At 46.8% G+C, this 281331-nt stretch overlaps 4 protein-coding genes across 7 annotated transcripts in view; 3 read left to right on the forward strand and 1 right to left on the reverse strand.

Annotated features, from left to right (window-relative positions):
* The first annotated feature begins 96404 nt into the window (after positions 1-96404).
* PSMD7 (proteasome 26S subunit, non-ATPase 7) lies at positions 96405-104427 on the forward strand. Its single transcript, XM_084756969.1, has 7 exons — positions 96405-96602; positions 98495-98586; positions 99313-99405; positions 99927-100024; positions 100890-100970; positions 102651-102742; positions 103951-104427. The coding sequence occupies exons 1-7, from the start codon at positions 96529-96531 to the stop codon at positions 104381-104383; spliced, it is 963 nt and encodes a 320-aa protein (XP_084613095.1). The 5' UTR covers positions 96405-96528; the 3' UTR covers positions 104384-104427.
* Positions 104428-120007: 15580 nt separating this feature from the next.
* On the reverse strand, positions 120008-243223 carry WWP2 (WW domain containing E3 ubiquitin protein ligase 2). 4 transcript variants are annotated; one of them, XM_084756953.1, is made up of 24 exons: positions 243133-243223; positions 228775-228859; positions 223547-223694; positions 223137-223258; positions 197569-197706; positions 195223-195319; positions 177368-177495; positions 163691-163901; positions 145899-145988; positions 136946-137120; positions 132453-132507; positions 129027-129108; positions 128396-128524; positions 127943-128018; positions 127623-127694; positions 127347-127435; positions 124908-125067; positions 123454-123587; positions 123006-123146; positions 122428-122548; positions 122016-122120; positions 121111-121207; positions 120876-120948; positions 120008-120774 (listed from the first exon to the last, which is right to left on the reverse strand). In XM_084756953.1, the coding sequence occupies exons 2-24, from the start codon at positions 228842-228844 to the stop codon at positions 120675-120677; spliced, it is 2613 nt and encodes an 870-aa protein (XP_084613079.1). In that variant the 5' UTR covers positions 228845-228859; positions 243133-243223; the 3' UTR covers positions 120008-120674. The 4 variants fall into 4 exon arrangements, with proteins under 4 accessions (XP_084613079.1, XP_084613077.1, XP_084613078.1 ...); XM_084756951.1 differs by lacking the exon at positions 243133-243223 and adding an exon at positions 238866-238888; XM_084756952.1 differs by lacking the exons at positions 228775-228859; positions 243133-243223 and adding an exon at positions 224942-225086.
* A 9655-nt stretch (positions 243224-252878) lies between these two features.
* NOB1 (NIN1 (RPN12) binding protein 1 homolog) lies at positions 252879-262839 on the forward strand. Its single transcript, XM_084756965.1, has 9 exons — positions 252879-252994; positions 253081-253213; positions 254147-254277; positions 255129-255200; positions 255630-255758; positions 255846-256016; positions 258705-258802; positions 260122-260266; positions 262240-262839. Exons 1-9 carry the CDS (start codon positions 252905-252907, stop codon positions 262507-262509), a joined length of 1239 nt encoding a protein of 412 aa, XP_084613091.1. The 5' UTR covers positions 252879-252904; the 3' UTR covers positions 262510-262839.
* Positions 262840-275336: 12497 nt separating this feature from the next.
* The window catches only part of NQO1 (NAD(P)H quinone dehydrogenase 1), a 13810-nt gene continuing 7815 nt past the window's right edge, over positions 275337-281331 (forward strand). Inside the window, exons 1-3 of the mRNA XM_084757333.1 lie at positions 275337-275488; positions 279389-279553; positions 279627-279757. Of these exons, the coding sequence (XP_084613459.1) occupies positions 275485-275488; positions 279389-279553; positions 279627-279757 (300 nt within the window). The 5' untranslated portion in view covers positions 275337-275484. The remainder of the gene's footprint in view (positions 275489-279388; positions 279554-279626; positions 279758-281331) is intronic.

A 281331-nucleotide genomic window follows, 5' to 3' on the forward strand; every position in this document is an offset into this window, starting at 1 on the left:
AGTGTTCAGGACAGGCAAGGCTACACAGAGAAACTCTATCTTGGAAAAAAAAAAAAAGGATTAGTTTAATGACTGACTCTACAGAATTCTTTTCAAGTGCCCATAAAACAAGCTTCAGGCAATGTACTGGCAGGCTATAAAGAAAATCATACAGCTGCATTCTCCAATCACAAGGGCATCAAAATAAAGAAGTTAACATTGAATGCAAAGCTCAAAACCAAACACTTAGAAAAGCTAAAAACGTTCTTCAGAGTAATTCAGCATCCGTGAACAAAATTATACAGGATTTGAGAAGAAAAATGATGTTTGTTATTAATAAGAACCAGGGCTTTAGTGGGAAGCTAACTTAATGGAAAATTAACATTTCTAGAAATAGGGCAGAAATCATCCAAGACTCATCCGGGATATGTAGCAGACTATAAGGACCACACGGAAAGGTTTGAAAAATCAAGACAAAGGTCCCCGGCACTGATCAAAGATGGCACCGTGGGAGCCCACAACCGACGGCCACAGTGCTTGAAACACAATGAGCATATTAAAATGTGAGCGTTTGCAAAAAATAAAAAATAAAAATACCTGATGGTGGCCATGCTGCAGGTTTCTAGAGCACCCGCTCTTTATTCTGAAAACAAAATATTCAAGACTTTAGGTTGCCTTTCCCAGTAAAATCTATTTCAGGATAAGCGAATGCTACAGATGACACATCAAATGGCGTAGCTGAAACTCATGCTTTCTGCAATTCTTCAGGAAACAGAACATCTGCAGAAGGTGCTGGAACCATGAGGGGGGGCTGTTGGGGTGCCGCAGATGATGGATCAGGCTAGAGACATGTGATTAGTCATATGACCGCCCCTCCCCCCACCAAAGACTCACAGTGGCTGAAAAGGGGCTCTCTCGATACAGTGTAGCAGGAAGTGTACCCCTCCTCCAAGAGAATCATGCAAGCTTCACATGAGGCGGGGGGGGGGGGGGGGGTGGAACGTATGTACATGTACGTACGCACATCACAGAACACACATGGAAATCAGAGGATAGCTTGCAGGAGTTGGCCATCTCCTTCCTCAGAACTACTCTATATGTGAAATGACATGAAAAGCACGTGAATGCGCCTAAGAAACCAGGAACTGGAACAAAATCCTGGATTGCCTGAGAGGCATGGCTGAAAACGCACAGTTCCTTGGGGTGGGGGTGGGGTGGGAGGGTGGGGGGGGGGGGGGGGAGACAGAGACAGTTCGGAAAACTAATGACTATATATATTCAAAGTGAGGAGCTGGACCATGAGTCATGGATCACAGGTGGCCTCTCCAAGCTGAAAAAGAAAATAATAATAATAATTCTACTATGACTTTCCAAGGGGGACCAGTGCTGGGCCATCTTCTGGTCTCTGGTGTGAAAAAAAAAATGTGTTGCTTAAGCCATTAAATCTGCACTAACTTGTTGCAGAAGGAAATTAATACAGACGAGAAAAATAAACCTGAAGGTACAATTGACAAAAACTGATGAGGGTTAATCTTTATTTTACATTTACTTATTTATTCATTTGATGTGTGGGTGCGTGCACGTGTGTGTGTGTGTGTGTGTGTGTGTGTGTGTGTGTGTGTGTGTGTGCTATGCCCACATGTGCATGAACACAGGAAGCTGTGGAGGCAGAAGGTAACTTCCTATATCTCTCTCCGCCCTACTCCCCTAAGATAGGAGGATCTCTCACTGAATCTGGAGCTGGGCTGGCAGGCAGCAGGCTGCACCGGTCATCCTTTCTCTGTCCCAGACAACAGTAGGGTTACAGGTGTGGATGCAGCCACACCACACTTTTTTACTCAGGTGACAGGATGTGAGCTCAGACCCTCAGACTTGTGCAGCGCGCGTTCTTACCCACTGAGCCATCTCTCCAGCACCCACTGCCATGTTCTTTATATCTGAACACCCTCACAAAGAACTGAATCCTGCCACAGGTGACCTCGGAATTAAATCCCTCCTCAGTAAAACCTTCAGGTGAGACCTCGGGCCTTAACTGCATCTCACTTGCAACGTTGTGAGAGACACTGAAGAGCAATAGCCAACTGAGCCATAACCTCATTCTCGACCCAAAGATCACACATATCGCTTTAAGCTCGATACACTTTGGAAGAAAATGTTATACAATACATAACCAGGTTCCTTTCATCCAAAACAATGAATAACCTAAGCTATGAGCTGTGCATGTATGTTTGTGTGTGTATATGTATGCATGCATGTACATGTCTGTGTTGAGAGTTGGGAGCAGGGACAGGCAAACAGGAACCTGGAGGAAGACATACGTCTGCTAATGGAGGTTATTTCTGGGGTGTGAAATTAGAGGGGAATTACACTTTCTATTTGCATATCACTTGAATTGATTACAGCAAGCCCTAATTACCTCCCAGACCTAAATACCTATTTTCCAGAAAGGTGTCTGGGTAATTGCTCTGTGTGTTCTTGACTAATTAGCAATGATGAAGTGCTGCTCTGAGCTGTTTGGATAAGCATAGCGTTGGGTCCCCACCAACCCACCCACATGTTTATCATTCTGCTAGAGCAAATGGCACATTTTCAATGACACAGAGCCCATTGCCAATAAAACAGCCAGACTAATTGACCTTTACAGGGAGTGCAGCCTTGCCCTTGTCAGGCTCAGGGATAAAGTCCTGTCCAAGGCATACTGCAAGCACTGAAGGGAGGGCTCAGTGTTTAAATTCACTTCCTTCTCTTTCAGAGGACCTGGGTTTGGTTTCCAGACCCACTGGATGGTTCCTGCTTACCTGTTACTCCTGCCCCAGGGAACCTGACACCCTCCTGTGGCTTCCATGGGCACTTGCGTGCACACATGACCTCTACTCCAGTAGACACACACACACACACACACACACACACACACACTTAAATAAAAATTAAATAAGCATACTACATTATCACCACATCCTCAAGGAATCCAAATCACTTCTTCCGCGTTCTGAACAACTTGTGTCCTCCTTTGTCATAGCCCTGGAACCTATAGTCACATATGTTCCCTTGCCAGTCATGCATACAAGCAAGTTCAAGAAGCAATACACACTTGAGTGTGGCCACTTTTCTCACCCTGTACTGCCATCACCTTGCTCTCTAGCTTGTTGTCACTTTCCTAGGCCACAAGGTTGCTCTCTCACTGGCCTCCCAACATCCAGACTGGGCAGCTGACAAACATAGGAGCCAACATGATCTCTCTTTTTTTTTTTCCGCCCTTAATTTTGTACTTATAGTGACTTCAGATCTGTAAGGGGCAGAGGACAGCAATAATACATACATGCATGCAGGCAGGCAGGCATACACAATAGAATCCGTATGAACATTTCCCTGTAAATGGACTTCAGAAAAAGTAACCCCCACCCCCCGCTTATCATTACCTGCCCACCCCCACCTGTGCACACACACTTTCTGAAGCACCTCGTTCGGTCTTCTAGCCTTCCAAGTGCTTCCAGATGCATCTCCTAAAAAGGAGAAACACTCCCTTGCATGAGCGGTTATTAAAACCAAGAGATTAACATCGCTACAGGTTTAGCGTCTACCCTACAGCATTTGTTCAGGTTTTGCCCGTTGTCCCAACAATGAAGGCATTCTTTGCAGCATCCGTCAAAGCTCTTGCGGCCCCACATATTACACTGTCATACACAAATGTCTCACCTTAGTCTAGAGATTAATTCAGGGTCCTGCCAGCTTGCCCTCCTTCGGCACCTAGTATTCTCCTAGTCTCAGCTATAACCGTGTGGGTCATTCGGTTGCCCCGGTGCCTAGTCTCCTCTCCGCCAGGGCCTCACAGCTGCACTGCTGCCTCTGCTGCAATGCCCTGTCTCACACACAGAGCTTCCGTGCTTGAAGCCTTCCCCTCGCAAGTGTCCACAGGCCTCCTCATTGACTTTGTGCTCTTTCCTTCCCTCACACAGTGTCCAGTAAGCAAGGATATTTCATTCCAGCTGGTATCAAGATCCTAAAGGGCGGGCTGGAGAGATGGCTCAGAGGGTAAGAGCACTGCCTGCTCTTCCAAAGGTCCCGAGTTCAATTCCCAGCAACCACATGGTGGCTCACAACCATCTATAATGAGATCTGGTGCCCTCTTCTGGCATGCAGACACACATGCAAGCAAAACACTGTATATATAATAAGTAAATAAATCTTTAAAAAGAAAAAAAGAAGGCCCTGAAGGGCTGAGTTTTCTTTTATGTATAATTTATTTTATTCAAGTAATTTATAAGCTGTTAGTATATGGCCCACATGGAGCATCCAAATTCAATAAAACACTCGTATTCCTGGCTGGATGTGGTAGTCCATGCCTTTAATCCCAGCACTCAGAAAGTAGAGACTCTCTTTTTTTCAAGGCCAGCATGATCTACATGACAAATTCCATGTCTTCTTCAGTCTGACTGTGTCAACAGCAATGTATGCCACTATGTTATTGTCCTTAAACACCACCAAGTCCCTATCAGTGAGCAACAGATGTATTTTTTTCTATCTTCAGTATGTTGACAGTATATAAAACCAATACACATTATATCCAAACTCAAGCATACCTACAATCAACAGAGAGGCATTTTTGAGTACAAGATGCTTCTAGGGAGCCCAAGGGTTTTAACAGCCATAAATAAGCCAGGTGTGGTGGCACACATCTGTATTCCCAGCCTAGGAGGCGGAGGCAGGAGGACTGATAGCCTCAGCAGCCAAATCTGCATAGCAAGATCCTATCTCAGAAAGAAAAAAACATCAGTGTGAGAGTGTGGACTTATTTTTAAACGTATTGTATTTTTATTTATGTGTGTTTGCCCATTTGTCTGTGTGAGTTTATGTCCACACATACGTGCAGGTGCTTGAGGAAGCCAGAGAGGGCGCCATAGTCCACTGGAGTAACAGGCAGTTGTGAGCTGCCTGGGATTTGAACTCTGGTCCTCAAGATAGACTAGCAAGTGCATATGCACTGAGCTATCTCCCTTGCCCTAGCATATGTGTACTGCCTAAACATCACTCAGAACCACAGAAACCACTTCTACCACGAACCCAGTACCACCTTTCATCATGTGAGTCCAAAAAAAAAAAAATGACATGACAAGTGGAAAGCAATTATTGTCATTATTTAGAGCTCCGTGTCATTTCTCTATAGTGTCATCCTGTATTGCTCCTACTCCAGGTGGCAATCACTCTCCTGCCCACACTCAATGACAAGGATTACATGTTTGAATAAAATGTCAACATCCCACATTATGCAGGGTAATGGGACTCCATCATTTAAATATCATCACAACCCAGGGATGTCATGTTCCAATTCTCCGTCACTATTCGGAGCAGCACATCATTGAGACCCTGCCGGAATTCTCAGCTGGTGTCAAGGTGACAGACTGTGTTCCTAAGAGCTGTTACCACCTCGGAGAAAGGCTTCCAGAAGAGAAACGAAGAAGATTTACCCTTCTGCACGTCAGGCGAAACCACCCAGCGGAAGCAGGTGCTGGGGATCCCAAACTGAGAGAGCTGCTGTATCACCCCCAAAGGGGAAGAGAGGTGAAATAAGAGTTTGGGGGGGGCAGATCCTTTCAGAACAGTTCAGCACAAAGATGATGGCTGGGTCCTTTATGACGCCTATGGATATTTGTGGCTAAGAACAGAGAGCTCTGGAAACCAGCAAGGTCACAGCTGCAAATGAGTGAGTTGTTTGGCGACCTTAAAAGGGACAAAGAACAAAAGGAGAAACAAAAGTATCACTGCAATGCAAAATGCGGGGAACTGGAAACTGGGGCTTTCATATTTGGCCTTGGCCCACACAAGCTCAAGCATGCAGGCATGGAGGAAGAGTGAAACCCACTGCCAACGCTGTGGGTCGTGTGGTCCTTCACTGGAGATTTTGGCAAGTCGAATTTCGGACTACCCATGTCTGATTAGTTAGTCCAACTCCTCAGCAAACATGTCCTACATCAATGACCTTTAACCCTTGACCTAATGAAACCTGAGGCAATGATGCTCCAACTTTTACAGTGTGTTTTTTTAGTCAATGATGCGCCAAATTCCAACGGATTTTTAAAATCTCTTTGAAAATGCTTGGCTTGCATATGTTATAAAATACATGTGTGTGGTATCACAGCCGTACACGTCAATTGATAAGTTCATAAATACAACCGTAAAGTGAATGATTTGTTGTAATCTACTGGACAGGTGTAGTGGGGTATGCCTATAATCCCAGTGATGAGGACCTGAGGCAGGAGGATCATGAAATGAAGAAAAGCCAGCCTGGTCTACGTGAGGAAACACTGCCTCAGGAAAATAAGCGTAAAAGCAAGCTTGGTGGTTGGTCTGTGGTCAACAGGCTGCAGCGATACTGACCCAGGGGTACTAGCGTGCGGCCCTGGAGTGTGCATCTTAACAGCCACCCAAACAACTCTGGTAGACATTTTCCCATTTAATCCATTTTACTCTTCGTAAGGATTCTACATTTAGGTATCAATGAGATGCCTCAGGCGTCAAAGTGCTCGCTGAGCCAGCCTGCCAACCAGGAACCCACAGTGGAAGGAAAGAACCCACAAGTTGTCCTCTGACCAACACACCCATTTGGTACCAAATCAGTGACCGTAATCTCACAAAGTTAGAAAAGTACAACTGACCCAAAAACCCAAGGTAAGGAGAAGGAATTAGAGACCATGCGTGTGCATCTCAAGTGTTGCTCCCCAAGAGCCGCCCTCCTTGGTTTTGTCCGGGCTGATTTGGCTCCCGGGATCCTTGTGTCTCCGCCTCTCCAATGCTACGATTCCAAGCTTTCACATGGATGTAGCAGCATCCTCAACTGAGCAGCTAGCACTAGGCCCAGTCATCTCCCAAACCCAGAATTAGAGCCAATTTCCAGGTAGAGCCTCCAGGGGGCGCTCCACTGGCCACGTCACCCACAACAAACCTAGGAAATTCACTGCCTCAAGAACAAAATCCCTCTTCCCTTGAGCGCTTAAGCCACCTTTTTCTGGCGTCGGGAGATGGAACCCTTCTCAAAAGTCAAAGGTAGAAAATCACACACATTCTCTCTCTCTCTCTCTCTCTCTCTCTCTCTCTCTCTCTCTCTCTCTCTCTCTCTCTCTCTCTCTCTCTCTCTCTCTCTCTCTCCCTCCCTCCCTCTCTCCCTCCCTCCCTCCCTCCCTCCCTCCCTCCCTCCCTCTCTCTCTCTCTTCCATAAAGTATCATCAGCCAGGACCACTCGCTGCCTGCTTTCCTTTGAACAGAGCCTTGGACCATACGGAACTCATTATCACCATCTGCCACTCCGTGTTTCTGCCTCCTTTCTAGTAGTTCGTTCTCCAAACACTCAGTAGCTTCCTCTCTTTACATTTGTAAATGCTGTTGACTGTGGATAGAATCCATGTTTACTTTCTACTTGAAACCCCATAGGAGAGCTTGTCTTAATCACCCGCAGATGCTTCATTCAAGCCTGCTTAGCTTGGCCCAGGACTTCAGAGGGATATAAAAGAAAACTCTTTATTTTATATTTCAATTGTAGATTGCTACAGACTAAATACAGCGCCAAACTGTTATTGGAAACAAAACAGCCACTGGAGTAACGATAGCCGACATCGCACTTTTACAATTATAATTTTTTCTGGCATTTGTTTAACTCAAGATGTTTCCTGTAGTTTATAAAGGGCTTTTTCCCCCTCCCCAGCTACTCTGAGTGAACCTTCACGGAAGCTATAGAAGTTAGTAATTTATTTTTAACACATTCTTACGCTTTTTTTTTATTGAAATTACGTCACGATACATAGTAATAAGCTTTTATGTTATCCTTTTGAGTTCCTTCAAGAACGCTCATTAGGCAGCCCATCTTCCATTTTTCTAAGTATTGAATACTTCAGTGGGTCAGCTTTCCTCGCTGCCACTATACTAGCTTTATCTCTTAAAAACCTTGACACATAGGGAGGTTGGGAGATGGTTCACTGTGTAACGTGCTTGCCACACAAGTGCGAAGACCTAAGCTCAGATCCCCAGCGTCCACGTAGGAGGCCAGGCACGGTGGCATGCATTTGTAATCCCAGTGCAGCAGAGATGGAGGCAGAAGGACCCCTGCAGGTTACTGGCCAGTTTGTAGTCGAATCTGTAAGCTCCAGGTTGAGTGAGAGACTGTCTCAAAAAATAACACAGAGAATAACGGAGGAAGACACCCCAACACTGACCACTAGCCTCCACACATGTGTATAGGCATGGATAAAAACACCAAAAAAGGATACATGAATATTGACCATGAATTAGATTTATACTTCCCAGTTATCAAATGAAAGGAGAGAGTTGGATTTTTTCTGGCAAACTATTTCTAGGAATTTCTGGCAGACCATCTACTTAACCTCCCCTTGCTTAATGTCCCATGTCTTAATAATCCATGTTCATCTACCAACTCCGAGCTCACCTGCGTCCCCGCAACCTCAGACTGTCTAAGGGGACTTTTTTTCTCTCCTCATTCCCACTCATGCAAAAACTCAGATTGTGTGCCTCAAGACCAAAGTCTAAAAATTACCAAAATTTACCTCTCTGGTGGTCTGTGAATAACATCACTCCCTCAGGAGCATTTGCATCTTCTGGGCAGAGTTAACGAATGATCAGTCCAATGTAGTTAAGTAGCACTGGTGTTTTATTAACGTTGGCTGTAGTGTTTGACTTGGGCCGTGTAGTTCATAGCGAAGAAGAAAAAAAGTCCTTCTCAAAAGTAACCCCAGAATTGGGGCTGGAAAGATGGCTCAGAGGTTAAGAGCACTTTCTGCTCTTCCAGAGAACCCTGGTTCAATTCCCAGCGCCCACGTGGCACCTCACAACTGTCTATAACTCCAGGTCCAGGAAATCGACACCCTCACACATAAATGAAATACATAAAATAAAATAAAAATTTTAAGTGACCCCAGAATGAACCCAGCTTGCTCAAGGGAGGACAAACTGTGGCTCTCTATAATTGTTTCATTATACATGTCAGAATTTTGTGTGTACTTATTTCCATCATATTTTCAAAGAGCTTTTATTACTGGAGAGAGATGTATGCATGAGGTGGGACAATGGTTTCTACTCTCTCTGTTTAGAAGTTCTCAGGGCTGGAGTGATGGCTCAGCAGCTCAGAGCACAGAATGCTCTTGCAGAGGAACTGGCTTCAGTTCCCAGCACCCACATGGCAACTCATGACCATCTGTAACTCCAGTTTCAGGAAATCTGATGCTCTCTTCTGGCTTTCACAGGCACAGCACATACCTGGTGCGCATACATAAACACACATAAAATTCTAAAGATAAATATTTTTTTTACAGAAATCTGGTCAAATCAAGTGGAATTCCCTGAGTCAAGGTAGGGGAGAAAGCAGCTGTCTTTACAGAGCCCTTTCTTTATACGGGAGTGAGAGCTCTTCAAAGGACAGCTGAGTTCTATGCTGATGGTGAGAAAGAATATTTACTTTGTCTAGTTATATGACCCACTTACCTGTATACATTTATAATCCAATATCAAAGACAACTAATAAACCCATTAATGACCTAAGTGTGCTGTTCATGTCAAGGTCATGGAGATGTTTTATATAATTAAGATTCTACATCTTTAATTAAAAGAAGCTATTAGAGGCTTTTAAATTATTGTTGCCAGGCATGGTGGTGCACACCTTTAATCCCAACACTTGGGAGACAGAATCAGGGAAAGCTCTGTTAGTTTGAGGCCAGCCTGATCTACAAAGTGAGTTCCAAGACAGCTAGACTGTTACATAGAGAAACCCTGTCTTGAAAAACCTTAGAAGAAGAAGGAGGAGGAGAAAGAGGAGGAGGAGAGAAGGAGGAGGAAGACGAGGACAAGTGAGAAGAAATAAAGAGAATAAAAAGAAAGAAAACTTATTATTTTATCCATCTTTCATTTCAAAAATATAAAGTAAGATTTTCTCATCTTTGGCTGGACAAACGCAGCAACCAAAGCGCTGGATTCCTGTGCGATTAAGACAATTTATAGTTTATCCCACCATAACAGTAAACAAAAGCTGGGCTAGGGAGATATCTCAGAAGGGAAGGCATTTGCTATGCAAGCATGAAGACTTGTGCTCAGACCCCTAGCAGCCGTGTAAAAGCTAGGCACAGGACATGGCTCTATAATGCCAGCCCCAGTGGGGGCAGCAACAGGAGGAGCCATGGAGCTCACTGGCCAAATGGGAAAGTACCAGGTTCACTGAGAGAGCTTGTTTCAAAAGGCAAAGTGATAGACTAACATACCCAAGGTCCACATCTGGCTACCATGCAAACACACATATGCACACACAGGTACACATACACACATATACCACACACACAAAGAATTAATGAAATTTTAAGTCGTTAATGGCTAGAGAGTTTCTCCACTATAGGATTCTGCTACTGTGTATAGTGATAACCCTAAAATACCATTCCCTAGACACGCGTGTTACTGTGCTATGAACCACAGCTTCAAATGCTCGCTTGAGCATAGTTTCTCCCTGTGCCTGTGGTGCTGGATGATACCTTTAAGAATATCAAGTATTGGGCCGGAGAGATGGCTCAGAGGTTAAGAGCACTGGCTGCCCTTCCAAAGGTCCTGAGTTCAATTCCTAGCAACCACATGGTGGCTCACAACCATCTGTAATGTGATATGGCGCCCTCTTCTGGCATGTAAGCTCATATGCAGGCAAATACTGTATAAATAATAAATAAATTTTTTTAAGAAAAGAATATCAAGTATAGGCAGCCAGTGGCTGTAAAAAACAAGAGAGAGAATAAACACAGAGAGGTTGACGTTCTGTGACAAGTATAATTAAATAAAAAGCAGAGAGGAAAGTGAAGATGCAATGTACACATAGGAACAGAGGCAAATTTCCAATCATAGCTGAAGCTAAGATAATTCACTCCATTCTTAAAATCCAAACATAAGATTTCCAAACATCTCCAACAAAGGCATGTGTCATTCCTTGCAAAGAAAGTCCCATCTTAAGAAGATAAAAAGCAAAAATAAAAAAATTTAATTTTATATAAATGTATCTGTTATTGGGTTCTTAATCTATACAATCAGCTATGTAATGTTCTTAGGTAGGGGTCCTATCATGTCGCTGAGCAGGATTCTTGCAAGTGAATAAGTATGCTTGTGTGTGTGCATGCGTGTGTGTGTTGTGTGTGTGTGTGTGTGAGAGAGAGAGAGAGAGAGAGAGAGAGGGAGGGAGAGAGTTTATCTGTGGAGGCTTAGCTGTCTTGGACTTGCTTTGTAGACCAGGCTGGCCTCGAACTCACAGAGATCTGCCTGCCTTTGCCTCCCTGAGTGCTGGAATTACAGGTGCCTGACTTCCAGTGAATTTCTTAACGTTTAAGATTCACTTTATTTCCCAAGAGGAAGCTGAGGAGATGGCTCGGTTGTTCAGCATGCTTGCTGTTCTTCCAAGGGTGAGCGCAGTGCCCAAGACACACATGGCAGCTCACAAGCACCTATAACTCCAGCTCCAAGAATTCTGACTCACTCTTCTCGCCTCCTCCGGCACTGCATTCACATGTGGCATACACATACATGTATATACAAAAACTAAAAATAAATCTTGAAAAATGAAAATTAAGCCAGGAAATATGATCAAAGATAAAATAAAATTTAATTGCAGAGATTAAAATGTGGGGAAAATGTGCACCTTAGACTTTAAGAAGTTCACTGGAATTCTTTACACACACACACACACACACACACACACACACACACACACACAGGTGCGCACAAGAATCCTGTTCAGCCGCACAATAGGACACCTGCCTAAGAACATTAAAAGCATAATAAATGTTCAGAAGAGATAACCTGCAAGCAGTGTGGAAAATCAACGTATCTCTACAGCTTCAGAAATCTTTCCATCTGACAGTACTTTTTAAAAATTATAATCTTATATAACAATGCATTTTAATGTGTTGAGGCTTTTTTTCTTCATGGATTATACTATTTGTAAAGTGCTTAGAATTGAGAGAGACAGAGACAGAGACAGAGACAGAGAGAGCTGGAGACTGAAAGAGAGAGAGGCAGGTTTTAAAAATTACACAAAACCAGGCCCTGGATAAAGACGAGGCCTGGTTTGTAATGACTCCTTTTCTTGCCCATTCCTTACACTCCGGCACGCCCTCTTCCCCAGCAGGGTGGCTGCTGTGGCCACGCCCTCTTCCCCAGCGGGGTGGCTGCTGTGGCAGCTGCCAGAACCCCAGAGGCTCTGTACTCCCTGTGCAGCTGCCAAAGCCTCTGCCCAGTGTGCAGTGAGACTCTGAGCCCCAACCCTCCCATCTGAGGATTTAGAGACAAGAGGAAAAGAAAGGCATGGAGTTCACAGACATCGGGACACAGAGGGTAGACACGCTTTCAGGGAAGTTCAAGGTCAACAGGATGAATCTTGTAACCGCTTGACTGCCTTGCTGAGACTGATAGGGTATTTGCATCCCTCCGCTGATTTCTCTAGCTGTGTTTGAGATCTCCGTTCAGTGTTATGCTACTGTGTATGAGCACACATTAACGAAAATCCCAGATGACCTATGTGCTGAGGTGCCATCAAGAGAGCACAAGAGAAGGTCAGATATCTACAGAATTCTGAGTATTCCTGAAGCCATCGGCAAGCTGAGGTCATGATGGAACCAAGAAACCTGAAGTCCAAAGAGAAGCAAGATTTCCAGAGAGAGCTAAGGACACACACAGAGCAAGGGAGAAAGAACTGGTCAGAGCCATGATGTCACAGAGTGTCACTGTAGTCTAGACTGGCCTCAGACGCATGGTCCTCTGTCTCAGCCTCCCCAGTGCTAGGTAGCACTGAGATGACCTTTTTAGAAGATGAATGTGACCCGGTGTGTCTACCTGGGACAACTGGAGCCCTGGAACAGTCTCTACTCTCCATCAAAGGCGTGTGAACCGCACTAGGTGCTCACTCTTGGGAGAAAGATGGGGGGAGGGTGGGATATCGGAGGGCACGCTTCAGAGACCCATGTGCTATGGTGGGGACAGACAGGAAGTAGCAGATTTGCACTGTTAAAGAAGGGACAACAAACTCCTGTGCCTCACGCCCAGGCAAAAAGACCTGCTGCTTCTAAGAAAGTGACAGACTGTCTGTCTGTCTGTCTGTCTCTGTCTCTGTCTCTGTCTCTGTCTCTGTCTCTGTCTCTGTCTCTGTCTCTGTCTCTGTCTCTCTCTGTCTCTCTCTGTCTCTCTCTCTCTGTCTCTCTCTCTCTCTGTCTCTCTCTCTCTCTCTCTCTCTCTCTCTCTCTCTCTCTTTCTCTCTGCTTTCTCTCTCTCTCTCTCTCTCTCTTTCTCTCTGCCTCTGGAGTTGGAAAAGAAACTGTCCACTGCCCAGAACTCTTACAAGACACTAGTCACATCAGACGTGACAAGAAATGCTCTCCCACCTAAGAGCAAATGCAGACACAAGGCAAGACACTGGCTTGAGTCTTGGCAAGACACAAGGCAAGAGTTTAGTTGCTTTGAGAGAAGAGGGGGGTTGCCGAAAAACAGTACTCCCAAGGCCTTCCTGAGTCTAAGGCTCAACTGTCAGAAAGAAAAGCCTTTTACCCCACCACAGACCCAACAACACCAATGGGAGAGCAGGACAGTGTCATCATGAAGGACGTGAAGATGACGGAGCTCGTCTGTGGTTGGAGCAGGCAGAACAGACCCACTTGAGCACATCCCTGTAAGTGCAAGAGGACACCAGCCAGTGCTAGTAGAACGTAAAGTCTACCAGCTCAACACCTAACTACCCTCATTCAAGCTTCACACCAATGGCCTGAGAGAAAAGGCAGTACGGCCATTAACAGGCAAAACACACACACACACACACACACACACACACAAAGGCAAAACACATTACTAATGTCAGTTTCTTCATTTAGATGCCCAGCATTTAATAAAAATGCAAGAAGAGACAGCCCATTGTCAAATGACAACAGGGACAGAGAGCTGATATAAATATTGGTACCATCAGAGTCACAGTGTGGCCAAACATCTAATGGAAAAGATGAATGGCATGAACAAACAGAGAAGAAATATAAGCTGAGAGACGAGACCTGTTAAAATGGAAAAAAGCAGGGCTGAAGAGATGGTTCAACGCATAAAGGTGCCTCACACCAAACCTGCAACCTAGAAACAGACTCCCAAAAGCTGTTCTCAGACCACCACATACCATGTGACACACACATAAATAAACAAACATTTAAAAAATACAGACAGTTAAACAGAAATACTAGAATTCCATAAAAGACAAAAAAAAAAAAAAAAAGATGAAGACCATTGCACTCCATCTAGTAATAGACTAACAGAGAGTTCCAAACTAAATCACAAAGAAAAACTAAGGAAAATGTGAATTCTTTTAAAAAGCTAGAACTAGTGGTGGTGGCATATACCTTTAATCCCAGCACTCAGAGGAAAGGCAGGCAGATCTCTGAGCTCAGGGTCAGCCTGGTCTACAGAGTGAGTTCGAGGACAGCCAAAACTACACAGAGAAACCCTGTCTCAAAAAAAAAAAAAAAAAAAAGAATAAAAAAAGGAAAAAGAAAGAAAGAAGAGCTAGAACTGTAGAATAATACCAAATGTCTAACATGCGACAGGAGTTCAGAAAGAAAAAAAGAAATGACTAAAAGCCAAATTTTTCCGAAATTACAAACACCAAACCACAACCCCAAGAACCCTTGAGGATGACAAGCAGAAATCACTTCAAATAAACAATGAACAAAAGCACTTGTCACTGCCAAACTGTTAAAAATAATAATAATAATAACAATAATAATGATAAGATGTCTTAAAAGAGAGATTATCTGTGGGGAAAGAAAGTTTTTTTTAAAAATCAATGTCACAAACTTAATTTAAAACTGTAAAAACCCTGTAATCCTTACGCAGGCATGCTGGCTTTTGCCTATAATCTCAGCAGGCTGAGACAGGGGGGTCGCCATGAATTCAAGGCCAGTCTGGGCTCCAGAGTGACATCCTGTTTCCAAAAGGAATAAATTAATTGTAAACTTCATCTTACCATCTGATGTTTTGGTTTGGTATTTCCTGAGCGCATTTTTCCACATAGAGGACAAATATTAAGAGGCCGCCCTTGTACTTTTGTGGGGTTTTGTTTGTTTGTGGGTTTGTTTCTGGTGTTTTGCTTTGTATTTTGAGATATCAGTATGTAGCTCAGGCTGGCCTTGAACTCATGATCTCCCCCTGCCTTAGTCTCACAGACCTGTAGCACCACGCCTTAGGTGGCCCTGCTAACATTACCATCTCACAGTGCAGAAGGAAACACAAGCTTTCATTGAGCACTCCCTGCCCAGGAGACTTTGCACATAACTCACTAGGCCTCCTCATCTGAGTGACATCATCTTTAAACCCTGCGTGGTAATCCCTGACAAACTGCCATGTTGCCCAGGAAAGACAGGGAGACCTGGAAGTCCAACTACTTCCTTAAGATCATCCAACTTTTGGATGATTACCCACAATGCTTCATTGTGGGATCAGCCAAAAAGGCCTTGATATTCGGAGGTAAGCAAACAATTCTCTTGCTAGGACTATATTTAAGGGGAATAACAACAGATTTTCACACAACAGATTACTCATTAACTCAAAAAAAAAATAATTCCAAAATTATTCCTTTAGCATAATGTTTAAATAAATGGAATGTCCCGTTGGTCAGCTTCACACACAAGCAGAACAATTATTTCACAGAGATTAACGTCACCCTAGCCCTGCACAGCCATAGGTGCTTGTCACCCCACTGCCTCAGAGATAGGAAAAGAAGCAGGAGTTCAAGGCTAGCCTCCAGCTTCATACCAAGCTTGAGGCCAGCCTGGGCTCCATGAGACCCTAGCACAGTGTGCTCTGGAAAATATGCTGCCCCTAAGAAAGGCCCCAGGATCTGAGCTTGAATGACAAGAAACACTGAGGCAGCTAATCAGCTCCGCTGACTTGCCCGAGACTGTTCTGTAAGACACTACGAAGGTTCTGAATGAGCCAGCACAGGTCACTGCTTCTGGGCAAAAGACACGGTTCAGTTCTAGAGGGCCTCCGGCCGTAACCATCTTGTTCATTTTAGCAGAAGAGGTTGCTGCAAATCAACGTCGAAAGCTCAGGCATTTTTCTTTCCTGGCCATGAGACGATCTCGTCCTTTTCTGACAGTGGGTTTTTGACAGGAATAGTCACTCACTCAAGAAGCTAAGAAGGCGGCTCTGAAACCGAACGGAAGACTCTGCCATTTTGTTCTTCGGTTCTGTTTGGCCCTGGTCCCACTCGGGGGAGGCTGTGTCCCTTAATCCCACTGAGGGAGATGCTTCGGGAGATCTGGAAATCTGTTTCTACTGCTTACAATTTAGACATGTTTGTCTGAAATTTGAAATTAATCCTTTCAGCTGCCATGTTCTATGAGCTAAAAGAGATCTTTGTATAATATCTCAATATAAAATAATGTCTCTTGGAGACCTGTTTAATTTTGCCTTTTTAAATAATGTGTTCAAAAGGTTCCTGCTAACTGGGGAACTTCAAACAAACCACGCTGGAGAGTTTTTAAACTAAGGTTTGGGGGCTAAAATCATCAAGTCACCCAATTTTATTTCATAGGCCATTGAGATGCCCTTGATTTCATAAGTTTAAGTGAAATTCTGTTCATCAGTAGGCAATTTAACTCTTTGGTTGCCACTGGTCTACCCTTCATCAGTGTTGGTATTCCTGGCTGGGGCACATTTTCTCATGAGTTCTCATGACTTGTTAATGTGTTCAAGACGTGCGTTAGTAATGTATCCATGATGTTTCTTCAGCCACTAGTTGCAAGGTTGGAAATAGCTCAGTGCCCAGGTTTTTTATAGCCGCTGTCAAGGGGGTCCTTGAAACTGCCTTTCTGTTGGTCAGGATGAGTTAGTCTCAGAGCCATCGCACTTGGGTGCACATTTGCGATTAGCAGTTTTACTTCTGCCCTTCTTCAGAACATTCCTCAAATGATTTCCTCTTTTATAAACATAATTTCCCACTTTCTTAGGGGCGTGTGTGTGTGTGTGTGTGTGTGTGTGTGTGTGTGTGTGTGTGTGAGAGCTTCCACCTGAATCCACATCTCACAATATCTTAGTACCCTTGGCTTTAGCTATGCTACCATGGCCACACTTCCAGCCCACATTCAGGTGCCTCAGATTCTCTTTTCAGATCTGTAACCGGCTAGTAAACTGCCCCACACGCCTGAGGCAGCCGGGCTCTGTGGACATCATAAGTAGGTATGATGTTAAAAATTAACTAGGCTACTAACACAAAATAACAAGTGGCCAATTCAGCTGTTTCCAACTTCCATCTTAGTAATCCAAAAATATGTAATTAATGTCAGTCTTTCAGAACAACACCAACAGAATGGAGAGGCAGATCGACTCACTGGGGTAAAGAATTTTGCTCTCGAAGCCTAGCTAACTGAATTCCTTATGCCGGATTTTTAAATCCACTGAGATTTAGCTTTCAAAGGAGCACAAAGACATATTTTCTGCCCTCTCTTCTGAACAGTCCCTCTGAGCAGCATGCAGATAGATGTCTAAAGCCACGGTATAGATAAATGTAAGAATCACAGCCTTCTCTGAAGTCCCTGAAATAGCCTGGCAACACAGGGCTGAGATTCCATTTCTGGTTCTGTAGCTCCCGTAAGCAGTAGACTTGGGTAAGTCATTTATTCTCTCCACATACGTTTTCTTGTGGTCCAAGTAAAGAAACATCTACCACACACCCATCTACTGGAGAGCAAAAGAGAAAGAGATGCTGAAAATCAGAAAGCAAAGGTTTCTTACGCTTGATCCTTCCGGCATTTTGGGCCAGATATTTATTTGCTACAGTTCTATCCATTAAAAGATATTTATCAGCAGGCTTGGACTCAGTCCCCCAGATGTTGGCACTGTGTGGACAATGGGTGCATGCGCGCATGTGCGCACGCATGCGCACACACCTCAGCCCATGTGCAACAGCCAAGAGTACCGCTAAACACTGCCAAATCTCACGGTGAGGGAGGGAAAGCTTACATCCACATTCACCTCCTTGCCCTGTTGAAGATGACTGAATTAAATGGCAGGTACGAAAGCCTTCATTAATGCTTCAGATATATAATAATTACTTGTTATATGTCGGGCACAGACGTCAAGTTGAACAGGATGTGATTTGAGCCACCCAACAGAGCAGTCAAAGCAACTCAGTATTTAAGGAAAGAGAGGAGGAGGCCAACGGGTACACAGAGGGAAGAAGCAGGCCGTTTGAGATTTAAGAGCAGAAGCCACAGGAGTTTAACTGAACTGACGTGAAGGAATGAGGAAAGGCCAAGAAGGAAAACAATTGTAACATGTCAACTGTGGTTAATGATTATTTATTGCCTAAGTCAATAGAATTTTTCCACAAAGCAGAGCCATTTACAGAAAGCAAATTCATGCCACAGAAAAGTCCATGACTTTTAAACTGTGTGGACACTTCAACTCTTCTGTTCCATTTTCACACCAATCCCAGAGTCATCAAGGCCAATGGAGGTCAGTGAAGTCCCACACCCTAACTAGACTATAGAGGTCTAAAAAAAAAAAAATGGAGAGATGGGGTGGGGGCAGCAGGAGAGATGGCTCAGCAGTTAAGAGCCCTTGCTGCCTTTGTAGAGGACCTAAGTTCGATTCCCAGCACCTACACCAGGTGGCTCCCTGCTGTCTGTAACTCTAGCTCCAGGGGAGCATAGTAAGGAGAGGCACACATCCTGCGTGCTTCCCGGGCTCACTCGTGGAAGGGCAATCTAAGAGGTTCATTAGATGTGAACAGGGAAAACTCAAGCTGCAGTGTCTTCGTAGCAGAGACAGAAGGAAACCAAGCCAGCTCTGGTGAGAAAAGACCCCCCCCCCCCGCCCTTCACCCTTTTCAGAACACTATCTGCTTGTGAGGCCTCCCATCCTCTCTATACCAAGGAGGGTAAACCGCTATCCCATCAGCACGTGGCACTTTCCAGCTTGTGTGAAGCCGGGCAAGTGTTGTCTTGCGACACAGCTTTCCTTTAAGGAGAGCTGGTTAAAAGCTGTTAATGGGCCCTCTTCTGCCACCATGGTGTTTGGAGGAAGGCCACACACCTAATCACACTGATCTCAGATGAAATTCTCTTTGCAAATACGCTACCCAATACGCTAAAAACGGTGAATGCCTTCCTGGTTTTTAAGGTTTATAATCCCCCTGACAATGGAATTCTGTGTGGAAATATCAAAATTCAAGTAACAAAGGCAATTTTTGCAATGATCAAAAAAAAAAATAGAAACCATTATTACAATATAAAAACATTTTTGTTACTTAAAAACCCATGTTTCTAAGAAAGGAGGCCTTATTAACCAACATTTGCTCAATAGGCAATTTTCCTCGTTTAATTTTCATAAATAGATCACTCCGAAAGCTATTTCCCCCTAACAAAAGCTACACGTTAACAACAAATGATACGTCTTCAAATTTTAATTAATGTCAATAGCTTTATTTCGCTTCCAAGTAGCTTACAGAAACATGTTATTAATATAATTCCATTTAAGGAGCTGGCATTTGTTTTCTATTTTTAAGAATAGGTGGGGCTGAGATTCTGGCCCTGTCAATGTCATTTAAACATTCCCGTCCTATGCCTCTATCTAATAAATTAAATCAGCATTTTAATTGTGCCCATGCTTTGTGGTTCCTGGCAGCACAAAAAGATTCTCTTGTGGGCTCACGACTCCCTCCCCGCACAAAACCCCACCGAGTGATTAATTGCTAGTCTGGAAGATATAAATAAGTCTCTCAATAGAGACAGTATGGACGGCTGAAAGCCCCGGCCTTAGCCGTCTCCATGGGGCGCCTTAGCATCCAGACACCCTCCTAATTCAAACAAGACCCTGGCTCGGTCGCTCAGGGACAGCTCCACCATGACAGGGCACCTCTGTGGAGCAGTGCATTTGTTTTAATTAACATCGTTTGGGATGTATCCAAGAACCAGAGGGAATCGGGCTTCTGAGACGTAAATACATAGATTTCTCGAGGTGTCTCTGGCTGTTGAACAGCAGGCACTGACCCTGACTCTTTTAAAAGCACCATCTCTATATAAAAGTATTTTGGTTACGCCCTGACATTAATCACAGGTCCTTCTAAGCGAAAGGTTTGGCCAAGAGATCATAACTTTGTAAGTGAAGTTACGAGCCCTCAGGGTCTGTTTGCTGTGCCTCGCAGTCACATCCGCGTACACTGAGGAGCCTTCGTTATCTCCAGAGCCCAGACAATGTTATAGAAAGGACTTGATGGAGCTTTCTCTGAACGCCAAACAGCACAACCAAGGCCTAGACCAAGAGCTCACGGAATCCCCAGCACTCCTATAGGACCAAGATTAGAAAAGAGGCATCAGAAGAGCAAGCGGTTGACCGCCTTGAAAATGAAACTAATTTAAGAAACCGGGACTAGAAGCCGGCTAATACCCGAAGATTGGGGTGAACCCTTTGTATGAATTATCATGACGCGCGCTGCCAGAACCGAGTATTTCAACCCCCCCCCCCTCCTCTAATGATGTTCAAAAAGTTAATGGTGGCAGAGGGTGGTAAGATCAGCCGTCATTCCGGCCAGCCCAGAATCACCAGCATCGCGTGCCTAACCACGCTGTTTGAAATGAGATGAGACAACATTCCCTGAAAACCCCAGTACACGGTCTATGGCAAAAACAAGGGCATCCCTATTGGATCTTACCTGGCATTTGAGAAAGATCTGAACCAGAGCTCCATGGAAGCCTATAATGACGGCCTTCATATTTTAACCTCTCCCAGAAAAAAGAGGGAATTGGGGGGGGGGGGGAGACAGTATATCAGTTCCTAGCCCCAGCTGCTAGACCAGTGGGTCTCAACCTTCCTAATGCTGCGACCCTTTGATACAATTCCCCATGTTGTGGTGACCCTCTGACCATAAAATTCTTTTCTTTGCTTCTTCATAATTGTAAATTGGCTACTGTTATGAATGGCAATGCAATCCGATATACAGTATGATCTTAGGCAACCCCCCGTGAAAGGCGCATTGAACCCCCAAAGGGGTCATGACCCACAGATTGAGACGCACTGCTGTAGAGCCTTGACAACTTCCACGCTCAAGTTGTAATAACTCTGCACAAGCCAGGTCTCCATCACCCCTGTCGTGGGCCATCATGAACCAGTTAACCCATAGAATCTGCCTGCTAAGTGTAGGCAACAAGCAACACCAGACAAGATTAGCCGAGCTTAGCTCAACCCAGAAGAGCCAGCCAGCGAAGCCCTGCCACAGCGGTCAGCCTGCAGCATCAAAAGCTAAATCAGTTGGCTACATTTTGTTGTAGCCCTGACTATGCTGGAACTCGCTCTGTGGAGCAGGCTGGCCTCAAACTCACAGAGATCCGCCTGCCTCTGGTCCCAGAGTGCTGGAAAATGTGCTCCATCGTGCCAGGCAATTGGCTACGTTTTTAATGACTACTTTCAGGAGTAGTGTATTATACAGAAGCAGGAAAGGGATTCAGGTCCCATGACCTCAGAAGAAATCCTTGCCAAGCTTTGGGCTCCCGTCACGCCCCACATTATAGCACAGCACGTGATGGAGTACGTGCTGCTGACCTAGTTCCTTTTAGTTTTTCCTGACCGTTTCTCCTGAAACAAACTTTAGTGCATGGCTAACTCATGTCCCTTATGGTTTTCTAAGGTGTATCCAACTGTCATTCATTACTCAAGTACAACTTATGTTCATTTTCTTTCAGTAGCCGGCACATTCACCTCGCGGACACTCAACCTTATTTAGAAATGGCTTCAGCTTGCGACAATATTGTGTGCTAACTTTTTCTTATTTGTAACATGTGAATTAACTTAGCCTACTCCAGCACAGCCATCTTTAAAAATTAATTAATGATCATTTTCCATGTTATAAGGTATAGTAAATTTTATAAGAAATCAAAAAATAATTTAACATATATAATTACAAAAATCACTCCCCCTCAAAAAAAGCAAAAAAACTAGGGGCTGGAGAGATGGCTCAGTGGTTAGGAGCATTGGCTTCCGTTCCAGAGGTTCTGAGTTCAATTCCCAGTAGCCACATGGTGGCTCACAACCATCCTATAATGGGATCTGATGCCCTCTTCTCTCTGATGCCCTCTTCTGTCATGCAGGTCTATGTAAGTATGTATATATAACATTCACATATATATGTGTGTGTGTTACATATATAATACATAAATATATTTTTAAATTTTAAAAAACTAAGAGAACAAGCTAGATTAAGCATGTAGAGGTCTACAATCTATAATATGCAGAACATTCCTACAACATGACACAGAGAGACAAACAATTCCAAAGAAAGTTGAATATTTAGGGAGCTAGATGGGACGGGGGCAGGGGAGAGGGAAGGCAGATGCTTCATTCGCAAGAAATCAAAACACAAACTAAAAAAAAAATTTTCAATCACCTTAAAATGAAAGAAGATTCCAGATTCATTATTGGGAATAATATGTGATATTAGACTCTCCTACAAACACTGGTGATAATAGAATAAATCAGCACAGCTTTTAGATTAAACAAAACAAAAGCCAGGTGTGGTGGCACACACCTGTAATCTCAGCACTCAGAAAGGCAGAGGCAGGCAGATTGTCGTGATTTCAACACCAGCCTGGTCTACAAGGCAAGTCCAGGATAGACAAGGAGATACAGAGAAACACCATCTCAAAAACAAAAACAACAACAACAACAAAATCCCATCACTTGGGAGGAGGAGCAATATCTACCAAAATATTAGGTACATGCCTTTTAGTCCAAAAATATTCATTGAAACCTTACTTTCAATATAAAACTCAAAAGCTGAATATCCAGCACTACTCTTGTTGCAAACATCAATTTACCCATATATGGAAAACCGCAAAAAATGCAAAAAATGTGACAAGTATATATGTATTGCCGTGAAACATCAAAAAAAAAAGTTTATCTAAAAAGACAGTTTTGCCAAAGAATGTGAGAAAATGATGTATTTCTAAACTAATTAGACATGTAAATGCACAGAAAATGGTCAAGACAGATGTAAAATAAAATAGCAGCCAGTTAATAAGACGGCACAGAAGGTGGAGCCAGTATTCTCAGGAGAGCAGAGACAACGCTGTACACTTCTCTGTGTTCTTCAGGGACGCATTGGTGTCTGTCACCTGTTTCCATTGCACTTACCTGGGTAGCAGGAGTGGGGAGCAAAGGTAACTTCCAACAAGGAACCAGAGAAGGAGCTGGAAGTTCTCAGAGGATATCTTCAGTATATCCCAGGTGGGGTGAGCAGAGTGGGCGATGCTACACACAGATGTGCACTTGTACTTGAGCTGAGGGTCCTGGAGGTGTGGCTTCCTCTGTGGGGGGGAAAACAGGCAATATGGAGCAGTGAGCTGTGCTGGCCAGTGAGCCCTGTGTCCAGTTTCTCAGGGACACAGAGGAGCATCCTCCTGGAATCTGCAATCAAGAAAGTCGACGTGAAGAGTAAATAACTTGAAAATCACTATGAGCTGGGTGGGAGGAGAGAGATGAGGGGCTGCCTGGAATGGCCACGTCAGCAGGGCCCCCACTTGTGTGGCTGTGAGCAGAACACCTGACAGAAACGAAGGGCCAAGGGAAGAGCTTATTTGTGCTCATGGCTTCAGGGGACTCAGTTCATTGTGGGTGGAGCGCACAGAGGCCAATGTTTGTGGTCCAGACCCTTCATGTCACAACAGATCATGAGGCCAGAATATGTAAAATACACACACACACACACACACACACACACACACACACACACACACACTGAAAATAAATCTTTTTAAATTTATCTTTGCAAAGTAGCTATAGATATTTGTGGTTACCGCTGAGTGAGGCAAGTGGTGTGGGGTGGGGCTCAGGTTTGGCCAGGCATTGGTTGGACATTCCCTCAATCTCTGCTCTATCTTTATCCCTGCACATCTTGCAAAAAGATGGGTCAAAGTTTTTGTGGGTAGGTTTGTGTTTTCCTCCTTCCATTAGAGAGTCCTGTCCAGTTAGAGCATGACCTCATCAGTCTCCATGACACTTGCTACTAGGAGTCTCAGCTAGGCTCACCCCACATCCTCCCAGAAGCCTACGCTGCCTTAGGTCCCCAGCATGTGACAGAGATGACCCCGCCCTCAGATTCTCTTCTCTCTGTCCTCCCACCCTCGGTCCCCCAATCCCTGCTTTTCCCAGGTCTGGTCTCCACCCTCATTTCCTCTCTGTGCTCCCTTTCCTACTTTGTTCCCTCTAGTCAACCATTTCTGCTGCCTATTCTATTTCCCCTTCTCAGTGAGACAATGGGCAGCTCAGGCTTCATGTGGGTCCCCTAGCAAGGGGAGTGGGGGGCTGCCTCTGATACGGATTCTGTTGCCTGCTTTTTGATCATTTCCCTCTGGCAAAGCTGCCTTGCCAGGCCACAGGGGAAGAGGACGTGCTCAGTCCTGATTCAACTTAATGAACTGGGGGAGGGGGTGTCTCCCCTTTTCTCAGGAATAGGGAGGATGGAGGGGGAAGAGGGAGGGGGGTAGGACTGGGAGGAGAGGAGGGAGGAGGGAGGGGCTATGAATTCATTTTTTTTTTTAAATCTTCGCCTCTAATTATGACCGTAAATAGAAGGAAGTCTTGTAAGCATTGTTATGGATACAAAGGGGATATAAGATTTCTGGAAATGAGAAGGCATCTCTTTAAATTAGAAGCTACTGAGTCTGGAAAGATGGCTCAGCAGTTATGAGCACCTTCTCCTTCTTTCAAAGGACCCAAGTTCGAGTCTCATCCATATTAAATGGCTAACAACTGCCCTGAAACTCTAGCTGTAGGCTAACTAATGCCCTCTTCTGGCCTCTGTGAGAACACTACCCATGGCATACATTCATACACATACACACACACACACACACACACACACACACACACAGTAAATCATTAAGAATTGATGGTAATCTCAGGCGCGGTGGCGCATGCCTTTAATGCCAGCACTCAGGGGGCAGAGGCAGGTAGATTTCTGTGAGGTCTAGGTCAGCCTGGTCTACAGGCTAGCCAAGACTACATAGTAAGACCCTGCCTCAAAAAAGAAGAGGAAGAAGAAGAAGAAGAAGAAGAAGAAGAAGAAGAAGAAGAAGAAGAAGAAAGAAGGAAGAAAGGGAAGGGGGAGGGAGGGGGAGAGAGAGAGAGAAAATAAATTCCCCCAAATATGGCAGGTACAGTACAAGTATGAACAGAGGACTATGGGAAAACAGAGGGGAAGTGGCTATCTGGTGAAGAAGGTAGAGATCTTTCTAAAATTATAAACTGATCAGAGATGTTAAGAAAAATTAGGAAATATTTACTAAGTGTAACATAAACGAACAAAACGCCTCTATTAAAATAGGAAGTTTAAAAAATAAAGAACTGGAACACAGTCACAACTCCAAGTATGAAACAGAATCTAAGTAAAAATCTGCTTCCTCAAAGTCCCGAGGCCTCTGAAGAACACAAGGTAGTTGATGACTCAGTGAGTACAGTGCACCATACAAGCATGGGGACCTGAATTTGAGTCCCTAGGAGCCACATAAGAAGCCAGATAACGGGATCGCATATCTGTAACCCCAGGGCTCCTCCAGGCATATGAGAAATGGAGACAGAATTCGTTGGAGCTTGTGGGCCAGCTAGCCTGGTATATGCAGTGGAAAAGCATCAAAGAGACTCTGCCTCAAAGCAAGGTGGAAGAGACAGACCAGTTCTGAGGTTGTTCTCTGATCTCTGTACATGTGCTATGACATGGGAGGGGAGAGACAGAGGGGGTGGAGGGAGGGAGAGAGGGAGAGGGAGGAGGGATGAGGGAAAGCGTAGGAGGAATGGGGAGGGAAGGAGGGAGAGGGAGGGAGGGAGGGAGGGAGGGAGGGAGGGAGGGAAGGAGGGAGGGAGGGGTTAATGAAATGATCCCAAATACAGGAAGCCGCTGTATACAAATTTTAAGTTTTCTCTCCTAAAGCTGACCATTTAACTCTTCTGAGAACCTTTGGCTCAGACGCTGGGTTCTTTCTCTTGTGTAATTAAAGCTTATCGTCATTGCCACTCAGGCCTAGGATGAACTGCACATCTTCAAACACAACAAAGTAGCATGAGAATTGCAAAGCTTGTTGTATAACATAAAAGTAAAGGGGTGCTAGGTTGAAGAGTGTACCCCCAAAGGTGCCCATACCCTAAGCCCCAGAACTTCTGGATATGACTTTATATGGTAGTAGGGTCTTGGCATATGTGACTAAGGATCTCAAGAAAGGTGGTTCAGAGATAGAAAAAGAAGTAGAGCATCACACTTGCAAGAGGGAGCTTAAGCCAAAGAATGCGGCGGCTAACTGGTCACGGTTGGAAACAGATTCACTGCACCCCTGAGCCTCCAGAAGGGACACAACCCTGTCCACTCCTTTAGCCCCAAAGACTTATTTTGCATTCTTGCCTCCAGAACCTTAGGGAATAAATCTGTGTTCTTCGAATCTTTCAAACGTATAGTCATTTGCTACAGAGCCATTAAGAAACTATGGTGAGAGAAAAAGATTTACTCTGAAGCCAGTCCTCAACAGCAAAGCAAATGCTGTCTTCTTCTCCACACCCTAGAGAAATAAAAGGGAAAAAATAAGAGTCTAGAGTGAATGGTCCAAGATAATAAAGTCAAAAAATAAAAAAAGAACAAGGAAGAAAATGTTAAAGCTAACAGTGGACACACATCTCCCAACTCCAAAGACACAGGACTCCAAGGCTTCATCTGAGTGACAGATTTCTCTCCCAGCCATGGAGAAGCTCTGAGTATTTCCTGCTGACGTTAGCTCAGGATCAGAGAGAAAGAAGATGGCTGCCTGTCTGTGGCTTCCTTGCTATTTCTGGGAGAGTACTAGCCACACCACACAAAGTGATACAGAGGGGCCCCGTGCCAAGGCGGACTCAGATGAAAAAGAAAGTACGTCGGAGTTATTCGCAGACACGGAGCCATGCCTTCTTGCATCTCCCCCACCCGACCAGTCAAAGTTTATGCTAATGTTCATGAAAGGAAAGAGAACACAAAACCAGGAAGAAAACATCTGCATCAGGTGCATCATGGGGCAGACAAACGATGGGACTCGGAGAATGCCAAATTTAGTTATACATGGCATCTCTTGCCAGCACATTTAAATTCAATTAGCAATAACCTTCTATGTGTTGGGCTGGAGAGATGGCTCAGAGGTTAAGAGTACTAGCTGTTCTTCCAAAGGTCCTGAGTTCAATTCCCAGCAACCACATGGTGGCTCACCAGTAATCTTCTAAAATAAATATTTACACTTATGAATATTCCCTCACTTTGACCATATTAAACTTGAAAAGTTGACATATGCCAGGAAATGCAGGCAATGGGGTAGATAACCTCTAACTAAAACATTTGAAAAATTATGTGTGTGTGTGTGTGTGTGAGAGAGAGAGAGAGAGAGAGAGAGAGAGAGAGAGAAGGAGAGGGAGAGAGGGAGGGAGGGAGGGAGGGGCGTTGGGGGGAAGTAAGAGGGAGGGAGAGAACAACCTTTGATGAAATAACTGCCTCAGCTGTTATTTTTTGCTGTTGCTTCAGAAATATGCTCTCTGGCTCTCTCGCCTCCTTTCTTGTCCCCATAGTGAGGTGTCCTGCTGCTGAGGCAGATGAAAGGTCCAGTCTCTTTAAAATTTCATGCAGAGTTCTTCTCAGCATCCAAGCTTTAAAGGCCCATGGCAAATTCAACATATTGTTACACTTGATGGGAGCAGATAAAAAATTACATGCAAAAATACATCATATACTCACTGTCTGGAAAGGCTATGAAGTCAAAGCTGTCTCTCTTTTGCTCACCAACATGGACACGGATGTTCTGATTTCAATATTTAGAGACACAAAGGCTGCCCGTGGAGTAATGTAACAAAAATAAGAATGAAACTCAAATCTTGCAGGGTTAGATTAGGGATTTACAGTATATGAATAGCTTTATCCACAGTCTTCCTTAAGACATAGGAGGCATATCTTATAGATAGCAAAAGACACAAGAAAACAAAGGAATAGACTTTTTAAGACTTATGTGCATTGTAGAGTTCATTGCCCTAAGCAATCTCTACTTGCATTTATAAGAAGGGTATGATCTACTTCTGTAATCCTTACACTCTAGAGACTGAGGCAGGAGAATTGCCATCAGTCCAAAACCAGTCAGAACTGCAGCCTTGAACTACAGAGTGTAAAGTACTGCCCAAAATGATTTGCTTTTAAGTATAGGCTTGCAAATTTCTTATATTTTTAGGTCTAGTAAATTTGAGGTTGTGGATTTGGGTAGCTGTTCTTCTTCTCTTTTTAGTCATTCTTGGAGACTTTTGTACACGTAGGCAGTGTATTTTGGTGATCTCCACTCCAACCGACCTCCTGTACACCTTCACTCTCAACTTCATGCCAACTTCTTTATATTTTATAACCCCCTGAGCGCTGCCCACAGGGTGCACGGGTGTGGGGCAATCCACTGAGGTATGGGCAGTCTACAAATGGCCACATACCCAAAGAAAACCGACTCTCCCTCCCCAAGCAACCTCCTTCAACTGCCAATGGCTCCTCAGCTAGGAACGGGCCCTTCTAAACTCCTCCCCATCCGCGCTGCAACACTGGCAGCCTTGACTGTCTGCAGGTGACTACGGCTACCATGAGATTGTGAGTGTGACAACCAGGTCATGTGCAGACAGCATTTCACAGCGCTCCTCCACATTCTCCTGCTCTTACATTCTTCCTGTCCCCGACCCCACCCCCACCCCCACCCCCACCCACCACCGATGTCCGCTGAGTCTTGATAGAGATGATCTATTTAGGCTCGGCTTGGTGGCTATGTTTATATGGCCCCATTTGGCCTGGTTTGTGTCGTTTGAATTCATTCATTCTCAGCGTTTACTGGCTATTTTCTACATGCCAGGCACGTGCTAGATATTAAAGATGGGAGGAGTAGACGCTGCCGTCAGAGCTCCGATCGGGTGGAAAGGCTTAAACACCGCACCCGTGATGAGCCTAGAGGCCCGTTAGCAGGAACAGGTTTGGGACACCACGGTGCCAAGAAGAGTGATTTGGTTCTTCTAGAAGAAAAGAGAGATCTAGCTAGTTCCTAAGGCTCTGGTCTCAAGCTGCCTCCAGTGTTAGCAGATGCCAAAGGAGGGACCAGAGCTTTGAAAGTTCAGCAGTATAAAATCTGTAAGATTTGGGCACTGGTTATAGGTTGAAAGCGCGAGGGGGTGGAGGATGGGCACGGCTTTGTCGATGCTGTTAGCACATCCGTTGCCCTTTACCATTTTGTACCTGGCAGGCAACACTTAGAAAACTGCAGGCAGTGCAGTGAACAAATCAGAAAAGCCAAGTCACTGAACACACAGGAAAGCCAGGAGGACATGCTCACTTGCCACTGGCACACACCATGTGCCAGTTGCTATATTGTAACAGGATGAGGTCCTTGCCACATCTAGCTTCCCAATCTTGAACTTGACCTCCAGAACCTAGAGCTAAATAAACCCTTTCTTCATAAATGACTCTGTTAGAGTATTCTATGACAGCCGCCTAAAACAGACAATATTAGGGGGTGAAGAGTAAGTTTTCTGAATAAAATAAAATAAATGCACTAAGGAGTAAGTGAGGGTGGGCGGGCTGCTGTCTGTGGGAGAGCCTGAAGGATGCTTGTATAGAAGCCATAGTTGAGTCAGTATCTGGACGCTAAGAGAAAAACCTGCTCAAAGATCCGAGGCAAGGGTATCCAGGATGAGCAAGTGCAAAACCTTGGAGGGCAGAACAGGGCTGGTGTGCCAGACGCAGAGAAGACCAAGGTGCCTGTGGATGTCGACCGAGGTGAACCAGGAAAGGCAAAGCGAGCGAGGCAGCAGGTTTGTCCCTGCCAAAATTCATACTGAAGCTTGGTTGTCAATATTACAGGGTTTACCTATAACCCAGGCAGGAAGTTCAGATTTTGTTTTAAAGATAGGAAAACAGTTGCAGGGTTTGGTGGGGACACATGTTCTTCTGGGTGTAAACACAGGGGTACGGAGACCGGAGGTCAACAGCAGGTGTCTTCCTTGGTTGCTAGGCAAAGTGAGTCTCAAAGCCAGCCCAAAGTCAAGAGTTCTTCCTGTGTTTGATGTGAACAAGTAGATCACATAGCAAGGGACGTAGACACAGAAAGGCAAGATTCACAGTTATTGTCATTATTCAGTGCAGACACAGTGTAAGCTGTAGTAGTGTTACAAGCGCTTGGCACACCATAATTATCCTGTCCATCTGCAGATGCTTCTGCAAATATCTGAAAACAATTCATTATCTTAATTTCTCAGAGACTTGCAGAAGAGCATCACAAAAGTAAAATTCAGTCTCTCATACAAATCCCCAGACTCTGAGCCCGGACATAGGTGACAGCAGTGCTGCTGAGGGACAGCAGCAGAGATTTCAAAATGGAAGAGTCTTGGAAAGTTCCTGCCAACCTCGACGTGATGGTCACCTTGACTGTTACCCAGGGAACTGTTGAGGAGGCCAACCTCTGCCATTGTCTACAAAGGAGTTTCTACATTGGGTTAGCAGAGGTAGAAAGACCCACACTGAATGTAACATGGGCTGGGGGTCCTAGGATGAATAAAAGGGAAATAGTGGGGCATCGGTGATCTAATTATCTTTTTTTTAAGGATTCATTTATTTATTTTATGTATATGAGTGCTTTACCTATATGTACACCTGCACACCGGAAGAGGGTACCAGGAAGAGGGTACCAGATATCAGTATAGACGGTTGTGAGCCAACATGTGCATGCTGAGAATTGAACTCAGGACCTCTGGAAGAGCAGCCTGTGCTCTTAACCACTGAGCCATCTCTCCAGCTCCTCTAGTTGGTGTTAATAGTCAACTTGACACAGCCTTGAGTTACCTGAGGAGGCGGGGTCTCAGTTGAGGATTGCCTAGATACAGGATCATAGGGAAGGCTCTCTTTAAATATCACAACTTAGAATTCTGTAAACCAAGAGTGAGCCTGGCCATGTACATTTCGATGAAAACTACTTCAGTGTAGGGGTGTAGCTCAATGGCGGACAGTTTGTTTACCTAGAACCCAAAAAGTAAACATAAGCATTTTGATCAAATGCTTATGCTTTAGAGACAGATAAACGTGAGATTCTCTGTCTATACTTGCAGTTTAAAGAGTAAAATAAATAAATAAATAAATAAATAAATAAATAAAAATAAAAAAGAGTAGCCATTGAGGAGGTTTAGAAAGAAAGGTATCCCAATTCTGCAGAAAAAGAAAAGCAGCTTCCTGCCTACTGAAGATGCAAGATACATGCTGGCATTGTGAGTGATTTCAGATGTAGGTGAGCATGGTGGCACATGCCTGCAACCCGGTACAAAGGGACAGAAGCAGGAGGCCAGCTTGAGCAAGTCAGCCAGAGATGCTGCCCCAAAAGGACAGAGCTAGGACCATAGCTCAGTGACAGAGAAGCCAGGAGGCTTCCTAGTGAAAAGAAAAAGAAGAGAGGAAGGGAGGGAGAGAAGGAAGGAGGGCACTTTGATGTACTCTGATGTACATGTCTGGGTGGGGCGGGGTGTTGAGACAGAGTTCTCTGTGTAGCCTTGGCTGTCCTAGACTCACCTTGTAGACCAGGCTGGCCTTGAACTCGCAGAGATCTGCTTAGCAGAGTGCTAGGATTACAGGCATGCCCACCATGCCTGGCTCTACATGTCATCTTACAACGCTTACTTTTTCTGTCTTCTCAACAATTCCTTCACACCAACATATTCATTTTGGCCAAACTGTAATTTCAGATTTGGTCTTTAATATCTTAGCATCAAAAGCATTCTTTCTTCTTCTCCTTTTCATTTTCTAATGACACTTCATTTGTCTAAATGACGAGCCTCGGCATTTCTGTTCACTCTTTTTTTTTTTTTTAAAGACACTGTCATGCAGCACAGGCCTGCCTCAATATCATTGTGTAGCCAGTGATGACCTTGAACCCTGATCCTTTTGCCCCCACCTCCCTCCCAAGTGCTGGGATTGCTGGAGTGCACCAGCACACTTTGCTTACATAGTGCTGGGGACTGAACCCAGAGCTTCACACACACTAGGCAAGCACTCTGTTTGGTTTTGTTTGTCTGTTTGTTTGTTTGTTTGTTTGTTTTTAATCACTACTGTACTTACTGGGAAGAACTTGGAACTACTCCCAAAGCAAGTCACACAGTGTAAATATCAACATCTAGGCTCTATTGTGCTTCCCTAGATACACTCCACAGAAGGACCGTGTGTGTGTGTGTGTGTGTGTGTGTGTGTGTGTGTGTGTGTGTGTGTGTGTGTATGTCTCTGTGTCTCTTCTCTCTGTCTCTCTATCTCTGTCTCTCTCTTTCTCTCTCTCTCTCTCTAAGTGTGTGTGTGTGTGTAAGTTAGCTAAACACCAGCTGGCTCTGATGTTTGCCTCATGGATAAGTCTTTGTACCATTTGTACAATTCAATAAAAGACAAAATAAACTTTAAAAATACCTCAGATGTTGCCTGAAAGTGGACTGGCTTTCAATAACTGCTGTTTTTTAACACCCATGAGGTCCTAGGCACAGAGCAAAAGGTTCTACACTCACGTACTTTCTGTTTGTTCTTTTTTTTAGTTTTGAGATAAGATCTTGCTATGCAGCCCAGGCTAAACTTAAACCTTCCATCCTCCTGCCTCAACCTCCCAAGTGGGACTTCAGGCATGGGCCAACACCACCCAGCCTATCATTTATTTTGCATTTCAGGAACCAGCCTTGCTGCCTCACCTTTCCCACTGTTCAGCACATCTGGAAATGAAAGAGACGTGTCCCACTGTGGGGACCTGAAGGCACAGGGCTCCACTGGGATTGGCAGATCTGACTTCTGTCACGCAGAAGCACCCCCATTGCGAACCTAGTGAACTCAATCTAGAGACGATGCTGCACCTTCCAGGCGCTGGCCGCCATGTTTAGAGCCTCACAGCCACTGAGTGGCAACACTGGGAACTGAAGCCAAGAAGATACCCAAGCTAGAATTTTTCGTGTAACATTTGTGCATGTGATATGCCGTAGGTGGGCAGGGTGCACGTCCGCGGGTGTGCATACGTGGGTCCTACAGCATGCACATGGAGGACAGAGGGTGCCTCTAGTGTCAGTCTTAGCCTTCCGCCTGAAGGGAGAGCCTCCTGCTTTTAGTCTACTGTACCTAACAAGCGATGCGGCCCATGGGCTTCTGGGTGTTCTTCATCTCCATGCCCTCTCACATCAGAAGTGCTGGGATTGCAGACATGTGCCACAGAACCCGGCTTCCTGTAGCGTCTGAAGGCACACACTTAGGACCCACACTTGAATGGCAAGCACTTTAGCCCAGAGCCATCTTCCCCGTCTACATTGCTAGCACCTGGCACTGCGCAAGCTTATCAAAAATATTGCTATCTGGAAATTTAAAAACCCAAGAAACAACTCTTAAAACACCCACAGGCCTGCACATCTTTAATCCCAGCACTCAGGGAGGTAGAGGCAGGCAGATCTCTGTGAGTTCAAAGCCAGCCTGGTCTACAAAGCGAATCCAGGACAGCCAGGGATACACAAAGGAACCCTGTCTCCAAAAAACAAAACAAACAACAACAATAAAAACTCTCTGTAAGTTCAAGGCCAGCCTGGTCTACAGAGCAAGCTCTAGGACAGCTGAGGTTATACAGAGACACCCTGTCTCAAAAACAAACGAACAAAACAGGTCTAAAACTGAGGCTTTTTGAGAAAACCAGACCTCTTGGGTTGTTTTCCATTGCTGAAGTTGCAAAGCACCAGCCCAGCCCTTTCTCCCCTCAGGAGTCAAGCTGGCTCAAGCCTCAGGATCCCCAAGATGGATCGCATGGGCCTTCTAGGCCTAATTTCCAGAAAAAGAAAAAGAAAAAGAAAAAGCCGGGCGTGGTGGCGCATGCCTTTAATCCCAGCACTCGGGAGGCAGAGGCAGGCAGATCCCTGTGAGTTCGAGTCCAGGATGGCCAAGGCTACACAGAGAAACCCTGTCTCGAAAAACCAAAAGAAAAAAAGAAAAGAAAAAGAAATGTCTTATTAGTCAAATACCACAATTAACAGATCTCCCCTAAATTACACTAACGACAGAAGTGGTGTAAGGAATATATTTTGAAAACAATAATATTTACATAAAATAATGATATAAAACTATAGTTAAATTAGGGGTAACTGGATAGGTGCTATTTATCCATGAGTCTCCTTTAAGCTTATCAGATGATAAAGAACATGTGCCACACGAATCACAGAAATAAAATGTACCCTCAAGCCACATCACACAGGAAGGGGAAAAAAAAGAAAAACCACACTGGGTAAGAAGTTCAGGTTTATCTTTATCTTAAATCGGACCAAAGGGATTTAGGATGCTTTTTTAATCTACTTGTGCATAATGATCTCTCAGATTAATCATACTGTTTAATAGAATATTATTATTAATTAGACATGTCAGTGCTTCAGGCAGGAAATTATTGCAAAGTAGAAAGATCTGTATTCCAAAGGCTCATAAGAGAGATTTCCACTTCTAACACTACACTCTCTCTCAGTTCCAATTCCCAGTGGAAAAGCCTCAACGAACTCACCCTCATAGCACTAACATTTACACGTCTCCCGTTTAAGAGCCAGCTGAGCAGAACTGGCCTTGTAAGATGCTTTGTGTTGTTTACAACCCAATTACATTGTCTGAGAGTTTATTTATTACTTTGTGTGTAGGAGTCTTGGCCTGAAAGATTGTCTGTGCACAACATGTGTGCAATATACACAGAGGCCAGAAGAGGGCGTCAGATCTCATGGGGATGGCGTTGCCGATGGCTGTGAACTACACATGGGATCGAACTGGACCCTCTGGAAAAGCAGCCGGCGCTCTTAACCACGGAGCCATCTCTCCAGGCCCACTTTAAAAATGGTAATGGTTATATTAATGTAAAATACAAGGTTTAGGAGATATAGGTGAGCCAGGCAGTAGTGGTGCACGCCTTTAATCCTAGCACTCAGGGAGGCAGAGGCAAGGAGGGCTCTGTGAGTTCAAAGACAGCCTGGTCTACAAAGCAAGTCCAGGACAGTCAGGGATACACAAAGAAACCCTGTCTTGGGGGGATAGGATCTTCCAGGTGTGGTGTTGCACAGCAGATTTCTGTAAGTTTGAGGTCAGCCTGGACTACATAGTAACCCCCAGGCCAGCCGAGGCTACATAGTGTGATCCTGTCTCAAAACAAACAACGACCTCAAAATCTAAAAGAGTATAGTAGCACACACCTGAAGTCCTGTTGTCTGGGAGGTGAAGTTGGGGTGATCAGGAATTCAAGGTCAATCCTCAGCTGCATACTAAGCTAAAGACTTTGGTCCTCTGTCTCAAAGTTAAAAGGAATCGTAACCTGTCCTGAATCAAGCATTCACCCTTATACGAGCAAGGAAGCAAAGCCTAAAGTCGTGGAACAGGTCTGCAGGTCTGCAATTCCCAGGCTAACCTCAAGATTCAAGTCCACACTTCCTGAAGGCCTGTGCACACACCGAAGTTGTCTGTTGTGTAGTAATAGCCTGGCTGGTAAAAAACGCAGATGTGACGCTCAGCTGCCTCAGGAAAGGGGGGTCTGGATTGGGGGACCGGGGGCTACTCACTAGATAACCTGGCTGGCTACTGAGTCCAGCTCTAGCCTGGAAGGAAGGAAGAAGACTCATCCCCTCTCGTGTGCGGAAGTTGCCCTCTTCACCTTTCTTGCCCTATTCCAATGACCATGTTTTTTACCCAAAATTATTTTTGTCTGTTTTTATTTCCTGAAACGGGTTTGTTAGGTAGCCCAGACTAGCCACAAGCTCAGAATCCTCCTGCCTTGCCCTCCCCGATACTGAAATTACAAATGTGTAATGCCCTGCTCCGACTTTTCTTTGTTTGTTTGTTTTGTTTTTAGAGAGAGGGTTTCTCTGTGTAACCCTGGCTGGCCTAGAACTCACTTTGTAGACCAGGCTGGCCTCGAATTCACAGAGATCCGCCTGCCTCTGCCTCCTCCCAAGTGCTGGGATTAAAGGCGTGCGCCACCACGCCTGGCTCCTGCCTAGAATTTCTGTGTCATTTTATGCTTATAAATCTGCGATGCAAAAAGAAAAACTTGAGTAAGAGCTTGCTGTGTAAGTACAACGAACTAAGAGTGGATCCCCAGATGCCACACAGAGCTACAATCCCAACGCTCCTACGGTGAGACTAAAGAGACAGGAGAATTCCCAGAAGCACACGGGCCAGCTTGCCTGATACATGCAGGGGCAAACACAAAAAGGCTGTCTCAGATAAGGTGGGAAACTGAACCAACACCTGAGGTTGTCCCTTGAGCACCATCTGCATGCACTGTAAGTTACACACGCCTGCACTCAAACACAAGTACACGCACATGAGAGAGGGGATGGGGAGGAGAGGAAGAGGGAGAGGGAGGAACAAGGAGGAAGGGAGAGAGCAAGGGACTATACAAAATAACCTTATAATAGCGAATTGTGACATCTTTGTATCTTTATCATGGGTGCATGTGCATGCCTACTTGCATGCATGCATGCCTGTGTGCGTGCATGCATGCATTAGTGTGTGTGTGCGTGTGTGTGTGTGTGTGTGTGTGTGTGTGTGTGTGTGTGTGTGTGTGTGTTAGGTGCCCTGCAGCTAGAGTTGCAGGCAGTTGTGGGCCACCTAATGAGGGTGCTAAGAATAGAATTCCTGTCCTCTGCAAGAGCAGCAATCAGTCCTGACTTCTGAGCCTTCTCTTCAGATTCTAAGAAACATTTTTATATACTTATTGTGGCGCTGGAGAGATAACTCAATGGTTAAGGGCACCATCTGCTCTTGGAGAGGACCCAGGCTCAGTTCCCAGCACCCACATACTGGTTCAGGATCATCTGTAACTCCAGGTCCAGGGAGTCCAGTGCCCTCTGCTGACATCTGCACACACCAAGCACACCTGTGGCACACATACGTGCATGCAGGCAAAACACTCAAACACATAAAATAAAATCAATACATCATTTAACACTAATACTTATTATTTTAGGTGTAGATGTGTGTGTGCCTGCATGTGTGTATATGCAACACACGCGTGCAGATATTGGGGAGAGTGGAAGAGGGCAGCAGTTCGCAGGGAACTGGAGCTACGGGCAGTTGTGGCCTTCTGATGTGGGTGCTAGGGACTGAACTCTGACCCTCTGCAAGAGCAGCAGGTGTTCTTAACCACTGAGCTATCTCTCCAACCTCATGAAAAGCTTTTTTTTTTTTTTGAGGGGAGTTGGGTTTTGAGTTTTGGAGATAGGGTTTCTCTGTGTAGCCTTGGCTGTCCTGGACTTTGTAGACCAGGCTGACCTCCAACTTGCAATGATCTGCCTACCTCTGTCCCCCCAAGTGCTGGGATTAAACTTGCGCACCACCACGCCCAGCTGATTTTTTTTTTTTTTAAGTTTTTCAAGCACACCTGTAATCCTGGCACTAGGGGAGGCAGAGGCAGACAGATCTCTGAGAGTTCCAGGCCAGCCTGGTCTACAAAGGGAGTCCAGGACAGCCAAGGCTACACAGAGAAACCCTGTCTCAAAAAAGCCAAAAACAAACAAACAAACAAAATAGACAATCCTGTTTGATTTGTATTAAGTTGTTAGAAGGACATTTATCCTTGTAAGTCCTATAGATGCTTTTGGGGGCGGGAAATGGACTTAATAAAAGAAACTTTCCGGTTATTGTGAGCTGTTCAATGAGTTCTTTCGCTTTCCTACCTGTGTGTAAAAGTTCATACAGCTATAATGAACATTATTCCTGTGAACCTGCATAAAGCCTGGAGAATAACCTTAATAAAAACGCCCTTACTTTAAGACTAACGCCCCCCTCTCCTGCAGCCGCCAGTATTCTCCAAGTGATGTTATTTTAACCAACTGTGGAAGGCTCTTTAATTGAAAAATAATTTTATAATGTCTTTGAGTGACTAGAAGTAAAAAGTTATAATGAAATTTTCCTGCAGCTTTAACATTACAATTGGCAATCTCTAAAACTGTCCCTGTGTCTATTAGGTCAATATTTTATAAGACTCTGCATTCTAAATTATGCACAAAACAGACACATGCGCTCGCCCTGCGATCCCTAAACTTCACAAATCTACTCACAGCACAGTTCCTTTGCCCTTCCTCTCCTTTTAAGTCCTGCTGGGTTTGTATTTACTCTGCTTGATCACAAGGTAACCCAAAACACATTGACTTTAATAACTTTTACACATTCATAAATATTCTTAAACCTCATAAATGTTTAACATTTGTATTGTAGATCAAAGTGCCGCTCTTTCTCCTGTAAATAAATCATTTCTAATCTAAAGATGGGGGTAGGGGTACGAGGGGAGATGGGGGTGCTGAGCACCGGTCCTTCTGGCTAGTGAATCAAAAGACATTCCCAGACATTAACTTTTCTTTCCAAATCTGAGAAACATATTAAATGCATATCTTAAAATAAGATGTTTTCCTCATGTTTCCTGTGGGCCCAGTCCCTTAGCGCATTCCTCCCCGCACTAAAGCTTGGCAGGTCTCGGCTTTGTCATTTTTCCCTCTGCAAGGGAAGGGAACCAAAATGGCTACTACAATATCCTTTGACTGAGACTCTCCATGTCAGACTCAAGCACAATAAATTATAACGTAAAAGAAAAAAAGAAAGCATATAAATATTATATACATAGACAGATATCCGTACACACGGTCCAATATACTTCTTTACAAGTAATTCCCACTGTCTGTGTTTTGAAGATAGTCTGTGGGGGGAAAAATACATAAGGCGAGACTGGGAGTGCAGTTCAGTTGGTAGGGTGCCTGTCATGCTGGGTGCAGTGACTCGTGCCTGTAACCCTCACCTTTCCAAAGAAAGATTGGAAGTTCAAGTTCATCTCCTGCTACATAACAAGTTGGAGGACAGCCTGGGCTACATGATACCTTCATGATATATCTCAAAAAAAATTATATATATATATATATATATATATATATATATATATATATATAGTTATAAGGCATTCGAAAGATTGAAAAAAAAATTTAGGGCTGCTAACTGGTCTTCAAGTCACTCACACAGCCAACTAGAGTACAGTAATAACGCATCTTGCAAATTAAGCTTTCCCTACCGCTACAAAGCCTTCTGCAACTTAAGGGAACAGGAGCCAAATAATTGGTAGGTTTCCAGGCAGCCATGTTGCCTGCATCCAACAGGGTGGCCTGGGACTGTGCTGTGGGAGTTGGTGAGTTCTGTCGCGCTTGCATTTCAGCAGCTCCGAGTCCCTGGGTTACCCCTGTGATATCTTTCTCTCGCGCTCTGGCCATGCCCGTCACTAACTGATTATGTCCGCAGCTGTCAATATTTCTTCTGCATAAACATCCTTTTTCGAATCCGTTCTTGGCCACCTCAATTGTTCCACCTCACTTCCTTTCAGCAGCGCCGCTTCAAGGGACGAAGCACTTCTGAAGGCACGGCTCCGCGGCAATCATTTGGTTCTGTGCGTGCATTTTAATTTCACGCACTACAGGGGGGAATCGCAATCGGCCTTAAACAAAAATTGAGTCTTTAATACTTTATTGTGCTGCACCACTTATCCTTCACATAGCCTATTAGCCCTTTAAAAAATACATATAAAATACAAAACAGAAAGGGAAAAACAAAAACAAAAACGACAGGGTCCTGTTGATACCAGGTATTCAAGGAACATTCAACTTCCAAACCAAAATCCTACAAATATTTCAGCACTTATTTTTTTTTTTCCTGTCAAAATAAACCGAGTTTGTCAGACATGGCCTCCGTCGCCTGCCTGCTCCGTTGTTATGCCAGCACAGTAAGGCTTTGCGGTTAAGCTCCGTCCCGTGGAGATAGCCAGGAGAGAGGAGCATTCAGTTTTGACTAGCGAGGATTTAGATTCGTTCTGCAGTGTGGCCTATAATTTAAGTCTCACAGAACAAAAAAAACAACAACAAAAAAAAGTGGCGTGGGAGGCAAAAGAAGTGTGGGGGTGGAAGCCAGTGGGACAATGCTGAATTATCGGGAGCTGGGGAACCAATGAGCACACACAGTCAGGACTGCTCTCAAGCCTGCCGTGCGATTTTCTTCTTCCTTGGCATGCTTGTCTTTCTCACATTGGCAGTAACAGGCTAGTGAATTTCTGGTCTTTTCCTCTCCCCAAGTACATCTTAAGGGACAAAATAATAAAAATAAAAATAAATCCCAAGTCATTGTAAACAGGCTTGCCTCTGTCACCAATGGCTGGGCTAAGTCCAGCAATTAGAACCTGCTTAGAGTCTGGAGAAAGGAGAAGGGCTGGGCTGGGCTGGGCAAGAGACCCACAGGCCCAGGAAATCAGAGGCCCTTTCAAAATCATCTGCTTGGGGAAACTTTACACAGAGGGAAAACTCCACGTTTTAAAAAGCACACATGAAAAGTAAAGTGGGCCTTCTGAAAAAAAGATGTGAAGAATTTATTTACAGCCCAGACTTTCCTGCCCTCTTGTGGAGAAAACACAGAGCTCTCAAGCCTCATCAATATGATGGCGTTTTGTTTTTTTTTTGTTTTTTTTTTTTTTAGTGTACGTGTTTGTACGTGTCTGCGTGTTCTCGTGTGTGGGTGCACATATTGACGGGTGCATGTGGAGGCCAAAGGTTGACATCAGGTGTTTTCCTTGACGGACCTCCACATTGTATGTAGAAACGCTGTCTCTCACTTGAACCCAGAGCTCACCAATCCAGCTAGTCTAACCAGCTGGCCACCTTACTCCAAGGAGCCCCTACATCTGCCTTTCAAGGCCTGGGATTGCAAACAGGCTCACACACACACGCGCGCGCGCGCGCGCACACACACACACATAGAGCATTTTTTTTTATAGGTACTGGGGATTTGAACTCTGGTCCTTGGACTTGCACAGCAAGCCATCTCATCTCCCCAGGCCCAATGATGGCTTTTTTAAAAGTGGTTTCTTCCATATCTATGGGGTTCACTGCCACTGCTGAGTTTTCGGGTGCTCACACAACTTTACTAGCCTTGAAATGCTGTCCCCAGATCAAAAGCAGAACCTGGGGGTTTCTCTGTTGAAGACACCCGAACAGCAAAAAGGACCAGACTTTGAACCAATCCTAATTGTCATTTGGAATCCATCATTGTTAGGAAATAGAATGTGGATAATTTTGGGAAGGGAATAAACACTCCTTATCATTCACCAGCCATGGTTCTGGTTTTGTTTTGTTTTGTTTTGTTTTATGCAGAAGGATGCTTGCTTCAGGGGCAGCTCGGTTAGTTCTGTCTACTCAAATCGGTGTTGTAAATGATGTTAGCTATATTGATCTTATGCCTATATTTCTGGTGCTGCTGTTCCGGAGTTTGTCACATGTTGCAGAATGACGTCATCATAAAGCGCGCTGTAACATGTAAGAGTAAATGAGACGTAGAATTAGGGTAAGCAGCTAGGGCCAAGCCAGGGGTTACACTGGCAGGGACCATTCCGTGTGAGGGGAGGGGGAAGCCAGAGAGTTGAAATAATAGACACATAAATGTATTTAAAATAACTAGGAAAAGAAAACAAGAGGAAGGGAGCAGAATTTGCGTGACAGCCCTGGGGTAGCTGCATTTCTATTCCTACTTCCCACCTAGAGACTGGGGAGCACTGCACGTTGTCACCAAGCCAGGCACCGAGCAAAGGACAGGCAAACCCTGTCAGCAACTCCTGTCACAGCAGAGGCTTCCCAAGCTGCTTCGGATTTATTTAAGAAGAGTGTGTGGAAGCTGTTTTAAATCGACACAGAGAGATGAAGGTATAAATCCTGAGCCATAAACACAATGCGCACCTAATCAACCAGTGCCATGGCTTAACTTCCACACCTGCCTTGGCTGTCCTAGAGAACATGCAAAATTTTGTTAATTGTTGCCTGTCTGTTTGTGAGACAAGATCTCACTATGTATATCTCTGGCTAACACGGAACTTTCAGTGTAGAGCAGGCTGGCCCGAAAGTCACAGAGATCCACTTGCCTTCAGGCTCCTGAGAGCTGCAATTAAGCCTGGCCTGGCCTGAGATGGAGCTAATGTTTGTATCTAGTCCATATTCTACAATTCTCATACAAAGGGTGTCACGGTACAATCCAAAGGGGATTCTATTTAATGTCTAAGAAGTTGAGAAGAAGCTGGGCATGGTGGCGCACAACTGTAATCCTAGCACTCAGGGAGGCAGAGGCAGGCAGATCTCTAAGTTTGAGGCCAGCCTGTCTACAAAGCAGGTCCAGGACAGTCAAGGCTACACAGAGAAACCCTGTCTCAGAAAAGAAGAGGAGGAGGAGCAGGAGGGGAAGAGGAGGAGGAAGAAGAGGAAGAGGAGGAGGAGGAAGAGGAAGAGGAGGAGGAGGAAGAGGAAGAAGAAGAGGAAGAGGAAGAAGTTGAGAAAAGGAAAAAAATTCACCATCACCAAAAAAAAAAAAAAAAGGTTTTTAATGAAAATGTGTGAAACATTTGAAAGGCAGGTTGATCTACTGATCTAATAATTCTAAAACTCTCTCAAAGCTGCAAGCATTCAGACGTTTCCAGTATATCCCAGTCCATGGCGCTGAGCGCCAGGACAACACACAAGAAATACAGTACAAATCATGGCTCCCCCATTACATCCCAAGGCATCTTTCCAACCAACCACGTGCAAGCGCTCATTCCGGAAGACCAAGCACAAGCCACAGCTGGCCAGCGAGGCCTATGTAAGCAAAGCAGACCCCCTAATTACTGGACTAGAAAGATAAAGCTAGGGTATCAGGGATTTCCTGGGGAGGAAGCACAAAGGCATGGAAGGTGGACATTGGGATGGAGGAAGAGAGAAGCTGTTCGTGGGAGTGCAAACCCAAGCTGGCTCGTGAAGAGGTCAAATGCTAAATTTCAAGGGATCCTAAGCCGGGATACTTGAAGTAAAAGTAACTGCCGGGCTGGAGAGATGGTTCATGGTTAAGAGCACCGGCTGCTCTTTCCGAAGACCCTGGTTCTACTCCCAGCACCCACATGGTGGCTCACTGCCAAATGTAACCCCAGACCCAGGGAATCCTATTCTTGCTGCTGGCCTCTGTGGACACTGCATGTATGTGAGACACAGACATACATGCAAGAAAAACACCCATACACATGAAAAATAATAACTAAAAGATTTTCAAGACGTATTTAAAAACAAGACTGTCGACAAAGATTGACCAATCCAAGCAGCGCCACATCGGTGAGACCATGAACTGCAATGCCAGGGTTTCACCAGTAGGGGGCCTTGGCTGATGTCTGGGCAAGAGCTTGATGGTGTCATCTCTGCCAGTGAATCTGAAGCGATTTCCAGTGTCTTGGAAATGGGGACGAATGAGAAAACAAGCCCATGCATGTGACGTTAAGGCATTCAGAGGGATCTAGAGGACAGCATAGGAAGAAGCCACAAGCAGTGTGCAAAGACTGAGTGATGGAAATAGTCACTGTCCTGTGGGGACAACAGGGACAATACTGCCAGAACCAAGAAGCCAGACGAAGAGAGAGCTCAGGTGTCCGTGCTCTCAGGTCAGGCCTGAATGCTGCGGTAAACGAGTGGCCATCTTCCCTCCATATTTTTTGCTTAAGTAAACTTGAGTTTATATCACAGATTAAAAAGGGAAGTAACTTTTTATTTAGAAAATAAAAAGAGTCAGCTACGCTAGTGTGGTGGTGCGCACTTGTAATCCCACTGCCACGCCTGGCACTGTACGAGACACTAAAAGTAAATTCAGTCCCTGATCTCAGTTTCTATTATATTTATTTATCATGTACTTCTGCACCTGTGGAGCTAGAATACACTTGTGGAAGTCAGAAGACACCTGGTGGGAGTCAGGTCTGTCCTACCGTGTGGGACACAGGGGTCACACTCGGGTCATCCGGCTTGGCAGAAAGTCCCTTTACCTGCTGAGCCACCTCGTTTCTAATCTATAAGAACAGGAAGAAAGCAGAACATGATCAAGGATACCTTTTTTTGTTTTGTTTTTTTGTTGTTGTTGCTGTTTTTGGTTTTTGGTTTTTCCAGACAGGCTTTCTCTGTGTAACAGCCCTGGCTGTCTTGGACTCACTTTGTAGACCAGGCTGGCCTCAAACTCACAGAGATCCTCCTGCCTCTGCCTCCCAAGTGCTGGGATTAAAGGCGTGCGCCACCACGCCCAGCAAGGATATCTTAAACTCCAGAGGACTCGCATCCCAAGATTCTCTGCGCTCTTGAAGAGAAAAGTACAGCCAAGTTAAAAGAGAAGTTTTGTTGTTGGTAGGGCTTTTCCCCCCAAGACAAAGAGACAGAAAAGCTCTTACTCAGGGAACGGGCACTGGACGCAAAGCCGTATGATAGCTCAGTCTGGAAAGCGCTGCTCATGTCTGGTTCCCAGAATCAACTTTAAAAACCAGAACCCGTGATTCAGTGTAATCTCCGCCCTGGGAGGTAATGAGTGACGCTGTCCGGCAAAAGGTGGATGGTGCTCTGGAGCATGACTTCTAAGATTGTCCTCTGTCCCCACACGTGCACCTACACACAAACCTGCCACATGCATGTGCACGTGCACGTGCACACGCACACACACACACATACACAAAATACATAAAGGGTTTTAATTTAATTTGTTTTTTAAAAGTAGAGACAAAATAGTAATATGTTGCACGGTTGTCATTGCCACGGGTTTTAACTGATAAATGGTCACTACAGAATTCCCTAGGCGAAGTGGCCACTTGAGATTCCCAGCAGGGTTTGCAGTGATGGCATCTGACCTGTCTGTAATTAAGCAAAGATGATATTCATCATTACATCTAACCTAGTTGTAGCATTCCTGGAATGGAGGCTCAGAGCCCTCCATCAGTAAACAGAACCATCTTCAGTCGTCACCATCCCAGTAGCTTAGAGCAGACATCATCAGGAGGTCAATAGGTCGTCTGTGCTGGCTAGTTTTATGTCAACTTGGCACAAGTTAGAGTCATCTGAGGGAAGGCAGCCCTGAGAAAATGCCTCTGTAAGAGCAGGTTATACACAACCTGAGAAAAGGTCCGTTTTCTTAATTAGTGATTGATGGGGAAGGGCCCAGCCCATGGTGGGTGGTGCCACCTTTGGACTGGTGGCCCTGGGTTCTATAAGAAAGCAGGCCAAGCAAGCCATGTGGAGCAAGCCAGTAAGCAGCACCCCTCCACGGCCTCTGCATCCGCTCCTGTCTCCAGGTCCCTGGGTAGTTTGAGTTTCTGCCTTAACTTGCCTCAGTGGACTGACTGTAATTCAGGACGCATAAGCTAAATAAACCCTTTCTGCCCCAAGTCCCTTTTGGTCATGTTTTTTTTTCATCATATCAACAGTAAAGCTAACTAAGACAGTCAGGTATGAAGATGCCCACCTCTAATCCCACACTTGGGAGGCTGAGCAGGAAGACTGCCAATTTGAAACCAGCCTGGGCTAGGTAATAAAACTCTGTGGAAGGGGCGGGGAGGAGGAGGAGAAAGATCAATTTTCTTCAGTCTTGGTTGTAAGTAGGAGTGAGGACAGGGCCATCTCCAAGAGCTTTTGAATAAGGAGACACAAGCAAGATGCCTTCAGGCTACAATTTTCATCGGAACCCCCAACACCAACTTCCAATTTAAGCTGCCAAAACTAATTGAAATGGTCTTTTAGCAGAGTTCAAAACGGAACGTAAGAGGTCAATTCATGTGTCACGTGAGTGAACTTTGACTAGTGAGAAGAGCAACTGTTCTCCTTTCGGAACTACAAAAGCACTCTGTGCAGAAGAATAAAAACGCTGTTCATGGGTAGGAATGCTACTGTGCCACTGGTCTCCTCCCCACCTACCACTGAACCCAGAAGAGGAAAACCATCACTTGTTCTTAGCTAGCCTATGCCCAAGGTTACCCAAGGGATAAAACTCATGAGAGGGGTTCATTCCACAAACGCAAAATTATTTTTTACAAATGTAAGTGTGTTGAATTATGTACAAGTGAAATCCTACCTCAAAGAGTCTTGTAACAACCTTTGGAGAAAGAGCTGGGTCTCAGGAGAGGGCTGCCCTGCCTGGCCCATGACTTGCACAGGTGGGCAACGATCACCCAGCATTGAAGTGAGCTAATCACTTCTTTTAAAGAGATCTAGCACTTCTGGAAGAAAAAGATTTTTGTTTGCTCTTTTTTTTTTTTATCAAGAAATAATTAGTTTTGAGAAAACATTTCATTTGAGATGAAGGTGAATTTCTCAATCCATTAAAAGTTAAAAGAAGAACAAGTGACTGGATTTTGCTAAAACACTTGCATAGATTGATGGATAGATGGATGGGTAAATGGATGGATCAATGAACAGGAAGGAAGAAGATGCATGGAGGGAGGAAGGGTGGGAGGGAAGGAGGGAAGGAAGGAAGGAAGGAGATAGGCATGGATGGACGGATGGATGGGATACAGGAAGGATGCAGAGATGGAGGATGGATGGATGGATGGATGGATGGATGGATGGATAATAACAAACAACTGAGTAAGGGTATGGAACCAAGAACAGAACACTATTTCTTGGGGGGGGTGCAATCTGACAGTATACATTTAAAGTGTTAATATGGAGCTGGTGACATGGCAAGCCTGGTGACACAAGTTCAATGCCTAGACCCCATATAAAGGTGCAAGAAGTCTGACTCCACAAGCTGCCCTCTGACCTCCACAGGAGTGCCAGGGCACACAGGCCTACACATGCACACAAACAGTAAGTATTTTAATTGTTAATATATAGTACATACATCCTCATGAGGGTTTGTTTTTGGGGAGAGGGTGCAAGTATTTATTGTTGGGTTCTTCTGTTGGTTTGCTTGCTTGCTTTGGCTTTGTGACATGCTCCTACTACATAGCCCGGACTGGTCTGAAACTCAGAGATCTACCTGCCTCTGCCTCCTCTGCCTCTGCTTGGATTAAAAGTATGAGCCACCAGCCCAGTTTGATTCACCTAGTCCTGTTCTAGGAGTACACATTAAGGAAAAAATTGGCATATACAAAATTTTCTACTGTCCAGGCATAGTGGTAGACAAATCTCTATGTTCTGGGCCAACCAGGGCTACATAGTCAGACTGTATCTCAAAAAGAAAGAAAGAAAGAAAGAAAGAAAGAAAGAAAGAAAGAAAGAAAGAAAGATCCAGGCAGTGGTAGCACGCTCCTTTAATTCTAGCACTCAGGAGGCAGAAGCAGGTGAATCTCTATGTTCGAGGCCAACCTGGTCTACAGAACAAGTTCCAAGACAGCCAGGACCACACAGAGAGACCTTGCCTCAAAAACAAGCAAACAAATGTGTATATATATATATATATATATGGATGTCCACTGAAATACTGTTACTATATTAATAACAAAATTACAAATTTGGCCTTTCGACTGGTGGTAGAACGTTTGTCCAGGATGCATGAAATCCTGGGGCTGCACTCACATGTAAGGCTGAGCATGGGCATAGGACAAACTTCCCATGCCAATATTGGGTGGGTGGAGACAGGCAGATCCCTTGGGCTCTCTGGCCAACCAGCCTAACATAGTCAGCAAGCTCCGGACCAGTGAGAGATCCTGTCTTAAAACATAAAGTGGACAGCTCCTGAAGGACACTCAAGGCTGACCTCTTGCCTCAGTGTGTGTATATATGCACTCACAAAATGAATTTTAAAATTCAAACATAAAATTGCAACTCAGTATCAAAATATCTCATTGCTTAAATGAATTATAAGACATTCACATAATAGAATCCAAGATAGATATCCTAAACAATATTCAAAATGGTAGTGTGAGTCTACTTTTGTGAAATATATATATTTGAGTTTTTAGTAGGTAATAAAAGACTGAGTAAGCCCAGTGCAGTGGCACACACCTGTAATCCCAGCACTCAGAGAGGCAGAGGCAGGAGGATCTCTGTGAGTTTGAGGCCAGCTTGGTCTACAAAGTGAGTCCAAGACATCCAGGGCTACACAGAGAAACCTTGTCTTGAAAAACCAAAAAATAAAACACAAAATTTTTCAAACTACCTTTTAGCTGCCTTTTCCCGTCAATTTTTCAAGCAAACACAATTCTTAAATTACCAAAGAGAAAATTTGTATATACACATATATGTGTGTGTGTGTATGTGTGTGTGTGTGTGTGTGTGTGTGTGTGTGTGTATAGTATGTGTGTGTGTCTCTGTGGGGGGGGGGGTGCTGAGGAGATGTGAAGAGATGGCCCAGCGATTAAGAGCACTTGTTCCTCAGGTCCCAGCACCCTGGCAGCTCACAACCAACTGTGACTCCAATTCCAGGGGATCTGGCATCCTCTTCTGGTCTCTGTGGGCACCTGGTTCGCATGTGGCCCATAGTCATACAGTGCACATTCACATAACATAAAAGACGGCTTTTTTTTTTTAAAGACAAATGTATCACAACAGAAATATCTTTCTATATTATTTCTCCTCTTCCAGTCAGTTAAGAGCAATCGCTTTCAATACTTACTCGTCACTGAAGTTTTATGTTTTGCTGTGTTTGAAACAGAGTGTTACACAAGTGGCTTCAAACTCATGCACTTTCCTTAACCTTCTAAGTGCCGTGGTCTAACTCCATGTCATCTCACATCTGGTTCTGAATTGCTGTTCTCCATGGCTAAGACTATACTCTCTGGACTTGCATCCTCGTGTGTGTGTGTGTGTGTGTGTGTGTGTGTGTGTGCTGACCTCACACTCACTTCAACTCCTGCTGCCTGTATCTTCTAAGAGCTTGGGACACAGGCATGCCATCACACCCAGGTTAAGCACTCCTGAGGACTGACCCTGGGGATGCTGGGAAGCATCCTACCAACTGAGCCACCTGCTCAGCCCTGGATCTCCATTCTTAACAAACCTCAATAATTATTATTAAAACTGTGAATACTTATAGAAACCTCCCCCTACCGTTATTTGCTTCTCAAATATGGGTAGACAGGTACAAAAACAATGGTGACAACTTTGTAAAATTTGCCTGGCACATAACTGGAAATAGCAACAACCAAAAAAAAATTTTTTTGAGACTATAAGTTTCTTCTCTCAGACTTTTAATCCACAGAGCTCATCCTAATGATGCCCCTGGTGGCAGGTAACATTTAATTTTTCTGTGTCATTGAAAGAGAATTAGATGTAAAACTCAGGTAAGAGATTAATATTTCACACCCCGAGGCTAAGTACTTCCACATGAATATTCATAAAGGCCTATTCTGAGTGAAATCTCATGTGAGCATAGATTTTAAACCCACTTCAATCTTTTACATAGTTCAGAGCCCAGGCATTCCAGAGAGAAAGACATTTGGTCAACGGGCAGGCTGCTCACTGCAGGTCTCAACATGTGTGTATGGCGAAGAAAGCCGCAGTGACAGTGACACACGCCTGCAGTCCCTGGACTGAGGAATTAGGGGCAAGATAATAAGGAATTCAAAGTTGTTCCTAGCTACTGAATGACTTTGAGTGCCGCTCAGAAAGTAAGTTAATTTTTAAAAGGAAGCAGGGAAAAGAACATTTCGCAACCACATCCTTGCTCTGACAACCTTCCTCCGGAAGTGAAAACTCTTGCTTTTTCCTTGCCTCTCCCAGTGAGGAAGGCAAGAGAAGAGCAGGCTTATAACCCCACACACACCCCACGCTCTGTTTCACAGGCCCATATGAGTGTCTGCTCCTAAGTGCCAAGAGGACTTGCGTAGGGAGGGCTACAGTTTGAACGTGCACCTTCCGGAAGTCCAGTGTCGGCAATAACCTAGGGGGCGGAGCCCTTATAGGCAGAGCTTTTAAGAAATGGTTGGGCTTAAAGGTTCTTGCGTCACAAACAGCCTTCTGAAAGAGCTTGGTGATGGTTTGTCCCCTTTTGCCTTTGTCTTCTTCCTTTGTAGACTGTAACTTTCCTCCGCTCCAGGGGACACGGCATTCTAGGTGCCATCTTGGAAGCAGAGGGCAGCCCCGAGCACGCGCCAACATCCGGATCTTGAGCTTGGCCAGCCTCTACACTTGAGAGAGAGAGCACGTTCTGGTCTCTGTAATGATCCAGCCTCCGGTGTCGCACTGTAACAGCACAGGATGAACCAAGACAAGAGGAAAGGCAGAAAAAGAAACAAAAATGGAGCTATCTGAACTGACTGAACTCACTTTACTATGGGGCTCCCACCAAGACAGGATGGCTGGGGGGTGCTTGTAACACAGAGGTCCTGGTCAACATCCTCCCCTGAAAAAAAGCATCGATCCTGGTCCCTGGAGTAATTCACACCTTTAAAAAAAAAAGGGGGGGGCGGGTGCGCGCTATGATCCCGTCATCTCAGGCCTCCCAACATTCCTGAGTTAAAACTGAATGACTAAGATGGTGGCGTTGGAGGGAGGGGCCTTTGAGACTGTGGTCCGGCTGTAAGAATGAGCGCTAGCAATGGGACTTGTGCCCTTATCAAACAGGCTCAGGGACCTGGCTCACCCTTTTCACCAAATGAGAAGTGCAGGCTCAACCATCGAACCCCAGAGTAGGCCCCCTCCGCAGACACAGACTCCATCAGCCCCTGGACTGAGGAAGCAACCAGAATCCAAGGGGATTTTGTTTTAGTGGCCCAAATGGGCTGAGACATGATTACACCAAGATCGCTTAGGCCTTGAGGAACAGGGGGCTGCAGCAGAAAAGGAGAAACAAGGACAGAACCTCGGAAGTGAAGGAAGAGGAGAACAGGACAAACCACAGGGCGGGCCAAGGCAGCTAGGGCGGGGCCAGCCAGCCAAGGCAGCTAGGGCGTCACAGGCAGCTAGGGCGGGGCCAGCCAGCCAAGGCAGCTAGGGCGGGGCCAGCCAGCCAAGGCAGCTAGGGCGTCACAGTCATACCCCTGCTGTCTTCCGTACAGAAACAAAGAGACAAATGGCTGCCGGTGCCCTCCCACCTGAAAAAGTAACAAACAAACCTATGAACAATGATTTCTAAAATTAGAACTCTGTGAGTTTGAGGCCAGCCTGGTCTACAAAGCTACCTAGAGAAACCCTGTCTTGAAAAAAACTAAGAGTTTTATAAAAGCACACCTACTGGAAGGCAGATGCCTATGCTTACGTGTGTGTGTGTGTGTGTGTCTGTGCCAGAGGATAACTCCTGGTCTCTTCCTCTTTTACTCTCACCTTATTTTTTTGAGGCAGCTTCTCTCACTGTACCATGCCCAACTGTCCCTGGGGACTGGGGATCTCAACGCAGGCCCCCCTGCTTGCACAGTAAGCACTATGTCCACTGAGCACTAGCCACAGACCAAACTGGGGTATACAACTTTTATTCATAAAATTGCCATGACCCGTGATTTACCTGCTAATGCCGCCAGAGGCTGAAGCCAAGGAATATATAGTGTGGTTATAGGGTGTACTGCCCACACATACTGTAGCCACATTTGCAGATGTGGCTAACTTTGGGGTGACCCTAAAACCTTTGGGTCTTGAGTCTGTACACACGTACTTATAACTGATTGGTATGAGAGCTGTTCCAGCGCAATCTAAGAAATGTAGATCAAGACCACCCACTTGGGCTAGGCATATAGCTCAGTCAGTAGAGTGCTGGCTTACTGTGCATGAACCCCTAAGTTTGATCATCAGCACCCCAATAGAGTGTGGTGCTGCACATCTGTATTCCCAATACTCGGGAAGTAGAGGCAAGAGTATTATAAACTGGAGATTATCTTGCACTATATAGCAAGTTCTTGGCCAGCCTTGCTGAGAGGCAGGCAGGCAGGCAGGCAAAGGAAGGAAGGGTTACAGGATACTTGGGATATTTGAGCCCATTGTGAACTCCAAGATTGTGAACCGTAAAACCCTGTTTCTTGTTTGGTGCAGTTGAGCCCTAGCACACACCTTTAATCCAAGAGCATTCTGTACATAGGATTTTATAAAGTTAACCCTAGGTCAAGAGGCAGAGCAAGAAACCAGCTGACTAGGATTAAAAAGTAGGAAGGATGCCGGGCGTGGTGGTGCACGCCTTCAATCCCAGCACTCAGGAGGCAGAGGCAGGCAGATCTCTGGAGTTCGAGGCCAGCCTGGTCTACAAAAAGAGTCCAGACCAACCAAGGCTACACAGAGAAACCCTATCTCAAAAAAACAAACAAAAAAGAGTAGGAGGGACTTCGAGTTGAAGGGTACATGAGACAGGGTGGATAAGAAGAAGGGGCATTTGAACTTTGAGCTAGGAAGCTCTTTGGCTTTTAGTTTTGGGGCTTTTCCTCCTGGGCTACCAGATGAGCTAACAAGCTTTTTGCTTTGGGCTTTTTGGGTTTTCCCCTGGGACATGAGCTGAGTAGGAAAGTCAGCTGGGTGCTTTTTCTGCTTCTCTGAGCTAGCAAGTTTTCACCCCAGCATCTGGCTACTGGGTCTTCATTTGTAAAATCTAAAGATTGGGATTTTCATTTTTTAAAACAACAAGGAAGGAAGGGAGGGAGGGAGAGAGGGAGGGAGGGAGGGAAGGAGGGAGGGAGGGAGGGAAGAAGGGAGGGAGGGAGGGAGAAAGAGAATGAACCCTTGCTGAGTTGCCTGCTCACCTAGCCAGTCAAACTTACTCTTAGCCTGAAAATTACTGTGTCACTTGGAAGATGCTGGGTCTCAGTTTCCTGATTCTGGGTGGTTCTGACCCTCCCTGAGTGCCAAAAGAGACCACTTTCCTCCCTTCCCTACAGTGCTGGGGACCAGTGCTACAGCTGCACTCACAGGTAAGCACTCTAGTACTCACAAATGACCTTGAACTCACACTTCCCCCGCCTCAAACTCTCTAGTAGCTGGGATTACAAACCTCCATCCACAGGCCTACCTAACAGGGTAAACATTTTCATACCTATGAATCTATGTTGAGAAGATTCAAGCTACGAATGGATCTTGGAGAATTTTTTTAAAATGCTGGGTCTTTTTAAAATTCCATTCTAAGTTGGTGGTTAGCAGACTGAAAATATGTACATTTCTTGGTGACACACACCTTTAATCCCAGCACTGGGCAAACAGAAGCAAGCCGATCTCTGTGAAGGAGTTCCAGGCTCGCCAGCTAGCTACATAGTGAGAACTCTGTCTCTCTTTTTGTTTGGTTGGTTTGAGTTTTGGTTTTTTGAGAGAGAGTTTTTCTGTGAAGCCCAGACTGTCCTGGAACTTGCTCTGTAGACCAGGCTAGCCTCAAACTCACAGAAATCCTCCTGCCTCTGCCTCCATAATGCTGGAATTAGAAGTGTGCACCACCACTGCCCAGCGAGAACCTTGGGCCTTTAAATGTATAGATACACAGATAAAGATATAGATACAGGTATCTTAATTATCAAATGAAGGAACCTTTTAAAAAAGCAAATATTATGAACATTTCACTTATCCTAGAGCATGAATGTCATTCATTTAATACAGTCTAAGGTCTCGGTAGAGGATGGAATGCTGTCATTCTCAAGCAGTTGTTTCCCATTTGTCCATGACCACCATACTACCAAGTTCATTTATAGGCTCTACAAGGCTTTTTTTTTCCCCCCTTCATCATCATCTCTGACTTTTCTTACTGTGGAATATTTGATTTCTGCTTCATTCCCACACTCATTTTCCAATAGTTTGCCAGTCCCCGTCCCTTGCTATAAACAATCATCCTAGCAAAAAGAATAAGTCAAAGTCACTGGAGCACTTGATTTATTTGCAAACGGGATGCAAACAAACAGTGTCCTCTATTTCTTTCTTTTGTACTCTCCGCAGAGGTCGATTTGGGGCCAATCTTCAGGAGTCCCTGTGAACAGAACAGGAAACAGTCCCAGGTTTTGGAAGCCTGCACTGCCTACTAGCAAAGAAATAATGTCAGAGTTTTCACTTGATTATTCTACAAACATTTCAGGCTTCCTCAACCCACTGACTAGATCAAAAACATTACCTTTGCTGGCGATATTGATGCCAAGTTTTCTCCCTTTAGGATCCTCAAGGAAGAACCAAAGATATAGATAGATAGATAGATAGATAGATAGATAGATAGATAGATAGATAGATATAGATATAGATAGATAGATTAGATAGCCTGGGCTACTAAAACCACGAAGGAGGAGGAGGAGGAAGAGGGAAGAAGAGGGAAGGGGAAAGGAGGAAGAAGAAGCAGGGGAGATTTGGGGGAACAAAGAAAATATACAACTTCCTGAAAAATAAATTCTTTGCCCAGAATTCACCCGCGTCTTAGTGTGCGGGCTGGGGTAAGCTGGGAAAGGCAAACAGTTTCCACTTTTAAGCGTTGTAGGGTTTGTTCAGCAGTCAATAACCTCCAGCAGCTGTCTTTAAGCTCCTGCCGCAAGGCTGTTGGCCACTGCTGTGATGTCCCTGCATCCTGATTGATGCTCTGCTTCCTTCTTGCTGCTCACGCCTCACACCCAGTCCCTCCTGCCTGTTGGTCAATAGTGTAAATATTCACCAATAAGCTACTCTGGCGAATGACTGATGGCCTGCGCACTGTGACAAGTGGGCTGCTGGGGGACTCCTCGCCTCTGCTGCCCACATGTAGACAGCTTGATTGTTTTACGGCCACCCAAGACATCATCTATACCTACACTGTACACAGGGGCACATGCGTGCGCACCCATACACACACACACACACACACACACACACACACACACACACACACACATACACATACATGCATATACATATGCAAAAATACAGAAAAAATGAAGAATGAAAGAAGGGAAAACTGAGGAGAAGAGAAATGAAGGAAAAAACCAGAATGGGCTACATCAATCAAGTGTGCACTGAAACAGTGCTTGGACCACAACCCACAGTTTCGGAAGGAATGCTGGTGCCAAACCGACAATTCGCGGAGAGCCCCTGCTTTTTGGATTAGGTGCTTGAGGGGCTGAAATGAACTAGTGCACCATAAGCCAGTGCACTAAATTCAAGAAGGAACTAAATTCAAAGCAGGCTCTCAAGGCCGTATTGCTCCAGAAATGAGATTCGGTCTCCCATGAACAGAAGGGGTGAGGCCCCTCCTGCTCGGCTGGCTTCAGATCCCAAACTTGTTAAGTTTGAATGTTCAAAACACCATTATATTCCAGGCGCTCCACTCAATGCTTCATAGGCTATAATAGTCCAGCCAACACCCCGTCACTCTGTAAAGCGGCTTTCCTACAGGAGAAACAAGCCTCTTCTTGGTGTCCTCCGATAGAACAGGTTAGCCCCACATACTTGACTTTAAAAACCCGAGGCTGCAGAGACAGCTCAGTTGGTAAAGTGCTTGCTGTGCAAGCCTGAAGACCCAAGGTCAATCCCCAAACCCTTATAGAAGCTACGCGTGATCACACATGCGGTAAAGCCCAGAACCGGGGCTGTAGGAGAGGGGTCTCTGGGGCTGCTGAGGCCCACTGGCCAGCAGACTTAACCTAATCGTTGAGCCCCAGGTCCGAACGAAAGACTCTGTCTCAAAAGGCAAGGTGGACCTCTCCTAAGCAGTGACACATGATTCTGACCTGTAGTCTCCGCACGTACACACATGTACGAACACATGATCTCCACTTTTATAACCTTCCCCTTTGTAGTAAGTCTGCTAAGGAGAGAATTCCTTACGTGGTTGAATTTAGTAGAGTTTATACGAGCACAGAAATTCAAAATAAGGCACAGGAAGATTCTCCTCAAACCTGGCAGCTCCTACAACTAGAACAATAAGACCCTGAAAATTCCAACCAGCAACGCTCAAACACCATTAGTAGAAAAACTAACACAGGCACGGCGGCTCAAACCTGTCATCCCAGCTAAAGCAGGAAGCGTGCGTTCAAGGCCTGCCTGGGCTACAGTCTGGAATTACTTTCTCAAAAAGAACAAAGAAAAACCAAAGTGAAAACAATTTAGCTGTCTATAGCTTCACTCATCAGCCAGCCGACTGGCTACAGCTTAGTCGGTTGGCAATCAGGTCTCCTGCACACAACCAATGCCGTCACACTCCACCCCAGTTTGGTCAGCTGAGTCCAGGGTGGGCACCCAGTCCAAACCCAAAACCACTTGCAAAAACGTCTTTCCATCCCACTCAAAACTTCTTTTCATCATCACCAGTGAGGAAATCTCAGACCACCCACCCAACCTCTCGCAAAAGTCCAAGCTACCCACACCGTTGCCACTATTTTTTGACTGGAAACTCCTGGAAGGCCAATTTGGTTTCAAAAATGATGAGCAAGGACAATCAAATTAGCATACGAATGAGCCATCTCCGGCTAGATCTGGCGCTGCTTGCCTGTAATCCCAGGCCGTTGTAGGACACTGAGGCAGGAAGACAGGAAGTCCCAGGCCACTTGAGCTATACAAGATGGAGTTCTCAAAACAAAGTCGGGGTGGGGGCACCACAAGCTTGCAATAGCAGCACTCTTGGGGGCTAAAAGTAGGAACATCTTCAGTTTTGAATAGCCTGGGCTACACACTGAGACCAAGACCAAACGAAAATGAAGTAAACAAACAAACAAACAAAAAAAGCTGTTTTCCAAAAACATACAATGAATCAAACCAACAGTAAATCATAGTGCAGGCATAACACAGCCTCTCTCCTGTGGCACAGGGGTGTGCTAAATCTAATTCTAATAAATTCCTGATCATTTTCTCACCTTTCTAAACAGAACAAGATGTTATCGGCATATGCTAATGCTGCAGCACCTACAGAAATTTCTAGAACGACTTATTAGTTTACTTTCATAGGCAATTACCAGAATAATTTAGAATACTTCTAAAACATTTTAAAGGGAGGGAAAAGCCTAAAATAACCAGAAATCTGACAAAGAAAAAGACAATCCTTCCGGAAGCTCTTTCACCTTGCATTTTCCCCCAAATAAAACACCACACTTTAAAAATCAGTCCAGCATAATCCAGTTCATCTCGTTTTTCTTGTTTGTAAAGAATTCAAAGGGAAGAGGTTTCTGTATTTTAGATAGAAAACTCATTCGCAACGTCCCTGGTTTCCCCAAAAGAGAATTCTCAGAGAAGGAGGACGGTGATTGGCCAAGACATCCCAGGCCTACTGAGGGGACACCCCTGGACAGACCGCCTCCCAGACACGCCAAGCATGGCCTGCTGGGATCCTGAGGGACACACCCAGGGTGGAGATCGGACCTGGCAGGGACAGCAGAGGGCAAAGAAATGTGGCCTTTGTCCATCAGTCTCCTAAATCCCATTGCCTGAGGCTGGAGCCTGACAGATCCAAATCCACCCAGCTGTGCCACCATCCTCAGCCGCCCCAGGGGAGTAAGGCGAGGCCTGGGAGTGCCCAGTACTTACCTCAGCTGAGGCCTCTACAGGTGGTGTGAAGGAATGTAACGGGGAAGAGATAGAAAGCGCCTGCCGTATCCGTAAGGGGCTTTTCTTGAGTTTTCCCATCTCTTGTACGGAATGTGCTTTTTCACTGCCCATGACAGCCCAAACCATTTGTGAACAAGTAATAAATCAGACTCTCAGGCCAGCAAGATGGTCCAGTGCCAAGTCTGATTCCTAGAACACACATCAAAGTGGAAGGAGAAGCCGGGCGGTGCTGGCGCGCACGCCTTTAGCCCCAGCACTTGGGAGGCAGAGACAGGCGGATCGCTGTGAGTTTGAGGCCAGCCTGGTCTACAAAAGCAAGTCCAAGACAGTCAAGGCTACAGAGAGAAACCCTGTCTCAAAAAAACAAAATTAAAAAAAAAAAAGTGGAAGGAGAGGACAGTTATTCCCCAGTGTTAGGATTCTGCTTCAGTCTGCCTACCTGTGATGTCATTGCCTACCAGCCATGGGGGCGTGGCCCTACCCAAGATTATAAAAGGCTCCTCATCGCTTTCCCCCTTCCTCCTCCTCCTCCTCCCTCCTTCTCTCTCTCTCTCTCTCTCTCTCTCTCTCTCTCTCTCTCTCTCTCTCTCTCTCTCTCTCCCTTCCTCCCTCCCTCCCCCTCCCTCCCTCCCCTCCCCCCTTTCCTCCTCTCCCCATGCTCACTTAATAAACCTCATATAATCTAATATCTGTTGCCTGGCATCTTATTATCTTTTTTTTTTTTAATCATAAAGGGTGCCCTCCCCCACCAGTCACTAATTTGAAAATGCCCTACAGGCTTGCCTACAGCAGAATCTCATCAAGGCGTTTTCTCAGCTGAAGTTCTTGACTCTAATTGTCTCAAAGCTGACATAAACACTAGTCGGCACAGATGTGCGGGGATGCACTTCAGTAGGTAGAGTTTACTTGTGTTGTCTAAATCCTAGCAGGAGGGTCCAAAGTTCAAGGTCATCCTCGACTGTGTAACAAGTTAGGGGCCAGCCTGGACTACATGAAACCCTGTCTCAAAAATGAAGAAAAACTAGAGACTCCTAGTAGAGCGCTCTCTCTCTCTCTCTCTCTCTCTGTCTCTCTCTCTCTCTCTCTCTCTCTCTCCAGGGAAATAAAAATGCTGCATTTAGTAACATACATAGGTCAGCTCAGTTTACTGGCTACAGAATATTCTAGTTCTGAGTCAGTTTCTCTAAGTCTTTAGAATATGTCGTTCCCTTTTCCAGCTTCCAAGAATGCTGCTAAAAGGCCTTCTGAGTCCCTATTTGGCTGTGTTCCCTAACTTTTCAAGTTAGATTGTGTGTCGGGGGGGGGGGGCTTCTTTATCCACTGAGTCCTTTCCACGGCATTTTTATTGCTCTTTCACTTTGCAGATCCTTAGGCATGTGAAGATTGTCAGCCATCTGGTCCCATGGCCGAGTGAGGCTGATGGATGAGCTTGTGGGAGAAAGGCTTGCTGACCTGAGGGGAGTCAAATGAAGCCCTCGCCCTCTCACTGGCTAGAATACCATCGATTCAGGGCTTTTCTCTGTGGCCATCTCCCCAGAGAAGACTCCTCTGTATTCTGACTAGGAGCACAGAACTCTGAGGGCGTCTGGAGACTGCAACCGGAAACAGGGTGCTTCGCCCACTCAGCGTTCATCTTAGCTCCACTTTCAGCCACGCATCACTGCCCTGTGCCTAGGATCTCTGTGTGGAGAAGGGGTTATCCTGCGACACTTTAGGGACGAGAATCTTACAGCTCCCTTTAAGAGCCTTCTACTACTCCTCAGCCATTGGTTCCCCTCTACCACTCCTCAGCCATTGGTTCCTCTCTAAGCCAATGGTTCCGCTCTACCACTCCTCAGCCATTGGTTCTGCTCTACCGCTCCTCGGCCAATAGTTCCGCTCTCACACTCAGGTCCGGTGCTGTCCTCTGATGCTCGTTCTGTTCCATCTCTGTCTGGTCAGCGGAATTAATGGTTGCTCTTATCCGTGTGTTTTATAGTCTCAAGGTTGGAATGGCAACTCTAGTCTCTGCCTGTTCTCTCCATCGTCGTTTACTCACTAACTCTTGTCTCTGCATTTACGGACTTATGGAGGGCAGACGGCACATCCCACGGCACGCAAGTTGAGGTCAGAGAGCGACTTACAGAAGTCAGTTCTCTCCTGCTATTATGGAGGATCCCAGATATCAAAGTCAGTCATCAGGTTTGGCAGCAAGTGTGTGTGTGTGTGTGTGTGTGTGTGTGTGTGTGTGTGTGTGTGTGTGTTTTCTATATCCTACCATCTCAGTCCTCCGAATGAGATTGAAGAGGAAGCAACAACCTAGAAATCTGCATTCCAAAACTGACCTACGCCCAAGGATCAGGAAGAACTCTGTAGCATGCGGCTCCCACGGCCGTCAATGCGCAGGTTAGGACACGGAGATAAAGATCTTGGATTTGAGTCCTTTATCAGTCACCACATGGCCTCGGGCAAATCCTATATGTGTCCCTCAGCTTGTTTAACCACCAAAGGAAGTCACAGACTAGACCGCAGCCCTTCTGGGTGCAAGCGTTTTCACCTCAGACTCAAGGTAGAAGCCAGTGTCCTTTTAGAAATAAAAGTATATTTGAATTTTCAATTCCCAATTGTCTTGATCTAAGACACAGGTCTGAAACTATTGCTGCTCCCCCTCAGAACTCAGCAGAGACTAACGGAGCTCACGGAAGCGGGAGCAGCGACCTTGAGGATCGGGCGCTTCCGCCCAAGACACAGCACAATGAGCTCCGAGGAGCCCTGAGGTCGCTCCCACCTACAGCCACTGTTGAGCTGCGGATCAAATGGGAAAGCGTCTCATGGAGTGAAAATACACTGTGTGCGCTAGGCTGCCATGCTCCCCCAGAAAACGGGTTAAATGCATAAGCTCTGCTGCTTCCTCAGTAATCGGACGTCATCCTCTGGCCCCAGCCTCTCTTATGTGAGGATGGGAGACAGCGGGGACTATTTAATGTACATTTCCCATTAAAAGTCTTACTCATCGGGAGGAGAGGTGGCTCAGTGCTTAAGAGCACTTACTTGCTACTCTTGCAGAGGACCTGACTCCAGTTCCCAGGACCCACACAGGCAGCTAACAGCCACCTATAACTCCAACTCCAGGGGACCCAAGGCCCTCTTCCGGCCTCTGAGGACACCTGCACACGAATGCGCACACTCATAAATAAAAATAAGTCTTCTCTAAAAGTCACACTATTTGCAGGAGTTCCTAATGGGTAAAAATGATATCTTAGACAATTTATAATATTCTCTGAGAAATAAATCCCTAAAAAGTGGCTTTGTTTCACCCTGGGGGGCAGGGGGAGGAGTCATTGTACATTTCTGTAAAAAGTATAATTCATCATTACTCAATTACCAGATTACATGCACAATTAAACTTATTTATTAAATAAGACATATGCCAACAACTTTCAATAATCCTCTAAACCGTAATAGCAGATTTCCAACTTTAATAACAACATCATGCAGCTAATACTCAAAGGACTAATTTTAAAAGTGAGGGCGTTTGGTAATTGAAACTGAAATTATACAATTAAGCACTTGAGTAATTTAAACATGAACATAAATATCGTGACTCTGTTGCTTTTGGCTTTTAGTCAAATGTGCGCGTGCCAGTTAGACGCTATCGCTCTAATTACGTCTGCTCTCTATCAGGGCTCGCTAATGAGAAGTGGAGAATTATTTGAAGTAGTTCTTAGTCCTGTGACTTCTCTGCTTCAGATATATATTGCTCTTTCCTCTAATTAAGGCCTCACAGGGACACTCAGGACTAACCCGTGATAATCAGAGCTCCGTGGAAATGCAAGGGGGGATTTTTTTTTTTTTATGTGTACACTTAGTCCTAGAGAACGGTTCAGGAGAGCACAAGTTTTAACGTTAACATAAAAGTTAGCTACTGAGATGAGAGAAGCATGGAAGAATAGCAAAGTAGAAGGATCCAGAGGGTCCTAGAAACCTACAAGTAGAACATTATGATAGGCAGATTTGGGCCCAGGGGTCCCGCTCAAACTAAGGCACCAGCCAAGGACAATACAGGCGGTAAACTTTAAACCCCTACCCAGATCTAGCCAATGGACAGAACATTCTCCACAGTAGAGTGGAGAGTGGGGACTAACTTTCAGACGAACTCTGGTGCCTCATATTTGACCATGTCCCCTGGAGGGGGAGACCTGGTGGCACTCAGAGGAAGGATAGCAGGTTTCCAAGAAGAGACTTGATACCCTATGAGCATACACAGGAGGAGGAAGTCCTCCTCAGGAACAGTCATAGGGGAGGGGAATAAGGGGAAAATGGAAGGGAGGGAGGGAAGAACAGGAGGATACAAGGGATGGGATAACCATTAAGATGTAACAAGAATAAATTCATAATAAAAAAAAAGTTAGCTACTGAGGAGGCTGGGGGTGTGGCTCAGTTGGTTGAGTGTTTGCCTCACACGGGAGCATGAGATAGATTCCCTGGCACCCACATAAAAGCTGGGAACGTCTGTGCAGAGCTGTAATCTCTGCCAGTCCTGGGGAGGCAGATCGGGAGATTCCTGAAGCACTTTGTCCTGCCAGCCAAGCCAAGTTGATAAACCCTAGGTTCAATGAGAGACCCTTGTCCAGAAAATAAAGTAGAGGGCAGGTGAGGTGACTCAGTGGGTAAAGGCGCTTGCTGACAAATCTGATGTCCTGAGTTCGATCCCTGGGACCCACAGAGCAGAAGGAGAAAATGGACTCCTGCAGGTTGTTCTCTGACCTGCACATGTGTATCATGCGCTCGCTCTCTCTCTCTCTCTCTCTCTCTCTCTCTCTCTCTCTCTCTCTCTCTCTCTCTCTCTCACACACACACACACACACACACACACACACACACACACATCCCTACAGTTCCTTCATCGATATAATCACTTTCAGTGACTTCAGATTAAATAATAAAACCATCCATCCAAAAAGGACCAAGAAACTCAGACATATTGCCAAGGAAAATTGTAGAATTCCAGAGGCACGGTAAGATGGGAAAATCTTCTACAATTAATTAAATAGCCTTTCAAAAGAAAATCCTTTCCAGAATTAGCATGCCATTTTCTGGGTTGTGACACTAAGGAAATGAAGATCCCAAAGCCTGACGCTGGCAGTATTCAGAGAGGAAGCTGGAGCGTTCATGCAGTTTATGAGCCCAGCTCGAGATCCGGCCCCATCGGACGTTCACGCTTTCATTCAAAGGTGGCTGGGCTGTTGGCCGAGAGGCTGGTCAGACATCCACTCCTTGCTCTAAAGAATGTTGAATTTTAAACCCAATAAGTCCAAATGTAGCTCTAATGTAATCTGCAAATGACCTTACTAAGTCTTTCTACATCTCATAAAAGTATATTAATTGTATCATTTTATTTAAGTCCCCAACTTGCTGTGATGTATTAGCATATTAAAATTAACTCTGCGGGCTCTAATCATTTTACCTTCTGAGCCAACTTGCCAGGACAAATTTGATAAAATTATAGTTCCCCCTTGTGGTGTTACCTTCATACCCAATGAGGACATTTTGTAATATTATATATGTTTTAAAATCCTTTTCCCCTGAGATCAGCGTTTGCCTAATTAACCTTTTCTAAACTCCAATAAAAATGGTAAGGCAAATTAAAAGGACTGTCTCTAGATTCTTGAGAAGCTATAAGACAATGTGTCATTGGACCAGAAGGTCAAACATTTGAAGCCCTTGTACATTATTTTGAACAGATAGAAAACAGTGTTTTCTAGAGACTGATCTTTAAGGTAAATTACAGTATACAACTCCAAAATTACTCACTGGGTTTTCACTTGTTTTGCCAGAAAATTTCAAATAGCTCAAGAGGGGAAATTTGATGATTTCTGAGCAGTAAGCCAGTGTAAATTCTTCTCAGATCAAGAAGGAAAGAGAAGGCTGGGGAGCCTTAAGAGTGTATTTTAATTTTTTTAATTATGTGTACTGACCAGCTGAGGTGACACGCACCTTTAATCCTGGAGGCAGAGGCAGGCGGATATCTGTGAGTTTAGACCAGAACCGGCTACATGGTAATACTCTGTCAAAAAAGAAAGCCAAAAAATAAAAATAAATGAGATTCTAGTGTGAGCTCTCTGCCGATGAGAAAGTAGTCAGTCATTAAGAGAAAGACTAAGAGTAGGGCTATATTCGGAGCTAGAGCCTTTTAAAAGCCGATTAAGTAAAAATGAGGCTGATAAATTAGGCTCTACATCAAACAGACTGATGTCCTTGTAAGAGAAGATTTAAACAGTGTTACATCAGGGACATTCAGAGGGAAAAAAAAACCACCACAGGAGAGGGCACAGCAGGAAGGTGGCCATTTACAAGCTGAGGTAAGAGGCTGAATGAATGAATGAATGAATGAATGAATAGCAAACAAACAAATAACCCCTGGGGCCAGGGATGTGGCTCAGTTGGCCCAGTGCTTGCCTAAGATACACATGGCCCTAGGGTTTGGTTCAACACTGCTTACAAAGCAGACAGTACACAGCCATGACCCTGGCACTCAGGAGATTAAGGGAGAGAAGCAGGGATTTAAACTACATGGGGGATTGCAGGCCAACCTGAGATCCATGAGACTCTGTTTCAAGAATAAAAAGTAACGCCTTGCTCTTGTGAGGGGGAAAAGGTCTGCTGTTTAAGTATCCCAGTGTCTGGTATTTTGTTACAGTACCTAAACTCAACTTGCATCCTGAAGCAGAGTCTCCTCAGCCAGGAAACTAGGGTTGGCAGCTGGGAAGCAGAGACATTTTAGAGTTACTTGTTACATGGCATCACTGTAGCAAAACCTGACTACTGTGCCTTCATTTGTTATTTCACAGCCATTTGTTTCTGAATGTATCATAGAATTGTGCTTACTAAAAGCCATCAGTGTGCTTGGCCAGAAACACTTAAAATTAATTAATTAATTAATTAATTATTAATAAAGGTGGCACACACCTTTGATCCCAGCACTTGGGAGGCAGAGGCAGGCAGATCACTGTGAGTTCGAGGCCAGCCTGGTCTATAAAGTGAGTCCAAGACAGCTAAGGCTACACAGAGAAACCGTGTCTTCAAAAAGAAACAAACAAACAAAAGATCACCAGCAGCCTAAATACCAAGAAAGACACTGAGTCCCCAAGTTCGTTTCGATTCTCTAGGTTTGTCATTCTTGCCTTTGTCACCTTGCTTCTCCATGTACAGGTGGTCACACCTGAAAGATGGGAGCACAGGGCTATCTACCTAAGTGCTGTTGGGAAACTAAAGGAATTTTAAAGAGCACTGGAGCATAGCGGACTTTCTTTTTTACCTTTCCATTCAGTGTTGCTGTTGTTTCGTCTGTTGTCTTAGGGGGAGTCACACTTATGCCACAGCATGCGTGTGGAGGTGAGAAGACAGCCTCTGGGACTCAGTTCTCTCTTTCCACCCTATGGGACCTCAGGTCTTCAGGTACCATGTCACCTCCCTACCCCATAGTAGGGTTGCAAGTCTTATAATACTGCCATCTGCTGACTGCCTGATTTCCCAGTCATCCTCAAAGTTGGCACACCAGAGTCCAGAGGGGAATCTCACAAGGCTGGAGGTTAAAGTAATGGCTGCTGAGGAACAACTATTCTCCAGAAACCAGCCTCCAATCTCAAGTGATTAGCTCTAAGCACGCGTACGTACATGTACATACAATGGACCCAGTAGGTTTGGGGTGGATTACATACATGTGTATGTTTATTAACAATAATAATTAAAGAAAAAGAGGTCCATCGTTTGAGCGGGAGTAGGGGGGACAGGGAGAGAGTTAGAGGGGAAAGAGGAGAAAATAAAAAATGATGTGAATGCAGTATTCATATATCAAATTCTAAAATAAAAATGACATAAAATAAAACCACCTATGCAGAGAGAGGGCTTTCCATCTTGAAGGAAATCTTAAGGCAGTGGTTCTCAACCTGTGGGTCGAAACCCCCTTTGAAGGGTTGAAAAACTCTTTCTCAGGTGTTACCTAACATCATCAGAATATACAGACATTTACATTACTATTCAAAACAGTAGAAAAATTACAGTTATGGAGTAGCCATGAAAATAATGTTCTGGCTAGGAATCATCACACGTGAGGAACTGTGGTAAAGGGTTGCAGCATTAGGACGGGTGAGGACCACTGCCCGTGTGGATTCTGCTATGTTTTTCAACATCTGGGGCTTTTTCTAAACTCCAGTGTCATGATGTCTAGTGTTCATTGCACACCTCAGGCTTTTTCTTTTTTGTTTTGTGGCAAGCCTACGCCATCAGAAATGACACCTTTTGGGACTGGCAAAATGGCACAACAAGCTTCCAACCTGAGTTCAATCCCAGGAACCCACTTAAAGGTGGGGGAAGAGAACCAAATGCATACAGTTGCCCTCTGACCTCAGCACAAGTACATGCACACCACACACACATATAAACACATACATACACACAAATGCACACACACACACATCCATACACACACATGCCCACACACAAACACACAGGGTGTGTGAAGAGAGAGATCATGCACATAATAATGAATGATTTTTTTTTTTTAAATAATCACTGGATCCCCCTAGAGACAAAACTTTATTCACACAAACAATTTCCTTGTTCATTTGGTTGGTTGCTCACGGGTGGGTTCAGCTTGGTGTGGTGTGGCTTTGTTTTGTTCTAGGTTTCTTGAGTCAGAGTCTCATGTAGTCCAGGCTGGCCTCCACCTTACTATGGAGTTGGGAAGCCCTTGAGCTTCCCATGCTCCTGCCTCCAATCCCCAAGTGCTGGGGTTACAGGCGTGCATCATCTCATCCAGTTGTATGCACCATTGAAAACTAAGCTGAAGGCTCCGCGCGAGCTAGGCCAGCACTCCGCCAACGGGTTTAGCTTCTCCTGTAGCTTCATGCAGGTGGTGTGTTTGAGAACCCAGGGCATGTTAAAGTACCAGAGTAATCGTTGTCCTTGAGATGTTTTCTATAGAACTTCTTTCCTAAAAAGTTGATAGATCTGAATTCATTTAATCCTCAGAGAAGTCCTATGTGGCAGGTGCCACTACTATCCCTGTTTCACAAATAAGAAAACAAGGCCCGAGAAGCTCATATAGTTTGTGTCACACACCTAGAAATGGTGGGGATTAGAAACAAGGAGGCATTGCCTGGTGCAGTGGCGCAGGCCTTCAATCCCAGCGCTCAGGAGGCTGGGGCAGGGGGATCTCTGAGTTCGGGGCCAGCCTGGTCTACAGAGTGAGTTCCAGGATAGCCAGGGACACATAGAGAAACCCTGTCTCAAAAAGACAAGAAGAAGAAGGAAAAAGGAGGTTTGGAATGTGTCGCAAATAAAGTTTGCATCGTTTTCTCAGAACTTAAACAAAGCATAGCCTGTTTTTTTTTTATTTTTGTTTGTTTGTTTGTTTGTTTGTTTAGTGTGTGAGCACAAACATGTGGAAGCCAGAGGTTGACCCCAGAGTCTTCCTCAACTGCCCTCCACCATATGTTTAGGCATTCTCACTGAACCTGGAGTTGGCTGGCTTGGCTAGACTCACTGGCCAGCAAGTGTCAGGAATCCTCCTGTCTCTCTACCTCCTCAGGGCTGAAAGTACAGACACATGCAGCCAAGAGGCTTTTAGCGGCAGTGCTGGGGGTCGAAACCCGGGTCAGTACAACTATAAGCACTTTACCAACTGAACCATCTCCCCAGACATTTTCAAATGGCAGCATTAGCTAACATTTTGGGGACCAGTCTTTCAAGAGAAATGCTATGGTACATTAATATGGCACATCCCTTAATAACCTTAGAATATAGGTTTTAGGACTGTGCCCAATCCATAGACGAGAAACTACCATACAACTATGGTATATCAGCTACACCACTGTTGTTATAAATAAAAAGTCCCAGTCATTCGATATTATTAATAAGGACTTGGGAGCCAGAGGCTGGGGTGAAAACTTGCTAGCTCAGAGAGGCAGAGAAAGCACTCAGCTGACCTTCTTATCCGCCCTTCAACTCATAGCCCCTCCTACTCTTTTTTTTTTTTTTTTTTTTTTTTTTTTTTGGTTTTTTGAGACAAGGTTTCTCTGTGTAGCCTTGGCTGTCCTAGACTCGCTTTGTAGACCAGGTTGGCCTCGAACTCACAGCGATCCGCCTGCCTCTGCCTCCCGAGTGCTGGGATTAAAGGCGTGCGCCACCACGCCTGGCCTCCCCTCTTACTCTTTAATCCCTGTCAGCTGATTTCTTGCTCTGCCTCTTGACCTAGGGTTAACTTTACTAAGTCCTATGTACAGAAAGCTCTTGGATTAAAGGCATGTGTTAAGGCTGAACCACACCAAACAAAAGACAAATTTTTACCGTTCACAAGCTCGGGACTCACAACATACCACTCCTGAGCAAAGGACTGCCCCTTACGTACTGGCACGTCTGTGTTTCAAGCAAGGAAATAGACCATCAACATGGTGTACGTATACAATGGGATGTTTATCCAGCCATAAGGAAAAAAATAAATCATTATATTTGCTGTGGTTGTATTTCATTGTATACATGTATAAAATTCTCAAGAATAAGCTTTTAAAATAATGGAATTTACAAAGAAATGAATGGAACTGGAAGATGTTTTATATTTTTAAGATAAGCCAGGTTAAAAAAAAAAAAACCAAATTCTACATGCTGTCTCACATACAAATCCTAGCTTCTAATTTTTACATATTTGTATAAAATATATTATTTGTGTGGGTCTATGTGTAAAAAAGGCCAGAAAACTAGAAAGGGCCCCAGAGAAGGGGGAAAGAGGCTTTGATGCAGGGCTGGGGAGAGTGATGAAACAGATGTGATATGAAAGTAACCAGGAGAGCACGCGGGTGAGGAGGTGTAAGTGGGCACGGGAAAAGGGAGAGAGAGGAGAGAAGATCATCCAAAATAAAGCAAAGTTTAAATTACTAATGACAGTTCATGGGGTCTCATATTCTAACACAGGGCATCTTAAGCTTCTTCTACTCGTGATTCCTATTTGCTGGAAAAAAAATGTTATAGATCCTGGCATACAGGTTTGTACTGTGAGTGTGCAAGTCAAACATTTACTGATAATTTTTTTAAATTTACATGTAATTTTACCATTCATTAGAGACAACATGAGATGGGATTCATTTGCTTTGTCTCCTGTAAAACAATCCTGAGGCACACAGTGTAAGACACATGCTGGGAAATGGAGGTAGAAAGAAGGTAAAGCTCTAGTTTCCACAATTAAACCATTATGCTTCTGTAAGAGCGGGAAACTGTGTACGTGCTGTAAAAGACACTGCCGTTTATAACATGCAACATCTGGATTCTGAGCCAAGGGGCTTCAGGCAGTGCTTGGTGACATAATATGTGGCTTCTGTGATGTGACATGCTCAAGCTGTGTGTTCAGAGCCAAGGCTCCGGTAAAGTCATGTGGGGCGACCCAGCAAGCATTGCAGAAACACCTCAGGTTCGTTGTAAGCTTCATTTTGAAAGGTTGATCTCCTATTTAATTATGTGTATGGTGTGTGTGTTATCTGTGAGCAAATATGTGTGTGTGAGAGCCGCACTCCATGGTGCACGCCTTTACAAGAGAAACCCTGCCTCGAAAAATCAAAGTGTGTGTGTGTGTGTGTGTGTGTGTGTGTGTGTGTGTGTGTGTGTGTGCAGGAACCCATGGAAGCCAGAAGAGGGTGCCAGATCTTTAGAAGCTGGAGTTACAGGTGACTGTGGGGTGCCTGGCATGGATACAGGGAACAGAACTCCAGGTCTCTCAACCCCTGGGCCATCTCTCCAGCCCTAGGTTTCACTTTTATTTAATGGTGTTGTGTTCCATTGTCAAATTTTCCATGACCCCCCCACACTCAGTTATGTAACCCCATGTAGGGTTGTCACCCACCAATAGAAGAGCTTTTTCTGAAATATCAGCAGAGGTCACTGGCCATTGAAAATAAATGTCCACTTCCCGACCACATTAGGGGCTATGCCAGAGCCTCTTAGGGGTGAAAAGACAGGACTCATACTGCTCCAAGATCCAGAGCTCCCATCTGTGGAAGGAGACTGATGCATTCACAAATAATAATGTGCAATGGGAGAGGAAGAAAGAGAGCCTCTTACTCCATGAAGTGAGAGGCAAGTCCTCGACACCCATTGGCTGAAGTGATATAACATGCTGTGGACTTTACAGATGGTGAGTGCTGAGCATCTCGCAGAGGTGCAAGGTGCAAGGCACAAGGTGCGACCCGGATGGAAAATAGTTGCTATAGCAAGACTAGGAAAGGAGGCATGAAGGAAGAGAACAGAGCAGAAAGACTGCTGGATATAAACGTGGGAACGAAGCCCTGAGGAGTGCTGACTTAAAATTCATGTAAAATGAGTCTCAGCAGAACACTTGCTGTGTGAGGACCAGAGTTCAGCTTCCCGGAACCCACAGGAAAGCTAGGGGAAGGGAGGCAGCAGCCCGTGGGAGGCAGAGACTTCCGATCCCCTGAGCAAGGTGGCCAGCCTGTCTAGCAGAACCAGGGAGCTCTGAGTTCTAGTGGGAGACCCCGTCCAGGTGCCTAAGGTAAGCAATTAAGAAAGACACTTAGAGCTGGAGAGATGGCTCAGTGGTTAAGAGCACTATCTGCTCTTCCAGAGGTCCTGAGTTCAATCCCCGGCAACCACGTGGTGGCTCACAAGCATCTATAATGAGATATGGTGCCCTCTTCTGGCCTGCAGGTGTACATGCAGATAGAGCACTCATATACATGAAAGAAAGAAAGAAGGAAAAAAAGAAACCTAACATCAAATGCTACCTTCCACATCTACACACATGCATCACACACGTGAACATGCATGTGCTCACACACCAAAAGTTATATAATTAAATATGAAAAGCCTCTATTCATAACAGTGGACTTCAAAGCAGAAGCACTAATCGTTAATGTTTTCAATGGTTGCCCCCAGTATTTGCTTTCAGTAATAGACTCAATAGCGACAATCACAACCCTTGAAGGATCACATCGCTGCCTTCAATACCACCACACAGCACCTGCGGAGAAGAGGGGAACATAGAGTGTCCCACACAAAAGAAAAATCTTAAGCACACTTTTTCTGGCCATAACCAAGGCCACCATTTGCAACACAATAAATAAAGTTGAGATTGGTGGCGCACACCTTTAGTCCTAGCATTTGGGAGGCAGAGGCAAGTGGATCGCTGTGAGTTCAAGGCCAGCCTGGTCTACAAAGTGAGTCCAGGACAGCCAGGGCCACACAGAGAAAACCTGTCTTGAAAAAGCAAATAAATAATCAAACAAACAAAAACTTCTTGAGGTGGCTGGAGAGATGGCTCAGAGGTTAAGAGTCCTGACTGCTCTGCCAGAGGATCCAGGCTCAATTCTCAACACTCACATGGCAGCTTACAAAGTGTCTGTAACTCCAAGATCTGACATCCTCACACAGACATACATGCAGGAGAAAAAAAAAAAAAGTGAGTCCAGGACAGCTGAGGCTACACAGAGAAACCCTGTCTCAAAAAACCAAAAATAAAAATAAAAATAAATAAATTCTTCTTCTTTTTTAACTTCTTGAATAATTTCACCAACCCCATGTGTGACCTGACCTTAAATATCAGTGTCTCTCTCTGTGTGCCCCCCACCCCACCCCAGGCACGATAACAATGCTGTGCCCATCACCCAGCACACTGCACGCGCCCGTAGCTCATCAATCTGCTTCTCATTTTCCTACCACTTTCCTGAAATTCCAGAGGCCAGGGTGATCGCTCCACACAGCAAGTGCTGCCCTCACAGCAGCGCACATTAATAATAATTCTTTGTGGTGTCATGGAAGCCCACAGGCTCTTAGCTAAATTTATTTGAAAAATAAAGTTGGTAACACACCCCCACCCCACCCACCCACCCCCCGCCCCCCATGCTGAAGATCTTTACTTAAGTCAGAGTGGAACTGTTATACAGATAAGTCACAGCCACCCAAGGACCAGCCTTGTTTTTTTTTTTTTTTCAATTCAGTGCTCACTGTGACAACATAATAAACACACCCTCTGAGGCTCCTGCTAACCTAACTGTCGCAAATGCCTTAGTCCCCCACCTCACGGTGCTCCCAGGCATAGACGGCAACTCCTTTTCTGTAGTCTCTGAAAGTCTAGTCAAACACTCATCTCCTGCCTCGAGCTGCTGCTAACTGTGTTGCGGCGAGCCAGGCAAACAAACTTCATTCCATAACCCACTAATAATCCCTGAGCTTTTTTAGCCAAAAAACAAAACAGCAAACGATTGAGGCAGGAGGGTTTCGACATCTGTTTTCTCCATTCTTGGTTTGGAGTGCTGTTAGCGGTCCCCGTGCCCTTTCATAAGTGACTAATAGGAAAGATACAAGACTAATGAGAAACACAACAGCGCAACTTCATTGACGGTTGGTTCCAGTTAGCAGCCGCTCTTTAAACTGCCCGACATAAAAGCATACATTTTAGGGGGAAAAAGTTGACCCCAAAACTGCTTCATAAAATAAAGCATTTCATTTTTCAAAGCCGTAGGATTATTTGAGAGGCCCTTGTACTAAAAAGCCCCATGAGTTCTGTTGTGTGTGAGAGTGTGTGTGAGTGTGTGTGTGTGTGTTTTAAAGAGAGAGAGAAAGTTAAAAGTTTCCACCTTAAATATCAGAGACTAGAGGCTTTATAGTACAATAAGTGTCAGAAATAAAACGCAACTCTCCTTTCAAAGTCATATAAAAAGCAAGTCTCTGAAAAAAAAAGTTTTTTCTTTCCAGCAGCGAAGCATGAAGTTCAAATCATAGCAAGCGGTTATGATGGGATTCCTTTAACGGCAGCCAGACAGCCGCATCATCCCAGACTCCAACTTCTGGGTGCCCCGGCTGGTGATGGCAGCCCTCGGCTGCCCAGCAGCTACTCCCCCCTTTTGGTTAAGGAAATCTTATGAGGCTTGAAATAAGATAACAAATATAAGAAAGCAAAACAGTTTTTAATATTCCATTCTCCAAAAAGGAACAGCACAGAGAAAAAGCAAAAGTGGCCAGCGTTCTGCTTTTTAAAGTTCCCCATCACGGGACACACCTACCCCTCTCTCATAGCTCCCATGTTCCCCATCTCCTTGGTTTAGAATCCAGCGCCTTACACAATGAATAATTCTGGGCTTAAGCCTGCCCTCTTATTCTGATCGTGGCCTCAGTCTGTAGCAGACCATCTCGAACTTTCCAGTTCTCAGAGTTTTGAGACAAAACAAATAAGTGCCAGGCACCAGCTAGAATGCCTCCCGCTTCTCCATAACTCGGATGGACTCTAGGCAGAATGACCTGTCTCTCAGAGAAACACGTCACAGGAGATAGAGTGCAGTCTTCCCGCGTCGGCGCTGAGCACTGCGGCGTGAGCATGCAGTTCCTGAGGCTGGGGACGCTGAGACAGGACATTGCTTGAGCCTAGGATCAAAGTGAGACCCTATCCCCAAAAGGAAACACACACACACACACACACACACACATACACACACACACACACACATACACACACACACACACATACACATACACACACATACACATACACACACACATACACATACACACACACACATACACACACACACACACATACACACACACACACATACACACACACACACACATACACACACACATACACACACACACATACACATACACACACACACATACACATACACACACACACACATACACACACACACACATACACACACACACACATACACATACACACACAAACACACACATACACACACACATACACACACACACACACATTCAAACTCATACATCCAGATACGCTCACACAATACATACACTTACACAAAACACACTCACACACACACATGCTTGTGCACACACACACACAAAATTTCCCACCAAGCAAATGCAGTCCTTTTCTAGAACACCCCCCCCCAAAAAAAGTGATTTCTTTACACAGCTGATAGGTTTGTTTGGGGTTTGGTTTATTTCTTTCTCCGTGTCCTATTTTCTTCTTCCTTTTTTATTATTTTATTCATCTGTGTGATCTGTGTGTGTTTGTGTGTTCATGTGAGTGTGCGCGCACACGGATACCAAAGAGCAAATGTGGAGGTCAGAGGTCAGCTTTCTGAAGTTTGTCCTGACCTTTCACCTTTGAGAACCGAGGATTTGTACTCAGGTTGTTACGCTTGGCTGCAAGTGCCCTTGCCCACTGACCCATCTCGCCAGTCCTGCATCCCATATTTTCTATAGCAACACATTTCTTTCGAAATCAGGGACAGGGCATGGTGGCACATGTTTGAAAGTGCAGCACTTAGGAAGCAGACACAGGCCGTTATCCTAGTCTGCACAAATAAACGCATTTAATTTAAAACAAGAAAAAAGGTGGCTGAGGAACCACACCCACGCTTATCCTCTAGCGTCCATGCAAATAATAAAGAAATAAAGGAATAAACAAGGAAATCAGCCCAGGGTGGGGATGGACAATGCCTCCGATCTGAAAAAATGTGAGGTGGGCCCAAATAGATGGCTGCTGCTCAGCACTCTCCGAGCCCAGAGCCCCGACTGCTGCTCGTGGTCAACACGTCCTCACATGCCAGGGGGTGGCTTGCTTTCTCTCCAACAGAGATAATGGGCTTCTCAGCACTTTGGCTAAATTACTGACAGAAGGACCTATTTCCCCTTCCTGTGAAAGCAACTGATAGTGACAGAAGCAAGAGAATCATGTTAACCACTAAATCACGCAGCGCAAAGGATGATGGGTAACATGGAACTCCCTCATAATTCCATTCCCGGGTCTGGTCCCTGCTCGAACTTTGTAAGAACGGCCGACAGAAGTGCCTGACCTCAAATTTTCCTTCCTGGATCTTTTCATGGTTTGTGCCTTACTACTACTGTCTTATGGGCATATTGTTTTTCTCTTTTAAAAAGATAGTTTTACACAGGGTGTGGTGGCGCACACCTTTAATCCTGGCACTCGGGAGACAGAGGCAGGCGGATCACTGTGAGTTCGAGGCCAGCCTGGTCTACAAAGCGAGTCTAGGACAGCCAAGGCTACACAGAAAAATAAAGATAATTTTATTTTTTTTAATTGTGTATACCGTATGTCTGTGGTTTTTTTGTTTTTGAGAGACAAAACAAAGTTGGAAGAGTAGGGGAGTCGGGAGGAGCTGGGAGGAGTCAGGGCAGAGGAAAGAATATGATCAAAATATATTGCCTGGAAAAAAAATCTTAAGACAAGTGTAGTGGTGCACACCTTTGATCCTGCTTGGGAGGCTGAGGCAGCTGGATCTTTGTCAGTCTGAAGCCAGCCTGGTCTACAGCCAGGGCTATGTAGAGAGACCCAGTCTCTTTTAAAAAATAAAAATTTAAAAAAAAATTTTTTTTAAAGTCCTTTTTAAAAAATTGTAATTTTTCCTTTTAATCGTGCATGTCTACGCTTTGTTTTGTTTTTCTGTGTGTGGGTATGAACATGTGAGTGCACGTATTCAGGGAGGCCAGAAGAAGATACCAAACACCCAGGAGCTGGTTGTGAGCCAGCCAGCGGGGGAAGTAGGATGGAAGCTCCTGAACTCAGGTTTTCTGCACGGGCAGCGAGGGCTCCTAACAGCAGAGCCACCTTCCCAGCCCGCCCCACCCCTCACATCACTTTTCATTAGCTTTGCAATTAAGACACATAGCTGATTGTCATGGAATTACAAAATAGCCAAAGGCCTCTTATTTGGCCCTCTTGGTGTGTTTTTGTTTTTGTTTTTGTTTTTGTTTTTTGTTTTTTTATCTGAGCATGAGTTAACCATGTAAATGGCTCAATTAGGCACAACAGTCCCCAATTTAACAGTGGTGAGCATGTTCTCACAAGTGTAAGCCCTTCACAACCATGTCTAGTTCCAAAGCATTGCCCTTCTCCCCAGCGATCTGTGCCCCGCTCACCACCATGCACGCGTGGATGCTTAACAAAGACTGCTGGGTGATGGATGTGCTCAATCATAAAATATTCAAAACTGCCCCATTTTTAAGTCTCTCAAACAGCAAAACCACTGCAGCCTGCCTGTACGTCCACCCCAGCTCAACGCCTGACCGCCTCGTTCGAGGAACACACAAGTGTGTAATCAAAGCTTGGGAGGCTGCGTCTCTCTTCTGGTGCATCATACCTGTCTTCTCAGAACACAGAACCCAAAGTCAACATCAAATACAGTGAACTAAAAGACGGCGTCCTGAAACTCACAGCACGTTTCCCAGCATCCAGACAAGCTCAAAACCCAAATCCTAGGATCTTTGCTGAGCAAAAGGAAAGGAGCCATGTTATTTAAGGGAATCACCCAGCTCTTCCAAGATAGAAGACAGCACACACATATACATGTGCATGTGTGCTCTCGAATGAACACACACACACACACACACACACACACTATGCAAAGTAAGCCAAGAACTAAAGTTACACAGATCATATGAAGATCTTAATTCTATTCCAGGCTAGGTCTCCTAAGTGTACCCTCAATATTTTCATGGTCACAGTTGATCACGGAGCAGGAATGGGGTAGCAACCTGCCACCAGTGTTGCCTTGTGTGCCCAACTGCGAGGCTGGGGAGCGGGGCATATGTGTGTTGCTTTAGAACAAAAGAATTCATTTCATCACTCGCCTTTAACCGCCGGACAAAATGGCTTCTGGTGTGGAACTCTGTGATAAATGTGCCCCCTCCAGTTCTTTATTGCCTCTGTAAATCACAGGACTGACAGCAGTTAATAAGAAAAGCTTTTGAGTGGTTTTGAAGTTTGGCTTTGTACAAATAAAGTCTCATATTAAAGATTTTGCTAGTCTTCAAGGTGTACAAAAAGCAGCGCGCACAGCCTTTCCAAGCTTTTAACCACCAGTCTCCTTTTTTCAGATTTTCATACGAGGTTGGGGTGGGGGGTTGGGGTCAGGGTGGGGGTGGGGGAGGAAGAAACCCTTCCAGACATACACGTTGGAAAGAAAAAAAAAAACAACCAAACAAATTCAAGTTTAACCGGCTTCCTACGCTCAGGGGGTCGCTGTGTGAATGAAATAACAAACATGTAGGTTTTATAACCTGGGTTTTCAGCTAAACACCAGAAAAGATATGTGGTGAGGAGGTTGTTACAATAGATTTATTAGTATGTTTCTGGACATAATTGTACCTTTGCCTCATTTAGCCAAAGCAAACTTTGGTTCAATGACTACATGGACAACCCTAAATCCTGCTGAATTGATCAGCTGCCAGCCCAGGCTCGGGTCCCAGGTACTGGAATCAGAGCTTAATTGACGCTAAAAGGACTTAGAAAGAATCCTGCCTTGCTGCGTAGCCCCTTTCTCCACGGAGCCCTGGATGCCGTCCCCCAACAACAACTGTATGAACTCCTAGGGGGCAGATTCTGTTCCGTGTGAGTTCCTAGGGACGAAGCTGAAACACAAAGGGCGAGCGATGTCTTTCCCTGAGTACCTCCAAATCCTCCACGGAGCCCAAAACAGAACGAGACTCGTTCTTCTCGCAAGGCCACACTCACTTTACAGTGCAGAAGCATGCACGGCTTGGAAGCATCTTCCACGGCTGAGAAATGAAGGGGAACGTACCCATCGACACAGCTGAGGAGCTGTCTGAACAGGAGAAACTGGCCAGCTTACAACCTGGGCTCCGTGTTGCTTTGGCCCAAGCAACAGGAACAAATAAAAATCAGATTTTCGTATTATCTACCTGTGGGCTAAGTTGGCGTCTTGGTAATACGGGGGCAGGTCACCTGCTAGCTTTCCTGAGGGGTGTGGAGGTGGGGGTGTGTGCATGAATACATCCATATGCATAGATGCAGGTGCACGCACTGTGCACACATGCATGTAGAAACCACGTTTCAGCGCAGCACACCTCCAGAGCAGCACTTTGACACTGGGATTTCATTAAGTGGCATTTTACTGGGACAAATTATACCTAACGTTCTGGCTTGGTTTTATTACCTTCCTGTGGTTTGCCTTACCCTAGGCTAACTCTGAGCGATGCTTTCCAAATCCGCTTTCCCTGACCCATCGTCTCATGTGAATAAGAATGAGCAGGCAGCCATGTTCTTCTAGACCTTTCTATGGAGATTTCTGGCCTCAGTAGATTGTGTCTGGAGTTACCTGAGTCCCTTGGCAGAATAAGAGCTCCATTAGCTCGAATCCGTGACGCTTCTTGTCCTTCTGTAAACTGTCCCTTCGCCACAGAGATGACTGGCTGCCCAAGTTCCAGAGCAGCATGTGTGCCGTGAACCCCATTAAACTCCAGGTGTCCCTTTAAAAGGAAGAACCCCTCTCTAGCTGGATTATCATCAAGAATGTCCTTGACTCTCTGATAGGGTCCATTAATAAAAATATGAGCCAGGGTCTCAGATGGTAAAGGGCAGGTAGGAGAGAATCCGGTCTCCCTAAGCGTCACACGGGTGCAGGCAGGTCAGACATCCAAGAGAAAGCCCTACACAGAGACAGCACACTTGACATTCAAGAACCTGACAAAGGCGGGTGGGGTGGCACACACCTGTAACCCCAGAACTTGAAAGGCCTAGAGGTAGGAGGATCAGAAGTTCACAGTCTAGCCTAACTACATAATGAACTCCAGGCCATCCTGGGCTACATAGTCAGAACCTGTCTCAAAAATGTTTGTAATTACCTAGCCGGGCACGGGGCGCAAGCATGTAATCCCACCACTCAAGGGAGGCAGAGGCAGACGGATCTATGTGAGTTTGAGGCCAGGCTGGTCTACAAAGTGAGTCCAGGACAGCCAGGGCTACACAGAGAAAACTTGTCTTGTTAAAAAAAAAAATTGTAAAGGAAAATAAATAAATAAAATAAAAACAGCCTGACAGTAAACAAAAACAAACCCTCATAAGACAGAATGGGCACTGGGTATGTACTAGACTTAGAACAACAAAACCTACTCGGAAAAAGGACCCGAGGAGGCTGGAAACCTGGCTGGCGCAGGAGGTCAGAGCAGGAACCCGAATTCAGCTCTCAGCACTCACATCTGGTGGCTCACAGGTGCCTGTAACTCCAGCGCCAAAGGGCCTAACACCTGCTTCTGGCCTCCAAGAGCACTCATTTTCTGTGCAAGTGCACGCGCATACACACACACACACACTTTAAAATGAAAGAAATCTTCCAAAAAGGACAAGAGACTCTAGCATTGGCCAAGACTGAGCAACAATCCAGCTTTGGTACTCTCTCACCTTGTGACATTACAAACGGCATATCGGAGTCCCTTTAAATCCATCTCATAGCATCCGGTAGTGGTGAGGCTCATGAAGTTTTTGCGGAGTGCCCTATAGACAGTGCCCAGTGCATCACCCCTTAACCTGTTCAAACCCATGCCAAGGAAGAGTGACTTACATACGTTATCTCTGAATCCCCACAACAGTTGTGCGGGTGATTCTGACGCAAGAGAAACGGAGGCATCCTCAAAGAGATCCTCATCTAAAAGGGTCAGTGTAGGGAGATGAGCCGTGAAATACAGCCGGAGAAACGGCACGTGGCCTGCAATCCCTGTTTTCTGTGGAGACTCAGTGCTGGGCACCTGCCAGGCCTAGGTAGCATCGCATGCAAGTCAGGACTGCATTCATCAAGGTATAGTAAAAAAAAAAAAAAGTGCCAGGGGACAGAGAAACGGAGCAATCAGTGGTCCCTCTCTCTGCTGCAGGCTTCTCAGACATCAACGATGCCAGTCTGGAGAGGGCTGCCCTCGTGCTGCGGGTGGGAGTTGACAGATTATACAGGTTCACTCGTTTTTATTATGAAATCCGGTCATTTTTTTTTTAATAATTTTTTTTTTTTTTTTTTTTTTAGTTTATGTACACTGGCGTTTTGCCTACAGGTATGTCTGTAGGAGGGCGTCAGACACTGGCGCTCCAGACAGTTGTGTGCTGGCCATGTGGGTGCTGGGAATTGAACGTGGGTGCTGGGAATTGAACCCGGGTCCTCTGGAAGAGCAGCCAGTACTCTTAACCACTGAGGGCTGGAGAGATGGCTCAGCTGTCAAAGGCTAGGCTCACAACCAGAAATCCAGTCATTCTTATGACAAAGGTACCCAGAGTGTGGTGCATAAGTCTAAGAGTAGGTAGAGGAGCTAGGGGATGCGCCCGAGACAGCACCCCCGAACGTGGCCCACAGAGGAGAGGACAGACGGGATGCTTTGCACGCTGCAATTCCTCTCTTCAAGCTACCACCACCTGTAGCCTGAAAGACCACTGCAGGGCTCATGAAACGAGCATGCGCAAGAGGGGAGGGAGGGAGGGAGGGAAAAGCAACGTTAGCCGACAAATTAGGAAGCGAGTCTGAAAATACTCACTGCTCCACTTACCGATGAGCACCCCACGGGACCGGGAAGCCTTCGTGCATGAAAACTGTGACTGACTCCCCAGAGCCAAACATGTGGCTCAGTTATAATGTTTCGGGATTACTCGTTTAGTCTGGGTATGTTGGGCAAAGGAAGAAACATCAGTAAAGCTGGGGCTTAGCAGTTAAGTGTACTTACTGCTCTCGGAGGGAGGGGACCCAGGTTCGGTTCCCGGTACCTACATCAGGTAGTGCACAATCACCTGTGACTCCAGATCCAGACCATCCAACGTTCTCTGGCCTCTGCGTGTCCCCTCACACACAACAGTGCACAGAAACCCACACAGTCACAAACGCGCACATAAATTAATAATAAATAAATATGAATAAATTGAGATACTTCTTTAAGTTATTTTTACTTGGATTGTTGGAATGCCCTTTTGTTTCTCACCCCCTATGACCGTGTGCAAGCTCGGTGCAGTTTAGGATAATGTATTTATCTAATTTATAGGTTAATATAGGTTCAACGTCCACTTTACAGCCAATTCTGGTTTGCCAGCTCCAATGGACGAACCTCGCTGACATATTGTTTGTGATGCCCACCAGCACAGGAGCTATTTTTCTTTCCTTCCCTGTGAGTCACTGCCACCACTGCTCACCCAAGGATCCTTCAACAGGCCTCGCGTAATTATCAATTTCCTCTCGAAGCTAACATTTTCTAAGAGAAGAGGGTAGATTCGATTATTAATCAAAACACTTGACTTTCTGGATCGGTTCCATCTGATGAGGAGAATTCTGTTCTCCAGTCTTGGGTTACAGCCAGGCAGTCCTTTACTGGGAGTCATTTTCAGCTTCCGATCACAAGCTCAACAGCTACACTCCAAATCATATACAGGTATTGATAATTGCAGCTAAATTGTATCAAATGCCAACGCAACCAACTCGTTAGCAAGCTTGTAGTGAGGCTCCATGCTCACCACTTGCTTCTGTCCTACCTTGGTTAAACAGTATCTGGTCCATACGCCCTGCCTCTCTCCCAGCTGACTGCTAATATAAAATCAAATGAGCCTAAGAAGGGAATGGAAGAAGAAGAAGAAGAAGAAGAAGAAGAAGAAGAAGAAGAAGAAGAAGAAGAAGAAGAAGAAGAAGAAGAAGAAGAACTCATTCCATCGATTCCATCTTATGCAGCATAGCCACATGCTAGAGCAAATGAGATTAGATTACCAAATAGAGACTCGTCACCATTTTAACTGAAGATGGCAAGAGGCCGGTAAGAAAGTCTCTAATTACTCAGGAGGCTCTCATTCTGCTGTTGTCCAGCTTCCTACCTGAATCCCTGGGATGTTAAATCTTTCTGGCTGCCTGTGAAAACCATAAACAACCCTGGAGTGTGACTGGCACACGTGGCATCTGCAGGCCCAAGGTCAGCAGGGCTTTACCGGTATGCTGGCCCACAGCTCCAAATTTTATATCTCCTCTGTCCCTTCGTTATTGCCTGACATGATTTAACAACTGTAATTCCTTATTTAATGATGTCAAAGGTTTTTAGGAAATTGACCGTATTTCACCAACGATATATTTCTTCTTGATTACAGAGTGGTTAAAATGATTTTAAACCAAGACAGCAAAATAAAGCAGTAATAAAATCAATAAAAGGTGCTTAAAACATTCCTTCTATTAGGTAATGGCATTTAAAATATCCGTAGCTTGTAATGGCACTTAGGATATGCCCAAAAATCAATGAGCTAAATTACTTATTGAACTAGTTAATTTGAACATTGAGTTTTTTTATGTATATTGATAAAATGGGCTACAGGATACTGGCAAGTAGTGATACCACGTCCATGATCAGATGGCTCCCTCTGCTGGAAATATATGTTAAGGGACTGTTGTCCAGTTACCGAACAAAGATTTTTTTTTTAACTTAAATATATAACTCAAACCATTACCAGGAAAACCTGCTAAAATTCATCAGAACAGTACAAAGCCATTCGTCCATATGTTCTTTTAAATGGTTTCTAAGCTGGGCGTGATGACCCACACCTGTGATCCCAGCGCTGTAGCTATTGAGGCAGAAGAGTTGGAAGCCAGCCTGAGCCCTATACATAGTGAGTCCCTGGTTGGAAAAAAAAAAAATCATTCTTGCAGAATATGACATTGTATATTCAGCATCAAATATCAGATAAAAAACCAAATTTTAATTATTTCCATTTTTCCTTCCTAATTTCCTAAACATTATCCCAGGGCTTCGGTATATTAAAAATGAGATTCTAAAAGCCTGCGCTCCTCTCTCTTTGATCTCATAGGAAAGGAGTTTAAATTTTAAAGGTGAAAGCTTAAGTCTACGCTCAAGGAAAAGTCTCCACTCTCGGTAGTTTAATTTGATCAAAATCAAGCTTGAACTATCTTTGAAAAGGGGTTTTGAGCCGCTGAGCTATCAAACCACTAAGAGCATCTCATCCCTGGGCCTGGAGTTAGCGGAAGATCCCCCAGTGCTATCATGGCCTCTTCCCTGGAGCATCTTCTACCTGAAACGCTAAGCACTACTTGAAAAGACAACTAACTGCCTTGCATGTGCCCTGCTCAGCCTTTCGCTGGTGTGGTGGGCTCGCCACTTTCAACTCAGGCTACAAAGGGGAGCTTCGGAAATTATGATAAGGGGTGTTAAAAAAAATTGAGGGGGTTATTTGACAATATCCAAAAATGGTGCCCTTGAGATTTTGATTTTTTTTTTCATCAGCCCATCTAGCTTTTTTCCACTCACAATTTTGAATAGGTCATTTGGGTTCAAAATGATGGGGTTTTTTTTTTTTATGTAGTAACAGAGAAAGTTTGAGTTTGGGGTTTGCTCTTTGTTTGCTTTTAGGGAACAGGCTCTCACTCTGTCATTTATGCTTGAACTCACCATCTTTTCACCTCAGGCTCCCAACAGCTGGAATTACAGGGATATACCACTATGTCCAAGCTAGGAGAAAATGTAACCAAAAAACTTTGTGTGTGCATTCAGATTTGTGGGGGGCGGTTCCAGACAGGGTTTCTCTGTAGCCTTGACTATTCTGAACTCACTTTGTAGACCAGGCTGGCCTCGAACTCACAACAATACACCTGCCGCTGCCTCCCAAGTGCTGGGATTAAAGGAGTGTGCCACCACCACCTGTCCATGCATTTAGATTTCAGCCTGTAAGCATTGGAAAGACTTTGGTAAGTTTAGTGTGTGTGTGTGTGTGTGTGTGTGTGTGTGTGTGTGTGTGTGTGTATGTATGTGTGTTGATGTCTGTGTGTGTGTCTGTGTGCATGTCTGTGTGTGTGTGTCTGTGTGTGTGTCTGTGTGTCTGTATGTCTGTGTATCTGATGTATGTGTGGGAGCAGGCAGCACTGCACACATGTGGAGGCCAGAGGCCCACTTTGCAGAGTTGATTCTCTCCTTCCGCCTTTATTTAGGTTTCAAGAACCGAATTCAGGTCATCAGGTTGTGTGGCAAGTGTCTTTACCTGCTCACCTACCATGTCACCAGGCCTATTTAATGGCTAGTTCACTTTGAGGGGCCAACATAACACCTTAACTGACGTGGATAGTACCACACACATTAAGCCAATGGTCAGGAAGCCGAAGCTTAAGATTCGAGAGTTCTAGGCCAGCCTGAGTAGCTAAGAGACGTGTTGAAAGAAAAGAAGGGAAGGAGGGAAGGAAAGGGGGCTGGGTTAGTGGTGCGCACCTAACATGTGGAAGGTGAGGTGAGCGGACCAAGATTCCAAGGTTACCTAGATATAGAATAAAGATAAGGCCAGCCTCCGGCTACATGACACATTGCCTCAAGAAGAAAGAGAGACAGAGGAAGGAGAAAGTAGTAGTAGAGGAAAATCCTACTGGCACGGCACCATTGCAGTCATAGCCACATTTCTGGCTGAGCCTAGACATCCTACAGGCTGCACTCCGGCTGATGTGCAGCAGCCCTCGGCTTAAACACACAGGCCACCAAGCAGCTCGCCTGGGATTCCCGGCTCATCTCCTTGCTCCCACCAATCAATCTCAGTTCTTTCCCCTCCTAACTAAACCCAAGCCGTTTCCCTCTTTGGGTCTCGCGCTTGGTGTTATCCAAAGTAATACTTTCTAAACTACCATCCTCCAAGCCCCAAACAAAGCTGCTTCAAGATTAACATCCCTGGTGTTGACTATCAGCTGTAACAGGCCCCCGTGCCTTAGCACAGCCGACACCATGTTAGAGACAACATTCTGACCTGAAAGCTTGGCACCAACCAAAACTGGAACAAAAGCCTAGTCCACAGTTTCAGGCAAGTCCCTAAGCGCACTAACCTTGCGTTTCGGCTTCTGTACTTCTGCTTCTTGCTAACTGGAGTGACTACCAGGATATAGGGTTCATGCACAAAACACAAAGAGCTGTAAGGCCTGATCAGGGCTGCATGATTCGGGCAAGTTCCCTGCTGCCAACTGGCAATAAAAGGCTTTCTTTTTTACTTTAAGAGTGTCCGTGTGTGGTCTCTGGCTTACTTCACAGCAAGCTGACAGGGCTCTGGATGGCCTTGATGAAAGCTACGTAAGGCACAGCGGGTGAGGCACAGACTGCAGGGACAGGAGTGGAGAAGGTGAGGCACAGACTGCAGGGACAGGAGTGGAGAGGACACAAGGGTGACCCACCAGTGCCTGCTCGTCTTCTGACTGCCATATTGAATAGAAGAAATTGCTAAAGCTTGGTAGACAATGGTTTTTAACTCTTGCCCCATCCAACTCTTATACAGAACAAAAAAAAAAAAATTGTAAAGTTTACTTTGACAATCATTTTTTCCCTGCTTTACTGTATAATTGAAAAATAAAATTATACTTCCAGTGTTTGCTGTGATGTTGTGGTACACACACACACACACACACACACACACACACACACTGTAAAGATGGACCACCACCAATTAATTCGCTCACCCAGTACTTACTGTGTCTGATGACAGCATTCCAGATCCAACCCACTCTCCCAGTTCCCCACCCCAACCCCCAAACCCCCCCATCACCTCCACTTTGAGATAGGGTCTTAAGCTAGAAATGAAAAACTCAACAGAAAGTCCTACAGTAGAATGCATCATGTGGAGAGCAGGACAGACAGGACTTGAAGACTAGTGCTGAGATGTCTGTCTGTCTGTCTGTTTGTCTGTTTTTCTGAGATAGAGTTTTTCTGTATAGTCCTGGCTATCCTGCAACTCACTCAGTAGACCAGGCTGGCCTCATTCTCGGAGATCTGCCAGCCTGTGCTGGGATTAAAGTGCTGGGACTAAAGGTGCTTGCCACCACCGCCCAGTGCCCTGCCTCAGTCCCAGAAGCTTCTTATTGCAAAGGATGATGGTTAATGAAAGCTGGCCAAAGCACTGAGGGTACATAACTGTTGAGTGCTTAATCCTGAACAGAACATTTATTTCACCCCCTCCAGGGCCAAGGGAACAGCACAGAGAAGGGGCAGAAAGATTGTAAGGGCTGGAGAGCAGAGAACAGGCCTATGAAACCCTGTCTTCTAGAAATGGGATGGCAAAACCAGGCATTGGTGGCACACACCTGTAATCCCAGCACTGGGGAGGCAGAGGCAGGCGGATCTCTTTTGCAGCCTGGTCTGCAAAACAAGTTCCAAGGCAGCCATGGCTACACACAGAAAAACCTTGTCTCGAAGAAAAGAAAGAAAGAAAAGAAACCGTATGCGATGGCCACTGCAATGGTAGTGAGTTCTATGCCAGCCTGGACTACAGAGTGAGATCTCATCCCCAAAACCAAACAAAACAAGCTAACAAGAGAACTCAGCAGGCAAAGGCACCTCTTGCCACACCTGAGGACCTGCGCTCAGCCCCTGGAACTCACATGGTGAAGGTGAGAACCAGCTCCCAAAAGTTGTCTTTTGGCCTCTGCACATGTGCCGGGGCATTTGTGCACAGACCCACACGCACAAACACAAAATAAATAAAATGCAATACAAAACTTTTAAACAAAACCAGTATCAGACGGTAAGAAAAGCAAAAAAATAAAAGTGGGCTCGAGGCATTTGAAAACATAGATGAGATTTATTTATGGACCCAGGAGTAAACTCAGTCATAGGGTGCTTGTGCAGCACGGACAAAGCCCCCCAAATAAAAACTAGTTCTCTTTTGTTTATTTCATGATAATTTAATGAGTTGTTTTTTCATTAAAATTGGCACCATGTTCAATAGAAGGAAGAGAGAAATTCAAAGTAGTAAAAGCCTCCTGGGGCCCCAGCTGAAGCGGCTCCCAAGGCTGCCCGTGAACAACACCCATCATCCCGCACCTCTCTTTTCATAATCTCTGCTGTAGGTGCTCCACCCCTAATCTTGGCACCTCGTTTTAGTCACAGCAGTTTCCAGCACTGATCCTGAAAGAAAACCGAGCTCTTCAGCTCGGCGGGTTTCTACGGTCTGTGCACCGAGAGTTCTCTGGGCTTCGTCCAAGAGAGGTGAGCCGTGCCCCGCTCCGCAGTGAGCGCCTTGCAGGCCCTCGCAGCACAATGCAAAATGATTTTCTAACTCATGCAAGGGTTCCCGCGGAGAGTTCTATTTCCTGGCTATGAACAGAAATTGCTGTAATTTTGTTCAGTTCTTTTTTTAATTTGCAGTTAAATGAAATATGACAACAACAAGATGAATAACAGCCACATCAGGATCCAAGGCCAGCACACAGGGCCATCTCCTGTACAAAGAAAAAAAAGAAAAAAAAAAGCAGCCAGAGGAACCTCTTCAAACAAATCGAATTTTGCTGCAACAATCAGCCACTGGAAAGATCAAAATGGTCACAGGTGCAATTTTAGTGAAAAGGAGTCTAAAAAATAATATTTTCATAATAAAAATACATCAGGCAAAAGAAACATTTGGTAGAGGCAGAAGTATGTGTCACCTCTTATTCTTGTGGGCTACCTAAAGTATAAACACCAGGTAATAAAAATACAAAATGCTGGTCTCTGTCATAGGTAGGATGATAACATATCTCCAGTCTAGCTATGGTTGTGTCTACCAGTATCTACCAAGCTCCTAAAACAGCTAAATTCACTACATTGTCACACTAGAGACCTGTTCCTACTCCCTGCATGATGTGCCCTGTAGCACAGTCCTTAGAGTGTTCACCCAGAATGACTGAGGATGTAGGTTCAATCCCCCGACACCACATAAACCAGGCGTGGTCATACACACCTGCAGTGCCAGCACCTGGGTGGCAGAGGCAGAAGTACTAGGAGTTCAAGGTCATCCTCAGCTACCTAGTGAGTATGACACCTACATAAAACTGTCTCTCAAAAATAAATAAATAAATAAATAAATAAATCAGGGCCAAGCCAGGCAGTGGTGGTGCATGCCTTTAATCCCAGCACTCAGGAGGCAGAGGCATGAGGATCTCTGTGAGTTTTGGGCCAGCCTGGTCTACAGAGTGAGTTCCAGAGAAACCCTGCCTCGAAAAACCAAAATAGATAAATAAATAAATAAATAAATAAATAAATAAATAAAAGCTGAACAGATGGTTGAGTACTTATAAGCAGTTGGTGCTCAATACCGAGAACCAGAATTCAAACCCCAGCCCGCCCCTCCCCCCGCCCCGACACACACACACACACACACACACCACACACACACACACACAAACTCAGGCATGAACCTGAGGCTGTGGGCCACTAGGTTGGGGGACCAGGGAATGTAATAACCTATTAGAATTGTGTATGGCTTTTACCCCCACCTCCCCTCACATGGGATCTGTCTCTGTACTGTTACACCACGAAGTGTAGAGGTGGTCAAGGAGCCTACTCTTTAAAATGGGGGCTGGGCACGATGGTACCTTTGATCCCAGCACTCAGGAGGCAGAGGCAGGTGGATCTCTGTGAGTTCAAGACCAGCCTTGTCTACATAGTGAGTTCCAGGACAGGCAGGGTAACGCAGTGAGACCCTGTCTCCAATGAAAACGATGACGTTTACCTCCATCTCTTTGTGGCTTCCCATCCCCTTCAGTAAATTTCCATCTCTCTGAAACATAGGCCACCTCCTCTCACACGGGGTCCACCTCTGTGCTGTTACACCACAAAGGGCAGAGGAGGACATGGATCTCACTCTTACCCAGCTAATCAAGACTTACAGAGACAGAGGAGACACCAAAATGGCTTCAGGAACAGAGAAAGTGGGGGAGAGGGAATGCCGGATGGGATAGCCCAACCCCAAGTAACACACACACACTTCCTTGTTGCTAACGGTCTCCTCAGCTCTGAGGGAGCTTTCTGCACCCGAGAAGTCTATAACAGTTATCAATAAACTTCCACTTTGCCCTAAACCATTTCCATGCCTATTAATTCTTTAATCAATGGGGGGAGGGGGGAAGAAGCCACGAGTTAGCCAGTATGCGTGGTGTACTCCAACCCTAGGACTGAGGAGGCTGAAGCGCGAGGCTCTCTCAAGCTCATTGGTCAGCTAGTCTTTACCTAGTCAGTGAGCCCCAGGCTCAGAGAGAGACCCCGTCTCAAAGTGTGGAGAGGGTGGAGAAGATAGCTCAGAGGTTAAGAGCATTGGCTGCTCTTCCAGAGGTCCTGGGTTCAATTCCCAGCAACCACAAGGTGCCCTCTTCTGGCATGCAAGAATTCATGTAGGCAAAACACCGTGTACATAAATAAACAAATCTTTTTTAAAAAGAGATAGCAGCAACCACTTGGGGCAGTTCACAACTGCCTGTACCAAGAATTTCAGGGGCTCTGAAGCTTTCTTCTGACCACAGAGGGCATTGCACTCAGGTGTGCAAACACTCACACACACACATATACACATAATAGGTTTTTAAATGTTTAATAAAAATTATTTTAAAATGGGGGCTGGCCATGGTGGCACCTTTGATCCAGCACTCAGGAGGCAGAGGCAGGTGGATCTCTGTGAGTTCAAGACCAGCCTTGCCTATAGAGTGAGTTCCAGGCAGGGTAACGCGTTCTACAAACCCTCTTAGACAACTGAGTTATCTCTCTGGAACTCAACAGGGCAGTTCTTCAAACTACAGGGGTACTCTACAAACCAGGATCCCCAGCCTAGGTTAGAACTAATGAAAATCAGAAAACAAAATGTTGGGGCTGTGTGTGGTGGTCTAGATCTGTAATCCCAGTGCGTGAGGAGGAGAAGCAGGGAGATCACCATGTCTCAAGCTTGAGGCCAACCTAGGCTCCAAGATGCCCTGTCTCAGAACAACAAAACAAAATAGAAAACTCTCAGGACAATGTCCTAGCTAGCAGACCCATTGCCGTCACTCATGGAACAGTTTCAGTTTTCATATTTGAAGCTAAACATTTTCTGCCTCGCTTTGCCATGACCTGTACTCCGCCGCCCTCACAGATGGATGCCACCCACAAACCAGAGTAAAGGTTTCTCATGAGAAAACCAAGAGGCAGGGAGCACATTAACAATACGGTTGGTGGGCCAGGTGTGGTGGCACACACCTTTAATCCCAGCACTTGGAAGGCAGAGGCAGGAGGATCGCTGTGAGTTCAAGGCCAGACTGGTGTACAAAACGAGTCCAGGACAGCCAAGGTTTCACAGAGAAACCCTGTCTCGAAAAACCAAAAAAAGAAAGAAAGAAAGAAAGTTTGGGGCTAGAGAGATGGCTCAGAGGTTAAGAGCACTGCCTGTTCTTCCAAAGATCCTGAGTTCAATTCCCAGCAACCACAGGGTGGTTCACAACCATCTATAATGTGATCCAATGCCCTCTTCTGGCCTGCAGGTGTACAAGCAGACAACACTGTATACAAAATAATAAATCTTTTAAAAAATCTATGGTTGGTAGATCTCCATGAGTTCAAGACCAGCCTGGACTACAGAGCGAGTTCCAGGACAGCCAGAGCTGTTACACAGAGAAACCTTGTCTCAAAAAACAGACAAAAAAAACAATCTGGTTGCTTCACGTCCACAGTCAAGAGGACGACCTTCCTGAGGAATGGTGCCACCTCCAGCGGGAGGGTCTTCCCACAGACCAGCCTGCTCTAGAGTATTCCTCATTAGAGGCCCTTCCCGGCTGACTCTAGGTTGTACCAAGCTGAGAATTAGAATTATTAACTTATTTATTTGTATTTATTTGATGTGTATGGGTGTTTTGTCTGCCTGTATGTCTATGTCTAGTGCCCTAGGAGGCTGAAGAAGGCATTGGATTCCCTCAGACTGGAGTCAAGGATGGTTGTGAGCCACCATGTGGTTGCTGGGAATTGAACTCAGGACCTCTGGAAGAGCAGGCAGTGCTCTGACCCACTGAGCCATCCCTCCAGTCCTCACACCTTCCTTCTTTACACTGCTTTTGTCAAGTGTTTTGTCACAACAATGACTAAATAATACTCTGTTGTTTTGCTAGGCAAAATACTTCTAGAACTCCAACCTCAGCCTTCTAGAACTCCAACCTCAGCCTTCTAGAACTCCAAAGGAGTTGCACACGTACCCAAGCTCAGGCAGTTCTCTGCGGTGTTACTTGCCATTTACCTACTCGGGCCCCAGTCTGTTGCCTGTCTTCACATCCCACAGCCCGCTGGTATTGCCAGACACCAGCAATTCCTGCAGATAGCAGTCTCCTGATGTCATTAAGGACGCAGTACTGGTGCCTCAAGTGGCCAAACTTCTTAAGTTGGAAAGCTGCTTTGTTTTCACTTTCGAGCTGTGTCTGTTCGCTTCCTAGCAGTGCCCACACTCCTGTCTGGATGTCTCTCCCCAAGTTCCTGAAAGAGTTCTTCTTGTTTCCTCAGACAGTTTAGTATCCTGAATTCTGGATTCAGACCTAAGGTCATGAGGGGCCGAGCTGAGGAGCCACATCTTGGTGCAAATTCCCACTATCTCAACAATTGCCATTTTCTCCCCAAAGTTTGAGGCTATACAACTGGGCCAAACTATCTACATCTTTAAGGTTGAGCTATTCTGGGTCTTGTGTAAACATAGTTCTGGAGAGCATAAATTACCAGGCATTCCCAAGGAGGGCCATGTCAGATTCAGCAATGGACAGAGACTTGGGTAGAGGCAAATCTCCACTTGCCCCTCCTCCTCTTCCTCCTCCTCCTCTTCCTCCTCCTCCTCTCTTCCTCTTCCCCTCCTCTTCCTCTTCCTCTCCTCCTCCTCCCCTCCCTCCTCTTCTCCTCTTCCTCCCCCTTCTCCTCCTCTTCTCTTCCTCCTCCTCCCTCCTTGTTTTTCTTACTTCTTCCTTCTGAATTCAATAAGATGAAAACTAGAGGCCCCAAAACTCGAGGTGTTGCTAGAAAATTTACAGGGTATTATCCTTCCTAGATTTAACCAAATTGAGGACTCTTTCAAGATCCTGGGTCAGGGAAACTAACTCCCTAAACTAAGGACAGAAATGATCAAAGGAGAGAAAACCAGATTATCCTTAAAATCTCATCAAGTTCCCCCAAAGTTAAGACCAGAATGTGATGAACAAAAGACAGTGGGTTTTCTATAGCCACCCACCTCTTCTGCATTGCTCTGAAAGAACTCAGGCACCGGGGTGGCTCCAGTGTTGGGGATTACTTGAAGTCATCTCCATATTTTAAAAATCAGGGGCAGCATGAGAAAAATGCCTTCCTTCTTATTTCAAGCGGTCTTCTTCATATCCATTATATGTATTCACCAAAAAGATGTTTCCTTTGGACTCCCATCTTAAGCTTTATTTGACACATAGGGAAAATTAAGCCAGCCTTTGATCACTTGATAGTAGTCACTTAAATCTCCAAGGACAAAATTAGAGGGGAAATCTGCCCAAGCTCTTTCCACACTAGGCACGTCTCTCTGCGCTGAATAGCGTAGTGTAAGACATTAAATGAAGATGTCTATTCGGAATCAGTCACTACACACCAGCAAGCGTGCTTTAACACACTGTATAATGAAGGCTGACAACACAAATTTCCATACTGAGTGTGGTGGCCCAGGGGGCAGCAGCAAGTGGACCTCTGTGAGTTTTGAGCTTATCCTGGTTTACATAGCAAGTTCTAGGACAACCAGGTCTACACAGTGAGGCACTGTCTTCAGGCTTTTTTTTTCTTTTAAAAAACAATTTTTGTGTGAATGTATATGTGTAGTATACATGTGAGTACATGTGTGTGTGTACACATATGCATATAGGTGCACATGCATGTGTGTTATGCTCAGGGACCAGAGTCCTATGCCTGGTGTCTTTCTCATCACTCTCCACCTTTTTGTTTGTTTGTTTTTTGTTTTTCAAGATAAGGTTTCTCTGTGTAGCCTTGGCTGTCTTGGACTTATTTTGTAGACCAGGCTGGCCTCAAACTCACAGAGATCCACCTGCCTCTGCCTCCTCCACTTTATTTCTTTGAGATAGGATTTATCAGTAAGACAAAGGTTCACTGATTGACAGGCTCCAGAGAGCTGCCTGTCTCCAACCCTCCATTGCGAGGTTACAGACAATACCAAGACACTGCTTTTCACATGTGTACTGGGAATCTCGCCTCACGTCCTCCTGTTTACAACAGCAGGAACTGTGCTGGCTGAGCCATCTTCCCAGCCCCTAACGGTCTTAATCTGAAAGCTCTATTAGGAAGTAGTAGAAGTCGTCTGACTGGAGTCAGCAAGATGGCTCAGTGGGTAAAGATGCTTGTCACCAAGCCTGATGACCTGGTTCTGGTATCAGGAACCACATGGCAAAAGGAGAGAACCAACTCCTGAAAGTTGTCCTCTGACCAACACACACACACACACACACACACACACACACACACACACACACCGTGGCATGAATACCCACACACATACACACAAAACTATATTAATAAATGTAAAATAAGTAAAAGGAATAATTTAAAAAGAAAACCAAAGCAGGACTCTCCAGAGTAAGAAAAACATGTAATAAAAGGACCCAGGAAGGGTCCCTAGACACACAAGTGTCCCAGTTCTTCAGAGACACGAAGATCAGGCTTGCCCAGTAACTGAAGGATTCAATCACAAAACACACAAATCGTTCTTTTATTGGTCAGGAGCAGAAATGAAAAGTTCAAAGTGAGTGGCACTATCAAGTCCAATAGCCCCAAAGCAAAGAGACACGATGGACAAATTACTCAAGAGTATTGGACGTATCCCGAGGTAAGATGGGAATTTTGTTGTTGTTGTTGTTGTTGTTGTTGTTGGTTTTTCGAGACAGTAGCCTTGACTGTCCTGGACTCACCTTGTAAACCAGGCTGGCCACAAACACTTAGCAATCCGTCGGCATCTGCCACCCAGGAGTGCTGGGATTACAGGCATGCACTACCACGCCCGGATGACGGGAGATCTTTATTCCTGTTCTATCTCTCCGTATTGCTTGCTGTTCTAACAACACATGTGCATGACCAGAAGCAGAGAGTGTATTCTTCTGATTCTTCAACCTTATTCTGAGGGCATGATAGCTCACACCTGTAACCCCAGCAGAGGCAGGGCTGGTCTACACAGTAAGTCTCAGACAGCCAGGGCTACACAAGACTCTGTCTCAAAAGAAGAAAGAACAGAAGGTAAATGGAGTTTTGATAAATGTGTTAATGTTTTTGCTTGGGGGTCCTGGGGTTAAGGCCAGGGATTTGGGTGTGCTAGGCAAGCACTCTCCTACTTAGCTTCCTTTCTAGTTCTGCATTAACAATTTTGGGGCATGGTCTCACTAGTCCTGACTGGCTTGAAACATGCATTTAGATGAGGCTGGCCTGGAACTCACAGAGCTTTGCCTGTCTCTTCTCGGATCAAAGGCATGTGCCACCACAGCTGGCTATATTAACATTTTCAAAAACAAAAATTAAATAATAGCTATGAACTAGCAAAGCTTTAGTCCCAAATGTGTTATCAGGATTCCCAGAATAGCTCTGAAAAGACAGTTTCCTTCCACCACCCACCACCCACCCACCCCCTTTTTTTTTAACATCTCCCTCATAAATAAGGGACCTTATACAATAAAAGCCTGCAGTCATCCCATTAAAGAAAATTACATCCCTGTCTATTTCCATAAAGACTTTTGTGGGGTTTTAGTTTGGTTTTGTTTGGTCTTGGTTTTTCAAGTCAGGGGTTCTCTCTGTAGCTCTGGCTGTCCTGGAACTCGCTCTGTAGACCAGGCTAGTGAGCTCAGAGATCGAGATCTCACTGCCTCTGCCTCTTGAGCACTGGGTTAAAGGTGTGAACTACCACAAGGAGATAGTTTTGTGTATTTTAAAGGAGATGATAATGCCTCAAATAATAAGCATGAGATGGAAGAAAGAACCAGAGGAAAACAAGATGGCTGGAGAGGGCCATGAAGCAGCTGGAGAGAGGGTGCAGAGGTGAAGAGCACTCAGTGCTCTTCAGGGAAGCCGAGTTTGGTTCTTGGAACCTATATAGTGACTCACAGCCATATGTAACCCTACATCCAAGGGATCCAACACACTTTTCTGGCCTCTGTGAGCACCTGTATGTACGTGGTACACAGAGGCACGCACAAACATGCAAATGAATGAATAATAACCCCAAACCAAACAACAAAATTTTTAGAGGAAAATAATATGTATTATCTAATTAGGAATGACAGTGAATATATTTGGCCATTACTTTCTCATGAATCTAATAGAAGAATTAAACAGAAAGCCAAGTTACAAACAGAAGACATGCTGGGTGGTGGTGGCACACGCCTTTAATCCCAGCACTTTTGAGGCTTAGGCAGGCAGATCTTGGTGAATTTGGAGCCACCCTGGTCTACAGAACGAGTTCCAGGACAACCAAGGCTACACAGAGAAACTCTGTTTCCAAAAAAACCCAAAAAACAAAAACAAAACCAGAAAAAGACATGTTTTCAAAATAAAAATCCTACCTATTAAAAGTTACTATAACCAAATCTCCATTTAATAACCAGTACATGAGACTCTAGGTTAGAGAAATATAGAAGATGGGGAAATAGAAGAACCCAGAGGGTCCTAGAAACCTACAAAGAAGAACATCTTGATGGGTGGATCGGGGCCCAGGGGGGGTCTGCTCAAACTACTGCACTAACCAAGGACAATACAAGTAGTGAACATCGAACCCCTACTCTAATCTACCCAATGGACAGGACATCCTCCACAGTTATTGGAGAGCGGGGACTGACTCTGACATGAAGTCTGGTGCCCCATATTTGACCACCTCCCCTTGGTGGGGAGGCCTGGTGGCACTCAAAGAAAGAATAATCAGGCTACCAAGATGAGGCATGATAGCCTGTGACCATATAGTGGGGGAGGAGGTCCCCTCGGTCTTAGACCTAGGGGAGGAGAATAGGGTGAAAGCGGGAGGGAGGGAGGAATGGGAGGATATAAGTAATGGGATAACAATTGAGTTGTAATCTGAATAAATTAATAAAATTTTAAAAAATAATAATAACCACTACACACACACATACATACACACACACACACACACACACACACACACACACACACACACACATGATAATGAAAACAGGTTGCCTATGCTCCTAACAGTTAGAACTGAAAAGTCTATCTTAGGGACTGGGGGAGATGGTTCTGTGGGCAAAGCCTAAATATCTGTTTAATCCCTCAACCCTATGTTGAGGTAGCAGCAAAGAACTGACACCACAAAGTTGTTTCCTGATCTCCTTATACATGTACATGCACACATACAGACACACACACACACATACAAGCTTCAAAAACATACAATAATAATGATGACAAACAGCATCTTTGGGGGGGGGGCCAAGGTTTCGAGACAGGGTTTCTCAATACAGCCTGGGATATCCTACAACTCCCTCTGTAGACCAGGCTGGCCTCAAACTCAGAGATCCACCTGCCTTTGCCTCCCAAGTGTTGGGATTAAAGGTGTGTGCCGCCACCACCACCTGGCTAAATAGAATCTTTAAAAGGTGACAAAATATATACCTGGGTGAATTTAATGTACTTTTGCCTCCTATAAACAAGCTGAGGTCTGTCTCACATTACTTTCTATTGTAGCCTTCTTTTTCCCTTTCCTAGTTAATACCAAAATAGGCTTTCTTTTCTTTACCTCCTAATTTTAAATGTATAGAACTGTCACAGATGGCTTTCTTCTACCTCTGGTTACACAGTAACAAAGCCTGGGCGGAAACGGATGAGCTGGCCTGCCTTCATTTTAGGCTTAAAAGCCATCTTACAGTAAAGACAAACTAGGATCACTCTTGTTCATGGTTAAACCTCTGTTTTCAAGGATTGGTCTATGCCCCACTTGTAACCTTAACTACAAGTGGTTCTATACTGCCTATTCCAGGAAACCATGCCATTATTTTCAACCATCTTGAGACCCTACCTTTATTTCTTAATATTATGACTACCTGTTGTTATGACTGCCGGTTAAGACTACCTCGTAATCATGTCTTTGCTTCAAGAGGTCCTTATGACTAACTTGTTATGCTTATGTTCTGCTCCTGTAACCCCGCCTGTTTTGTCCACCAAATCGTCTATCTGGAAACCCCCATACCCCAGAGCTATCAGAGCATTGCCTTGCTGGGCGTGGATCCAAGTCTTTAATCCCAGCACTCAGGAGGCAGAGGCAGACGGATCTCTGTGAGTTTGCGACAAGCCTGGTCTACAAAGAGAGTCCAAGACAGCCAATGCTACACAGAGAAACCCTGTCTCAAATGGAAAAAAAATCCTCGGCAAAATCTTCAAACAGTGCTGACTAGAAGCGAAAGCTAAATATGCTAACTACTCGAGTTGGTAGAAGGATAAGTTGTTATTACTTATGTTTTTCTGCCTTTTTCAGAGCTGGGAAGGAAATAAGGTTAAAAAAAAAAAAAAAAACTACGCCAAGTAAACTTCACCAGTAGAGGGAGTCCCACAGAAGGCAAAGCGACCTTCCCTTTCTCAAGACGGCGGCCGTGGCGACAGCACGCTCACTCGCGCGGAGCACTGTGGGAGCGGAAGTCGACTGTGCGGCGGTGGGCAAACCGGAAGGGGAGGCTCTGGGGCCTGGAGGAGCGGCCTGTATCGCTGCGGTTGCCGGTGTTTGCGGGTTGCAGGGAGCCGGGCCGGCGGGCGGGCTGTGTCGCGATGCCGGAGCTGGCGGTACAGAAGGTGGTGGTCCACCCCCTGGTGCTGCTCAGTGTTGTGGATCATTTCAACCGGTGAGCGGGCGGCGCGTGGCGGCCACACGGCGCAGGGCTGCTGAGTCACGGGCGCGCCGGGCTTAACGCGGCAGCCGGGGACGCGCGGGGCGGGGTGGAGGGGACGAGCGACCCTGGCGGCTCCACATCGCGGTGCTCGGAGCCCATTGAGAGCCTCGCAGCCCTGCAAAGGCCGCCGCTCCCGGGCCTGGCCCGCTTGGTGTGTCACCGGAACCGGGACGATGCTACCCGCCTGGGCCGGGCCTTTCACCGGAGAGGCTCAGTGGTCGTGTCGTGGGACAGCGCTTCAGTTTAGGGTGTCTGTGCCTGTGAAAGCTGTCACCGAAATTGTGGTCTCGGCGTCCCCGATGAACCATTTTCTGGAGGAGGCACTGGTTGTAAACACCAGGTTTCTAACTGGGGTTCTGGTTGGATGGAACCTTTAAAATGTGGATAAGGTGCCAGCTTTTTCCTTTAAAAAATGAGGCAGGTGCAGACGGGGGCCATCCTACAGTTCACCTGGTTAGCTCCCTGGCCGTTGCCACCCTTGCTTTCTCCAGCCGTTCATCCTGCCAGACCTGTTGCACGTGTTCGCAAGTTTTACAAGATGATTAGTTGAATTAACAAATAGGAGGATCCAGTAGGGAGCCTTGTGCTTGCTATAAAGTCCTGCTAGTGCCCGATCCGAACCAGGCTTTATGCAGCTAACTCAACCAGAGCCCAAAACAATGTCGAGAGGGACGGGTTCGGTCCCGGGTTCAGTTGTATTGCCCGTGGAGCCTCGACCTTAACAGGATCTCTGGGCTTCTTTTACAGTAGATGGAGTTTTGCTCCTCTGAGATACTAGGGCCCCTAGCTTATTCCAACAGTTGGTAAGACCCAAGCGGGGGCAGACACTGCTGGTGCCTGTGTCATGGAACAGATGGAGGGCTTTAAAGACACAAATGGACTTTTGTAAACCAAAAGGCCCGTGGCTGAAGTTTCTATTGGCAAGTGGAAACTCACTGTTGGAAGTATTTTCAGTGGATTAAAGGGAGGGGCAAGGAGGAGCCACCAGGAATACAGAACTCTTTGGTTCTGCCTATACCCTAAATGTAGTCTTGATTTGCTAGGCCCCGTTTTTTCTTTTTTCTTTTCTTTTTTTTTTTTTTTTTTCTTTTTTTTTTGGGGGGGGTGGTGTGGGGAGGTTCGAGACAGGGTTTCTCTGTGTTACCCTTGCCTGTCCTGGACTCGCTTTGTAGACCAGGGTGACCTTGAACTCACAGTTATCCGCCTGCCTCTGCCTCCCGAGTGCTAGGATTAAAGACTTGCGCCATCATTTACTGTGGCCCATATTGTTTCCTTAACAGAGAAATACGTTGTTTCCAAATACACAATTTGGGAGTGGCTCTAGGAAAGAATTCTTTGCAGAGCAATATGCTTGTGGCTACTTAACAGAAAACCACTCGAGATTTGAGACAGAAGTTGTGGAGCAAAAGCCTTGTCACTCTTCCAGCATTATCCCCGTGTGGAATCTCCCTGAGCCCCTAGACTTGGCAGAGGATGAACATCTGGCGCTGGTTGGCATGGGGCAGATGTTCTAGAGAATTGGCTGTGCCGTAAAGCTGCTGCTACTCCAGCCTCTTCGTCCCTGGAGAGACTTCGGGGTAGAGAAGAGGAAGGGAGTTTAAAAGCAAACCAGGAAAGAGAAAAGTGGCCTGAATTCTTCTGAGGGCAGACATCTGCAGTCTTGGAAGTAGTCTGCATTAGGACTCTTTCCTTACTAACCTGTTACATTTGTTTATGGACCTTCGTCCCACATGAACAAAATTGTATCTGCGTTGTTGATACTTGCCACTGAGTAGCTAACTTGGGGTCTGAGTGTCTGCAGTCTGCAGGCCTGTAAAGACTGACCGTCTGTTTCTCTCTTTCAGAATTGGCAAGGTTGGAAACCAGAAGCGGGTTGTTGGTGTGCTTTTGGGATCGTGGCAAAAGAAAGTACTTGATGTATCCAACAGTTTCGCAGGTAAAGGATAAGCTTTCCATTTTGCTAAGCATGGTTAGACTGTCAGTTTCCTTACAAAAAAAAAAATGAACATTTTTTTTTACTACAGCCTGAAGATGCTATTTCAGAATTGCTGATACACAGGAAAGGGGGCCTGACGGCTGCACACTAGTGCTGAGAGTAAAAAGTTCTAACGTACAGTCTCCATTGCAAGTTCTCCGCTTAGCTGTTGGAGTGCAAGTGTTGCTGTAGAGTGTGTAACACGGAAGTGTGGCTGTGTCACACCACTGGGGCGCTTGTCAGCTCCAACATTAAACACTTTAGCCCTGGCTGTGGTAGAGCAAGGAGAGAGATGGTGGGGCTCCTAACCTTACACTCTGTGTCATGCATCTTAGCCAGAACATCACATCTATGCTCCATGCATTGTTGCTGGCAGGCTCTGTGATCTATAAAAAGGGTGGGTAATATACTTGGCCATGCAGGAAATGTCAGAAGGAACGGAGCCATTAGCAAGCCAGAGAGGGGTGTCCTTTCTAAGGCCTCCCTGGGTACTTGCGTCTTTAGCATGTAAGGAGAAGCTGCAACTCTGGAGGTTGTGAATGAGGGGGAAGCCGTACTAATTGCACAGTTCACATGAGTGAGGCGGAGGCAGCTGAGGGGCTCCACTGTGGGTGCATTTCTAGCCCCCACAGCGCCAGGCAAAGTGTTCTTACTTTCTTTCTTTCTTTTTTCCCTCCCTCTCTTTAGTACCTTTTGATGAAGACGACAAAGATGATTCTGTCTGGTTTTTAGACCATGATTATTTGGAAAACATGTATGGGATGTTTAAGAAGGTCAATGGTAAGTCTGAGTTTCTGAGTGTGAGTGTGAGTGTGTGTGTGTGTGTGTAAACCTGGTCTCTTTGTATATTAAGAATCAATTCACTTAGCTGAACTAAGTGAAAATAAACTACAGCCATGTGGACCATCGGGGCTGGCGCTGGCCCTCAGATCTACCTGCCCATAGAGCTGTGTTGATGGCAAAGTGTGTCACTTCCTGTTATCGCAGTACAGCCACTACACAGCTGCTGTCTCTGGGATGGGAACTTGCATTTATTCATACATTATTCTATAATTGATCTCTGGTCAGTTCACGTGTGACTGGTCCCTAAGCAAGTCTGGGATACAGATGTCTCTGGATCTCACGCTGCTTATTTTCTTAGAATTCTGTTTTGGAGTTTTAGACTTCACAAATGTGTCAAGATTTATTTTTGTCTGGAATTCTCAAAAAGGTAGAAAACTTAAATACTGGTGGTATTGCTATTTTTGAGTCAGTTGCACAAATTTTGATAAAATAAAACTTATTAATGTTTTGCTTCCCAGCCAGAGAAAGAATAGTTGGGTGGTACCACACGGGCCCCAAACTGCACAAGAATGATATCGCCATCAATGAACTCATGAAGAGATACTGCCCCAACTCTGTAAGTACACTGTTGGCAGGGCACTCTGTGGTCCTCTTTGCCAGCTACTGAAATCCGAGTGTCCTCAGAAGACCTGGGTCACAAAGCATTCTGTTGCTTCTCCAGAGCGTGGGGTTTTTTTTTGTTTGTTTGTTTGTTTGTTTTGTTTTGTTTAGATTTCTTTCTTTATTATGTATACAATGTTCTGCCTGCATATGTGCCTGCCTGCCTGCCTGCCAGAAGAGGACACCAGATCTCATTGTAGATGGTTATGAGCCACCATGTGGTTGCTGGGAATTGAACTCAGGACCTTTGGGAAAGCAGACAGTGCTTCTTAACACCTCTGAGCCATCTCTCCAGTCCTTCTCTGGAGCTTTTTGCAGTAATGTATAGTTCTGTGTAATTATTGTGACCTAGTATATTTAGCAAGTAACAGCACCTACTGAGTGCCACAAATATAACTGACTTAGATTCTCTCACGTTTTATGTAATCTTTATAAATGAGAACATTAAAGTTAAGAACAGCTAGTGGGGCCAGCAAGGTGGCTCTGTGAGTAAAGGCCCCGTTGGCAAACCTACCAAGTTCTTTCTCCCTGGACCCACATTGGGGAAAGAAAGAACTGACTCCCACAATTGTGTTTTATCTCTTTCTAGCAAAATGTAATTTTTAAATGTAAATTTTTCAAAAAGGTTAGTAAGATCTAGGAGGGAGTAAAGCAGAGACTGAAATTTGGGTAAAGGTGAAATATAAATTATTTTTGCTGGATATCTGGCTTGTTTCTGATTGAATGAAAGAAAAAAAATTACCTAGATAATCAGAAGAAAGGTTGAAGGTGCACCTTGTGTCCCAAGGGAAGAAGCTTGCTAAGCTGTGTCTGTTTGCCAGGTGCTGGTCATTATTGACGTGAAGCCAAAGGACCTGGGACTTCCCACCGAAGCATACATTTCAGTGGAAGAAGTTCATGATGTAAGTTGCCTGCTTTGGGTTGGAGATTGGGTTCGCAAGCTCCTGGGTACGTTTAGGGGTTTTGTTTGTTTGTTTCATTTTGGTTTTTGTTTTCTTTTCCAACTCAACAACTCTTTGTCTATATATAACAAAGAGAGGGTGTTGAGTCTTGCTAACAGATTAGAGTTTTTGAATATCAAATTTTAGAAAAAGCAAAGGAGTCACATCTGTAATCCCAGTACTCAGGGGGACAGCGAGAGGCAGGCGGATCAATGTGAGTTCAAGGCCAGCCTGGTCTATAAAGTGAGTCCAGGATAGCCAGGGCTACAGAGAACCCTGTCTTGAAAAACCAAAAGCAAAGAAAAGAAACCTATAATCCTTTTTCACTAAAGAGCCCGAAGCCCTGAGTGCTGAGACGAAACCTGGCGTGCGCGGTGAAGCCTGATGTGCCAAAGTGGTACACAGCGAGGGGAAGGGCGGCTAGTTCCCGACCTGCGCAGTGTGCACACGGGGCGTTTGGAGGACTGCAGGCCCTTTGGGCAGGCCAGGGATTTCAAATACAGCAAGACAGAGCTGCCAAGCGCCAGGTGGCAAGACCTGTGATCTTCTGACCCTTGAGTAGAGCAGCGAGCAGTAGCTGGTTTTTCTGTAGCCTCAGGGAAGCTGGGTGTGAGCCCTTGGCTAGAACCTGGTGTGACAGGGTTGGGGCGAGCACACAGCATTTGTTAGGCTGTCCAAGGAGCCCAGGCTTCGTGTTTTCTTACTGTGTGGCTTTGGAATTTGAAGAAGGATGCTTTAGGGCAGTGCCCTCCCGGCCTCACAGCAAGCCTTGTCCTGGTGCTGCAGCTCCAGGGACCTTAGATCCACAAGTGTTGTTGGGGGCAGTAAAGCTTTTACCCCTGACCTGACCCTGGTGTCAGAAAGTCCTAGAAGCCTGGAAGGCTCAGGCCATCCTGGTGTCCACAGACTAGAGTTCCCTTGGGAATTCGTACCATCCTGAATAAAATGAGAGCCAGACACACTTCCAGCAGGTCCAGTGTGTAATGTGACTTGAAAGATGTGCCCAAGGCTGTCAGCACAAGCTGTGGAGCCCTGCAGTCCACACGCCCTCAAAGGAGGGGCACAGCCTCTGCTGACAGCAGGGCTAAAAAGTGTCTTAAGTTCCACCATTGAGTCACTGGATCAAGTGGATCAACCCCTCAGTGAATGCATCATTCAAACTACTGGTTACTGTTTGTCACATTGAGCTCTTAGGTCATTTGATCCATGGGATAGTACTTGGCATGAATGTACCCCAGGGCGGGCATTCTGTATTTTCCATTCTAGAAATAACTAACCTCTTAACCCAGGTCTTTAGAGCAATCTCTCTCTCTCTCTCTCTCTCTCTCTCTCTCTCTCTCTCTCTCTCTCTCTCTCACACACACACACACACACACACACACACACACACACACACAGTGCAGGCTCGAGGGAATACCACAGTTTTCCTTGAAAACATTTCTTCAGAGAACAGTTTAGTCCCCAGGCCATGCAAACAAGCTAACAGCCATGACCCAGCAAAACTGACCCCTCCATTGCCGTGGAAGTCTGTGTCATATAGCCATGAGACGTGCTGACTGGCAACAGAAGATTCTGGTGCGGGAAGAGAAACATGCCAGTTGCCTTGGTGAAAATAAATAACAATAGTTAACCTTCTCACAGGATGGAACGCCAACATCAAAAACTTTTGAGCATGTGACCAGTGAAATCGGAGCAGAGGAAGCCGAGGAGGTTGGCGTGGAGCACTTGTTGAGGTGAGGCTGGAGGGGCTGCCCTTCCAGCCCCCGTGTGGCAGCCCACGGCACCTGTGACAGCACTTCCAGGGACCCATGCCAGCGTCTAACCTCGGGGCACTAGGGACATACATGGTGCCCATACAGAGGAGCAGACATGCACACACAGGGACAGACATAGCAAATCAATAATCAGGCCTGTAGTGCACACTTAGTAATTGTAGTGCTTGGGAGGCAGAAGCAAGTGGATCACTGAATTGGAGGCCGCAGCCGGGGAGCAGTGGCTGTTAGTTCCGCTCAGAGCGAGGTCTCATCCCACTACGCTTCTCTTGTTGTCCATGGATCACGGCCCCTTTCTGGGCCTTGGGATTGTTTTTAGTGTTTGGGTTTTTTTGGTTTGTTGGTTTTTGGTTTTTGAAACAGGGTCTCTGCCAGGCATGGTGGCGCACACCTTTACAAGGCAAGTCCTGGACAGCCAGAGCTAATACAGAGAAACCCTATCTCAAAAAAAACAAAAAACAAAATAAAAAACAGGGTCTCACTGTAGCCCAGGCTTGTCAAAGTCACTGTCTTGCCTCATCCTACAAGGTGCTGGGACTAAAGGCATGAGCTGCGACTTCCAGCCCTTGGATTTCTTAGTCAGTATGCTTGAACAAGCTCACCTCTAAAGCGTCTTGCCAGAGGATGCGTGACTGTGAGCAGCATTCCTTCCAGAGACCGTAGTGCTGACAGACCTGTGTAAACGCAGGTCTGTGCTCTCAGGAAACTGTTTCTGCAGAGAATTTTCGTCCTGGCGTAGGATTTATATATAAGCCATACTTGGAAGATTTCATTTTCACCTACCTCTAAGGTTCTTCCTGGTTTTGAAAATGACCATAAGCTGCTCAACATTGTAGCAAAGAAAGTGGGGAAAAATGTCAACCTTTATAAACCAGAGAGGTTGGGGTACTCCCTAAACAGGGTTACTGTAGGGCTGTGTGGTCCGGAGCACTGGCTTCTGTGACTCAAAGTTGCCTGTAGCTCCAGCTCCAGGGGAGTCTGATGCCATCTTCTGGCTTCTCAGAGCATTGCCCTCACACACATAGACATATAAAATGTAAAATACCAGTTTGAAAAAAAAACATGCTACCCGTCAGTTATTGCGGAGCTGAACTGTTGTCTCAGACAGTCCTCACATTTGTGGGCATGTGGCCTGATGATCTTTCTGCCTTTCTTGTGGGTTGTTCCAGAGACATCAAGGACACTACAGTGGGGACTCTCTCCCAGCGGATCACAAACCAGGTCCATGGTTTAAAGGGACTGAACTCAAAGCTCCTGGATATCAGGAGCTACCTGGAGAAGGTGGCCAGCGGCAAGCTGCCCGTCAGCCACCAGATCATCTACCAGCTGCAGGACGTCTTCAACCTGCTTCCGGATGCCAGCCTGCAGGAGTTCGTCAAGGCCTTCTACCTGAAGACCAATGACCAGATGGTGGTGGTCTACTTGGCCTCCCTGATCCGCTCCGTGGTCGCCTTGCACAACCTCATCAACAACAAGATTGCCAACCGCGACGCAGAGAAGAAGGAGGGGCAGGAAAAGGAGGAGAGCAAGAAGGAGAGGAAAGATGACAAGGAGAAGGAGAAGAGTGACTCGAAGAAAGAGGAGAAAAAGGAGAAAAAGTAAATCGTGTAGCTTTTTAATTTGTAAATTAAAATCTTATAAACTAATTCCGTGTGCCACCAGAGGGTCCTTTGTCACGTTCAGTGCTTGTTGAAAAGCTATCCTGACAAGCGCTCTCTGCCTCGGTCACCCTTGCTGTGGCGTTTTGTGGAGGTGAGTGGACAGAGGACTGATCTCAGCCCTGCGCCCCAGCTGCCTGAGTTTGGGGTGTGGGAGCTCAGGTGTCCAGGTGTGTGAGGAGAACAGTGGAACCTTTGGCGCTCTTTTATTCTTAAAACTGGGATTTTTTTTTTCTCTGATCACAAAATCCACGGGATCTGTTGGGGGTAGTCGGCATAACTGCTAAGTGGAATCTTGGATCCCACACTCTGTGCCACCCAGCACTTGAGCTCCAGCCCTCTGAACTCTGCAGACCACACACACTGGACCTGTAATTCTAGCATTCTTCCGGCTTGGGGTCCAGGCCCCTGTACTGTTTACCTTCAAAGATACAATTAAACGGCTTGGTTTGTAAGTCTGTGTTCTAGTGGTTTGTACTGTTTTCAGAAGCAAGCAAATGACCTTCAGTTGCTGCGCCAGCAGGTGGGTCCCCAGAACCCTGCGCAACAGGTTAAGAGTACTAAGTAGGACTGGACTGCTGAGCCGGGCCGTGGTGGCGCACATCTTTAGTCTCAGCACTTGGGAGGCAGAGACAGGTGAGGGCAGCCTGTGCACAGCCTGTCCACAGGACAGCCGAAGCTGCACAGAGAAACCCTGTCTCACAAAAAAGAAAAGCAAAAGAATGCGGAGAGATGCACAGCCGTGCCCCAGTGAACGAACACTAAGGAATCTGATACAGGATAGCCAGCTGTCAGTTCCAGTTTGTTTGGTTTTTTGGGACAAGGTCTCGCTGTGGCCCTGGCTCTCCTCCCAAGAACTGGATTGAAGGTGTGTGCTGCCATACTGCAGCCTCTCAGCTTCTTCAACACCCACAGCCTCCTTGAGAATTCGCAAGTACCACTTGGGTTCAAATCAAGTATGTCAGCTATAGCTCAGGCCAGTGAATGGAATTAGGCCTCAAAGCGATGAAAGCATAAATTACCCAGGGACCTGCCAAAGGGCCTGTCGGTGCAAACGTGGAGTCACCAGAAAAACGTAAAGAGCCGTAGGGACCGAAACTCGTTAAGATTCTGAGATAAAAAGGGCAAATGACAGTTTTATCCAGTCTAGAATTCCGATGTTTGGCACATCTAACTGGACAAAAGTAATTTAAAATTGAGACAAGGAGAGCTCACAGGGCCCCCCCTCTCTGAGGATCTACAGGCTGTGGTTGTGTGGTTGTCTTCAGTAGTGCAGGTGCTGAGGTGCCCTTAAGTCAACTCACTGGGTCGCACCGCCCACAAAAGACATGGAAATAAGGGAGCAATGGGTGAATATGATGAAAATGCCATAATGGAGCCCATTACAGTATGATACATTGTTAGGTGGATCACTGTGAGTTCGAGGCCAGCCTGGTCTACAAAGTGAGTCCAGGATAGTCAAGGCTACACAGAGAAACACTGTCTCAAAAAAAAAAAAAACATTGCTAGTTAAAAAAAATTGTTTTAAAACCTGAGATAGGGGACTGGAGAGATGACTCAGAGGTTAAGAGCGCTGCCTGCTCTTCCAGAGGTCCTGAGTTCAATTCCCAGCAACCACATGTGGCTCACAACCATCTATAATGTGATCTGATGCCCTCTTCTGCAGATAAAGCACTCATATACAATAAATAAATAAATAAATAAATAAATAAATAATAATCTTTAAAAAAATAAATAAAAAATAAAACCTGAGATAGGAAAACAAACAAACAAGCAAACCTGAGATGGCCCTCAAGAAGAGATAGTTGAGGACTTGAGATGGGGTCACCATGCTGGGAACACACTGATGGAGAAGAAACTGGACAATTCACTTTTTCTCCAGAGAATGAACAACAACAACAAAAACCGTTACAGGAAAAAAAAAAAGCAGGATGCCATGGCCAGAAGGGAGAGGGCGGTGAGTAAAGCACAGGTCCTTCAAGTAGAAGCCAGGCCATGCAAACTGGACCTGCAAAGCTTTCCCGGTGTCCATGAAACAGCACCAGACCGAAAGCATTAAGCTCGTCCCGTTTTGATGAACTGGATATTTATTAGGTAAAAATAGGGCTGTCTGGACTTCTGTTTAGTTGTTTTGCCCACACGTGTGCAAAGGGGACTGACAGTTCCCTAATGGGGTCTTCAACGTCTAAAGAAAATAGACTGCTGGTGTATCTCAGTTTCCAGCACTGCATAAAGAAAGGAGTATGTACCAGCACTCGGGAGGCAGAGGCAGGCGGATCACTGTGAGTTCGAGGCCAGCCTGGTCCACAAAGCTAATCCTGGACAGCCAAGGCTACACAGAGAAACCCTGTCTCTAAAATTGAAAAAAAGAAAGGAAAGACTGATAGAAGAATATAGCACAGGGGCCAGGGGCAGACAGAGCTCTGAGTTCAAGGCCAGCCTGGTCTACACACCAAGTTCCACAAGAGCCAAGACTTTGAAAAAGCCAAGAGAGAGCATAGGTTGTAAACGGTGAAAACACTTGAGCACATCTTGTAAGGCCAGATTGCTGCCATCCTGTAGAAGAAGGTGAGCCTAGAAAGCTTTACTTACATGGCCTATACAACTGACCATGGATTTGGCTGCCAGCCCGTAAAAGCACTGACTGGAGGGATCCCAGAAGCGAGATCCCAGGGTGGGCTCTCTCCCACACAGTCACATCAGCTTCCCCTCACTTCACCAGGGTCTCTCTTGTAGCCCTGACTGTCCTGGACTCACTCTGCAGATCAGGCTGGCCTTCAACTCACAGAGATCCTCCTGCCTCTGCCTCCTGAGTGCTGCGATTAAAGGCGTGCGCCACCACTGCCCGGCAGTAACAGAAATGTTTAATGAGAAATGTCCCTCAGATATTTGATAACCCCTGATATCCTCAGGGTTGGTGCTGTTCCCGGAGGTGGTGCAGGCCTTGCTGGAGGAAGTGTGTCACTAGGGGTCGGGGATCAGCTCATAACCTTGCCCTGCATCCAGTTCCCACTCTGCCCCGTGCCAGCTGTTGGAGATGTGCTCTTCTCTCAGCGGCCTGTGCCCACCGCCACGCCTCACTACCATGATGGGCAGTGGAACCATAACCCCATGTAAACTCTCCCTTTGGGAAGGTGCTTTTGGTCATGTGGTCTTTTCATAGCAACAGAAAATAACTGATAAATAACAGTCCTGGAATGTATCCTTGTACAAAGGACAAAAGCCGTTCATTTTCATGAAGGTTTCCTTAATATTTCAATGTGCTCAATGCAAAGTAAATCTTTCCAGGAGACATTGAGGTCTGGATGTTACTTCAGTTCCTAGAAGGCCCTTCAATTGAGAGTCCGACGATACACAATTATTTCTCTTCAAACCAATGTTGCTGGCCCTGATGAAAATAAAATACAGCAAGCCACTGGGGCGGGGCAGGCCACCTGTGCACCTCTGAAACACAGAATGGGTCAAAAAGCTGTTTGTTAATCTTCAACATTTAAAAAAAAGAAAAAATAGTACTTACTCTGACTTTTTCCCAGGATATGGGAAGAATGTGGGGCAGATTTGGGAGGTGTAAAAATATTTACGTGACCCAGAAGAGGAAATGCTCTCTTCTCTATGTAACACAGACAGGTATTGCTTGCACGTGCCACTCAGCAACATCGACTTTAACCTGATGCCTTTTGGAAACTTATTTACTATCTTTGTCGGAGGGCTAGATAAAAATTCACTCCAGAAGTAGAGAAAACAAGGAAAAGGTAAGGAAGCAGCCACTACGGAGGTCAGGGCGTCTCTAGAACCCACACAAGGAGGAATCCTTCCTAGTCCTCTTTGGCGGCAATCTCTTTTGGGCACTAGGTGGCGCCATTGGCTGCTCTCCCATTTTAGAAAGCACCATTCTTGATTCCCTATTCAAGATAGGCCTTAAGTCGTTTTTAGTCACTTCTGTTCAGAGCTATAACCGTCCAGAAAAAAAAAAAATGGAAACATTGTAGAGAGTGTCTGGATGCCAAGACCAAGTGAAGCTGGCACATAGCCCTTGATTTGATCTCCCAAAACTTACTACCGGCACGGAAATCCGCCCTTCGGAGCCCAACTTTCCATCGCCCCCCCCGCCCCGCCCCCGCCCCCGCCCCCACTGCAATCACTCTTGATATAAGCACCACGGTTCTGTGAACTGGGTGAGAGGCGGCGATTTGTTGTCAATTTATACCAATGTCTCTGATGTCACTATCCCAGGGTGATAACTACTTAGCCCCCATCCCCACCCCCCAGCTACCGGAGCCAAGAGATGCAAAGAATTGTAAAGTTTTGCCACGACGACACAATGAAATAACTTCAAGTGCACACATGAACCCGAGCCCATAGCCAACACCTGTCCTCCCAGCACTTGAGAGGCAGAGGCAGAGGACCAGGAGCTCAAGGCCCACCTCGGCTGCAACACGAGGCTACATGGCACCCTGCCTCAACAAACCAGACAGAGAGAGAACTGGGTAACAAGATATACTGAGATAATCCAGATGTTTGAGTCATAGCCTTTAAAACTATAATTGTAAGGCTTTCTTCTTTCCCTTTTGTTTTGTTTTCAGGGCTAGGCCTGGAATCCAAGTGTGTGCCAGACAAGCTGCCCACCATTGAAGTTCTTTTTAATGATAGTTATATTTAACTAATAGGAAAAAAAAATGTTAAAGCTCTCAAAGGGGGCTGGAGAGATAGCTCAGTGGTTAGGAGCGTCACCTGCTCTTCCAGAGGTTCTGAGTTCAATTCCCAGCAACCACATGATGGTTCACAGCCATCTATAATGTGATGTGATCTGATGCCCTCTTCTGCAGATAAAGTACTCACATACAATAAATAAATAAATTAAAAACACATAAGAAAATGTTTTTAAAAAAAATAAAAAGCCCTCAAAGTTTAACCACTGACTTTTGAAAATGTTTTGAAACTGGCTCCAAGGCTTATAGCAAGGGTCCCCATTACCCTCATCACCAAGGTCCCATTTCTGTGACCTCAGTGGCCCTGTTAGTTAAAACCCTAAGGTCCAAAGCCCCGCCCTTGAGGGTTCCCAGTATCATTATTTCATTGTGTTGATTGGTTGTATGTGCGCATGTGTGTGAGCATACCACAGCACATGAATGAAGGTCAGAGGACAAATTGCAGGGGTCAGTTCTCACCTTCCACTGTGTGGGTCCCAAAGAGCAAACTCCAGTCATCAGGAACCCAAGCAAACACTGCTCCCTGATGAGTCATCAGGCCAGCTCTGACGTTTGTTTGGGTTTGGTTTGTCACCAATTTGTTTCTATCTTTTTCTAAAAAACTTAGCAAGGCTCACTAAACTCCTTTTATTCCAACTCAAGGTGTAGACGACAAATCTTTGTCCAGTGTTGGGGACTTGACAGGTTTTTGGTTTTTGTTGTTGTGTAGGGTTTTGTTTGTTTGTTTTCATTTTGGGGTTTTTTGTTGTTGTTGTTGTTCTTGTTCTTGTTTTGGTTTGGTTTTTCAAGACAGGGTTTCTCTGTGTAGCCTTGACTGTCCTGGACTCACTTTGTAGACCAGGCTGGCCTCAAACTCACAGCGATCCACCTGCCTCTGCCTCCCAAGTGCTGGGATTAAAGGCGTGTGCCACCACCGCCTGGCTTGGTTTTTGTTTGATTTGGTTTTGGTTTTTTGAGACAGGGTTTCCCTGAGTAGCCTTGGCTGTCCTTGACTTGCTTTGTAGACCAGGCTGGCCTCCAACTCACAAAGATTTGCCTACCTCTGCCTCCCTGAGTGCTGGGATTACAGGCATGCACCACCATGCCCTGCTGGCATTTTCTAAAATTGGTGATTGATATGTAAGGTCTGAACCCATTGTCGGTAGAGCCATCCTGGGCTGGTGGTCCTGGGTTCTATAAGAAGGCAGGCTGAGCAAGCCAGTAAGCCGCGCCCCTCCATGGCCTGTGCATCAGCTCCTGCCTCCAGGCTCCTACACTGTTTGAGTTCCTGCTCTGACTCCCTTCAGCAATGGACTACGATGTGGAAGTGTAAGCAGAAATAAACCCTTTCAAGTTGCTTTAGACATGCTGCCTCATCACAGCAATAGTGACCCTAAGACAACTGCTGGGCCCAGGTTCTGTGGTGCTGAGAGTCGACCCCAGGGTCTAGGCCTCCACTGACTGAGCTACGTCTCTCCCCCCCCCCCCCCCGCCCCCCAGCTCCATGCTAGACGAGCTACTCAGTGAAAACAAACACATCAAAACTAGCTGTGGTGCCTTTTGGAGACATTTAGATTTCGCTTTAATTATGTATGTCTTTGAGTATGTACGCATGCAAGCAGTACCTACAGTTCCTCTGGAGCTGGAGCGGTGAGAAGGAAGCTCTGAGCTGTTTGAGGTGCCAGCAAACCCCAGGGACCAGCCTCTCTCCACCTCCCCAGCTCTGGGAGAGCTGGCTTTTTTTTTTTTTTTTTTTTAAACGTGGGAGTAAAATGCAGGTCTTCACGGTGCAAGCATTTTAGTAATGCCCCTCCCCAACAGACAGACTTTCAACCATGCTCCCTGGCTTTAGCGCCAGCTTCACTGTGACTTCTTCCTGGCGCTCCATTCCAAGTCCTGCTACAGGAAGTGGCCAATTCCACATCAGCATTCCCTGTGCAGTGTGATGTCCCACTCTGGTTGACCAATCACAATCGTCTGTCTACAGGGCTACGGTGGCCACATGCTCCCTTGAATCCTCCTGGGTTCTCTTTGCCCTCAGTGGTTTTAGGGTCAGGACATTTCCTACCCCTTGTTTATGCGAAGAATTCAGCTTTGCTCTCTCCAGCATGCACTCACATCTATGTAAATGGTACTGCTGCCATCTTGCGTTTCCCAATCCCCAACTCTAGGAACCCTTGATTTTGCTCTTTCCCTCACACACCATTTCCAGTCCACTGGCAAAAAAAATCGTGCCAATCTCAGATCCACAAGGTAGCTCTCATATACCCATTTTTTGTTGTACGTCAAAGTCAGAACCTGACCTGTCTCCGGCTGCCCCAGAGCAACCCAGCAGCTCTCCTGTTCCCTCCAGCTATTTGCACTCCAGGCTCTGCACGCCACATTTTGGGACACTTTAGTTAAGCTATAACCCACTCCTGGGGCTGGGCCTCCAGTGTCGTTCCTCCCACCTGCGCTCCCTCACCCCTGCCACTGTCCTCAGAGTTAAACCCCCCATCTTCACTAGAATGGAGCCTGCGATGGTTTTTCTTAGTTGTCAACTTGACCACATCTGGAATTAACTAAAATCCAAAAATGGAGGGTACACCTGCAAGGGATTGTGCTTAATTCAAAGTAGAAAGATTCATTTCTAAGCCAGAGGTGTTAGTTTTGGTTTGGTTTGGGTTGTTTTTTTTTTTAAGTATTTATTTATTAATTATACAGTGTTTTGTCTGCATGCCAGAAGAGGTCACTAATCTCATTATAGATGGTTGTGAGCCACAGTGTGGTTGCTAGGAATTGAACTCAGGACCTTTGGAAGAGCAGGCAGTGCTCTTAACCTCTGAGCCATCTCTCCAGCCACAGTTTTGTTTTGGTTTGGTTTGGTTTTTCAAGACAGGGTTTCTCTGTGTAGCCTTGGCTGTCCTGGACTCACTATGTAGACCAGGCTGGCCTGGAACTCTCAGTGATCCTCCTGCCTCTGCCTCCCAAGTACTGGGATTAAAGTCATGCGCCACCACTGCCTGGCTGCTAAGCCAGAGTTTTGAGATAGTAAGATACACTTTTCATTCAGATCTTGTGGCCGGAAGTCGTCCTCTGGGTCTCAAATGTCTGCTGGAAGCCTATATAAGGAGTCAAAAAAAGGAAGCGTTGCCTTTGCCTGCTTGCCCTCACCTTGCTGGCAAGTCCACTCCTTCCCTGGCATCAGAGCCCACTTCTTCAGGATTCCAGCGTCTACTGAAGACCCGCTGAGGCATCCTGCCTCATGGACTGAACAACTACTGGATTCTTGGACTTTCTGTTCATAGCCAGCCATTGTTGGGCTGGCTGGACCACAGCCTGTAAGCCATTCTAAGAAATCATTTTTCTATTAATTTTTATGTGCATTGGTGTTTTGCCTGCACATATTTCTGTGTGAGGGTGTCAGATCTTGGAGTTACAGACAGTTGTGAGCTGCCATGTGGGTACTGAGAATTGAATCTGGGTCCTTTGGAAGAGCAGCCAGAGCCTTTAACTCCAGCCCCCAACAAATCATTTTTCTCTATAGATTCATTTCATAAGTTCGGTTGCTCTAGAAAACTCTCATTAATATGGAGTCTGTGTGAGCTGCATCCCTGACCTGCCAATCGCATCTGCCCTTTCGTCATTCTGAAACTCTTGTTTAGAGAGACAACAGCAGACCAACAGGCCCTGGGCATCACCCGACTCTCTCCCTCCCTACATTACCCAAAGAAACATGGCTGCACGTCCCTTCTCCCTCCCAGGCAGCTTCGAGATTTACCCCTTGTGTGTCCTGGAGTTTTCCTTTCAAACCCAAGCTTCTGTTTGGGTCCATTCTTAAAATCTTGTATTAATGAAACTGAGAAGCCCAAGAGAGGGCAGTGACCTCCCAGGTATGATGGTTTTGCTGGGACCCGCCTCGCCAGACTTCCAGTAACACTTCTGTCCTCTGACTTAGTTCTTTTTTTAAATTTATTTATTATGTACACAGCACTCTGCCTGCACGTACACCTGCGTGCCAGAAGAGGGCACCAAATCACACTATAGATGGTTATGAGCCACCATGTGGTTGCTGGGAATTGAACTCAGGACCTCTGGAAGAGCAGTCAGTGCTCTTAACCTCTGAGCCATCTCTCCAGCCCCCTCCCTCTTAGTTCTTTAATCATCTGAGAAAAAGAACCTGCCCCTACACCCCTCCCTAGACAGCCTCACTTCAGGTTGAGGTAACAATTTGCACCACTTCACGCACAGGACACTTGCCGCCCACTCCACACTTTAGTCAACGTGAAGAAGCAGTTATGGGCAGTTGTCAAACAACTACCTCTGTGGGAGCTGGAATTTCAGAAGTGAAGTGAACTCCCTCTAGGAAGAGGCGATGCTTCCTCACCCACCACCTGCCAGGGCCCTGTTGTTCACAGGAAGCTTCTGGAGCAGGAACTGTGCCCCGAGTCGCCCTCAGAGGAAGTCAGAGCTGCAAAGGCCACTCTGTGGGTTAACTTACTGCTGTAATAATACTGTTCTCCTGGTTGCACACTCCATAATTACACAGGAAATGGGCCCAAAATTATCCTTGAGAGACTGGACTGACCCTTGCCAACTGGGTTTGGCTGGAGGTCCAGACACATACTAACAGCGTTTGAGGCCACCTGCAGCCCCAGGCTAGGCCAAGTTCCAGGCTAAGGGTGCCAGGTGACGGTTGGATGCAAAGACAAAGGTGACACTTTGCATTGGCCCCTTTCTTTCCCCAGAAGAATAAGACCATGGTCTTTCTCAATGTAGAATAGGCCAACAGGGTGTTGCCTTGCTTGATTTCTTCCTCATTCTCTCATATTGAGACAGGCCTTACTAGGTAGCCCAGGCTGGCCTGAAAAATCACAGAGATCCTCTCGCCTCTGCCTCCCAAGTGCTGGTATTAGAGGTGTGCCCCAACATGTTTTCTCCCGCACCATGAGCCTTTCATTTACTAAGAAGCCACATTCAGGCACCAGGCATGGAAGCAGGGCTAATCCAAACCCGTTTGATCTGACTTGAGTGTAGAAGTCGTCTACAGCTGAATAACAGGTCACCCTACAATTACAGCGGCTCAAAACCACTCAGCTTTCCCATCTCCCAGGCAGGGTGGGTCAGCGGCTCCAGCCACGGCTTACCTGGAGCCTCTGCTTAGGCTTGGTCACAGGCTGCCATCCAGCTGCTGTCCACTGGGCTGCTGGCATCTGAAGGCTCACGGTAGAAAAGGAGCCTTTCCTCAAGTTCGTGTGGCCATTAGCAGGATTTAAGGCCTCACGGGCTACCGGATACTCTTCCTCTTGCTAGCTCGTTAACAAGACCCTGGCCTCTATCCCTTGCCACGAGGGCTCCTGCACCGCACCAGCCTCATTCTCAGAATGCACGTGCTGGGAAGGCAATAAGGAGGGGCAGCTGCCAACCAGGCCACAAGTGTCAGCAATTTAATCACAGATGGACCATTCTATTACAGTTGCCATGGGCTGTTGGCTGGAAACAGGTGCTAACCTCGTCCACACTCAAGGGAAACAATCACCTCCCAAAGCTGTAAGCATTAGGACAGGAGCCCTGAAGTTAGGGGACCTATTGTGATAAAGCACAGTAACTGAAAGCAACCTGAACAAAGGATTTATTTGGGCTTACAACTCTTAGGTCGCATTCCATCACTGAGGGAAGTCAGAGCAGGAACCCGAAGGCAGGAACCGAAACAGGCCGTGGAGAAACACTACTTACCGGGCTCCCTCAGCCTGCTTTCTTATATTGTCCGGGACCACCTGCCTAAGGTGTTGCCCTGCCCACAGTGGGCTGCGCCCTCCCACATGAATCATCAATCAAGAAAATGCCCCCACTGACTTGCGACTTGCGCACAGACAATCTCATGGAGGCATTTTCTCAATCACGACTCTTTTCCCAGATGTGTTTAAGCTCGCATCAGGGTGACAAAAGCCAGCCATTATCTGCCAAGCCTGTTGACCTGAGCTTTATCCCTGGTACCCGTATGGTGGCAGGGAGAACTGCTTCCTACAAGTTGCCCTATCCGTTCTCTCCTTGTGTGGGCTGCGGCAGGCATGTACCCCTTCCCAGTCAACCAACCAATGTATCATGAATATAAAGGAAATTTATACAGGACATCCCTGGGTAAAGCAGCAGCAGGTACTGTAGGGCTTTCTAGTGTCTGGCAGCGAGGATAATGCTAGTGGGAGACGCAAGAGCAAAGCATCCCAGGTTTTTGCTGTTGAGGCAGGACTCATGTAGCCCAGGCTGGCCTCCAAGTCAGCAGTATGTAGCTGAAGATGATCTTAACTTCTGAAAGAATTACAGGTGCGCCCAAGCACACCTGCTCTTGTTGTTGCTGATGTTTCTGAGACAGACTCCTGCTACACAGACTGCACAGCATTGGACTACATAGTCTACACTGACCATGAGTCCCATTTCTCCTGCCTGAGACCTGAGTGCACGTACATACATGGGCCATAGGTGTATGTAACAGTGAAAAGGAGATCATGGATTCGAAGTGGGATCACAGGAGTTGGGGGGGGAAGTGGTGAGACTAAGTATTCACGTTCGAAGTCCCAATAACAAAAAGCTCTACCAAAAAAAAAATCTGAAATTTATATCCAGTAGACACCAGTTCCCCCTCCCCCAGCTCCTGGCAGTGACCGTTTTACTTTTTGTCTCCAGTTGTGACTACGTCATGTAACTGGAACCTCCGTAGTTTCCTTTTTGTGGTTGGCTTGCCTCACTTGGCATAGTGTCCTTATTTCTACAAAGATGATATGCACATGGACGGCAGAGGACGTAGCTCAATTGATACTGTGTGTGCTTTGTATTCACAAAGCCCTGAGTTCAGTCTCCAACCCCATGAAACCAGGCCTGGTTTATTGGTGGTGTGTGCTTGTAACCCCAACACTTGGAAGTGGAGGGAGGAAAATCGCAAATTCAAGGCCAGCCTGGGATACATGAGACCTTGTATCAAAAAGGGAAAGTGGGGCTGGTGAGACAAGCTCAGTGGGTAAAGGCACTTGCCACCAAGTCTGATGGTCTGAGTTTGATTCCCTGGAACCCACACGGTCAAAGGATAGATTCCTGCAAGTTGTCCTCTGACCTTCATACCTGTGCTATGGCCGGTGAGTACCCTCCTCAATGAACTAATGAAAACGGTATCAAAAATGTTAGAAATCTGCCATACCTGGGGGCTTGTGCTCATAATTCCATCACTTTTGAGGAGAAGACAGGAAAAACAGGAGTTCAAAGCCAGCCTCAGCTACATAGTGAGTTTGGTTGGGGTTAACCTGGGTTGCATGAGCACTGAGGAGGTGGCTCAGTGGGTTAAGAATGCTTGTTCTGCGAGCATGAGGACCTGAGCCTGAATCTCCAGTACCCATGCGCAAAGGCAGGCATAGCTGCTCATCACTGTAAGCCCAGCATTGGGAGGTAGAGACAGGCAGATCCTGGGAGCTTGCTGACCAACCAGCTCAACCAAAACATACGTGCTGGGCGGTGGTGGTGCACACCTTTAATCCCAGTACTCAGGAGGTAGAGGCAAGTAGATCGATGTGAGTTCGAGGTCAGCCTGGTCTACAAAGCGAGTCCAGGACAGCCAAGGCTACACAGAGAAACCCTAGCTCAGGGAAAAACAAAACAAAACAAAACCAGACCCTGTCTCAAACCAATATCCGTGGGGAGCTATAGAGGAAGACAGTTGCTCTGGCCTCAGTGTGTGCACATACAGATGCTTGTACCCACTACTCAAGTGCATCTCCCCACCCTTGAGCATGGGAAGGCATGGAAAGTTAAAACACACAAACACACACACACACACACACACACACATACACAAAACGAAAGAAATCAAACTGAGACTTTCAAAATGGCATAGTGAATTCACATTTCACTTCTTTGATATAAAGACAATAAAGCCACACAAAATAGAAGTGGAAGAAAGCCCAGTTTAAAGCCTAGACCAGATTCTCTGGGTCAGACACTGCCACACACAAAGCACTAAACAAACAGTCGGGGAATTGGAAGCATTTTAGGTCTGAGCTGCTACACATTATAAAAAAGGGCAATTAAGAGCTGAAAAAAGGAAAGACAGGAAAAAGAAACTGGACACTGTGGCCTGTGCCTGAAGTGGTCACGGGTGTATGTGGGGCGCAGTGAAGAAACTGCCTATGTGACAGTTTCACTAAAGAATATCCAAAGGCCTCTGGAAAAGCCCAGAAAGGAATGAAAGCAGACTGGACATGGCAGGGCTAGGGAAGCGGGAAAGCAGGAGAGGGGCAGAGCTCCAGAGGGGGCTGGGAGAGGGTAGCAAGAGTGCGCCAGAAAGCCAAGAGTAGAGGAGCAAGGTGGCCCAGGTGGCAAATCATGAGGCTTCTGAGGAGGATGGGTAGCTCTGAGGGACGCTTGAGGATGAACAACCGCCTCACAAGTTCAGAGGAATGCTGTCTTTTTGTTGTTCTGTTTGTTTGTTTTGTTTTTTGAGACAGGGTTTCTCTATGTTATCTTGGCCATACTGGACTCGCTTTGTAGACCAGGCTGGCCTGGAACTCACAGCAATCTGCCTGTGTCACCACGCCCAGCTCTAGTACGTGGGGCGCCAGAAATCCTTCAGCTTCAACTCTTTTCTAGACGCATGGAGGGGCCTGAGACCTGACGCCGGGGAGCTGCTGCTGTGTTGGCAGGCCTGAGTAGCTCAGGACAGAAAGGGACTGCAGGTGAACGTGCCTGAGGAGCCAAAGAGTGATGGAGGCCCTTTGGTGCAGGCTATTTGTATCTTTGAACATTTTAAAAATGTAGTTGGGAGTGGCAGCGTTTCTGAAATCCCAGAGCTTGAGATGGAGGCAAGAGGACCGCTATTCTAAGCCAGCCTGTGCCTCACAGCAAGAACTGTCCCAAAACAAGATCGCTTTGCTGGACACCAGGCTGTGTAAACATCTTGATTTCAGGACTGTGTCCTACTGGACCTGCCCAGTGTCATCTGATAAGCTGTGCAGACACAGCTCATCTCAGGAAGGCACTGGGCACATTACAGAATAACAGGGGGTGGGGGGTGGGGTGGGAGGAGGAAGGCTTTGGAACTTCTGGAGGTGAACTGTCAATGAGCTACAAGGAAGTCAGCCTCTGCCTCCTGGAGCCAGGGTGTGGTTAGAACATGAGAGTCATTTTTATATCAGGTTTGTCAACTCCTCAGGTGGTGGTCTATCCCAGACAGTGGTCTAGCCAATGCTTGTCTGGAGACATGTGTATGTTTTGTAAGCATATATGTATGTTCACCATGTGTGTGGCATCAGAAGAGGGTGACAGGTCCCCTGGAACTTGAGTAACAGACAATGTGAGCCACCGTGCGGGTGCTGGGAACAGAACCTGGGTCCTCTGCAAGGCAATAAACACTCTTGACTACAGAGCCATCTCTGCTCCCTTTTGGCTTTTTGAGGCAGGGCATTCTATGTAGCCTAGTGTCAAACTTGTCATCATCCTCCTGCCTCAGCCTTCCGAGTACACTACCATACCCCATCACCTTTGAAGCCTTACCTGTCAAGATCATTGAGTCCCAAACCAAGGGGTGACCCTGGATTCAACATCAGGCAATCTCTTGTCATGGGACTCAGGCAACCTGAGCCATTTCCTGAGTGAATGACAGCCAACCCAAATCTCAGCTCTTCTGCTCTGAAATGAACAGCTGTTGCTGAGAGAGTATGACAGTGACCAGGGCTGAGACAAGTGACCTCTGGATAAGGGCTTGCCACCCATTCGGGAAGTTAGTACCCAAACATCTCACAGGCAACAAGGCTGAAGCATTACTACTCTGCCCTGGCCTGGAGATTCCAGAAGACCGCTGGGGCTGGAAGCCTCTCGACAGAACAAAATGTGTGAATAGCCACAATGACACCACCCACGGCTGCTGAGTGTTTATTGCACAAAAAACTGGCAATACTGAGGCAGGGCGGGCATTACAAAACAATCTGTCGACCAACTTGTTGCTAGCTTCCACAGGCCTTTCCGTATACACTTCCGTGTCTCTCTCTCTCACACACACACACCACACACACACACACACACACACACACACACACACACACACACACACACACACACACCTGTGAGCCTGATGCTTCCAAACCTTGGTGGCAGCTGGTCCCCCACCCAGCCACAGAGCAGCTTGTGTTATGTCTGGGGAGTACAGCAAGTGACTGCAGGGGGAGGAAGGGGTGAGCAGCAGTGAGCTGAGCCACTCAGATCAGCGTGTGCAGTGTGCAGGGTTCACAGGCTGTACCTGGGAAAGGACAAAGGTAGGAAGGGACTGCCCTCAGGAGGCTCCCGTGACTAGTTTGAAAGCAAGCCCAGGGTACCCCAGAGCTAATATGTCACGGGGAGCCTGGATGAGGAAGTGTGCCACTATAAAGACCCCTGCATCCCAGAGTGGCCCGTGTACCTACATAAGAAGCTGTCAGGAGCTCCATAAATCAAGCCAAAGCTATCGAGGCAGCCCAGGCCCTTCTGGTTTTCAGTAGTGTTTTTTCCAATGGTCAGATAAAGCCTCACACCTGCATAGCCCAAACACTCAGCTGGCCAAGATGTGCTCCATTTTAGAATGGAGCTTAGGCCACTGAGGGATAACAGTGTCACCTGGACCTAACTGGGGCTGCCCAGTGTCTAGCAAAGGGATATTGTCTGTGGACAGTTTGAGGGTGGCGGTGATGCACTGGGCCACAGAGCCAGGCCTCTGAACTGGGGGAACTGCTAAGCGGGTTCCTGAGAGGAGCAGCTGTTTGGGAAGCGATTGGATCAAGAGGGTTGAGACCCTCAAGAACCCAGAACACCTGGGGCCCCGGCTCCTTGAGGGGAGGTGAGAGCAGTATACCCCAAACAAAACAGAGAGCAACCCTACACACAAATATGCTTCAAGTTTATGTCAAAGGACAAAGTCTGGGGAGGGGGGTGTCTACTGTTTCCTTCCCACTGACACACAGTGATTCTTCAAGCCTTTGCTTGCTAGGAAGAGACGAGCTGGTGGCCCTGAGTGGCGCTGCTCAGTCCCCTTGGCGGCAGCCTGTTAGGGAGTAAAGCAAAGACAGCTTTGATGCAGAGTTGCTCCCTGGGCCTGTTCCACACAGACGGCAGGAAAGCTCTATGAAAGCGGAGCCTCTTCTGCAGGCAAAGACCCTGGCGTTCTGGGTCCGTCCAGCCAGCCCATGTGGCCCTATCTCCTCTAACACGTGAGGCCCAGCTTCTATGGCATGTTCCCTCACACACGCACACACACCAAGACTTGGTCCTAGTAGAGGGGGAAATTTTGCAGAGAAACATAGCCCCTCTGACTTTGCAACAGGTGATGGAGTCAAAGGTGACAGGGGCTTTATTCCAGACCGCCATCCTCAGCTAGGAGAAGGGGTCCCCAGGGCCTCTTGGGGTCAGACTCTTCAGTCTCTGGCATGATCAAAGCATGGCCCTGTGCAGGGCCACTGTCCAAAGGGGCCTCCTAAGGGCTGTGCAGCTGGTGGCATCTCAGGAGGAAGGACTCGGGACTTCATGTGCTGGAGGGCACGGGAAGGGCAGCCTCGGCTACTCCTGTCCAAAGCCCTCTGTCTCCTCGATGGCGTACAGCAGCTTCTCTTTCAGCTGTTCATAGCTCTTATAGGGTGGCAGATCCAGACGGTTGAAGCTGTGAAAAAGAGATAAGAGTGGTGCCGGGAGGCCAGGGCTCCAGGTGTCCTGCCCGCACCAGCCTACAGGCTCCCACCTGCCAGCTTCCGGCAAACTCACCACGTATGGCTCCGGGGCAGCCAGGTTTCCTTGCCAACTCTGTCAATGCAGAATTTCTGGGGTCCATTGCTCCCTGTCATCCAAGGCAAGGTGTACTTTGTGTCAACACAGATGGCCTTTCCCAAAACAGCCAACCAACACAGCTCTTTCCCTCCCCAGCTTCCAGGAAGATGTGCATGCCTTGTGCTGTCCTCACCCCCAAGCCAAGGCCAGAGGAGGGCAAAGGAAAACGCACCAATGAGTTCCGCAAACCCCCCAACAGGCAGGCGGCAGGTTCCCGTGACAAACTGCAGGAGCCGGATCCTCTTCTCGTTGTCCATCTCTTTCACCACCTGCAATGCACATGGCAGCCAGGGGACACGAGCACATCAGACACCAGAGACCTTCAAGGACGCTCTCTCTAAGGGTTTGTAGATCATTCCACAGGGGTCCACTGGACACCGCTTGGTCCAGGGATAGCCTGGGCCTGGCACCCTCGCCCCATTCTTCTTTTAAAGAAGCACTAAGGATGGGAGTGGCTATTTGGTGGACGCAGGGCTTCTTCTTGGGAAGATAAACTGTAGTGGAGTTGGACAATGCTGTTAGTTGCCCAGCATAATGAAGGAGCTAACGCCACTGAACTGAGCACCTTAAAATATCCAAGATGATGAACTGCATACCATGAGAACCCCACCTCCACAAAAGCTCACCATACAAACACACTTACACATACTAAGGATATCTGTATCTGACTCCTTCCATGCATGTGAAGCTCATATACAGAAAGAAACCAAGTCATTCAAAGCAGGACCGTGAGCTCACTCAAGTTTTCTAGACACATGTGCGTTCCTTTCTCACCCCATCTGACTGGAGGAGACCACATAGCCAATAGCAGCTGAACTGCCTGGCCACGGGCCCCCTTGGCTCCCTCCCAGCACTCGGGTCCACACCCACTGCTGACAATACAGCCACAGCCACTTCTATCCAACCCAGTGGGTTATCCAGACTTCTCCACGTTGGGGAGGGGAGGAATGTGTCAAAGATAAAGAGTCCTTAAGTTTGGAATCTAGGTAGGTCTCATGTCCTCTGGGGTACCAGATAACCATCCCTGAAAAGGCCCTTGCCCCCCTAGCCCAAGAGGGGAGATGGGCCCTGACTTACCTGCCAGAACCACTGGATCTGCTTGCTACTCTTGGTGTAGTGCCGGTAGATGGCGTTCTTCTGCCAGTCGCTCATGTCTATCTCTTGCATGCCGCACAGCATCAGCTGCAGGGAGGGCACATCAGCAAGCCTTCCCCAAGGCTCCTCCTTGTGCCCGCACGGTGCCTCCTCCTCTCACTACCACGGGACTCCCAGATTTTCTCAACCTGCTACTTTTTCCAGAAATTGTAAAGCCCCTGCTGTCTAAGTGTGGGAAAACTGGGGCTGCGGATCCAGGTGACACTGCCCACCCTGCCACCTCTAACTTGCTGAAATGTGGGACTTTGCGGGTGAGTTTCTGTAAGTGCACATCATAGAGCTGGGGCACCCTAAAAGCATTTGAGGTCAAGGGCCCACAATCTTTGGCACCCACCTCCAGCTCTTTCTCATCAAAATAGCGCAACCACTCCAGAGGGGCCACCTCATTGAAGCCGTCCAGGAAGGCTTTGGTCTGCTCTTCCACACCTCGGGTAAACCGCCAGTCAGTCAGCAGCCTAAAACCAAAGGCAAGGCACTGCTGGAGCCCAGGCCATCATGTTGGTTCCCTCCTTAACTGCTGAACCTCAGACATACACAGTTTGCCTGTTTAAGGGTCTGATGGACTAGACCAAGAAGCCTAAAGACCCTGACAGGAGTTTGTACAACAGCATTGAAGAGCCCGAAGACGGAAACACACTGGACACAGACATCAGCTGGGTCAGAAGAGATGGCAACCTCTAAGCTTTAAAAAAGCTCCTGACTGCAACACAGAGCAACCTGGGGCTGGTGACCAAGGCCAGTAGTGCAGGTCATCATGGGGCAATCAAGGTGGAAAGATGCTTCTAGGACCTTCTTACAGTCTGTGGGATTATGAGTCCCATGGGGCTGGGGGCCTGGTCAAAGGCTGCAGGAAAGCAAAGGTAGATTCCTTTGCTCTGTAACTGGCTCCCTCCCCCAAGGCCTGAGGCTCACATGATGTACTCTTCCTTGTTTTCCTCTGTAACTCGGATGTTCTCGCCGCCTTCCTTCAGCTCATGGGTTGTCACCTTGCCCAGGATCTCCATGTCCTGGATGAAGAACAGCTCCAGGCCACACTCTTCCAGGTTGTTCTCTCTAGGGCACAGGAGGCCAAGGGGGAGGATTAAGGTCTGTCCTGACCAGCCCAACGTCTCACTGAGATCCCAAGAGGCACTAGGAACCCTGACTGGTGGTCAGGAACCCTATGGCTTGGCACATTTTCTGCTGGAGGGAGAGAACTCTAGAACTCTCTTACTGGGAACCTAGAAGCTCTTATCTCTATAGGCCTGGGAGAGGTCAGGTAAGCACCCAACGATCTCTCTAGCAGAGAAAATCAAGGCCAGGGGTGCCAACTGGCCAATCAGAGGCCTGCTCCATCAGCACAGGGCAAGGCAGGACTCACTTGATCCAGACAATGGAGTTGTAAAACTCAGGGTCGATAGACTCCAGGTCCTTCAGGGTCGGTCTCTTGTTGAGCATCCGCTTGTAGAAAGGGAGGGTGAAGCCGGTGTCGATGAACTTGCCATGGTATAGAGCCTGGGCAGGGAAGAGGCACAGCAAACGGGTTCAACCTCCCAGGACAGCATCTGGGGCTGATGTGGGAGTGCTTTGGGTGTCACTTGTCCTCCTCCCTGACAGCCAGCTGCCCTAGCTACCGGGGCGGCCTGGGAAACGTTTCTACTCTTTTTCCCCCTGACTTGGGCATAGGGAGAGACTCATCCCGCCCCAAAAGCCACAAGGCTAGGCAAAGCAGGCCCACTGTCTGCCCACCACACTGGCCAGGCCACTCCCTCGTCTAGCAAAGGCCTGTCCCCATTTCCAGAGAAAACTTGTTCATAACAGCTCCGGGTGGCAGCCCTGACTCACTGGCACTCTGAGCAGGTGGCACAAGAGGCCAAAAATAATGCAGACACTGAGGCTGGCGAGAGCTGACAGCCAGTGGTGAGTAATAGTCTGAGAGTTTCACTGGTCTGTCCTTGTTGGCTACTAGGCCAGGCAGGTCTCTAGACCCAGGGCGAATGTGCCCACTTCTGGAGCCACTGCCAGCACTTATCCAAGAACTTCTAGATAATGGTAGTGGTCATATTTAGTGACAGAGCTGTAGGTCCCTTGCTTGGTACTCCAGAAAAGGGAGTATGAGGACTCAGGACATCAATGCACAAAAGCTGGCACTGGATCACAATAGGGCCACAGCCTCACAGGCTCTCTGCTCATGTGGGTCATCACAAAGGATGCGGCATGACCCTCTCCTCCGCTATGATGAGCCTGTATTTCTAAGTAACCTCAGTTGCTGGGAAACCTTCTGGCCATGCACCAGCCAGTTCACTGTGGTTCTGATCTAAGCCCATGCCGACTCCTAACTCTTCCGGAAGGCCTAGTATCTCAGTCAGACAGTCCCAAAGGTTCCCTCCCCACTGCAGCTCATGAAAGACACAGCACCTTCAAGAGAAAGGCACCAGACAGGCAGTTAGGGCTTTGCTTGGCCTGGCCACATCCTCTAAGTCCCCACAGACTTAGGTGAAGCCCCTGGGCTTTGGGTTAGTAAGTTCTACACAGCACGAGAAAGCCCGTGATAGCCCCCGGGGGCCACTGTGAAATCTCTCACTCCTCCACCGCTATCTGGCTTGTTGTTTGTTGTTGTTTGTTTTTCTCCCCCAGGTTAGAAATTGTGTGAGGAAGAGGAGAGAGTCACAGTGAGTCCTAGATAGGGGCCAGGACCCTGGTCCATGAGAGCTGATGTTCACGTCACTGTTGCCTCCTGATGACTAGAGCCAGCCTCCTCAGGGTACCCTGAGGGATATCCTTCCCAGAGGTCTCTAAGAGGAAGGGAAGAAGGGAGGCACCCCTGGGGGTTACCATGGCGATGAATCTGCCGATAAAGCGGAAGTAGGTGAGGTGATCAGGGTTGATGGAAGAGGCCGGGTTGATCTGCAGGCAGTAATTGTTCTTCCCAGCATACTCAAATAAACAGTACATAGGGTTGAGCACCTCATGGGACAGGAGGAAAAACCACTCTCTGTGAGGGAAGAGAGGAAAGAACAATGGAGCCCTCCACACAGCAGCTGGGGTCCTGCTGGGCCAGACCACCTGGATGCATGTGCCCTGGGAGGTCAGGGAGCCCGCCCGTCCCAGGTCTCAGGTGAAGCAGAGGGTGCCCAGGAAACCCTGTGTGTGCTTGTCAGCTTCCAGGGTACATTTATACTGCAACGTCTAAAGCTGCTGGCGGCAGAGGGGATTCTCACACCAGGGCCAGTGTGCATCTCTGTGAAGCTGGGTACTACACTACAGCACTACAGAAGGAGCTGGCAAGAAGGCTCAGCGGGTAAAGGCTCTTGCATCCAAGCCCGACAACCCAAGTTCAATCCCTGGGGCCCACTTGGCAACCGGTGAGAACTGAGTCCCATAAGTTGTCCCCTGACCTCCACACGTGGTATATGGCCCTTAAGAACTCATATACGTACAACTATGCCCCCCAAAATAAATAGATAAATGTAATGAAATCACAAATACACACATTTATTTTGATTACATTTCTGCACCATGACAGTAACCACCCTGTCCACCCCACTTGGTGCGATGTGAACAATACACAGCAGCATGTTCCCAACACTGAACCCTGAAAACTCATGGATTCATTTGGCCTCTAGAAACCTCATTCCTTCTACCTACCCTACAGGCCACCCCGCTTGTGTGTTGCCCTCCCTTCACCCCAGAGCCCAAACTCAGAAACATTCATGTCAACCAACACCCACCCACAAGATGCCTGAGCATCTATAAGCACCCTAGCTATATGCCTCAAGCCAGAATTCAGAGTCCTTCAGAGCTTGAGCTAAACCAGCAGAGAACACAGGTCAAAGGGGCCAGCCCCTGGCTGCTGGGCTGTTTGTGGCTGTGTAGACGGAGTCCTTCGATGCAGAGGGTGCCCCGGTATCCTGTCCGTGGTTCTACCCTGTGGTAGAACAGCATGACGTAACCTACCATAGGGTAAAACCACTGGCAGGACACAGAGAGAGACACACAGGGCGGGAGCCACACCAGAAGCCCACCAAGCCTGGAGAGGTCACCACGGCAAAAAGAACAAACCATCTGCAGGATGGGGTCAACACAGAAGACTACACTACCAGCAAACAGGACCAGAGGCGGGGGAGCCCAGCACCAAGCAGAAGAGACCCCCCACCACAAAATCAGCAGGATGAGCGGTCACCACAGCCAAGATGCTCCTCCTCACTGCTAGCGCCCTCTGCCTGTTGTCCAAGGCGATGCTTTCCCAAACTCGTTCATTTTTGTAGGGTGAAGGTAATATAGCACTCTGGGGACTTTTAGGATTTATACCAACTGTTTTAATTTTGCTGACTGGTACACATGACAGCAGCAGCGGGTGGATATGCTTAGGCACATTAGATAGAAGAAAATCCGAGAGTTGATTTTAAGGGACACCCATAGGCCCTAAAAGTTAGCTTCTGCCCACTGATACGACGGGTTGTTATGGGGTTTTTGTTTGTTTGTTGGTTGGTTGGTTGGTTTGGTTTTGTTTTCTGAGACAGGGTTTCTCTGTGTAGCCTTGGCTGTCCTGGACTCACTTTGTAGACCAGGCTGGCCTCGAATTCACAGCAATCCGCCTGCCTCTGCCTCCCGAGTGCTGGGATTACATGTGTGTGCTATCACGCCCAGCCCTCAACAGGTTGTTTTTTAACTATAGAAAAATGACATGTGGGCTGGCATAGAGCCACACACCATGCCCATGCCCAAGAAGCTTCCAGCATCTCCATAGTCTAATAAGCAAAGGGCCCAGGCCTGACCCTGATTCATGGCTTACTGGTACTACGAGGGATTTTTCTTCTTTTTGGGGAGAGGGTCTCATGAGACCCAAGCTGCCCTCTATGTCACTGTCATCAAGAGGGTCTCATGAGACCCAAGCCGCCCTCTATGTCACTGTCATCAAGAGGGTCTCATGAGACCCAAGCTGCCCTCTATGTCACTGTCATCAAGAGCAACCCTGAGCTTCTCCCCCTTCTTCGGTTTCTCTAATGTTACAAGTACAGCTGTGAGCTCCGGCGCCTGGTCTACGTGGCGGTGGGGAGCAAACCCAGGGCCTGCACACTCGGCAAGCATCTTACCGCACCTGAGCTCCACCCCAACCCAAGAGATGGCTTTGACTATCAGGCCAGCGCCCTTCCTGCTGACGCAGGACAACTCAGGGGTAGAGAACAGCATGGAGGAGGTAGCTGTCTAGCCATGGGCCCTGAAGTCAGGGGACACGGGGCACAGTGCAGCCCGTCGGGCACCCTAGCTCACCTGGCGATGCCGCCGTAGTCCAGGCCCTCCTCACCACGCATGATGATGTAGAGCCGGCGGCGCAGGTCGTAAGGTTTCATGTTCATAATCTGGGGAGACAGGGCATCCGGCCATCCTGCCCCTGAGCCCAGCACAGCAGGCAGGGACATGGGGGCAGGGGACACTATCTCAGGCTCACTGTCTAACAGATATGGTCACCAATGCTTATGCCATGAGACAGGATAGGGGAAGGAAGCCTGCTCGCCCAGGGTCCCGGCATCAGGGATACTCTCTAACCTGTTGGAAAGAATCCTCAAAGAGTGTCTGCCTCGAAACGCTGATCTTCACGTGGCTGGGGAGGGCATTGGACTGAAAAGGAAGGGAAAACTCTCAACTGGGGCTTCCCAAGGGCTCTCCCATCTGTGACGACACAGCTCCAGTCCCCAGGATTAGAAGCGTACTCCTCAAGACAAGCAGCTCAGAGGGGGGCAAGCATCTTGCTCCTACTTCAGACCCCCCACCCAGCACCCAGGGTCTATGTGGGGCTGGGAGACCGAGCTGACAGCATGTACTAGCCCCACCCTCACCCCTACAGACGCCCCCAAACCAGAACTCACGTGGCAGAGGAACCGGAACTGGTGATACTTCCAGCGAAAGCTTCGGTCGTAGGCACCAGGGGAGCCTTGCTTTGTCCTGGCGAAAGCAAAGGGTGGGCTGGAACCTATCTGATCTCTCAGAAAATGTACAGTCCATTCTGAAAGCCCTAGGAAAAGTGGATGCTCTGCTCCATGGATTTAAAGATGAGCAAAGGAAGACATGGAGGGGGTGGCTGCCATGAGAGTGAAAGACGCGGAGGTGATGCCCCACCTCTCACTTTGAGAGCTAGATCAGTGCTGCTCTTGGCAAGAAGGATGGCCCTGGCCCACCCCTGAGTAGTGACATTCCCACGGGCACTAGAGGGCAGTGCGGAGCACAGCACATATTCATACAGACCTCTTCTCCCCAGCCAGCTTAACATGACAGACTGGGGCTCTGCTGCAGGACAAGGCCTTGGCAGCGAAGGTCCTTACCCTGACTCAAACCCTGGGCGAGGATCCTTAAAGGTGGTAGTGCGGGTATTGTGGTCCACAAAGTACCGCACACCCTCACTGGTGTATTTCATCTCCCAGCCTGGGGGCAGGGCCGGCTCCTGTATCATCCTGAAAATACAGAAGAGGAGTTATGGCTGCCCTGTGCTTGGAGGCCAGGTTTCCCAAAGTCCTACTTCATCTTTGCTTTCTCCAGGCTCTGCGGAGCTCTCCAAGTGAAAGGGGTATACCCTAAGGATATGCACCAGGTGAGACCCAAGTTGTGAGAAAACAGCTCATGTGCAAAAAGGGGCCATTTACTAGGAGGATAGCAATCAGCCTGGGGGCGGGGTCACTAGTAATGCTGAGACTCCTGGTATCCCTTGCCCTGCTTCTGAGGGGCAAGAGGACCCTCAACTAGCTCCTGCCTGTGACGTCCTTCCATGACCCTGCACCCATGAGGAAGGTGTGGTCTCTGGGTCTCCTGAGGTGCCAAGTATGTGCAAGGCCCACACTGTTAAGGTCCCAATGTTAGCACTGTGAGGCAAATGCAAAGGCCACTTGGCCACAGTTGCAGCTGCACAGAGCCCTCACAGCAGCTCATCCCTTATGGCCCTTCTGCCTGAATCCTCACCCTTGGGTCCGAGGGTCCTCCCATTGGGTAGTTCGTGTGTTGTGGTTCACGTAATACACCCGTCCATTGTCCTGCCTCTTCTCTGCCACAGAAGAAGAAAGAGAAAGTGCAATCAGATTCAACAGCCTGTCCCTGCCTCTGCTGCCTGTGTGATGGGTCAGACTCCCTATCCCCATTGCCAACCTGCTGAAGAAGCTTAAGAGGAGAGAGCCCGGCCCACTCACACTTGCCACTGGTGGAAAAACCAAAGAGCCTTTTCCTGTTGCTGGGCAAAGGAAGGGGACACCCGTTCCCAGCTCTGTGGTTGCTTGGCCTGTCAGAAGGAAGGGTGGCAGGGTGCTATAGACAGCTAACCCTGCTGACCCAGCTGTGTGCAGTATAGCTGCCCTGCCAGCCTCCTGCCAGCCTCAGAGAGTAGAATGGAGGGTGACCCACCAGCTCTGGCTGGGTAAGAGAAAACAGGAGCAAAGGCCGAGCTCCAACAAGGCTGCCTTTCCAGGAAGCGCCTGAGCCTCAAAGCTGTTTCCTTCCTGGCAACAAGCAATACTAACTCCTCTCACTCTTTGACAGAGACACAGTAAAATTAAACAATAATTAGTCCCAGGAGCTAGAGGAACCTTAAAACTGAGGAGAAAAAAATGGGGAGACCACCGCCAGCCCCTGCTCCCTTCTAGAACCAAGCAGGCCTAGTTTCTATCTTGTCTGAGGTCTAGCTTCTGACTCTGCCTTACCTGCTGTCTACACAACTGAGATTTTGTGAATAAGCTTTTGTTAATCAAACCCTGAGAAAGCTTGGAAAATAAGGGAAATATAGAACAGGCGGTGGCTGGAGCCTTTATAGACCTTCAATCCCAGCTAGTGTGTATGTCAGCCCTTGGAAAGCACCCCCACCCTAAGGTTTCTGCGGGACTGACTGGCCCAGCTCAGGAGCCACTGTTGTAAAATGACTTCCTCCATGGCTCCTCAGCCAAGGGCCAAAGCTAAGGCCAATTACAAAGCGGGTGATTTATCCCCGCGGGTCTGAGCTGATGGCCACTTTGCCTTGTGTTGCTATAGCTTGGAGACCTACATACCCACAGGCAGTCTGCAGTGAACAGTTCTGTACTGCAGGGATGGGGAGGGTCCTTTGTGAACACAGCAGCACCACGTTTTAGGGGCAAATAGACGTGGTAACATTTGTCACATGCTAAGGGTGCTCAGGAACAGATATAGCTCCAAACTGGAGGTGTCCCAAGCCCCAGACAGTAGTTAGGGATATTCAGGAGGGCTCCTTGGAGAAGTACACAGGCACTTGAGACCTAAGGCCAAATGGAAGTCCACGAGACTCACCATTGAAGGCATTCTCTTTTGGCCTTGCTTCTCCATTCTTCTTACCATTTTGGAGGAGACAGCCCCTGCGACAGCCCTGGGGACTCCAACCCAGAACCCCAAATACTGTATTCTTGTCACAGCGTTTTCTTCCAACTCTTACATTCTTCCAGCCTCAGCCTACACAGGGCTACACCTATAGGCAAAGGCCACCATGCCTACACAGGGCTACACCTATAGGCAAAGGCCACCATGCCTACACAGGGCTACACCTATAGGGCAAAGGCCACCATGCCTACACAGGGCTACACCTATAGGCAAAGGCTACCATGCCTACACAGGGCTAAACCTATAGGGCAAAGGCCACCATGCCTACACAGGGCTACACCTATAGGGCAAAGGCCACCATGCCTACACAGGGCTACACCTATAGGCAAAGGCCACCATGCCTACACAGGGCTACACCTATAGGGCAAAGGCCACCATGCCTACACAGGGCTACACCTATAGGGCAAAGGCCACCATGCCTACACAGGGCTACACCTATAGGGCAAAGGCCACCATGCCCAACCTCAAAGGCTCTTTTCTCACACGTAGAACACTTCTGCTCTTCTGACTACACATGAACACGCTGACCATCAGTGTGACTCCTCTTGTCCTACCTCGCATGCTCACACACTTCACACCTGTGAACTGACTTCAGGTTTCCACAGTACTCTCACTGGTGGCTGTCCTTTACAAGATGGCTAGAGAAAGAACTCAGTGCAGGTGACAAAGCTGACTGCCCGTGCGCAGCCAAAACCAAACTCCAGTCCAGACTAAGTCGCCAACTGCCACATGGCACTAGAGACTTCTGTTTAGCCTGATGCACTTTCCTCACCCATGTCTGGACCTGCAAGTTCTACCCTAATGTTTGTCCTGCTGACTCTAGAGATGCCAGCCACCTTACACTAGGGGCCAGGGAGCCAGGCAAGTCATCTGTATGCATGGGGTTTCAATAATCCATGGGTTTTGACCAGCAAATACTTCCTGCCAGGACAGGGGCGACTCTTGCTGATCCGGAATGTACCAGGAGCTCACTCCACAGGAGTTGAGAGAACGTCTTAAATTACTGTTAGGGAGCAGCTGTGAGACCTAGCCCTAAAGTAGCTCATCCTGGAGATGCCCTTGATATCAGTGTCACCGTCCCAGTGGCACTTGACCACCCGCGTCATCCCACCACACCAGCACTTACCAGCTTCCGCTACCTCGAGCAAGAAATTAAACCCAGGACCTGCCTATTCCTGTGACAACTGCTCCCTTTGGCATCAAGAACTCTTGAAGAGTTGAACAAAATCCTGCCCAGCTCAGAAAGCTGCAGTTTTCTGGGTCTTACCATTTCTAATGACTTTTTTCTTTGTACTTTTCTTTGTTTCCTTAAATCTTCCTTCCTTCCTTCAAGTCAAGCCTGCTTTCTTTTCACAGTACTCCTTCCTAGAATAGCCATGAAACCTACAATTTCTCCCAAGCCACGGAGGCCTGGCTCTTAATGGATGCTCGTGCCTTAACTCTTGGCAAAACATACCAAGGACCCAAGATGAGTGGGGAATGGCTGCTGACGACAAGGGAGGTCCAGCCACTACGCTTCCCAGCAGTGCTGCACTCTTAGGACCGACACGCAGCATGCAACTCTGCATCTTTCGCTTACAACCGAACGACAAACAAAAGTGGTTAGCACTAATCAAAATTAGGCTGCTGCCCACCCTCCAGTGTCCCAACTGCAAAGAAGAAGACTTGTTAGGATGTGCCTTAAACCAGAGTCAGACAGAAGGAAGTCTGTGTAGACATTAGATGCGTCAGGATTCGGTAGATTTCTGAGTCCCCTGAAACTCAGGACTCAAACACAACAGTTCCATAGCAGCTTGGGGAACTCTTTCTTGGGGTCACACTCCTTAAGCTGTGGTGGGTGAGTGTTGCAGTGGCACAGGAGAAGCCTGCTGGCTCTCCCACTGCCATCACTCGAACTGCTTGTCCTCAGCCACATGTTTAAGTGCAACGAAAACCCAAGGGACAGCATATGCAGGAGATGGGGACAGAATGGTACGAGACCAAACACAAGGCCACAAACTCAATACTTACCCCAGCCAGGCGGGAGGGGGCCCAAGGGATCATGGTCAGTCGAAGCACTTGAAGACTAAACACAAGAAACAGGAGAACACATTAGTTTAAAAAAAAAAAAAGACTATGGTTAAAAATAAATGGATCAATAGAAGTAAAAAAGCCAAAGACTCACTTCCACATTTTAGCCCTGAGCAGAGAATGCAGCGGGACCTCGGATAGCATCTGCCCCTTTAAAGTCTTTGTTAAGAAAAACCCGAAAAAGATTCTATGCATCACCAACAGAGCTAGGGGCAGGGAGAGCAAGTGGAGCTAGAGGTGTTCCGAGGATGGTGGGCCAGGGCTCCAGGCAGAAGCCAGGCCGCTGCGGGCCTCTGCTCAGCTCCTGCTCCCCGCCAGCCGCTGCGGGCCTCTGCTCAGCTCCTGCTCCTGGCGTCCAAGGCAACTGAAACCCTCACCACCTCCAACTTTCTCCAAGAACCACACACAGGAGGGGGAAAAATACCACAGGCCTTTCCAATGAAATCATTCCCACAAGGCCTGCCCACGCCCAGGGCTTCCTGGCTGGGGCCCGGCCCTCCTCCCACCACCTCCCTCCTGGGTGTGCAGCATCCACCCAGACTGAGGGCACTTTCATGCCCCAAGCCCCTCACCTCCCCCAGGAATGTTTTCCTTTCTCTTCACAAAGCACCTTTATTCTTCCTCTAGCTGAACCTGAAGTTGCTCAGTGTTCTGCGTTTGCCTGTCTGGGGAGGTGGGGCTGGGGCCGGTGAAAGAGAAGGGGGAAGGGGCTCCAGGACGGCAGGGTCACTATTTACACTAGCGCCCTCCAGCCTATTTCTGCGTCAAGGTCCCAGGGGAGGGGATGCCATAGATGGAGAGTTCTCATAGCCTTCGGGAAGCAGGGGGTGCTCTGTCAAGAACTTTTCATAGTTAAAGAAAACGAGTATTGTTTCTCCTGCACTCATTTTTATTTCACTTACTAGAATTTAATCATCATTTTAGGGGTTCAAGTTCTAAATGCAGACTTCGAGCTGCAGACCTGGCTGGCTCCATCTGGGGATGACAGAGCCACACACAAGAGCAAGGAGGATGAATGGGGCTCAGTCTGGGCTTGAGCAAATACTGGTGGCCCTCCACTGCCACCCAACCCCCGCTGCCGCCGCCGCGCTGCCCCCACAGCCCTCCCCTCTACCCCCAACTGAAGGGACAGAGAAACTTTCTTCCCAAGGTGGCAACACAGGCTCCTCTTCCAAGTGAGTTCCAACAGAGTCACTCAAGCCTTGAAACCATAGGTTCCTTGATGGCACAGTACCCTTTCAGCAAAGGGCCTCCTGCCACACGGCGCAAAGAAAGCTGTGCAAAGTTGGGGGAAGGTGGCCTCGGTTTGGCTCCCATTACCACCACCTCCATCCCAATTCAGATCTGCCCCAATCCTAAAAATCTCCCCAGTTCACACTGGGCATCTGGGCGTGTGCCTGAGCACTGGAAGGGCAGGCGGTGGTGAGGCGTAGGATCTCAGAACACCCCTGCTCAGTTTCACAGGTAAGGTGAAAGAGTCTTCATGAAAATTTTTAGCAGCAGAAGCTGAGGAGCAAATGTGAAACACATGCCCCCATCAGACCACAGGCTGAACCGAGGGTGGCGCATCAGAGCTGAACAACAGGCATGCCTGCAGCCGGCAAGGACTGAACCCAGGGATTCACATATGCTAGGCGAATGCTCTCACCACTGAGCATATGCCCAGCCTGCAATTGAAACAAGCCAGGTGTGGTGGCAAGACTTTTAATCCCAGCACTTGGGAGGCAGAGGCAAATGGGCCTCTGTGAGTTCAATGCTAGCCTGGTTTACATAGCAAGGTCCTCATCTAGGCCTCAAAAAATAAATAACACGACAAAAGAGAGCCAGAAAGAAAGAAAAAGAAGAGGCAATAGGCATATAAGCCTGGTCTACTCTGGAATGTGTAGGTGACACTTAACTGTGCAACCAGGGCCAAGGTCTTTACTGATGGCACAGAACCTGGAACCAAAATACTCATTAGTCTGCTCTTCTCTTACCTTCTCTAGAGCTCAGACTGGCTTCAAACAGGCTCCACGACCTCTTTGCCTCAGCCTCCCAAGCAGCTGGGACTACAGGTGTGGACCGTTGTGCCTAGCTAAGAACACTTTTCTTAACGCTTGCTATTTGTGGTTTAGTTTTGTTGTTTCTATCCTAAACGTCACATGATGTGGGCTCTCCTTCATTACAGAACTCTTTACTCAATTTCCTTGGTACCATACACTCCCCACCCCCACACAGTTCTTATCACGTCAACTCCACTCACCACATCTCAGTCTGTAAGAAGGACAGAGAAGGAAAGACAGATGGGAAAGGGAGGGGTGAGACTGAAGACCGCAATGCAAGCATTTATAGCTAAAGGGGATCACTTGGTTTTTTCAGGATATTTCTTCTGTAAGGTACATTTTACAATTCAAATCATAAGAAAAGGAAGGGAGCCGGGCGTGGTGGCGCACACCTTTAATCCCAGCACTCAGGAAGGTGGAAGCAGGTGGATTGCTGAGTGTTCAAGGCCAGCCTAGTCTACAAAGCAAGTCCAGAACAGCCAAGGCTACACAGTCTCAAAAAACAAAAACAAAAGGAAGGAAGGAAGAAAAGAAAAACAGTAAATAAAAGCTTTGCATCATGACCAGAAAATCCCAAGCAAATCCCATGCCTTCACTGGGCAACTAAATGCCTGTTCTCTGCATCTTCCCTGAGGGCCCAAGTGTGGTGCACAGAGTAGAGGCTGAAAAGCACACAGACAGGACAAGGGGACTGATGCCCAAAAAGAGAGCACATGGAGGTGCAGGTAACTGAGAGACAAGGCACTGTCCCTCATAAGCAGACATGTAAGTGTGACTGTTGAACCACCTTCCTGGAGGCCCAGGGCGCAGCTGTGAGCCAGAAAGCTCACATGAGTTCAAATCCCTCTGGGATTAACCATGAAGTCCCAGTAGTATTTTAAGATGCAAGCTTAGAAATAAACAATGTGTAGCAAGCACAGCCAGAGGTAGGACAGGCACCGAAAGGCCAGAGGGTACAGAGGAGAAGGCTGGCATCATGTTTGCAGGGTGGACCTGATGGACCCACAGCAAAGTCCAGGGGCCTGAGAACTCAGTCCAAGGGCTCTCTGAGGGAAGATGGAGCCATGTGTTTTGGGGAAGCATGATCTGAGTGCACACACCAGGAACCACAGAGTGACTGGCCTGGGTTGGCACTGTAGACCGACTTCCTCCTTTAGTCATCAGAGGAGGACAAGGTGGAATGACAATAGAGATGCCACATAAACAGGGGCCAGCGTGCCCAATGCTGGGGCAATGACACAACGTGCAGGACTGCTGGTATCCTCAGTGGACCACAGCAGCAACACAAACACAAACACAGGGCAAGAGGAGTTGGCAAGGGTGAAGCAAACAAAAACATAGGCATGCTAATTCAGAGCAACAAAGGCACCTTAGGCAGTATGAAAAAGAAAACACCAGTAATACAGAGCACAGTAACCCAGGGAAGATGGAAAAGGTGCATGTACATGGAGGCAGGCCAGGAAGGGATCTGGATACACTATGGTTCATGTTCTTTAAAGTACAGCGAAGAACAAGATCTCAGTTTAAGCCCAGCAAGAAGAGGATGGGGTGGGGGGTGGTGGTGATGGGGTTGCAGCTAGCACAGTATCAGTTCTTAGTCTTCCTAGGCTAACCTTGGGCCAAGGCCAAACCCCAAAATAACCGTATGAAAGCAAGCCTTCTTACTTGTAAGCAGGACATGGCACCACAGCAAACGAGAGGGAAACCAAAAGCAGGAGAAAACCAACTGAGACATTCAGAGCAGACCAAAAAAAAAAAAAAAGTTCCCACCACCACATTTTTTCAGTACAAGACATCTTCTATTTCACAGAAACAAGGTAACTCCCCAAATCCATGCAGAGCCTCCACGTGGCAGCTAAACTAAAAAAAACCACTCCACGACACTCAGAAAGGAAACTGTTTTAGCAGTAAAGTTTCATTCTCAAGCTGCACCCCCATCAAACTTTAACCCCAACAGCTTGCTAAAATGAGAGAGGCGGAAAAAGAAAAACTGCAAAAAGACCGGGCGGAAGTGAAGCCAGAACTCTCCCAGTTCTACCCAGAAAACCTGTGGAAGAACTTGAAATCTGGGCCAAAGAAGAGACCCCTTTCTCAGGCCTTTAAAGATTACAGAGAAGTTGGATAAAAACAGGGCAAAAGAAAGCTGCCACAGGCCTCCTCAGTTTGGGAGCCAAGACCACTCATGAAAACAGCAAGAGAGATGGTGAACCCAGCTTCAGATACACTGCCGCACTGGCCAGAGCAGGACACGTGAGGAGTAAGTCTGCAGTGCGCAGTACTGCCATCTCTGGCCACCCTTTTCTCCTGCTCACCAGGCGCTCTATGCTGCTACGTGCATGGCTGCCCGCTGCCGGGAGCCATCCCACTCCTGGCAGGCCCCCGCCCTCTCACCTGGTACAGGAATCTTTGGCTGAAGTGCTGCATGGCCCCCTGCAGCTGATTCCGCTGGGACTGCCACTGCTCATAGTTGCGCACGTACTCAGCAGTTGGGCGCTGCCAGGTGGTCGTCCGGGTGTTGTGATCCACATAGTAGAACCTTCCTCGGGGGTCTGTGCGCTTTTCCCACCTGGAAACAAGGAGCTCATGTAACCATCTTTGCTGTCCGCCCCTCCCCCCCGAGCCCCATGCCACTAACTTCTAAAAATATTCTCAGGATGCCTTGCAAGGAGTTGAATTGCCTGGGCCACAAGTGGGCATGGGACGTATGCTGGAACAATCAAAGTGACTCTCAGGGTATTTGCTTAGAATTCTAGGGGAGAAAAGCAGTCTTGAGAAAGCAGAGACGCAGCATCCACTTGTTCCACTCTACAGTAAAGCCGGCCCATTAGCTGGCAGGGCAGGAAAACAGAAGATGAAGCTGGGTTATAGCATTGAGACATGAGATCTAGCTTCATTAGAAATCAGAGCACCTAAAATTTGCCATCACGTGAGCAGATAAACTCCCTATAATGATTAATTTGGGTTGGATATTGACTTCTTTTTTGAGACAGGGTCTTACTATGTAGTCTGTAACTCACTCTAGATCATGCTGGCCTTGAACTCAGATACCTACCTGCCTGTGGCTCCTGAGTGCTGGGATTAAAGGTGCACACCAATTTTTGTGATTTATTTTTCTAAAAGGGTAGGTGGCCTCTCCCACACCCTTCCTCTAGAGCAGGAGTTGTATGTCCACAATATTCTGCCCTCCTCTGCTGTCCCATCCCTCTTCCCCATAGGACTTGCAATGGACTCTGCTTGGGTCCATAGGTGCCGTGTGCTGCCCCATCCTTTCTTCTGGGTTGGCTTGCTCTCATTTGATGTAGTAACTCACACGGTACTTTCTGAGCATGTCTGATTGCCTTTTTTCCATTTTCCACACTGGAATGTCAAAGCTGCAGGAAGCCACTTTCCATCCTTAGTGGGATGGCCCACTCTACAGCTGCTGAGGCATTCTTGACTCCCAAGCATTTCTGTGGACCCTATTTTCTCCCTCTGGAAGCTTCCAGCCTTTACTTGGCACCCTGAAGTTCCATCAGCTGTGGCTTGGGTGGGTCACTCTTTAGTTTCCAGGCTGAGCACTGGGTCTGCATTTGCATTTTGGCAATTCTTTTCTTTTTGGACTTTTTGAGGGAGGGTCTCCCTGGGTAGCTCTGGCTGCCCTGGGATTCACTATGTAGATCAAGATTCCCCTGCTTCTGCCTCTTGAGTGCTGGGGTTAAAGGTTACACCACGATGGCCAGCTTTTTTTTTCCTTGAAAAAGAATTTTAAATTACATTTGTGTGTGTGTGTGTGTGTGTGTGTGTGTGTGTGTGTGTGTATGCATGCACAAGCACCAGACTGAACATGTATACATATGGTAGTCAGGGGACAGGTTTCAGGAAGGTGTGGGTTCCAGGGACTGAACTAAGGTGCTACGTTTAGTAGCAAGCACTTTCACCTATCTTACCAGTGCCCAGGCTTGGGAGTTTCTATTTTTACTACAATAGTCCCTTCCTATTCTCTGTTTGTTTTCTCTTGCTAGGACTCAGACTTGGGTACCAGGTCCCCTAAACTCATCTTATAATATACATGTCTCTAAACATTCCAATGAGTTTTGGGTTCTTTTTGTCTTTTGGGTGTTTCTGACATGGTCTCGGGTAGCTCAGGCTGGCTTCCAACTCATTATTTAGCTGAGGATGGCCTTGAATGCTGATCCTCCTGCCTCTGCTTCCCAGGACTGAGATTTAGGGGCTGAAATAATTTATTCATATCTGCTTAAGATCACTTGTTGCTTTCACACAGGACTCGAGTTCAAGTCCAGCACCCACATGGCAACTCACCATTGTCTACACCTCAGGTCTTGAGGATCTGACACCCTCTTCTGACCTCCCTGGGCACCGGGTATGTAGGTGCACACACATACACACAGGCAAAGCAGCGGTACACATAAAATAAAAACGTGCTAACAAAGAGAACCACAATCACAAGTGTACACCACTACACTCGGCTGTGATGTTCTTATTTATATTGCTACATACATTAGTTTTTAAAACTCTTTCTTACTGCATGGTTTATTTCATAATCTCCTGTTCTTATGCCCAGGCTATATTTTAATTTTTTTCTCCAAGCCCTTGAGGATATTAATTAAAGTTTAGAAGCTGGCATGGTGGTTCATGCCTGTAATCCCAGTACTCAGGAAGCAGAGATGGGAGATTCACTGTGAACTCAAGGCCAATGCTGATAACTATATCAACAATACTTTGGTGTTCCTTTTTGTCCTTGAGGGGTGGGGTGCTCCCTATGTGGTTAATACTGAGTCCTCCACACCCCACTGCTGCTCTTGGGTTGTGCAGCCACATCTGGAATGAGCCAGGAGCTGGGTGCTCAGGGAGTTGCAGGTTGCACTTGTCCTCACTGAGGAAGTGGCTCAGCTGGGTCAGAGGTCCTCAGGGTCACAGTCCGCAGTTCTCCTGTGGGCTGGCAAATTTCCCCAGCAAAAAACCTCTCCAGCCTTCATCCTAAGGGGTGGTTTCTTCAGTCCGTCTATATATGCAGTTATGGCTTGTGCCCCAAGACTGGTTCAGGTCTCTGAAAAGCTTTTCAGGGCCAGTACCAGTCACATGGCTGTGTCGGTATGTGTTTGCATGTATGTATATGTCAGGAGGTATGTGTTCAAACATGCGTGTGTGGCAGCAGAATGGGAGTGAGGTACTGCTCTGGTACAGAGCCCTTGAGGTGGTCTCCAGGTCCTCCTCTCATGCCAGGCCCTTTCTTAGGGTCTCTGCAGCTCTGTGCCGCAACCTCAGGCTCTTTCCGCTCTACCACTTAGCTGTCGGGAAAGACACTTTGGTCAGTATCTCCTGTGTGCTCTGTCTAGCTGTCTCCCTCTTCCTCTACTCCCTCCGAACTTTAACTCTCGTTTCAGTTGTTGTCTTGGAGGCTTACTGTCTCAGTCAGCTAACCTAGGCCTAGCCCTGGAAGCTTCTAGCCTCTACAATCTAACCTAGGCCTAGAATGTTTGCAGCCTCTGAGACTTACTGCTTAATAAGCTCACCCTTTCTTGTTCTTACTGAGCTCTGCGCTGGCTGGTTCAACTCAGCTGTTCTGCCTTAAACTCCGCTCCCGGCTGACTTATTCAACCTGGCCTCTCTCTCTCAGCCCCTACAATGCTCTGCTTGGCCTCAAACTAACTCCAGCAACCTTCTCTAATCTTCTGGCTTCTTCTACGCCCAACCTCTTTCTGCACTGCCCCTTAAGTAGCTTCCCTTTCCTCTCTCTTCTTGTAAGAGCGGGACATATACTATTCTGTCTTCTCTGATTTGTCACTTTCTTTTTCTGCCACTCAATTAAACATCACTTTCAAACATGGGTGCCTCCTCCTCCTCCTTTTTTTTTTTTTTTTTCTGAGACAGGGTCTCTCTGTGTAGCCTTGGCTGCCCTGGACTCACTTTGTAGACCAGTCTGGCCTTGAACTCACAGAGATCCGCCTGCCTCTGCTTCCCAAGTTCTGGGAATACAGGCGTGTGCCACTGTGCCCAGCATATTTAGGTGCTTCCTTCTACAACTTAGCTTCTATCTTCAGTGTTTGGGATTAAAGACATGTATCACCAGGCTTGGACGGAAAAAAACATTTTTTTTAAACCTGACTCTTTGTCTAAACCAGGTTGGCCTTGAACTCAGATCTGTTTGCCTCTGTCTCCTGGATTAAAGGCATGTTTGTATTCCTGCCAGATCACACAGACCTAGAAGGTCTCTGGCTGTGATCTCTTGCCAGGGCAGCCGTGTTCTGAATTGAAGTTCCTCTATAATTCTATGAACGTCTGACCTCCTGGCCTCTACCTCCCATGCTGGGTTACAGGCACGAGCTACCATACATGACTGTCTCTTATGTTTGATCATTTGGGCTTTTATTAAAATAAATGTATTATTGATTTAGCAGATTTTCAGGAAGAATGGAATAAATACACAATTCACATGTTTACCTAGAAATCCTCCACTATGGTGAATATCAGACTTTTTTTTTCAAGACGTGTGTGTGTGTGTGTGTGTGTGTGTGTGTGTGTGTGTGTACACAAGTGTGTGCACTTTAGTTCATGCACAAGGCACATACCTATGAGTGTTTCTGGAGGCCAGAAGAGGGCTCTGGATGTCCTGGAGCTGGAGTTAGAGATAGCTGTGAGCCACCTGAACTAAGAGCAACAAGCACTCTCAGCTGAGCCATCTCTCTAGTTCCAGAATGTCAAATTTCTTTTTTTAGTAATTTATTTATTATTATGTTATGTACATTGGTGTTTTGAGTGCATGTATGTCTGTGTGAGGGTGTCAGATTCCCTGGAACTGGAGTTACAGACAGTTGTGAGCCACCATGTGGCGTTGGGAGTTGAACCCAGGCCCTCTGGAAGAGCACTTAGTGCTCTTAAGTGCTGAGCCATCTCTCCAGCCAAGAATGTTAAGCTTCTAAGCTGGATAGTTCAACCATTTATTTCCCATAAAATCTTGTACAGAGTTTTAATCTTTAAGAACAGAGTAGTGTTTGAGGGCCCAGGCAGCCTGCTCTCTTTGGCTCCATGGAGCACTATATTAAGAACAAAGGCTTCCCTGGCCCACCTGGAGTGTCTGGTTTTACTCAAACCCTCCACCTCACGTACCATTCCCTGCACACCCACACGCACACTGGCACCTCCACTGATGCCACCCTCCTGCTGCCTATAACCCTAGACCTTCTACAGTGTCTGTACGGCTCATTTAACGCTGACGTTCTACAGCAAACCTCTGCCTGGCTCTGCTCTGAGCACCGCTAAAGACCGACCAAAGAGCACACGATGCATCATCGTTGGCTGCCAGGTCTGACACTTTGTGTTCCAGAAGAAAAGGACTGGGCTGCATATATGTTGCCATGGATTTGTTATAATAGGGTGAACATGATAAAGTGAGTCCTTTGACGTTGATATGTTTGTGATCATATCTCACACTACCCTAGGCAGAGAATTCTCTTTGACTATGTCAATGTTTATGCTCTTTCTGGGTTTCCTACTATACAAGGAAATAAGAGCCCCTCACTTAAAATTCTATGTTGGGTACCAAGACGGGCATCTTCCAGGAGAACATTAAAACTGTCCTGAAGAGCTAGGGTGTGGCTAGGTTGGCAAAGGGCTTGCCTAGCATACAAGAGGGTGCTGTGTCCCATTCCTAACAGTGCATAAACCAGGTGAGATGGTACACACTGGTAATCTCAGCATTTGGAAATAGAAACAGGAAGATCAGCAGTTGGAGGTCAGCCTTGGCTGTATAGCAAGCTTATGTCACCCTGGGCTACATGAGAGTCTGACTCAAAAAAAAAAAAAAATCCAGTAACAACGACGCCATCCTAGAAAGAAAAAAGCTTGACTGGTGTCCCATCTTCATACCTAGTGAACAGTCAGCCCCTCGCCATCCTTAGAAACCCATCTTTACCTCAGCTCCACTCAAATGTGTCAGTGTCTACACATCCGCTTGGAGTGAAGACGCAAGCCTGCTATCTCAGCACTTGGGAGGCAGAAGCTGGTGGATCTCTTGAGTTTGACAATGTCTATACGTCCTATTGACCAGAGGGTTCGGAGGCAGCAACAGAACACTTTATAGCATTCCTGATCTAAAGTTCAAATGTGTGAGTCAAACTGTTAACTCAATGCTTGACGTGTGACACAATTAGAGAAATCCAAACACTGACTGGGTGTTGGACGACATGGAGCAATACTGCTAACTGCCAGGGCAAAGCTCTCTTTCCCCAAAACTGGCAGTGCTGGTGACACTGCCCTGAACAGAAGGACTCTGAGGTAAACAGAAGGACTGTTACCAGGTAAGCAAGCCTAAAGTTTTCCATTTGCTAGAAAGGCAGATCTTTTATGGAATTTCTGTTCATCAGGAACCTCCTTAAGCTTCTCCCACCATCAACTACAAGCACACCTAGTTCTGGATGATAGGGACAGTCTGTCACTCAGACCCCCACCTGCTGGCTCTCATATAGCACTGGCTTGTATTTCCACCATTTCCCTCTTCTCTCTGCTTCCTGCCATCTCTAGATGGCCTTGGCACTTTGATCCCAAATCAATCTTTCTTTTTGTTCACAGTGGTCTAGTTCTGCAGTTCTGATACACCATCGCTTATACTAACAACATGACAGCTTTACTGTAGTGACTTTTTGTTTTCTCAAGACTAGATCTCATTACGTAGCCCTGACTGTCCTGAAACTCACTATGTAGACAGGTTGACTTCACAGGGATCCACTTTCTTCTGCCTCCCACGTGTTGGGAATAGAGGCTGGTTAGTGGCATATTCTAGAAGTGTGTACTGAAATATGAATAAATGATCATGTAAAGGATCTGCCTCCAAATAACCTAAACCAAGACAAGCAAGAAAGGTGGATAAAGGTGTCAGATCACAGACTGGAAATGTTTATAAAGCAAGTGTTTAAAACTTTCTGGGGGCCATACAGTCTGTGTTGTAGTCACTTGATTGTGTCACTGAAGAATGACTGCAGCCATTAAAAACAAAATGAATGCAGCCCCCGGGAGACTGAGGCAAAGAATCACTGTAGGTTCAAGGACAGCTTGGGCTACTTAGTGAGGCAAAGTGACTTCCAGAACAGCCTGGGCTTCAGAGTGAGAAGCCTGTCTCAAAAAACAAAAACAAACAAACAAAAAACCAAAACAACCCCCCCAAAACAAAACAAAAAACCCAAACCACCTGGGCCAAATACAGCAGCAAATGCCTTTAATCCTAGCACTCTGGATTCCAGCCTGCTACACACAAGCTTGGGCCAGCCAGGGCTACACAGAGAGAACCTGTCTCAAAAACAATACAAAACACAACAGACCAACCACAACAAGCCTTCCCATAATCTTAGAGTGGCTCAGAGGTACAGCATGGCCCTACCATGCTGACCACACCCAAGGCTCTGGGTGTGATTCCTGTAACACTGAGAGGAAAGAGAAAAGGAAAGAGAGAAAACAGAGTAGTTAGGAAATGAATGGCCATGTTCCAAGAAAGTTTTATTTATAAAAATGGGTGGAGGGCTGGATTTCATCCACTTGCTGTTAGACGGTACCGAGCCCTGGTACAGATAAAACAAAACTGGCTGTGGGTATGAAGGCTCAGTAGACTATTCTCTCTATGTATACCTGAAAATGTCCACCATAGTATAACATTTTCCATCATTTCCAGAATCAAATGTGGAAACTGGCTGGGCAGTGGTGGCGCACTCCTTTAATTCCAGCTCTCTTGAGGCAGAGACAGGCGGATCACTGTGAGTTTGAGGCTAGCCTGGTCTACAAAGTGAGTCCAGGACAGCCAAGGCTAACACAGAGAAACCCTGTCTTAAAAAACCAAAAAGTAGAAATTGAAGGGGAAAAACACTAAGAATCCAATATTTAACATTAGCAGCCTTCACTTCATTTCAAGTCGAAGGAGAAAGAGTGAGCACTAAAGGTGACAAATGAGGAGCACCACTCCCAGGCAAGCAAGGAAGGAAGAGGAAAACTGGACGCTCTGCTGGAAACTGGAGCAGCGGCAGCGGCACATCTATGGAGATCTGTGGAGCCAGGCGGTGAGGTGGGATTTGCCTGGCACTTACCTGACAGCTGAACTCAACACAGCACAGGGGCTCTTCCCAGAGCCCCCACAGCCACCACCGTTTCCCTGGGTAAACTGGGGGAACAACGTCATTCATGGCTGCCTCTTCCTCCCAAGTGCTGGGATTAAAGGCGTGTGCCACCAACACCCAGCCCTTGGGCGAGTCTTTCTTGAGAGCAGAATGCATTCCCTTTTTTAAGTTCTCAAGACCAGAAGACACATGTGGAAGGAACTTTCCATCCCTGGCAGACAGGAAGTCAAACCCCTTTTCTTTTTGGACTTGGACATTCTTCCCCCACTCGGAAGTCTCTCTCAGCCTTTGGTTTTGGAGAACTCTACTGTGCTCGAGCACAGTGGATTAGGAGCACCCACTTTGCGGGGCAAGCTGTACAGGGAAATGTAGCAACTCTCTTTTTTTTTGTACATGCATATATATGTTGCATTTGTGTACAAGTTCTTATGTATGATTGTGTACATGCGCATGAAGGTCAGAGGTTGACACTGGCATCTTCCCCTATTGCTCTCTGTGGCTTTTTAAACTGCTGTTGAGATGTGAACTCAGATCTTTACATGGCAGTACTTAACCAATGGGTCCATCTCCCCAGCAGTTAGTCCTGTTTCTCTGTCTGTCTTTAAAGATTTGTATTTATGTTATATGTATGTGTGTGGGTATGTGCACATGTGTGGCTGCCCCAGAGGCTAAAAGAGGGAATCAGATCCCCTAGAGCTGGAGTTACAGGTGCTTAGGGGCCACCTGGCATGAGTGCTGGGATCTGAACCCAGGTCCTCTGGAAGAGCAGTCAGTGCTCTTAATCTCTGAGCACTTTCCCAGCTTCCAGCTCTCTTTCTTAATCACCCTGTACCCTATCTAACTCCAGAAACCCTCAAAACATTACAGTATCCCCCAAGAATGAGGGCTGAATAAGGTGACTGGGGAGGAAAAGTCATCAAGAGACTCAGAGTAACTGTCTGCTGCCTCTGAAGTCAGAAACTGACGTGCCAGTTCTCACAGGAGTGTCTCCTCAGAGAAAGCTAAGGCCTAGGAGGCGTCCTCGGCCCTCTGCTCCCTAGGACTGCAGCGACCTGTCAACACCCAGTAAGAAAGCCTTGCCCATGAGTTGGGGACAATGATGTGCACGTGGAGGAAAGGACAGGTGGGAGCCGGGGCGACTGGAAGGGAGGGAAAGCCAGCAAAGAGAAGACAGGGTACGATCAAGGCAGCGCGCACGGTGGCATGGCAGAGATGCCCGCTCATTCTAGAGTCTCAGGTCTTACCCTGGAGGAAGAGGCCGCTCCCAGGTGGTGGTCTTGGTATTGTGGTCAACATAATAGACGCGCCCGTTGGGTAGCTCTCTCTGTTCCCATCTGGAAAACAAAGCCAAGGGGAGGTGTGACCCTTCAGCTGAAAGGTACCGTCCTAGTTAGGAGTTAAGTCTTTAACCGTGGCTGGGCTCAGAAGAAAAACACCACAGATGACATTCAAGGTCAGCCCAGTATCACATCAACTCAGTGCTATTGCTGGAACCCTCTTGGCAAACTACAGCAGAGACCACTGGAAATTCCCCTAAGCACCATAAGCCTGGGTTCCATGAGTTTTTTCCTTCTTTTCTTTATTTAAAAAGGTTTGTTTGTTTATGTATTATGTATACAGTGCTCTGCCTGCATGGACACCTACAGGCCAGAAGAGGGCACCAGATCTCATTATAGATGGTTGTGAGCCACCACGTGGTTGCTGGGAATTGAACTCAGGACCTCTGGAAGAGCAGCCAGTGCTTTTAACCTCTAAGCCATCTCTCTAGCCTTTCCCTTCTTTTCTTAAAGACGTATCTTTAATTATGTGTGTGTGCATGTGTGTTTGTGTGAGGGTACATGTATGTGAGTGTAAGTGTCCAGGAAAGCTAGGGCTGTAGGCAGTGGTAAGCCATCCAACCTGGGACGGTCCTAAGGTCCCCTGGAAGAGCAGCATGTGCTCCTCACCACTGACAGCCATCTCTCCAGCTGCTGCATGGATTTTTCAAACCAGCGCTTCTTTAGTTTCAAAGATCCCTTGAGAATATGATAAAGGGGGGCTGGAGAGATGGCTCGGAGGTTAAGAGTGCCACCTACTCTTCCAGAGGTCTTGAGTTCAATTCCCAGCAACCACATGGCGGTTCATAACCATCAATAATGAGATCTGCTGCCCTCTTCTGTAAAGCAATCATATGCAATAAATAAAGTAAATAAATCTTTTTTTAAAAAAAAGGAATACGATAAAGAGGGCTGGAGAGATGGCTCAGCAATTAAGAACACTGGCTAGTCTTCCAAAGGACCCAGGATCAATTCCCAGTACCCACATGGTAGCTCACAACTGTCTGTAATTCTGTACCAGGGACCTGATACCCTCACACAGTCATACATGCAGGCAGAACACATTATACATAAAATAAAAATAAATTAATTTTTAAAAATACAATGGTATTTGAGAATGTTTTCTGTCTAAAATGAACTTCTTACAAATATTTGCATCTAATCTTTGGGTTTCATGGTTTCTGCAAAAGTTTAGTCATGGACTCACTTCTGCCTTTTAAGCTGCCATAATCTGCTAACATTAAAAAAGAAAAGTGAAGCCGGGTGTGGTGGCGCACGCCTTTAATCCCAGCACTCGGGAGGCAGAGGCAGGCGGATCGCTGTGAGTTCGAGGCCAGCCTGGACTACAATGCGAGTCCAGGACAGTCAAGACTACACAGAGAAACCCTGTCTCGAAAAACCAAAAAATAAAAAAGAAAAATAAAGAAAAAAGAAAAAAGAAAAGTGGCGGGGGAGGGGGAGGGACAGGGGTAAGCCTGTATCATACAGCTGAAGGGTTGGCTCAGTAGTTAAAAGCACTGGCTGCTCTTCCAGAGGACCCATGTTTGATTACCAGCACCCTCTCACATGCTTACAAATGTCTTTAACTCCAGTCCCAGGATATCTGACACCTACTTCTGGCTTCTGAGGACTCATGTGTGGGGTGCACAGACTTACACTCAAGAAATAAATAAATAAATAAATAAATAAATAAAATAAATAAAATAAATAAAAAACAAAAAACAAGCTCAAAGACAAAAATCTCAAAAAATTATGACACTAGCCCTGTTTTCCTAGCACTGTGCATATTTATGATGAAATCTTATTTATTTATCTATCTATTTATTTTGAGACAGGATTTCACTATATAGCCAGCAATGACATTTATTTCTAAACTGTAGGATACATTAGCAAAGACTCTTTGGAATGGATTTACATGAACCCAGGAACAGATCGCTGTAGAAGGAATCGCTTGTGTACTATATGGACATAATACCTGTCAATTAAAAATACCTATGAAAGCGAGGCAGTGGTGGCGCACGCCTTTAATCCCAGCACTCGGGAGGCAGAGGCAGGTGGATCACTGTGAGTTCAAGGCCAGCCTGGTCTACAAAGTGAGTCTAGGACAGCCAAGGCTACACAGAGAAGCCCTGTCTCAAAAAAAAATAAAATAAAAATAAAAATAAAAATAAAAAATACCTATGACTTATTACTGAAGCAGAAAATAGGTGGGCCACCTGGCAGGTAGAAGGGACTCTGGGATAGAGCCAGGCATGAGAGATTCTAGCTGTCAAGATATGAGGAGAACAGACGCATGGTACTGATGTGACAGGATGTAAATTAGAATAAATGGATTATTTTAAGTTATGAGATAGTCAGAGAAGAGCCTATTTATGTGACCTAAGTATTTGTAAAATAATAATTGAATCTCATGAGTCATTATTCCGGGAGCTAAGAGGCAGGAAGACAAACCACTTACAACAGAGTGTACTGTTGTCTGACAGCTGAGGTCCAGTCTGTGTAAGCTAGTATAAGACTGGGATGCTGAAAAGCCAAGGGTGGTGGTGCTCGCCATTAATCCCACTTGGGAGGCAGAGGCAGGCGGATCACTGAGTTCAAGGCCAGCCTGGTCTACAAATCGAGTCCAGAACAGCCAAGGCTACACTGAGAAACCCTATCTCGAAAAAACAAAACAAATAAAAAAAGACTGGATGCTAAGGTGGCTCCTTTGTGCTAATGAAAGAAAGACAGGGCAATGGCTGACTCAAATCCAACCAACTCAAGCAGCACAAATACCGCCAAGGACTACCATCCCAACCCTCCTGGTACCCACACTGTCTGGCAAAGACCATACTTATCCAGAATATAGTAACCTATACAAAGGACACAGTTTTGACCCCAGGCTATTTCACGAAGGATATAACAGTCCCACCAGTTACCCTGATTTCATTTCCTTCTACTTTGGGATACTGCCTGGTCTTTCAGGAGGAAGTTGACTATAGTCTGTGCTTGTGTGTGTGTGTGTGTGTGTGTGTGTGTGTGTGTGTGTGTGTGTGTGTGTGTGTGTGTATAAAACTGTTGTGTGTAGCTAGTCTTAGCTACTTTGTGGGTTCTTATTTTTCCCAACTTCTATCCTCCCAATTTCACCCCCTATCATTAGATAGGAGAGAAAGAAGGCTGTAAGGGAGAGAGATCCCTGAATCTAATTTCTTTCCTTTTCTTTCTTCTTTGACCATGACTACTAACAAACCACAGCCAAACCCCCTGAACAACCAACAGCCACCACCCCCACCTATGGGGCGTTAGCATTTATACACCCTCTGAAGTCTCCAGAATTCCAAACATCACACGCTTGCAGAAAGTATCCGCAGCTGGCAAAACCACACCTCTGCTAGAGTATGAGGCAAATCATAGTCAGCTGTTCCAAACCAGCCCCATATCACCATACCTGGGATTAAAACAAACACGTGTTCTTATAATATTTCTGGGTTTTGTTTTGTTTTTGTTTTTGGTGTTCTGCCTGCATATATGCCTACAGGTCAGAAGAAATCACCAGATCTCATTATAGATGGTTGTGAGCCACCAAGTGGTTGCTGGGAATTGAACTTAGGACCTTTGGAAGAGCAGCCAGTGCTTTTAACCTCTGAGCCACCTCTCCAGCCCTATTTCTGTACTTTTTAAAGAAACCAAAATTCCAGAATTATCACTACAGTTGTGTGCCTGTATGAGTGTACAATGAGTGTGCAGATGTATGTGTGTCACAGCATGCATGTGAGGGTCAGAACATAACTCTATGGAGCTGGTTCTCTCCTTCCACCCTTACATGGGATCTGGGCATTGAACTCAAGTCATCAGGTTTGTGAAGCCAGTGCTGCAAGGCTGAGCCATCTCACTGACTCTGTCTGCAATGCTTGTTTGAAAATAGGAATTTGTAGGGCTGGAGAGATGGCTCAGCGATTAAGAGCACTGTCTGCTCTTCCAGAGGTCCTGAGTTCAATTCCTAGCAACCACATGGTGGCTTACAACCATCTATACTGAGATCTGATGTCCTCTTTCTGCATGTAGGTGTACGTGCATATAGAGCACTCATATACATAAAATAAATTTAAAAATTAAAAAACAAAAGAAAACAGAATGCTTTTCAAAGTGACTAGTACTTGAGAGAATAAAGTGAGCAAAATGCCAAGATTTGTGCTTCATAAGTTTACCTGTAAGAAACACTGAACAAAAAAGAAAAAAGAAAAGAAAAGAAACACTAAACAGAAACTTTCCCTGCACAAACTTACTCACATAGAAATAGTCAAAACGCACAGGAATCCACCCCACAGAGATGGGAGGAGTAGGTACTCAGGGTTATCCTTTTCTGGAAAACTAAGACTGAGTATAGCCTTGGTAGTCGGGCAAATGTCTAGCGTGTGTAAGGCCCTAGGACCCATTTTTAGCACTGTAAAAACATAAAGGGGCAGGGGGGTGGCAAACGAGAAAAAAAGAAAAAAATCATAAGAACAGGTCAAGACCTATTGACAGTGGTCTCCTCATTTTCCAAAACTGTCCATGATAATTTGGTGGGCTGTCCACATCCTGTTTTTTGAAACGGTTTTGCTATGCAGCCTACACTGGCTTTAAAGCCCCCATCCTCCCCCCTTAGCCCCCTGAGCACTGGGATTTAGAGTGATGCATTACCAAATCCATCTGGAATACCTTTCTTTAAAAGAGAAAATACCTGCTGTAGCAATTGGAGACTTAACAAACAAACAAAACCCCAAACATATTTTTCTTTTATTCTTAAAAACACTTTCAGTGGTGCACGCCTTTAATCTCAGCACTTGGGAGGCTGAGGCAGGTGGATCGCTGTGAGTTTGAGGCCAGCCTGGTCTACAAAGTGAGTCCAGGACAGGCAAGACTACACAGAGAGATCCTGTCTTGAAAAAACAAAACAAAAAAACAAAACAACAACAACAAACCCTTTCAGTATATGACTCATCTCATATACAGTTTCCATTTTAACTTTCATTCAAGTTTCATTTGAACAAAGGAAATGGCTTTATTATGCCTTGCCTAATATTCTAATTTGATGATAGGAGAATGCTTCAACTTCCGAGCAATGCATGGGCTTTAATCCACGCGGCAGTATTGAACTGTCAAGATGCAAACTGTGCTAACCCCTTCCCTGCAGCCACAGCTCTGGTGGCTTTTGTAGCACGCAGGCCTAGGCGGGCTCTGCCCTTCCATCTTTGATCACAGCTGATCCTCAGAATGACAGCTGCTCTTTCAGGGACTGCTATTGTCCAGCCGTGCTCTGTGTCCTTATGAACCCTCTCAACTGACTCTGACCGGAAAACGGTTAGCGGAGGAACAAGACCTTCCTTCCACTGCCTTGTTACTATCTACGGTTTTCCTTTTAAAATTGGCCTCCTGCTCAGATTAAATGACTGTGTGGGTCTTCCCGACCCCGACCTGCCTTGCCTCCCTTTCTTTGAGAACTCTCACTCTTCCTTTACCTGCACAGCTATTCATGAGTCACACAGATCCCGTCCCTCATTCACTCCGCACAGTGGGTCACTTCTGTCACCAGTCAAACAAGCCTCCGGCTTCTGCCGGCCCACATAGATTAAGCCTCCCGACTATCTTGGCTTGGTCTCCTCATGCCAAGAAAATGATACTGGCTTTGACTTTTTGTCAGCATATCCCTGCCAGGGGTTAAGTTTCTGTCCCTTCTAAGCATCCTCCTCACACTGAGATGAAAGGCCTTTTCAATCCACTGCCGTGGGTCTCGCTCAGCGCTGCATCCGGGTCGAGTAGGTTCCATCTACCCGACTGAATAGCTTTCTTTGATGTTCTCAGAAACAGTGTTCAAAGCAGCGTCACTACCCAACACATTGCTCCCTGGCCCTCCGTGAGTGACACCTGGCTGAACACAGGCAACACCAGGCCTTGTTTCTGAAAAGACTTAAGGAGCAGTTTCCAATTTCATTCAATCTTAAGGTAAGTTTTCTTTTACCACAACAACCTTCACTCCTTTATTCTGGTGTCTGCCTCCTGCCCTCTACCCCAGTCTCCCCAGGATCACCACACCAAAGAGCTTGGAGCCCGACAAACAGACCCTCAACCTCATTGTTAGGATGGTGTCCATTAACTCTCTGCCCTGTTGTCTAAAAGGTCACCTTCAGCTTGGCGTGCTGCACACGTGGGTCCCAGCACTGGGAGGAAAAGACTTCAAGACAGCCTGAGTCAGCGGACTCCATCAACGCCTCTTGGTTAGTACAGTGCTTGCTCAGCGTGCATAATGTCCTAGGCTTTGGACAGAATCTCAGTTTCACCAGAAATAGGATAAATCTAGGAATGTGGTGATACTGGCAAGGAGTTCAGGTGAGTACCAGGGTTCTTCCTCAATGACCTTTATAACATTACACAAGTAACTGCCCACAATGCAGCCTTAGAAGAGTCTTGACTATTTGAACTCACTGATGTGCTTATTTTATCAACCAGGTACTGGGAAGGTGAAGGACGGGGCACTGGGCAGAGGAAAAGAGTTGATGGATATGATCAAAGCATATTCTGTGACTAATATAGAATTTTCAAAGAATAAATTAAAGTGCAATTAACAAAAAGTAAACAAAACCGTAAGGCTGACACGGTGACATGTACACATTTGTAATTTCTGTACTCCGGAGGCCAAAGCAGGAAGATCCTGAGTGCAAAGCCAACCCAGACTACCTAGTGCAGTGCTCCTTAGCCTTCTAAGGCTGCAACCCTCTAATACAGTTCCTCAGGTGTGTGGTGACCCCTGACCAAAAAAGGATTTTTGTAGTTACTTTATAACTGTAATTTTGTTATTTTTATGACGTGTAATGTAAAAGTAAGATAGAATCCTGTCTCCTACATCCTGAGTTCAAAGCTAGCCTGAGATACAGGAAACCTTTTTTTTTTTTAATCAAATCAAAACAAAACAAGCAAAGCCATGGCACACAGAACCTTGGGCATCATAAAGAAAGGGTTTCTTATTTATTTATTTAGTTAGTTATTCGAGACAGGGTTTCTTTGTGTAGGCCTGGCTATCCTGGACTCACTTTGTAGACCAGGCTGGCCTCACGGCGATCCACCTGCCTCTGTCTCCCAAGTGCTGGGATTAGAGGTGTGCGCCACCACGCCTGGCAAGAAAGGATTTCTTGCTACCACTTAAACTGAAATGAAACATTGGAAGAATATATTAGAAGTATTTTTGTTGTCCCAAAGTTGCCTATGTAGAATTTCAACTTGCTACTACTTAAACACAAAAACAAACAGAAAAGACATAAGATTCATGTTTTTGTTGGGCCTAGTAGGGCACAACTGAAGGAGGAAGCTGAGGCCGGAGGATCAAAAATTCAAGGCCAGCCTAACCTATATAAGAAGACCCAGTCTCAAAAACAGAGACAGAGAGAGGAGGGAAGGAGGCAGGCAGACGGACTCAGGGTTTCCCATTTATGCCCCTACAACATTATGCCTCTGCACCAAGTCTTACCAACTCTTTCTGGAAGCTGTGGGCACTTTCAGGAGGAAACAAAAGATTTTCTTCCTCTGTAGGAATGTTTTCAAAGTCAGAAATCTGAATACACTGCACTTTAACCCCTTAATACATGTTCCTGGGCAACCTAGTACCTTCATACATGTTCTTGGGCAACCTAGTACTTTCATACATGTTCTTGGGCAACCTAGTACTTTCATACATGTTCTTGGGCAACCTAGCAACTTCATACATGTTCCTGGGCAATCTAACCCCTTCATACAGGTTCTGGCTTCAATGTGTCTTTTCTCAACAGAGTAGGGACTGTGTTCAGCTCCTTGCTTCTCCCAGGACCTTTCCTGAATTCTGAACTACACTCCAGTCTAAGCACACTAACTTCCTTTTAATAACTACCAACAGCACTTTATGTCCCCTAAGCTCAGGATGTCAGAGTAGCAGCTACTGAGTTTCCTGAATTAAGTCTGTTTTCTTTTCCTCTTCAACCATCCCATGTTCTCTGCCTTGGGGAAATCCCCAAACGGAGTCTGGCAATATTCAAATATAAGCTTTTAACAGGAAATCAAGACAAGTATCAGAAATAGTCTCTATCTCACACACACACACACACACACACACACACACACTTTTATATGAAAGGTTAGCAACATACAATGTTAAAAATACTAGTTGAAGGCAAAAATGAGTATTTTCTTTCTAAAGGCAATTTGGCAACTTGATCAATAACCCTTTCTATACAAATCCCCTATAAACTAACAACGTCTTCTAGCACATAGCCAATAGAAACAATTACGTGTCAGAGATGTAGCTATAAGATCATCTTTTATGGCTCATCACAGCAGTGGCAGAAACCCCCAGTGGTCCCAGATGGTGCAATGAGAAATGCTAGTTCTATAACAGGGTTATTCCAGCCTCAAAACAAACTGGAAATGAGTACTAAGTGATTCAATGTTTGCAACATACCGGATGGAAAAGCTAGTTAATAAATAACATGTTTGAGATAATTAAAACTGATTTTAAATAGCAGAGGTTGAAGAGATTGGTATGGGTGTCAGCTACTGCGCTTGATTTTGTTCCTGGGACCCAAACGGCAGAAGGAAGGAACCAACTCCTCGGAGTAGTCCTCGCATCTCCACACGCACATGCACACAAAAATATAATAAAAATTGAACGACATAAATATAATTAAATCTAAATTGCTATTGTATGATTAACATGCTAAGAAAAAGACAGCTAAACATTGGCACGCCATCTTTTATAAGTTATATGATGATTTTTTAAAAAGATAAACTATGAAACAGCATGTGTATCAATAATAGGGCTGGAGAGATGGCTCGATGGTTGAGAACATGTCCTGCTCTTCCTGAAGATCCAAGTTTGGTTCCCAGCATCCCTGCCAGTGGCTCACAACCACTCCAGCTCCAGGAAATCCAAAGTTTCTGGCTCCTTCAGGCACCTCACTCAGGAGCACACATACACACATAATTTAAAATTTAAAATAAAATCAACAAACTGAAGTATCTGTATGTGTAAGAACATTACAACATCAGAACAAGCAGGGACACTGAACGATCACACACATGTCCAAACACATGCTTGTATCACTTGCATGCATATCACTTTTAATTTTTAAAAAGTTGTCTTAATTGTATTTATATGAATGTTCTGCATATATGTATGTATGTGCATCACACGCATGGCTGGCACCACGAAGATCAGAAGAGGGCAACAAAGTCCCTGGCCCTGGAATTAGCAATGGTGTGGCTCATCATGGGTTGCTGGGAACTGAACCTAGGTCCTCAGAAGAGCAACACGTGCTCTAACCTCCCGAGCCATCTCTCTAGCTCCATTGTTTTTAAAGGCATTATAAACAAAGTAAAAAACACAAGCTATGGTCTGGGGCAAAGTATTGGAGATATAATATATAATTGGATTACCATTAAAAAAAAAAAAGCCAGGCAGTGGTGCGCACCTAGCACTAGGGAGGCAGAGGTATAGGAATCTGTGAGTTCGAGGCCAGCCTGGTCTATAGAGTGAGTTCTAGGACAGCCAGGGCTACACAGAGAAACCCTGTCTTAAAACACCAAAACCAAAACAACAACAACAGCAACAGAAACCCCATGAAGTCACATCTGTAATCCCAGTACTCAGGAGGAGAAGGAGTTCAAGTCACACTCCTAGGCTACAGAACAAGTTCAAGCTCAGCTTAAGCTACGTGAGATCATGTCACAAACAAACAAATCTTACAGATTAAAGAGAAAAGATTAAAGATTAAAGAGATGGAGCAACGGCTTAGCAGTTAAGAGCACTTGCTGCTTTTGTAGAGGGCCTGGGTTCAGATCCCTAGTACGCACACGGTAGTTCACAACTGTCCATAACTCCAGAGTGAGTTCTAACTACTGCCCTTTCCTGACCTCCATGGCAACAGACACATATGTAGCACACATACATACATATAGGCAAAAGATTCACACACAAAATTAAAATAAATCTTTTTTAAAAAAATATTTATTTTTTATTATGCATACAGTGCTGAAAAGGGCATCAGATCACATTATAGATGGTCGTGAGCCACCATGTTGTTGCTGGTAATTGAACTCATGACCTCTAGAAGAGCAACCAGTGCTCTTAACCACTGAGCCATCTCTCCAGCATCAAAATAAATCTTTTTTAAAAACAGAGAAACACAAATAGCCAAATAGAAAAGTAAAATAAAAATTACACCAACAAGGCAATTATTTTTAAAGAAGCAAAATATTAAAAAGTTTCAACGATGATCAAAGAAATTAAAATTCAAACCACAAAAAGATGCCAATCAAGCCCCTCAGATTGGCCCAAATGAAAAGGAGACGACAATGTGAGTTTTAGCAGAGCTGCATATGGGCACCCAAACAGGAGTGGCTCCACAGGGACAAAGTGGCTCCACAGGGATCCAAGGAAGCAATGTAGGAGGGGTTTCCCATTAAGCTGATGGTCTATGGGGCAGCAACTCCACTTCCAGAAGGAGATTTGTGTTTCTTGTTTTTTCAGTTTGTCTGTTTTTATAGGTGAGATGGAATTTCACTCCAGTTTGTCCCTGACCTTGTGTGTACACCAAGCTAGCTTCCCATTTCCCATCCTCTTGGCTGTGCTTCCTGAACGCTGGAGTTACAGATATGCACTACCATGCCTGGCAAAACACTCTTAATTGGGCATTGCTTTCCCTCCTTTTCTTAAGGCAGTGCTGGGGAGCAAACCCAGAGCTTTATGTATGTCAGGCAAGTGCTTTACCACTGCACCGCATGCCCAGCCAATCCTAGGACAGTTCTTACAGAAGTAAGTATACAAAAAGGCGTGCACAGAAGGCCTCGCTGTAGGTTGCACCTTTAGAGAACAAGAGATTGTATAAGTTTGTACTATTCATGCAACAGAAAACCACATGGTTGTTTATGTGGGTGTGACCACATTCCAGGCATCCCTGTACACAGCACTGTATCAGAGAAGGGCACATAAGACTTTCAAACGTATTTAAGGCCTCAAGGGGGTGGGGTGTTAGCATTATTTATTTATTCATTTGCATGTTGGGGAACTTCATGGCACTTGTGTGGAAGTCAAAGGACAACTTGTGGGAGTTTGAGCTCTCCTTCCATCCTTCAGGTCAGAGGGAGCAAACTCAGGTGGCCAGGCTTGGTGTTGGGCACCTTTACCAACTAAGGCAACCCACCGGCCTCCTATTTTTTATCTGCACGCCTCTAATAGCTTAAGAAGTACAGCCCATACTGCTACACTCCTCAAGCCTGGTAGGTGTGTGTTTATCCTGTGGTGATGGCAGTCACCCCAGGTGAATTGTTTAAGGTGTTCTCCTTTGCAGTGTGAAGCAAAAGTAGCTAACTCATACTGCAGTAAAGAATGAACAAAAATGATCTCTGGGCTACTCTTAGAAATCCCCAACTCAGCGCGAAAGCTCATACCATCTGGACTACTATTAATGGTCTGGGAAATGACACAAAGTGTACTAAAGTGTCAGTGCTCAAGTCTAGCAAGGCCTTCGATACTGATGCTGCTGTGTCCTGGCTGTATCCCACCCCCCTCCCACCCGCCAATCAAGGATCTTGTTTGATTTTGCTTTGTTATTGTTTTGTGGGTTTTGCTTTTTAGATTTTTGAAACAGAGTCTTTGACACTGTAGCACAGGCTGGCCTCAAACTCAAAAATCCCCCCCTCCCCCTGCCGCTCAGCTTCTCTAAATGCTGGGACTGTGAGGCACCATACTGAGCTCCATGGTCTTTTGTAAGATCCAAACGTGCATTAGAACAGAAGGACGAGTAGGCCTGCAGTCACTCCTCCACTCTCACTGGCCACTCACTCCATCTGCCTCTGCCCCAGAAGATGCGCACAGTGACAAAACGGGCACAACACTCCTTCTTCTTGAGCAGCTCTCAAGAAAGTAGAGAAAAATGGACTGCTGATGATGTCATCACACGGTAGCCACAGGAAGAACAGACCACAGCTACAGCTCAGTGAGCCCTGGTCACCACAGAGCCTTTTGGAAGGAAGATAGAACAAGCACTACTTGAGTTACTTAAGCATGGAATAATCTTTTTGTTTTTCTTTGGGGTTTTTCTTCGTTTTTGTTTTTGGTTTTTCGAGACAGGGTCTCTCTATGTAGCCTTGGCTGTCCTGGACTCACTTTGTAGACCAGGCTGGCCTCGAACTCACAGGGATCCGCCTGCCTCTGCCTCCTGAGTGCTGGGATTAAAGGTGTGCGCCACCATGTCCAGCTATGAAGTAATCTTTTTAAGGTCAAGAATAAAACCATATTCCACAATAACACATGCTTGGGAAAAGGCACAGTCTCCCAACATAATCCTTTAATCCTAAACTATGTAAAATGTGGTCCATGATCCAAACTGTTAACAGTCCTGTCCCCGGAAACAGAGAGGTTTCTTAGCTTTTAGAAACTTCTGTCTTTGACACTGCCCCAGCATCTAGATATGTAAGTGATCTCTTGAACAGAAGGTAAAACAAAAGTGAACATCTAGAAATAAATTAACATCAACCCCCAAAAGGCATGTTCTCCATTTATAGAGCACTTTGGTTAAAGCCAAAATCAAGTTTGGAGTGACAGTCAATGGCTCAGGCTGGTTTGTAACTAGTAGAGATGCTCCGGATTCTCCCATCTTTTTGAGTGTCTCCCAAGGCTGTCTCAGGGTCCCCAAGTCTACCTAGAGAATCCTTTGGGTCTCCAGCACAGAGCATGGGGACAGGGCACATGGCAAATGTGAAAGGATTAGAAAACACTCCATTAATTCTACTCTGAGGCAGGAAACAGGGCAGCCGACAACTCTGGGAGAAGAGGGATGGTGCGAAATGGCAGAGCTGAGGTAAGCCGGCGGTCCAAACACAACGTCCTCTCTTATGTAAGAAACCACAGCCGTGTGCGAGCTGCCAGGGTAAAATAATGCGCCTCTGTGTGAAAGACTCAGGGAGCTGAGAGACTGGGGCGTGAAGGGGGTTGTGAAAGCCATGTACACATGGTCTGTTCATGAGTAGCTAGTCTCCAAAATGGGCTCTGACACTGAGAAAAACCAGACACAGGACCAACTGACCAAAGCGGCCACTTTCCACCCCCTGCCTGGACCACTACCTCACGTGTGTCCAACACCCGTCCTTTCTATAGACACTTACAACCTGGAAACTCCACACCCTTCCAGTAGCTTCTTTGGGACTAATTAAGCTAAAAGCTTGGGCGGGGGACTGACGGGACCGACTTCCAGACAGGGAGAGCGAAATGGAAGGAAGAATGTTGTATTTGGCCATAAGCAGCTGGGCTTCAGAAGCTCTCAGCCTGGAAGCACACAGATGTGTGTGACCAGCCTTTCCTGCTGTAAATTTCAGAAGACCAATGTGGCAACTCCAGTGAATCTTTCCTATCGCTCAGCAGAGGAGATGGAGGGTCTGAGAAGGTAAAGTTGGAAACAGAGTCACCCCAAGGCCCACACAAGCCATCTAGCTTGGCTCAGAAATGCTTTAGTCAAGGAGCAGCATCCAGTAATGAGGAGCCTTTGTGGATGCCGATGAGTGCTCTGATCTGTGACAGACACACTGAACAGAAGCCCAGCAACCCAGAGAACAAAGGAAAATATAATATCCTGTCATAAATACTCTTTCTTTAAAGAGTGAGAGAAGCAGAGAACAATCATCCAGGTGAAAAAAGAAAGAAAGGGAATGGGGGAGGTGAGAGGCGGCATTTAGACGTGCTCACTCCACGTAGGTCCTGGGCCTACTTTGTGCCAAGCTCCTGGTCACCTACAGCCCACAATGACAGGGGCCTGAACAAGCAATGGAGCCTGGGAAAAGATATGGCTGTACATGTGGACATCTAACCTTGTCCACCAGGGATCAATCAGGGAGGGTCAGTCCCTTCCTGAGGACTGTCATTAGCCTGAAACCTAAGGAATTAAGGGTCAAGACGCCGAGGAAGCTTTGAGAGAGAACCATCATGAGGGGGATCCTCAGTCTGGAGAGGGTAGTCAAACGAAAGGAATTTATTACAACTAGTGCTTACAGGGCGGGACAGTGGCTTCCACGCAGGGCTGAGGGCTAGTGGAGCCCCAATTGTCAGAGATTTTCAGCCGACTTGAGGATTTGGAAATTTATCCCTAAAGACAATAGGAGGCCACTGTGCATTCCAGGTAGGAAAAGTCATGCTCGAAGTTTTACTTTAAAATGTTAGAGGTTAAGGCTGGGTGGTGATGGCACACGCCTTTAATCCCAACATTTGGGAGGGCAGAGGCAGGTGGATCGCTGTGAATTCTAGGCTAGCTTGGTCTACAAAGTGAGTTCAGGACAGTCAGGCTACACAGAGAGACTCTGTCTCAGGGAAGAAAAAAAAAAGGTGAGTGGGGAAAAAAAAAAAGAAAAGAAAAGAAAGAAAGATGGATGATCTGGTGGTCGCCCAGGCCATTGGTAGACCATTTTCAGGACGGGTTAGGATGGATCAGAGGACAGTTCAGTTTTAGATTAAGATACAGAATGAGAGTTGGCATCAGTTCTCAAGGAAGCCAATGTACTGGATCAGGTAGCCAGAGAGAGAGAACTTAGAGGGACAGAGCAGAGTTCATAAACTACTCTGAGCACAGACCATTTCTCATTTAGCTCTACATTTGCAAAGCTGCGCCCTAGACTGGCTAGTTTTTAAACAGTAATAAATATCCTACCCTAACGGGAAAATGCAGGCCAGAGAGATGGCTCAGTAGGTAAAGGCACTTGTCATCAAGCATGAAAATCTGAGTTCAAGTCCCAGAACCCACACAGACGAGAACAAACTCCCTAAAAGCTGTCCTCTGATTTCTGTGTGTCTGTATACACACACCTATAAAACCCTTTCAAAACCATGTAGTTAAACACTTTTAAATTAAAAAAAAAAAAAAAGAAAGAAAGTAAAGGCAATGAATGGCCTCTAACCTAGACACTGGCAGAACAGTTTAAATGCTTCATTTATAAATCCTCATAAAAGATAGTTATTCTGTAATTTCCCCTAGTGTCCTCCCAAATAGCACACTGGGATAGCATTGGGAGGGTCACCGTTGAATCCGTGTCCTTTCTGGGATCCAAGACCAAAGAGCCAACCAAAAAGCCTGCTGTCGCCACTACTGTGAGTTCAGCAGTGCTGGTGGCTGGCTCCAGTAAGAAGTGGCAAGCTCTCTGCCCTGACATGGCCCACCCCACACCGAGGTCCTAAGTACCCCTGGAAAATGCAGACTCTCACATTCTTCTCTGGAATAACCTACACATAAAATTGGGCAGCAGGACCCTCTCACTCCCACCCTCTACATGGGCCTTGTTACATTCTAAATGTTCGCAGAAAAAGACACTGTCCAAACTCTACCTCAGGAAACTGTTTAGCCTCTGGCCAAGAGAGGGAAGGGTGAGGGACAGGCTTCCCTGGGCTGAGGAATAAAGAGCATTTTCAGAGCCTGGAGTTTTCCAACTGCTTGGAAACAGGAAGTGCCCAATCCCAGAGAACAGTAACCCTCACACACGCCCTACATAAAGACATGTTGAGCCATTAGCCCTAATTGCCTGTGACTGACACAGAAGTGAGGCCGGCCTTCCAGGCATTTGCTCAGCGGAAAGAAAACAAACAGCTCACTGGGGACACAGGCAGCCATTTTCTCTCTTTTCTGCCAAAAGGATTCTGCTCTGTTCCCCTCAAATTATAGCACACAGATGTGAAAGTATGAACAACACAAAGTTCTTTCAAGTCTCCCACGCCACACATGAAGGAGAAAATAAAGTCTCTGCAGGGGTACACAACAACTGCTTAATAATCTTTTCTCTAAATCAAATACTTGACCACGAAAATACAATTTAAAAAGGCCTTTTCAGAGCTGCCTTTTTTACACTCTTATTTTCCTCAGGTTTGAGATAGTCAGAATTATCTGCAATGGTTTTCATTTCATCCACACACTGTGAGGAGGAGGAGTTACATGAATGCTCAGCACAAGCAGCCAAGTCACACATGCGTTCTGATAGAGGACTTCCAACCCCTGGGAGCTCAGAAACCGCTTCGTGAACAAGGCATCATCTTCCTCATGAAGCAAGAGGCGTCCTTCCAACGTCTGTGTGAATTATACACTGAGGGCATGCACTTCCCCCTCCAGCCTCCATCAGCCGCTCACAATTCACTGAGCAGGACACAAACAGGTTTCTTTAAAACTACTTTTTTTTTTTTTCATTTATTTGTTTGTGTGTCGGTGTGGGATGTGCCTATGGAGAACAACAGACAGCCCAGAGGAGTCAGCTCAGCTTTCTCCCGCTGCCATGTAGAGCCTAGGGATTGAGTTCAGGCGGCCAGCCCGGGTGGCAACCGCCTTCACCTGCTGAGTCACCTCACACACAGTGCTTTATTGGCTCTAGGGAAGTTGGGAGTAACTATCCACATGTATACTTTTAAGGATTTTACTTCATTGAGAAAAATGTTGAATGTTAAATTTACTTGGGGGGAACAATATGCCGCTGGGCAAGTGTGAGGTCAGAGGTCAGAGGACAACCCGCAGGAGTCAGTTCTCTGTCCCCACCTTGAGTTTGGGGCTTGGTAGTAATCGCCTTATGCTAAACCATCTTGCCAGCATTGGACATTGGTTTATTCTGTGCCATACTGAGAAGCAGGGTGGACAATGGGACCGGCCCTGACCACAGTCGGTCTTAACTGAGATAAGACCATTTGCCAGGTCAGAAGCAGTTTCTACCTTTGTGGCTCCCTCACAACCACTTCAAAGAAATCTTGGCCTGTCTCTTGGCACACTGTGTCTCAGCACCTGGTCCACACATGCCATTCACTGGAGTCCCTAGATGTGGATGCTCATTGTCCCCACATAACCAGCATTTAGGTCACACAGCAAAGGCCACAGGTAAGGTGGAGGGATGGATCCAACCGCTGATCTAACTGATCCCCTCTCTTGTTCTTTTACTTTTTTTTTCTACATTTGTTTATTTGGGGGGAGGTGTTTGTGTGTGTGTGTCTGTGTCTGTGTGTGTGTGTGTTATGTGTGTGTGTGTGTGTGTGTGTGTGTGTGTGTGTGTGTGTGTGTGCGCGCGCTCCTGTGCTTCTGTGTCTATGTGTAACTTGCAGGAGCCGGTACTCTGCTTTCACCGTATGGATATGGGGATGGAACTCAGGCTGCCTGGCTTGGGAGCAAGAGCCTTTATCCACTTGCTGATCAGTTCCCAGAATCCATGTTCCTCATCTCCATTCACGACACAGTCAAAAGTGAGCTTCCCTTTGTCTTGCTGGCGTTGCCATCTTGGCCGAGGTCTTTGCTATCAAAGACGGGCAAGAAATGGAGCCCCTGAGTTAACACTGGCCACAGCTGTGGGAATAACAGTCACAGGAAGTCAGCACCTACACTGGAGTCCTCCATGGGTTGCCAAAGTCAAACTCGGGAGGGAGAAGCTAGTCTCTGGGCACCATCTAGTCAGATGCCCTCCCACATGCCAAGATGCACTGACCCCAATGTTCCACAGAAGTGATCCACTTAAGTCCCAGCCCAGAGCAGCACTGAGCAGCATGGATGTCTTAGGCATGCCTTTAGACATACACAGGGCAAGCCTTCTCCAACTCTCTTTCTTCTACACGTGGCATCCTTCCTAGAGACCCCTGGCCGCCAAGCAAGAAATGGCCACGTTGTTCCTGACCTGGTGGCGGGTGCAGGCTCTGAGGAGAAGAGTGCCATCACAGACACAGGGCTACTCACCCAGCAGGAAGAGCATCAGGGGCCTGGGCAGCAGCAGGGAGCTGCTGTGTCCCGGAAGTGCTGGGCTCCTCTCCCTCAGCGGGTGTGGATGGTTCAGGGAGAGATGTCCTGCTGGGGTTTGGGGACACATTCAAGGCTGCAGCAGGTGGGGATGTCACACCAACAACAGAAGTTTCTTCAGGATCACTGGCTGCAGTAGGTTCCTCATTCACTGTAAATGCATAAACCATACTTAAAGATAGCTAAGAATAAGAATTTTGTCTTTTACTAGGTTTTACATTCCATACACTTAACACTATATCTATGACATTAGCTCACTCAGAGTAGACAACTATGAGCCGGGCAGTGATGGTGCACGCCTTTAATCCCAGCACATAGGAGACAGAAAGAGGCGGATCTCTGTGAGCTCAAGGCCAGCCTGGTCTACAAAGTGAGTCCAAGATAGCCAGGTCTACACAGAGAAACCCTGTCTCCAAAAAACAAACAAACCAACAACAACAACTATGAGTTTTATAAAGCCAGGTCCAGTACAAACCAGTTCTGACACTGGTAGAAACAGGAGGATGGCCTCAAGTTTGAGGCCTAGCTACATAGGGAATTTCATGCCAATCAGTTCGGACAGCAGCCAAAAGGAATGGGCAGGGACACAAAGGGGACATCACACCTGTACTTCACACTGTGGGAAGGGCTGCACGCACACCCTATATAATAATCATAACCACAGGCAGCACGGACACACTGATGAGGGTTTGTCCTTAGTTAGCCTGCCCTAGTGGGACCCAGGAGAGAGCTTTTCCTTTATTTTTATTTTGTTTCATTTTTTAAGACAGGGCTTTTCTGTGTAGCTCTGGTTGTCCTGGAACTTACTTTGTAGACCAGGCTAGCCTCAGACTTACAGAGGTCCTCCTGCCTCTGCCTCTGGAGTGCTGGGTTTAAAGGTGTGCCCCACGCAGGCCCAGAAGAAATGTGAGAATAAGAGAAAAGTACAGGAGCCAGTAAGGAGAGCTGTACCATGGCTCTCACAGACAGCTCCAGAGTAACTGGCTGTCTTTGCTCCCTATAGGTATGCAGGCAAAGGGGGGGGGGGGATAGATTTCCTGAGGGTATTCAGCCTGTTCAAATCTCTGCCCCGAAGTCTCACCTCCTTTTCCTGCCTCTGCTATAGGCCATTCAGCTCTTTATTAAACCAATCAGAGGTTCTGAAGGGAGTGTTTACAAATACGATGTACCATAAGAATAGCAGCACCAAAGCCCAGCCTGTACTCAGCTCTCTGCTAGTAAAGAAATCAGAATTTGAATAACACAAAGACAATCTTTACACGGTGTGCAAAAAGGTCACCCCAACAAACCCTGTTTCAAAAAAAAAAAAGAAAGAAAGAAAGATTACATTAAGTTAATAATGCCTTCTCAAAGGACATCAGAGAACAGACTGTGTGTGTTGTGCTCCTGGGATGAGCACCCACGTGTGTTTGCACACAGAAGCCACAGCAGGACATCGGGTGTCTAATTCTGCCTTACTGCTTGGAGAATGGGTCTGTGTTGGCTAGGCTGTCTAACTAGCAAACCCTCAGGGTCTACCTGTCTCTGCCCCCTAAAGCTTGCAGGCACACGCTGCTGCGCCTGGACTTCCTATGTGACACTGGGAATCAGGCCTTCATGACTGAAGAGCAAGCACTCTCACCCACTAAGCCGCCTCCCCAGTCCTGGAAAATGCATCCTAAGCAAATTAATTAAGTATAACTTTATTGGTGCTTTCTAATATGCCACGGTTACAGTGACACTAGGACATGAGTAGCAGGAAAGAGGAGGCTAACACGGAAGGGGACCGGTGAAAGCGAGAGACCAAACTTACAGAAGCATAGCCTTTTCCTTAAAGCTGCCATCTGTCTGTGAGACATGGACAGCACCCTTCTTCAAACACCTCTGCACACATAAAGAGTTAGAAACTTCCATAACGTTCTTTCATATTACTTATGTGTATGAGTGTTTTGCTTCCATGTATGCCTGGGCACTACATGCACACAATGCCTGAAGAGGCCAGAAGAGGATGTTGAATCCCTTGGAACTGGAGTTACAGACAGTTGTGAGCCACCACTTGGTTCTGGGAATTGAATCTAGGCCCTTTGTAAGAGCAGCCAGTGATCCTAAGTGCTGGGCCATCTCTCCAGCCCCACAATGTTCTTCAAGACAGAGGCAGGGATTAAGAGCTACACAGAAGGGGCTCAGAACTAAGGACTTGTCTCCAAGGAGACAAACAACAAGTGAGCTAAACTAGCTCCCAAACTTTCTTCCCTTGCTTTTCTTCTCTTTGATGACCACTACGTCTACAAGGACGCCAAGCTACCACACATCCTCTAACTTGGAAGAGAGATCAAACAAGGTGTCAACGAGTGGAGGTTCTTTGAAAATGAAGGAGCCATATGTGGAACTGTCCACACACTTATATCAGGATTTCGATGCAAAAATCTTAGTCGTCGTTTAGTTTCATCTTCCCAATTCAGAAATTTGTTCTGTAGCTCCCCTAAGCAAGCAGGCATGCAGCTGCTCCTTCATTTCCTCTGGGGAGTTCACCACAGCTACAGTTTACTGTTGAGCAGATGGGAGTGCAGCTCAACTCCAGCAGCTGGCCTCAGTTTTTCACCCACAGCAATTCAAAATAAGTATATGAGCTGGGCAATGGTGCTGCACACCTTTAATCCCAGCACTCAGGAGGCAGAGGCAGGTGGATCTCTCGAGTTTGAGGCCAGCCTGACCTACAAAGTGAGTTCCAGTACAGCGAGGCTATACAGAGAAACCCTGCCTTGAAAAATACAAAGATAGATAGATAGACAGACAGACAGACAGATAGACAGACAGACAGACAGACAGATGTCTGGTGCATCTTTTTCTTTTTCTTTTCTTGTTTTTTTTTTCCCCCGAGACAGGGTATCTCTATGTAGCCTTAGCTGTCCTGGACTCACTCTGTAGACCAGGTTGGCCTCAATTTATAGAGAACCACCTGCCTCTGCCTCCCAAATGCTGGAATTACAGGTGTGCCAGTGTGGCCGGCTGGCTGCATCTTCTTTTTCTTATTAGTCCCCCACTCTCCGCCCCCTGTACCAATGCTACTATTTTCTCACTGTTTCTAGGAGCCTGTCATTTCTCCTAAACAGATGACAATTTTCTTAAAGATTTATTTTATTTTATATGTGGCATTAGCTACATGAATGTACGTAATTATTTGTGTGCCTGGTGTCTGAGGAGTTCAGAAGATGGCAACAGATTCCCTGGAACTGGAGTTAGGAAAGATCAGCGTTCTCCGGAAGAACAGAAAGTGTTCTTAGCTGCTGCGCCATCACTCCAGACCCAGGTGACAAATTAAAATAAGAATAATAAGCATTGCTGAATACAAAGGTCTTTCTTTGGCTTGTGTCCTTTAAGCCTCACATTGGACCTCAACAGTAGGCACCTCACCTCCCCTATTTTATACTAAGTAAACAAACAAGCATCTAAGAGCCTAAACAAGCCTGCACGTTCACAGGCCATTCCATCCACGCCCTGCTGTCTGCCTCCAGAACTTAAGCAGCTCACTCCACCTATCTGCACATCCTTCAGTGCAAACCAAGATTATGTATAAACTGAGCAAGTGCCAGATCCAACTGGCTAACACTGGTAGTCAGCTGAAGCCAAACTGTGTCCCTAGGATGCCCCTAAGCTTGACTTCCGGGGTGTGGGAATGCCTCTGGCCAAGTCCCTGGGTTTTTGTGCTATTCGCTTATCTTGCAGTGCCGAGGATCAAACCTAGAGTTTGGCATGGGCTAAGCAGGCACGGCCACTGAGCTGAGCTGCTCCCGTAGCTTCCAGGCTGCTTGCTTTCTTCTCAGTGTTACTACTGCCTGGCAAAGAGGCTACATCAGTTGCTTAATAACTAAATCTGTACAATAAATGTTTCTCCAACATAAATGCAAACTTATATTTATATTCCATATTCTATCTGAGCCAAGCTAGTACACACAACAGATGGCGATCCTCTTTATGCAAATCTATAAACCATCTGCAATTCCAACCTTTAAAAAAACCCACCATGCTTTTTTAAAAGTTGCTAGATAAATTCATTGTAAAATTTATAAGGAAAACTAAATTTGTTTTTTGGTTTGGTTTGGTTTGGTTTTGGTTTTTTGAAACAGGGTATCTCTGTGTAGCCTTGGCTGTCCTAGACTCCTTTTGTAGACCAGGTTGGCCTAAAACTTACAAAGATCCCCCTGCCTCTGCCTCCTGAGTGCTGGGGTTAAAGGTGTGTGCCCGGCGGAAAACTAAGTTTATAAGAACCGAGATACCAGTCTGAAGAAGACTGCTGGGTTTCTGTTGGGGTGTTTCCCTTGCATATCAGACTTATTACAGAGCTACAATAATGTACTAACCTTGGAACATCAGAGAGTAAAGTAACAGAGTTCAGGAGCAGACAAATAAGTAAATAATTTGTTGATAATTACAAATTACTAAGATTCTAATTCACTTGGTGTGGTCTTCATTTATTGGGGGACACTTCTAATAAAGAGAAGCTGCCCCCCCCAAGCACTCTGCTTCCCCGAGGGCTGTGGGTGGAAAAGCTCGACTCCCCCTCTGCCAGACTTCAGAATACTGAGCTGGTGACCTGGCATCACCTGAAAAGGAACAATGAGGTTTTATTTTCTTTAAAAATAACTAAAGTGGAGGGTGGGGGGAGCTAGAGAGGTGGCTCAGCCATTGAGAGCGCACGCTCCTCCTCCAGCGCAGCTGACTGATTCCCAGCATCCCCGCCTGATGGCTCACAGCCACCTGTAACCCAGCTCCAGGGAACCGATGCCTCTGGCCATTTCCAGCACCTGTACTCTTCTGCACACACCCACACACATGTAACTACAAATAAAACTTTTTAAAACGTTAGAAGAAAGATCACTGAGGTACTGGATTAAGATATTTCAGTCCATGTGTTAATGCCCTTTATTGATAGTAAAATTTCCCCATATTAGGCTGGCTTAGTAAAGGCTCTTCACATGAACTCAAGGAATCACAGGAAACACAATAACTGAACTATGCTTTTTTTTTTTCCTTTCCTCTTTCAGTTTTTCAAGACAGTGTTTTACTGTGTAGCCCTGGCCATCCTGAAATTCCTCTGTAGACCAGGCTGGCCTCAAACACAGATACCTGTCGGTGTCTGCCTCTCCAGTACTGGGACCAAAGGCATGAGCCACCATACCCAGCTTAAAATGCTTTTTGTTTAAAAATTGCTAAAGGGCTTACCTATATACCAAGGGAGCGTAGGTGTTTGCAAGACCAAGAGTGCTGCATCCCCTGGAGCCGGAGTTACTCGTGAGCTGGGTGATGCAGGAGCTAGGAACTAAAGTCAGGTCCTTTGGAAGAGCAGCAAGTGCTCTTAATTAAATTTCTCCAGGCCTCATAGAAATCACCAAATTCTCTAGGCGACTATGGTGAAGACAGGGTACTGTGGCCCTTCTTCAGTCCACAGCCGTGCTCTCAGGGTCTTACTTTCTTCCCTAGTGTTCCTCGTAGGCCCTTGTGCTTATATCATATATAAACTTATACTAAAATGCCTTTTAAAGAGGTGGAGGGTTAGCCTGGCACCTAAGGGCCATTGCTGCTCTTGCAGAGGACCGAGGTTTGGGTCCCAGCACCCACATGGTGGCTCACAACCATCTATAACTCCAGTTCCAAGGGATCCAATGCTCTTTTCTGGCCTCCAAGGGTACCAGGCACACAAGTGGTACACAAACATACATGTAGACCCAACACCCATATACGTAAAATTAAAGAAAAAAATAATAAATCATTTTCAAGCCAGCACTCTGGAGACAGAGGTAGTTGGATCTTTGAGTTCAAGGCCAAACCCGGTCTACACAGAGTTCTAGGCCAGCTAGTGAGACCATCTATTAAAATAATAATAATGATGATAATAATAATAAAAATAATAAAATGCTTTTAATAAATGGCAATTCTGCTTCATACTATCCATCCTGAAATTCTTTACTGTGGTAAAGCCAAGGATCCAGCTTTACATCAATGGGAATCAACTCAGGCTGTCTCTGCCCTTGGTACTACTAACATTTCCTCTTTTCTTTTTTTTTCTCACATATCCTAAATTAGCCTCAAACTTGCTATGTAGCCAAAGCTAACCTTGAACTTCTGATCCTCTTACAGGCATGCACCACTATGCCCTGTGTACGCAGTGCTGGTATTGAACCCCAAGCTTCGTGCAGGCTCTGTAAGTACTCTACTCACTACCCCCTAAGTTCCTGTCAATCCCTTTTACAGCCCTGTTGCCCAGAGGTCTCCACACCACTACAAGCCAGACTAGTCATTGCTTGTGCAGATCCCACAGCGCCTGTGGCCTCTGCTATGCACCCCAGAGCTCCTGTATCAGCACCTGGGATTTGGCTGAGTTGTGTTTTCAACTTTTACTGAAAGAGGTTAGAGGCAGAGGCCTTGTCTGGCTCATACTTTATACTGTCCAGCAGGGTGCATTTGATAGATATCTGTTGCTCAATAAATAGCATTCACTAAATCTAAACCTGTAACAAGACATTAAAAATAAAGTCACCCAATATTTGTATAACATTACCATTTACAAATAGGTCTTTAAAAACTATCTGCTCTTCCAAAGGACCTGGGTTTGATTCCAGCACCCACATGGCAGCTCACAATTGTCCATGACTCCACTGCCAGGGGATCTAACACTCTCACACGGACATACATGCAGATAAAACACCAATGCACGTAAGATAGAAATAAATAAATTTTGAAAAAAAACCTATCTGGGAGTGAACTATTATTTAATTTTTGTTTGTTCACTGTCTGAGATGGAATAGAACCTATGGAGCCAAACTAGCCTTGAACTCATGCGCTGCCGGCTTCAGCATCCTGAGTGAGCGTGTTCTGTGCATCTTTATAGAAAAGATGGTGGCTCCTTCACCCAATGTCCCCAAGTGTTACCCTTTTATATAACCATGGCACATTTGACAAAACATGGGGGGGGGGGGAATCTGTACAGTACTATTAACTAAACTCCAGACTTTATTTGAATCTTAGCAGCTTTTCCACTAAGTCGCGTTTCTGTTCTAGGATCCAGTCCAGGTTCCCTTGCTGCCTTTAGTAAGTACACTTTTATTAGCTCATTTGTCATTGCAATAGCCGAAGTGGAGCTCAAAGCCAGAGTCCTGTGAGGTGGGAACTACGGGGAAGAAGGAAGCGAGGAGGGCTGGAGTGCTCTCCTGGGTGCGAGGAGCTGGGGGAGCAAGGGCAGGAGGCGGGGGAAGCAGCAGGGCAGTCGGACAGCCACTGGTTCTGTAACCATGAGTGTTTCACAAGGCTCCTCTGTGATCTTGGTTAAACAGTTCAACTTCATGAATCACACTCATTCAGGAATAGGAAATTGGCCAAGAAAAAGATCAGGAACTGGACATTCCTTTTCTTAATCCTAGGCCAGCCAGCCTAGCAAAGGGCAAGCTCCAAGTTCAAAGAGAAAAAGAGGGAGGGGAGAGATTCGGGGATCTTGTCTTAAAATAAGGTAAAGAGCAACTGAGGAAGAAATTCAACACTGACCTCTGGTCTATACACAAAGGTACATGTACATACACACACACACACACACACACACACACACACACACACACACAGAGAGAGACTTATGCGTGCATGCACATTTACCTGTACACACATGAACACATACATGAAATGACAAATACACAAAGAATTTTTGTTTTAAAGTAGGGGCTGGAAAGGACCTGAGTTTGGTTCCCAACACCCACATCAGACGCCTCTGGCACATACCCCACACAGACACATGACTGAAAATGATAAAAATAGGTGAGTGTGGAGGCACAGGCCTTTAATTATAGCACTTGGGGGTCAGAGGCAAGTGGATCTCTGTGGGTTTGAGGGCAGCCTGGTCTACATATAGAGTTCCAGGCTAGCCAGAACTTCATAATGTTATTTTCTATCAAAAACAACAACGTGCTGGGCATGGTGGCCCACACCTGTAATCCCAGCACTCAAGGGGGCAGAATTTGAGGCCAGCCTGGTCTACAAAGAGAGTGCAGGACAGCCAAGGCTACACAGAGAAACCCTGTCTCAACCCCCCCCCCAAAAAAGAAAAAAATGCAGAGGATGGGGAGGAGGTGGGCACAGCTACACCTCATTGTCTATGATTAGATTTTAATAAGCAGATTAATATAACTCTCACTTCTAGCATGCCTCTAAAAGTTTAAAGTCTAAAATTTGTTTTGAAAAAAATCTATGAACTTTCAAAAAGAAAAAGTAATAATGAAGAGCTAGCCCTTTAAGACATCAAGAAACATACTAGCCAGGGCTGGAGAGATGGCTCAGTGGTAAAGAGTACTGGCAGTTCTTCCCAAGGACCTGGGTCCAATTTTTAGCACCCACATGGCAGCTCACAGCCATCTGTAATTCCAGTTTCAAGGCATCTGACTCCCTGTAAAGGGAATGTCAGGCAGCACATGATTACAGACACACACAGGCAAAGCATCTATATACATAATATTTTTTTTTTTTGAGACAGTTTCTCTGTGCAGCCTTGGCTGTCCTGGACTCGCTTTGTAGACCAGGCTGACCTCAAATTCACAGCCATCCACCTGCCTCTGCTTCCCGAGCTGGAATTAAAGGCGTGCACTACCACCACCCAGAAAAAATTTTTTAAATACTATCTCAATAATCAAAATACGTGGGGCTCACTCAAAATAAGAAACAAATTCTTGTAGTATAGAAAATAGCAGTGAGTGTTGCACTAAGTAAAGTCATGGCGAAAGCTGCTTCATTAACGTTCAGTGAGAACAGGGTCCAAAACAGAGAAAGATTAACTCAGGTCTGGTGTGTAGCTCAGTGGCAAAGTGTATACAGCATGCATGAAGCCAGGAGTCCAATCTCCCAACACCAAAACAAAATAAGAAACAGTAAGAATAAACCATGATGTGGAACTCAGCATTCATAGCATTAAAAACCAGAACAGTATTTACAAGGTTAGAGAAAAAAAGCAAAAACCAAAAAACCCTCATATACTACTTTGTGAAAATTGTATGCAGCCTTAATCATAAGCAATCCACTTTAAAGGAGATTGATCCCATTTTTTAAAAATTCATTATCTATTCACTCAGGAATTGCACTGAAAACTATGTAGAGTGGCCTGTGCTGCCAGAATCAGCTACTCAAGAGCAGGCCCGGTGGGACGGCGGGAACCCGGGAACTCAAGGCCAGCCTAGACAACATAGCTAGACCTGGTCCTTCAAAAATATGTTTCTATTCTTCCCTACAACAAAGCTGTATACAAAGAGGGAAGCTGCTGGCGCCGATGCATGGGTGTGATGCAACACTCTCAAGGCCTAGGGAAGAGTCGTGCTATCTGCTCAAGGCCAGCCTGGTGTACACAGCCTCCCAAGCTAGCCAGGGTTACCCATCACCACCCTTATCTCAAACAAACTAAACAAAACGTGGGGAACTACATAAGAGTTGAGGAAGAACAGTTAAATAATGGATGGCTATTAACTACACTAGAGTTTATTGTTTTAATTTGATTTTTGATATGGGGGTCTCATAGTCTTGGCTTCCTTTGAACTCAGTTTATGTGAGGCTAGCAATTGAACCCAGGGCTCATGCAAGCTAGGCAAGCCCTCTACCACTGTTGACAAGCTACACTCCCATCATGGAAACCACTTTTTAAAAGCAAACAAGGAGCTGAAGAGAGAACAGTTTAGTAGTTAAGAGCTCTGGTTTCCCCCCATCTCTCTTACATGCTTAGGTACAATACACAGCCAGCATGAGACTGGTACAGTAATCCTGCATGCCTGTGAAAATTCTATCAGGAGGGGTCCTCACAGCCTGACAGGGAGGACAGGAGACATCCGCATTCACAACCAACACTGCCAAGAGGAAAGCCTCCATCTGCTCGCCCTGCTAACAGTTCTGGCTTTCTGTTTTCATATAGTCCAGGCTGTCAGCGAGGTGAAGATGAACTGCCATCATTGCAAAATGAGAATAGAGGCAGAGGGGAGGCAGAAACAGAGGGGAGGCTGAGGGGAGGCAGAAACAGAGGGGAGGCTGAGGGGAGGCAGAAACAGAGGGGAGGCTGAGGGGAGGCAGAAACAGAGGAGAGGCAGAGGGGAGGCAGAAACAGGAGAGGCAGAAGGGAGGCAGAAACAGAGGGGAGGCAGAGGGGAGGCAGAAACAGAGGAGAGGCAGAGGGGAGGCAGAAACAGGAGAGGCAGAAGGGAGGCAGAAACAGAGGAGAGGCAGAGGGGAGGCAGAAACAGAGGAGAGGCCTTCATTTGTTAGCAGACAGGAGCCGCCTTTGAAGCTGGGTTTTAGAAACAGTTTGGGCATTCAGACACACTACCAGAAAACGTTCCAAGGAAGTCTGGACCTAGACACATGTGGCTTTTTAAAGGCAAGGCTGGCACCGACCTCATAAGCTAGAACACAAGGTTCTGGAGACAAAGACAAGAAGCAAAGACACCCAAAGCAAATAAAGGTTTGCTGATATCCCAGATGGACTGGAGAGGTAGCTCAGAGGTTAAAAACTCATTGCTCTTGCAGAGGACCTGGGTTCTATTCCCAGCACTGACACCAGGAGGCTTACAATCACCTGTTATTCCACCTCCTGGGGGATCCAATGCCTCTGACCTCAGTGGACACCTGTACTTGAATATATCCACAGAAAGACACTTATCCCCACACAATGTTTTTAAAAGTTTTAAATCTTTGAATGTCTGTGAAGATCTACTTACTCACAGACCATCACCACATGAAGTCAACTTATCAACAGCTTTTACAAAAGCAGAGAGGGTGGAGGGACATCACTGTCATGGTAATGTGGAGCCCATGAAGAACAAAGTGCCTGGTGGCCCAGCCACTGCATCTGGGACTACTGCCACATGTCACCTAGCTATTCGCTGTGTGCAAGGACTTCAGGGTGCTGGGGCCTGTGTCCAGCAAGCTTCTCCTCTAGAAACTTGCTTTCTAAGAAAAGCATGCTTGCTGCTGCTCAGAACGCTCTGTATGGTTCTGTGTGACAGTCCACGGCCACTCGCGTGCCATTCTTCATGCAGACGGAAGGATCTATCTAGCACAGGGCTGCACTGTTGGCTGCTGAGCAGTGGGCAGGCTGAGAAAGCAGCTGCTGGGACTCCACACCTGCAGTTACCTTCATCCAAGAAGTTCATGGGAGCTGGTCAACTTGTTTCCTTCAGGCAGGTCCCCAACTCCAGGAAGGAAGTCAAGGCAGGCCCCAGGTTTGTCACTTCACCCTGCCATTCCTTGTACACAGTGAGATAACCAGGCAACATGAGCTACAGAGGGGCTCTGAAGCCCACACACTGCTTCCAGAGACCCGAGAGCCGTGACAGCAACCCAAGTAGAGTGCTACTCACTCAGCTAACAACTCAAATAACACTGTCACAACAACAGATGATGTCACTGTGTCTTCATGTCACACTCCTGCAATCACAAACAGGAGTCCATAAACTTCATGCCACACCCAATGGGAACTACAGTCTGTGGAAGCAAATGTCCAGTCTCCTCCCACTGGCCTCAAAAGACAGACAAATGACCTGCCTATTATCACTAAAGATTTAACAGTCCTTGTTGGAGGTTGGTATGATGTATTTTGATGCTAATTACTGCTTGGGGTCTTTATGCCCTAAGTATTGCTATGTAACCAAGTATTGTATTGCTATGTAACCTAAAAATGTATTCCTATTTGACCAATAAAAAGCCAACACACCTGGGCTGGCAAATGGCACAGGCATGGCTAAGGTTCCCAGGCTTTGGAAGACAGAGAGAATCATGGTTAAGAGGAAGGAAAGACAGGACAGAGGAAGAGCAGAAAGAGAATCGCTATGGGACAGGAAGGAGCCACGTGGCCCAGAGGAGGGACTCTGAAGTTCCACATGGAAAGAGAAGCAAAACAGAGCAGGTATTTTGGGATTCTGGATGGGAGGCAGCCCAAACAGAAATCATTAGAAGCAGATGGAATGGGATGGAGACTGGGAGTTATTAGAGGACGGCTTCGGAGGTGACATCTGCCTCGCCCCAGGTAAAGGCTTGTTCTAAAATACATCAGGTGTCTGTGTTTTCGTTGATTGCTAGCAGGTTAGAAAATACTTCCATAATAATAATTAGCCTAATAATAAATATTTATTATATTATATATATTTATTATAAAGGCAATACCTTTAAATTAACAGCAACAAGTCCTCTTAAGCTTTAGAAAAGGAATGTTTGTCTGATAATGCCTCAATAAGACAGAAGTAGGGTAAAAATGATTTACTTGTAACAGGCTTTCCCTTCCTGAGTTAGTACAGGGATAAAGAGCCAAGTGTAAAAAATTCCTGGGTGTGGACAGGACCAAGTGTCTCTTCTCCAATGGTGTGGACTTAACACCTACCAGCATCTTGATCCCTCAGAATGCTGTCGTCTTCTCCCACTCAGCTCTTGGGGCAAACTCAGTCTTTTCTTTTCCCCCATGGACAAACTCCCTAACCTGGGAATTTTGTTAATAGCTCATGTATAAAGATAACTAAGGCTGGGTGTGGTAGCTATCCCCTTTGATGCTAGCACTTGGGGAAGTGGTAAGCATATCCCTATGAGTTTGAGGCTAGTCTAGTCTACATAGTGAGGTCTAGGCCAGCCAGTACTACCCAGTGAGACCCTGTCTCAAAAAACAATCCAATAGGACTAAGGACATGGCTCAGTGGTTGAGCATTCTCACAGAGGATCCGGGTTCAAGTCTCAGCACCCACAATGGGTGGCTCATAAGTGCTGTAACTCTAGTTTAAGGTGATGTAACACCTTCTACTGGTTTCCAAAAGCACCTGTATATATAGACATGATATATATATATATATATCAGGCACACACATATACACATAAAAACTAAACTAAATAAATCTTTTTTCTAATCCAAATGAAATCCAATGTTGATAAGAATTGAATGAAAAAGCATACTTTTGAAAACATTTCTGGGGGCTGGAGAGATGTCTCTGAGGTTAAGAGCACTGGCTCTTCTTCCAAAGATCCTGAGTTCAATTCTCAGCATCCACATAGTGGCTCACAACCATCTACAACGAGGTCTGGTGCTCTCTTCTGGCATGCAGTTGTACATGTAGACACAACATTGTACACATAATAAATAAATCTTTTTTTATTTTTCTATAAAAGGAATATTTTGTTTTTCACTTTTATTTTCTGAGACAGAATCTCATGTATCACATGCTGACTTTGAACTTGTCATGTAGTCAGGATGACCTTTGACTTCTGATCCTCCTGCCTCCCTCTACCTCTCCTGGGATTATAAGCACACATCCTTAAGCCAGTTTTATGAGGTGCTGAAGACTGAACCCAAGGTCTGCCTCAGGCATGCCACACACACACCCTACCACCTGAGCTACATCCCTAGGCCAGTACTACTTTAAGCATGGATGGGAACACGAGAGTAACCCTGGCTGTCCCTAATAAGCCAGAGATCAAAGAAGATGGGGCAATGGACTAAGCAATGGACTCAAATTCACACACGTGCCGGCATCTTCTCTCACTCCACTGTATTCTGGCACGGAAGGCAATGTCCCCAGTGCAAACAGGACAGGCGAGAGCATCCTGCTTTAGTGCAGGCCAGTCCTGAGTGTCGTCACTCACCTGTGCCATTGGCTAAGCCACTGCTGCTGGGGTTCTTCACAGGCTGGCGGTGCCGGTTCCTAGCACCAGGGCTTTGTTCACCAGCTGCTGTGGCTGTCCTGGCTGAGCCACCTGAGTGCCTGTGCGTCCTAGGGGTTCAGAGTAGAAAGCGGACGGGCATAAGTCACTGTGAGAAAGAAAGGCGCTTCCCCTCTCTTGCTGTTTATTAGAAACAGGACCTGCAGCCATCCAGCTTTTCACTCAACAGGAGCTGGCTCCAAGCAGAGACCCGGGGAAGCTTCCTTCTTGGTAAAAGCCCAAAAGGCAGCTTTGTGCAAACTTTTCCACTTGAAGTAAACAAATCTGGAGCAAATCACTCCACATCTGAAATAACCGGCAAATCCTCTGCGATCATCACGTTATGTTTATTGGGTTTAAGTGCTAGACACAAACAAGAATCTTAGGACAGGCAGGGAATGAAATCTTTCTCATTGTAGGTAAAAGGGGCCCCAAGACTTAGCAAATCAACTTCTCCACATCAGGGAAGACAACTCAGTACCAGGAGCCAATGCATAAGGTGGCACGTCACACCTAGAGAGACGACTCAACGGCTCCTTCCCCTGGGGAACACAGAGAGGAGGGAACTAGCAAAAGAAGCCCATCCGGCATTTTCTCCCTAGCACAAAGCATCTTGGGAAGTGTGTCCTAAGCTTGTTTTGTAGTTTGCCTTCATTCCGCTCCGTGAAACTTCTAAGCCTCTCTGCTCTTTGGTTCAGCTCTCTCACTAACAGGCAGTATCGGTATGCCTGGAGTCATTATTTAATTTACAGTGATCAAATTGTTAAATCTATCTCCTGAATGAAGACCAGTCTGTTTCTTTCCAGACAAGGCATCCAAGGCAGGGAGAACGACTTACACCACAGGGAGCGGGGCAGAAAGTCCATCAACAATAGAACTGGTCACAGCAACCCCAGAGGAAAACCAGATTCCCTGAGTTAGCCCAGCCTGGCCTGAGCACTGCACTTTAAGGCACCATCTCACTCAACGCGGCCACTCTGACAGTGGTTCTATTGCCTTCATTTACAGGTACATAGACAAGCAACAGAATGCAAGCTTGGACCCCGTTCCCAGCCAGCCCTCCCCTCTTTGGCTGGATGAGGGAGGAAGAATGGGTGGACTTCTGCTGACTCTCTCTGGAACTACTTGTCCCCAGTAGCTGGGCAAGTGGCAAGACCTGACCTCTGAGTTCATTGCTCAGAGGAGGATGTACCAGGCCACCTGCCTGCCTGCCTGCCCCCCCCCATTCCTCCCCTGCCCCCTGCCCCCTCCCTCCCCCCCCCCCCCCCCCCCACTGCTGAGAGTCTCTCCAGAAGGCTGCTGGACTGACAGGCCTGTAGCACAGTGGACAGCTGGTTTTATGGAGGATTAGGAATCATCCTACACCCTTTTTCTCAGGAAGAGATTCTTTTTACTTCTTTTTGGTTTTTTGAGACAGGGTTTCTCCATGTATTCCTGGCTGTCCTAGAACTCACTTTGTAAACCAGGCTGGCCTCAAAGTCAAAAATCTACCTGTCTCTGCCTCCCGAGTGCAGTTAAAGGAATGCAGCAACAGATTCTTGTGACAAGATAGACATAAACCAGAACACTAATGGTGATTCTCTTGGGAGCTGGGAGTAGGGTTGCTTTGTTTTCATTGTTTATGCTCTTAGACTCCTAGGGTTTTTTTTGTTTGTTTTGTTTTGTTGTTGTTCCCCCCCCACCCCACCCCACCCCCGCCCTTTGAGCTTATATACTTTAGGTAAGGAAAAGAACCTATAAAAGTTTGGGGTTTTTTAATGGTGGGGGGGATTTTTTCTTTGTTTTTTTTTTTTTCGGGGGGTTGGTTTGGTTGTTTGTTTTTGTTTTTCAAGACAGGATTTCTATGTGTAGCCCTGGCTGTCCTGGACTCACTTAGTAGACCAGGCTGGCCTGGAACTCACAGAGATCCACCTGCCTCTGCCTCCCAACTGCTGGGGTTAAAGGCATGCACCTATGCCTGGGGTAGGGGGAGAGGAGAGAGAGAGAGAGAGAGAGAGAGAGAGAGAGAGAGTGTGTGTGTGTGTGTGTGTGTGTGTGTGTGTGTGTGTGTGTGTGTGTGAACTAGATGTGGTGGCATACAACCATAACGCTAGCACTCAGGAAGCTGAGGTAGAAGGATTGCTGAGGTTTTAACAGCACCAAGGTCATATGGCAAGTACCACACACAGGATATAGAATGAGATTTTATCTTAAAAAAAAAATGGTAATGGTGGCACACACCTTTAAGCCCAGCACTGAAGAGGGAGAGGCAAGCAGATTTCTATGAGTTCGAGGCCAGCCTAATCTACAAAATGAGTTCTGGGCAAGCCAAGGGTATGTAGCAACACCCTTTCTCAAAAAACAAACAAATACAGTCAAAGTGAGCGAGAACAAGAGAGAGACCCACAACCCTGCCAACTCTGGAATCTACACTTCCTAAAGCCGATGCGGACTTAGAAGCTGAGAGGGTGCAGCTAACCATAGAGAAAAGGGCTCAGTTCTGACTCTCCAGTCCCATCTTATTTTTCTCTTCATTACCTTCATAAATCAAAAGCTGTCAACCACACCTCAGTCAAAGAAAAGGATTTCAAAGCTCCCACATTGTGGAAGAAATGTTACTATTAAGCTCTTCACCGCAGCCACTCATCAAAAGCAGAAAGAGCAACGTCAGTTCTGGAGGGAAAGGCAGTCTGCAGCAATTGTCACTGGCTCAGTGTGCGCATGTGTAGAGGGCAGAGAGCTTGAGAGGGTGAACTTGGTTAATAAAGGTTATTCCAGCCAAGAATCTCCTTACAAGGACAACTAGGGCCTTCCTGGTTTGTAACCCACAGCCTTCAGGGAGCAGAAGCAGCATCCACACTGTCAGACACACAGGCATCCACAAACCCTGATCACTTCCAGGGCCAAGGTTCCTGGTCACTTCTGTAGAGCAGCGGGATGTGGAACAGGGTGGAGCTCATGGCTCTCCTGGCTCCCCCCTCCCTCTCTTCCACGAAAGGGCATGTGGTCAGAGTTGAGAGGGAATACTTTCAGAAATGTTTAACCACTAATGATAGCAGTTTACCCTGAATGACAGGCTGGAGGAGGGCCGGGATTAGCCCCGTAAATCAGGGGCATCTGGGACCACTTTGCATGAATTGCTGCCTCCCTGCTGGGCCCAACTGCCACCACCTCCCCCAGACACCACCAAAAACTGCCCCCTTCTCTCTCTCTCTCTCTCTCTCTCTCTCTCTCTCTCTCTCTCTCTCTCTCTCTCTCCCTCCCTCCCTCCCTCCACACCTCTTCTATCCTTCCATCCCCCTCTCCCTCTTTAAACTATGACCCTTGACCCTTAGAGGGAAGAAGACAATTGAGGAAAATCTCTTTAGCAGTTTCCTCTCCTGGCTCACTCACTCAGCCCTTAAAAGATGTGATTGAGTCGTGATTACAAACTGGCCCACTTGCTGAAACCACATACCACAGGCCAAAATAGCACTCGGACAAACTTGAGGCAATGGGGAGGAGATGAGCTGGCCTCTGCCACAGACAGCCTGGCTTCAGCTCTGCCAATGACGTCAACCTTGGCTTCATTCTCCTCCACACTGTGGGGACAAGGGGTTCTATGAAGCCCCCCAGGCAGTGAGGTAAGGACTGACCCACCATGCTAGTCAGACCAAACTCCACAATGGTTTAAATTGCCCAGTTAGGAAACTTAGCTCTGTCTGTCAAATCCTTCCTGGGTGTTGGTACCGTCCTTACCTCAGTTCCTCCCCCAGGAACTGAAGTCCCAAGGAATGCCAAGCAGCCCCAGAGCCCGGGTTCTCTCCACACTCCTCAAAGCAGTTCTGCGGCAGAGAAGGTCTCAGACAGCAGCTCCTGGCTCTCTCTCACCTGAAAGTGTGTCTGCACCCTGACTACCACAGCCTTGGATGTCGTGGGACATCTTGTCTCACCCTCCATGTGGATTACTGAATCACTCAACTGCTACCTCTGACTGCCGGAACAAAACATTCCCGGACAGAGTCCAAGGAACTGACACCATGCTGAAGTACATTGACCTGTAGTCTTGCTCCAACACCTGTGTGTGTCCACTATGCTGCTGTCACAAACTGCTCTTCCAAAGACACTGTCAAGAGTGAAAAGATGGGGTCCTGGAGAAGTGGCTCAGTAACTAAGAGAACTGGCTGCTCTTCCAGAGGCCCCAGGTTCGATTCCCAGCACTGACATGGTGCCTCACAACTGACTGTAACTCTCATCCCAGAGAATCTGACATCCTCTTCTGGTACCTGTGGTACACAAACATATATGCAGGTACTCATACGTATATACACATTAAATAAATAAGTAATAAATAAATTAATTTTTAAGAAAGAATGAAAAGATGAGCCAGCAAGATAGCTCAACAGGTGAAGTTCTTCCTTTGCAAACCTGACAACTCAACTTCTCCCCCTAAAACCCACATAAAAGTGGAAGGAGAGAATCAGCCCCCAAGTTGTCTTCTGACCTCCAGACCCAGACCCTCTGAGCACACACACACACGCACACATGCACACATACATGCACAGAATTCCCAGACCCTCTGATTACACACGCATGCACACATACATGTATAGAATTAAAAACATTTTTAAAAAACTATTTGGCCTGGAGAGATAGCTCAGCAGTTACAAGCACTTGCTGCTCTCCCAGAGCCCCTGGGTTCAGTTCCCAGCACTCACTCATATCAGTTGGTTCATAAATGTCTCGAACTGCAGCTCCAGGAGCCCTGGTACCTCCGGCCTACACCAGCACTTGCACGTATTGCACACATACCCACATGTAAATACATTCACCTACACATTATTAAAAACAATCTTAAAACATTCAATTAAAAGCTGGGTGTGGTGGCTCACACCTTTAATCCCAGCACTTGGGAAGCAGAGGCAAGTGGAGCTCTAAGTTTGAGGCCAGTCTAGTCCACAAAGTGAATTCCAGGACAGCCAGGACTACACAGAGAAACCCTGTCTCTGAAAAGAATAATCTTTTTCTTTCTTTTTTTTTTAAAAAGATTTATTTATTTATTATTATACACAGTGTTCTGCTTCCATGTACACCTGCAGGCCAGAAGAGGGCATGAGATTTCATTATAGATGGTTGTGAGCCACCATGTGGTTGCTGGGAATTGAACTCAGGACCTCCAGAAGATCAGACAATGCTCTTAACCTCTGAGCCATCTCCCCAGCGTCCCAGAATAATCTTTTTCAATTAAAAAAAAAAATGAAAAGACAGTCTGCAGACTGCTAATACAGAACAAAAAAGGTTTTCCTCTAGAACACATAAAGTTTCAACCTCAACAATAAACTACTTCAATATTTTTAAAGTAAAAGGTATAAACAGACTCATCAAAGATCTACAGACAGTAAATAAACAAAAGCACAATGACCTTGTTTATTTCTCTGAGTTCTTAGGAAATGCAAATTAAAGCTACAATAAGGTATTTCTGTTGTGTTGTGGTTTGTGTTTTTATTCTGAGACCAAGTCTCACTATGTAGACAAGGCTGGTCTCACACACAAAGGTCCAACTGCCTTTGCCTCCCAAGTACCAGGATTAAAGGTGTGCCCAGCTTACTTCATAAGTTAAAAATAATAATGATAATAATTTGTATGCTTCAGCCACTATAGAACTATGTCACTAAGTGAGAAAAAACAAAAGCATGCACACGTTTTAAAGGGCAGGGACTTGCGGAGGGAAGATGCCACATGTACAAAAGGAACTTGGACAGACTGACTTAAGCAGACCTAAGACCCACAGATGGCCATCTCTGTTGGTGAATATGGAGACCCCTCTGGCGGGATTCAGTAGGCAACCCAGAGCATGGCGTTCTTTGACCTCAGACCTGTCCACTGGTGCAGGAAAGAGAAGTTTAAAGAGCTAACAAAGATGACTTTCCTCCAACTCAACAAAGCATGCTCAGACGTGAAAACAGCCTAATAATAAGTGTGTCTAACCTGAGTGATCAGAATCCATACTTGCCTGAGCACTAGAGTCAGGAGGGCAGCTGCCCGCCACACTGTCTCTCCTGAGACTCTTAGCGGCTCATTGTCTTTTAATAGCAGCATAGGGAAAAAATAAAATAAAAGGAGCTGGGCCAGTTTCCAGTAAGAGAGTCAGAAAAAGAGAGAGAGAGAGTGAGAGAAAGAAAGAAACCCAAAAAATGGTCACTTAAAATAGAAATAGAGAGGAGACAGAAAAAAAGGGAAGGAGTTGGGGAGGGAGGGAGGGAGGGAGGAAAGGAGGAGGAAGGGAGGGAGGCAAGTGGTGATGGGGAAAGAACACCTCCACCATTCCAAGAGGCATTCCAACTCTACTCAGCCCATCTTCTCAAAGCTCCTCATTCAAACAGCACAGATTTTAAAAAAAGAAAAAGAAAAAATGGAGGTGGACAGAGAGGTGAGCCAAGAAAGGCACAATTAGAGCTAAAAGGAGACCATCTGACTCATTCCCATAGTAAATTATGGCTCCAATCTACACCTACCTCTAAGCTTCCAGCCTCAGAAAGACAGGGGAAGTAGATGCAATGCTGCTGCTGCCAAGCCCATTCTAAATTACAGTAAGACAAAGGGGGTGGGGTGGGGGGAGACAGCAGGTCCTCTCAATGACTGATACTTTGTTGAACTAAGTTCATCCTACGAGAGAATTCCTTGTCCCTCGTCTACACTAATTCCAGCACATGTTGGACTTCGAAGACCAGGAAACGCCAACACTCTGCCAAGCATGGTTATGGAAGGAAGTGTGTAAATGACTCAGCACAGCAGGGGAAGACATAAAAAAAGGTTCCTGGGACAGAGACAGCAGCAGGTGCCATGCTGAGACCATCAGAACCTGCACTAAAGGCCATGGGACACTCCACAGGGATGAGTCCTGTGAGCCATCAACCTCCACTAACACTGAAGAGGAGCCTGCAGGAGGCTGGTCTTCAGAGAGCTGGGACACCACTGTGCCTACCCAACCCCTCCTCTTCCACTAGAAGTGGGGGTGTCTTAACCTGGCTTCCCATTGCCTGCCCGGCTGACATCCTGAAGAACTGACCGCTGACCAGTATGGCACTTTGTATGCAGGAAGTTCCACCTCTACAGATTCAACCAACCGAGGATCAAAACCAACTGGGAGGAAATGGCATCTGTATCAAATGTAGACAGAGTCTGTTTTCTGAGATTATCCCTAAACCATTCACACAGCACTGAATGGGTTAGTGTCCAGTAAGTTCATGTACATGGGGCGCTTTAGGGAGGTGGCATGCCACATGTTACACCACTCTACCTGTGGAACTTGAGTGTCTGTGGACTTTAGAGACTGAGGGGGCATCAGGAAGTCAATCCCCTAGGGCTAGTGAGTGACAACTATACTGGGGACACCGTGTGCTATGTCTAAATGTTCTGACATGACAAGTCACAAAGGCAGACATGCAGCAGGAGGGAGGGAAGAAAAGAAATGCTCAAGGGACATTCCTCCCGCTGTTGTGTGCCCTCCTACCAAGACAACCCAGGGCTCTGCTTGTCTGCTGAACTGCATATTTTTCCTTGGACTCTTGAGCCACCTGGACCCAAAGCCAAACCTCAGGTCTGAATGTGCTTCATCTAGAGCAAATCCACCTCCATCGTCACTTCATATCCTAAGTCCTCACCACTCCAACTATAGTACTTTGATTTGCAAGCTGGCATTTGTTTTTGTTTCTGTTAGTTTACTGTCTGTCTTCAGCAAGGCCCTGGAAAGAGGAACCATATCTGTTTTTGTGGCTGCATGGAAAGCATTTAAGAAACAGTAGGTGAATGAGTGAGGAAAGCAAGTGACTGGTCCAGAAGCATCCTCAGGCCTGTGGTCTATATACTTGTAGATGCTGGCCAACACAGTCGCTCACCCTCCCATCCCCGACCCACCCCACCGCCATCTCCAACCCCCATGCCAAATCATTAATAGTGAAATCTATACCCACAAGGCACATGCCTACAGCTACTAGGAAGACTGAGGAGTGAAGATCATTGTGCCCAAGACTCAGAGACTAGTAACACTCTAACTTGAGAGACAGACAGACAGAAACAGAGAGAAAGAGATGGCCTCTCTGGCAAAGGCAAGAATTTCACACTACTGGTTTTAGGTTCTGTTCTCCACAAAGGCTGACCCTAAGCAACATGTGAAATGATCCAGTCTCCTAACTTACTTCCTTGGACCCATACTGTACCCACATCAGCTCCAAGCCCTATTTTGATTTGACAGGTTTTTCTCTGTCTGCAAAGACTAGCACATGATCAAAGGCAAGAACTGAGAGACTTACTATGCTAGGTACAATTTCTAAAATGACCTGTCTCCTCCTCTCCCCTCAAAGACACCTTACCCTGATGCATCACCCACTGTGAGCAAACTATAGAAACACGGACACATTCACATCTTCCCACAACGTCAGCTATGTCAGTTCTGTTGGCTGTACTTCACCAAGCAATTCCTGATTTCACTTGATATTGTGGCCACTCACAACCGTAGGCTATCTATTTTATTCCAATCTTGATTACAAATACTCTCTGTCACATATCACATTTTCACAGTTTGTCTCTGTCTCTCTCCCCTCTATCTCTCTCCAACACCCCCCCCCATATTACATAAAGGTTAAGAAAGGCTTCAAGGGCTGTAGCGTTCAGAGAGGCTCCACTGAAGGCAGAGGGATGATAAGAACACAGTGGAAAGTCTCTGTAGGGGACAAGGTAATCTCAAGGCATAAAGGACCCACACACAGGTTGGGTGACAGGCAGTCTGAAGGTTAGTCTGAAGTGGGTTGTGCCAGAGGCAGAAGAAATGGCAGTTGATCTGGGGAATAGAGGCAGAGACCCTTCCCTGTGCCAGAGGCTCACAGCAAGTGGCCAGGTATAGATGAGTATGCCTAGAGCCTCTCAGCCTTGGTGTGCTCCTTTCAATGGTCCAGGCAAGAAAGCTGCATCCTACACTAGTCTAGTGTGTTTGCTAAGTCCACAAGCCCAAATTGTCTGACAATTTTATTTCGTTTTGTTTTGAGATGGTACTGAATGGGCCAGGCTTGCCTCTTATGCTCGATGTAGCCAAGACTGGCCCTGAGCTAAAACCTCCTGCTTCTACTTCCCAAGTGTTACGGATTATGACTTGGTTAAGGCTACTATTGTGAAGAACAGACCACCATTACCAAAGAGCAAGTTGGTAGGGTTGGAAAGGGTTTATTCAGCCTACACTCTGGCATCACAGTTCATCATCAAAGGAAGTCAGGAAGGAACTCAAGCAGGACAAGAACCTGGAGGCAGGAGCTAACCAGAGGCCATGCAGGGGTGTGCTGCGCACTGCCTTACTACCCATGGCTTGTTCCGCCTGCTTTCTTTTTTTTTGTTTTGTTTTTTTTTGGGGGGGGGGGTTGTTTGTTTGTTTTTTGAGACAGGTTTTCTCTGTGTTGCCCTGGCTGCTGACTGTCCTGGTACTTGGTTTGTAAACTAGGCTGGCCTTGAATTTATGGCGATCCGCCTGCCTCTACCTCCCATATGCTGGGATTAAAGGCATATGCCACAAAGCCTGGCTTGCTCAGCCTGTTTTCTTATAGAAGCCAGGACCACCAGCCCAGGAACTGCACCACCCATAATGGGCTGGGCTCTCTCCCCCATGAATCACTAAGAAAATGCCATACAGCTAAATCTTTTGGAGGTATTTCCTTCAATGACTCTAGCTTGTATCAAGTTGACTAAAACTAGCTAGTGTAGATTATAAAGATGTAGCATACTACCCAGCTCTCTGACTCACTTTGATATTCATGGTCTGATACTCTGTAACCTATCAGTCTTGCCAAACAGATAGTAGTTGTTTTTTATACAAACAAGGTGTAGAGCCATTGCACCTTAGTTTTTTTACTCAAATAGAGCAAACTGTTCTTTTACATAAAATGAAGCAATGAAAGGTCCCATCTCTAAGTAAAGTGCTTCCTCCAGCATGCGGCAGAATCAAAGATTCGGGGCTCCAGAGAGCTCAGATATCATTCCAGGACTAAGGACAGAAAGAGCCCAGTGGGAGGATGCGAAGTACCAATTCTCAAACATACAGCTGGGCAGGAACATTAGCCCAATCCTTGCACAGCACCTACCTCACCCATGTTCCCAGGGCATCTCTTTGGAATGCCCTGCCCATTGCCAAGGGACAGCAGTGTGGGGACTGTGTCTTTTGTGAGGCGCATGCTTTCAAGGCCCAATAAACACTTAAGAATTTGGACAACTACATATGAGACCTGACCATTCTGCAAACGTTAGAAATGTTCTTTTCTGATAGATCTGGACTCTGGTCTTTACACAGTCTGTCCTGAAACAAGGCTCGGTGACATGGCAACTCGTCTGAGTGTAGGGTCAGCCTTTAAAGCTGCAGGGATGTGAAAAGAATTGTCTATGAAGATGCTCAACATGGAAATTTCAAGCACGGAAGAAAGGCACTGGATGTGACAAGAGGAATGGGGTAGGCTGTGACATTCCCCACACCTGTGAAAGGGAGTCAAAGCTTGGGCCAGAGAGCTTTAAAAAAAAAAAAGTTCCCCTCCACCTGTGCTCTCACACCTCAGAGTTGGGGCGCAAAGGAATGTAAACTAGTAGGCAAGAGCCGCCCTGAAGCCCTGGCAAACGATGCACAGAAACACAAGGCTCTTTCAGCTCAGCAAACACTGTGAGCTGCTGCTACGTGCAGCAAGGCACAAGCCCGGGCTCCAGCAGGGACACAAAGACAAATGAGGTGCACACAGCCTGGCCATGGCACTAAGCGCCAGTGCACTCCCACTGCATACCTCCTGCAAGAAAACCAACAACCAAGGAAGAAGGAATTCCTTCAGACCCTCTATCCCATCGTTCTCGAAGTGAAAAGAGAGCTATTACGATTTAATTGAAAATAAAACATAGGGGGTGAGGAGGGCTGGATGGCAACTCGGTGGAAGTGTGCTGAAACATGCTCAGCCGAGTCCCAGGTTTGAACTCCAGCACCCAAAGAGTCAAATAAACACAAAGTTTTAATGACAAAGATCTTGACTGGGCTGGAGAGATGGCTCAGTAGTACAGACACTTACTGCCAAGCCCAATGGCTGGAACTCAATCCCTGGAACCCATAGTGGTAGAAGGAGAGAACTGACTTCTGAAGTTGTCTGACCTCCACATGTGTACCATGTACACACACACACACACACACACACACACACACACACGCACGCACGCACGCACACACGCACGCACGCACGCACGCACGCACTCATGCATGCATGCACTCACGCATGCATGCACTCACGCGCACACACACACTCATGCACACACTGACACAACATGGAAAATCATCCAAAAAGAAACAAAATAATAATAACAAGGTATTTGTACCATACCCTACTTTGGGTCTTCATTAATTTCTTTTTTCTCCTTTTTTAGAAAAATGTTCCAAGCCGGGCATGGTAGCACACACCTGTAATCCCAGCACTTGGGAAGCAGAGGCAGGCGGATCGATGTGAGTTTGAGGCCAGCCTGGTTTACAAATCAAGTGCAGGACAGCCAAGGCTACACAGAGAAACCCTGTCTCAAAAAACCAAAGTTCCACTTTCAAAGGCCATTTGTTAGTACACCAAGTAGATCCAATTCACAGAAATGCTACAAGTCATCAAAAACCAAACAGAAAATATGCACACAGGGAGTGTACAGGGCACTTCTTGCCTCTTCACACAGCCAGACCCAGAATGTAACATCTAGCTATCAAGTGATGAGTCAAAAACACCAAAATTCTTTTCATTTTATTTTTAGTTTAAGGTCTTTCTGTAGCCCTGAATGTCCTGGAATTCACTCTGTAGACCAGGCTGGCCTCTAACTGTCTGTGCCTTCCTAGTGCTGCCACCACCCAGCTAAGATTCTTTTTGCTTGTGCTGAAGGCTTCTTTTGAGAAAGCTCCCTTTTCTTTTTTGAAATAGTCTCACCATGAAAACCAGGCTGGCTTCAAGTTCACAGTCTTCTGCATGGGCCCCCAAAGGCTGGGATTACAGGAGTACTCCCTCACAGGCCTGCACTCATCCTGGACTAATGTTCAGGGAAACCCAGCAGCCAGAACAGACAGAAGTCATAAGGCACAAGGATCAAGAAACATAACCAGACCAATTGACTGCACAAAGCTGCAAGTGGCCGCTGACGGGTTTCTTCTGTCTTAAAATCAGATAAAAGCTTTTGTAAGAAATACCACCTAAGGGTGTCTGCACACACTGATGTACCAGCCAAGAACAATGCATGCAGAGAACTCAGGCCCCCTGTTCAGATGTAACCTATGGGACCCCAATTCTCCACGTGGAGGGGGGGCATTGCTGCTGAACTTCTGCCATGCACTCTGATGCCCACGATCTGCTCACTGCCCCTTGGCAAGATGGCCTAGCAGGCACACAAAGGAAGGGGACGCAGGCTGTCGTGATGAGATCTAACAGGCTGTCGCCAGACAGCTGGGGCAGGAGGCCCTCCATCCAAGGTCTAGGGGAGGGGAACAGGCAGAAGAGGGAGAGAGGGTGGGACTGGGACGATAAGAGGGAGGGGTAACATCTGGATGTAATGTGAGTAAATTATAATAGATAAAATATTCATTAAAAAATACCACCTAGCATACGGAAGACCCTTTGAAAAGATTGACCTTGACCGGATGGGAGCATTAATGCCAGGCACGCTCAGTAGATGGCCCTGCAGGTAAAGGTGCCGCTGCCTTGCCTGAGGACCTCAGTTTGATCCCTGGAGTCTACAGGGTGGAGCAGAAAACCAAGCATGTGGGGACACACATACAAAATGACTAAATAAATGTAAAATCAAAACAACAACAACAAAAACCCACTTTTTTTAAAGAAAGAAAACAAGGCCGGGCGGTGGTGGCGCACGCCTTTAATCCCAGCACTCGGGAGGCAGAGGCAGGCGGATCGCTGTGAGTTTGAGGCCAGCCTGGTCTACTAAGAGAGTCCAGGACAGCCAAGGCTACACAGAGAAACCTTGTCTCGAAAAAACCAAAAAAAAAAAAAAAAAGAAAACAAGTAGGTAGCTTGGCTAATATTAAACTAAAGAATTTCCTATATAACTCTTAAAATTAGGAGCAAGAGAAATGGCTCAGCAGTTAAGAGCATCTGGATCCTGGCTCAGTTCCCAGTACCCACATCAAGTAGCGCACACCATCGGTAGACCCAGTCTCAAGAGAGCCAGCGCATCTGCACATTTGTACACATACATAAACTCATGCAGACACACACACCACACACACAAAATAATTTTAGAAGATTTTGTTTTGTTTTGTTTTTTTATTTTGGTTTTTCGATACAGAGTTTATCTGTGTAGCCTTGGCTGGCCTGGACTGGCTTTGTAGACCAGGCTGGCCTCGCACTCAGTGATCTGCCTGCCTCTTGCTGGCCATGATGCCTTTCTTGAATGGCCTATTTTAGTACTGCCCTCTACTTTTATGAAATACATTTGTAATTTCTGGCATAAATCAAAATTTTGAGGAGAGGCAATAAGACAAGGTCTCGCTGGGTCCTCATGCTGGCCCTCCCATCTGAGCACTGGGTTTCAGGCCACCACTTCATTTAAAATAATCAGTGTGCGTCAAAGTAGAAGAAGGGGCACTCTTGTGATTCCCACTGCAGACTCTGAGGCACAGGCTAGTCACATGTTAGGCCTGCAGGAAACATGAGTGGGCCTGGGCAGCTGCAGTGTAGACAGGTGCCAGAGGCAGAGTCCAGAGAGAGGTGAGCTAATAAATCAATAGAAAGACGGAAGCACAAAGAATATGGAAACCAGTATCTTTGCTGAATTTCTAATAAGCATACATAACTTCATGAAATGGTAAAGCAATATAAATTCTAGGTTTTAGTTCTGTGGCTATCTTTATCTATTACAAGATGGAAAAAAGCCTCAAATACAGAACTGTTTTAGCATTTGAAAGGAGTCACTCTACTTAGGCTATTAAGTCAGCCCTCACAAAGACAGTCACTAAGCCAACCCCCAAATTACCTCCATTATTAACCTTGGTCTTTTACAGAGGAGCTGTGCAGCTCCAACAGAACCCTCAAAGAAACGTGACCTCATCACACCAAACCACAGCCACCAGCACTCGGCTGCACGGCTGCTTTTCTTACCAACCATGTCTGCCCAAAGCATTTGCAAGTCAGTTCTGCTCTCATCTTTCCACACACACCAGTCTGCCCAGGTTTTGACTACAGAGCCGCTCCTCCAAGACTCACACTCTTCTTTCTAGACCTTTCCCCTTTAGGCCACAAATTTCTAGGGCTGGGAAGTCCTACAGTATCAGTCCTGCATTCTAAACTGGTCACCTTTGTCTCAGCCTGTTGTCCATGCCCAAGAATACAGTGTTTGAGACTGTGTCTCTCGAGGGTGGCCTTCACTCCTCTCCCTCCTGTCAGAGGTGCCGAGCAGCAGTAGTGTTCAGGGAGCCTGCCCAGCACCTCAGCCAACACTGCAGGCGATGACACTCGCCCTTCCTCTAAGGTTCCTTTTCTCTGTGGATGACACCACAGTGTAAGAGCTGGGGAGCCTCCTCTACTCCTCCTCATCCTCCAAGCCCCCCACAATTACATCTAGGTAGTTTGAAGTATTTTTTCTGTCTCATCTCTATTCTACCACTGTGCAAAGTAATCCTCACTGATTTTTGTTAGTTTGGTTGGTTGGTGCTTTTGGTTTGGTTTTGGTTTTGAGACAAAGTTTTTCTGTGTAACCCTGGCTGTCCTGGAACTCACTGTGTAGACCAGGCTGTCCTGGAACTCACAGAGATCCACTTGCCTCTGCCTCCCAAGTGCTAGGATTAAAGGCCTATGCCATCTACACCAGGCATCCTCACTGATACTTTTAAAAAAAAAAAAAAAAAAACAGGCTCACACAGTTTCCAGAACAGGAAGCCAGCAGCTGAAAGGGTGACATCAGAATGGTCTGAACTAGGTTTATTTTTCAGTCAGGGTGGCATGTCTTCATATGGAGGAGGCTTGGGTACAGACTAGAGTCTTAAAAGTATTGAGGCAGCCAGGTGGTGGCACACACTTTTAATTCCAGCAAAGGGCAGGCAGAGCTCTGAGTTCAAGGCCAGCCTTGTCTACATAGTGAGTTCCAGGACAGCCAGCGCTAAATAGTGAGACCCTATCTTGAGCGAAAAAATAAAAGTGTGAATTCCTTTGAGGAAGAGGAATCCTCTCAATTGGTTTCAAGTTTAGTCTTACATGTACTGTGCCAGATTTTCCCATTTAGCTCCCCTCCCCAGAGGCTGGAAGGCTCCCAGCTTCCCTTCTGGGAAACTGTGTAGCACAGGCTGCCCCTCTGAGAAGCCGATGCTCACTGCAGCTTTGCTCATAGCCAGCAAAACTGAGGATCAACTCACTTATACTTCAGTAAGCGCATAGATAAATAAAATGTGCTGGATCCAAACAATGGAATACTACTCAGTACTAAACAGAAATCAACTGTACTCTAAGTCAATGAAACTAATATAAAAAAAGCTCCACAGTGCACATAATTCTAGAAGAGAAAAAACACGAAGACAATTAAAAGACTATGGATGTGCTGGTGTGTACACACTAGCACTTGGGTGTGTATGCACTATTAGTGTACTGGTGTATAAGCACTTAAGCGTGTACATACTTGTGAATGTTGCCTAGTGTCTTTCTGTTACAGAGTCCTTGGATTCAGATATCATGATCCTGCCTTTCCATCTTTTTGTTGCCATGACTACTGGGAGCCTGGTGTGTTCACTGCAGACAGCATACTTCCTTATTCTTAGTTCTACTCAGCTTTCTGGGACACACCACCTCTTTCCCTTGGCTCTGCCAAATAGCGAGCTATAAAATAAACAGAATAAGTAAATCTACAGTGTCCCCTTTTTTTATTTTGTTTTGTTTTGTTTTGTTTTGTTTTTTGAGATGGGGTTTCTCTGTGTATCCTTGGCTGTCCTGGACTCACTTTGTAGACCAGACTGGCCTCGAACTCACAGAGATCTGCCTGCCTCTGTCTCCCAAGTGCTGGGATTAAAGGCATGCGCCACCACTGCCCAGCTACAATGTCACTTTTATTAAGAGATAATCAGTACATCAATTTGCATATTAGATGGTACTAATCTCCATAATTACTTTGTGAAAATGCTCCAGATGCTTGTCCATGGTCTCAACTGCTCAGAAGACAGCCTGAAGGCTCCGTAGAAGCAGGGCCTGCATCTGTCACATGGATTTACACCTTCTCCTTCCTCCTTCCCAGCAACACTAATGAGACTATAGTCAGATTCTAAGGGAAGCATAAAGGTGCTAAACTTCGTTTCAGGACTACAGGGTAACATCTCCAAGTCAGCTTTGGTCACCTCCATGGAAGAAGGGGTGGCAGTAGCCAGCAGTGACTGAAAAAATGGCTCAGGTCCCAGAGTCCCTCTCTCCCTGTCAGCTTTGCGTCCACACTCTCCCCCTGGCCCTCCCAGAGCTTCCCAGAAGACTCACACCCGCCTGAGTTTATTTGTCTTTCCTTTCTGGGATCCGCTGTCTGCAGACATAGCCCATGAGCTATTCAGAGCTCACCAGAAACTCTGGGCTGTACAGGCTTCCCAGAATACAGCTCTTTCCAATCTTGGGGGGGGGGGGGAAGGTCACTAATGCCAAGGCAAGGTAGCTAATAAATCTAAGAGGTTTTCGTCATAGCAGGACAAAAAAGAAGGGTCACAGAGATTTCCTAAAACAGCCACAGTAAGAACGTCATTGGGAGGAACATGTTCAAATGCAGCTCTAACTAACATTAGCTGGAGCACACTCAGATCTTCATCCCTCACATATGCATGTACAGTGAAGTGACAAGCATATGCCATAATCCTGCAAGACCTAATTATACATTTCATCTCACAAGCCACCTAGCACAGCAAGTCACAGAAAATGTGACTGGTCTTCAGGGAAGATGCTTTTGTACGAACTCAGAGAAACAGCTTCTAGTGAAACTAGGGTGTCAAAGGGCAAATGTCCAGACGTCCACTCTCTCTAGCTGCCAACAAGTTCTGGTCACCTTAACCTCATAAAGCCACAAACAAACCAGTTCAGAAGCTGACCTCGACCCTCCAGGGGATCTGTCAGATGCTATGGGTACTGGCTGGAACACTACTCCGTTTCCCAAAAGCATTATTCTGTACCCTGTGGACTTTCTTGGGAAGATTTCTAACAGCAATTTGCCCACTGTAAGAAGATAATATTCACAAGCTACACTCATATGACTCTTTTCCTGATGACGTCTGGGGATTGTGTACATTGTAATAAGCACTAAATAATTCCTCCTCCACCATCTCTCCAATACATAGGGGTTCAGCCACCATGGAAATGAGCTTAGAGCACTAACACGGGTTATAAGAAGGAAATGTATACATAATTACACCATCTACAATTGACCTAACAAGTGCAAATAAGCTCGGACCCTCAGCATAAAAGGCTTTAACCTATATACCAATGGAACCATCAGCTACCCCCCAAAAGAGAAAAGCAGTCAGCAAATTCTACATCCTAAGAACCACGTTCTCCATGCACTGTGATGGCCAGAGCCCCTGATGGGTAAGAGAAGGTCAAGGTCTGTTCAGCAGGTCCTGTCTCAGCCAGAACGCCAGCCCCACTCAGGTTAGTACACTGTTGAGGCTCCTGAGAATGAGGAGTGGTGTACTTCCTTAAGAATTCCTTAGCAGAGGCAATCAGTGAAAACAAATTTCCAAGTTTCGGACTGTATGGTTCCTTGCCACTTGCTACTGTGTTTTCCATAGCTTCCAGCACCTTCCCAGGGCCATCTCACCAACAAGGCATACTTACCGGGATCTGCCACCAAAGCAGTTGGTACTGGGGGGCTGGTGCCGGGTCTCTGCAGCTATAGCTGTCCCGCTGGATTCTCTTGAAGGTGGCTGTGATCCTGGAGAAGGAATCAATCACAGGAAAGGGTAGAAGTATTGAGAAACTTAGCCCTTGTTTGAGAGCCAGGCGCCAGGCAGAGAACTCCCTCCGTATTTTAGTAGCTACCCACCATGATAGGACAGGGACATCCTGGCAGCTGTAGCTGCTGGTACAAAGACAAACAAGCATGTGAGATCACACAGACAGAACTCAAGCCTGGGCAGTGACATACAAGGATGTCCCAGACACTAACATGCAGCCTGCCTTATTCATCAGATGAACTCTAGGCTCTCAAAGGTGTGGGAGCCAATGAGTGCATGGAATGGGGACACATTCCACAATGTGACCAGAGCTTGTAAAGCCAAAGTAGACCATGACACTCTTTACCTAAAGGCCCTCCAACAGCTAGGGCAGGCTGAGATGGGACATCACAGTAAGCCAGCTTGGGTGACAGTGAGTTCAAAGCCAGCCTGACCTATACAGTAAGCTCTCAAAAAAGAAAAAAACAAAACAAAACAAAACAGAAAATTATGCATATATGGAGTTGGTAATGGTGGCTCACACCTTTAATCCCAGTACTCGGGAGGCAGAGGCAGGCGGATCTCTATAAGTTCGAGGTCAGCCTGATCTACAAAGTAAGTCTAGCCAAGGATACACAGAGAAACCCTGTCTAGAAAACCAAAAAAATAAACAAACAAACAAAAGGCTCAGTGGTTAAAGCTATTGCTGCTCCCAGAGGGCAAGAACTGGGTTCACAGCACCCATATCAAATGGTTCATACCATCTGCAATTCAAGTTCCAGAGCCCCTCCTCCTGGCCTCTGGGAACATCTACACCACGTGGCATACACACATATGCATCACAAATAAATCTTTAAAAAGTATGCATATAGGTATGACATAAAGGGGGAAGTGAAACTCAGCTAACCAAGGCAACCAACCAGAAAATGATGCGGAGCATGGGGTGGGATATGCACAGAGTACATCATACACAGTTATGAAAATGGCCTTATGTAACCAGCACTGTGAACACGTACCACTGAAAGTCAAGACAGAGCCAGAGGGATAGCACTGCCATAGTTATGGCACTTGTCACCAAGCCTGACAACCTGGGTTCAATCCCTGGAGGCCCCAGAGGCTCCAGAGGCAGTCAATTCCCACAAGTTGTCCTCTGAACACCAGACATTTGCCCCACATGATACTTTTTTTTATGTAATAACAAAGATTTTTAAAGAAAAAAGACAGCTAAAGCTGTTAAACAGAGAAACCCTGTCATAAAAAGACACAAAACAACAACCACCCCAAAATAAACAAAAGACACATCAAAAATAATCTAATAATCTGAGCAAAGCAATGCTCAGTAGAGGCATTTTTGTTTTTGTTTTGGTAAGATAAACCTATCCCTATCTATCTATCTATCTATCTATCTATCTATCTATCTATCTATCCATCATCTATCTGCCTGCATGTGTGTGCCTGATGTGGAAGAGGTGAGAAGAAGGCATTACAGAGGACTGGACCTGCCATGTGGGTGCTGGGAGCCAAGCCCAGGCTCTCAGTGCTGAGCTGCCTCTCCAGCCCCAGAGCAGAGAATTCTCAACAGCTGAGTTCTCTCCAAGCACTGAGATTCCACCCTGCCTCTGAACTGGAGCTCACACTTCACCCTGACGCTACAGAACCTGTGCTTAGCCTGAGAAGCTCTGTGTTATGTCACACCTAACAAAACAGTTAATGAGAAAAAGGAGAAACAACCCACTTCAGACCTTAGATTCCATGAAATAATTTTCTGCTGCTAGATCCAGAAGTGACTAATTTCAGACTAGGTTAAATGGAACAAACTCCCAGCACTCCCAGCACTCAGTCAGAGCCAGCCACTCGCTATCCCTGCCTCAGGCCGTCCTTTTTTGCTACACAAAGGCTACACAATTCCTCCCCAGCCAATGCCGTCTCATAAGAACACACTCAAGCTCCCCAAAGCATTAACCAGAGTCACAGTTGCAAAGAGGGTTTCTTTCCAAGGCCCATAGGTGATAAAAAAAAAATGCTTTCCCCTGCCTTTGATCCAAACTATCACAGAGAGATGATATGGCACTTATTTTGGTCCTTGAAAACTGTGTCATATTCTACTCTGGGAGACGAAGAAGAGGCAGAGCTAGCTGGAAGTCAGGGATAGCTAAAGAGTACTCAAACCAAGAGACAACCAAGGTCTCAGCATCTCTGCCTTACGCACCCTATGCTGGCACAGCCTGGGGAGCAGGGTGGCACTCACCGTCTGTCACAGCACTGCCATTAGGCACACTTCCCAGATCAACAGTTGGCCCATCCAGGAAAATTGTCAGCTCTCCTCCTGAAACAACACTGCCTTTGTTCTCCGTCTGCAGGTTCAGGGTCAGTTGTGTGTTCTCCACTGTGGGATACAAAACGCAACGTGGACAGACTAAGTCAAATGCACAAGTTAGGGCTCTTTAAATCAAAGGTCTCCATTTCACCTACTCTGGCTTCCCTGCCCTTTGCAACATGTCTTGTGGCATGAGGAGCAGTGTGGCGGGATGAGCTGATGGTCTTCATCTCGGGCAGGTAGGAAGCCCACACTGTTTCTCAATGTTTTATACCCCACATTAGCTACAGCATCCTTACATGATTGATTTATGTGCTAACAAGAGAGCAAGGCTACTGATGGGGCACAGAAAAAATCGGGGGCAAGCTACACCCCAACTACACATAGGCTGGACGAAACAAGAAGCACCCTGCACACCCCTATCCCTATCTGCCCAGAGTGTGGTACAATCAGGTAAGCGTCTGCCCACAATGAACACTTTAGTTCTCCTCAGATTGGTCCAGTCAGGGGCTGGAGTCTCCATCTCAAGGTCCTTCAGTAGTTACAAAGAGAGAAGCAGCAGGCGGATGCCCACAGGTTTGGGAAGGAATCCAGTCTCCTGCTAGAGTCTCCCTCCTCATGGGTCCCGCACCCAGCCCAGCGCCCAGCTCATGTGTTAGCTGTGGTTACAGGATTATTAGCTATCCTTTCTGTCTCTAGCCCAGTGCTTCTCACCCTTCCTAATGCTGAGACCCTGTAATACAGCTCCTCATGTGGGAGTGACCTCAGACCATAAAATTATTTTCATCGCTACTTCATAACTAAAATCTTGCTATTGTTATGAATGATGGTGTAACTGGATCTGATGATCTCAGGTGACCCCTGTGAAAGTGTCATTCGACACACTCCTCCCAAAGGGGTTGTGACCCACAGGTTGAGAACCACTGGTCTAGACCAAGGCAGTCTGTAGATGAAGAGTTTCCACAACAAATATGTGTGCTTAGTGGTGTAAGAGCACTCGCTGTTCTTGCAGAGGATCTGGGTTCAATTCTCAGCACCCTCATGGTAGCTCACAACCATCTGTAACTCCAATTGCAGTGGTTCCAATACCTTCTTCTGGCCTCCTAGGGCACCAGGCACTCACATAGTACACACACTTACATCCAGGCAAAACCCTCGTGCACATAATAACAACAACAACATTAAAGAAGGAAAACTTTTCGAAGCCAGATGTGGCTGCACACCTGTCACCCCAGCACTGCCAGGGGCAGATATAAGTGGATAACTGGGCTTTCTTGGCCACCAGCCTAGCTCCAGACTCAGTGAAACTCTGTCAAAGGAATAAGGTCGAGAGTGTTGGAGCAGAACACCTGACACAGTCCTCTGGCTTCCACTCACACATCCACACACACACACCATGTACAGACACACCACACATGTGCACACTCCACACACAGAGAAGATGAAGCATGTGGTGAAATCAAGTGTGATATCAAGGTGGAGAGCACTGGGTGTTATTCCATCACCCTTTTAATTCTACATTTGTGAATTTCATAATAAACAGTTGGAAAAGTTTTTTTTTTAATTGGCAAAGCTATTAAAAATTTAAACCAGTGAGAACAGAACACCCTATTATTTTCTTTAAAAAAAAAAAAAAAAACAGCTGAGCCAGGGAAGCTGTACAATGTATAATGGGACTGAAGAAACCATTAGCTGATTGAGTGACAGACTGGAACATACAGAGAGGCTGAAAGACCCAAGTGTGGCTGGAAAACACGCACTGGAATCTTAGTTATGAATAGCAGTGTCAGCCACCTCACCTCCAGGGCCTCTGCTTTCCTTACAGCTACATTCGCAACTCTACAAAAGCCCTTTCTCTTCCAGCAAGTCTTTCTACTACTTTGGAAGTGCTGGCGAAAATCAAGAACTGTAGTTGGAACCAGTTCACTCTGTAACACCAGCACTCAGGAGGCCGAGGCAGGACTGACGAGTTCAAGGCCAACATGGTCTACATAGTGAGTTCCGGGTCAGCCTGGACTACAGTAGAGAATAAAAGGAGCTGGAGAGATGGCTCAGTGGTTAAGAGCTCTCTTTACTCTTGTGGAGGACCTAGATTTGAGTCCCAGCACACACGTGCGCGCGCGCACACACACACACACACACACACACACACACACACACACACACACACGCCCATGCACTTGTATGCCACTAAGTAAAAATAGCAGAGCATGTGCTGAATATCCATGAGGCTTGAGTTCAATCCCTAGCAGGAAAAGGAGAGGAAGGAAAGGCGGAAGGGGAAGAAAGGAAAGGGAAAGGAGAGCCCTTCATGGAAGTGGGTGTCCAGGGCAGTTTCTGTAACCAGCCTGAGATTAGATGCCCACTAACCTTGGCCTCACAGGCCCTGCTGTCTGGATCCCACAGTCCATGTGGGCAAACCCTGTATTCACTGCAATTCAGAGAAACAAGAAAAAAGTTTGTTCTAACTGTGAGGAAGCAGAATACAAGCAAGTTTTTATTTTTTATTTTTCACTTTCATGTGTGCATGTGTATGTGGTGTACATGCATATATGCATGTTTTGTGTATGTATATTCATGCGTGCTGAAGCCTGAGGTTGATGTTGGCAATCATCTCTGTGTACTCTATCTATTCATGGAGACAGGAACTCTCAATCAAACCCAGAGGTTGCCAATCACTAGTTCCACTAACCAATTTGCTCTAGGAATCCTCTTGTCTCTCTGCTTTGGTGGATGGAATTACAGGCAACTTCCCACCACCACCTAGCATTTACATAGGCTCTGGAGAGCCAAATTCCAGCACTCACACTTGTGTTTTGTTTTGTTTTGTTTTGTTTTGTTTTGTTTTGTTTTGTTTTGAAGACAGGGTTTTTCTATGTAGCTCTGGCTGTCCTGTAACTCATTCTGTAGACGTGGCTGGCCTCGAACTCAGAACTCAAGAGATCCACCTGCCTCTGCTTCCCAAATACCACCACCTGGCTTAAATACTCACACTTGCAAAGCAAGTGCTTTAACCACCAAGTCATCTCCCCAGGCCAGATAAGCAAGGTTTAGTATACTCGGTTAGAAGGAACATGGTGGTACACACATAGTCCCAGCACTAGGGAGCTAGAGAGGGAAGGATCAGGAGTTTAAGACCAGCCTTGGCTACAGAGTAAGTTCAAGGCCACCTATCTCAAACAAACAAACAAACAAAAAAAAAAGAGGGTGGTAGCTGTATATGGTGGCACACATTTTTAATCTCAGCACTTGGGAGGCAGAGGATCTCTGTGAGTTTAAGGCTAGCCTGGTCTACATAGTAAGTCCCAAACCAGCCAAGGCTACAAATTAGGCCCTGTTTCATACAAACAAAGAAAACAACAAAAAGGACAATGGCAAATATAGTAAGGAAAAAAAAAGTCAAGCAAGAGAGGAGGATGGAGGGAACTGGGAGAAGCTTTGGCATAGAGAACCTCACTGTGAAGGTAAAGATTGAGAGAATGGTGGCAAGAGCCGCGTAGGTGTCTAACAGAAGACCACACAAGGCAGAGGAAAAGTCAAAGGCCAAAGCCACCAGGTGAGAGAGCACCTGGCTCCTTGTCTGCAGAAGGGCAGGGAGGCTGGGGTGGGTAGAGCAGGTCAGAGCAACATGCTAGAGCCTTGTAAGACATAAGACAGGACCCCAGGGGAGGGTTGTGTGCAAAGAAGTGACTGGATCCTACTGCCACTGTCCCTCTGGCTCTAGGGAAACAAAGCTGAAGTAAGACGAGGCCAGCTCGGAAGGCTCTGCAACGGCACAGGCAAGCTAATCTCACTGTCTCCCAAGAATGCAGCAGCTAAGAAAACGTGGCCTGCACTTGATAGGAAAGACCCCTAAGAGGATATCCACAAGGCTGCAGTCATTGAGAATCCAAGCTTTAGAGAAAGAGTAGAGACTGCAATCGGGGGCTAAGTGAGAACATGGGTTGGCAGAAGTCAGATTCAATTAGGGCAAAAAGGAACATATAATCATAAAAATACTACTCTGGCAAGAGACACAAGTTCCACCAAAAAAGCCAAAGGCACGAGCTCAAGCCAGCTGCAGCAAATGTACTTGTCACACATGATCATGCTCTTCTGTCTCAAGTCCCAACCAGTCATCAAAATCTTGTACCCTTACTTTATAGAAGTGGACAGATGGCAACAGGGTGGCTTCTAGGATCTGAGGGAAAGCAAGAACACTGCAGGAGAACCTTCTACTGGCCAGTAAGGATGTCAAGCAGACAGCCATGCCTCCTAAAGGACAATGCGCACAGCCACACTGAGAACAAAGACGCCAGCCTGGCTTGTTTTTTAATTCTTAATTTGAGTAGTTGGGGAACTCACAGCAATCCACCTGCCTCTACCTTCTGAGTGCTGAGAGCACTATTTCTAAGAGCCTTTACCCTCAAAACAGGCATGGTGGTGGACAGCTACAATCCTAGCACTTGGAGGCAAGAGAATGAAAAATTCAAGGTCATCTTTGACTACACAGCAAGTCTGTGACCAGCCTGGGAGATTCTGCTGCAAGAAGAACAAAAAAGCACAAGCAAAAACAAACAAGCAAACAAACAAAACCAAAAACTAAATGAGTAAATAAGTCATTGTCTTTTGCAATTACTTACAAAAGTATCCATAGATGAGAAATGTCTACAATTTACACTAAACTGACAGGAGGAGAGATCAGAAGAGACAGAAATAAACATTTGTAGATCCGACACCCTCTTCCTACCTCCTCAGGCACCAAGTACACACTCATACACATTAAAAATGAACCTAAAATTTTATTTTTAATCCTGTGTTGGTGTTGGGGCATATACATGAGAGTGTAAGAAGCGCCTGCCAGGGAGGGTATGGATCCTCTGGAGCCAGAGTAATCGTTCATGAGCTGCCCAGTGTGGGCACTGGCAACTAGACCAGGGTCCTCTGGAAGAAAAGCAAGCACTCTTTCTTTTTTATTTATTGTATGTGTGTGAGTGTTGTGTCTATATGTATGTCTGTGTCCCATGTGCATGCCTGATGCCCACTGAAGAAAAAAACAGAGCATCAGATCTCCTGGGACTGCAGCTAGAGATGGTTGTGAGCTGCCCTGTGGGTGCTTACAATTGACCTGGAACCACCAGCTCTCTTAACTGCTGAGCTATTGCCTCTCCAGGCCTGTAATCTTTTTGTTTTGTTTTGTTTTGTTTTTTAAGACAGAGTTTCTCTGTGTAGCCTTGGCTGTCTGGACTCACTCTGTAGACCAGGCTGGCCTTGAACTCACAGCAATTCCGCCTGCCTCGGCCTCCTAAGTGCTGGGATTAAAGGTGTGCCACCACCGCCTGGCCAAGGCCTGTAATTTTTTAAAGGAAAGAACATATAACTTTTATTAACAGTTCTAGCCACTGGGATTCACAAAAATAAGTTGGCTGCTCTCAGGGGCCTGCTTATGCCGCCAACAAGGAAAGAGCTGGTCAGTCTTTGCTTGGAGCATGCAAGGCAAAACAGCATTGCAGCCTCGTAGTCAGTGTCTGGACAGACCACTTTTCCAAAATGAAAGACATTTACAGCAACTAGTTTTAGAGGGGACTTGGCTGTTGTCTGTCTCTGTGTGTGTGTGTGTGTGTGTGTGTGTGTGTGTGTGTGTGTGTGTGTGTATGTGTGTGTGTGTGTGTGTGCACACACACGTACTTACAACCCTAGTGATTGGGAAGCATGCCTGTGGTCAGAGGACGCCTTTGGTGAACCAGTTCTCTCCTTCCGCCTGTATGTGTGTTCCAGGCATCCAGCTCAAGCCCTTGGGCTTGCATGGAGAGGTGTTTACTCACTGAGCCATCTCACCAGCCTTGGTTGTTCTTTATACTTGTATATTTTTTTTACTGTACTCACTCTACTCACTATTTTTAATCTTCCTCTAGGTCCGCCTATTAAGACACTATAAGTTAACCAAGAACACAGCCTTACATACACACAGTTTGAACAAGGCCCGAAGTCCATCAATTGCACAGGACAAGGACTCTCCTGCTCTTCTTTCTCCTAACTGCAAAGCCAGGACATGCTAGCGATGTGGGCTACCAATTCCTGGCTGCAAAGGCCAGCACTGAGTTCCTTTTCCCCTTTGTGACTTGGATGTACAACATGCTGTTTGAATACGGTGCTAACAAGTATGGATGGACACAGAGGAGGTGGAAGCTGCTTCCTTACACCAATAGAAGAAAAACTGCACACAGTGAGGTCAAGCCATGCTACAAGTGTGTGATCCCACCCCCAGATCTGGAGCTCTGGCACAGGCACCTTCAAATCAGTGTATGAAAAGAGCTTCTAACAGAGTAGTTACCATCACCCTCTGACAAACAGAAGAACGCAGTACTGGAGAGACCGCCTAGCAGTTTAGAGAACTTGCTGCTCTTGCAGAGGACCCAGGTTCATTCCTAGCATCCACATGGTAGCTCACAACTTTCCATAACATCCCCTCTTAGACACAGGGCATTCACGTGGCACACATACATACGTGCAGTCTGTATATTTTTTGTTTTATATAATATATATTATACATATATACTAAAATAAATAAATCTAAAACACAAAACATATGTATGTGTATATATGTTTTCCCCTAGTGCTGGAGATGGAACCTAGGACCTCCAGTCTAAGACGCTAAGGACATACTCTAACAGTGAGCTATGTTCCCAGTCACACAGACCTCTCAAAAGGAAAAAAGGTTTCTTTTTTGTCCTAATTTGGAATGCAGACATAAGAATTTACCTGGAAATCTGAAAAGAAAAAAGGAGAGCGATGATACAAAAGCAGGGTAGTTTTAGGGTAGACCAAATGTTTGAGCACTGAGAGTTTCCAGGCTGATGAAGAAGGCTGGATTTGGCCTTAACAGAGCTGCTGGGTGGTGCTGGCCACCTTCTTGCTGCCTCCTGCCCAAAACCCCAGAGGCCCAGCAGAGAAAGTGAAAATAAGCAGAGCATTCATTAGCAGGCTGGTGTTCATTCTACATGTAATTGTGAGAAGGGCAGCATCAATGGTCTTTTCCCAGCTCCCCATAACTCAGACACACACAGGCTGGCAGCTCCCCAGACTGAAAGAGAGCGTTCTTTCACATCCCCTGTGCGGCATAGGAAGCCAGAGGCTTCCTGGATTTACCGTTATAAGGTTTCTCTGGCTCCCAACTGTAGCAGTGCCTGACAAATGAGGTTTTTCCTACCTCACTGGAATCAAGCTGTAAACACTAGAATTCTTGTGAAGAGTGCCACAGTTGATTCTTGCTTCGCCCCACCTCCCCGGGGGCCCCCAACAGCCAAGCCTCAGTGTGTTCTCCTGGGAGTAAGAAAGGCTCCAGCTTGGTCTTGGAGCCTCCTTTGTGCTGCTGCAGGGAATCAGCCCTCCTCATAAGCAACTATAGTCTGAAAGGACTCACTGTACAAAACCAGTTGATAAACGTTTCTTTTGGTTTTTTTTAAACAGGGTTTCATGAAGGGCAGGCTGGCCTAGGACTAGGTGGCTGAAACCTTGAACTTTAGATGTGTCCCAGCTTTACACAGTCCTGGGGACAGAACCCAGGCCTCGTGCATGCTAGGCAAGTACTCCTGACTGAGCTACGGCCCCTTAATTTGTTCTTTTTCTCTTTCTGTTCACTTATTCAAAAAAAAAAACAAAACAAAACAGTTCCTGGGCACTCAGTGTCTGTCAGACCCTGCTAGAAGCTTGCTTATGCTGGAAAAAGAAAACAGACACAGTTCCTGCCTCCAGGAGCCCCACGGCTCCCTGGGAGAAGAACAGTAACAAAACAGCTAAGAAGTGTAAATGGCCTCCGTGAGAAAAGGCTGGGAGCACCACACCTATGGTGTCACGAGCGCCTGGGCCTGGCCTGGTGAAAGCATCAAGAAAAGAACAAGACAATAGTTCAATTTGACAGTAACCAGAAATTTCGTGGGGAGTGGTTAGGAAGAAGACCATTTTATGTGTAACGGCCCTGGGACACTATGAGCAGACACATTCAAGCTTAGCAGAGGTGAATGGGGCTGGAATGGTATGTGATCTGCAAATGAGGCAGTGCCTTGTGGGCTGGCCTTTTGACTGGTTTGTTTTCCACTATCATAAATGCAACAGTATGGCATTTAAGAATTTTTATTGTATGTGACTAGATCAGCTTTGTGTTTGAAAAACTCATTCTGTCTGCAGTGAAGAAAACAAGCCAGAGAGAAGCAAAGGCAGAGGCAAAAAGAGAGGAAAGAAGGCCACAGATGAAAGTGTCCAGGAAAGGATGTGGCTAAGAAAGAGAGATGAAGATAAAAGGAGCAGGCCTCCCTGGGCATGACAGATGATCTCAGCACATAGGCAGAGGCACAAACATCGGGAGTTCTAAGTCATCCTTAAGCTACTTAGTAAGTTTGGGCCCAGTCTGAGCTACAAGAGATCCTTAAGAAATAAATAAAAAAATAAAAAAGTGGGCAGAGACTAGAGAGATGGTTCAGTAATTAAGAACATAAAATATTCTTCCAGAGGACCCAAGTTCAATTCCCAGCACCCACACAGCCTGTAATTCTGGCTCCAGGGGATCTGGTGCCCTCTTCTGGCCTCCTGCCAAAGTAAATATCAGGAGAATTGTGAAACAGAGTAGAAAGTGAGGTGGCAGGGGAGGGACAAAAGCCACATGTGGGCCCCTCACTGACACAGGGCCACTTCTCAGGAGACCGTAGGTAAGGTAAAATTTGGACACTATGGTGGCAGTGTCAAGGTGTTCTGACATATCCACAAGTCCTCAGAAATAAGGATGTGCGGCTCAGGGCAGAGCCAAAGGCAAAACTGAAATCTGTAGGTCACTCACATTTTGGGGCATGGAGAGAGGGTGTTGGTCTAAGTGGACATGTGTTCTCTTAGAGGACTGAATGAGACGAAATTCACATTTACCAGCCGAAAGTTGTCACCAAGGACAGATGGGGCATCCGACAGGAATCCTGGCAGGACAGAAATCATGCTCTCCAAAGCAAGGAAGAGGGCCTGTCCTCAAGCCCAAGTCTCCCTTTCTCTCTCCTTTCTATTTCTCTCTTCTCTTCTCCAGCTGGCCCGCCCTTCACACCCCAGAACAGGCTGGTCAGCACAGCCACTGATCTAACAAGGCACTGGTTTCCTGAAGCAGAGGACCCCTTAAAACACAGCCTTCGTCTGTCCTGGCAAATCTGATTGTCAAGCCACAATGTATTCCACATTTCGGTAGAAATTTAGGAGAAATGAATACAGGCCCAGAAAAAGCAGGAAAGCGAGGTCTTTAGCACGGGCTGCCCCATCAGTTACTGCAGCTGCCTCACTGGGCTCCTCTGCCCCTAGGGAGGGAAAGTCCTCCGCACACCATTAATCTCCACGCAGCCTGGGCCAGCTTTCACAGATCATCCATTCCAGTGCCCTCAGGGAACCTCAGCCCTCACCCTCTCTCCCTGCTGCCCAGGCAGAGCCAAAGCCATGTTTACACACACAGGGCTGAGACAGGCTTGCATTGAACAAAAGTCCCTTTAAAAGCTCACAGCAGAGCAAAATCGGGGTAGCGCCTAAAAAAATTATTTTTATGGTTAAAATTCTGCTATTAAAACATTCGTCTGCTTAAAAACTGGATTTTTAGAAATTGCAATTTCAAAAGCTCAAAACATTGTGCCCTAATTAGCCTTCAGATTAATGACTATAAAGAGTCAGGCTGGGCATAGTGGTGCATGCCTTTAATCCCAGCACTCGGGAGGCAGAGGCAGGTGGATCACTGTGAGTTCGAGGCCAGCCTGGTCTACAAAGCAACTCCAGGAAAGTCAAGGCTACACAGAGAAACCCTGTCTCGAAAAGCCTTAAAAAAAAAAAAAGAGTACATAACATAGAACTCCACTGAAACATCACCATTTAAGGATAGAAATTTATAGAAGAAAACTATTATTCCCACCATGTGAAAACAAGTATATCAGAGGGAAAGAAGCAGCTCACGTCCAACAACCGTCTCATCTCCTGTCACCATTGCGAGGCCACCATTCTAACAGCTATAAAGCTTGTCAGTGTGAATGCACCAGGCTGAGGTGTGTCCGTGATTTGGCCCCAGGACACCCTGTGCTCTCAACCTCACATCTGTCCACATGGAAAGCAGGTCTGCACCATTTGTCAGCCGGCTTCTGCTTCTCCTTGAGCCCCTTACGTCCAGGAGGACTGCACTGTATTCTGTCTTGTTCATTATGTGAACTCTACAAACTAGCTTGGCACCCAAAGGATGGTGTCATGTCTATCTCCAGGTAAGCCTCATGCGCGTGCACCTGGAAAGAAAGGTAAGCTTCCTCCACACTAATCCACATTAAATGCTGAAGGCTTTCCTAAGCCTAAGAAAGAAACAAGGAAAACAACTTCTTGTTTTCTTTTTTTTGAGGCAGGATCTCACTATATAGCTCCAAGTAGCCTGAAACTCACTAGGAGACCAGGCTAGCCTCAAACTTATCCTCCTTCCTCTGGAAGAAACATCTCGACCACCTATTACAGGTGACAAAGCCAAAGCCACCCTATCTATACCTGCACAAAGAGGGAAGGCAGAGGTGGAAAGGCCCTTTGCCACATACATGTTCCCTCAGGGCTGACAGACACCAGTGCCCATTGCCTCACAGAACACTGTGCAGCAGCCAAAGGTAGTACTGAGGCCCCCACCCGGGACAAGGGTGCCGAACAGAAGGCTTTTCTTTTCCCCTCAGCTGAGCTCCACAAAGCAGCCTCTCAGCCAGAGACACTAAAAGCAGGTTTGTTTGAACATTCGTTTGCAGGGCCCGTGTTTACTTTTTAAGACTCTCGTTAAAAGGACTTTTCTTTCCAAGAGCTCATGGTTGACACCAAAGCCACAAAACAGACCCAGCCTGGACTTGAGAGGATGGGGGTGAAATGCCGCAGGGAGGGAGCTGCTTTTGGCTTCTTTGGGAATTCCTTGAGGTTCTGGCTTGGGCATATCTGCCTGAGGTACAGGAGGATGGAAGGCAACACACAGAGAGCTTTTCAGAGACCATTAACAGTGGGTTTAGACCCCAGAGCCTGGCATCTGGTGCCAATCAAGAGACGAGTAGATGCTGATGTCAATGCAACTGGATAGGGGAGCAATGAAACAAAGGCTTACATTTGGGGTTGAAGCTACAGTCAGCCCACAGTCCCAGAGCAGCCTCAAGAACTCTTGATGGTCGTGGCTCTCTGCCTCAGGAGTGTGTGGGCACATTTGTGTGTGTGTGTGTGTGTCTGTGTCTGTGTGTGTGCATGTGTCTGTGTGTGTGTGTGTTAGCACAGGGTGGTCGCAGGGTGAACAAAATACAAATGCATATCACTAAGGACTTGACCCTGGGGAGGCAGAGGCAGGCTTCCTGTGAGATCCCCATGAGTCTGATCTACAAAGGGAGTTCCATGCCAGCCAAATAAATAAATAAAATCATTGAGCTGCACACCTTTCTATTTCATGGTTTGGCTTTTCTTTAGTTAATGATTTCTTTCTTTTTAGGTATGTGGGTGTTTTGCTTTGTGTATGTCAGTGCACCACATAGATGCCTGGTGCCTGCACAGACCTGAGGAGGGTGTGGGAACCCCTAGAATTGGAGCTAAGATGGTTGCTGGCCTACATCTGGGTACTGGAAACTGAACCCACATTATTGGAGAAAGCAGCCAGTATTCTTAACCACGGAGCCATCTCTCCAGTCCCTCATTTTCTTTCTTCCTTCCTTTCTTTTTTGTTTTGGTTTTTTGTTTGTTTCTTTGTTTTCTTTTCTTTTCCTTTTTTTTTTTTTTTTTAAGCTAAGGCAGTCCCTGGCTGGCCTGGAACTCACTGTGAAGATCAGATTGATCTCAAACCTGTGGTGCCTCCTAAGAGCTACACACTTTTTTTTTTTTTTTTGCTACACACTTTTTTACATTTCAGAGTGCTAATTAGTTTGTGCTTTGTGAGGAGACCCAGACTAGAAATCTTAGATATACAGAAGGAATTTAAAGCCATGAGGCCACACAATCTTGTGAGAGGAATGGTGTAGAAGGGGACAAGGGACTCAGCCACCTCAGAGCATCTTAGCAAAGAATTAGCAAAGATCCCTGAGTTGGACTGACCAGAGAGACAGAGCTGGTAAAGTGTAGTATCTGCCAAACTGACTGACTGACAGAGTAGCACAGAGGAATGGATGACTTCTGTCCTTTTGTGAGAGAAGGGAGCTGAGCTTGAGAACTGGCCTCTGGGTTTAGCAATGTGAAGCCACTGCCAACTGTGGCACAAGCAATCGCAGCAGAATAATGGTGACAGGAATCTAACTGGAGGCTCCTAAGAAGAAAAGGCAGGAGTCTAGAGAGATAGCTCAGCACTGGTTGCTCTAGCAGAGGACCTGGGTTCACTTCCCAGCACTCACATGGCAGATCACACCTGTCTATACCCCTCTTCCAGGGTATCTGACAACTCAGATATACATGTAGGCAAAACACCAATACACATGAAATTTAAAAATTGAAGAAAAGGAGGAGAAAGAAGAGGCAGTGGTGTCAGGGCAGGGCTGGGGATGTAGCTCAAGGCCTTGGATGGAACCCCAGGATGTCCTTAATCCCAGCACTTGGGAGGCAGAGGCAGGTGGATCGCTGTGAGTTCCAGGCCAGTCTGGTCTATAAAGTGAGTCTAGGATAGCCAAGGCTACACAGAGAAACCCTGTCTTGGAAAAACAAAACAAAACAAATAAACAAACAAACAACAACAACAACAAATTAACCCAGCCTTTGGTGTCTGGCACCAAAAGACATGACTCACACTTGCCCTTTGACCAGCAATCACATGCCTGGAGATTTATCCTGAAAATAAAAATGGAAAGGAGCACAAAGATATCTTTAGAGGAATTTAGCCACCACAACAAAAACCCAGACAGGCCACGGTTAAACTTTGGGTTCATGCATACAGAACAAAACAAAAACAAAAACCCTAAACCAGGTATGGTGACACACACCTGTGCTTCCATCACTCAAGAGGCAGAGACAGAAAGATCACTGCAACTTTGAGGTCAGTCTGGTCTACAAGGCAAATCTTTGACCAGCCAGGCCTCATAGTGAGACCCTATTGCAAAAAAACAAAAACACTTGCTGCTCTTCTAGAGGACAACCTGAGTTCAATGCCCAACACCCATGTCAGGCAGCTCACAAGCACCTGTAACTCCACCTCCGGGGGTTATGATGGCCTCTGATGGCCTCCATGGGCACTAGCACATGTGATACACACACACACACACACCCCTATACATAATGAAATTATACTCCAGATTTTGAGCCTGATCCCTTTCCCTGGCTAGTGAGACGCAGGACAGGCTACTCCTCTCTGCAGATGCTGAGTGGGGACAGTAAACCCCAGCTCCCAAGCAGCAAGATGTAGGCTGTGTTCATATGCTATGCTGCTCAGTGGGTTTGGGGTATTAAATTCAACTTCAGCTTAGAAAAACTCTGTAGTTAAGAGCCCTGGCTGCTCTTCCAAAGGGCCCTGCTTCAACTCCCAGCACCCACATGGCAGCTCACAACTGTCTGTAACTCCAGTTCCAGGGGATCTGATACCCTCACACACACATACAAGCAGGGAGAATATTAACGTACATTAAATAAAAAGAATTAATTAAAAGAAAGAAAGTCTTAGCCTGAGAGGGGTTTACCCAGGCCTTACCTCTTAAATCCACTTAAGTCTACAATTTCTAGATAATATAAACAGAATTCAAAACAATGTCTACCACTCTGAATTAAGCATTCATGATTATGACATATATATGATATATGTCATATATATGAATACTTTTAATTTTGAAGCCTATATTGCTTTTTAACTTTTAATTTTCTTCCTTCAGATTTTTTTTTCATTTTCTGTGTATGAGTGTTTTGCTTCCATGTATATATGTACCCTACACACATACCTGGTGTCTGCAGAGAACAGAAAAGGGCGTCATGTGGGTGCTGAGAACTGAACTTGGAAGAGCAGTAAACTCCCTTAACCACTGACCCACCACCCTAGTCCCGTTTTAATTTTTAATCTTAGCAAGATCCACAAACAACATAAATCTTACTCTGCTCTTATGAACCTGAGGACTATCAGTAACACTCAGTGCCAGGAGTGAGACAAAGAGCCCGGCATGCAGTCCTGCCATGAGCCTCCCAAGAGCAGCGAGACACCTGGTCTCTGTGGTTTACCAGGTTCACAAGCACAACTAACTAGCTGGGCAGGACTGGGTTATCTGTCTTTAGCACACAGCCTGCTCAAGGCACTTCAGCTCATAGCTCTTAGTGCCCTGGGCACTGCCTCTTCCAGCTCACAGCCTCCCACACTCCCTTTCACCCACCTCCTAAAACTTACCAGTTTTACAAACTTAAATTTAAAACTGTAACTGAACAGCAACCTTTCACCATTTTCCTCTCTTCTCTCTCTGATTAGCCTTCAGGGTTCAGGAGTTTTATTTACCTTTAAGTTGGAAGTGGGGGAAAACACCAGTCTATTTACTTTACAGTAAATGCATGCACTGTCTGTCAGGCACCACGGCCACCCACCAGAAGCCTCCATCTTCGGGAGCCTGGGAGGAGGCTAAGCCCTTGACTGGCTAGTCTGTTCTCTGGAGGTAAATCCTGGTGACAAAATTCGACTTATACGATGTTTAAATAAACAGGGAGCTGTTTGCTTTCTTTTTTTCTGATCTGAGAAACACACATGGGGGAAAGAAAAGAGCTACACATAAGTGGGCAAGAGCGGGGAGTTTTACAAAGGTCGCTTCAGTGTTCACTGCAGGATGAGTGTGGCAAGTCTCAAATTGCCTCCTGCACACTACAGATCGAGGGAATGAATAAACACACAGGCAATGCTGAGGGCAGGAAGAAGCCTGGGGCTTCCAACGGAATTATAGGTCCATGCAGTCGGAATCCATGATGTTTAATATAAAAGTACAGAGATCTTTGCATATCTGTGTGCACTTATGATGTATGCACGGGACGGTGTGTGTGTACACATGTGTGCATATAGAAATACTAGCAGAGAGCTGGGGAGATGGTTTAGTGGGTAAAAGTGCTTGCCGCACATGGCATAAACCTAAGTTCAAGCCTACAGAACCTGCACAAAAGCCAGACATGTAGCACAAGCATCTGTAATCTCAGCCTTTCAATGGAGCGACAGGAGGATCCCCAAAAACTCAGGGGCTTGCTAACCTGCTACATGCAGCAAAGTCACAGAGCCCCTGTTTCAGACAAGGTGGAGGGTGAGGACAGACACCTAAGGTTGGCATCTGACTCCATGTGCACGCTGGCATGCTTGCACACATGCACAAAGGAATACTTTTTGGTTTTTGTTTGAGACAGTTTCACCACGTAGATCCGGCTGACCTCATTATGTGGACCAGCCTGACCTCAAACTCACAGAGAACCACCTGTCTCAGCCTCCCAGGTTCTGGGAGTAAAGGCATACACCACCACACTAGCTAATTTTTAAAGGACTATTTATTATTTAAGGGGGGGAAAAAAACAAACCTGTCAGAACCAGGCATAACAGCACGAAGCATAATAGGCTTTACACTCAATTAATTGGGAAATTGAGGAAAGTAACAAAGTTCAAGCTGTGCTGGGTTATAACACATATCCAAGGCCAGCCTGGGCAAATCCAAGCCCAGCCTGGGCAAATCCAAGGCTAGTCTGGGCAACTTAACAAGATCCTGTTTCCAAACAACAAACAGAAAAAAGGGCTGCACTGCAGTGTGGTAATAAGTGCTTTAGATACTACCCCAGTGTGTGTGAGGCCCTAGATTTAACCCCATTCCTGGGAAAGGTGCAGGAAGAGAATACTGTCAAGATGGCTCAGCGGGTAAAGAGGCTGCCAAGCCTGATGACACCACTGAATCCAATTCCCCAGACACACATGGTGGAAGGAGAGAGCAGAGCCCTGTAAAATGCCCTGTGACTTCCACTTACGCCCATACAAACATTTACACAGAGGAAATAAACAGATAAAGAAATAAATGTTTTTTTTAAAAAAAATTTAAGAAGGAAAGCAAAGAGTCAGGCAGATCTCTGTGAGTTCGCAGTCAGCCTGGTCTACAAAGGGAGTTCAGGATGGCCAAGGCTACACAGAGAAACCCTGTCTCAAAGAAAAAGAAAAAAGAAGGAAAGAAAGAAACAGGACAGCCAGGACTAAAAGAGAAATACTGTCTCAAAAAAAAAAAAAAAGAAAAAAAGAAAAGAAAGTCCTTCCAGAGAATCTGGGAGTTCAGTTCCAATCACCTAAGTCAGGCAACTCGCAGCTGCCTGTTAACTCCAGCTCCAAGGGATCCAGCATCCTCTTCCGGTACCCACACAAGCAGCGCGCGCGCACACACACACACACACACACACACACACACACACACACACACACGTAAAATAATTAAAATAATTGTAGCCGCGTGGTAGCACACACCTGTGATCTCAGCACTCGGGGAGGCAGAGGCAGGTGGATCGCTGTGAGTCCAAGACCAGCTTGGTCTCCAAAGTGAGTCCAGGACAGTCAGGGCTACACAGAGAAACCCTGTCTCAAAACAAAACAAAAACACAAACAATAATATTTTAAAAAACAAAAAACAAAAACTAAACTAAAGGCTAGCTGGACATGGTGGCGCATGCCTTTAATCCCAGCACTTAGGGGGCAGAGACAGGAGGACTACTGTGAGTTTGAAGGTAACCTGGTCTCTATAGTGAGTTCTAAGACAGCCAGGGCTACATAGTGAGACTCTGTCTCAAAAACAAAATAGTAAAAAGAACAAAAAAGCTGAAGAGCCAAAAGAGTTAGAGTAGAGAAGGATGTGTCGAATCTGACACCAAACCTCTGTGTGACAAACCGTCCTCTGAGAACACACAGGACCCAGAAAGGAGTACCACTGCTAGAGCCTGCCCCAAAACAAACTCCACTAAGTAACAATTGCCCTGCACACAGTGCTGTAAGGTCAGTGTCTGACATTACTTTCACAACTGCTTAGCTTTATTGAGTCTCAAACTGGAGCCAAGCACCAAACCTGGATTCTTAAGACCAGGACTACTTACTGGACATCACTCTCAGTTTCTGACTCTGCAGTCTGCCTGAGCTGAGAATTTCCTGGTCCCAGAAGCTTTAAAAACCCCAGGGGTTGAGCGTGGTGATGCACACCCGTCACCCCAGACCAACCCAGGGCACATAGTGAGTTAAAGGCCAGCCTAAACCAAAAAGTAGAGCATGTCTCTAACAAACAAAGACTGGCCTGGACCTACTAGTACATACCTGTAATTCACCCTGTAATAAGTAGGGAAGAAAAGAAAGAGTTTAAGGCCACCATGGGCCATGAGACTTTGTCAGAACAGCAAGAAGAAACAAACAAAGGCTGGGGGTAGCTAGTGCCAGAGTGCTCGCCTAACATGTACAAAGGCCCAGATTCACTCCTCAGCACAGGATGAAGCAGGGGTTACCCATGCAACGTCATTTCTTTCCTGGTGTTTGTTTATTTATCTACCCATTTATTGAGACAGAGAACTTGCTATGAAGCCAAGGTGTGTCAGCGGCCACTTTATGAGGTGCTAGGGATGTGCTGAAAGTACTCTGCCAACTGAGGTACAGCCCAGCCTCTATTCTAATTTGAATTTTTTGAATTTTTAAAAAAATTTTAAACTTTATTTTATGGTTTTTTTTCTGAATATTTGCCTGTGCACCATGTGTATGAAGTGTCTGTGGAGTCCAGAAAAGGGTGACAGATCCCCTGAAACTGCAACCACAGACGGTCATCAGCACCATATTGATGCTAGAAACTGAACCCAGGTCCTCTGCAAGAGTAGCCAGTGGTCTTAAGCCCTGGGCCACCTCTCCTGCTCTATCTTCCCTGATTTTAAAGAAATCAGCTCCATCAGAGGGAGTTTTATTGCTTCTGGATTTGGGTGAGATTCTTGTATTGTTTATTTTGACTTTTTGAGTTAGAATCGCACTATATAGCCCTGGCTGGCCTCGAATGTACTATGTAGATCAAGCTGGCCTCAAACTTGAAGTGATCCTCCTGCTTCCGCCTCTGTTATGATGCTATTATAGGCATGTGCCACCACCCGTGACCCAAGATTCTACATAAACAAAAATACGGCATGGGGACATGTCAGAAGGACATTGAAGGGACCATCAAAATGGCTCAGCAGGTGAAGTGTTTGCCTCGCAAACCTGACAACCTAGAGTTCAACCCTGGGACCCAAAGAGTGTAAAGAGAACCAACTCCCTTGAGTTGCCCGCTCATCTGCACATGCTCTCTGTGACCCGAGTGCACATGTACACCTACAAACACACACAATAAAAGTAATTAAATGTAGTGGGGGAGTGTGTGCTAGGGACATAGCTCAGCACTAGAAGCTGGCCTAGCATGCACAAGGCCAAGGATTCTATCTCCAGGACTAGGAAGAATGAGTGAAACAGAGGGAGGGACAGAGGGAGGGAGGGACGGACAGACAGAAGCAATATGCAAGCCAAGCACGCTGTCACCACTGTCTAGCTGGTATATTAGCATCATCATATATTACAAACAGGAAGTAGCCCCAGCACTTTAACCCATGCTAGAGCAGAAGGATCAGCTCCAGGCGTCCTCAGCTATGTAACGGGTTCGGGGCCAGCATGGGCTATATGAGACCACAGTTAAGAAAACAAAGCAAGGTGGTGGCACACGCCTGTGACCCCAACACTCAGGGAGGCAAAGGCAGGTGGATCTCTGTGAAATTGAGGCCAGCTTGGTCTATAAAGTGAGTCCAGGATAGCCAAGGCTACACAGAGAAGCCCTGTCTCAAAAAAGCAAAAAAAAAAAAAGAAGAAGAAGAAGAAGGAGTTAAGGATTTAGCTCACCGCTTGCTTAGTAAAGTGCTGGGTTCAGTCCCCAGCACAGGGGAGGGGAGCAGGGCTTCTAGACTAGAGCTATCATGAGGAGCCAAATTAGCACTTTTAAATTTTTTTATTTATTTATTTTATTTGCAATGGTGTTTTGCCTTACATGTATATCTGTAAGAGGGAGTCAGATCCTCTGTAACTGGAGCTACAGACAGTTGTGAGCTGCCGTGCAGGTGCCAGGAATTGAACTCAGGACCTCTGAAAGAGCAACCAGTGCTCTTAACCACTGAGCCATCTCTCTAGCCTTCAAACTAACACTTTTTGGTCAGATCCTTTCTGCAGCTCTAGGCAGGTCAATGTCCCTGTAGAAAGTCAGCAAGCCTGACCACAAAGAACCACAGGTCTTGAGGGAAAACCCTCCATCACAGCATCACTCCACCAAGGGAAGGCATCAACAACCAGCTGAGTTTCCCAGTCAGCTTGCAAGTTCACCCAGGGAAAACAGGGAGTGAGTGGAAATTTTAAGCACATGGGTGCAGCCAAGGAACCCCAGGTAGGACAATCGCTGCCCATCAGCTCCTTTCCTGAGAAAACCTATTATAAAAGGCCAGGCCAGAGCCGGGCGTGGTGGCGCACGCCCTTAATCCCAGCACTTGGAAGGCAGAGGCAGGCGGATTGCTGTGAGTTTGAGGCCAGCCTGGTCTAAGAAGCGAGTCCAGGACAGCCAAGGCTACACAAAGAGACCCTGTCTCAAAAAGCCAAAAAAAAAAAAAAAAAAAAAAAAAAAGGCCAGGCCAGGAGGACTAACCTAACATACCTAACACAATTTACCTTACACAGCTGCGTTCATACTTAGACACTGCTCCAAAGTGGGAGCTGCTGACAAAATGGCCAGTGGCAAGGACAGCATTCAGAAGCCACATTCCCCAAAGCTTTGGCATCTGACAGAGTTCTCCTCAGACAACCTCAGGACTGTCTTCCATTCGGGCAAGAGGGTCTTCACATGAGGAAACAGGTTTCTCATCTCTGGAGATGGTCCAGTGAAGACAGCCACTGCAACTACTACTTACTGAGATTCGACACATGTGGGCACCACTGTTAGTAAGCATGCAACCCAGATAAGGAACAAGTATGTAAGGGTTTAATAAAATATATTTTTTTAAAAAGTATGTAGGGGTTAGTGTCCAATGTCACAGAGCTAGTGGAAGTGGAACTCAAAGTGTTAGTCTGGCTCCAAGATGTACATGCTTGTAATCACACCTCTATAGAATGCACGCCAGAAGAGCCTTGTTGAAACAGAAGCCTTGTAGCATGGTAGAGCACGCCTGTATTTCCGGCACTCAGGGAGGCAGAGGCAAGCAGATCTATGAGTTCGAGGCCAGCCTGGTCTACAAAGTGAGTCCAGGACAGCCAAGGCTACACAGAGAAACCCTGTCTCGGAAAAAGCGAAGAGAAGAAATAGAAAGCTTTATGGAACATGTCAGAATACCATGCAGACATACCATGCTACTGTCGTTCAAGAGGACCTGTTTCTCTAAGAAAAGCAGCCTGCTGCCCTCCATGACCCACATTTCCTGTCTGATTCTCATCTGACAGGCACACTGCCCACCCAGCCACACACACAATGTGCTACAGCTCATGCCAGAACAAGCGATGGCAGCAAGAGCTGAGGCCAGTGCCTAGCATGCACAAGACCCTGGGTTTGATCCAGCACCACAGAAAAGGACAGGGAGAGGAGGGGGAGGGGGAGGGAAGAGAGGAGGGGGAGGGGGAGAGGACGGGGAGGGGAAGGAGGGGGAGGGGGAGAGGAGGCTTGGAGATGAAGAACTCAATGGTGGCATATTTACCTAGCTTGTAAGAGAGGCCCTGAGTCAATCCCCACTAATGGGGCAAGAGAAAAAAGTTAAAATAGAATAGTTTAAAGGAAGCAGGGGAGAGGGAAGATTGGAAAAAACTTTTTTTTCAATTTATTTAATTTTATTTCATGTGCACTGGTGTGAAGGTGTCAGATCCCTTGGAACTAGAGTCACAGACAGTTGTGAGCTGCCATGTGGGTGCTGGGAACTGAACCTTGGTCCTTTGGAAGAGCAGACCATGCTTTAACCACTGAGTCATCTCTCCAGCACCCTGGAAAAAACTTTTAAGTTAAAAAAAAATTTTTTTAAACAAAAATGCTGTTTAAAATCCTTAGTAGTAAGATTTCATGAACTGATTTTCTCAGCAAAAAAGAATTAACAAAACTGACTCAAGTTAAATCGGGAAAGTTGAATAAACCAGTAATGAGGAGGGATGCAGACTAAAGAAGTCATCAAAGAAGATGCCAGGCCTTGTTGGCTTTATGGCTGGGCTCTTTCCTGCACTTCTGGAACAGAAAATTCCCATATTGCAATCTGTTCCCAAAGTTGAAAACTGCTTCCATTCACTTTAGAAATTAGCCTGAAAGCCAGTCAATGGGAGCTCATGCCTATATTCCCAGCACTCAGGAAACTGAGTCAGGGGGATTGCTGCAATTCTAAGACCAGCCTGGGCTACATAATAAGTTGAGCCTCAATGTGAGACCCTGCCTTAAAAATAAAAATTAATAAAAAATAGTTTAGCTTTTAAAACCAAGAAAAATAGAACAAAATTACAGATGTCACTAAGAATACTCATGGAAAATTCCTAAACAGACTATTAATGAGGAAACTGAAACAAAATTTAAAGGGATAACCTACCCTGAGCACTTAATCTAGAAAGTTAAAACAGTAAACGCAAAAAGAAAAATCATGGCTCAGTGTGGGAGGTGGTGAGCACTCGGACAGGGTGTTTGTCTGTCTGTCTGTCTGTCTGTCTGTCTCTCTCTCTCTCTCTTTCTCTCTCTCTCTCTCTCAATATTTAAATGAAGCAAATGGGGCTTCAGAGACTGCCACAACAGTTAGGAACACTTCAATGCTCTTGCAGAAGAATTGACAGCAAAATTTCAGTTATGAAGTAGCAATGAAATAATTTATGGTTGGGGTCAGCACAACAGGAGGATCAGTGTTAAAGGGGTGCATCAGGAAGGTTGAGAACCTCTGCTCGAGGACATTTTTATTAGAGTTTAGGAGAAAAACTTCAGGTCACACAAGCCTTAAATCTTAGTAGCTGCCAAAAGGAGGAGCTAGAAAAGAGCTGTGCCTTGTGAGTGGGTGTGAGTGTGTGTGTGTGTGTGTGAGTGTGGGTATGTGTGTGAGTGTGTGTGTGTGTGTGTGTGTGTGTGTGTGTGTGTGTGTGTGTATGTGTTTGTCTGACAAAGTTATTGTGTTCAACAAAAGAGGCTGTCAAGCGGCTGTACGGCAGAAAGCAGGGAGAAGCTTCAGAGACAGAGACAGCCCACTGGATGAGAAAGCATGCTGAGGCTTCTAGGTAGTATCCAAAAGGTAAAGAGATAAAGGTAAAAAAGAAAGAAAAAAAGAAAAACTTACACTTTCCTGACTTAGAATTTAGAAAAACAGACAACTGCAAAAACCAAAACATAACAGTTCTGAGACCACCAGGGTTACCCAGGGACCCTTTCTCAATAAGTAGACAGACAGACAGACAGACATCTACTGCATCCCACAGCACAATAGAAACCAGCCATCCTGCCACACTGCTCATATGAGGATAAACTGACAAAACTGTCTAGCAACATATGTCCAGAATCTTGAAAAATGTTTAAACTCAGCCAACTCATGCTCAGTAACTTATCCTGAGTAAACTTACAGCAACAAGCTCTAAGATTCATAAACTTGTGAGGTACTACAGCCTTCTGCCTGCCAGACACTGAAAAACATTCAAGCCTGTAACTTTCACACAGCTGCATGACAGTGAGCTATCAAATTTTGTATTTTAGGAAAATAATTAGAGATACAGTGATACCGTTTATGATGCCAGTAGATATGGGAAACAGTAGAAAAGCCCCTCAAAAATGAAGGCCAGAGATGGAGCTAAGTGGAGCATTTCCTAGCATGTGAAAAACCCTGGAATTCATCTCTAGCATCTTTATAAACCACAAAGGTTACCCTACCAGCAGCAAGCAATCCCATGGCTGCATATATAACTAAGGAACTGAAAACAGACTAGATGTGCAGGACTTAGGAGACTGGGGCAGGAAGACTGTCATGAATTCAAGACCAGCCTGGGCTACAGAGTGAACTTCTGTCACATAAAAAACAAAAGAGTCTTTCAAAAGATTTATATTTTGTTTTGAGTGTTTTGCCTGCACATACACATGTGCACCTCATGTATGCCTGGGGGCAGCAGAGGCCAGAAGAGGATGTTGAATCCCTGGAACTGTAGTGACAGTTGTGAGCCACCAGTGTTCTGCCTACATGTATGCATGCACACCAGAAGAAGACAACAAATCACATTATAGATGGTTGTGAGCCACCATGTGGGTGCTGGGAATTGAATTCAGGAACTCTGGAAGAGCAGACAGTGCCCTTAACCCCTGAGCCATCTCTCCAGCCTAGTTACTACACATTTCTTGAGTTTTTTGGGGTTTTTTGTTTGGTTGGTTGGTTTTGGGGTTTTTGTTTTTTGTTTTTTGGGTTTTTTGGGTTTTTTTTGTTTGTTTGTTTGTTTGTTTGTTTTGAGACAGCGTTTCTCTGTTATCTTGGCTGTTCCCCAACTTGCTTTGTAGACCAGGCTGGCCTCGAACTCACAGCAATGCACCTGCCTCTGCTCCCGAGTGCTGGGATTAAAGGCGTGCACCACCACACCCAGTCACATTTCTTAAAGATTTGTGCATTTAAAAGTGCTTAATTACGTGTACATGTGAGTGTTGGCGTGGAAGCCAAGAGCGGGTACTAGATCCTCTAGAGCTAGAGGTACAGGCAGCTAAGAGCTGCCCAGTGTAAGAGCTGGGTCTTCTACACACACACACACACACACACACACACACACACACACAAATACATACACACACACACACATACACACACACACACACATACACACACACACATACACACACACACACACACACACACACACACACACACACACACACACACACAGCACTAGAGGTCAGAGGACAACTTGTGGAGGTGAGTTCTCCCCTCCCACCACATGGGTTCCAGGGACAGAGCTCAGGTTCTCAGCCTTGGCTGTAATATCTTCACCTGCTGAGGCATCTTCCCAACCCTTCCTTGTATTACATCTTCAGTTTTGTTTTCGGATTTTCTGAGACAAGGTTTCTCTGTGTAGCCTTGGCTGTCCTGGAACTCGCTGTAGACCAGGCTGGTCTCGAACTCACTGAGATTCACCTGTCTCTGCCTCCAGGGTGCTGGAGTTAAAGGCATGTGCCTTCACCCCCACCAGCTGGAGCTACATCTTGATGTGAGATTGCCCACAAATATATTTTTGCAAGTACAATAAACACAACCTTTAATAACAAAAAGCAGATTAAGGATTGGAAAAATAAAGATGAAAGTGGAAGCCAGACGTGGTCCTACACACCTACTAATCCTAATACTTGGGAGGTAGAGCAAGAGCTAAGGATTCAAGGTCCTCCTCTGCTATAGACTGTGAGGTTAGCCTGGGCTACATGAAGGCCCTATTTGAAAACACAAGTGGTAGGGAGGCCTGGGGGATAGCTAGGCTGGCAAAGAACTTGCCACATAGTCGTGAAGACCTGCATTAAACCCCCAGCACCTAGGCATGGTGCACACGCCTGGTGTGCAACAGAGGCAGAAACAGGAGGCTCTCTGGGCCTCCCTGGGCTTCCAGCCTAAATACTTACTGATCTCCCAGTCTCAACAACAACAACAAACCCATGGTTGATGGACTTGAGAAGTGACACTTGTGATGACCTTTGGCCCCCACATGTGTGCATACATGTGAGCATACACACATATCACATATATAGAAAAGGCCAACTCAAATGACAAAACAACCAAAACAGACACATCCCTGGTCTCAAACAATCCTTCACTGTGTTGCTGTGTGTGCAAGAGAGAAGACAGAGCACAGGAGGGGCCAAAACCTTCCAGTAGCCCTGCAGGAAGGATGGGCTCTGAAGGAAAAGAGCCAAACTGCAACTGATGCCCTAAGCCTCGGCATTCCCCGCCCCCATGTCTCACTTAGCTAAGTCCACGTTCAAAAAATATTTTCTCGACAGTAGGAGAAAAAGGAGCCTTTCTTTCTCCAGCACTTGGCCACCACATATGGTATTGGTCTGAATAGCAGCTTTATGAGGGAGGGTCCGTAGCCCACAGGCGCAGGTTCCACCACTGGCCACAAACACCAAGGAACAGACCTGAGGATTTATATGTCCAGTCAGCAGAGGCACCCGAGATAATTCAGATGGAGCGGCTGTCACACCCCAACTGCCAGGAAGGCCTAGACTGAGCATCTAGGAGGCAGGGCCGCATCTGTAACCCTATCCCAGCACAGAACTCACACACACATGCACACAGCTCCTTTGTTCTGTTCCAGCGCTCAGACAAGAAAATTTATTTCAGCTGGAGTTATTTGGCAGTTTAATTCAATGTACTGCATGTTTCCTGAGTGAGAACGTGGACAGAAGGAGAGCCTGCATCCCTGAGGAAGAATTAGGGGACACAGCCCTGCATCCTACAGCCCTTGACACTCCATAGATGGTTAGAGGCAAGCTCCATAGGCACTATGGTCAACCCCAGGACTGGCTGCATATCCTCCCTGACCAGAGATGAACCGTACATACTTTTGCCGCCATTGTTCTTCAGGACATTGGAGAGGTTGACAGAGGCAGTGCCTAGTAGTTCATTCCTCAAGGTGTGACAGCTCCAGACCTTCAGATCTAAATGACTCTGGGCTGTGACATTCCTGGAAAACAAGTAAGTGATTCATCACAACCCAGTGGATGAGCCAGCCATCCCTTTAACTTGAAACAAACTGTTACAAGCTACATTGCCGACATCTTACAGGGGACAAAACAGGAAGGCAGTCACACACACCTCCATGTTGACCTGTAACTCCCTAGCTAACAATGAATGCTCTGTGAGCTCAGTTAGATACCAACACATGGAGAGGAGCACCCAGGGCCAAGGGCAGTGGAGGCTGCTAGCCAGCCTTCCCCCGCTGCCTCCTACATTCTAAAAGTGACAGCCTTACAGGACGATGACTTCATTCCACAGAAGCTCCGAGCTCCCGATGCGCTTCCCGGTCTTCTTGGTCTCGCTGGGGAGTCCATCTACTGCCACCTCCACGTAGGAGTTGATCCTCGGCTGGCGGCTGTGCACTTTGGGCTTTGCTGACACCACTGGATGAGACGGAGAGAAAATGCACCAAGAGTTAAATAAGTCCCTTGGGGCAGATGGTCTGGCTCCTTTCGCTTATTCCCTTTTAAAAGATCTTTTTGTTTGTTTTGCTTTGCTTTGTCCTCTTTTCAAAAGTACTTTTGGAGCCGGGCAGTGGTGGCGCATGCCTTTAATCCCAGCACTCGGGAGGCAGAGACAGGTGGATCGCTGTGAGCTCGAGGCCAGCCTGGTCTACAAAGTGAGTCCAGGATGGCCAAGGCTACACAGAGTAACCCTGTCTCGAAAAACCAAAAAAAAAATTAAAAAAAAATTTTAAAAAGTACTTTTGAAGAATTACATGGTGAAAGCTCAGTCAGGCCAATGTTTGCTGTGAATGCCTGACGATCTCATTCTCATCCCAGGACCCACATACAAGGCCGGGTGTGAGGGACAGCACTGTTTGTAATCCCAGAGTTGGGGAGATGGATGGAGCCAGGCAGATCCCCTGAGGTCGAGCATCAGCCAGGCTGGCCTAGTTGGCAAGTCCCAGGTTCTGGCAAGAGAGTCTGTCCCTTGTTAACAAAGTGGACAGTGCCTGAGTAATGACACCCAAGGTTGACCTCTGACCTCCACATGCATGTACACACAAACACACACACACACAAGTAAAATTTTAAAACAAGAAATAAAAGGGGCATAAACAAGGCAAAAAAGAAACCAAACAAAAAGAGTATAGACATACAAAACAGTCTGAAATATAAAGGAGAAAGCTCACTTCTAACCTGAAAACACATAAGATAGCAAAGTGCTTTGCACACCTCAGTGGCCCCAAATCAACTTCCAAATGACTGTCACAAAATCCACTGCATGGCTGTGTTAATGTTTTACTTTGTTGGGATGACTCTTACAGTTCTGCGTGCTGGGACAGTTGGCACAGATGCAGCTCCTCAGAGCAGCTGAGCTTCCAATCAAGTGTGCAAGCTGCAGGATTCCTCTGGAAGTCCAGGGTCCTGCACTGCCTGAGTGCCATTCGGCCGCACTCCTGAGTTGAGTGCTCTTTCCTCCGTCTTTGCAAACCACACAGATTTTAAAGGCGGCCTAGAGATAATCACTAAGACTGAACCAACAGTCACTACAGAGACCTCAAGGCACCCGTCGTCCACTGAAGCCCCACAACTTGTGAAACAGGGATGTACAGGCACCCTGACTGTGCCCAGGAGAAAGCAGGCTTGAGAAGGGAGGTTACTAAGGCTGGGATGGGGACACATACCTGCAATCCCAGCAGCTGTGAGGAAGAACAGGAGGACTGTAGCAAATTCAAGGCTGGCCTGTTCTACAAGGGAAGTTCCAGGCCAGACAGAGCTATTCTCAAAAATCAAAACAAAAGAGCCAGACAACATCACTCATGCCTATAATCCCACTGACCTGAGGCTGAGATAAGAGGACTTGAGTTCAAAAGTCCACCCTGGGCTACAGGGTGAATTCTTGGTCAATCTGGGTCAGAGTGTGTGTGTGTTGGGGGTTTTGTCACTTCTTCAGCTACATAAAGAGGGAGCTATGAGCCAGAATGTCCCCAGCAGCCTGCCTCCACCCCAGCTATATGCCATTCCTGGGTTTTGTGTATCCCCTCTGTTCCTTTTCTTCAAGTAGCAGTGGCTGAACATGCTCCATAATGGTCAGCCCCCTTAATGCTTGATCTAGTTACAGCCTTCATGTGAATCAATCTCAATCAATCACCCCCTCCCCCTCCCCCACCTCTCCTTTTCAAATAGCTTGTTGGGAGAAAAAACAGGTTTTATTTCATTGATAAAATTCTTCAGAGGCTTGACTGCCTTATTACAGAGACAATAACTAGGTATTAAACCCTTTAAATATTTTCCCTCTCTGTGAGTTCGAGGCCAGCCTGGTCTAGAGTGAGTTCCAGGACAGCCAGGACTATACAGAGAAAGCCTGTCTTGGAAAACCAAAAATAAATAAAAATTTTAAAGATTTATTTATGTATACAGTTATCTGCCTGAGTTTACACCTGCATGGCATAAGAAGGTATCAGATCTCATTATAGATGGTTGTAAACTACCAAGAGGTTCCTGGGAATTGAACTCAGGACCTTTGGAAGAGCAGTCAAGTGCTCTTAACCTCTGAGCCATCTCTGCCGCCCATAAATAAATAAAATTTTAAAAGTAAAAAGTTTCTCTCTTTCTCCCCTCTCCACCCCTAAACCCCTTTTACTTTGGTTTGGTTCCCTTCCTGTTTTTGTTTCTTTCTCTTTCTTTCTTTCTTTCCTTCTTTCTTTCTTTTTTGAGACAAGGCTTCTCCATGTAGCACTTAGCTCTGGACTCACTTTGTAAACCAGGCTGCCCTTGAACTCACAGCAATCTGCCTGCCTCTGTCTCCCAAGTGCTGGGATTAAAGACGCGCACCACCACACCAGGCTCCTTCCTGTTTTCTTGTTTTTTGTTTTTTTTACAAAACATTATTTTTATTTATTTTAATATTAGAATCCAGTATTCAAGACTTGTCAAAAAAAATATGGAACGTTTCACGAATTTGCATGTCATCCTTGCGCAGGGGCCATGCTAATCTCCTCTGTATCGTTCCAATTTTAGTATATGTGCTGCCAAAGCAAGCACTCCTTCCTGGTTTTAAATAGTAGGATCTTGCTATATAGCCCAGACTAACTTGAACTTGGCCTCTGTCTCCTGGGTACTGAGATTACAGGATACACCATCATGCCCAGCACACAGCAACACTTGTGATCATCATTTGTCACCAACAAACTAGTAAAATCCCACAGAACACAAAGCAACAAATATCCTATCCCATGGGGCCCCTATGCCTGGGACTGAACCCCAGGCCGATCGGAGGCAGCACATCGCGATACCTTGCACCCTGTGCCCAAATAAGAGGATGCAGCTGATGATCCTCACCCATGATGACAAGACTAACTTCCCCTGAGGTTTCTTCTACCCAGAGGAAGCCAAGCTTCTTTCCAGACCCTTTACGGAGGTAACAAGTCCTACAAAGACCTACAACTTGACAAAGATCACAGTTATCCCCAGGGTTGTTTGAAGCAGTAACTACTGCAAACCCAAAAGCTACAGAAAAGAGGAAGAAACAAAACAAAAGACATTTCAGGACTAAGAGTCAAGCAACAGGGATAGGTCACAGGCATAAGACCTAGGTGGAAAATGTGCCGCTCCACAAGTACATCAAGGCTAGCTGAGGCCACCTGGTGGTGAGGTAGGAGCACTGCATACCTTAACTTCTAAAAACACGCACTTCTATCAGTCCCAACAATTTTTTAAAAATCAAGTCCCTGACAGGTGTGGTGGCACTCAGCACTCAGAAAGCAGAGGCATGTGGATTTCTGTGAGTTCAAAGACAGCCTGGCCTACACAGAGAGTTTCAGGCCAGCCCAGCAGGACTACATAGTAAGACCCTGTCTCAAAAAAGGGGACTGGAGAGATGACTCAGTGGTTATGAACACTTACTGCTCTTACAAAGGACCTGAATCCAGTCCCCAGCGCCCGCACAGCAGCTCACAGCCATCTGTAATTGCAGTTGCAGGGGACTAACGCTGTCTTCCGGTCACCACACGTCCCATTCATGCATATTGTAAACGTATACATGTGCAGGAAAACTCTCATACTCATGAAATTAAAGTAAGTAAATTGTGGGGAGAAAATGAAATTCGAGCTCTTTAGTTTCAGGAAGCTGAACAAATTGATCTAAAATCAGAGTTAGTAAAGGGCAGAGGCTGGGGCCGGGCGTGGTGGCCCACGCCTTTAACCCTGGTACTTGGGAGACAGAGGCAGGCGGATCTCTGTTCAAGGCCAGCCTGGTCAACAAAGCAGTCCAGGACAGCCAAGGCTACACAGAGAAACCCTGTTCAAAAAACCAAACCAAAGCAAACAAACAAAAGGAGGAGGCTGGACCCAAATCTCCAAGTGAAGACGCTCAGCTCTACCAGGACAGGCTCTATTTGTTTCTTTTGATTTTAGTTTTTGTCCTCTAGCTCTTTTTCCCTTGTTTTTGTTGTTGGTTTGGTTGGGACAGGGTCTCAAGTATCCGAAGTGGGCCTCCAACTGTCTGTGTAGCTAAGGAAACCCTGAACTTGTAATCCACCTCTATGGCTGGGACTCTGGGACTCTGTGTTTGCAGCACAACACCCAGCTTATTCAGCAGCCTGAACAGAGGGCTTCCTGCATCCTAGGCAGGCTGACAACAGAGCTTCAGCCCCCAGGCCAAGCTGGCAAAAACCGCTAACATAAGCACACAGGTACTAAGTGATGACAACCTACAAGAAAGTAATCAAGTGTGGAGGAAGTTAGTAGGTTGCGGCTATATATCAGGGAATTGGGGAAGACCTCACTGAAGAGACTGACTTCTGAGTAAAGACCTAAGCAAGCTAAAAGCATTTCACTCAGAGATGGCAAGCACCAAGGCCGAGAGGCAGAGCCTGCCAGTTGAGCTCAGCATACACCCAGGAGGCCAGGGCGGCTCAGGCAAGTGAATGCAGACGGTAGCAGGGCACCCATGAGAAAACAGAGGTCAGCAGCTTTCACTCTGAAATGCGGAGATCTTGGTGGCTAACATTTAACAGATGACTGGCTGCTGTGTAACCATAGCCTAAACGGAAGGAGACAAAGGGCAGCATCAGAGAGGCAAGTCTGGAGACTTTAATGTAGAACAGAGTGCTGGGGCCAGCCTCACTGCTAGGTTATCAGGAGCCATGAGAAGCAGCAGTTTGGAGCATGGTTCCAGACGTGGGCAGGACAGTCAGGCTGCTGGACACTGGGCAGCAGATACCCATCTCAGAGTGACCTCTCCGTGGAGGTACTTACAGCATGAGGCTGGATGAGACACCCCGGAGCATTAATGTGCAGAGGGGCGTCCTGGGACACAAAGGAACCAGCCATCTCAGGCCATTTCAGCCAAAAGCCCCATTTTCCCCACATTCCCATGATTTGCCTTCTTCTCCAAGACTGTAGTTATAATGGGATACTCTTTTGAGAACAAATGCTACCTGCATCCCTAAACTGTTTCAGAAGACCTGACTCTCCAGGTGGATGTGCCTCAAATACTTCACGCAATGTCACTTACCTTTCAGGGTAAGCTGGGACTTCTCAAAAGGCAGGGCCACTCCTGCCCGGCTGGAGCTGGCAGATGCCATATCATTACAATGAAACTGCAAGGGAAGCAGAGTGGGGCATTTACACAGTGGCTGAGAAGGAGACTCAACAATTCAACCCAAGAAGCTGGAGCGATGGCTCCTTGCAGAGGACGAGAGTTCAATTCACAGCCATCTGTAACCCCAGGCCTAGGAGACCTGGTGCTTTCTTCTCAACTCCAAGGGCACCAATATGCATGTGGAATGCACAAACATGCTGGCAAACTATCCACCTAAAACAAAATAAATCTAAAAAATTAAGAAGAAACCCTCAACCTCAGGACAGGTATGACGGTGCATGCCTGCAGTCAGTGTGACAACACAAGCGTGTAAAGCCAGCTTTTCCGAGATAGAGGGAGTAGACGGTCTGAGTCATCCTCGGCGCTATACAGTGAGTTGCAGTGTTGGGAACAAGCAAAAGAAACTTCTACTTCGTTTTCAGACTCCATTTAAATCATAGGAAGAAACTAAGTTCAAGGTCCCAGGCCCTCAAAGAGTTGGAGACATCCCCATAGCCGAACAGCTTCTGCAGTGAGGAGACAGTTGTCTGAGTCCAGACATCTTAAGGACAACTTCTCCATCTTGCTGGCAGAGTCAACTAAGTTTCTATTTCCAGGCCCAGAGCCTACTCCTGTCCTGAGCAATGGACACTCCCTTGCTCATCAACCTTTACGTCAGATATGACTGGACAGTGCTCCAGCCCACCCCACTCCCCCTTGATTTATGGTTCATCCTTTAAATGTACTGCCCAAAGTCCCTTCAGGGTCACAGTTCAGCTCCTGAGTCTGTCTGCAGCCCTGATCAATCAGTAGCGACTGAATTACAATAAATGTTTGCATTGGCCTGGTTTTTTAGTTATGGTAGAATTAGGCGGACCCCACAAGGCCAGCCTAGCCTACATAGTGGGTTCCGGGACAGCTAGGATTACATAGAGAGAGAGCTTGTCTCCGAAAATATAAATGAATAAAAAATAAGTCAACTAAGGCAGATTTTTTACGGGCCATTGAACCTAAATGTCTGATTGAACATTTCTCCAGTGTGAAAAGATGTCACACAACAGGTGTCTGTCTCTCCTGGGGCTTTCAGCCCAGAAGTTCAGCTGAAACAGAAATCTTATACTCAAATGTGATTCGTGGAACATCATCACTTTTCATTTAGAAATAGTGGTTCCTTGAGCTGTGTGGATATTCTAAACCTTAACACGTTTCACTATGCAATTTTTTTTTTAATCACGTTTGTGAATGTCATTGGTGATCTCATCAGACAGGCTTTCGAACAGCAGAAAGCTGTCGAGCCTGACATAGTAGAGTGGCCCAAAAATCCTAATTTTCTTGTAAGAATGATTGTGTTGCTGGCAAATGCTGTCAGTTGTTTTCCTTGGAGCGTCGGGTTTGCTTTATTCAGTTTGAAGAAAATGTCTGCCAATTTCTCAAATCTAGTAACTTCAATTTATTTCTCAGCTGTTTTCTGAAAGAAAAATGTTTTTTTGTTGGGGGGAAAAAGCAACAATTCGGCTCTAGATTCAAGTGCTGCTCAGGTGCTTGTCTTCACAATTACCACAGCTCAGCATGAGGCATATGCACACTTCCACAGAGAGAGAGAGTACAGGGGCAGCTGCGCTGGCAAGATGGCTCAGCACGTACGACACATGCCACACAAGCATGAAGACCAGAGTTCAATCCCTGAAACCCACACAATGGAAAGAGGGAAGCAGCTCCACAGAGATGTCCTCTGACTTCTGACACCCACAAAAGCCATGTCATGTGCGACACACACACACACACACACACACACACACACACACACACACACACACACCTCTAATTCTAGCAGCTCTCCAGAGGCTGAGGAAAGCAGGCCACAAGTTTAAGGCCAGCCTCAGCTATAAAAACAAAACAAAACCAGCCATCAACCCAGAGGTGTCCTCACGACAGGCAAGCCCTCTGCGCCTACAGTCTGACCCCAGACTGGTCTTTACAGATACTCTGCCTCCGGTGGAAACCTCCAGAATGCTCCTTAGAGAAAAGAAACGTTACAGTACTCTACAGCTCAAGATCCTAGGAGACCTGGTTACCACCTCCACCAGTGACTCTCAGGCCTCTCCTCATGACTGAGCAGACACACTGACACAACCAAGCACTCTCAGCTCTGAAGTGCTAGCTTCTAGGACCCACAACTATTTTTGGGTTTTCTGCCTTTTCGTATGTATCATGGTGTGTTTCTAAAATGGGACACGACACCACCCTTGAAAGATGGGGATGTGATTCTCATTCACCATTCCTAAGCTGGGGGAGGGGGGAGGGAGGGAGGAGGGGACAGAAACGGACGTTCCCTCTGCACCGGTCAGAAGGCAGCAGGCTGGGGGATTTGGAGAAACTGTCTCCGCATGTGCAACAGTGCACACTTTAGATTTGTATGGCTGTCTTGCCTGTGTGTGTGGACCCTGGAGCTGGCGGTGTGGATGGATAGGAATCAGCTGTGGGTACCAGAAACAAGCACTAGCTACACCGAGCCATCCCTTCCAGACCCGAGCCAGAGATCTCATGATCCTGAGCCCAGTCTCTGAACCATGTTCTAAGTCTGACCTTTTCCCCTAAGTCAACAACAGTCTTAAGGGGGAATGGCAGTATACTGGGTGGTTTTAATTAGGCTCTGAGGTCAATGTTCTAAGAGAGGGTACGGCACTAAAAGTTGAAAGCCCACTATCTATAGATAAGACAAAAGACTTTTAAAATCTTTTTTTAAAGATGTATTTTTTTATTGTTTTTGTACACAGTGCTGTCTGCATGTACTCTTGCAAGCCAGAAGAGCATCAGATCACATTATAGATGGTTATGAGCCACCATGTATAGTAGTTGAACTCAGGACCTCTGGAAGAGCAGTCAGTACTCTTAACCTCTGAGCCATCTCTCCAGCCCTAATTTTTTAAAATCTTGATGTCTGTCTTCCCTAAGGCAACTTTAGTCAGTGTACTTTTTGAAGCAATTTGTTCTCCTGAACTTTGACCTTTGGTCCAAACTTCTAGACAGTGAAACCTGGAGTCCCCGCCCCCCCCAACGTGGCTTTGTTAAAGAGGAGACAAGAAGCATCTTGATCGACAGCTACCAGCCCAAACAAAATCAAGGATAAATGCTAAAGAGAGCTCAGAAAGGACAAACCCATCTGAGAACATTGGAGACATAGGGCCCAAAATACCACCAACACCCTCTCTGTCCAGTCCTTCCTAATTACAGCCCGCTGTTTATGAACATGGAGCTGCTATTATGTGAGCCTTGTCTGCCACTCCAGATCCAATTAGCCAGATACCATCTGACCATTACAGGGTAAGCCGCGTGAGCTCCAAAACCTCTCCAATGCACAAATAAAGAAAATAACCACAACTAGGAAGCGAAGATAGACATCAGTAAACCTATCACCCCAGAGGTCAGCAGAGATGCCAGAGTTTGCTGCAAGTCTCTATCCTAAACAAAAAACAAATAAATAAAGGAGACATGGAGCTACTGGCTTTTGCCTCAGGGTTTCACTGTCAAGTACTGTCGTGGGTTCGCACCACCATTGCACCTCAGCAAACAAGTAAAACCTGCACACAGAATGTGCCCCGCTTCTGATTCAGAAGCACAGAGATGGCTAGTAACTCTTTCCACCTAGTAATGAGGAAGTGTTTACATACAAATCAGAAGGACAGAGTAGGAGGGAGGAAACAGCAAGGAAGAAGAAAGGAAGCCAGGAAAATAGAGTTAGCTTATGAGCCCGAAGACAGGCAAGGGAGGGAGACCGAGGTTAAAATATAACCGAGGGCTAGATATGTAAAGACTTCACCCCTGAAGACAGTAAGGAAAACACCAAAATGTCTTTCCTTTACTAATTTAGGAAGATTACCCGATTTATAAATAAATAAAATGGCAGCCTGGCGTGGTGGCACACACCTTTAATCCCAGCACTTGGGAGGCAGAGGTCGGTAGATCGCAGTGAGTTCGAGGCCAGCACTGTCTACAAAGCAAGTCCAGGGCAGCCAAGGCTACACAGAGAAACCCTGCCTTAAAAACAAAAACAAAACCACAGCACTCAGGAGACAGAAGCAGGCGGGTCTCTGTGAGTTCAAGGCCAGCCTAATATACATACTGAGTTCCAAGACAGCCTAAGCTACATAGAAAGACCCTGTCTTGAAAGAAGAAAAAAAAAAAAAGAGGACAAATTCCCTTTAGCCAAGACTGATTTTAAACTCACTATGCAGCCTTGAACTTCAGATCCCCTTGCCTCCACAGGAGTTCCTGGGATGGCAGACATGCACCCCCAAACCTGGTTTGTGAGAAGATGGAGACAGAATCCAGGGCTTCCTGTGGACTCAGTAAGCACTCACCCCAAACTCATCCATTTGTCACATAATTGCACTGGTTTTTATTAGATTTGGAGTTGAGCTGCCATCACCTCTGACTCCAGATCATTTCATTACCCCAAATAAACCTATCTGTCAACAACCAGTCATTGCCCCTGTCCCCCGGTTCCTGGCAAACTTCAATCAATTTTTGTCACAATGGATTTGCCTACTCTAGACAATTTGTACAAACGCACTCATATGACCTGCGTGTGGCCTCTTGTGCCCATTTTATTCCATAGAATGCTTTGACGTCACTGTAGCACGTATCTTTCCTTTTGTGGCTGAATGCTGCGCCATTGTACAGCTATGCCTTTTAGTTATCCATTTGTCTGTCGTGGACATTGGGTGTTAAGAGCATTTGGTTCACTGTTTTCTCTCCTCGTTTGCTTGGGGGCTTTTTTTTTTTATTAATTTATTTATTATGGACACAGCATTCTTCCAGGGTATATGCCTACATGCCAGAAGACAGCATGGCACCGATCTCATTACAGATGGTTGTGAGCCACTATGTGGTTGCTAGGAATTGAACTCAGGACCTTTGGAAGAACAGCCAATGCTCTTAGCCTCTGAGCCATCTCTCCAGCCCTACTTGGGTTTTTAAAGATATTTATTTATTCATTTTTAATCTGCATGTATGTGGTATGCCTACATGAGTTCTTATGTGCACCAAGTGTATGTAGGTGCCCGTGGAGGCCAGTGGGGGTTGGTTCCCCTAGAACTGGAGTTAGAGGCAGTTATGTGCCACTGTGTGGTCACTGAGCTTGAGTCCTCTGGATGAGAGAATACTTTTTTTTTTTTTTTAAGGCATGCACCACCATGCTTGGCAACTATTATTATTTTTTAAATATTTATTTATTTATTATTATGTATATAGTGCTCTGCCTGCGCAGAGGGCATCAGATCACATTGTAGATGGTTGTGAGCCACTGCGTGGTTGCTGGGAATTGAACTCAGGACTGTGGAAGAGCAGCCAGTGCTCTTAGCCTCTGAGCCGTCTCTCCGGCCCCTGAGCGAGTACTCTAAGCAGTGGCCCAGTCCCGCTTCTTGTTCCCAGCGCTCAGGCTGTAAGGACCCTGGGCCTGACCTGCCCTGCACCTCTGCACACGCTGAGCTATGCCATCAGCCTGCGCTTACCACGCATCTTTACTCCAGTTTTGCTTTTAACTTTACTTTTTGTTTTCTCACAGGGGCTCTAGCCCAGAGTGTCTGAGGCTAGACACTTCTTTATGGGGTTGAGGACGACCTTAGGGAAAGTTCTGGGTTATTCTTGGCTATGTATTGTAATGAGGCTCCAGGCGAACCTGGAAGAGCTAAGTGGGGTGGGGAACAGACAGACAGAGCTTTAACTCAGCACTCGGAGGTAGGGGCAGAAGGATCAGTTTTAAGGCCAGTCTCCATTACATAGCAAATTTGAGGTCAGCCTGGAGTACATAAGACTCTGTCTCAAAAAAAAAATTGGTTTGGTTTTGTTTTTGAGGCAGGGTTTCTCTGTGTAGCCTTGGCTGTCTGGACTTGCTCTGTAGACCAGGCTGGCCTCGAACTCACAGAGATCCATCCGCCTGCCTCTGCCTCCTGAGTGCTGGGATTAAAGGCGTGCGCCACCACATCTAGCTTCAAAAGAATGTTTTAGGAGAAGATTCCTTTAATCCCAGTACCCAGCCCTAGGAAAGCAGAGGTAGGAGTAAAGCTCTTGTTTGGCATGTATGAAGCTCTAGATTTAATAACCTGTACTTCTTAAAAAACAACACACACAATAAAAAGAAGAGGAGGAGGAGGACAGAGGCAGCCTGGCCTACTGACTGAGGTTATATACCTGTAACCTCAGGCTGAGGCAGAAGAAGCACGCGTTCAGGGCTGGCCGATGCTACAACTGTGAGTTCAAAGACCCTCTCAAAACAGAAGGAGGTGGAGCAGCCCTGGGGCTGCAGCTAACTAGGCTGTGCTTCCCTAATATGCACAGGGCCCTAGGTTCACTTCTGTAAGTAAAGACCAACCCTCTATCCGCTTCTGAAAGATGTGGAAGAGAAGAGTCTGTCCCAAAGATCTCTCCTTCCCTTCCCACCCTGAAGCTTGTCCAGATCGGCCCAACACCCACGCTGCGCTTCCTTCTTGGCCTCTTCCCAGCACCCAGCACTGAATCGCCTTCCATTTGCCAGAGCCCCAAACTGAAAAACAATCAAACTTCAAAACACGTTGCCAAACAGCATGTAAACATTGGAGGGAGCTTTCTCCTGGGAAGAGGCTACCGCGCCAGCCACCTCACCATCCAGTCCAAGTTCAGCCCTGCGGAGAGCAGAGCGGTGTCCCAGAGGAAACATGCACATGAGACCAGCAGCACCCATCCGACTTGGCCCCAAGATGGGCAACTGGTGACTGGAAAGGTCTGAGGATGATGGTGAAACTGACCATTCAGAGCAGTCAGGCCAGACTGAACTGCATGTTCTGCCTCTGCCCTGACCACCAAAGCCTTCAAGGAGCCTCCAACAGACAGAAAGAAGCAGAAAAGCACTCAACATAATGGCGGTCTCACTTTTAGTGTGACTGTCAACACTGCCCCACAGATGAGGCCCCAGTCTTTGGCTGGATAACTTTCTGGAACTATAAGGAGGCCCTGGGTAGTGCACAGCCTGCAGGCTGCTGTGGGGTAGCCACTGTCCCCGTAACATTACAGGTGTTGTCAGCAGCCATGCAGTGGAATGCCCAGCTAGCTAGAAAGCAGTAAGAAAAAAATATGTCACCTGACAAAAAAAAAATTGTGGAAGGAAAATTATCAGCTAGCACCAGGCCATGGTGGCACATGCCTTTAATCCCAGTACTGGGAGGTAGAGGCAAGCGGAGCCCTGTGAGTTTGAGGCCAGCCTGGTCAACAAAGTGAATCCAGGACAGCCAAGGCTACATAGAAAACCTGTCTCGAGAAAAGAAAAAGAAAGAAAGAAAATTATCAGCTAGTAATAACAGAGACTATAGCAGATCTCGGGCTAAATACCAGAGGAGCCATGAGTGACCAAGGAAGAGGCCCACCCTGAGTCACGAAGAGTCAACCACCACTCAAATGACTGTCCTAAACCACGGCAGTGACAAGGACAGGGACCTCACAACCTCCTAAACAGAGTCTAGTTGGAATCTAGAGGAACAGGATCCTCCCTGAGAACAAGATTTCAGCTCTTGGAGATTGCAGAATTTACCACAGTCCTAAATTACACAGGTCCTCAAAAGCTCACTTGGGCCAGGCCGGTGAGATGGCTCAGCAGGAAAAGGTGTTCGCTGCCAACACTGAGAATCTGCATTCCACCCCGAGTGGAGGAAGGAAATGAGGACTCCTGAAAGTTGTCCTCTGACCATGACATGTGCCATCGTCTGCTCAGTGTGACTTGATGCTCATGAACCCACTACCTCCCTGATGAACACTTCAGACCCCAAGTCCAGGACTGAGATCCAAGGGTCACCCTGTCTCAGGGTTTCCACTGAAGTGAAGAGACACTGTGACCACAGCAACCCTTGGAAAGGACAAGAGTTAATTGGGGCTGGCTTAGTTTCAGAGCTTAGTCCATTGTCATGACGGTGGGGAGCATGGCAGTGTGGAGGCAGACATGGCGCTGGAGAAGGAGCCGAGAGTTCTACAACTGGATCAGAAGGCAGCAGAAGGAGACTGCATGTGTTTAAACTGGGCTTAGCTTGAGCATTTAAGGCCTCATGCCAGGTGATGGCGGTGCACACCTTTAATCCCAGCACTTGGGAGGCAGAAGCAGGTGGATCTCTGTGAGTTCGAGGCCAGCCTGGTCTACAAAGTGAGTCCAGGACATTCAGGGCTGTTACACAGAGATGCCCTGTCTGGGGGGGGGGGGGGGAAGACCTCAAGGGCCTGGCACCACAGTGATACCCTTCCTCTAACAAGGGCACACCTCCTCCAATAAGGCCACCTCTTCGTAGTGCCACTTCCCGTGGGCCAAGCATACAAAACCAGTCTATGAGGGCAAACCCATTCAAACCACCACACCTACCCAGTATGAAGCTCCATTTGTGTTAAATCTACAAGACAGCAGGCTGCCAGGGGCTGGGGGTGCACTGTGCTCATCATGTGTTTGAAAAAGCTGGTATTTTAAACCTTAAAACCCAGTTGCTGCTCTGCCTGCCTTTCTCTTCTCCATCCTTGGAGGTTCCTCAACTGGCTGCCAACCCAGAAGTTGGCCCCTGAGCTGATTTCAGCAGTGCTACAAGACAGCAGTGAAAGAACACCCTTCCGGACTACAACAAAAGAAACCCATCGGCTTGTTGTCTTCAAAAGGGCCTTTAAACCGGGTGTGGCGGTGCACACCTAGTCAGGAGGCAGAGGCCTGTAAGTTCAAGGCCAGCCTGGTCTACAAAGAGAGTTCAGGACAGCCAGGGTTCTGTGTAACAGAGAAACCTGTCGTGAAACAACCCCCCCCCCAAAAGGAGGCCTTTGATCCCAGCACTTGGGAGACAGAGGTAGGAGGAGCTCTTGTGTTCAAGAGCAGCCTGGTCTACACGGTGAGGACATCCAGGGCCACATAACAAGACCTTGTCTTGAAACAAACAAACGGAAAAAGCAGGGCTGGGGGTAGGGTGTGGGGGTGAGGTCTTAGCCAGGAGGTGGTGGTTCACACCTTTAATCCCAGTGCTCAGGGAAACAGAGGCAGGTGGATTTCTGAATTCAAAGCCAGCCTGGTCTACAGAACAAGTTACAGGATGGCCAGGGCTATACAGAGAAACCCTGTCTTAGAAAAAATAAAAGGGCAGGGGGTCTTTAAATGAAAAAAGAAAAGAAAGAAACCCAAGTTCCTGGTGATCCATCCACTGCAGTGCTTATGTGGTCTTCAGACATGGCTAGTGTGGACTAATTGACGCCACAGTTCAAGCTCAACAGCAACATTCTTCTTGGACGTATACTCACACTCCTCTCTGGGTGACCTCATGCAGTCTCAGCTCCAGGCTACACAATGACAGCTCCCAGGTACACATCTCCTGACCTTGCTTGCCACCAGATCCCTCATCGAACTGCCCCTGCATCTTCTCGGGTTTATACCAGGCCTTGCACAATCAATGTGAACAAAACTGAGTCCAAGCCCTGACTGCCCTACTGTCTCCCCTAGTTTTTGTGTCCTGAGACAGGGTCTTATGCAGCCCAGGCTGGATTCCAAAGGAGAGACCCTGACTGAACCTCCTGCCAATCCTCTTCCAGTCTCTACCTCCTGAGTGCTGGGACTACAGATGTGCCGACCACACCCCATTTATGCAGTGCTGAGGATCAAACCCCAGGCTTTATGTTACTAAACAAATACTCTACTAACTGGGCCGCATCTCCCCTGGCCATTTGCTACTTGTTTATACCCAAAACTTGGGAATCGCCTTTGACTGCTCTGGTCCTCACATTCCATATCTAAGTCAACCCCTCCACAAATGCTACTAGCTGAGCTTCACCGTGACAGTTGCAATGACCTCCTCACACACGTTTTGCTTCTCCATCACACAGCAATCCCAGTGTGTCTGTCAAAAGACAGGCTAGTCTATCCAGCTCAAATGCCTCACTCATGCCATGACAACAGCCTACAAGGCCTCCCTGACCCGCCCAATGTCTCCTCCCACCCAAACCCTTCTGAACTCACTCACCACTCGCAACTCACTTACCCCTCTCCGGCCATGTTGTGCTCCTGGCTGGTCCCCAAACCTGCCAAAGTTGTTTCTCCTTCCAAGCATTTGGCCTTGTTTATCCCTTCGCCTGGACCACTCTACCCTCACTTAGTCATGTGGTCCATGCCTTCTCCTCTTTGGCATCTTCATCCAGGAGCCAGCTCACCGGCAATCTTGGCACCCAGGACGTTAAGGCAGAAGGAGTGTTAGTTTGAAGCTAGCCTGAGCTAGGCTGAGCTACAATATGATTCCAGAAAGCCCGAGCACTGAACAAGTGTGAGACCTGTCCCCCAAACCCCTAAAAAGGAGTGTTAAGATTACAGGCATGAATCACTGTGCCCTGCTGAAACTCATTTAATTATATTGTCTTTAATGTAATAAATATAAGTTACTACCATTTATATATTATATTTATATGGTTTTACTAGAATATAAAAAACATGTTGCTAGCCGGGCATGGTGGCAATGGCCTTTAATCCCAGGGCTCCAGAAGCAAAGGCAGGCAGATCTCTATTAGGTCAAGGCCAGCCTGGTCTATAGAGTGAATTCCACGAGAGCCAGGGCTACACAGAGAAACCCTGTCTCAAAAAACAAACAGCAACAGCAACAAAATCAATGCACCATTGCAGTTTTCATGTTGAATCTCCAAAATCTGATGTATTCATCATTGACAGGCTGTGTAGCAGCGTTCTATAGCCTATGTGGCCAATGGTCTCCATGCTGAATGGCCAAACTCCAGAACGATCGCCTGTAATAAAGTAGGGTGTGCAAATATCCACTGAAGGGAGAATATATGAAAAAACAACTGTAGCATAAGCTGTGGTTTGAGGGTGTCCCCAAAGTGTATGTGGTGGAAACTTTATCCCCAGTGCAACAGGGTTATGAGGAGGGACATTTATAAGATTAGCACGCCTTTAATCCCAGCACTCGGGAGGCAGAAGCAGGTGGATTGCTGTGAGTTCGAGACCATCCTGGTCTACAAAGTGAGTCCAGGACAGCCAAGACTACACAAAGAAACCCTGTCTTGAAAAACAAAATCCCAACACTACGAAGGCAGAGGCAGCAGATCTGTGAGTTCAAGGCCAGCCTGGTCTACAAAGTGAGTGCAGGATAGCCAAGGCCACACAGAAAAACCTTGTCTCAAAAAAAAAAAAAGTCTAGGAATAAAAAACCTAGGTTGGGCCAGGCGGTGGTGGCACACGCCTTTAATCCCAGCACTCGGGAGGCAGAGGCAGGCGGATCGCTGTGAGTTCGAGGCCAGCCTGGACTACAAAGTTAGTCCAGGACAGGCGAGGCTACACAAAGAAACCTTGTCTCGAAAAACAAAAACAAAAAAAAAAAACTAGGTTGTAGGAAAGGTGTTCACCACCAAGCCTGACAACTGGAACACAATTCCCAAGATGTACATGATGGAAAGAGAGAACCAACTCTTACATTTATTTACTAGTTCTGGAATCTAAGGTCAGGACTTGAGAAAGCCTGGGTTTCTTCATCCATAGAGTGAGAGCAATGCAATCTTCACAGATCAGCAATCGAATGAGATGCTGGGCCAGGCACAATGGTGAATGAATGCCTGCAACCCCAGCTCTTGGAAGGCAGAGACAAGAGAATCTATCCTAAGCTCCTCAGCAATATAACCAGTCTGAGGGCAGCATGGCCTACAACTTACCTTGTATCAAAAAGCCAAAAAACTCAGTGTGATCTTTCTCAAGAAAAGGAGAGAGAGAGAGAGAGAGAGAGAGAGAGAGAGAGAGAGAGAGAAGAAAAGAAGGAGGAGGAGGAGGAAGGGGAGGGCTGGAGAGATGGCTCAGAGGTTAAGAGCACTGACTGCTCTTCAAAGGGTCATGAGTTCAATTCCCAGCAACCACATGTTGGCTCACAACCATCTATAATGAGATTTGTATACATAATAAATAAATAAATATTTTTAAAGAAGAAGAAGAAGAAGAAGAAGAAGAAGAAGAAGAAGAAGAAGAAGGGAGGGAGGGAGGGAGGGAGGGAGGGAGGGAGGGAGAAAAGCAAGCCCGAGCGCAATCAAGGTACACAGCTTTAATTTCCGCACTTGGGAGGCAGAGGCAGATGGATCTTTCTGAGCTCTAGGCCAGCCAGGGCTACATAGTGAAACACTGTCTCAAATAAATAACCAAAATACACAAACAAATGATATTCTAGTATAAGGTCTTTGCAAATGGAAAAGTAGTCATTAAGGAAAAGACTAAGATGGCCCTGCTGGTTCAGGCCGGCAATCCAGCTACTCAGGAGACAGAGGCAAGAGGATCACAAGTTGAAGGCTTGCCTGAGCTATAGGAGTTTAAGGCCACCCCAGGCAACTTCCTGAGATTCTGTCTCAAACCGGAGGGGGGGGGGGGCGGGGATTTAAAAAACAAAACAAAACAAAAGTAGGGCTAAGGCTGTAGTTCAGTGGTAAGGTGCAAAGTTCAACAAACAGCAGAAGTAGAAGACTGACAAGCCAATTGAAGCCTTTTCCTCATGCTCCTTGTTTTTCCTTAACACCAATAACAGAACAGAGCTACCTTCACTGACCAGAGAAAGAGACAGAAAACCTAAGCTCAAACCTGTTCACCACGAACAGCATGAGCTGTGACCTTTACAAACTCATTTATTCTCAAACACTGACCAAGTACTCATAACACACCAGGCGTGAGGCTAGGAGCCAAGGAAGCAGTTTAAGAGGATCACTGCCCTGGAATGATTTACAGTCTAGCAGGAAGATGAGTAAACAAGGAAGAAAAAGCAGAATGAAGAAATTGTGGCTAAAGAGATGTACGTAGCTCAGCCGACCCACAGTTCAGTTCCCAGCACGGAAGTCCAGAGGCTCACAACCACCTGTATCTCTAGCTCCAAGGGACCCAAATGCTCTCTTCTGGCCTCGATGGGTGCCCACACCCTCCAAGTGGCATACATACAAACAGGAACACACACATGAATAAGAATAAATCTTTTCTTTTCAGTCAACTCTCTTAGCTCTGTTTGCTCACTGTGAAGTGGGAATGACTTCTCAAGACTGCTACCAAAACTAGCTTCTGAATGCTTGTCATATACCCCAAAGCCTCCAACTCCTAATGTATTAATGCAAAGTATTTTTCCCCCTAATGACCTGTGATTCTGGTGCCGTTTGAACCCTGACTCCTCTATTGCATTCATAAACTTTATTCCACTTCTGCGAAGTTCACTAAATGTGAACAGAAAGAGGTGGACCTGTTTGCTTATTTTACGTCTTACAGTGTAGCCCAGGCTGGCCTGGAGGCAACTGCATGCCTCAGCCTAAAGGATGAACAATCTTAAAATGGGGATTTTTAACCTCAAAAAACACGATCACAATTCTAGGTCACAAGTTCTAGGGAACACAACAAACTTCTCAGTCATCCCACCTAGTCACAGCTGGTCAAGATAAGCAGCCACGTGGAAAGGAAGCTGCATAATTTAAGCCTAAAAGGGTTAAGTGTCAAAGCAGTATCGGTGGACTTTTAGCTGTCCAAGACTTAAGCAGTCAGTGCTTTGCGGAGGTAACGCTGGCCCAGGTCGCTGACAACCGTGTGTGTTAAAAGTCTTGTTATGATCACAGCAAAGCACTTACACGTCTTTAATTTTTTTTTTTATTTTAATTTTTTGCCTCGAAGATGACCCGATCCGGGAGCATCTCAAAGAAAGATGATCTCAAGGGCTAGGCTCCCCAACAAGTGGAAACCCTACCCAAACAGGGCAAAGTGGGTGTGACCAGAGTCAGACGATCAAGACTCAGGCATCCCTCCTGAAGTTTAAAAACTGAACGGGACTGGCTGGTATCAAAGTCTCGGGTCGCCATCATCATCAAAGAGGAGAGAAGGATAAGACTCTCTTAATGGGTCCAGGCCGCGTCGTCCAGATTTTTCTCCCTGTCCCTACAAGCCAGACGCCCACTCCCAGGCAGCCCCATTCCAGGCAGCTAGCGAGTCTCCCCGGCCGAGGTCGAGCCCACTTCCCCGACGCGGCTCCTCTGCCCCGCAGGCGCCTAGGCTGGGGTCCTCTTCCGGAAGCGCCAGCAGCCGGCGACTCCCGCCGGGCCCCGCGCCCACCCCCGCCCCGGCGCGAGCCGGGACACCCCTCCTCGGAGGCCGGAACCGCGCGCCAGGCCCCTCCCACAGGAAGCCGCCGCCCCCCGGCGCCCGCCCCGCGCCGCCCCTGGCCCCTCGCGCCGCCCGCCGCCCCTGGCCGCCCCGCGCCTCCAGCTCGCCACCGAGCCCCGGGCGCCCGCGCCACCTACCTGCCGCGGCCACACCAGCGGCGCCTAACTCCGCTCCACTTCCGCCTTCCAGCGCCCGCACTCGGGCCGGGTCACGTGAGCGCGCGCGGTCACCTGACCCGGAAGAGGCTGGCCGGGGCGCGCAGGTGCGGGCCACCTAGAACCGGTCTGCGAGCCTTTGACCTGCAGAGGATAGAGGTCCTCTGTCTCCTGGACTGTGCCCGAGCGGGCGTATAAACTGAGGGCTCATCGGGCACCAGGGGCTTTATTTATTCCTTTGGAAGCAGGTAGAGTTCTCCCCGCCCCCCATGGTACAGGTGGGAGAAGACTCATCTGGTCAATTAAGTCAGCAAATCTTTCAGGGGTTGCTGGATTTAAAAAAAATAAAAAATAAAAAATAAAAAAACCCAGCTCGCTCGCCCTTTAAATTTGACTGTCAGATAAACCGTTTAAACTGTAAGCATGATCCCAAATTTGCTGTTGTATTGGCACACAAAGGTGTCCTGGTCCAAGCATAACATCTCACGTAAAGTTGGCAGCCTGTGCCAACTATGTGCTAAGCTTTGTTCTCAGTTCTAGAAGTGCAGATGCCCTGGCCTTTGTAAAGCATCGTTGTTCCGAGAAACAAAAGTGGAAAGACGGAGAAGGGGACACGACACACGACGACATGACATCCCTTCAAAACTTTTCCCGAGTTTATAAGTGAGGAACCAACTCTCGTTCCCTCCCTATTTTGGAGTAAACTGAACCTTATGAATTAGCAAACAGGGCATCTGTGTAACCCTGGCTGATCTGGAACCCAGCGCTTTCTTTAGCCTCCTGATTCCTGGCATTTCGAGCATGCCACACCACGGCCTGGACAGCAGGAACTTTCTGGGTTTGACAGGATGGATGGTTGAATCTAGCTAGGGCGCTGCACATATTAGTCAGGGTCAAGCTACTAACTAACCTATGTTCCCGGCCATTTTGCTAACTTTCTAGTTTTTATTTTGAGCAGTGCTCCGAATGGCCTTGAACTTTTGATTCCCTTATATTAGCCTCTGAATAGTTAGGATTACCAGCTTGTGTCACTCGCAGGGGGGGGGGACAGGACAGGGGGGGCGGCAGACAGATTAAGGCAGGATTTCATGTAACCTAGGCTGGTATTGATCTCCCAATTGATTGTTCAGATTCCAGATTGTTCCAGATTCCACCTGGCTTTTTGCTGGATTCGTTTTCATTTTGGCAGGTGGTTCTGTCTGTGTGCTGAGTTTTGTGACCTGAATGGTACTTCCATCATGGAGTCAGTTGTGCTAAGGTCTAGGGCCTTGTCACATTCCTCACTGGTCTTAGTGAATGAGTCAACTTGTGGACTCATCCTGCTCTAAGAGGTATAATTGGCTCAGGCAGTGGTGGTGCACACTTTAGTCCCAGTGCTCAGGAAGGAGAGGCAGGTGGGTAAGTTTGAGACCAGCCTGGCCTACAAAGCAAGTTCCAGGACAGCCAGGGCTACACAGAGAAACCCTGTCTCAAAAACAAAAATAACAACAACAACAAAAAGCAGTGTAGTTAGTCCTAAGTACTGAACTGATACATAACTGGCCGTACAGGTTAAGACGCAAGGCCCTACCATTCATCCAGTCAGAATGAGAATTAAAGCTCCAGCCAGTGCTGACAGCAGAATAGTGAGCCAGAGGGACCAAGGGAACAGAGATTGGTATTATTTGACTTACGTCTTTATCTATTTTCCTTTTTGAGGTTTTCCTCAACCATGACAAGATTTTTTTTTTCTAATTGCTCTTGATCAATTAGCATTAAAAAAAACAAACAGGTTTCTTGGGGGGCTGGAGAGATGGCTCAGAGGTTAAGGGCACTGACTGTTCTTCCAAAGGTCCTGAGTTCAATTCCCAGCAACCACATGGTGGCTCACAACCATCTATAATGAGATCTGGTGCCTTCTTCTGGTGTGCAGGTGTACATGAGGACAGAACACCGTATATGTAATAAATAAATACAAGTTTAAAAAAAAACAAGTTTCGCCCAAAACCATATATCATTTCATTTATCTACTGAGAAGTAAGTCTAAGTCTCTCCAATCTTTTTTTCCCCTTGAGACAGGGTTTCTGTGTGTAGCCTTGACTTTCCTGGACTCTCTTTGTAAACGAGGCTGGCCTCAAACTCACAGTGATTGCCTGCCTCTGCCTCCCAGAGTGCTGGGATTGCAGGCGTGTACCACCATGCCTGGCAGTCTCTCCAATCTTTATATATATATATATTTTTTTTTTTTAATTTATTTTAGCATGAGAGTGTCAGAGCCATTGGAACTGGAATCACAGACAATTGTGAGCTGCCATGTGGTGGCTGAGAATTGAACCCAGGTCCTTTGGAAGAGCAGACAGTGCTCTTAACCACTGAGCCATCTCTCCAGCCACAGTCTCTCCAATCTTATAAGACAATTTCTGCAAGGTTGTTTTAATTCAGAAATGGAAACTCTTAATACCTCTAGGTCCTGATCAACCTGTCTACTTAGTTTGGAAAACATCAGAAGAGGCACATTTAGTCAGACTATTAGTACATGCCCACTAGGTTATCTCAGGGCCCTGATAATACTGTGTTGTCCAGTTGGATTAACCCACAAGGCGGAACAGCAGGCATCAGAGTAAGGGAGGTACCTAGGGGAGAGGTTTGGGTAGTAGACAAGTTCTTGTCCTTTGTGAGCCCTTAAACATTAGCTTGGGCTACTCCCAGGCACAGTTTTGTCAGCCAGTGGGCTGACAGAATAACCAGCAACTCTGGCTGATGTCATGTCTGGAAATGATTTGCTATGCCCAGGCTCCCTTCCTGTAGCATAGAGTCCGATTCTCCAGGTTTTCTATGTTTCCCAAAGGCCAGAATCTCTCCTAAGGAATTTTTCAGGAAGCCTCAGCTTCAGAGCTCTAACTTTTGCAATGGAAATCACCCCTACCCCCGCCTGTTCCTAGCAGCAAGGGGGCCTACCCACAGGGTAGGCATAGAATTGTAAACTCTGTATTCCTGTCTCAAAAGATAAACTCCCATATCCCATATTTTTCCTTTCTCCATCCAAACAGATACTTAAAGTGGGCATCAGTAAGTAAACAAGCTGCTGGTCTGTAGCCACTTTAGCTATCGCCTCCCCTGTATCTGCCTTTCTCAGTTCCCAGAACCAGGCCTGAAGGGAATGGGGGTTGGACCTTAACTCTGTTTCCATATCAAACATAAGACTCAGGAACAGGTAGAGGGGCAGTGGATAGAAGGGCCTGGGGCCTGATAAAGCCTTAATTTAAAAATATATGTATTTATTTATTTATACGGTATTCTGCCTGCATTTGTGCCTGCAGGCCAGAAGAGGGCACCATATCTCATTATAGGTGGTTCCAAGTCACCATGTGGTAGCTGGGAATTGAACTCAGGACCTTTGGAAGAGCAGTCAGTGCTTTTAACCTCTGAGCCATCTGTTCATCCCCTAAAGCTTTAATTTAATTTTATTATTTTTATTTTGCTTTTTCGAGACAGGGTTTCTCAGTGTAACAGCTCTGGCTGTCCTGGACTCCCTTTGTAGACCATTGCTTTGTAGATAGCAATCCGCCCGTCTGCCTCCCGAGTGCTGGGATTAAAGGCATGTACCACCACCCCTGGCTAAGCCTTCATTTTAATGGACCCATAGTCCAGAGATAGTCCACTTGGCATTGTCATCTGAGGCTTCCACTTTCTTGACCTGGGTGCGGGAGAGCCATGATGTAAGGCTAGCTCCCCTCGCAGTCATGGGCTCGGAGAGAACCACAGCGGAGGGTCTTTTCCAGGTTGCATCCAGCACCCCTTTTGTTACCTGCTTGACCAACATGGCAGCACTGGACTTGAACAATGGGGAACTGGTGGTGGGCTCAGAGGTTGGCTGGGTCTCCCAGGAAGTGCAATGAGTAGCCTACATGGAAGACTAGGGGCCTGTAGTGCCTTGAGAAAGGAAAGTTAGAGAATTCTGCCAATGGCTGGTGTCTGAGCCAGGGAAGCAGTGGGAGAGGTCTTCCAAACAATCTCTTTTTGTTTGTTTGTTTGTTTTGTTTTTCAAGACAGGGTTTCTCTGTGTAGCCTTGGCTGTCTTGGAGTTGCTTTGTAGACCAGACTGGCCTTGAACTCACAGCGATCCGCCTGCCTCTGCCTCCCAAGTGCTGGGATTAAAGGCGTGCACCACCACTGCCCAGCTTCCAAACAATCTCATAGGTGGTAAATCCCTACCTATGTGGGGTGCTACAGGCCAAAGCAAGGGAAGGAGGTCCTTCCACCCTTCGCTGGACTCTAATGAGGATTTCGTTAGTTCCTTTTAATGTCCAGTTTATGCTTTCTACTTGCCCAGAATTCTGAGGTCTTTATGCACAATGACGTTTTCGGTCTACCATCTGAAGCTGTTAGCTATTAATTGAAAGGTTTTGCCTATGAAAGCCAAGCCACTGTTGGACCCGATTGTTAGGGGAGGCCAAATCAGGGGACCAGTTCCTGGATGGGCTTCTATCTACTATTTTAACAATTTCAGTGGGTAGGGAACCATCAAAAAAAAAAAAAAAGTAGTAAGGACTTGTATCTACCCCAGCCAGCCACCCTCAGTGAAGGAAGTTTTCCCAGAGTTCTCCAGGGTGCTGATCTCTCATTCAGATCACTTTCTGAGTACGGGATCTCTGTTTCAGATTAATTGAACACAAGTCTGGCATCTGGCTGAAACATCCTGTGTTGGATTGTCCAATCTAGTTATAACATACCTCGGTCTAAGCAACTCAGAAAGTTCTAGTCATCGCAGATGCAGATGAGTATACTGGTAAAGGTCAGTTACCAGAGTCCTGCCAGTTGTTTCTGGGAGAATGATCTGTCCCTCTGGTGTCTTCCATCAACCTGAGGTTTGAGATATCCATTTTTTCTTTACTACGGGGTCAATAGACCCCACTGGTCTTAGGGCCATTTATTGGATGGCCAGGATGGCAGTGGAGAGCAGCAATTTGTAGAGGAAGCCAAATAGTCTCTAGAAAACTGAAGGGTTTCTCCTTTTTTTTTTTTTTTTTTTTTTTTTTTCTGAGACAGGGTTCCTCTATGTAGCCTTGGCTGTCCTGGAGCTGCTTTGTAGACCAGGCTGGCCTCGACCTCACAACGATCCACCTGCCTCTGCCTCCCGAGTGCTGGGATTAAAGGTGTGGCAGCCCAAGGGTTTCTAATGTCCATTTTTCTCAGCAGTAAGAAGCCCTCTTTTATTTTTATTTTTATTATTTTATTTATTTATACAGTATTCTGCCTGCATGTACACTTGCAGGCCAGAAGAGGGCACCAGATCTCATTATAGATGGTTGTGAGCCGCCATGTGGTTGCCGGGAATTGAACTCAGGACCTCTGGAAGAGCAGACAGTGCTCTTAACCTCTGAGTCATCTCTTCAGTCTGAGAAGCCCTCTTTCACTATAGATCATACTGTGGACATGGCCAGCAGTAAAGACATAGCAACCGTCCACATTTGTGTAGGTGGGCTTTCCTGTTTCCTAGTCAAGAGCCTGGCTCAGATCAATCAGTTCTGCTCTCTAGGCTGAGGTACCTGGCTGGGGCCCAAGTCATTTCTCTTAAAGTAACTACTGCAGCTCCCACGTACCTGGCTTCACCTTCCATCTCCCAACAGTCATGGACGAGGACCTTCGCCATCAGGCAAGAGGGGAGCCGAATTGATGGCGGTGGGTTTCTCAAACTGGACCTGAGGGTAGGCCTGGGACTGGGCCACGCAGTCATTAGACAGCCAGTGTTCTGGTGTTCCTCTGGGAGGGCCTCTACCATGTGGCCTGCTATGATTATAAGATCCTGACCCAAAGTTAACTTATCTGTGTGTTTGTTTCTATTAGACTGGCAGTAGCTGCCACAGCTCTTAGGTGGGCCGCCCTGTGACTACATGCAGGCTCCAGTTGTTGGACAGGCTTGTCACGGGGCTTCCACAGCCCCAAATTCCGAGTTAAAACCACCGAGATGTCTGGAAGTGGTAGGGATGGAGCGGAAGTCAGAGCTGCTTTTTTTTCTTTCTTTCTTTCTTTCTTTCTTTCTTTTTTTTTTTTTTCTGGTTTTTTTGAGACAGGGTTTCTCTGTGTAGCCTTGGCTGTCCTGGACTCGCTTTGTAGATCAGGCCAGCCTTGAACTCACAGTGATCCTCCTGCTTCTACCTCCTGAGTTCTGGGATCAAAGGCGTGCGCCACCATGCCCGACTCATCAAATACCTTTTGTCTTGTCCGAATCCAGATGAGGGGCTCAGTGGCCCCCTTTGTGTCTTGAGGGCTTGCTATTTCCACAGACTGGTATCCAGAGGCAGCAATATGCAGCTGCCCTAGGAACTGTCAGACCTGTCCCTCAGTCTGTGGAGTTGTGCTCTGTAGGATGGCCCGAGTCCTGCTTTGAGACAGGCTCCTTTTGCCTCCCCTCAGGTGGTCGCCAAGATAGGCAGCCTCTGAAGCACATCGTTTTGACTTTCTTAGCTGACATTCTTTCTGTAGCCTGAGGTCGGTAGTTCTTACATCAGTCCCGAAGTGGCCCTTTTTATAATCTATTTTCCCTGGAAACCTCTGACAGAAGGGCAGGAGGTCAGCATTTACTGTCTTTTCAAAGAGGGTTGGAGAATTTTTAAATTTTTTGGTGATGGTGGTGGAGGCAACCCAGTCTATGTAAACTGCCACTGTATTCTCCCTCTCGGCCTATCCATTTACAAGCAAATATAAGTTGACTCACCTCTGCCAGTGGGTGACTGAAGAATGCATTTTTTTTAAATAAAGGATATATTTATTTATTTATTTGGTTGTTTTTGGTTTTTTGTTTTTGAGACAGAGTTTCTCTATGTAGCCTTGGCTGTCCTGGACTTGCTTTGTAGACCAGGCTGCATAGAGATCCACTTGCCTCTGCCTCCCTGAGTGCTGGAGTTGTAGGCTTATGTCACTGTGCCTGGCTTGCTCATTCATTCATTCATTCATTCATTCATTCATTGTATGAGTGCTCTATCTGCATGTACACCTGCAGGCCAGAAGAGGGCACCAGATCTCATTATGGATGGTTGTAAGCCACCATGTAGGTGCTGGGAATTGAACCCAGATCCTCTGGAAGAGCAGATAGTGCGCTTAACCACCGAGGCATCTTTCCAGCCCCTGAACAATGCATCTTTAAGGTCCAAGACAGTGTACACCTGTTTCTATAGAATCAGAGGTCCCAGGTGTCTTCATAGACAGGACAGGCATATTCCAGGGTGAGTGGCAGGGCACCAGGATGCCTGTCTCTCCAAGCCAGGCAATATGGACTGCGATTTCCATTTATTTTCAGGCTCAGTGGGTATTATTTAAATGTGTGGAGGTAGATGAACTGGTCAGTTGAACAATTATAAGAATTTGTGAGTGGGCCAGTCCTGAGGGATTGGTTTCTCCCTGTACACCCAGGAGTCTTCGCTGTCAGTCTGAGAGCTAGTCCAACTGGGTCTTTTGATTGGAGACAAAGCTTTCAGCTACAAGATATTCTTCTGACCGAGGGAAAGGCACCAAATTTTTGCTGGTTAGCTGTAATTCTAACTATGTCTCGTCACCTGAGAAGGTGACAACGGCTTTTAGTTTATGCAGAAAGTCCTGTCCCGGTCACTTCTCTGTTGTTAAATAGCCTTTGTGCCACCTCCAGCAACTGGGACCTGCTTCTGCTTTTACATTTTCCTAACTCATAAATTAAAAAAAAAAAAATATCTGGAGCTGAGTGGGTAACAAAAGAAATATTTTGAGCATCTGTTTTTTATCCCTTCTTTTTTCTGTTTTTTCAAGAGTTTCTCTGTATAGCCTTGGCATCTGGCTGTGTTGGACTAGATTTGTAGACCAGGCTGACCTTGAACTAACAGAAGTCTGCCTGCCTCTGCCTCTCAAGTGCTGGAATGAAAGGCTTGCACCTCCATGCCCAGGTATGTCTTTTTTTTTTTTCAAGACAGGGTTACAGGGTTACTCTGTGTTATTTTAGCTGTCCTAGACTCGCTTTGTAGACCAGGTTAGCCTTGAACTCACAGTGATCCGCCTGCCTCTGCCTCCCAAGTGCTGGGATTAAAGGCGTGCACCACCATGCCTGGCCTCCAGGTAATGTCTTTTATCATTCTAAAAGGGACCTAGGGGGAAAATTTTTATTTATTTATTTTTTTGGTTTTTCAAGACAGGGTTTCTCTGTATAGCTCTGGCTGTCCTGGAACTCACTCTGTAGACCAGGTCTCAAACTCACAGAAATCTACCTGCGTCTGCCTCCCAAGTGCTGGGATTAAAGGCATGTGCCGCCACTGCTGGGCTACAAAGTGTTTTGAAGTGTTTGGGAATGCAGGAAATATTTGGGTCACAGACAATGAGAGCCATCAGGGCACCGAAAGGTTTTTGATACAGGAGAGTTTAAATGAAAGTAGGTGATAAAAGACTCAGATCGGCATTACCAGTGTGTAGTAGCTCAGATCTCCTAATCACAGATTTGAAAGAAAATTTGGAAGTCATTAATATCCCTTCTGTTCAATTCAACAAGGAATTATTTTAGAAAATCATGTGTCTTGCTTAGGGAGAGGCAAGCTATTTAGTAATATAGCCGTTGTCCCAAGATGTTCAAATAAAGGCGGGCTGCATGAACAATAGCTGTGTAACACAACTGATTTTATAAAGTTTTTTTTTTACATATAGTGTTCTGCCTGCATGTACACCTGCAGGCCAGAAGAGGGCACCAGATCTCATTATAGATGGTTGTGAACCACCATGCGGTTGCTGGGAATTGAACTCAGGACCTCTAGGAAGAGCAACCAGTGCTCTTAGCCTCTGAGCCATCTCTCCAGCCCAACATAACCAATTTTAAAGAGTGGTTTCAAGTCAGTTTGGAGGTTACCTGGTAAAGTCAGCTTGACGTCCTTGTTGTGAATCTCTTCCTAGCTACTGATTTTCCATCATGTGGGACAGGTTTTGCTTTTAAAGGTGAAGAAAGCCTTTTGGCCTTGCCAGCAGAAGCAAGGTGACAAAAGAGACGTCATCCTTTGGAAAGCATCGCAATAAGACGCACGCGCTGTGCCGCCGCTGTGGCTCTAAGGCCTAACACCTTCAGAAGCCGACCTGCGGCAATGCGCCTACCCTGCCAAATGCAAGAGAAAGTATAACGAGTTCCCAAGGCTAAGAGGCGAAACACAACCCGGACGGGTGGATGAGAGACCTAAAGATTGTCTACCGAAGATTCAGCCATGGATTCCGTGAAGGAACAACACCTCAATCCAAGAGGGCAGCTGTTGCAGCAGCCAGTTCATCTTGAGGATTTCAATCAGTCATAAAATAAACGCTCTGGTTTCAAAATAACAAAACAAAAAATAAAGAAAGCTGGGGCTGGAGAGATGGCTTAGAGATTAAGAGCAATGTCAGCCCTTCCTAAGGTCCTGAGTTCAATTCCCAGCAACCACAGGGTGGGTCATATCCATCTATAATGAAAACTGGTGCCCTCTTCTGGCATACAGGTGTACATGCAGGCAGAAAATAAATAAATCTAAAAACATAAAAACTCAAAAGCCTGTCTAAAAAAAAAAAGTAAAGAAAGCTCTATGAAGTGTATTCTGAGGCCGATTACCCTAGGAGTCTCTCAAATTTAATTATGCATTCACTCCCAGGCTGGGCGACCGACGAGGCTGTATGCGCGTGTGTGTCCTGAAGCGGTTGGTTGTGGCCGCCAGGGGGCGCCGCTAAATCGCAGCGGCTCTTCCTCCCGTCCTCGGAGGACTGCATTGCAAACGCAGGGAGCCGCGCAGGGCCTGTGCGCATGCGCGGCCTGTGCATGGTAGCCAGCATGGCGCCGGTGGAGCATGTTGTGGCTGACGCCGGGGCTTTCTTAAAGGATGCGCCTCTACAGGTACAGGAAATTCCGCTGCGGATCCTGCGCCCCAGGGGTGCGTGCGGGGTCAGGCGAGTGTGATAACTGACCCGGTCTGTCCACAGGACTTTGGAAAAAACATCTACACCATCCGGGAGGTGGTCAGAGAGATTCGCGACAAGGCCACGCGCAGGCGGCTGGCAGTGCTGCCTTACGAGCTGCGGTTCAAGGAGCCCTTCCCGGAGTACGTGCGGCTGGGTGAGTGCCCCGGTCAGCCTTGGGGGAGCTGGGCCCAGAGCGGAGACCGTCGATTCATCCTGGCTTTAACTAGCTGTGTGCCTCCTCACCCCCAGGCATATCCCATAGACTTTTTTGTTTTGTTTTGGTTTGGTTTGGTTTTTCGAGACAGGGTCTCTTTGTAGCCTTGGCTGTCCTGGACTCACTTTGTAGACCAGGCTGGCCTCAAACTCACAGTGATCCGCCCGCCTCTGCCTCCCGAGTGCTGGGATTAAAGGCGTGCGCCACCACGCCGTGCTTATAGACTTTAATATTTATCTGTGCAGTGAGAATAGTGACAGTATTTGCCTCTCACCTCCGGGAGTACTGCAAACCATGATAATGTACTTCTTGCCATAGTGTCTAGCAAGTTGGAAGCGTGCGGTAAAGGTGTGTAACAGCATAAGAACTCGGGAGAACGCTTGCCAAGTAAAAAACGTAGTCGGGCATGGTGGTGCACACCTCTAATCCCAGCACTCAGGAAGCAGAGGCAGGCGGATCGCTGTGAGTTCAAGGCCAGCCTGGTCTACAAATCGAGTCTAGGACAGCCAAGGCTACACAGAGAAACCCTGTCTCGAAAAAAAACAAACAAACAAACAAAAAAGAGCATGTATATGTGTCGTCCTGTCAGTAGAGTGATTGTAATTTCTAATAGAGAGGCAGCCTCAACTCAGAACAAGGCATGCACCCTGGCAGAGTGGTGTGATCTCTGCAATTCCTTTGGAATTTGGAATTACAAATAGTTGCGAGCCACCACGTGAACGCTGAGAACTGAGCCTGGGTCCTTTGGAAGAGCAGCCAGTGTTGTGCCTGCTGGACCAGCTCCCCAGCCCCTCTATGCGTCCTTTTGTGTCTATCCAAAGACCTGTCAGTGTTTGCCCTTCAGTAAAGTCAGAAATCTCTTGTTTACTTCAGTGACTGAGTTTTCCAAGAAAACCGGGGACTACCCCAGCCTCTCTGCCACCGACATCCAGGTGCTGGCGCTCACTTACCAGCTAGAGGCGGAGTTTGTCGGGGTGGCTCATCTAAAAAAAGAGCCAGAAAAGGTAAATGAGGCGGGTTGGGTTGTTCGGGTGTTGGTTTTTAAGTTTGTGTATATCTGTGAGTTTCTGAGCTTTAGGGGTAGTGAGGAGGGCGCCCATGGCGGCCAGAAGAGGGCATCTCACCTCTTGGAGTGTCACCAACCGCCTGACCTGCAACACAGGTGCTGGGTCCTCATGACTGAGCACTGAAGTGCTCTTCCCCACTGAGCCTCCTCTCCAGTCCATGGGAACTGTCATACATGAAAGGAGGAATAGTATGATAGCCTCGTGTCCCTGTCATAATTCACCTCTACAGTTACCATCCATACATGGTCTGTTTATTTACACAGAGCCACTACCCTGGGTGTTTTCTTTTTGTTGTTGTTTTTATTTTAGTTTTAGTGTTTCCGAGACAGGGTTTCTCTGTGTTAGCCTTGGCTGTCCTGGACTCACTTTGTAGACCAGGCTGGCCTCGAACTCAAAGCGATCCACCAGCCTCGGCCTCCCGAGTGCTGGGATTAAAGGCATGCACCACCACCGCCCGGCTTGTCTGTATATTCTTGTAGCTTCTGGTTTTGTTTTGTTTTGTTGGTTTTTGGAGACACGGTTTCCCTGTGTACTCCTGGCTGTCCTGGATTCATTTTGTAGACCAGCTCGGCCTCGAACTCACAGAGATTTGCCTGCCTCTGCCTCTGCCTCTGAGGTCACAGGTTCGGGCCACCACACCCAGCTGATTTGTAATTTTTTTATATTCAATAACTAGGGAGAAAGATTTTGATTTTTGGTTGGTTTGTTTGTTTTTTTTAATTAGCCCTCATGTTGTGTTTTTGAACTAATTGTCTTTACTCAATGCAGGCTTTTTTTTTTTTTTTAAGGTTAAAGTGAGTTCTTCCATTCAGCACCCTGAAACTCCTCTGCACATTTCTGGTTTCCATCTGCCCTCCAAGGTAACTCCTTTAGGAGCCCTGGCCCTCCTTCAGCATGCCACCGCTGTTGGCAGCAGAGCATATTGATCTGGGCCAAAGCGCACGTGCATGTGTATGTGCATCTGTCTGTGTCTGTGTGTGTGTGTGTGTGTCTGTGTGTGTGTATGCCTTTCTGTCTGTCTGTGCCAGATCTTGTAGTTACAGTTGTGAGCTACCTGGGCTAGAGAGATGACTCAGCAGTTAAGGGCACTGACTGCTCTTCCAGAGGTCCCTGGTTCAAATTTGAGGCATATTTGTACAGTGCTCCCAGACCCAGCTTGCATATAGAATGGTTTGATGTTTAAACTCAGAACAGTTTTCATGTTTTTAAATTATTCTGCTTTGTGTTATGTGTAAAGCACCGGGGTTTTTTCCCCTATAGTGAAAAAAGAATGTTTCCTTTAATCCCAGCCTAAGCCGTCACAAGAACCAGCTGATGGCGGCCACACCCCTGACGGGCCTGAGGACCTGGAGTTCAGCTCCTTCATGTTCTGGAGGAACCCTCTGCCTAACATTGACCACGAGCTGCAGCAGCTGCTGGTGAGGCCCTGGCTGCCATCTCCTAGTGACGTGGGAGCCCCTGCACGTCGGTCCTGTTAGCTGGAAGCTCATGTGTTGATGTTTCAGGTTGACCAAGGAGAGGAGGAAGAGGAGGCCGAGGAGTTTGAAGACAGTGATGACGATGGAGGTGGCTGGATAACCCCCAGCAACATCAAGCAGGTCCAGCAGGAGTTGGAGCAGTGTGACATCCCAAAGGACGTGCGCGTTGGCTGTGTGACCACAGACTTCGCCATGCAGGTGGGTCGGTAGGCCCAGGCCAACCCTGGGGAGTGGCTAATTGTTCGTTGCCTTTCAGGGTGGCCATCACATCAGTGACAGTATGCATAGGGAAGGGGTTGTTGGTTGGTTGGGTTTTTGAGACAGGGTTTCTCTGTGTAGCCTTGGCTGTCCTGGACTCCCTTTGTAGACCAGGCTGGCCTGGAACTCACAGCGATCCATTTGCCTCTTCCTCCTGGGTGCTGGGATTAAAAGCGTGTGCCACCACGCCTGGCTTGTTTTGTTTTTTAAGATAACAACTTATTTGTTTGGTTTCCTTTTTTTGGAGCAAGGTTTCTCTGTGAAGCCCTGACTGTCCTAAAACTAGCTTTGTAGACACGACTGGCCTTGTACACAGAAGCCAGCCTCTGCCTCCTGAATGCTGGGATTAAAGGTGTGTCACCACTGCCCTGCTGGAATATTTAATTAACTTTGTTGTTTTATTTTTATTTATTTATTTATTTTTGGTTTGTCGAGACGGTTTCTCTGTGCAGCCGTGGCTGTCCCGGACTCAATTTGTAGACCAGGCTGGCCTTGAACTCACAGAGATCTGCCTGCCTCTGCCTCCCAAGTGTTGGGATTAAAGGCATGCACCACCACGCCCTGCCTTTATTTTGTTTTTTGAGACAGTTTCTCTGTGTAGCCTTGACTATCTTGGACTCACTTTGTAAACCAGGCTGGCCTTGAACTCACATCGATCCACCTGTCTGCTGGGATTAAAGGTATGCACCACTATGCCCAAGCCCTTAATTAACTTTTTAAAATTGCATTTATTTGTTTGCTAGCTTGTTTGTTTGTTTACTGTGTGAATGCTCATGTGCTACAGTGTGTATGTAGCGGTCAGGAGACAATTTGAAGAAGTCACCTCTCTCTGTTTACCATGTGTATGTCAGGCATCAAACTCAAGATTTCAGGTTTGATAGCAAGCACCCTTACGAATGAGCCATCTTGATGGCCCTGGGTATTTGTGGCTGCCCTTGAGCTCACAGAGATCCACCTAAGTACTGGGATTTATTTTGGTTTTTCGAGTCAGGGTTTTTTTGGTCAGGAGGTGGCAAATACCTTTAATCCTAGCACTCAAGACGCAGAGGCAGGTGGATGGATTTTTGTGAATTCGAGGCCAGCCTATCTCAAAAAAATAAAAACAAAACAAAAAAAGAGACAGGGTTTTCTGTGTTGCTTTTGTTTTTGGTTTTTCGAGACCTTGGCTGTCCTGGACTTTGTAGACCAGGCTAGCCTTGAACTCACAGTGATCGCCTGCCTCTGCCTACCAAGTACTGGGATTAAAGGCGTGTGTCACCATGCCAGGCTTGTTTTTTAATTTTTTTTTTTAAAGATTTTATTTATTATGTATACAGTGTTTGAAAGCCAGAAGAGGGCCTTAGATCACATTATAGATGGTTGTGAGCCACCCGTGGTTGCTGGGAATTGAACTCAGGACCTTTGGAAGAACAACAGAACAGTCAGTGCTCTTAACCTCTGAGCCATCTCTCCAGCCCTTGTTTTTTAATTCTTTTTTTTTTTTTTTTTTTTTTTGTTGTTGTTGTTTTTCGAGACAGGGTTTCTCTGTGTAGCCTTGGCTATCCTGGACTCACTTTGTAGACCAGGCTGGCCTTGAACTCACAGCGATCTGCCTGCCTCTGCCTCCCGAGTGCTGGGATTAAAGGCGTGTGCCACCACGCCCGGCTTGTTTTTTAATTCTTAACATGAGCAGTTGGTGCCTTTTTATTTCTCTTTGTAATATTTTGGGATCTGGAGAAGATAAACAGGATTTTTCACCCAAAGAGGAAAATTATTTTTCCCAACAGAAAAAAAAAATCACTGGGTGTGATGATGCACGCCTTTAATCCCAGTGCTGAGGAGGCGGAGGCTGTCAGGTTGCTGTGAGTTTGAGGCCAGCCTGGTCCACAGAGCCAGTTCCAGGGGCAGGGGGCGGGGCACGCATTGCTCTATCTGAGGACCCGAATTCCATACCTAGCACTCATATGGGGTGGCTGACAACTACTGGAAACTCCAGCACCAGGGGGATCTGACACCTCTGACCTCTGTGGACATTTGCATATTCCCCTTTGCACATAAGTAGAACAACAACAACAAAAACCCCAAATGTTTAAGAGTTCCAGGACTAGCAGGGTATGGTGGTTCACGCCTTTACTCCCAGCACTCAGGGAGACAGCGGCAGGCTGATCCAGAGTCTAGCCTGGGCGGTTACACAGAGAAACCCTGACTGGACAAAACAAACAAATCTCTGTTGAGTGGCATTGTCAATGAGGCCAGGCTCTGGCCTTGCAAATGCTAAGTAACGCAGGTCCCTGTGTTCCCAGCCAGGCCTCTCTCATGATCTATAACAAAAGCGAGGGATTATAAACTCAACTATGGCAGGAGGTGGTAGCACTATCCTTTAATCCCTGTACCTGGAAGGCAGAGGCTGGAAGATCCAAGTGAGTTCGAGGCCAGCCTGGTCTACAAAGTGAAGACAGCTACTACACAGAGAAACCCTGTCTTGAAAAACCTGTGTGTGTGTGTGTGTGTGTGTACACATACATACACCTGTATATACATATATGCTAAACCAGAATATTGGGTTCCCATAACTGAACAAAATTACTGCCAGATCAATATTAAAGAAGTTGATTTCAGTTATTCACTAGCGTATCTTGTTGGTTGTAGAACGTTCTACTTCAGATGGGGTTGCACGTGCTGGCAGTGAACGGCATGCTGATCCGAGAGGCCCGGAGCTACATCCTGCGCTGTCATGGCTGTTTCAAGTACGTGCCTGGGGCCTTCCGGTTCCTGTCCCTGCTGCTGGCTCCCCAGAAGAGAAAGAACTGTGTTCCATATGTGCTCTCCTGCCACCCCTGTTCCTTTGTGGGTGCCTGCTGACTCCGTCACACTGAAATCCCTGGGACAGGGGTTGCCAGTGGCCTATCTGTCCCTGCACACACACCTCGAGGGCCTGGGGTTAAGGATGTGGTTTCTAGAACTCCGAAGGCGCATGCTGGACTGTGGATGTGAGAGGTCTGGGATTTGTTCCCAGGTGACACAGGAGGACAGGATGTAGGGTAGAGATGAAACAGTAGCTGCGAGTGGCTAGTCAGGCCGGGTGGTGGATACGTGGGACTCACTGCATTTGTCGCCAGCTTTCCCTTCTACACAGGCACACAGTGGTCTGTGAGTCCAGAGTGTGTGGCTCACATCTCCATGCTGTCTGTCCTGGTTACAGCTGTGACGGTCAGTTGCCTTCTTAGTCCATTAAAACTTATCTTTAAATAGATTAGTTTTAAGAACCAGGGAGCGGAATTCAGCAGGGTGTTTGGCACAGAGGAAGTGCTCCCTCTAGTGGACTGTCGGTTGGTTGACCCTGCTATTTCCTGTTGGGGGCGAGGCCTTGATGTTCTGTAGACAGACCCTAGTTGGATTGGAAGACACTGCACAGCTTTGCTGTGGAAGGATGTTCTGTGACTTACAGGCAGGCTTGTCGCTGTTGTGCATCTGTTGGCTGCGTCTGTAGACATCTGTGGTCACCTGGCAGAGCCCTGCTTTCCGGAAGCCTGCTGTGGGATGGTGCTGATGCATTGAGCTATTTGCTGGGCTTGAGGGGCTGTTGATTTGATTGGAGCTTCCTGACAGGGACTTGTTTCCCTAGAAGCCCCTGGCCCCAGCCTCGCCACACCCTCTAGAGTTGCCTCACTCCTTAGATCTCTTCTGAGCCATAGACTAATGGTTCTTAGTCTTAAGTGCATAAGGCTCATGACAGCTCCTTGTTTCATAAAACCCACTGTCCCCTGGAAAAAAGCTCTTAGTGTCTGCCTGCCCCCCCCCACCCTGGTAGACAGACAGACACATACACACATACACACACACTGAACTTGTGGCAGTGGCTGCAGGTCTGCCGCTTCTCAGAGCAGCAGGGTCCACAGCACCTCGTAGAGGCTCAGGAGACTTGCAGGTGAGGGATTGTCTTCTCCAGCTCTTTGACCTAGCTCTGCCTCCCCTTGTGGGTTGTAGAGACTGAGAGATGCTGAGGCTGGAAGTGGGGTCTCCTGCCTGTGCTGCTAGTGTACAGCCTTTCTTTTGTGTTCCCTAGGACGACGTCAGACATGAACCGAGTGTTCTGTGGGCATTGTGGGAACAAGACCCTGAAGAAAGTATCTGTGACCATCAATGACGATGGCACCTTGCACATGCATTTCTCCCGAAACCCCAAAGTGCTGAACCCAAGAGGCCTCCGGGTAAGTGGCCTGCATCCTGAACCCAACAGCTAACTTCAGGATCAAATGACCAAGGGAGATCTGGACAGGGTGCTTACACACTCCAGAACCCCAGCACTTGGGTGGAGGCAGGAAGGAGTTCAAGGCCAGCTTTGGCTACTAGGCCCTGTGTCAGAAAAAGAGCAGAGAACAACAGGAGAGCCAGCCACTCAGTCACCGTGCTGCTGGGGTCGGAAGCCCGTGTTCTTGGTACCCAGATAGAAAGAGTGTGAGACGAGGCAACACCGTGGGGGTGGGGGAGGCGCAAAAGGCTGGTGGACATGAGTGCCCATTCCTGGCCACCTGCTTTGGGGAGGGCAGAGCTCAGCAGGGGCCATTTCTATAGGAGCCTAAAGGATGATCGCGGTCTGAGTTCAGTTGAGACGGAGGGAGGGGAAGTTCACATAGGAGAGGCTGTTTGTAAGAATGGGTCAAGAAAGAACAGCCGGTTTCGGTGGCTTGTGCCTGTGAGTCTAGCGTTCAGGGGGCTCAGCAGCACATCTACAAGGGGAGCTGGAGAAATGGCTCAGAGGTTAAGAGCTCTGGCTGTTCTTCTAGAGGTTCTGAGTTCAATTTCCAACAACTACATGGTGGCTCACAACCATCTATAATGAAATCTGGTGCCCTCTTCTGGTGAGCAAGCACACATGCAGGCAGAACATTGTATATACATAATAAATAAATAACAAACAAACAAAAAGAATATCTACAAGGTCGAAGGCCATGTGGCTACAGAGTGCAGCTGACTCTAAGTGATGGGAGGGGGTCCCGGAGAGAGAGCTCAGCAAAGACCAGAAGCCGCCGGCGGTGGTGGAGCTGGGGTTACAGGTGTGTGCCACCGCCAACCAGCTTCTCTGTGGATTTGCGTTTTCTGCTCTAGACTACGCTTGTTTCACTCTTCATTTTGAGGCTCATGCATTCTGTACTTGGCGCCTGAGAGCCCTTGCAAACCCCGTCCTTCTGATGTGCCCCAGCTCTTTGCTCTTACTCTTCTGACACCTTCAGCTCTTGTTCCTGCCCTTTCCCTTAGGGTATGTGTAGACGGTGAGGTGTGTATACGATGGTGGCGTCAGGTTGAGACAGACTCTTACTTTCCTGACTCTACTTCCTAAACGCTGGGATTATTGCATCCTGCAAACACTTCTGGTTTGTGTGACTGGGGAGCAAACCCAGGGTCTTCATGCCTCTGGGCAGGCAGCAGCCATCAGAGCTACATCCCCAGCCCTCTCTCGGGAGCTAAAGCACATTTTAGTTAAACAGGTTTTTGGGGTTTTTTTTTTTTTGGTTTTTGTTTTTGGTTTTGGTTTTTTTTTTTTGGTTTTTTGAGACAGGGTTTCTCTGTGTGGCCTTGGCTGTCCTGGACTCACTTTGTAGACCAGGCTGGCTTCAAACTCACAGAGATCTGCCTGCCTCTGCCTCCCGAGTGCTGGGATTAAAGGCGTGTGCCACCACGCCCGGCAGTTAAATAGTTTTTGCTGGCCTTGAACTTGCCATATACGAAAGGATGTCGACTTTTGATCCTCCTTACCTGTGTCTGCCAAGTAGGGCTCTTGGGAGTGCACCGCTGTGCCCAGCCAGGAATGCTTTTTAGTGGCCAAGATTGCAGCCCTGCATGTGAACCCAGCACCACAGAGTGTATTCAAGGCTGCCTCATTCACCCCCATTCAGAAAACCCATATAACACTTTATTCATGATAGTTCACCTCTGCTCAGCCTAGAACCCACGTAACCATTTCAGAGCTGCTAATCTGTGCCTCTGTGGAAATGCCGTCAGCTTCGTGAAGCTGTCCATTTGTCATTAGCTGAAAGTGTAGTTAAGCCTTCAATTTTTCATCTGTCAATTGAGAAAAGCAGAGCGGGAGGCACTTGTCTTGTTGGCAGACAGTTGTGTGGGCAGCGTCTGGCTCTGTGTGAGCTGGGGGTCCCTGTCTTAACAGCCTTTCCTCTTGTTGCAGTACTCACTGCCCACCCCCAAAGGGGGCAAATACGCCATGAACCCCCATCTGACTGAGGATCAGCGCTTCCCCCAGCTGCGGCTCTCCCACAAGGCCAGGCAGAAAACCAACGTGTTTGCCCCCGACTATATAGCTGGGGTGTCTCCCTTTGCAGAGAATGACATCTCCAGCCGCTCAGCCACCCTGCAAGTCCGGGACAGCACGTTGGGAGCTGGGCGGAGACGCTTAAATCCCAATGCTTCCAGAAAGAAGTTTGTAAAGAAAAGGTGACATTGCAAGCCCTGCAGGCAAAGCAGGTCGCAGCTGGCTGCTGAGGAGGCTGCAGTCTCATCCCAGTGTCTGGTCTGCAAACCATCTAGACGGACACTTGCCTGCTCGAGGCCTGAGACTCTGCTGTGTGAGCGTGCAGAGCCAGGACTCCGCCGTGGGAAGGGGAGCTTGAAGCAGAAAGAAGTGCGTCCTGGAGCAAGTGTTGAGCCTTGAAGTTCAAAGGAAGAAATATCCAAATGGTAATCCTTTCTAATAAACTCGATGGCCAGCTCCTGAGTTTAAGTTCTTGTGCTTGTATAAGTATTCTACAATAAAACTTTAACTTTTTCACTTTTTTAAAAAAAATGTTTAGTCATACAGGAAAATGCAGTGAGGTGAATGCATACTGCAGCCTTTCATTTGGGTCCACATTTGACTGACATTTGGTGTCTTTACACACAGCTAACCATAAAGTGTGTCTCCTGGGGAAAGGATGGTCATTTAATCATTGCAGCTTATCAGTGGAACTCAGGGAAAGTCCTCTGAACACATCCCAGCACTGGAAAGCAGCACAGGTGGCTAGTTCACGTCAGCAGCCTATTGCTTCTGTAGCTGCTCAGTATCTGCCTGTATCACAGCAGTTCTGGGGACAGTCAGTCTGTGTGTCTACACAGGAACTGCACCTGGGCGATTGCGAGACTAACGCTGAGCCCTGGCTGTCCTGGAACTCACTCTGTAGACCAGGATAACCTCGAACTCAGAGATCCTGCCTCTGTCTCCCAAGTGCTAGGATTAAAGGCAGTAGCCACCACACCTGGCTTTCAAACATTTCTTTAAGGGTCTGGAGAGATGGCTCAGTGGTTAAGAGCACTGCCTGCTCTTCCAAAGGACCTGGGTTCAATTCCCAGCACCCACATGGCAGTTCACAACTGTAACTCCAAGATCTGACACTCCCACACCAATGGACATAAATTAAAAATTAAACAAAATATTATTTAAAAAAAACAAAACATTTCTTTAAAAATATATTTTTACACCAGGTGTGGTGGTGCACACTTTTAATCCCAGAGGCAGAGGCAGGCGGATTGCTGTGAGTTTGAGGCCAGCCTGGTCTACAAAGCAAGTCCAGGACAGCCAAGGCTATACAGAGAAGCCCTGTCTCAAAAAACAAAAACAAAAAAATTATATATATATAATATATATATGTATATTATATATACATACACACACACATATATACGTACATACATACTTGGCTGGGCAGTAGAGGTGCACACCTTTAATCCCACCTCTCAGAATGCAGAGGTATTCCAAAGGTCCTGAGTTCAATCCCCAGCAACCACATGGTGGCTCACAAACATCTATACTAGAATCTGATGCCCTCTTTTGGCAGGCAAGTGCACATGCAGATAGAGCACTCACATAAAATAAAATTTTAAAAGGTAGGGATGAGGAGGGAGGGGGCCTGGAGAGATGGCTCAGTGATTTAAGAGTGCCACCTGCTCTTCCAAAGGTCCTGAGTTCAATCCCCAGCAACCACATGGTGGCTCACAACCATCTGAAGTGTAATCTGATGCCCTCTTCTGGCAGGCAGATGCACATGCAGATAGCACTCACATAAAATAAATAAAATGTTTAGAAAGGATTTTCATGCTTTTTAAAGATGTTTATAGCCAGGCATGGTGACGCATGCCTTTAATCCCAGAGACAGAGGCAGGTGGATCTCTGTTAATTCAGGAGTCTAGCCTGGCCTACAAAGCGAGTCTACACAGAGAAACCGTGTGTGTGTGTGTGTGTGTGTGTGTCTGTCTGGCTGTCTGGCTGTCTGGCTGTGTATCTGTATCTGTGTCTGTGAGAGGGAGACTGTGGGGGGTGGGGGATGTTCATACCCCTCCCTGGTTGGAGGAATGGGGGAAGGGTGGTGACCACTGCCATGTACAGTTCTCTTGTGGAATTGCAGCGATGTTAGTCAGCTCTGACAATGGTTGAAGTCCTACCAGGCAAAGCTCTCCTAGTTTCTCTGAGAAGGTCAAAGGCAGAGTGTCCAGCTTAAGTCACTTTCCTGTCTCATGTCCTTCATGTCCTTCCTCCCAGAATAAGAGGTAGAGCCCAAGCCGGGCGTGGTGGCGCACGCCTTTAATCCCAGCACTTGGGAGGCAGAGGCAGGCGGATCGCTGTGAGTTCGAGGCCAGCCTGGTCTACAAAGCGAGTCCAGGACAGCCAGGGCTACACAGAGAAACCCTGTCTCGAAAAACCAAAAAAAAAAAAAAGAGGTAGAGCCCAGAGAACCATGAAGTTTAGCTTTTGACATAAGTGCTGAAATCCAAACTCAAGTCCTCAGTAGTGACTTCCAGTGACACGCCTACTCCTTAGAAGGAATAGGGATGCTATGGTGCTGGAGCGTGTACAAGGAACATGGCAGGAAATGAGAGACTCCGGCACACAGGGCACAGAAGGTCTGCACAGAGAGCACCAGCCCAGCAGGCAGCAGCATTGGGCAAGCAGCCTGGAGAACTGCTTTCACTGAATTTTTAGAATTCCCCATTTTTCTTTTTTCTTTCTTTTTTTTTTTTTTTTTTTTTAAGATTTACTTATTTATTATGTGTACAGTGTTCTGCCTGCATGTATACATCATGCACACCAGAAGAGGGCACCAGATCTCGTTACAGATGGTTGTGAGCCACCATGTGGTTGCTGGGAATTGAACTCAGGATCTTTGGAAGGGCAGCCAGTGCTCTTAACCTCTGAGCCATCTCTCCAGCTCCCCCATTTTTCTTTTTTCTTTTCAAGACAGGGTTTCTCTGTAGCTTTGGCTATCCTGGACTCATTTTGTAGAGGAGGCTGGTCTTGAACTCACAGAAATCCACCTGTTTCTGCCTCCATTTCTCTCTCTCTCTCTCTCTCTCTCTTTTTGTTTGTTTATGTTTGTTTGGTTGGTTGGTTTTTCGAGATAGGTCTCTCTGTGTAGCCTTGACTGTCCTGGACTGGCTCTGTAGACCAGGCTGGCCTCGAACTCACAGGAACCCACCTGCCTCTGCCTCCCGAGTACTGGGATTAAAGGTGTGCGCCACCATGCCCGGCCTTTCATTTTTCTTTTCTGATCTTTTATCCATGTCCAAGGTTGCTTTGTTGTGGTTTGAGTGAAAAATATCCATCACAGCCTTGTGCATTTGAACCCTTGGTCCCCCAGCTTGTTTTGAGACACAGTGTATTGCTGAAGGGACAGTTCTCGAGCTTTCTGGCCTGGTTGAACTTCCCAGTCTTTCCCCTCGAGTGCACAAGCAGCTACTGCATCCTCCTGCTGCTGCAGAGCCACCAGCCACCATGCCTTCCCTGTGACAGCGTGACAGTGGGCTGTGTCCCCTCAAACAGGAGCCGGTATAATCCCCTGCTCCCTACACTTGTTTCTTGCTCAGTGTTTGGTGACAGTAAGGAGGAAAGTAACACAAATATCCTGCAAGTAATTAACCATTTCTCCTTAGGGAGAACACCCTAAAATGAAGTCAGCAGCTTCACGCCTAGAGATTTCCACCCCTTTCTAGTCAGTCGGTCTGTTCAAGTACAGCCTTCATTGAGATGTGTTTGGTGCTGAGGATGGACCACAGCCTCCCGAATGCTCAGCAGTGTTTTCCCACTGAACCACACCTCAGCCTAAAGTCAACCTCACTGGCACTGCTTATTATAGATCCCCAGGGCTTAAGCCTAAGAAGAGACGAGTTTAGCAAGAGAAAGGGGCTAGGTCAGAGCCGAAGTATAGATTCAAGTCCCTGGACCAGTTTTTACGCTAGGAAAGAGATCTGAGATTGAACGCCTCTAATCCCAGCACTCGCAGATCCTCTGCCTCTGCCCCTGAGTGCTAGGATTAAAGGTGTGCACCACCACCACCTGGCTCACAACGGGTTTTGTTTTGCTTTGTTTTGTTTTTTTAAGGCCAGACTTATATCTCCTTGGTAGAGCACATGCCAAGTTCTCATGAGGCCCTGCAATGCACGGTTCAGTACTGCAAAAATAAATAAAAGCAAGCCTATAAAAGATAGCCAGGCCTTGTGGTGCATGTCTGTGATCCCAGCATGGGGTTGAGAGTCGGGGGGCAGGTGAGATGGATAAATTGATTGCTGCCAAGCCGGACACACTGAGTTTGACTCCTGAGACCGCCCCCCCAATGGCAGAAGGAGAGAACCAGCTCCTTCAAGTTGTTCTCTGACCTCCACTCATGCACTATGAAAATAAACAATGGAATTCTTTTTGTTTTTAATTTAAAAATCAAGACTTCAAAGCCAGCCTTAGAAATAGCACAGCGGGCCAGGTGTGGTGACACATACCACCTTTAATCCCACAGAGGCAGGTGGATCGCTGTGAGTTCAAGGCCAGCCTGGTCTACAAAGTGAGTCCAGGACAACCAAGATAACACAGAGAAACCCTATCTCAAAAAAAACAAAAAACAGGAGAGAGAGAGAGAGAGAGAGAGAGAGAGAGAGAGAGAGAGAGAGAGCGCAGGGGTATACCTATGAAACCAGCACACAAGGCTGGCAAGAAGACCAGAGCTGAGATGGCTGGTGAGTGTGTCTACACAGAAGTTTGTGTTCTCTTGCTCTGGGCCAAAGCGTTTTATGCATGCAGACTCTTCTGCAAGCTGAGTCCCTAGGGATGTACTTCTGTGAGCTAGGATGGGTGCTGAGGCAGGCTTGCTTTGATCTCAAGTGCTGGGGACAGAAGGCTAATGTTTACCCTTTCGTTGTAGAGCAAGGTGCCTAGAGCTGGTGACATTTCAGTAAATACTTACAATTCATGTATGAGTCACACATGAAATGCCCCGCCCCCCAGCCCCCAGCCCCCAGCCCCTACGCACCTTTCTTTTGGTAACAATTAAGCTCTCTTTCCCTGGAGGTGGTCTTCCTTCTCCTGGTGAATGTACAAACAGCCTCCTTGACGAAGACAAAACACCAACAATGTGGCCTCTCTTGTGCCTTGCCTTCTGTGAGCTGCAACCAAAATTTAATTTGCTACATGAGAAAAAAAAATCCTTCATAATTTATGAAGGTAATTTTGGTTGAGCTATTGTTATAAATCCACAGAGAATGCTTTGCTGGGTATGGAGGTACAGCCTGCGTCCCCAGCTCTTGGGAAGCAGAGACAGAGGGTTGCAAGTTTGAGACTAGCCTGGGCTACATAGTGAGACCCTGTCCCCACCCCCACCCCATCCCCCCAAAATGATGAGGGTTATCAGGTCCAAAGAAACTCCCATTTCCCCGATTCTGGTTAGTTAGACAAAAGCCAGCATCCCCTTGGGAACTTGGGAAGCTAGTTACCACTTGCCAAAAAGTCGTCATCCTTATCTCTGTCAAAAGGGACCTGTGGCTCTTCCATTATCACGTGCCTGTGGTCCCTAAACAGCACAGCAATCAAGGTCCACGCTGGCCTCCACACCTCCTCAGTCCCTGCTCACCAGTGCCTACCATACACGCCAACACCCCCACTCAGCTCACAGGCTGTCTTCCTCCCGCGCACCCTTTGCCACCCGCTGAGCAGGGATTCGGGGTGTCTCTCTACTGAGCCCCGCCCCCTTCTCGGATGCCCTCTTTCAGACATATATAACAGAGCAAACTTTCAACAAGACACCAAAGCCCCAGGGAACACAACAGAGTGGTTGTCTCCTCTGCTGAAGCGATCGATGTTGGGGGGAAGGAGAGAAGACAGAAGACGGGACTTATAGCAGAAACTTCACTCCTCGGAGACCGAGGCCTTGTTTCCCTGCAGGGGTATGGCTGGCACTCGCAGGAACCGTTGAGGACAACAGAGACCCAAGTCCCCAGACAGACCTGAGGAGGGCTGTGAGCGAGGTGCCCAGTCCGTCATGACAGCTCAGGGAGACGCGGTGGCTTTGGGGACGTCTTGTGCTGGAGAGCTGGTCCACACCTGGACACGGTGTATTAGCAGTGACTAATGAGGCTGTTTGTGCTTTCACCAGGAGGAGGAGGAGGAGGACTCCTGGGAGTCAACCACTCCTGCTTTTTATTTCTAGATAGTGACAACATCAACAAGGCTTCAGAGCTCCTGGCCCTGCCTTCCCCCGCGGGCTGTGGGGGAGGGACCCTGAGAGCACCATTTCAGTCCATCAATGCCCACTTTGTACATAGCCTGGGACGAAGGCCTGTCTCATACAAGATCAGGGGATTCTATGGCCTTGCAGTAATGACCACAAGCATGATGGAAACGTAAAGACCAATCCATTTCTCCCATGCCCTTGACACAAGCTAGAGTCATCCGGAAGGAGGGAACCTCAACTGAAGAGAGGCCTCCATAAGATCCATCTGTAGGGCATTTTCTCAATTAGTGACTCATGGAGGAGGGCTCCGCCCACTGTGGGTGGGGCCATCCCTGGGCTGGTAGACATAGGTTCTATGAGGGAACAGACTGGTGGTGGTGCACACCTTTAATCCCAGCACTATGGGAAGGCAGAGAGAGGCAGGCAGATCTCTGTGAGTTCGAGGCCAGCCCGGTGTACAAAGTGAGTCCAGGACAGCCAAGGCTACACAGAGAAACCCTGTCTTGAACAACCAAAAGACAGACAGACAGACAAAAAAAGACTGAAACAGGTGGTAGTGGAGCACACCTTTAATCCCAGGAAGCAGGTAGATCTCTGTGAGTTCAAGACGAGCCTGGTCTACAGATCGAGATTCCAGACAGCCAGAGCTACACAGAGAAACCCTTACTCAAGAAGAAAAAAATTCCTAAAAAAAAAAACCCATCTGGCTGTGAAAAACAACAATGCCGGGCATGGTGGTACACGCCTTTAATCCAGCACTCGGGAGGCAGAGGCAGGCAGATCACTGAGTTCGAGGCCAGCCTGGTCTACAAAGAGAATCCAGGACAGCCAGGGCTACACCGAGAAACCCTGTCTCAAAAAACAAAAAACAAACCAAACAACAACAACAAAACTCCTGAAAGGAGTCTGTGTCTGCAGACTGAAGGACTGATTGGAGTTTCAGAACTGTCTAGAGATTGGAGTTTTGTAGGGTCAGAGGCTAATTATTTTATCTTGGGCTAGTTTTAGCCTTCTGGAACTAACACCTTTGTGATAATAAATGAAAACCTCTCAGAAGCTATAATTTATCAGAACATTAGCTTCTGTGCCGGTAGAGGGTCCCTGATGAAAGGGCATAGGAGATAAGTTGCCCGCCAGGGGAGGGAGGATTGAGTCAGCCATGGTCAGGGAAACCTCAAAGCTCTGACTGACTAGCAATCAGATGCTTCTTTACTGATATAAGTTTCATAGAACAAAGACAGACTAATGATTACCCAAGATTACATGTTTGATTTTTTCATTACATGTCCAGGGTTACAAGTTCACTCACAATTAGAAAATAAGAACAGAACAGATTTCATTTTTATTATCAGCCCTATTACTCCAATTTGAAGAATCTAAAGAATGTCTCCTCCAAAGAAAACATATTTATTATATGATAGCCTGCTTTTAGGCTGGCAGTTGGCAGTTTAAAAGCACTCCAGACAAACAAATAAACAAATAAATCTGACCCAGTCTTTTTATGAGTAGCAAATACTAATACCTAATTTCTTTTAGGATACATTTCATCACTTATGCTATAAAGTAGGGAAGGTTTATTTTAGTCAATCTATCTTGTTTACTGAATTCTATTCCTCCAGGGGTGTATCCTGTACACAGCCTTCCCCCCAATCTTTAAACTACATTTTCAAAAGCTCTAAACATATAATAAAAGTCTTTGAATCTGTAATTTATTCTCCTGGCCAGCCAGAGTTTGTCAGTTGTCTCTGTTTACCCTGCACCAATTATACTGTTTGAGTTTGCTCAGGGGCAGATACCCTGAGCAGATTCCTGGAGTGATGGCCTCATCTAGCTATGTGCTTATCTGTGCTTAGTGATCTCCGTCTGGGGCATAAGAAAGACTTCCAAATAGATAATTTGGATTATTTGAGGCCAGATAATTTGAGGATTTTCCTAAAAAGACTCAGATATAATTTATCTCAGGAAAAGACATAAAATGAATCATAATGCAAAAAGTTCCCAAGAGGCTTGGCAGTAGTGGCGTACACCTTTAATCCGAGCACTCAAGAGGCAGAGACAGGCAGATCTCTGAGCTCAAGGTTGGCCTGGTCTACACAGTGAGTACCAGGACAGCCAAGGCTACACAGAGAAACCCTGTCTCAAAAAATAAAAATAAAAATAAGGAAAGAAAGAAAGAAAAGAAAGAAAGAACAAAGAAAAAAAGAAAGTCCCAAAGAATGCAACACACAAGCACCAAAACTGAAATGTTAGAGATAGGAGGACAGCAACTGTAGCAATCTGCTCCACTCTGCTGGAACTGTCAAACAGCTGTGCTGGCTTCATGGCTCTCACCGTTTGCGGTGGCTGTGCCACTTCTGTCAACCTAAGAGCTAAGGATGTCATCAAATAGCATCTTGGTCTATAAAATACACCCCCTGCCCATCTCAATGTATCCACCTCTCTGGTGTACCCACAAACTTTTTTTATTTTTATTTTTGGTTTTTGGTTTTTCGAGACAGGGTTTCTCTGTGTAGCGCTGGCTGTCCTAGACTCGCTTTGTAGGCCAGGCTGGCCTCGAACTCACAGCAATCCACCTGCCTCTGTCTCCCGAGTGCTGGGATTAAAGACGTGCACCTCCACTGCCCGGCTTTACTTGCCAATATATACAGGCTAAAAAAAACTGATGCTGCTGCAGAGTCCAAAGGGTTTCCATAGTGTGCTGAGAAAGCAGCTATATGGATGACTGCCAGTCCCGCTCTGCTTCCTCCCTCAGGGAGGGCTGGGAAGGATTAAGTAGAGCCGGAATGGGTGGGGTCTGCAGGCGGGGGTGGGGGGGGTGGGGGGGGTGGGGGGTGGGGGTTGGGGAAGCCTTCTCCAAGGAATTCCAGCCTTACAGCAGCTCTCTTAGCTCGGAGCTCTCTCAGTGAAACAGCTTGTGCATTTTGTTTGGGGTGAATGAGGGTTATATGAACCTTGGGGAGTAGGAAGGGGTTTTCAGGGTGGACACATATCATTGACTGGGGCTGAGATGCTGGGGACCCTTTATTTCCATAGAGAGGAGTTGCAGATGCTAGGCTGAGAATTGTTGGGGTGGGGCGCACAGGAGATGCTGGGGATCCTTTATTTCCATGGAGAGGAGTTGCAGATGCTACGCTGAGAACTGTTGGGATGGGGCCCACAGGACCAGGCAGGCCAGGGCATGCAGGCACAGAACAGGGCGGGAGCGATCCTTTCACCTGCCCATCTCAAGATTGAGATTTTCAGGGTTTGGACACGTCTCAGCCTCTCTCTAGCTCCGTGCCTGTTTCCCTGGAGGCAGTCCTCCTGCCCCACAGATGACAAACAGGACCAGTGTCTGGAGGGAGCTCCTGGCAGAACTGCTGCTGGAGTCAGGTTCGAGAATGAAGGCCCAACCAGGCCCAGAGCAAGAAATAGGTCAGGAGCAGCGACCAGCAATGGGTAGGTCCAGGCCTAGACAGGCAGGCAGGTGGATGGACAGGCAGTGAGGCAGGCTGCATCAGCAGCGAAGGACAGAGCAGAACTGGGGAGTCCTCAGATGTTGCCACGTATACCAACTATCAGATGACAGGTTGGGGTGGAGCCGTTAGGGGTCATCCATCACCTACTACAGTCCAGGTGAGGGAACTATACCCTTTCCTCAATCTGGAGTGGCCAGTAAGTTCTTGGGCCTGATTTCCCTGATTTTATTTTAATGTATCCATGTTGCAGGAGTCTCTGGTCTACAGAGAGAGAGAGAGAGAGAGAGAGATCCAGAACAGCCAGGGCAATTACACAGAAAAAAAAAAAACCTGTCTGGAAAAACCAAACCAAAGCAAACCAAACCATGACTGTATCAAAACTCTTTGTTAAGTACGAACAGCATCCTCTATAAAGATGGATTCTGTAGACTGACTGAGAAAACAAGGTCAGGATAAGAGTCTGGGGAGGCTGCGGTACGGTCTCCGCCATATATATATAGCACAAAGATTTTTTTTTTTTTTTTTGGTTTTTCAAGACAGGGTTTCTCTGTGTAGCCTTGGCCATCCTGGACTCACTTTGTAGATCAGGCTGGCCTCGAACTCACAGCGATCCGCCTGCCTCTGCCTCCCGAGTGCTAGGATTAAAGGCGTGTGCCACCACGCCTGGCTGCACAAAGATTATTAGCCACATCCACTCCCGCCTTCTGGGCAGAAAACAAGTTATATATTTCCTCCTCTGAGGAGATGACCCTGCTTGTTTAGCAATCCTAGTTCCCTAGTGTTTCTCTGTGAGCACAAGAACACCATGTCACCCCACAGCTTCAGGTCTCCCCAGTAAACCTCAGGATGTGTCTCCTTCCTGTTCCCAGGAGCAAATCTTTATTAGTGTGTGCTGGGTGGGTGATGTCGACAGGCAGGAGAGTTTCTGGGTCCTGTGAAATGGAGTCTCCGGCGTACAGTGGGAAGTGCCACTGTTTTCATACGAGATAGAGTGACTTAGCCTGATCTCAATACTGAGAATGACCTTGAACTCCTGACCCGGAATGAAGAAAAGAAATAGAAAAAGGAGGACGTGGCCTGGAGAGATGGCTCAGCGGTTAAGGGCGCTGGCTCCTCTTCCAGATGTCCTGAGTTCAATTGCCCCCAACCACATGGTGGCTCACAACCATCCATAGTGAGATCTGGTGCCCTCTGCTGGCCTGCAGGTGCACATGCAGATAGAGCACTCACATACATAAAATAAAAAAGTAAATACTTTTGAAGCCGGGTGTGGAGGCGCACGCCTGTAATCCCAGCACTCGGGAGGCAGAGGCAGGCGGATCACTGTGAGTTCGAGGCCAGCCTGATCTACAGAGTGAGTCCAGGAAAGCCAAGGCTAACACAGAGAGACCCTGTCTCAAAAAAAAAAAAAAAAAAAGTAAATACTTTTTTTAAAAAAGAGAGAGAAGGGCGTGACTGCTCCTAAATATGATGGAGAGATAAAAGGTAGCCAGTGGCAGAAACATCTGGAAGAGTCCTGAGGGACCATGTCCCTGCCTGAGCTGGGCCGTATAAAGAGAATGGGGGGAGGGGAGCCAGGAGGCCAGGAGACCATGAAGGTAAAGGGTGTAAAAGGAGCAGGGTAGCCAAAATGGTTGGATTATGTGGAGAAGACTCCTGGGGGAAGAGCAGCCCAGCGCCTGAGCTGCAGAGTTCAGGGTAGGAGATAGGGTGTGGCAGCCATACTCTTTATCAGGTAGCGACTGAAGGATGCTGGGAGAATCCAGTGGCCAGATCCATTTTGATATGTTAAATAGGCACCTCAGTTTAGCCATGTTATACCTTGTTTGAGACAAAGCAGATCCTTTCTCCCAAGTGCTGGGTGAAGGCTTATGCCATCGGTAATATATTATTTCTCTTGCTTGACATGGTGGCGCACGCCTTTAATCCCAGCACTCGGGAGGTAGAGCCAGGCGGATTGCTGTGAGTTCAAGGCTAGCCTGGTCTACAGAATGAGTCCAGGACAGCCAAGGCTACACAGAGAAACCCTGTCTCAAAAAACCAAACCAAAACAAAACAAAAAAAACCCATGTGTTCTGCACCATGTTTGTGAGGATGCCCACAGAGGTCTACTGAGGATGCTGGGTCCCCTGAAACCAAGTTACAAGTAGTTCGGGCAGCACTGTTAGGTGCTGGGTACTAAAAGGGTTCTCTGGAAGAGCACCCAGTTCACCTAAGAGCTGAGCCATCTCTCCAGCCCCCTTTGACTTCCAGACAGGCCAGCTCCCTTTTGTTCTATAGATGACTTTACCATTTTTTGAGTCAGAGTCTCACCATGTAGCCTTGACTGTCCTGGAACTTACTACATAGAGCAGGTTGGTCTTCAACTCAGAGATTCCTGACTGGCTAGGACTAAAGGCATGCACCAGCTTGCCCGACAGCCATAATTTTGTACTTAGTGAGATTTAAAACCTTTTTGTTCTGCTCTATGTTCTGGTATAAACCTTTGTGTAAAGTTATTAAAGTTCGCTGGGTGTGGTGGCTCACGCCTTCAATCCCAGCATTCGGGAGGCACAGCCAGGAGGATCTCTGTGAGTTCGAGGCCAACCTGGTCTACAGAGTGATTCCGGGACAGCCAGGGGTACACACAGAGAAACCCTGTCTCAAAAAAAAAAAAAGTTATTAACGTTCACCTGTCTAGCTACAGAAATACCTCCCGTGGCTGCTGTCTCCCAGCCACCAGCCTTGCTCTAGCTTCCGGGAGGGGTCCGCACTGATTCGTTCCCCATTACCTGCCCTCTGGGGGCAGAACTGAGAAGACCAAGCGCACACACCCAGAGGGCAGCGTTTGCAGTTTCTAACAGCAAATTCAGAACGCAGTAAAGAAGAAACGAATTCATTCAGACCAGGACAAGTCTCTCAGAGAGCGTTCAGTCCGGAGTCACAGTGACTTGGCAAAAATCTGAGCCCGTCCCTTTGCCAGCCCCACCCTTCCCTTTGTGTGCAAAGGTGACTTTCCCAGGGCAGAGCAAGGACTAATCCACACAGCCCGGATTTGGAGGCAGGTCCAGCAAAGCACGGAAATTTCTGTTGGAAATTTCCATTTCGTACCCAGGAGGTCCCGGGCAGGGGGCAGATGAGTTTATCCAATATGTACCCATATCCTCAAATCCTCTCTCTCTCCCTTTCTCCCAGGGAACCCTCTGATTTCCGTATATTGGGAGTCCTAGTCCAGCCCTTAGCTTCTCTCCCTGCTAGTAGCTTGGTATCCTCTCCCTCAGCGCCTCAGGGAGGGGTTCGGGAACCCAGCCCCGCCCTCACTGGCTGCCCTGCACAGTGGGCCGGGCTGGGCTGGGCAGGGTATAAAGCCTCCAAGCGCTCAGCCCGCACAGTTTACACTAGTCCAGGCTGTAGCGTTACAGAACTCTTCGAAACCCTTCAGGGTCGTCCTGGCAACCAGCTGCTCAGCCAATCAGCGCTCGGTATTACAATCCGCCCTCAACATCTGGAGCCATGGGTGAGTGAGGCGCCAACTCCAGCCTGAGGAAGATGCAGGCTTGCTCTGAGTTTTGTTCCTTGTCTCAGAGAGGAAAAGTGAAGTGATTTAAGATCTCGGATGGGCCTCGATTAGTCTCTGGAAGGGAAGATTCTGTTCCGAGCCAGATATGCAGAATATTCCTCAGTCCAAACAGCCATGGGCAACCCCAGAATTGCCCCTTCTATACCTGTCTCTAACAGAGCTGGCCACTCTCCAAACCTTGTTTGGACTATTTTGAAATAGGATTTCATGTGTGCCAGGTTGGCCTTAAAACTGCTGCATAGCGAATGACAGCCTTGAGCTTAGGGTCTTGCCTCTGCTGCCCAACTGCCAGGATCTTAGGTGTGTATCACCACGCCTCGTTTTTATGGCACCGGGAATTGGATTGAAACCAGGACTTCCTCAGATTAGGCAAACACTCTATCACTTGAGCTCCGTGCGCATCCCCTGCCTAGGCCAGGTGGCACTTAAGCATTTGGAAATACGCTGCTCACATCTAAAAAATGCAAGCAGGCAATTTATAGGGACTACTACTGGGGCTTGGTGGCGCACGCCTTTAGTTCCAGCACTCAGGAGGCAGAAGAAGGCAGATTTTTTTTTTTTTAAACAGGGTTTCTCTGTGTAGCCTTGGCTGTCCTGGACTCGCTTTGTAGACCAGGCTGGCCTCGAACTCACAGAGATCCGTCTGCCTCTGCCTCCCGAGTGCTGGGATTAAAGGCATGCGCCACCACGCCCGGCTGGCAGATCTTTTTAAGTTCGAAGCCAGCCTAGTCTATTAGAGCAAGTTGCAGGGCAGCCAGGACTACACTGTAAAGATTTGTTTCAAAAAAAAAAAAAAAAACCTGAACAGACCAAAAGGGGATCGTCAACTTGTGGGAGGAAACAGGAAGCCTGAGAGATGGGGAGGGCTTGAGCTGGGAAACAGTGTAACAGACCCAGAACCCAACTCCAGCCCTCCTGGCCCTGCAGAGTTTCTATTGTCTGGACTCTGTAGGGTGAAATCCAACTTGCTATTTAGTCCACTTTCCTGACAGACTCCCCCCACTTTGCCATCAACCCAGGGGTAGGTAGGGGAGAGTCCTTGGGGGTTACCACCACACTTTCTTCTAGCGCTTTCTTGACCAACTAGGCTCCCTGGGCTAAGTGCTTCTTCCCCATGGGGCCTGGCTCTGAGTTTGGGCAACAATACGGTTCAGGTGGCATTTTTCCCTTCAAGGCAGGCCACACCTTTTTTGCAGTACTACTTCAGCCTCCGCAGACACTCTGCTTTTGCTAAAAGCATGGGTTGAGGGGGTGTGTGACAAGGACACTGCTGCAGCTGGTATCGTACCGTTGCAGTGTTTTCTAGGCTTTACCCTGAGTTATTGGGAGAGACAGCAGGGGAGGGTTTTCATCAGTTGGTAAGGCCGTGTCTGCTGTTTTCTCTTTGTGTACTGATCTCCATGGGGATGAAGGTTCCGAGAGCCCTCCATTGGAACTGCAAACAGCACAGAGGCCAAGCATACTTCCTTTATCTTATAACCTCCCCCCCCCCCCAGGTCTGTGTTTAGTTTAGTGTTTGTTTATTCATTCATTCATTCATTCATTCATCCACTCACTCATTTTAGCCAGAAACCTAACTTAGTTTAGGCTGGCTTTGAACTCCTGATCCTCCTACCTCCGCAGGGGGATTACAGGTGTGGGCCACCAGGCCCGGCTACATTTAACTTATAAACTAAAGTGGAAGATTAACAAAGTAAAAAAAAAAAAAAACAGAGCAGAAAAATGATGACAACCGTAGGCCGTGGTAATACAGGCATCCTGGTTTGCTTTCTGTTGCTGTGATCCAACACCAACCAAGAACAATGTGAGGAGGAAAGGGTGTGTTTCAGTTTGCAGTTCTGGGTAACAGTTTATCGCCAAGGGCTCTTGAGCTGGCATTAGTTAAACTGTGATGCTCCGTGAAGAGGGCTAGGAAGCCAGCTAGCTCTCACACGGGCTGGAGGTTGATGCCAGAATAGGCTGAATACTGGAGCAATAGATGAAGATGGAGGTTAGTTTCCAGGCAACAGTCTGCATCGTTTCAGTTACCAAAATTTAGAGTCGGGGTTGGCAAGACTGACCTGAGTTCCCATTCCTGGGACCCACATGGAAAAAGAAAGCCAACTCCTGCAAGTTCTGCCCAACACATACACACACACACACGCACGCACGCACGCACGCACGCACGCACGCACGCACGCACGCACGCACGCATGTATGTACGCACACACACACACACACTGAGGCCAGCCAGGTGTCCATAACAAGCTCCTGAGCACCCAAGGCCACAAAGTGAGACTCTGTCTCAGAAAAACAAACAAAAAACCCCACAACAAAACGAGAGATGGCTCACTGGCTAAGCACACTGGGTGCTCTTGCACAGGATCTGGACTTGATACCCAGCATCCACATGGGGGTTCAAACCTATTTGTAACTCCAGGCCCTTTGAGGGTACCAGGTATGCATCTGTTGCACAGGCATACATGCAAACAAACACCCATACCTGTGAAATATATAAATTAAAATCTGTTTTTATTTATTTATTAATTATTCTTGAGATAGGGTGTCCTGGAACTCACTGTGTAGACCAGGGTGGCCTCGAGCTCACAGAGATCTGCCTCTGCCAATCTCTCCCAAGCGCTGGGATTAAAACCTTTCACCACCAGGCCTGACCAAAAATTACTATTTATAAAGTTGAGGCTCCACAGTAATGAATCCCAAGTCCCCAGCCCCCTACAATAATATCTAATAGCTGCCCAGCTAACAGTGTGGGCACGGCTGAGAGCTTGGCTTCTGACGTCATGAGCGTTTAAGGGGGGGGACACGGAGTGGAAAGCAAGCACAGGTGCAGAGGAGGAACAAGAGTCTCCCGTTTCAGGGTTCGCGGAACAATGAACAGCCCACCTGTTCCTTGGCAGCCCACCGAGCAGACAATAAGAGGCACCGGCAAATTCGTGCTGGGGCTGCAGGGCAGGCTCAGTTGTAGGGATATGAGGCTGCAGACTCAACCGCCAGCATCAAACAGAAACTGAAGCGGAGCCATGCGATATGCATGCTCCGGTGAGTAAGATGCGGGGCAAAAGCGGAAGCTGGTGTTGGTGAGAGGTGCTGACAGGACTTCCCCGTGTGTTTCAGAACTCATTCATCCCAAACAAACATTTAGGTCTTTAGTTACCCTGGGAGTTATTTCTGCTTGGGGATTAATTCAAATGAAAACCAGAGGCTGGAGACCTGGCTGGGGTATCAATCTGCTACCTAGTCCTGAGGACCAGCGTCCAGGTTCCAGCACCCACCTAGCAAGACCAAGCTGGGCACCCCACAAATACCTGTAACTCCAACTCCAGGGGTTCAACGCCCCCTTTTGGACTCCAGAGAAACCTGCACACAAATGACACACACATATACACATAAAAATAAATTCTTGGGCTGGTGGTAGCACACACCTTTAGTCCCAGCGCTCGGGAGCCAGAGGTAGGCGGATCGCTGTGAGTTCCAGGCCAGCCTAGTCTACAAAGCCAGTCCAGGACAGCCAGGGCTACACAGAGAAACCCTGTTTTGAAGAACAAAAAAATTAGCCGGGCATGGTGGCACATGCCTTTAATCCCAGCACTCGGGAGGCAGAGGCAGGCGGATCGCTGTGAGTTCGAGGCCAGCCTGGTCTACAAAGTGAGTCCAGGACAGCCAAGGCTACACAGAGAAACCATGTCTCAAAAAACCAAAAAAAGAAAAAAAAGATAGTCCTAGCCACTGTTCCTCAATCTGAAAAACAAATGTGCGAAACATGCCTGGTCCAAGACATTTTAGACTAGGGACTCATTCATCCTGTTTGGATTTTCTTTCCATGTCTCACATATGCAGGAAGAAAAGCCCTGATTGTATTGGCCCATTCAGAGAGGACGTCATTCAACTACGCCATGAAGGAGGCTGCTGTAGAGGCTCTGAAGAAGAAAGGGTGGGAGGTGGTTGAATCTGACCTCTACACTATGAACTTTAACCCCATCATTTCCAGAAATGACATCACAGGTAAGAGCTGTCTCTCGTCCACGGACCGTGGACCCAGTGGCCCAGAGCCTCAGCCTCTCTTCCCTCCCAACAGGTGAGCTGAAGGACCCCGAGAACTTTCAGTATCCTGCTGAGTCATCTCTAGCATATAAGGAAGGCCGCCTGAGCCCAGATATTGTGGCCGAACAGAAAAAGCTGGAAGCTGCAGACCTTGTGATATTTCAGGTAGGGCTAGGACAGGAGTCACAAGAAAACAGTGTCTGGGGCATTTGTCCTTATTGTCCTAGACCTGTCTGCGTTCTCTCTAAGTACTCAGTCAGAGAGTGGCGTTGCAGGGGCGAGGGGTGATGGCGCACACCTGTAATCCCAGCACTCTGGGAGGCAGAGGCAGAGGCAGGAGGATCTCTGTGAGTTCGAGGCCAGCCTGGTCTACAAAGTGAGTCCAGGACAGCCAAGGCTACACAGAGAGACCCTGTCTCGAAAAACCAAAAACTAATCAACCAACCACCACCAACAAAACAACCAGAGAGTGGCATTGCATAGGTTCATAGAAGGTGTGTGGCTAAGTAGATGGCGTGTGTGTGTGTGTGTGTGTGTGTGTGTGTACTTGCCTAGAGGACAATAATCATGAGTCGGTTCTCTTCTTCCACAGCACAGTCCTGGGGACCGAATGAATTCAAGTCATCAAACTTGGTGGCGAATTCCATTATCTATTGACAGGCCTAACTTTTGTTCTTTGAGACCCGGTCTTGCCATGCGGCCCTGTCTGGTTTGGAACTCGCTATGCAGAGCAGGCTGGCTTCTAACTTTCAGTGATCCTCCTGCCTCCGGAGGCCTCTTGAGCTTTGGGTGTATAGATGTGCCAACATGCCTAGCCCTAGAACACAAACACTTTGTTTGATGAGTCCTCATCCTCCCGCCTCTGTGCCCTGAGTGCTGGGACCACATTATACTTTGCATGTGATATCTTGCATGTATACTTTGCCATGTCTATAATATACTTTACATGGCTCCAAAGGAAGCACAGAAGTTTCCAGCTTTTCTCCCCAGTATACCCGGCTAGTGGCCTCTCGCCGTGGGTGCTCTTAAAGTTTGTACTTCTGCCCCTTTCTTATCCCAGACGGTTCCCGGATGCATGTTCGGCACCCCAGCTGCATGGCTGCCCCTGCTGGGGCTTTCCTCTCCATGAAACAATGGCATTTCACAGCAGCCCGATATGAGGACTATGTGTGCCTGCTGCCCTACCCCAATACCTCTGCTCGTGTTGGGATTACAGGCACCACTCAGTTTGTGTGGTGCTCAGCATGATGCTGAGCCTTCATGCATGCTGGGGGAAGGGCACTCTAGGCACTGCCCTGCACAGGACAGCCAAGGGAGCAACAGGGGTGGCTACCAGATCTTGTCTCGGAGTCACCCCCGTTTTAGACTTAGAAGGCACCTGTGTGAGCCTCAAGTTTATCTTCCACCAATGTGTAAGTCTCTTTCACAGTCTTTTTTTTTTTTTTTTTTTTTTTTTTTTTGTCTTTTCGAGACAGGGTTTCTCTGTGTAGCCCTGGCTGTCCTGGACTTGCTTTGTAGACCAGGCTGGCTTTGAATTCACAGAGATCCGCCTGCCTCTGCCTCCCTAGTGCTGGGACTAAAGGTGTGAGCCACTACAGCCTGTCTTAAGAGACTTTGTCTTTAAAAGCATATAACATCCCTGACCTCTGTAGCCTCTTTATTTTAGGTCAGGAACCCTCTGAATATGCAAGAAAGTTGTTCAGCTCTACAAATTTGTTTTTGTTTTAAGTGTGTGTGTG

This window comes from Acomys minous (assembly GCF_964271855.1).
Source record: "Acomys minous genome assembly, chromosome: 14".
Lineage (NCBI taxonomy): Eukaryota > Metazoa > Chordata > Mammalia > Rodentia > Muridae > Acomys > Acomys minous.

Coding starts and splice junctions, on each gene's coding strand:
- PSMD7 (XM_084756969.1), top strand. CDS start 96,529: ATGCCGGAGCTGGCGGTACAGAAGGTGGTGGTCCACCCCCTGGTGCTG. Junction 99,406..99,926: donor GATGTTTAAGAAGGTCAATG/GTAAGTCTGAGT, acceptor TTTGCTTCCCAG/CCAGAGAAAGAATAGTTGGG. Junction 102,743..103,950: donor GGCGTGGAGCACTTGTTGAG/GTGAGGCTGGAG, acceptor GGGTTGTTCCAG/AGACATCAAGGACACTACAG.
- WWP2 (XM_084756952.1), bottom strand. CDS start 225,071: ATGTTGTCTGGCTCTTTTGTTTTGATTTTTGAGAATAGCTCTGTCTGG. Junction 197,707..223,136: donor GAAGAACAATGGCGGCAAAA/GTATGTACGGTT, acceptor TGTATCCCACAG/TGGAGAACACACAACTGACC. Junction 129,109..132,452: donor CCCCCTCCCGCCTGGCTGGG/GTAAGTATTGAG, acceptor CTTCTGTGGCAG/AGAAGAGGCAGGACAATGGA.
- NOB1 (XM_084756965.1), top strand. CDS start 252,905: ATGCGCGGCCTGTGCATGGTAGCCAGCATGGCGCCGGTGGAGCATGTT. Junction 255,759..255,845: donor ACGAGCTGCAGCAGCTGCTG/GTGAGGCCCTGG, acceptor TTGATGTTTCAG/GTTGACCAAGGAGAGGAGGA. Junction 258,803..260,121: donor CGCTGTCATGGCTGTTTCAA/GTACGTGCCTGG, acceptor TGTGTTCCCTAG/GACGACGTCAGACATGAACC.